Consider the following 254,757-nt stretch of genomic DNA (forward strand, 5'->3'; position numbering starts at 1 on the left):
GGGACTCAGCCATACATGTACATCAGAAGAACACTTATGATTTGGGTGAATTTTTTCCCACCAGTGCCACAGTTAGAATAGTAATACTATCATTAAGAGCTCATATTTATTAATGCTTGTTGCACGCCAAGAACAGTGTTTGCAACCCCATGGACTGTAGCCCACCAGGCTCCTCTGTCCATGAAATTCTCCAGGCAAGAATACTGGAGTGGGTAGCTGTTCTTTTCTCCAGTAGATCTTCCTGACTCAGAGATTGAACCCAGGCCTCCTACATTAAAGGCAGATTCTTCACTGTCTGAGTCAGCATGGAAGCCCCATTTTTTGATGTTTTACTACGTGCCAAGAACAGAGCTAAGTGCTCTACACACAATATTTTCATTCAGTTCTTTTTTTCATTCAACAACATTATTCTGAGAGCTTACCATATGCTGGGCCCTATGCTAAGTTCTGGGGATAAAGGAGGTGACATGAATGGGGCACTAACCTCATGAAACTTACAGTCAGGGATGCAGACAGACAATAGTCAAGTAGTTACACTTATCAAGTAAAATGACAGGAGTCAATACCAAGAAGGAGAGATTTACAAAGTTATAAAAGCACTTAACTGGGGATGTGGCCTAGCCTGAGAATGCAAAGGAAGTTACTGAGATTTGAAAGCTAAGGAGGAATTAACCAGATGAAAAGAAATGAATGCATCCCAGACCCAGAGAACAGTACGTGCAAAGGGACAGTGGTCCTACAGTCCGTTAGGCCAGAAAACAGAAGAGGCTTTCAAGGTTCAGAAAACACCCTGATTAAAGACTGGATTTTTTGTTGTTGTTGTCATTACAAACAGGGAGTCTGCTTTAATTTCATCAACAAGTGCTCTGAATGTGGTGTGAATAGGCAGAAGAGCTGATGCGATCATCTGTGTGAGATAACAAGGAAGGTTGCTGGCCATCAAGGAGGAAACAGAAGTAAATTGAGTGGACAGATTGCAAAGACAAGCTCCTAGTATCATTCACTTTGCAAGTGGAGAAACTGAGGCTGCTTATCACCAAGCTGGGAGGTGGTGGGATGATTCAAGCCCAGCTGCGGCTGATTTTCAAACCTCTCCAGCATAGCCAGGTGGCGTGTCATCCTGAGCCTTCAAGGTTTCTGAACCACCACTGCCTTCCAGTCCTCTAGCCTGATCAGGGGTGGCTTCCCCAGGTGGAAGGAGACGGGGAGAGAGGCCAAGCTAGAGAGGCCATGGTGTATCAGATCCCATGACCCTCTTATCAGCAGAGCAAGCTGTGATGAGTGAATCAAACAGGAGAACAAAAATACACCGGAGAATTTCCTTCTCAGAAGCACGTGTAGGGGCTTCCCTGGTGGTCCAGTAGCTAAGACTCTGCACTTCCAATGCAGGGGGGCTAGTTTCAATTCCTGGTCAGGGAACTAGACCCCACATGCCGTGACCCAGGGTCCACATGCCGCAAATGAGATCCAGCGCAGTCAAATAATATGCATATTTTAAAAATACCTTTAAAAAAGAAGCACATGTAAAGCTGTCTTTCCCCATTTTCTTTCAGAAGAACAGGAAGCAGGACACGGGTCCTCCCGTGTGCTTTGGTCCAGCTGCCTTGTTTAATCTGACTGGTGTCAGGACCCCTTGGATCTGCGCCCACAGAACAGCCTCCAGCTGGTCATAAAGCCAGGCTGAATCCCAGCCACACGGGAGCTAACTGCTGTGTCCTGTCTCCCCAGGGAAGATGCAGCCAGTGGGGCCACCAAGACAGAGGGGATCTCAGGCAACAAGGGGGTGGGAGCTCACCCAACCTCACCAGCCTCATGGGGGGTTGGGGGAGGGGAGCAGGCAGACCAGAAAGGGTGGGCTCACAGCGCAGCACACAGGCAGTCACATGTCACCAGAGTTTCCCTTGAACGCGAAACTCCCCTCTTCTATGCCAGCCATCTTTGAATTGTCCATAAGTGCTCTGTTACACCCAGGCCAGCTGAGCCCCTCACAACATGCACACTCATAATACAGGAGAAGGAGATGGTCTTGGGTTAAACAAACAAACAAACAAAAAAACTTCTTTCCCTGGAGCCAGCCCTAGAATGACCAGCATGAAATGTTTCACCTCTTCCAAAAGTATGGATTGGCCATACTTTTTCCATAACATCTCATGGAAAAGCCTGAACGAACTTTTTCGCCAACTCAATATTTGCACAATGAAAGACAATTCCAGAAAGGCCTTTCAGAGGACAAGATTGTACAGTCCAAAGTCAGCTTGATGGGAACGAATCCTAACTTGACCACTCATGAAACACAGGGCTTGGGAAGGTTTGTTTATGTGGTTTAGTCACTAAGCCGTGTCTAACTCTTTGCAACCCCTTGGATGATAGTCTACCAGGCTTCTCGGTCCATGGGATTTCCCAGGCAAGAATACTAGAGAGGGTAGCCATTGCCTTCTCCAGGGGATCGTCTCGACCCAGGGATGGAACCCATGTCTCCTGCATTGCAGGCAGATTCTTTATTGCTACATGCCAAGAACAGTGTTTTGTGCTCTACACATGATATTTTCATTCAATCCTAATTCTTTTTCATTCAACATCATAGCCACCAGGAAAGCCCTTTGGGAAGTTACATGTATTAATTGGGGTAAATAGTATTAGCTTCTTTAAGGGATAAACCTGGGAACTTCCCGGTGTCCAGTGGCTAAGGCTCCGTGCTCCAAATGCAGGGGGCTCGGGTTCAATCCCTGGTCAGGGAACTAGATCCCACATGCCACAACTAAGAGCCCACATGCCACCACTAAAACTTCCTCATGCCACAACTAAAAGATCTTGTGTGCCGCAACTAAAAGATCTTGCATGCCGCAACTAAGACCTGACAGCCAAATAACTTAAAAAAAAAAAAAGAGAGAGCGAGAGAGAGATACTCAATATAAGCTAACACAGAAAATGTTGAATCCTTACTTGTGTGGTTGCCCTCTGTGCACCAGCAGTAGAAATGGCTCTGCTCCAATGAGTGCCCCAGGCTCCTTCCATCTTGTGGCTTCACCTTCTTCTAGGTCCCCAGAATCTTTGAAATAACACCAAGAGCACATGTGTAACTACTTTATTTTTAATGGGCCACACCTGGACGTACACTCATCCCCTCCACTCACATTCCATGAGGGGTTCCATGGCCCTTTCTACTGCAAAGGACACTTAGACAATGTAGTCTGACTAGGAATTCAGGAAGAGACTGGATGTTCATGAGTCTAAGCAGCCATTGCCACCTAAGGCAGCATCTATGAGCCTCTGTTTCCTGACCCGTAAAGCTGGGCTGATAAACACCGGGCTGCTCGGATGATTAAATGAGATTGCATATATCACCAACACATGGTAAGTCCCCAGTAAATGCTGCTGCTGCTAAGTCGCTTCAGTCGTGTCCAACTCTGTGCGACCCCATAGACGGCAGCCCTCCAGGCTCCCCCATCCCTGGGATTCTCCAGGCAAGAACACTGGAGTGGGTTGCCACTTCCTTCTCCAATGCATGAAAGTGAAAGCAAGGACGCTCAGTCGTGTCCGACTCTTAGCGACCCCATGGACTGCAGCCCACCAGGCTCCTCCGTCCATGGGATTTTCCAGCCAAGAGTACCGGAGTGGGTTGCCATTGCCTTCTCCAGTAAATGCTAGCTTTTATTATTTCTAAATCTTTGCTCCAAGCACAGAGTTTCTAAAAGTAGAACTTGAGGCATGACCTATTCATCCTAGGGGAGAGAGATTTTTATGCAGCTGTGAAGGAAGGTGGAGAAAACTGGCCCTCTAATCCTGCTCCGGGGTGCCCCGTCTCCCTCCCAGGCCCAGGACACAGGAACACGTACCTCAGGACGCAAGCGCTGTTCACGGCTTTTCAGAAAGGCTCGGAGATCTCAGCAACATGGAGTCTGGCTGTCCATTCAGTCATTCGTCGACATTCCCAGTCACCGTCAGAAGCTCGAACTACAAAGAGAAATAAAATACGGTCCAAAATCTCACTGTCTAAAGCGTGAAGACTAACTCACAAGCCAATCTGTGGGACAGAGCAGGCTGGACGCTGGCACAGAAGTGATGCCCCAAACTGTGAAGGCGGAGGAGAGGACCACAAGTTCTGTCCACGAGCTTAGAGCTGGGTACTCACGGGGACGAGAACGTAGGGAAAGGAGGTGAGAGGGCTGCCCGGACTAAGAAACAGCTTGCAGGAGTGAGAAGACAGTCGTAAGCTGACCTCAGAGAACTTGCCAAAGGCTAGAGCGATTGCTACACACGTGGACCCTCCCCACCACGTGGAGCTCTCTGAATACGCCCACAACCTCCAGGGCCCGGACCAATCAGAGCAGGATCTCGAGGGGGCGTGGCTGCCAGGGGCAGATTCTGCAGCTCCCCAGGTGATGCGAACCTGCAGCCAGGGGAGAAGTACTGATTGGAGTCTTAACAGGAGGTACGTGGCCTCAGACATGGATGTCGGAGTGAGGCAGGAAGGAAGACCAGGCTAAGAAGTCGGACGTCCTCTTCCATACCACGAGGAGTGTGCAGTGAGGCTCTTATTGTCTAGTCGTTAAGTCGTGTCTGACTCTTTGCGACCCCATGGACTGTAGCCCGCCAGGTTCCTCTGTCCATAGAATTCCTTCCCCAGGCAAGAATACTGGAGTGGGTTGCTATTCCCTTCTCCAGGGGATCTTCCGGACTCCGGGATTGAACCCGCGTCTCCTGCTTGGCAGGCGGATTCTTTACTGTCTCAGCCACCAGGGAAGCGCAGGGCTCTTGCACCTGGGGAGAAATATGACTAGGAAATCCTTTGACTAGCAAAGTGGAGAGAGGAGAGGGGCAGAAAGAACAGAGCCTGGGAAGCTGTATCAGCCCCTGTGTAACAGCCCAGATGACAAGGAGACACAGGACTAGGTTCTGGAAGGAGGACGGGGCTCTGTAACTCCCTCCGAGCTGGGGGCAGTGTCTCTACAGGGTCGAGCTCAGGCAGGACTCAGTTCAGAAGCTCCGAGGGTGTCCCGCAGGGGAAGTGTCACAGACACCAACATTGCCTCTCCCCACCTCCACACAGGTAAAAGGACCAGGGCCTCAGGAGAAGGGCTTAAGGAGAAGTCTAACCTAGGCTTACTTACCTTCAGGAATCCTCTGATGGGCTCACGTCAGGACTTTGCAGGAAAATTCTGATCCAGTGTGCCCACAGCCAAGCCCCACCATCCGTCCTGACGCTGCTGAGAAGCCTGAACCCTCCCTCTGACGCCCAAGCCGGCCCTCCGACTGCGGGGCAGCCCTCCAAAACCAAGTCTGCACCAGCTGGAGTCTTTCCAGAGACTGACCTCACCTGTTGCCCAAGCCCCACCCTCTTAAGCCCGTGCTTCCTCCTGGTACATGCTTGCTGTTTGGCCACAAGGTGGCAGCCTTCCCCCACGAAATCTTCCTTGATCTGGGCCTGGGCACCCGGGGCTGGTTTGAGCGAAAACGTTAGGCAGCTCCACTCTTGAGAATCAAGAGACCGCCAGGAAAGCCCTGGGCCCAGAGAAGAGTCCTGCGCCCTCAAAGAGGCCCCTGGAATCGGTTAAAGGAAGCAAGATTCCGAAGAATATTCGCCCTGGGAACAGCCAGACTGGATTCAGAGCCTAGCTCCACCACATACTCCCTGAGTAGATTTTCACACAAACCTTCCCCTTCCTGAGCAACCCGTTTTCTCAGGTGCAAAATGGGGGGAAATTACTTTATAGGATTATTTGAAAAGAGTAACAAAAATAATAAATACGAAGTGCTTGGCAAGTGCAAAATTGGGATTTAAGAGTTTCTTTTTTCTTAAAATAATTTAATGTATTTATTTATTTGGCTCTGCTGGGTCTTTGTTGCTGCACGGGCTTTTCTCTAGGGGCGGTGAGTGGGGGCTACTCTCTAGTGATATGTGGACTTCTCATTGCAATAGTTTCTTGTGTTGAGGAGCACAGGCTCTAGGCACACGGGCTTCAGTCATTGCAGCTCTGAGGCTCTAGAGCACAAGCTCAGTAGTTGTGGCACATGGACTTAGATGCTCCGTGGCATGTGGGATCTTCCCAGATCAGGGATGGAACCCATGTCTCCTGCATCAGCAGACAGATTCTTTACCACTGAGCTACCAGGGAAGCTCTAAAGTATTATTTTCTATTCCAAAGACCGTAACCCCAAAATGATGCACTGCTTTCCTTTCACAGCATTTTACCATTTAAATTCCACTGCCCCCCTTTCTAGCTAAGCCTGGGCTCTTTACCTAACCTCTGAAGCCTCACTTTCCTCCCCTCTGAAGTGGGTACAATGATCCCATCTCATAGGGAGATGCTGTAGCTAACACCCAGCTTAGTGCCTGGCAAACAGAGATGACTATCCATCCAACACGAAACATGATTACTCTTAGCCTGTAAGGACTGAAGGTACAGCCCCTGTCCCGAGATTAGCTAGACACGGTCCCAGTCCTAAAGCTTGACCTGTCAAAGAGCAAAGGTCACCACTCCCTCTCCATCCTCCCCGCACATAAACTACAGAAAGCAATAAGCATGCGCTCAGCTAGCAGACCCTGGGGCAGGAGGAAAAGAAGCTATGCCTGCAACCCCCATAGGAACATTCTACCCAGTGGTCACCTTCCCAGAGAATGAAATAGAAGGATCTTGATGGGGTCTGTTACCAGGGTTCTCAGTTAGGAAGGTAGTGAAGGTAGGGGGTGATCACCTGGCACCTGGCCAGCTACACAGTCCTCATCAGGGCTCCAGCCTGAGCAGGACAAACCACCTCTCTTTTTGCCCCACCCACCTTTATTTTGGGGGGCTCCAAAATCACTGCAGATGGTGACTGCAGTCATGAAATTAAAAGATGCTTGCTCCTTGGAAGAAAAGCTATGACCAACCTAGACAGCATATTAAAAAGCAGAGATATTACTTTGCCAACAAAGGTCTGTCTAGTCAAGGCTGTGGTTTTTCCAGTGGTCATGTATGGATGTGAGAGTTGGACTATAAAGAAAGCTGAGCGCAGAAGAATTGATGCTTTTGAACTGTGGTGTTGGAGAAGACTTGAGAGTCCCTTGGACTGCAAGGAGATCCAACCAGTCCATCCTAAAGGAGATCAGTCCTGGGTGTTCATTGGAAGGACTGATGCTGAAGCTGAAACTCCAATATTTTGGCAACCTGATGTGAAGAAATGACTCATTGGAATAGATTCTGATGCTGGGAAAGATTGAAGGCAGGAGGAGAAGGGGATGACAGAGGATGAGATGGTTGGATGGCATCACCAACTCGATGGACATGAATTTGAGCAAGCTCCGGGAGTTAGTGATGGACAGGGAAGCCTGACATGCTGCAGTCCATGGGGTCACAAAGAGTCAGACACAACTGAGCGACTGAACTGAACTGACCCACCTTTAGTCCTCCTTGGGGGTGGCCACTCCCATGAAGCATTCTCTTCCTACCTTTCCCCTTACTGGTTGCTCTTCTGTCCTTCCTGGTCAATCTCCTCCCTGTGCCCCTTCACTCTCTAAACCCAATAAAATTATCAAATGCTTTCACCTGGTACTTCCCTGGCTGTCCAGTGCTTGAGAATTTGCCTTCCAATGCAGGGGGTGTGGATTTGATGGCTGGTCAGGGAGGACAGAGGACGAGATGGTTGGATGGCATCACTGACTCAATGGACATGAGTTTGAGCAAACTCTGGGAGATAGTGAAGGACAGGAAAGACTGACTTGCTGCAGGCCATGGGGTTGCAAAGAGTCAGACACAACTTAGCAACTGAACAAGGGAACTAGGATCCCACATGCCTCTTGGCCAAAAAACCAAAACACTAAACAGGAGCAATACTGTAACAAATTCAATAAAGACTTTAAAAATGGTCCACCTCAAAAAAAGAAAAAAAAAAACCCTTTCACCTGAATTAATTGATCTTATTTGAATTTTACATTCACCCAGTGAGACAGTCAGGAGCAGCTGAGAAACTGAGGCTTGAAGGGAGGAAGTGACTAGATGAAGTCACACAACACAACAGACCCTTCCTAGTGTCTGGAAATCCTCCTCCTCTTCCCAGTCTACTGTCTCATTATATCATAGTTCATTATTTTCATTGCCAGGCCCCTCCCGCAACAACCCCTCACCTTCATGTGATCTCGGTCAAACACAGGTTTATTCTAAGTCAGGAGCCATCGGCCAGAAGGTTTCTGCCCCATTGGTTGAAGTCAGCCAGGTGCACTTCTATCCTGTAGGAGGCTGGAGTGGGGGGCGAGATAGGAGGAAGATCCCAGACTGGCTCCGCCCCGAGGCAGCATCACTGCGTTAATCAGAGCACTTGTGATGCTAAGTGACAGAACCCTGACGCGAAGCTAAAACTGGCAAGTCCAAAGGCATGACTGACTTCAGACACGGTCGGATCCAGGGGCTCAAAGGATGTTGTTGCCCCGCCTCCACCTCTGCTTCCCATGGGAAGTGGCCTTATTCCCCAGTAGGCTTTCTCCACGTGTGGGAACAATGACTGCTAACAGCCCCAAACCTATAGGCTTGCAGCACCCGTGGAAACAGCAGAGAGCCCTCCCTCTACCCACAGAAGACCTTGAATTGACCCAAATCCCACCAGAACTTGGGGGCCATAGATTTGCAGCAACGTGGATGAAACTAGAGATTATCACATTAAGTGGAGTAAGTCAGAGAGAGAAAGACAAGTATCATGATATCACTTATATGTGGAATCTAATATATGACACAAATGAACAGAAATATGACACACTACGAAACAGAAAAAGAATCAGGGACATCGAGAATAGATGGGTGGTTGCCAAGGAGAAGGGGGAGTGAGAGAGGAATGGATTGAGAGTTTGGGCTTAGCAGAGGCAAACTAGTATATATTAATAGGATGGACAAACAACAGTTCCTACTGTATAGCACAGGAAACTGTATTCCATACTCTGTGATAAACCATAATGGAAAGGAATATGAAAAGGCACGTATGCATATATCAGTATATAACTAAGTCACTTTGCTATACAGCAGTAATTAACACAACGTTGTAAATCAGCTATATTTCAACAGGAAAAAATTAGAACTCTGGGGCCATAAAGAGTGGGGAAAGGTGGTTCCCCCAGGAAAGATAAGTGCTTAAACAAAAGCATGTTAGCAGCTGATGTATCCGCCGAAACCACACATTTGTCTTTTCTGTCAACAAAGCGTCCCCACACATTTTAGGTGCTCGGTTGACAAGGTCAGGGGCTGGGGACCCAAGGATGAACAAACTCAGCCATCTGGGAGCAGTCTGGTGGGGAACGTCAACCAACAAAACAATAATCACAATGCAACACAGAGTGCTGGGGAGAGAACCGTGGAGGGCATGATGGGAACAGTTAACTGAGGGGAGCAGTTAATGCAGCGCTGATGGGGATTTGGAAGAAAGGACATAGGAGCTTCCTGGTGGTCCAGCAGCTGAGACTCTGTGCTCCCAGTACAGGGGGCTCAAGTTCAATCCCTGGTCAGGGAACTAGATACCACATGCCGCAGCTAAGACCCAGCACAGCCAAATAAGTAAATATTAAAAAGAAAGAAACAGATGCACAGGTACCACGTTCGGAAGATCTAGGTTGAAACTTAATGGGCAAAAAGGCACCAAGCCCATCAAGTCTTCCCGCTAAGGTTCTTATCCACCTCCCTCACCTACCATGGGCTTTTCCAGTCCTCTGTGAAGGCAGGGAACCTCCTCCCAACACCAGCCTAGAGAACCTGTCACTGGGCAGAACTGGGGGTGGGGAAGGGCTGGACATCCCTCCTGCTCCTTCATTTCCTCTCTCCCTCCCCCCAACACGTGGGGAGCTGGACCTCCCCTTCGTGTCAACTGTGTTGTCAGCAGAGGTGGTTCTGCCCATGAGACCAGCCTCTGCTACACTGCAGGGGTCTCCTGCCGGGTACCATGAACACTTAGGGTTGGGCGGTCTGTCATGCGGCTGCCCTGTGCATGTAGGAGGCTGAGCAACATCCCTGGTCTCTATGCACTGGATGGCATGGGACCCCATGCCTAGTTGGCGTGCGTGCTTAGCCGCTTCAGTCGTATCTGACTCTTTGCAACCCCATGGGCTGTAGCCCATCTCTGTCCATGGGATTTCCCAGGCAAGAATACTGGAGTAGGTTGCCATTTTCTTTTCCAGAGGCTCTTCCTGACCCAGGGATCGAACCTACATCTCTTATGTCTGCTGCATTAGCAGGTGGGTTCTATACCATTAGAGCCACGTGGGAAGCCCTGCCTAGTTGTGACAACCCCAAAACAACACCTCCAGACATGGCCTGCTGTCCTCTGGAGGCGGGGAGAACTGCTGCTCTAGGGCCTCCCCCCACGCCCTCCCTCATCTCTCCTCCACCCCAGACTCGAGTCCCCTGGACAGGCAGGCTAACTCCCCCCAAGCAGATGTGTGTCAGTACTCGCCCAAGTTCGTCCAGGGTGTACTGCTTCTCCTGCTCACACCGCTTTGCTCTGCATGTTCCGTTGTTCCCACGTTCTCACAAGTTACATGCGCTCCCCACGCAGTGCGGGTCATGGCTCCACGTGCTCTGTGCGACGCCGTCGCTCACACCCAGTGTCTTGGTGCCCGTGTCGTCCTCCCCAGCTCCTTGCAGTGTGTCACACACCCGTTCTTCCTCCACGTGGCCCACACTGCAAATCAGGCCTGAGTGCACAGGCCCGTGCTCCCCCGAGCATACACCACGTGCCCCCCTGCACACAGGCAAACACACAATGTGTATTGTAATTCAACAGACACACACATGCAGGTCATAGCACCTGATGCAGGCCCTGGGCCTTCCACCCCATCGCTCAAAACATGGTCTGCTGTACACTTCTGGGCAGACTGAGTAAGACATGCCTCTCCCTAACCCGTCTTCTCGCTCTTCACACCAATGTCACTGGCATCGGGATGTCCGGTATACCCCCAGAGCTGAAAGAGTCAAGACACACCTGGCCAGTGGAGGTTCCCACAATAATAGGAAGGACAACAGCTTGGCAGACTCATACTCCTGAGGAAAACACCACCTCCTGCAAGCCGCCCTGGAAGCCTTACAGGTTGGTGCAGATGGACACTGACTCACATTCTCTCTAGAAATGCCATGGATGCCACGGCACTATGCCCAGCCCCGTCCAGAGCACACTGGAAATCATTAATCACCATCAGATGCCCCTTTTCAAGGGACTCCTGAAACAGGACAGGGGAGGAAGGAGGAAATACAACGTTACCCAGTCATCTCAAGCCCCAGCATCCCACCTAGGTCCCAAAGGAAGGCCCTTGAGAGGTCCCTTGCCCATCTCCACTTGTCACTTTCTCGTTGGGATGGCTCTGATGTTCATCACTGGAATGGACCCTGGGAGCTGCACCCAAACAGACCTGCAGCCACTCCGTCTGCAGTGTTCAGGTCGCTGCCTCCCTTTTAGCAGGGGGAGCTAGCAGGGCAGGGGAGGACCTGGGAGGTGGGGCAGCAATCCATTCTCCCCTCCACACTTGGCTCATGAACTTAGCTACTGAGTAGTATCTCCCTGGTGGTGAATCCCAGAAGGGGAGACTCAGGGCAGAGACCAGTCCTTAGTCCCAGAACTCCTGGCATAGAAAGACAGGAAGTTCGTGTGGCATCACTCAGCACAGATGTAGACTATGTACACAGAAGTACAGTGGGATGGCCACTTTATGCTCCTCTTCTGACCTTGTAGGACGAGACATCTGACAGTCTCTACACTCGAGAGGGTGTACGGTGAAACGGTTTCTGGCACAAGCTTTGGAGTCAGTGGTTTGAGGTTGAACCCTGTTCTACTATGTACTTGCTCCAAGCCTCAGACAAGCTCCCCAAGACCCAGCTTCCTCCTCTGTGGGGAAAATGATGCTCCATGTCTCCTGCAGGGGTTATGAGACTCCACCGACACCCACTCTGTGTAAAGCACTTACACAGAGATGCCACAGTCTCACGTGATGGCTCCTGTTAAGCGCAGGATACAGAAAACAGTGCTTAGCACCAGCTCAACAATGCCCGCAGGACAGAGAACCTGGGCTCTGCCAAGGGCTCAGCTGTCGTACCCAAAGGCAGAAGCATCACCCTGGAGGCCCTTTTCCCCCTCTTTGCAACCCCCACTCCTAATGGAAACCCCTGTGTCGTCCTGCAGGAGATCTGACAGAGGGGAGACGGAGGACCAGCAGAGAAGAGAGAGTCCCATTCAGAAGCACAGTCCGTGGATGGGAAAGCACCAGGGGAAACAGGGTGGAGACCAAGTCTAAGACATTGCACACCCAGGCAGGCTTAGGCCCTCAGAGCAGAGGGAAACAGGCCAGCTCTTCCAGGTCTCCGCTTGTGGCCTCAGGGACCCCACCCCCCGCCCCTTCCCTCTGCTCCTGCACTCAGGGAGGTGCTGGAACCCACTCCCGAGACGACATGTCCTTCCCAAGCCCGTGTTCAGTGACATCACACTGAGAGTTTGGCAGGGGTCATAGAGGGGATAGCTACACCATGCACCTGAGCAAATTTCCACGAGACAGGGGTGGGGCTGGGGTAGTGGAATACAAGAAAGAATAAAGACGTCAAAGAGCCATTAAGCGGGGCTCCTCTGGTGGCCAAGTGGTTGGGATTCTGGGCTTTCACTGCCATGGCCCAGATTCAATCCCTGGTTGGGCAACTGAGATCCCACAAGCCACAGGCCAAAAATAAAAGAGAGAGAGAGATTAAGAGAACAAACATATGGATACCAAGGAGGACGTGAGAGTGGGAGTAACTGAAAGATTAGGACTGACACAAATACACTAATGATACGGCTTCCCAGGTGGCACTAGTGGTAAAGAACCCACCTGCTAATGCACGAGACATAAGAGACGTGGGTTTGATCCCTGAGTCAGGAAGATCTCCTGGAGGAGGGCATGGTAACCCACTCCAGGGTTCTTGCCTGGAGAATCTCATGGTCAGAGGAACCTGGTGGGCTACATACAGTCCATAGGGTCACAAAGAGTCAGACACGACTGAGCATGCCATGACCACATCATTATCAAACTGTTTTCAAGAAAATTAACAATAATTCCATTTAATCATTTACTGTCCAGCACAGGGAACTCTACTCAGTGCTCTGTAGTGACCTCAATGGGAAGGAAATCCAAAAACGAGGGGATATATGTATACACATAGCTGATTCACTTTGCTGTACAGTAGAAACCCACTGTTAATAACACGACTTTGTAAAGCAACTGTACACCAATAAAAATTATTTTTCAAAACAGAAAAAAGGAAGGCCCTACCATTTACAACATGACAAAAAAAGAGAGAGAGAGAGAAAGAAGTGGGGAGAGAGCATACCTAAAAGTGAAAGCTTTCTCTTTTGACTTCAAGGATACAGCACTTGGACACCCAAGGCGAAGAACTCAGGCCTGGCAGCACTCTAAAACAAATCAACAATTAACTACTGACAACAATTGGGGTAGAAGCGGCACAAGGACATTTTCTGCATTCTTCCACATTTTCAGGATGTGTGCAACCAGTTGACAATGATCTAGTCTGGACCGTGGTACAGGCCACCTGCTCGTGCAGGTGAAGATCCCTGCCTTCAGCTTCCTGGCACTGGTTCTTCCGAGGCCGGAAACCTTGCCTGCAGAAGGTTCATGAACCGCCTCTCGGAAGGGAGCTGCAGGGCACGAGGTCACACCATCCCCTACCCCTGGGGGGAGCTCACATCCAGGGACTAGTCCACACCAAGCTTCAAAGGCCTGCTCACCTGGGTGAGCATCTCTGAAGAGTTATCCCTGCTACAGAGCTCCAGTGGGATTTGCCCAGGCCATTACTCCTATGGCACTGCAGCCCAACTTCCCCCTCCACCCAACCCTGCATCCCTCCCTCCCTCCCTCCCTCCCTCCCTCCCAGGTATTGTTCCTGGCATGCTAAGAAGCTTCCTGCACTCAAATCTTCAGCCCAGAATCTTTTTCCAGGGAACTCATCCTAAAATATGCCCTACCCATCCCCCTGTAAAGAGACCACTTCCCAGGAGAGCTAATGCCCGACCGCAGGTGGTTCTTTGCAGTGAGGGCTTGTGCATGGCTGCATGGCTGTCCCATGCACAAGTGCAGGGGCTTCCCAGGTGGCGCTAGTGGTAAAGAACCCACCCGCCAATGCAGGAGACATAAGAGATAAGGGTTCGATCCCTGGGTTGGGAAGATTCCCTGGAGGAGGACGTGGCAACCCACTTGAGTATAATCCCATGGACAGAAGACCCTGGCGGGCTCCAGTCCATGGGGCTGCAAAGGGTCGGACACAATTGAAGCGACTTAGTGGGCATGAACATGGAGATGCCAGGGACCTGTAGAGCCAATGTAGGGGCTTCCCTGGAAGAGGTGCCTCACAGTGTGTTTTGCTGGGGGGTAGAGTGGGAGAAGTAGGGGGAGGAGCATGATGGAGTGTGTGTGTGTGTGTGTGTGTGTGTGTGTGTGTGTGTGTATGCTGCTGATGTTTGTTTTCCACCCCTGTTGAAGGGCATGGCAAGGGGCGGGGAGGCAAAAGAATGCCACCTGCTTGCTGAGTTTAGCAACACCGAGGACCTCTGTGACAACAGCCATCTGCTCTGCTAACTACACAACAGATCTGAGTGTGCAGAAACACACGCCGTCTCTACCTGCAGGCACAAAACGCACGCAGCCCAGATGCACAGCCCACCTTCCCAGTCCTGGTTCTTCAGTGGTAATGGCAAGAACTCAGCCCACCTCACCTTGAGTGCCAGAGGTGAAGTTGAAGACCCAGGCCCTGAGCTCAGCTCCTGGTCACAGTTCAATCCCAGCCTCTAGCACATGTCACTCGCTCCCGCATGAGTCCATTCATTCATTTCCCCCAAAGACTCGCTGCACTTACTTCTTTGCCATCTTTGCAGGCTCGGAAGCTCCCTGTGTGAGGCAAGCCCCAGCTCACTCTCCACGAGAGGATGCTGCACAGGTGGGGAGCCTCCTCACCACCCGGGACAAGGGAGATCTTGGCCCCCCTGCCAACGAGAGGGCTCTGCTGATCAAACTCCAGGCAGTGGACCATGTCCACGCTGGTGGCCCCACGCAGAGGCAGGATTCACCTCCCACCTCCCCCCACAATCCTCCTGCCCAATCCAGCGTTCAGTGAGAGCACATGCATGAACCTTGCCCCTGGTGGGGGCAACTGTGTTACTCGTTAACTCGGTGATTGGAAATTGGTTTCTTCTCTGAGGTGCTGAAGATGAGATGAGGAGGAAAACCTGTGGAGGGCAGGGCTTCTGGGTCCTTGTGTCCTTACGGTAACAGTCACGCCACTCACCGTTTAGAAGAATCTAGAACTTCACCAAGCACTCAGATGCCAGATCTCATGTGCTGGGAGAATCTTCTGTGTTCCCAAGGGTGGGACGTCTTACATTACACTAGCTACTCTGCTGCCTGGAATGTAATGTCAGGCAGGCTTGGGTCTGATTCCTCCCCCTAACTTCTCCCACCACCCCCCAGCAGAACACACTGTGAGGCACCTCTTCCAAGGAAGCCCCTACATTGGCTCTACAGGTCCCTAGCATCTCCACGTGCAGGCCTGCTAAGTCACTTCAATTGTGTCTGACCCCTTGTGACCCCCAGCCCCAGCTGCATGTGGGAAGTGCCAGCTCAGTGCCTGGTTCAGGATGCCCACTCAATCCACGGCCACTGTCGGTACTATTGTTGCCGACCCCAGGGAAGCTCCTGTCTATGAGATGAGCCCCCTTGGAGGCTATGTGTAGGGCAAACCCATCATCCACCTGCTGTTGGGCCATCCTCTGGCCCCTGACCCTCTGCCTTCAGAGCTGCCATATGTGAGGGCTTTCCTCTTCTGGGCTGGACCTTATGTTTGATCGCCATGAAATGAAAACATGAGATACCAAGAGACTGGGGCGGGGAAAAGCCCATGAATCCCTGTTAATTTCATGCAGGTGTGAATCTTCAGCCTTTCAGGCAATTTCAGTCATTGAACTGGATCATTTGGACATCAGAGGGGCTGCAGTGCACCAGCAGCCAAGCTCTTAAAGGGGCATTCAGGGCGCTGTCCTGGAAGATGAGCCAGAGAGCGTGTCCGATCTCCATAATCTACACATTAATTTTGTATCCTGTGTGCATATGTACATGCTAAGTCGCTTCAGTGTGTTGGACACTTTGCAACCCTATGGACTGTAGACTGCCAGGCTCCTCTGTCCATGGGATTCTCCAGGCAAGGATATTGGAGTGGGTTGCTGTGCCCTCCTCCAGGGAATTATCCTGATACAGCCATCAAACTTGAGTCTATGTCTCCTCCGTTGGCAGACAGGTTGTTTACCCCTGCAGATTCTTTACCCCCTAGCATCACCTGGGAAGCCCCATCCTCCATATTCTGAATCAGGTGAGACATGGTGACCCACGGTCACATCCAAACCCAGGTTTCTTTTTCCTTATTTGGAATATGGTAAGCAAGTTTCTCCCCTAACTTTGTTTTTTTCCTTTATAAAGACTTTACAATAAAAATGATAAGCTATGTGAAACCTATTTGGAGTTCAAGCCATTCGGCTCACCAGGGAAGAGATGGCTATTTGCCGAGCTTTTTTGATTATAAAGTTGTCAAAGCCCAATATCAGAAGTTCAAAGGGAGGACGTGAACAGATCACCTTCGGCAACTCAATGCACATCAGACAACCTAGTAGTGGTGGCTACTGCACTTCAGCCAACACTCACAGAGATGTCCTCCATGGCAGGGGCTTCCCGGGTGGCTCAGTGGTCACGAATCTGACTGGCAAGAGGAGGTTTGGGTTCAGTCCCTGGGTCAGGAAGATCCCCTGGAGGAGGGCATGGCAACCCATTCCAGTATTCTGGCCTGGAAAATCCCATGGACAGAGGAGCCTGGCCAACTACAAGCCATGGAATTGCAGAGTCAAACATGACTTAGCGGCTAAACAACAACAACATTCCATGGCAGACACTGTACTGAGATGAGTTGAATAAAACATAAAATATAGTACCTTTTTTTCCATTATTTACTGATTTTAACAATATTGCCACATTTGCATTCTCTTTATCACTCTTTCCCTCCAAAATCCTCAGTTACTGAACCATTTGAAGTAAGCTTTAGACATCATGACACTTAACCCCTAAATGTTTCAGCTTCTGTCTCCTAAGAACAAGGATTATTCTTTTGCAATAACTTCAATATCACCATCATCCTGAGACTGTTAACACCAACACGATAATACTGTCTAAAATTGTCTAAATTGTCTGCTCTGTATTTCCATTTCCCCAAGGGTCCCAAGAATGTTCTTTGTAGCTTTTTTTTTTTTTTAAAGCAATCCAGGATACACTCATGCATCATGCACTACATTTGGCTTCTTCCTAATGTTTTGATAGATGTAAAGAAAGAGTTAGAGGTGTCCAATAAAGACTTTTGAGAAGGAAACTTTAGACTCCAACCAAAAAGACAAATTTGTCCATAAGGACCCTTGGATGCTGCATAATTCTCATTCTTCACCACAGATGGGCAGATTATTTCTTAGAGGGGCATATGGACTCCTAATTATTCCAACAGTTTAATGCCATCTGCTCCCTACGAGGAGGAAAAACTGTTCAAATGTGGTGTCGGGGAGTCTTAGGTCTTGATCAGGGTTTAGCCTGTGTTCTGTAACACGAGCCCGTGTCAGTGTGGGCCTGTAGCAGGCACTGGAGAGGTGGGAAAGATGAAAAACAAGCCTGCCCTCACGGGGTTTCAGGTCTAGTTGAAAGTGAAAGTGTTAGTTGCTCAGTTGTGTCTGACAATTCTTTGCGATCCCATGGACTGTAGCCCACCAGGCTCCTCTGTCCATGGAATTCTTCAGGCAAGAATACTGGAGTGGGTTGCCATTCCCTTCTCCAGGGGATCTTCTCAACCCAGGGATCCAACCTGGGTCTCCTGCATTGCAGGCAGATTCTTTACCATCTGAGCCACCAGGGAAGCCTCCCAGGTCTAGTTGGGGAAGGGAAAAACAACAAGGAGAGAGAGAAAAATGATGAGGCTGGATTTCTGGGGAAAGTAGATGAAGGAACATGTAACTCAAGCCTGGACAGTGGGGAAGAGGTCTCATTTAAGCCACAAGCTGAAGCAGGGGTGTTGGGTGACGAGGGCCCACCTAAACTGGTCCTTACAAGACATAGTAAGGTGCTTGGACTCTATCCTAAGACCAGTGAAGTGCCGTTGAGGGGTGGAACACGACCAGATGTCCTGGTGCACTGTCCAGGATGATGAGCAAGTGGGCAGAGGAACCACAGCTGGGAAACTGTACCAGGAACAGGCAATGAGCAGCTGCAGTTAAGACAGTGGAAGTGGAGAGGGACAGAGAAAAACAGACAGATTTTGTATTTTTTAAATTTTTTTTAAATTGAAGTATAATTTATGAAGCTATGCTAGTTTCAAATGTAGAGCAAAGTGATTCAGTTATACATATATATAGTCTTCTTCATATTCCTTTCCACTACAGGGTATTACAAAATATTGTATACCATTCCCTCTGTATTCAGTAGGTCCTTGTTGATTATCTATTTTTTTTTAATTTTACCGGAGTATAGTTGATTTACAGTGTTGTGTTAGTTTCAGGCATGCAACAAAGTGATTCAGTTACACATATACATATATTCATTCTTTTTTAGATTCTTTTCTCATATCACATGCATGCATGCATGCATGTTCGGTTGTGTCTGACTCTTTGTGACCCGTGTGAACTGTAGCCCGCCAGGCTCCTCTGTCCATGGGATTATCCAGGCAGGCATACTGAAATGGGTTGCCGTTTCCTCCTCCAGGGGATCTTCCCCACCCAGGGATCAAACCCGCATTTCTTGTGTCTTCGTTACCACTAGAGCTATCTGGGAGACATTATCTATTTAATATGTTGCTGTTGTTGTTCAGTTGCTAAGTCATCTAACTCTTTGTAACCCCATGGACTGCGGTATGCCAGGCTCCTCTGTCCTCCACTATCTTCTGGCAGTTGCTCAAATTCATGTCCATTGAGTCAGTGATACTATCTAACCATCTCATCCTCTGCTGCCCACTTCTCATTTTGCCTTTAATCTTTCCCAGCATCAGGGTCTTTTCCAGTGAGTCAGCTCTTGGCATCATGTGGCCAAAGTACTGGAGCTTCAGTTTCAGCAACAGTCCTTCCTATGAATATTCAGAGTTGATTTCCTTTAGGATTGACTGGTTTGATCTCCTTGCTGTCCAAGGGACTCTCAAGAGTCTTTTCTAGCATCATAATTCGAAAGCATCAATTCTTCAACACTCAGCCTTCTTTATGGTCCCACTCTCACATTTGTACCTGACTACTGGAAAAACCATAGCTTTGACTATACGGACCTTTGTCAGCAAAGTGATGCCTCTGCTTTTTATTATGCTGCCTGCTGCTGCTGCTGCTGCTAAGTTGCTTCAGTCGTGTCCGACTCTGTGCGACCCCATAGATGGCAGCCCACCAGGCTCCCCTCTCCCTGGGATTCTCCAGGCAAGAATACTGGAGTGGGTTGCCATTTCCTTCTCCAATGCATGAAAGTGAAAAGTGAAAGTGAGGTTGCTCAGTAGTGTCCGACTCTTAGAGACCCCATGGACTGCAGCCTACCAGGCTCCTCCATCCATGGGATTTTCCAGGCAAGAGTGCTGGAGTGGGGTGCCATTGCCTTCTCCATTATGCTACCTAGGTTTGTCACAGCTTTCCTTCCAAGGAGCAAGAGTCCTTTCGTTTCATGTCTGTGGTCACCCTCTGCAGTGATTTTGGAGCCCAAGAATATAAAATCTATCACTTCTTCCACTTTCTCCCCTTCTGTTTGCCATGAAGTGACTGGACCTGATGCCTTGATCTTAGTTTTTTGAATGCTGAGTTTTAAGCCAGCTTTTTCACTCTCCTCTTTCACCTTCATCAAGAGGCTCTTTAGATCCTCTTCACTTTCCGCCATTAGAGTGGTATCATCTGCATACCTAAAGTTGTTTATATTTCTCCCCAGCAATCTTGATTTCAGCATGTGATTCATCCAGTCTGGCATTTCACATGATGTACTCTGCATATAAGTTAAATAAGCAGGGTGACAATATACAGCCTTGACGTACTCCTTTCCCAGTTTTGTGCTAGCCAGTTATTCCATGTTCAGTTCTAACTGTTGCTTGTTGTCCCGCATACAGGTTGCTCAGGGGGCAGGTAAGGTGGTCTGATATTCTCATCTCTATAGGAATTTTCCACAGTTTGTTGTGATCCACACAGTCAAAGGCTTTAGCATAGTCAATGTAGCAGAATTCAATGCTTTTCAGGAGCTCCCTTGCTTTCTCCATGATCCAATGAATGTTGGTAATTTGATCTCTGACTCTTGAGCCTCTTCAAAACCCAGCTTGTACACCTGGAAGTTCTCGGTTTATGTACTGCTGAAGCCTAGCTTGAAGGATTTTGAGCATAACCTTGCTAGCATGTGAAATGACTGCAGTTGTATGGTGGTTTGAATATTCTTTTTCATTGCCCTTCTTTGAGACTGAAATGAAAACAAGCCTTTTCCAGTCCTGTGGCCAGTGTTGAGTTTTCCGAATCTGCTGACATAATGAGTGCAGCACTTTAAGAGCATCATCTTTTAGGATTTGAAATAGCTCAACTAGAATTTCATCACCTCCACTAGCTTTGTTCCTAATTTTATAAATAGTAATGTGTATAGGTTAATCCCATACTCCAAATTTATCCCTCCCCACTCACCCCTGCTATCCCCTCTGGTAACCATAAGTTCATTTTCTATGTTTATGAGTCTATTTCTGTTCTGTAAAAAAGTTCATCTGTATCATTTTTTTTTAATTCCACATATAAGTGACGTGACAGTTGTCTTTCTCTGTTTGACTTACTTCACTTGATATGATCATCTCTAGGTCTAGCCACATTGCTGTGAATGGCAGTATTTCATTCTTCTTATGGCTGAGTAACCTTCTATTGTGTGTGTACAGCACTATACCACATCTTCTTTATCCATTCCTCTGTCAGTGGGCACAGGTTGCTTCCATGACTCGGCTATAGCAAATAGTGCTGCTATGAACACTGGGGTGTATGTGTCTTTTCGAATTAGATTTTTCTCCAGATACATACCCGGGAAAGGGATTGCAGAATCATATGGTAACTTATTTTTAGTTTTTTAAGGAACCTCCATACTATTCTCTATAGTGGCTACACCAACTACATTCCCACCAAGAGTATAGGAGGGTTCCCTTTTCTCCACACACTCTCCAGCATTTGTTATTTGTAGACTTTTTGATGTTGGCCACTCTGATTGATGTGAGGTGATAACAGATGAATTTTTTGCAGCTAGGATCCAAATAGAATAGATAGAATGCATGCAGGGAGTAAAGAAAAGTAAGAAATCTAGGATAAGGCCTACTCTGTAATTCAAATGATGTTTTGAAACAGGGGTGGGCAAATTGAAACCTGAGGGCCAGTGGCCTGTTTGGAAATAAAGTTTTATTGGCCACAGGCCCACCATTGGTTTACATATTGTCTAAGGCTGCTTGCAGCTACAACGGAGGAAGTGAGTCCTTTTGACAGAGATTGACCATATGGCTTGCAAAGTCAAAATATGTATTGTCTGGTTCTTTGCAGAAAAAGTTTGCATTCCCCTGCTTTATAAATATTGTGTTCCAGAGATGCCTCAGGAAGCAAAAAAGATGTTTTAGTCAAATAAGTTTAGGCCATTTGTATTCTGTCGTTTTCTTGACTATTTACCACCAAGGTAGGTACACTGAGAGCTCTGAGAAGTCTCAGAGTAAAGAAATCTCTTTATTAAAGTCAGCATTTCCCAAATTCATTTGCTCCCAGACTGTTTTTTAGTTTGACTCTGAAGAATGCATCTATGGACACTTGCTTTAATACTTTACTTATTTTATTTTTGGCTGTGCTGGGTCTTTGTTGCTATGTGGCTGTTCTCTAGTTGCGGTGAGCAGGGCCTACTCTCTAGTTGAGATGTGTGGGCTTCTCATTGCAGTAGCTTCTCTTGGGAAGCACGGACTTTAGGTGCACACACTTCAGCAGTTGTGGCACACAAGCTGAGTTGTTCCTCAGCCTGTGGATCTTCCCAGGCCAGGGATTAAACCTGTGTCTCCTGCATTGGCAGGTGGATTCTTTACCACTGAGTCACCAGGGAAGCCCCTGTGGACAGTTGCTTTAGAAAGATGAGGAGAGAGACTTCCCTGGTGGTCCAGTGCTGAGACTCCAAGCTTCCAACACAGGGGGCCCAGGTTTGATCCCATCCTGAGTCAAGGAAATAGATCCCCCTTGTCACAACGAAAAGATCCTGCATGTTGCAACTAAGATCTGGTACAGCCAAATAAATAAAATTTTTTTTAATTAAAATAAATTTTTAAAAAGTAAGATGAGCAGCTCTATTGAAATGGTAAAGACGGATGACAGTACCAGTCATGAGATCAGTTAAGAGACCATTAAAATGACAAGAATCAGATAAAAGGATCTGGACCAGGGCTCACATCAATAAGGAAGGAAGAGACATAAGGGGGGCCATGAAGGCAGGATCCTCGGTTTAATATTAGATAGCTGTGAGGAACGTGAATGGAGATAAGGAGACAGAGAGTGGAGGAGGAACAGGAGGAAGAGATGCTGGCTTGAGAAAAAGTGAATTCCAGCTTAGATACACTGGGTTTTGTTGGCTCAGAGTAAACAATGAACTTCTGCTTCCAGGATGATGGAGTAGGCATACTTCTTCCTATTCCTCCCAAGTAAAACCAAGAACTTTGGACATTAAACACAAAACGTAAGAAGACTCTGAAAGTGCAGAAAGGAAGGCAGATGGCTAGGGACCTCAGGATCTGATGAATGGTATGGTGGGGAGTTCTCTGGGCTTTCTTTTTGCCACGTATCCCAGACTGAGTGCTGGAGAAATGGAAACCCACAAACACCAACGGTCCCAACAAAACAAAGTTCAACAAAAGCCAGCTCTCTCTAGCCAAGACCTAGCAAAGAGGTAGACTAGCAGACAAAAAACTTTTAGACAATAGCCACCCTACTCTAGCTAAATACCATGGGGGGAAAAATGTGGGCACACTTTCACCCACATAGGCAAAGGCTGAGGAGGGACCCTAAACTTTCACCCTCAAGAGGCTGTGATGAGGTCCCCAACATTCCCCTGGATGACGTTAGAGAAGGCCCGTGAGCAGTGTGGACCCCCCCAACCTCCAGGTGTCAACAAGGCCCAAGTGGGTACCATGACTTCCACATCTACCTGGCAGGAATGAGGTACCCCTCCCCCCACCCTTCATTCCCCTGCTGGAATGGTATCAGAGCAAACCAGCTAAAACTGGTTTGCATAAGATTCACAGTCTCAGAACATGTAAAAATATCCTGGTTTCAGTAAAAAAAATCATTCATCATACCAAGAACCAGGAAGACCTCAAATTCAGTGAAAAAAAAAGGTGGTCAATAGATCAACCCCCACCCCCACACCTAACAACAAAAAAGAGATTTAGAATTATCCGACAAAGAGTTTAGAGCAGCCATGATAAAAATGGTTCAATGAGTTATTTATCAACACACTTGACAAAAATGGAGAAACACCCTCAGCATGGAAACAGAAAATCGCAGCAAAGAAATAAATGACATAAAGGAGAACCAAATGGAAACATCTGAACTAAAAAATTTATTACAACTGAAATGAAAAGCTCAGTGGCTGGGCTCAAGAGCAGAGTGGAGGGACCTCCCTGGTGGCCCAGTGGTTAAGAATCCACCTTGCAATGCAGGGAACAAGGGTTCGATCCCTGGTCGGAGAGCAGAGCTAAGATCCCACATACTGCAGAGCAACTAAACCCTTACATTGTAACTACTGAGTCCGTGCACCACGACGAAAAGATCTCGAATGATGCAACAAAAATCCTGTGTGCTACAATTAAGACTTGGTGCAGCCAAATACATATTTTTTAAAAGGGGGGTGTGCAGAGTGGAGGGGACAGAGGAAAGAATCAGTGAGTTAGAGGGTAGAATGATAGAAATGACCTAATCTGAACAGCAGAGACAAAATAGACTAAATAAAAAAAAATTGACAGAGACCCAGGGATCTGAGGGACTATTATAAAAGACGAAAGTCCCAGAAGGAGAGGAGAAAAAAGGTGAACTGTAAAAGGACTCAGGAATAACGGCTGAAGACTTCTCAACTTTGATGTGAATCATCAAACTACAGATTCAAAAAACTGATTTGTAAATGCCAAAGAAGATAACTGTCCCTCCTCCCCAACCCTACTCCAATTCACATCATGATATATGCTGCTGCTGCTGCTAAGTCGCTTCAGTCGTGTCCGACTCTGTGCGACCCTATAGACGGCAGCCCACCAGGCTCCGCCGTCCCTAGGATTCTCCAGGCAAAAATACTGGAGTGGGTTGCCATTTCCTTCTCCAGTGCATGAAAGGGAAAAGTTAAAGTGAAGTCGCTCAGTCGTGTCTGACTCTTAGCGACCCCATGGACTATAGCATGCCAGGCTCCTCCGTCCATGGGATTTTCCAGGCAAGAGTACTGGAGTGGGGTGCCATTGCCTTCTCCGATCATGATATATAACAATGTCTAAAACTAAAGACAGAGAAAGCAAAGTAGCCAACCTTTACTAGGCTGTCTTCGACTTTAAGAGCCTTCTGCAGCTGAAGAACATGGACCAGGGAGCAGGGACTCTGTTTAGCCTGAATCAGGATGTCAATGACAGTGCAGGAAGCCATGCGATTGGGGTCAGAGAACCTTGCAAGATTTTAGGGCAACCACCCACTAGCTCGAATCCCTCCAGAAAAACAACTTCCTGTGGTTTACAGCAGAATAGAAACAGGATTCTTTTGATGTGTTGAACACACCAAATCTTTGCATGCTTTCTATCTGCTGCTCCCTTAGCCAGGAATACATGTTTTTTTGCCTGATTACACTTCCCGCTACTTCAGTGTGAGTGTGTGCTAAGTGACTTCAGTTGTGTCTGACTCTGTGCAATCCCATGGACTATTGCCACCAGGCTCCTCCGTCCATGAGCTTCTCCAGACAAGAATACTGGAGTGGGTTGCCATGCTTTCCTCCAGGGGATCTTCCCAACCCAGGGATCAAACCCGAGTCTCTTATGTCTCCTGCATTGGCAGGTGGGTTCTTTACTGCTAGCACCACCTGGGAAGCCTGTTTATATATCACTTCCTCAGAAAGGCCTTCTCTTCTGGGCATATTTAAAGTAGGTTTTCCACTAACACCCACCTGAAAGAAAGAAAATGAAAGTTGCCCAGCTCTTTGCGACCCCATGGACTATACAGTCCATGCAATTCTCCAGGCCAGAATACTGGAGTGGGTAGCCTTTCTCTTCTCCAGGGGATCTTTCCAACACAGGGATCGAACCCAGGTCTTCTGCATTGTGGTCAGATTCTTTACCAGCTGAGCCACAAAGGAAGCCCAAGAATACTGGAGTGGGTAGCCTATCCCTTCTCCAGAGGATCTTCCCGACCCAGGAACTGAACCCAGAGAAGGCAATGGCACCCCACTCCAGTACTCTTGCCTGGAAAATCCCATGGACGGAGGAGCCTGGTAGGCTGCAGTCTATGGGGTTGCTAAGAGTCGGACACAACTGAGCGACTTCACTTTTACTTTTCACTTTCATGCATTGGAGAAGGAAATGGCAACCCACTCCAGTGTTCTTGCCTGGAGAATCCCAGGGACGGGGGGAGCCTGGAGGGCTGCCGTCTATGGGGTCGCACAGAGTCGGACATGACTGAAGCGACTTAGCAGCAGCAGCTACTACATTGCAAGCAGATTCTTTACCAACTGAACTATGAGGGAAGCCCAACGCCCACCCGACCATGCTATATTTTTTCATAGCATGCTGTCTTCTTATCAGTCTTAATAGGCAAATATTTGTTTGTTGATTTGTTTATCTCCAATACTAAACTGTACTCTCTCTGAAACCAAAAACCACCCTCTGTCCTGAGGGCTTGACCCATTGTCTGTTACAGTTGACAGACAAGAGTCTTGTTGAATGAATGAATAAATAGCTGAGGAGGGAAGGGACCTACCTTTAAATGAACTATGTTTCGGGGCTGAGCTAACACTTTATTTGCATCACCTCATTTAGTTGATGGGGAGGTAGGTACAGTGGCTCTCATTTCACAGATGAGAAAACTGAGGCCCAAAAAGGTCTGTCTCATACCCAGAGTCACACATCCATCACGATGCAGAGCCACATTTCACAAACAAATATTTCTTTTCTACCCATGTATTTTCCACCACTCCACCCAGCCACCCTGTTCAGGCTGGTTATCTGGGCTTAGGTCCCAACCCTATACCCTTCTTGATAGTATCTTAGAAAATTCACTCAATTGGCTCATCTAGAATTCTGAGAATGAGGTATCGAACCATAAGCAGTGGACAGGTACAGAGTACTTCATTCCACTAGTCTCTTAGCAGTGGTGCTGCGGGCTAAGTTGCTTCGGTTGTGTCCAACTCTGTGCGAGCCCGTGGACCGTAACATGCCCTGCTCCTCTGTCCATGGGGATTCTCCAGGCAAGAATACTGGAGTGGGTTGCCAGGTCCTCCTCCGAGGGATCTACCCAAACCAGGACTGAACCCATGTCTCTTGCGTTTCCTGCATTGCCAGGCAGGTTCTTTACCACTAGCAGTTGGGGTGGACTAGAAGTGCCCGGGTACCATGGCGATGCAAGTTCTATAAATACCCAGGAGAGGCTTCTTTCAGCCAGCCTGTTGGTTACTGTGCTTGCACCCCCTCCCCTGTTTCCCACCAGGGCTCCTCTTCAGAGGTTGGGGTGGGGGTGGAGGAAAGCACTGCCTTGCAGGAACTCCATCCCTCTGTTCACACTCTTTCTTTCTCCTCTCCACACCCCCGCCCTTGAAACTGAGATTTCATCTCCACCTCCTCCTATGGTGCATAATTCATTTTCTGGTTGGTGAAAGACACAACAGCTCCCAGCCCCCAGGACGCAGAGGCCTCTGGAATGGGAGAGTGGAAACCTCTCCTGGCGGCCCCAGGATAACCTCCCATCCGGACGAAATCCAGTTCAGCTAATGAATGAAGCAGCAAGAAAAAGGCAGGGAGGTAGGGAGGCAGGCTGCATAGGGAGAAAAGTGCCCCTCCTTCCATGGAGACAGCTCCTCTGTTAAAACCCCAGCTATCTAAACCCCAGGTGGGTCTTGTTGACACATTGCTGGAGGCTGAGAACCAGGTTGGTCTGTCTGCAGCCTGGAATTCAGAGCCCCCACCTCAACTCTGCCCTTTCATTGTAAACTCAGCTATGACCTCAGGGTGCCCTCTCCCACCTCCAACCACTCCAACAGATATGCAATCTAAGTAAAAGCAGAGACTAGTAGTCTCCTGGCTGCTCTCTGCCCCCTTCCAACTAGACTGTTTACAACCTGAAGTCCCTTCTTCGTTGGCATTCTGGAGCACACACCGCCCTGAGTTCAGAAGTAAAAACTCAACTGGGAGGAACTGAGTTGGGCTCTTGGCTCTATTATTTGCCATGTCACTAGAGCAAAGTCACTTCGCCTCTCAAGTCTCAGTTTACACATCTGTAAAATGGGACTAATAAGAAACCAGGGCAATGAGTCAGTATTCATAGACACTCCATCGATTTGTAAAATGGATCAACTGTGCTAGACTTATTTTGATGTATTTTCAAGCTATTAAACACTGAGGTATGTGCTCAGTCACTTCAGTTGTGTCTGATTCTACACTTGATCTTAGCCAAAAGGCCGAGAAGCGATCAGTTGTGTCTGATTCTTTGTGACCCCATGGACTGTAGCTCGCCAGGCTCCTTTGTCCATGAGATAGAATACTGGAGTGGATTGTCATTTCCTTCTCCAGGGGATCTTCCCAATCCAGGGATCGAACCCACATCTCTTGCGTCTCCTACATTGGCAAGCAGGTTCTTAACCGACTGAGCCAACTGGGAAACCTTAAACACTGAAGACCTAGAGATAAGTAGGTTTCTATTTATCTCCACTTCTGTCTCAGCTCTCATATTGCCAAGGTTTCCTGCACCCTAATTTTCCCTGGCTTACGACATGTTTTCCCATTATTGAAAGAAAATAGTTCATGGGCCCAATTATGAATTGTACATAATGCACGACTAAAGAAAGGGCACATTATCGGCTCCATCACAGAAATGCAACTGTGCATCCCGCAGGGTGCGTAGGAGGGAGAGCATGATGTAGGGAGAACAGTCATGGAGTCAGAAAAAAAAATCTTCGTAGAGGTTTCTTCCATTTCCTTGAAGAATGTCGATGCTAACAGGAAAGTACTGCTGGCATTTCTGCTCCTTTTTTTTTTTCTAAGCTAATTTCTTCTCCTTACTGTCTTCATAAAATATGTTATCCTGCCGCTCTGAAATTCTCTGAAATGCATGTGTGTTCTCCTTTGCTGCTGCAGTGGGGGAAAGGATTTTAGTGGGTGTCTTTAAAAACAAAAACAAAAACAAAAACAAGACCATCTGTTTCAGGCTCAGGTGTGTCCAATGGGCAACCTGGCTGTGAAAGCAAACCAAGAGAGGCTTATCCTGTGGTCACTTCTGCTTGGCTCCAACAACTGACTGTGCCTCCAACTTCCTGGGCAGGCTCACGCAGCCCCAGGAGGAAGACTGGGCTTCTCGTCTTCGCTTCAGATTCCTGCAGTTCATTCACCTATAGAATAATGTCCAATTTGCCCTATCATGTGGCTGAGCTGGTTTTTACCTTTAATCCCTTTCACGTTTGTCCTCAGCCTCAAAGAATGCCTGGGGATGATTCACCCACCATCACATGGGGCAGACAGTCATCTGTTTTATTACCTCACCCTGATTGCAGCTTCTGAGAGATAACTCAGGATTCTTCTGTTCTGGGCTGGGGGGCGGGGGAGGGTAGATGGAGGTAAGACAAACAGAGGAAGGCTTTCAGGAGTCCATTCCTGCTCTGTTCTCGATTTCCTACTTTCTAGCTCAGGTCAAAAGATCTGCAGGAACAAGTCATGTGGAAACTCCAGGGCTTGGGCACCTGGGTTAAAAAGAAAGTTGGATTTGGAGGTCTAAAAGGGGTTTTCCCTTCACCATCAACATCAGCCAGTGGGAAGTCTTGGTTGCAAAACAAGACAGAAAATGAAAGCAGCAATTAGGAAGATTGTCACACACACACACACACACAAAGCCACACACAGTTTTCAGGAGGGGAAAGGACATGGGCTTGTGTTTGGCACAGAAAATACTTCAGTTTCACATGAGTGCATGGTGTTCTGTATGTACCACAAGGAGAACCCTGAGATGATGGCGTACTGTGAAGTGTCAAGCTACAAGTCTCATCTGTAGCCCTTAAAACAAGCCCTACAGCTCCTATATGATTATGGTGTCTTTCAGACCTAAGACTGAAAATTTGATCAAGTTACTCAAGGTCACACAGTTAGAAAAGTGGGAGGGTTTAAGACCCAAACAGACTAATTCCAGAGCTTTAGCTTCTCAGTCAAATAATGACGAAGCAAGCATCCAAAGAGACAAGCAGTCATCAGCATCCATAATATTCCAGATCCAGACCCTAGGGAGGTTCAGGAGTTTCAGAGTAATTAAACAGAAAGAAAGAATGGGTTAATGGTGGAGAGCACAAGTACTGAAGTCAGACCTAGGTCACTTATTAGCTTTGTATCCCTGGTCAACAATATAGCATCTTGGAGCCTCGGTTTTCTCATCAGTGAAATGGGTATAATAAGTATTATTCCTTATTCCAGAGTGGTGGTGTGAGCTTATATAAGATCAGGCTTGTGAAGCAGCTAGCACCACATTGGCTTTCATTCTGAGCTATTGCCCTCATCGGGGCTTCCCTGGTGGCTCAGATGGTAAAGCATCTGCCTGCAATGTGGGAGACCTGAGTTTGATCTCTGGGTCGAGAAAATCTCCTGGAGAAGGAAATGGCAACCCATTCCAGTTCTCTTGCCTGGAAAATTCCATGGACAGAGGAGCCTGGTAGGCTACAGTCCATGGGGTTGCAAAGAGTCAGACACGACTGAGCAACCTCATGCATGCACGCACACATTGCCCTCATCATTAATGGGAGTATTTTACACCCAGTGAAGTTGAGAAGTGAGTTGTAGAGGGCTGTGGGAATCTCCCCACAAGAAGTAGGAGAGTGAACTCCTACTTCTAGGTATTCTGAGGCCAGCCTGAGGTCTGTGTTTCTGGTCTTTTGTGCATGGCATCTATGGAATGAGGGAGGGAGGGAAAGGTCAAATACTGAGCCCATGGGCCTGGCCTTAGTGAAGTAACTGGCTTAGCAGAAGGCATCTGGAGGTGAGGAGCTGCTACCGCAGGTCGTCTGTACCAAGAGCAGAGGAGACCAGAAACACGGGTTTCTCCTCCATGCTCAGCACACCCTGGCCCATACAGCACAGGACACTGGCTCCTCTGGGAGACTGTGGGACCCAGACAAAGGATACAGCAGACTGGGCTTCATCCCTCCAGTCCAGCTCCCTGATATACATCCAGGGCAAAAAAAAAAAAAAAAAGTTAAAGACATTCAGGAGACACAGACAGCTGATTCTTAACTGTAATTAAATAATTACAAATTTTTGATTTCTCAAGAAATATGGATTTTTAAAATTTCTCATTTTTTCAACATGGAATTTTGCTTTGTTTGCTTCCTTCTTTTTCATAACCCCTATCCCCCGAAAGCCATGACAGATCAACTAATATCTCGAAGAGAGCAGGTGAAACTGGGACAGGTTACGTATTCAATTTAATGAACAACAACATCATTACTATTACTAAGTGCCTCCCCGACACCCACTGGAGGTCCTTGGGGATTGGGGAGAAGGAGATGCCTAGCACTCTTCATTTTAGGGACCCGGGGAAGAGCCAGCTACACTTGCAAGTACGAGGGGTGGGGGGATGGGTGAAACAACGCGCGGAAAGAATAGAGTAAGAGGGAGACAGATGGTGTGTGTGTTGGGGGAAGGGATCAGAGATCCTGGAAAACTTATGTTCCCCGATTTGCAAGAATGTTTCCGTTTAACCACTTCTTGCCTGACTCCTGATTCTACAAGAGAGAAGCCGGGAGTTATAAGATTGGGGACACCTGTGCCAAGAGCCCGGCCACTCGGGGTGGAGACAGCCCGGAGCGCCGGGAAGCCGAGGCAGAGCGGGGCTGGCTCGCACCTCCCGGGGCTCCAGCCTGGGTCCGGGACCCAGGTAAAGTGCGGGCTCCCATTCCTCCCGGCAGGAGCCGCGAAGGGGCGGCCGGCGGTTGGGACTGTCCCACGAGGGGGCGCGTCTCGAGCCCTAGGACCCGCCCTCGCGGCGCTGGGCGCGGGGAGGGGACGCGGGAACCCTGGCGCCCGGCGCTCCGCCTCCAGTTTCCGGGGCAGCGCGGTTACCTGCACGGCCCGAGCCGCACCTGGCGCAGGCAGGAATCGCAAACCGAGCGAGCGCTGAACGGCGGAGGGAGAGCGGGGACAGCGCCCGGCTCGGGGGAGCGAGAGGCGGCGGCGGCGGCGTGGAGGCTGCAGGGCGCCGCGCGCCGCGGAGGAGGACAGGCGGCAGCTGCGCTCGGCTCGCTCTGCCCCGCCGGCCGGGCGCGCACCCGGGCCCGCACCGCGCCGCTGCGGGCGCACATGGCAGCGTGAGAGGCCGGAGGCGGGAGGAGCGGGAGGCGCCGGGCCGGAGCCGCAGGGCCGCATGGACAGCGCCGCCACCCCGGCCGGCCCTCACTAGGGGCCCCCAGTCCGCGGGCGCCACCTTTCCCCCCCACCACCCCGATCATGGTGCCTCGGCGGCCGCCCGAGCCGAGAGGAGCCGGCCAGAGCCGCTGAGCCGGGGGGCCCCCGTGGCGGCCGGGAGCTGCATGGGGGAGCGCGGGCCGCGCTCGAGAAGATGCCCCGGCCGGAGCTGCCCCTGCCGGAGGGCTGGGAGGAGGCGCGCGACTTCGACGGCAAGGTCTACTACATAGACCACACGAGCCGCACCACCAGCTGGATCGACCCGCGGGACAGGTAGGATCCGTGTGGCCCCCCCACCCCTCTCCTGCCCCAAGGGCCACCAGCCGGGACGGGGCGGGGGACGCCGGGGAGCTCTGCCAGCCTCTTGCGCTGTCTTCAGTGTGCCCCCCCCCCACCTCCCGTGCCCTTCCGCACCGCCGGCTCCTGCCGGGTGGGCAGCTGGGAGGAGGGGTCGGCCGGTGATTTGGCCCAGGCTACCCGCTCACCCGGCGCCATCCTCTGAGGGAGGACTCAGCCCCCCGCCGGCACCTGCCGAGAGTTTTGACCTTAAGCTCTAGCCCCGCCTCCCGCCCCCCCCCCTTAGTTAGGTCGGGCGGGGGCTGGGGGAGCGATCTAGCCGAGTGATGCTGGGGCTTCCCGGGGAGGCTTTCCCCGGCACGGAGTTGGGGGGGGAGCAGGGGGGATGGGAAAGCATCTGGTTTGGAGGGGGGTTGTAGGCACCCACGACTCAGCGGGAGGCTGCTGGAGGAAGGACACTGCGTGCCGGGGAAGGCAGCCCGGAGTGTGATTTTTGACAGGTGCCTCCCAGGCTCGGAGAGACGGGCGCAGCGGCATTCTCGGGGCCGGGAGGCCGACAGTGGGAAGGGGAGGAAGGAGCGGGGGAGGGCTGATCGGGGAGACTGGTTCTCCAGGAATCTCACGGCAACTTGGAAGCTGTTAGGATGTAGATGGAGGTGAGAGGCCGCCGTAAAGCGCTGCCCATCGTCTCTCCTCTGGGGACCGGGGTTCCTCAATCCTGCACCAGCGCGTCCTGACCTTGGTGGGCACCACGCCGGTTGGAGCACTGGATTTTTTTTTTTTTTTTGCTGAGGCAGGTGGAGTGTGAGATGGCCGGTGTGGCTCTTAGCATCCAGACTTTCTCTCGGTTTTGACTGCTTGGCGTTTTTTTTTTGCAAGCATGAATATCCGGGGGGCGGGGGGGGGCGGGGAGGAGGAAGGACCACCCTCTGGGACCGCTGGTTGTCCTTTGCTGTCATCTCTGTGCTCAGTGTCCCAGGAATGTGGAATTTTCACCTGGTAATTGTGACCTTGGGTGTCAAGTGCTGGTAAAGCAATGAAGCTGAATTGCTTGGCTGCTTCATCTTGTGGGATGGGAATGGAGGCTCCAGAAGTCTAGGATGGGGTGTGTAATCAAGATGAGAGTTGAGAAAAAGAAAAACCAAGAAAGAAAATGTGAGCTGAGATTGCTCATAGTTTCTGTGAGCACTTTGGTTCATTCATTCAACATGGACTGGGTGTCGCCTCTGAGTTCAGTACTGTGCTGAATGTCTCATCAATTTAATCCGAAAGAGACATTTTTTAATGCTGAAGAGCTCAGTGTCCCACGGGCAAGCTGCTTTAACCTCTGAGCCTGTTTGCCTGTTGGTCAGACAAATGATTTCCTTGGAAGGGAAAGGGTAATAGTGGAACTCTTGAAAGTGGAAGGGATATGGAAGATCAGGGCCCAGCTCCCATTTTCAAACATGAGACAAATTTTGAGATCCGGAGGTGGGATGGCTTGGGGGTTTTGATCTTCTCACCACTCTGCCTTTTGCCTAATTCTTTACCAGCTCTGAAATTCTTGCCTCCACAGTCCCTTGTCCTCACCTAAAACAGACACAAGTTCAAGTTTGTGTGTCCTCCCCCATTTTAGGTCCCCGCAGCCGCGGAGTTCAGTGTGCTGTCAGCAGTTGAATGTCGAGGGCATTCCTAACTCACCCCAGGTCCTGTATCTGGGAACTTCTCTGAGGCATGGAGAGGATAACACAGCTGCAGAAAGCTGCTTAAGCAGCAGTCATTCTTTACCCTTGGAAGAGGGCACGCTGTATAGCTTCCATGGAAAACTGACTTGGCTAGAGCATAGTTTCCCAAATTTCAGTATTATGTAAACCACCTTTTTTGCTATATCACCTGTGTTATTGCTGACTTAATACTTGACATTAAATCAACCCAAGCTGAATTCTTTTTAGCCACTTTTGCAAATGGGAAACTAGCGATGTCTACTGCTCCAAAGAGAAAGGAACCTTTAAAAAGTACAGTGGAGGGAGTGGAGGGGAGAAGTGCCTTTCTATTTGAATTCACTCCTGTGGCCAGTCCATGGCCCCAGCAACAGGCCTCTGCAGCCTGTGTTTTTAGGCAAGAAATGGAGAGGAATTAAAAACATAATTGGCGCTTAAGGAACTGCTCACTTTCTCTGCCTTGCTGTTCACTGGTTTTACACTGTGCCTTGGTATCTCCGGTCATCCCACATGCACCAGCCTGGGGTGGGGCCCTTGATATTGGGGTGCTGAGGATTTCTGAGCTCACTCTTGCAGTGAGCCAACTTTGAATATTTGGGGAAACAGCTGAACAGAGGGCGTCCACCTCTGCCTCCCTGGAATTCCCTCCCGCACACCCCAGAAGGGAGTTCAACCTTCTCACCCTATCTGTGTGGCCTCAGGCAAATGGCCTGACCTCTCTGAGGTGCAAGCGTGCCTTTGGTGAGAGATGAAAGTTGATGAGATGGTCTCTGAGGTCCCCTGCCAGTTCTCAAATATGTACTCCTTATCCCCCCTGATTCCATGGCAGAATTGGGAAGGAGGCAGTAGGCAGGAAGGTGAGGGAGCTGTAAGTAGGACGAAAAAATTGAACAAAGCTAAACAAGAGCCAGACTTCTTTGGGGTGGTGGGGTTGGGGGGGGGATAAATTCTGCCAGGGTGATTACATCTCTGCAGCTGGTTAATGCTATGAAACTAAATATCACATAAAAGAAAAAAGATTCTGCTGGGTGTGTGTTTGTCTGTATATCTGTGTGTGGATGCATTTGTCTTTTTTTTTTTTTCCTTATCTGAATCCAGGAGATATGCCTGGGTGTGTGTTTGTCTGTATATCTGTGTGTGGATGCATTTGTCTTTTTTTTTTTCCTTATCTGAATCAAGGAGATATGCCTGCCCATTCCCCTGAATTTAAAAGAAGTAAGTCAAATGGTCCTTCAGTTAGAAAAGTGATTTCTTAGCCACCGAGAGAACAAAATAGCGTCTCGGGTTACCAACCCTGAAGAATGTCTTGGCACATTCCTCCCTCCGGGCCTGAGCTGTTTTGTGTGCTGTCCGCCGCCGTGGAGGCTGCTGGGGGTAGGGAATCCAGTTTTCAGCTTCCCCTTTCACCAGGGGGTTGGCAGAGCAGCCAGGCAGCCAGCCTTGCCAACTCTCTCCCCTTCTTACCCAGGGGAAGACTGGGAGGCCGAAATTCCTGAGGATGGTTGTCCCAACAACCAGAGAGGGGCCAGTGGGCAGCTCGGGGCCCTGCCGACTGGGCCAAAGGCTCCGCCAAGCTCTGCGGGCTCCTCCTGAGGTAGGGCTGGTCTTAGAAGGTGCCAGGTCCGTGGGGAATCAGGTGCTGCTGACCTGGCCATGGAGCAGTACCCCTTCAGCAGAATAACCCCGGATGCTTCTGGAAGCTTCCAGCCAAGGGCCAGCACTCCAGGTGTATTTAACTTAGTGGTATGCAACAACAAACGCACTGATTGTTCTCTGAGGAAGAATGGATTGTTGGAACTGGCCCCGCCAGAGAAGGTTCCTGAAGCCTAATTCCTGCTCTTCGGTGTGTGTGTCGGGGGGTGGGGGGGACGCCGTGTTCAGACTTTCTTCCAAGAATCACCTGGGAGCTCTGTGGGAACAGTTTCTGTGTCTGTGTGATCAGTGCTGGAGGCCCACGTGGCTGGCAGGCCTTGTGGAGAGAACCCAGCAACTTCTCTCATGATATGCAGAGGAATTTTTGCCAACCCTGTTATTACAGGAACAATTCACAGTGTAAAATGTTGGGCTTTACAGCAGGCAAAAGATCTTAATCTCCTTCTGGTCACAGACCCTTAGAAGCTTCCAACAGAGGTTAAGGACATTTCTCGAAGAAAAGCATGAACAGGGCTTTTGGCACATCTTTTCAGGGGGTTCGCCAACCCCAGATTCATAACCCCTGCCATGGATTATCACTCACCCCTACCTGTATGCCCTCCTGTTTAGCTGAGACATAATGATTGAGCACTGACTGTATTCAAGCAGTCTGCTGAGCACTTTACATGGAGGATTTCTTTTAATCCCTCTAACAACCCTGGGAGTAGATTATCTACCTGAGAAACCTCGAGGCTTAGGGGGCCTAAGTTTGGAGAAAACCACTCAGCTTCTGAGGAGCTGAGATGCGAATGCCAGGCGTGTCAACTCAGAACCCACATTTCTGACCACTCAGCTGCCTGGAATCCCTTGCAGAATCAAAAACCTCTGCTCTACTGCCTAAGGAATTCAGCCTTGGGGAATGGAGCCCGGACAGGCATGATTTCACTTACCTGCTGCCATTGTGGTGTGGCCAGGTCACAATTATTCAGAGAGCAGTATAGAAAATGGAAAGAGGGGGCTTCCCTGGTGGTCCAGTGGTTAAGATTCTGCACGTCCACAGGGGTTGTGGATTCAATCCCTGGTTGGGGAACTAAGGTCTCACAGGCCACATGGCGGGACCATAAATAAACAAATAGATAAAATTAAAAACAAAAGAAAATGGAAAGAGTCTTTGAAACTGGCATCTTTGATCTGTTGCTTATTATCTGAGTGACCTTGGCAAGTTATGTATTCTCTGAGCCTCAGTTTTGTCTTTAGGATGGGATGATATACATCAGCTGTCAGGAGCATGAGCATGAGTGTTATGAGCATGAAATAAGTTAAATTGGGCAGGGAAACTACCATAGAGCCTCACATAACAGTAGACACTTGGGAATGTCAAATCTTTTAGCTCTTACTAGAAGGTCAGTAAAGAATCTGCCTGCAATGCAGGGTCTTTCTGGGTCAGGAAGATCCCCTGAAGAAGGGAATGGCAACCCACTCCAGTATTCTTGCCTGGGAAATCCCATGGACAGAGGAGCGCAGTCCACGGGGTCACAAAGAGTCGGACCGACTAGCGACTAACACTTTCACCTAGAAAATACTTAAGTTAAAAGGAGACCAAGTCTCCATCCAGTTCTGTTCAGTTCAGTTCAGTCACTCAGTCGTGTCTGACTCTTTGCCACCCCATGGACTGCAGCACGCCAGGCTTCCCTGTCCATTACCAACACCTGAAGCTTACTCAGACTCATGTCCATCGAGTCGGTGATGCCACCCAACCATCTCATCCTCTGTTGTCCCCTTCTCCTCCCACCTTCAATCTTTCCGAGCATCAGGGTCTCTTCCAATGAGTCAGTTCTTTGCATCAGGTGGCCAAAGTTTTGGAGTTTCAGCTTCAACATCAGTCCTTCCAATGAAAACCCAGGACTGATCTCCTTTAGGATGGACTGTTTGATCTCCTTGCAGTCCAAAGGACTCTCAAGAGTCTTCTCCAACAGCACAGTTCAAAAGCATTAATTCTTTAGCGCTCAGCTTTCTTTATAGTCCAACTCTCACATCCATACATGACTACTGGAAAAACCATAGCTTTAACTAAATGGACCTTTGTTGGTATAGTAATGTCTCTACTTTTTAAAATGCTGTCTAGGTTGGTCATAGCTTTTCTTCCAAGGAGCAAGCGTCTTTTAATTTCATGGCTGCAATCACCATCTGCAGTGATTTTGGAGCCCCCCAAAATAAACTCTCTCACTGTTTTCATTGTTTCCCCATCTATTTGACATGAAGTGATGGGACCGGGTGCCATGATCTTAGTTTTCTGAATGTTGAGCTTTAAGCCAACTTTTTCACTCTCCTTTCACTTTCATCAAGAGACTCTTTAGTTCCTTTTCGCTTTCTGCCATAAGGGTAGTGTCATCTGCATATCTGAGGTTCCAAATCGGGAAAGGAGTACATCAAGGCTGTATATTGTTACCCTGCTTATTTAACTTATATGCAGAATACATCATGCGAAATGCCGGGCTGGATGAAGCACAACCTGGAATCAAGATTGCTAGGAGAAATATCAATAGCCTCTAGCAGTTCTGTAGCAGTTTGCAACTGGTATGGACCTTTCTGGTCATGTCTAGCCCTCTCATTTCACTTGATGAAACTGAAACCAATGTCTTGCCCCAGATCACACAGCAAATGTCAACCCTGAGTCTCTGGTGAAAAGTGAAAGTCGCTAAGTTGTGTCCGACTCTTTGTGACCCCATGGACTATACAGCCCATGGGATTCTCCAAGCCGGAATACTGGAGTGGGTAGCCTTTCCTTTCTCCAGGAGATCTTCCCAACCCAGAGATCAAACCCAGGTCTCCTGCATTGTGGGTGGATTCTTTACCAGCTGAGCCACAAGGGAAGGCCCAAGAATACTGGAGTGGGTAGCCTACCCCTTTACCAGCCGATCTTCGCAACCTAGGAATTGAACCACAGTCTCCTGCATTGCAGGTGGATTCTTTACCAACTGAGCTACCAGGGAAAGGCCTCCGTTCTTCATTCTCTTACGTAAACTTTTCCTTGAAAATCAGACCCAGTTTCTTCTCATTCACTGTAATAATTTGAGGGTATTTTATGCTTGTGGTTTATTTTCTGTAATCCTTTTTGGCTATGCTGACGACCAGCAAGTTTCTTTCATAGCATCACAATCATGTGTGAGTCGTGTCATAGGAATGTGTTATGTGTCGAGCAAAGTACAGCAATTGCAAGTGCACTACTATTTTTGTAATCAATTTAAATAGATTTAAGATTATTGTCAGACTAATGTCACTTTCCACCAATTTACATTCTGACATGCTTTCTTAAGCGGGAATTATAACCAGCCTGCCAGGGAATTTACCCAAAGCCTCTATTCTCCATGCTTCTGCTCTTAATGATCCACTAATACCTTTAGTTTGGGCCTTTACAATTATGAGAGAGCTTTTCGTCTTCTTCCAAGGCCTGAATTTATGATCTACATGTCTCATGGGCATCTGCAGTGCCTGGGAGTATCTTATGTCATTTATTAAGAAAGAAATAAGGTAAAAAGCACGAATCTAGCTAACAGGAAGAAGTAAGAGGCTTTGGAACCCACAAATGAATAATATTAAATGTTAATATGTACTCTGGGCTGCATGTGAAGTGTTTTAAATTATGATCTCATTTAATCCTTTTGCCAACCATATAAGGTAAATAGTGTTACTCTCTCCATCTTCAGATAAGGAAACAGAGATTTAGAAAGGTTATGAATTTATATTTGCTCAAGGTAACCACCACTAGGTGATGCATCCAGGATTGGAGCCCAGGTGGTTGAACTCCTGAATCCACACGCAGATTGTGCTGTACTTAGTTGCTCCGTTGTGTCCGACTCTTTGCCACCCCATGGGCTGTATAGCCTGCCAGGCTCCTCTGTCCATGGGGCTTTTTCCAGGCAGGAATACTGGAGCGGTTGCCATGCCCTCCTCATTGTAGCCATTTTAGGACTCCAGATGCCTTGTCGACAAACTGGGCTGGAAGGTTACCATTCACTCCTAAAATGAGGCCAGCCTGCTATGGCTCTCAGGGAAAGATGCTGGCAAGGAGGCTTGATCAGAAAAGCCAGTGAAATCCACATGGTGGCTTGGGAGACCAGCGGGCACAAAAGGCTACCCTCTGGGAGCAGCCAGCCAACCAGAGCTCTGGGAGGGAGGCCGAGAACAGAGATGGAGGCAGGGAAACTCTGAAGGATGCAGTGTGTGGAAGTTCAAAGCCATTCCCAAATTGCTTGGGTAAATGCTCCCAACAGCCAGGGACTTAGTAACCACTAAGGCAGCTCCTCCATGTTACCGCCCCTCCTGCTTTTGGCCTCGCCAAACTGACCTGATTCCCCACTCCCCTGGGAGCCTGGGGAGCCGTGCTACACGGCCCTTTTGAAGAGAAGAGAGTCAGGTTGCCTTAGTTACTGGGAAGGTTGGAACGCCAAGCTCAGGTGCACAGAAGGAGAGACGAGGCTAGAATAAGTGGGAGTTGGAAGGTGGCTGGCCTGCTGCTGCAGAAGCCTCGGTCAGGTTTTGGCAGCATCTGCGGGGGTGCCAACTTCACGGCACTTGCTTGTCCATGCTGAGTGCGCCTGGAGCTCTCTCTCCAGCCATATCTGCCTTTAGGAGATGAGGATCTGCCCCCAGCTCAGTGAGGGGCCCAGGATAAGAGAAGCCCCCTTCCCCTGGAGAAATGGCCTGGGTAGCATCTCCTTGTGCTTCTGCTTAGACAGGGTGGAGGGCTGGATAGGGGCTGAGTTCGGGTGAAAAATACATGCCCTGCCTCTCCCAACACGGAGGATCCAGCCGGCCAGCCTCACACCCTTAGGTGGAACAGCTAGAGTCTGGTTGCTGACAAGCTTCTCAGCTGCCCTGGATCCCTGTTTCAGACTGAGATAAAAGAAGAGAAAACTCAGAAACTGGATACAGTGGCGTTTTGTTATTTAACCTTCACCAGCGGGCCATTAAGCCTCTGGCTCCTGAGCAGCAAAGCTCCTGCCAAAATAACGGGGCCGGGGCGGGGGGTGGGGGGGTGGAGGGGGTGTTCACTGTTGTTGTGTGGGAAGAACATAGAACATTCTATAAAGATGCTGGACCAGGGAGAGGGGGTGGAGAAGAGAGCGGGGGGGGGAAGGACTAGTGCAGTGGGTTATGTCCCTGCACAACACCCCCCCACGCCCATCACTTCTTCAGTGCTTCTACCCATGACATCTCACCACTGCAAAGAAACGGGATCTTTCAGTTTCAAATGTCTGCCAAAGAAAAAGGACCGAAGCTTAAGTTCTCCTTCAATGGTCGGCCAGGAAAAAAAAAAAATGAAGCTGCATCAAGATTAGGGACACCTTTGTTGGCTTTTTTTCTTTCCCTGCTCCATTCATCACTCTCTGGCAGCCAAGACACCAGGCCAACGGCAGCTGCTGACTTTCCCCAGCCGGCTGCCTGCTGTTGCCGGGCCCGGTTTGGTGGCAGCCCGGCTGGCCCCAGGCTGGCTTCCTCCTCGCCCAGTGGCAGTTACTTGTTGGGTTTGTCTCTGGGCTGCCCTTAGGATCCACTGACTGGTACCTGTCTAGGAAGGATAAAATATAAAGATCTGGGCATCAGGTGGCTGTTAGGATGAGATGACCCTGGGACAGCCTTCTGATCCTGCATCTGTCATGGGTTTTCTTGGGTAGGTAGGGCTCAGTGAGCGTGGCACTGTGTAGTCCAGGAATTTCTTCCACGTGCATTTGTATCACAGTGAGAACCATAACTGGCCCCTGGCAATCACGATGATAATGGTTATATTTAGTCATCTTTATCTAGTACCTGGCGTGTGACAAGCACAATCTTTTGCTCATGGTATTTTTCCTACTTTCGCAAATGGGGAAACTGAGGTTAAGAATGGCCAAGGGACCAATTCAAGGTTGCACAGGTAGAAAGGGGCAGAGTAGGAATCTGAATCTAGGTCTGTCTGATTACAGAGCCGGACTCCTGGCACCACTGCAATCCTTTCAGTGCATTTGGAGAGAGGAAAGGAAGAGGGGAGGAGAGCCAAGAAAAAGGGACCTTTTTAACTACAGAGACGTAAACAACACACCTATTAGCATATATACCTCGTTCACTATGGAGGAAAATGTTTGTGTTGCTCCAGCCCAATGCTGGTTTGACATATCACACAGTTCCCTGCAGTGGATAAGGTCTCCATAAAGATTTCCAGAGGCTACCAAGTCAAGTCCTGCCTCTGTCATTTCCAGGCAGTAGGTCACCTTGAACAAATCCCTTCTCAATTGTGTAAAGCACAGGTAAGAGGAGGGCTTAGCTACCCCTGAGGGTTGTGGGGAGAGGAAAGGCGGATCTTACTCAGTGCCTGCTACACACCAGGCTTTCACACGGGAGCTGGGACTAGTTAGGCGAGTTTACCCTTCTTTGCCTTGGTAGAGGAACAAGAACCATTGTTGCCTCCTTTCCAATTCAACTTTCTTCCTGCTGCCAGGGTTCACTTGAGCCACGTTGACATCAGAGTTTGCAAACTACCTTGGGGCACTCACTGTATAAATAAACCAATAAATTCTTTTCCCCCTGGTCTTATCAGAGGCAAGCCCTTCTTTGGAATTTCTGGAGTGAGGTGACTCTTGCCAGGGAGCTGGCACCAGGGCGGTGTGTGAGGCAGGGGTAATGAATCGCAGTGGTCATGGCTGAGCGAAAACGGCTGTTGTGGGACCTGGGGGGTGGGGGGGTGTCTCTGGAATTCGTTGATAACTGCTTTGATATCCTAGTCCTTCATTGGGGCTTCCCTGTGCCCTGCTGAAGAGCCGTTTGAGAACCTGCTGATTTTAGCGTGGAGGTGGTACAGAAGGGCATTGGTATTTATCGCGTCCCACCCAGCCTGAGTTGGCCATTCATTCAGCAGGTATTTATTGAGTGCCTACTGGGCTTCTGGCTCCGTTGCCCTAGCCGAGGATCAGAGCAAAGTCCCTGCTACAATGGGTTGTACCCTCGGGTGAGGGAGATGGGCAAACAGTTAAACAGGTAAATTACATTATGACCAGGGGCTTGGTATTTGCTAGAATTTGACCCATCTCGGGAAGATGGATGGATGACCCTGTCTTAGACACCAGTTGGTAGTTGTGGTGTGAGCTTAGATTTGGATCTGAGAGACCTTTGTGCCTTCCAAAGATAGGAATGTAAGGGTAACACAAGACTGTCTCCAACTCATGACATTTACTACAAATTAGTGAGAAACAGTCATCAAGCTATGAAAATAGAAATCCCAGGCTCTCTGAACCTTGGTTTCTTTCCTCTCCTGTTTCATCTGGACTCAGTTTAAAAATATTTATGGAGTGCCTGTAAATGGATAGAGTATCTGAAATATGCTGGGCATTATTCCAGCACTGGGGATTCAGCAGTGATTAAGCCAACAAAAATCCTGTCCTCATGGAGTTTACATTCTAGAGCAGTGATCGTCACACTTGGGGAAGCATCAGAATCACCTCGAGGACTTGTTAACCCCAATTCCACCCTTCCACTCCCACCACTACCCCTAGTTTGAGTCAGTTGTTTAGTCACTAGGTCGTGTTCGACTCTTTTGTGACCCCACGGACTATATCCCGCCAGGCTCCTCTGTCCATGGGACTTCTCAGACAAGAATACTGGAGTGGGTTGCCATTTCCTTCTCCAGGGGTCTTCCTGACTCAGGGATTGAACCTGCGTCTTCTGCATTGCAGGCGGATTCTTTACTGCTGCTAAGGGGCCCGGAAATTTGAGTTTCCAATAGGTGGTGCTGCTGGTTTGTGCCCTGTGCTTTGCACACCACAAACAGTTGATTTATTGACTCCTCAACAGTAACCTGGAAGTGGGAAGAGTAGGGGAGCACCATCTCAATCTCTGATTCACAAACAGGGAACCGAAGAAGGCAGATGAGGTAGCTTGGCCCTCCTTTTTATGCTAAGTGGGCTAAAGGAAGTGACTTCAGGAGCAAGCCCTGTTTACCTGCATCCCTATGATGCTACGAGCAGTTTTTTCTGGTTCTTTTGCTGACCCGAAGCCTCAGTGGTGGCACAGTCCAGTAGGGTTTTCTCCCACATTGTGAAATACAGCACAGGGAAGCAAGAGGGCTGAGCAGATCCAGGGAGGACGTTCTCTTGACCCGAGAGTGTGTGGAGTCGCGTATCCGTGGTCACAGAGAGGAGCAGAGAGGACAGTCTTCCCTGTTCCTCCCGGGGCTGAGCCGGGGAACCTGTGCCAAGCAGCTCTCCTATCCCAAGTCTAGGAAGTGCAGGGGGGGAAGAGGCAAGATTCCCCCTGCCCCAACAGAATCCTCTAGGGAGGCCTTGTCCATGGCTCTTCCCCTTGACCATGACTTGGACTGTCCATCTCAGCCTTGTCACTGGCTAGTTCGCCAATCTTGGCTAAGCCCCTTAAAGCCTCCTGAGCCTCAGTTTCTTCACTGACAAGATGGGAATACATTAGAACCTACCTCGCAGGCTTGGTCAGAATCAAATTCAAGGTCACCATCCGTATAGTTCTAAGTGCGGTGATTAAGGTCTCCTTGCTAGCTTTATCTATACTTTAGTAGTTTCTGCTCAGTTCACATATTTTGAGCACCAGAATTTTTTTGGACATAAGCCATTTCTCATTTGTCTGGAAAAAAACGGATCATACTTAAACATATACACATCTTCCTGGTCAACAGACTGGGAGGGGTATCTTAATAGCTCAAAACATTTCAAACCAGCCTGAGTGGTTTATTCCCACTACTGATATGAGACAGATATTTGCCAGCTGCTAGTGGAGGACCCTGGGTGTTTCTTCAGCCTCCTTACTGGTCACCAGGCCTGAGTGGTTCTCAAAATGTGGTCCCCTACCAGGATATCAGCTTCACCTGGGAACTTGTTAGATCTGCAGACTCTCCTGTCACATTTTGGACCTACTAATCAGACACTCTGATTGGGGGGTGGTGGTTGGGAGCCCTGAGAGCTGTCTTTCAAGGAGCATCCCAGGGGACTCTGCTGCCCCCTGAAGTCTGGAAATTACTGGCCAGAATTTGTAGCCAGAATGCCATAAGATATTTTGTGGGTGGTCGCCAGCAAAATCTGGCCAGGTTTGAAGAGCCTTCCGGGTACAGGTAGATGCAGCCTGTTGAAATGGTCATCAGCCTGAGAACATTTTTATATCAACCCCTAAACTCTTATTTCTTTTTTAAAATATTTATTTATATATTTGGCTACGCCACGTCTTAGTTGTGGCATGTGGGATCTAGTTCCCCAACTAGGGATTGAACTTGGGCCCCCTGAATTGGAGCGTGGAGTCTTAGCCACTGGACCATCAGGGAAGTCCCCCCAAATGCTTGTCGTCCAAGCGGGACCTCTGCACTTCTTGCGCCAGATGTCACCGTTACTTGACATCTTTGCATCAAGATTCAGCTCACATTCCCTGTCCCCTGTGGTGATCAGCATCTTTGCTTCACCTTCTTCACAGACCGTTGTGCTCAAGGGAGCCCCTTCTCTTGTTACTTCAGGGTGAAAGACTTATCAGGAATCAAACTCCCCTCGGACACTTTTGGTGTCTGAAGGGCCTATGGGCTTGGACTGCAGCATTCTTGCTTGCCCAGTGGCACATCCATCAGGATGTTTGTTTGGGGTTCCCTAGAAGTCAGTTGGGTCATCTCAGGTCTGAAGTGGCTCCAGCCATGCACGAATTACCTTCCACTTTTGTTGCATGTTGGCTAGAATTGAGAGCAAAGAATGCCATTACCTTGGTGTGTTTCATTCCTGGTGAGAATGGTGCTAAGAAGCAGGTACAGCAGTGACCAAAGACAGACATCATTCCTCATGAAGCTTACAGACCCATAATGAGAACATGAACCAAATCCTTACAGATCGGGAAAATAAAGAGGATGTTCAAAAATAATAGGCCTTGTAAATGACACCACACGTCAAGTTATAGAATTTAAAAGTTCTGCAGTCAGAAAAACTGTTTGCTTTTAGCTTTAAGTAAAAAAAAAGAAAGATGGATTGCTATTCATCTATAGTGATGACCATGTGACCTCTTCAACTGAGTTTTCTTAATTCTATTTGGAAGATCATGGCACTCACTGTAGTGGCAACAAGAGGTGTTTTTCTTTCTTTCTTTCTTTTGTTTTTGAATGAAAGATTCTTTCAATTCTATACTGCTTTACAATTTTCAAAAGTTTCACACATATGATTTCATATGGTCCCCTAATAACCCTCGCCTCCTACATTGCCCCTCTCCTCTTCCTTCTCCCCACTGGTAACTATTAGTTTATTCTCTATATCTGTGAGTCTGCTTCTTTTTGGTTTTATTCACTAGTTTGTTGTATTTTTTTAGATTTCACATGTGAGTGATATCATCATTCTTTCTTGGTCTGACTTATTTTACTTAGCATAATGCCCTCAAAGTCCATCCATGTTGCTGCATGTAGCAAAATTTCATTCTTTTTTATGGCTGAGTGGTAATCCATTGTACATGTATATCACATTTTCTTTATTCCTCTGTTGATGGACCTTTGATACCATCCTAAGTTTAAGAAGTGATGATCAGTAGACTTGTCCCAAATCATTCTAGAGACCCAACTGGGACTAGAATCGCTTCAGCCTCTCCCCATAACCTGGCCTACTTCTCGGTCCTCACATCCAAAACATCTCTTCCTTTCTTCAGGCATCTATGGACGTTTCTAGCGCTCAGGTGTTCTCTTTCCAAGAGTAAGTCTTCAGTCTGACCAAAGTTCCAGAAGTGTCATCAGGCGACATGCATGGCATCTTCCTTGACCTCCCTGTAGCATCTAACGGTGTTGTCAATTTCTGCCTTTACCGGTGGTCTTTCTCATCCCTTAGCTTCTCCCTAGTGGTGGCCTGTGTCCCCAAGCCTTCAACCACCTCCTCTGCAGTGAAACCTCAGGTGTCCATTTCCAGTTTCCTGCTGGATATTACTTCTCTGCCCAGACAAGCACTTCAAACTACCATGGATCTAAAGTTGAATCCAGTCTCCAACTCAGCCAATGGCTTTGCCCACTGGGGTCCATCAAAGCCACCCCCACCTGTGTCTATTGAAACCCCACCTCCCCACAGGCCACACCCACTGGTGGCCATTGAAACCATGCCCACCTTGTCTTTTGAAGGGCCACCTCCCTCACTGGCCCCTTGCTTCATGAAGATTCCATCATCTGCCATCTCCCCCCACTGCTCTGCTGGAGGGGATCTACTTTAAGTCACGCCTGTTCTAGTCAAAAGCAGTGAGGCCCACATGACATGGCTCTAGGAAAGAGGCTACTGTGAGATTAGAGGTTTCACTGGAATTTAAGGAAGGTCATAGCAACCCCCGCCACCGGAGTGATAGGAGCTACAACTGGATTCCGTGAAAAGCAGTGTCTCCATACGTGCCCCTCTATTCCCTCCTCAACCCCCCCACCCACCCCTGGAGTCATGGTTTCTGCTACCTCCTGAAACCTTTATACAGACTATACAAACCTAAAGTTCGTTCATACATTCGTAAACCGCGTTATGAATTAGTTGTGCTTTGAACTTGCTGTGTGGCCCCCAGGCAAACTACTTAGTCTCTGTGAGCCTCAGTTTCCTCTACACAAATAAGGCTGAGAGTAATAAAGTAATAGCCCAGATTTTACTGATTGCCAAGCCCCGCTCTAAGTGCTTTACAGTTATTAGCTCAATTAACTGTCACACTAACTTTCTGAGGGAGGTACTGTCTTCATTATAGATGAGGATGTGGAGGCGCAGAGAGGATAAGTAATTTGCCCAAGTTCACACAGCTAGAAAGTCGCAAAGCTAAGGTTCAAACTCAGGCTCTCTGGCCCCAGAGCTCATGCTATTAGATTGCCATTCATTGTGAGGGTTATTGTGAGAATTACAGCATGGATTCTCTTATTTAGGACACACAGCCCAGAGCAAGGCCCGGAATAATTACTTAAGAATGCTAACAGTCATGACATCATCACAGCATTAGCTTGCAGGTGACCCATATGACCTTCGCAGCGCCAGCCAGTCTCGTAATTCTTCACCTCAGCAACCACAGCTAACTCCATGTCCCCAGTTCAGATTCTTGCGAGACACTCATTTGGAAAGATGACAGAGCCGGCCTTGACCTGGGCTCATCTGGTTACAGGAAACCACATCAGGGCTCAGGGGTCATGCACCCCCATGGGAGCTGTCCACTCAGGTGAGGCTGTGGGCAGCTGGCACCCCGAGGCTGTTCTTTCTCAGAACCCCCAGAGTCCATTTTTTGGAATGCTGTGGCAGTTCAGGGACCCAGTGGTTATTCTCTGAGCACATGCTCCATTCTGAGCCCCACTTTTGGCCTCATCCCCCTTGTGACAAGTTCCCACTCATTTGTGTGACCCTGACTCCTGCTCCTGGAAGTGGGGACTGTGGACCAGCACGCCAGCATCTCCTGGGAGCTGGTTAGAAATGCAGACTCTCAGGCTCCACCTCAGACTGCATTTTGACAAGATCCGCAGTGGTCCTTCCACAGGTTAATGTTTGAGTAGCACTGGCCAGTCAACACGACTGATGTTTGCATGGCCCTGTTTTATTCTTTTGTTCTGTAGCTGACTCTGCCTCTAGACACAGATAGCAGGTAGTATCAGTAAGCAGTGGGTTCTCACATCCAGGTATAAACACTACCGAGGACCAGAAGCTTCTCAGCCTGTTCCTGAAACTCGACTTGGGATAAAGGATTGAAGCTGGATCTGGAAATGGGGGTAGGGGAAGGCTCAGTGGAAAGAGGATCGCACCTGCTGAGAAAAGGCCTTGAGAAAAGGTCAATCTGAAGTCCTCGGTTAAGTTTTGGAGCCAGAGAACAAGTATGGGACCTAAGGAGAGTCCAGGGTTCTGACTGGTCTGCAGCATGCCCACCAGCAAGGTCAGAGGTCAGAGCCGATGCAGGCTACAGGGCGGTCCACCACTGTTGCCCCCAGGGGGCAAGGGACAGTCAGAAGATGGGATCTTTGGTGGCAGGGGCAGTGTCCCTTGGCTGTAACATGGAATGAGGAGGTGGCCCGGCAGGCACCAGGCAGAAACTACAGAGGCAGGATTCCAGCCCTTAGACAACAGTGGCAAGAGCAAGGCAAGGAGGTCTGGGTCCCAGATAAGCTTCCCAGGCAGGGGTGTGAGCCAGGGAAATAAACAGCAGGTTCCGTGCAACTCTGTCCCTGAAACTATCTTTGAACAGAGCAGAGATACTGCCATGTGGGGACTAGCAGAAACAGTGCTGATGGCCAAAACTGGGGGCCAGCTGAGCCAGGGCCCACCAGCCCCTCCACACACATTCCCTCCCACCCCCTGCCCCGCCCCGCCTAGTGCAGCCTGAGTGGGGTGGCTGAGCCAGGGCTAGAGAAGGCAGTCTCCATGAGGGGCCCCCGGGGGTGGGAGGGGCAGGGAGTCAGCCTCAGGCTGCAGAGAAGTCTGTACAAAGCCACTGAGGACCGCCTCACCTTCCTGGCAGGAGGGTGGTGGGGAGGTGTGGCAGAATCCCAGAGGACTTTCCCATCACTGCTCCCTGACCGCCTTCACCTGTGAACAGCCTTCCTGCCTAAGCCTGGACCTTGCCCGGACACATTCCTGAGATAACCGCCCACCAGCATCCTGGGAGTGCAGAGCCGGTGCCCTCGGGTGAGCGAGGGCCCTGACTCCCTCCCTGCATTCATTTCCAGTTTGTTGGATGTTGTCTGTGTGTCTGTGTAAGATGACTGAAGAACGAGTCAGTGAGCTGTCCGATGTGTCACTTTGGGGACATTCCAGAAAAATGAACCAATATCCCGTCAAAGCCATGGATGGCCATTTTGCCGCATTTCTTCAAAGCAGAGTTTCTCAGAGTGTGGTCCACAGATCTCCCTGCCTCATTCCCCTGTGAAGCTTATAAAACCCAGATTCCTTGGCCCCCACCTGAAAACAACTGAATTTGAATCTCAGTGAGATTTCCCAGAATTTGCATTCTTATTAGGCTCCCCAGCCCATTCTAATCCACCTTAAACTTGAAAACCTCTCCTCCCACTGCCCGTGAGGCACTTTCTTTCCTTTGCATAAACCAGGTCCTCTCTCTGCCTGCTGGTGGTACTCCCTTTCTGTGCTGCTACACCCGGATGTAGGATCACCTCTTCCTGGGAGCCCACCTTGCTATCTTTGTCCCAGATCATGTAGGGGGCCATTGTGCCCTCCTTCTAACACGGCTCTTGCCACATCGGTGTCATTTTTTTCATATCTGTGTTCTCTACTGAATGATAAAGCATCCTGTCAAATCTTCCCAGGCTCAACACAAAGTTGTGTACATAATTAGAACTAATAAATCCCTGAATATACGTGAAGGCAGCTGAGAGGGATTGATGAAGCCACAGAGCAGAGGGTGAAAAGTCAACGCTTCCCAATAGGAAGCTGCCGTATTCCGATTCTCCTCTCAGTCAACCTGAAGTCCTCGGTTAAGTTTTGGAGCCAGAGAACAAGTATTGGACCCAAGGAGAGTCCAGGGTTCTGGCTGTCCTGGGGCACAGCCCACCCATGTGGGCCTGAGGTGTCCGGAGTGGAAGCCTAGCTCCCTATCTACATTTTAGAAAAACTCCAGCAGGAAAAAAAAAAATGGGGGTGGGGGTGGTGATGCAGAAGAAAAATGACTCAAGGGTGATTTGCCAGCCCCAAGCCTGACCCCAAACCCCAGGCCTCTAGAATGTTCAACACCCCCTCGCCTTGTCAGGCAGGACGGGTCAAAGAATAGAGCTATCAGACCATGAAACGCCCAAGAGTCAGTCCTTTTCCCCAGCCTTTCTCAGAGATCACTACCACCGTTTTCAGTGTGAGGTTCCAAATTACCATTTGCCAAACTGAGAAATGTCGACTCAGCAGAAATTGCACAAAGATAGGAGAAGCCCCGAACCGGCTGCCTTCATGGAGTCGGTAAAGGGAGAGCCAGGTGCCTGTGAGCTGAAGAATGTGGCCCATCTCCTCGCTCTGAAAAACAAAATGCATTTCCTTATTCTTAATAACTTGAGCACCACGAAAACCTGCTTTACCAGTCCAGGGCAACTCCTCTGATCTCGGCCTCTCTGTGTATATGTGGGGTAGGGAGGGGAACAGGGTGGCTTTGGAAAAAGACCTGGCCTGGTGAGACTCGAGGGTCAGCCCAGACAGCTGTGACCACATAGGACCGCAGCCCCGGAGGTAGATTGACTTGTTAACGTGTCACCGTGGTCCACTCGGAACTTTCCTTGTTTCTTTGAAGAGAAAGGATTGGCTGAATTGTAGGTGACTGGGCAGAGCCGCTGAGGGGAACACCCAATGTTAAGTGTGGGCTCTAGGAATCCTTCAGACAGTTGCTGATGAGACACGGAGTATTTCCTGCCATGTCAGTCAACAAGGATGTCCAGTCGTCAGCGATTGCATCCCTCCAGTGTGAGCTTTTGAGCCCTAAGGGAACACAGAAAGGAAAAGAATACCTGCCATCTGGCCGCAGTCAGACTACAGCCATTCCCTTCGGTGAGCCCCAAGGAAGTTCAGGATGTGAAAAATACAAGATACAGGCCCGAGATAGCTGAGATGCACATCAAAGGAATGGCTTCATGTGTACCTCAGCCCAGATTCTTGCATCTTCCCTTGTATAGAAAAGCACTAAATTCCTTAATTTGGGTTTTCTGGTTTTCTTGTTAATAATCTTTCAGCGTTCAGACTACTTGTTCTTTGTTGTAGAATTTCTATATAACCTGGCTTCTCTCCTCACCTCATGCAGCAGTTCTCTCAGGGTTACTTGAGATGTTGTCCTCTGGGCTTGAAGTTCTAAAAATTCCCACAAAATAAAACACAACTCTCAACTTTTAGGTGGTAAATATTTTTTAGGTTGACACTGAAATTCCATGAGGGTATCAGTTTGATAGGATTTTTAGGTCATTACTGAATTTCTTTCATACTTTAAAAAAGATGTTATTTATTTGGCTGCGCTGGGTCTTAGTTGCAGCACACAGGATCTTCTGTCTTCCCTGCAGCATGCAAAATCTTTAGTCAAGGCATGCGAACTCAGTTGCAGTATATGGGATCTAGTTCCCTGAGCATGGATTGAACCCAGCCCCCCTGCATTGGGAGCACAGAGTCTTAGCCACTGGACCACCAAGGAAGTCCCAGAAGGATATTATTTCTGAATCCTCTCTCTATCTCTTTTCATCTCCTCAAATTACACTTGGATAGCTTCCAGGAAGAAGACAGGATGATGTTACCACTTGTTCATATTCAAAAAATGATACAAGTTCAAAAATCTTGTTTGATGCTGCAGCAATCGCTCCACCTGCCACCCCAGCTGGAGGTTGTGACGGCTGCCATTTACTAAGGAATTTCACTGATTGACTTGTGCCTTCCTTCCAGAGGAGGCAGCTAAGGCCCAGAGAGGCTAGGGAACTTATCAAGGTCACACAGCAAGTTGGCAAGAGGGTTGGATTTTAATGCAGGCATTGTGACTCCACAGCCCTGGGTGCTTTTCAGTGCTGCGTGTCTCATAGAGATCATTGGTGCTTGGGGATGTAACATCGCTAACCATTTCTCAGAGCATTTTGTATACATGTCCTGGTTAGAGGATTAGTTAAGCTCTCACACTCTCCAGGGAGCAGTGGCTAGAATCCTTGCCTCCTTCTTAGAGTCCACAGTCAGCCAGATCCCATAGACCCTAACTGGTAGGGTGGTGAGGACCTGTGCCCGTGGCTGGGGGAGCCTGCAGCCAGGTCGTGATGACCCACAGGCCACGTGCTGCCTGTCACTTCCCAGGTACCCTCCGCCTCCCGGCACCTTCTCTCCTATCTCCCTCTTTGCCACTTGCCCTCCTGGGTTCGACAGCTGTTTGGAAAGGTGAGCACAGAGACCTTTTCAGAAAGAATCCTGTTCTTCCAGCATCCTGGTAGCCTCGCTCACTCAAGAGAGAGAGAGAGAGAAAGAAAAGCAGGATTGTGTGGGAGCGAAACGCAAGTGTATGGGAACAACTTAGACGCGATTGTTCATCGTCCTAGAAGAAGGTCTGTCTCCCGAACGTCCCCGTTTGCAGTCAGGGGTGCCACCCGCCTTTGTGAGGGGCTGCGCCACGCTGAGTGATGTGTTTGTTATCAGTGCAATGCAATAGCCTGATGATGTCACGAAAATCCAGGCTTTGGATGAGAATGTGTTCACAGGCAAGAATACAGCGATGAGGAAGATGGAAGGGCCTGGTCACCTGGCATAATCCAGCTTTTATTGTGTGACCCCTGAGTTTATTGGCCCCTTGTTCCTGTTCTCTTTGACATAGAATGATTTTTTTTTTAGACTTTCTGATTAACAATCAGTAGTTTAAGCCTGCTAATCACCTCTTTAGCTTGGCATGTGGACCAAGGAAATATGATCAGTTCTCTTAGGTCCAGAAATTCAAAAGTGTCGTCAGCCCGTTTTTAAAAAACTAGATTATTATTCAGGATAATTCTTATCATAATTATAATAAACATTCTGAGGTTTATTATGTAGAGATCTGTTTTAGTTCACTTTAAAAATTTGTCCTTATTCTTTTTTTCCAAAAATTTTCTTTTTCAACAGGGTAAAGCATACATATCCAAATGTCTCATTTTCAGTTCAGTTCAGTTGCTCAGTTGTGTCCGACTCTTTGCGACCCCATGAATTGCAGCACGCCGGGCCTCCCGGTCCATCACCAACACCCGGAGTCCACCCAAACCCATGTCCATCGAGTCGGTGATGCCATCCAACCATCTCATCCTCTGTCATCCGCTTCTCCTCCTGCCCCCAATCCTTCCCAGCATTAGGGTCTTTTCCAGTGAGTCAACTCTTCGCATAAGGTGGCCAAAGTATTGGAGTTTCAGCTTCAACATCAGTCCTTCCAATGAATACCCAGGACTGATCTCCTTTAGGATGGACTGGTTGGATTTCCTTGCAGTCCAAGGGACTCTCAAGAGTCTTCTCCAACACCACAGTTCAAAAGCATCAATTCTGCGGCGCTCAGCTTTCTTCACCGTCCAACTCTCACATCCATACATGACCACTGGAAAAACCATAGCCTTGACTAGACGGATCTTTGTTGGCAAAGTAATGTCTCTACTTTTAAATATGCTATCTAGGTTGGTCATAACCTTCCTTCCAAGGAGTAAGCGTCTTTTAATTTAATGGCTACAATCACCATCAGCAGTGATTTTGGAGCCCAAAAAAATAAAGTCTAACACTGTTTCCACTGTTTCCCCATCTATTTCCCATAAAGTGATGGGACCAGATGCCATGATCTTAGTTTTCTGAACCTTGAGCTTTAAGCCAACTTTTTCACTCTCCTCTTTCACCTTCATCAAGAGGCTCTTTAGTTCTTCTTCACTTTCTGCCATAAGGGTGGTGTCATCCGCATATCTGAGGTTATTGATAGATCTCCCGGCAATCTTGATTCCAGCTTGTGTTTCTTCCAGCCCAGCGTTTCTCATGATGTACTCTGCATATAAGTTAAATAAGCAGGGTGGCAATATACAGCCTTGACGTGCTCCTTTTCCTATTTGGAACCAGTCTGTTGTTCCATGTCCAGTTCTAACTGTTGCTTCCTGACCTGCATACAGGTTTCTCAAGAGACAGGTTAGATGGTCTGGTATTCCCATCTCTTTCAGAATTTTCCACAGTTTATTGTGATCCACATAGTCAAAGCCTTTGGCATAGTCAATAAAGCAGAAATAGATGTTTTTCTGGAACTCTCTTGCTTTTTTGATGATCCAGCAGATATTGGTAATTTGATCTCTGGTTCCTCTGCCTTTTCTAAAACCAGCTTGAACATCTGGAAGTTCACGGTTCACGTATCGCTGAAGACTGGCTTGGAGAATTTTGAGCATTACTTTACTAGCGTGTGAGATGAGTGCAATTGTGCGGTAGTTTGAGCATTCTTTGGCATTGCCTTTCTTTTGGATTGGAATGAAAACTGACCTTTTCCAGTCCTGTGGCCACTGCTGAGTTTTCCAGATTTGCTGGCATGTTGAGTGCAGCACTTTCACAGCATCATCTTTCAGGATTTGAAATAGCTCAACTGGAATTCCATCACCTCTACTAGCTTTGTTCGTAGTGATGCTTTCTAAGGCCCACTTGACTTCACATTCCAGGATGTCTGGCTCTAGGTGAGTGATCACACCATCATGATTATCTGGGTCTTGAAGATCTTTTTTGTACAATTCTTGTGTGTATTCTTGCCACCTCTTCTTAATATCTTCTGCTTCTGTTAGGTCCATACCATTTCTGTCCTTTATTGAGCCCATCTTTGCATGAAATGTTCCCTTGGTATCTCTAATTTTCTTGAAGATATCTCTAGTCTTTCCCATTTTGTTGTTTTCCTCTATTTCTTTGCATTGATCGCTGAGGAAGGCTTTCTTATCTCTCCTTGCTATTCTTTGGAACTCTGCATTCAGATGGGAATATCTTTCCTTTTCTCCTTTGCTTTTTGCTTCTCTTTTCCCAGCTATTTGTCAGGCCTCCTCAGACAGTCATTTTGCTTTTTTGCATTTCTTTTCATTTTAGCTATTTTTAAGTGTACGAGTTCAGGGGCCATAAGTACATTCCATTGCTGTGTAGCCATCACTACCATCGGTCTCCAGAACTCTTTTCCTTCTTGTAAAACTGAAACTCTATCCGCATTAAACACTAACTCCCCCCTCCTCTCTCCCCCAGTCCCTGGCAACCATCATTCTACTTTCTGCCTCTGCGAATTTCACTGCTCTAGGTACCTCATATGAATGAACTCATACAGGATTTGTCCTTTTGTGACCAGCTTATTTCATTTACCATAATGTCCTCCAGGTCCATCCATCCTGTGTGTGTGTGTACGCACTTGAGTTGTGCTCAGTCGTGTCTGACTCTTAGCGACCCCATGGACTGTAGCCCACCAGGCTCCTCTGTCCATGGAATTTTCCAGGCAAGAATACTGGAGTGGGTTGCCATTTCCTTCTCCAGAGGATCTTCTCGAACCAGGGATCAAACCTGAGTCTCTTGCATTTCCTGCCTTTGAAGGCAGATTCTTTACCACTGCATGCTGTAGCATGTGTCAGAATGTCCTTCCTTTTGAAGGCTGAATGGTATTCTATTGTATGTTTACACCATGTTTTGTTATCCATTCATTTATTTGTGGACACACTTTCACCTTTTGATTAGCATGAATAATGCCGCTATAAATATGGGTGTACAAATACCTGCTTTACATACTTACCTTCACATCCTGTGTGTACATACCCAGAAGTGGAATTGTTGGATCATATAGTAGTTCTGGTTTTCATTTTTTGAGGGACTGCCACACTGTTTTCCACAGTGGCTGCACCATTTTCCATTCCTGCCAGCAGTGTACAGGGTTCCAGCATCTCCACACCCTCACCAACACACTTGCTAGTGTCCGTTTTTGTTTTGTTTTTGGTAGTAGCTGACCTAATGGGTGTGACATGGTATCTGGTGGTTGTGATTTGCATTTCCCTGATGATTAGTGATGCTGAGCATCTACACAGATATTTCTTAAAATAACTAACTTCTGTCATTTCAAGGCTGTGCCTGCTTAGTCACTCAGGCAGATTCTTTACCTGTAGCCCACCAGGCTCCTCTGTCTATGGGATTCTCCAGGCAAGAATACTGGAGTGGGTTGCCATTCCCCTCTCCAGGGGATCTTCCCAACCTAGGAATTGAACTGGGGTCTCCCACATTGCAGGCAGGTTCTTTACCATCTGAGCCACCAGGAAAGCCCAGTATTTCAAGGCTAAAGGCAGTAAAATGTACGGTTCAAGCGCTGAATCTGAGAAGCCCGCTGCCTGCTTTAATGCTGGCTCCGCTTCTTTCTGATTGTAACTGCAGGTCACTTGCAGTATCTCTCTCTGCTTCAGTTTCTCATCTGTAAAATGGGGTGATCAGCAAGCTGTCTCACAGGGCTGCTGGGAGGATTCCGTGATCTAATACAGATCAGACTCATGAAAAGTGGGAGACTGGCTGAAGGTGTCTGCTGAGTGCTGGGCTTCATTGCTCTGAGTGTACAGAGTGGCATCTGTCGCTCGTCCCTCCTCCAGGGCTGGTTTTCCTCTCTGCCTAGTCTTTTCCTAGTGGGAGCCTTGCGAATCTGAGGTGAGATGGCAGCTGGAATTTGAGGTTGGGCGTGTCAGGGGGAAATCCATCCTGGAACTCGGCAGCATCTGGTTTTGAGAGTGAGTGTTTGCAGAGCTGGAGGCCAGGAAATGGGACTGTTCCTGGGAATCCAGTGCAAAGGTAGCTGCTCTGGTTCCTTAGGCCAAGAGCTATTAGAGCCGATAACCGTGTGGACGAGGAACGGCTTCTCACTGCCTTGAAGTAAGGCGGCTGGCTAAGGGTTTGTGTTGCTGCATGTGTCCTCGTGGGACGCTGCACCCAGGCCACCTGGAGAACTGTCCGCAGGCATAGACTTAGTCCTCCCTGGGTTTTGGGCCTCCTGCGGTGCCCCACCCATAGGATGCCAGCCTCCTCCCTGTCCCTGGGGTAAATTCCAGGGGTGTCAGAAGACCCCTGGGTTCCGCTTCCCAGGCCAGATCTCTGCTTCAGTCACTCAGCCCAAGGGAAGGAGTCATGGGAAAGTAATCCTCATCTCTGAGCCTTCTCTGAAGCCTAACCTGGTTTCCTTAGGAAACACACCGAAGGTAGGGGGGCTTCCGCCTCTCCTGCCAGTTTACCTGGTTAACTCCTTCTCAGGGCCCAGCTTTTTTAACATCAGTTCCTCAAGGGATCATCCTCTTACTCCCCGAATGGGGCCAGTGTTCACATTTCCTCACAGAGCAGTATTCTTTCCCTTGAAATCAAAGGTTCAGTTATGATTGGTTAAGATCGCACCTTTTTTTTTTTTTCTGTGTAGTGTTGGTCTTGGACTTTTCTAGACCAGCCATTCCCAAAGTCTATTCCCTGAAGGTCCCCAAGATTCTCTCAGAAGGTCTGCAAAGTCAAAACTTCATAATAATCCAAAGAAGTCATCTGCCTTTTTAACTTTCTACCCGTCATGAGAGGACTGTGACATTTCCTGGAGGCTACATGACATGCAGTTTTGCAACAGACTGATGCAAAAGCAGCTTTTAGGACCAAACTGTCTTCTGTTATTATTTGTTCAGTTGCTCAATTGTGTCCAACTCTTTGCGACCCCACAGAATGGAGCCCGCCAGACTCCTCTGTCCGTAGGATTCTCCAGGCAAGAATACTGGAGTGGGTTGCCATGCCCTCCTCCAGGGATCTTCCCAATCCAGGGATCAAAGTCAAGTCTTCCACATTGCAGGCCGATTCTTTACCGTCTGAGCCACCAGGGAAGCCCTTGTCTTCTGTTAAATCATACATTAAATACATTAAAAAGATTTGCAAAAATGTGAAATAATGACTCTCTTCTCACAGTGTGGGGGAGGGGAGCTTGGAGAATATAATTAAGAATCTTATTTGTGTTAACATGCGATAGATTTATTATTTTTATTTTCAAAGGAATTAATAAATATTTTCAAGTTTTCTCTGTTTTCAATTCTAGTATAATACATACTGATCAATAAAACCCATATAGGGACTTCCCTGGTGGTCTCAGTGGCAAAGACTCTGTGCTCTCAAGCAAGGGGCCTGGGTTCAGTCTCTGGTCAGGGAGCTAGATCCCACATGCCACAACTAAGAGTTTGCAATGTGCAACTAAAGAAGATTGAAGATGAAGATTGAAGACCCTGCTTGCCGCAGCTAAAATCCAGCACAGCCAAATCAATAAACACATAAATAAATAAATATTTTTTAAAAACCCATATAAACAACAACTCTTTGGGGTCCTGAAGTTTTAAGAGTGTGAAGAGATCCTGAGACCTAAAGGTTTGAGTGAGAATCGCTGCCCTAAACAGGGATCAGGAACTTTTTTCCATAAAGGACTAGAGGACCATACCCTCTCTGTCTTAACTGTTCAATTCTGTAGCATGAAAGTGGCCATAGATAATGTGTATACAAATAGGCATGGCTATGCCCCAATGGAAACTCTCTTCACAGAAACAAGCATGAGTGAGTCTGGCCCATGGGCCATATTTTGCCCTCTTCTGCTGGAGACCATAAGCTCCAAAATGCCAAGAACCACATCTAACCAGTGAATTGCTTGATCCACAACACCTAGTACAGGGCCTACTACTTAGTAGATACTTAGGGATTGTAACAGAAATAGTGTTTAGTGGCTGGTCATCCAAGTAAAAAAATAACAGTGACTTACTGAATTTAATAACGTCAAGGTAGATCTTGACTTCTTTAGCACATTATTAAAAAAAAAAAAATCAAGAGGCAGGCCAGTTAGGGTCAGGGTGATGGCTCCAGGGACCCAGGTTCCTCGTACCTTTCTGGTACCCCATTCTTAGCATGTGACTTCTTCATTAAACTCACCTCATGGCCCAACCAGACTTAAAGACCCTCAAGAGATTAAGCTGATCTACCAATAAATGAACTGCCCATCAGAACAAAACTTAACATTCTTTAAAGAAGGAACATAAAATCCAAATATTTGTTAACTTAGTGTTCAGAGGGTCTAACATCTAATAGAAAAGATAGAGACAGACCCAGGAATGGCAGAGTTGTTGACATTAGTGGAAAATGAATTTAAAATACTTATTATAGATATGTTTCAGGATTTTTAAGGAAAATAAGTCAGTAGGGAAATGGAATCAAATAAAGATTTTAGATGAAAATGCCAATATCTGAAATGAAAACTTCACTAGATGGGTTTATCAGTTGATCAGATACTACAGGAAGAAACATCATTGAATGTGAACTCAGGGCCGTAGAAGCTATACAAAGTAATCACAGAAAGAAAAAAAAAAATGTTGAAAAAAAATGGTCAGAACCTTAGTGATCTGTGAGATGTTATTAATCAGTCTAGCAAATGTATATTTAGATTCCCAAAAGGAAAGGAGAGAGAGAGAATGAAAAAGAAAATATGCTTGAAGACATAATGGCTGAAAAGTTTCAAATCTGGTAAAAAATATTGACCCATGGATCCAAGAAGCTCAGTGAACCCTAAAGCACAATAATCATGTGGAAAATTAAATGTAGATACATTGTAATCACCTTGCTGAAAACTCAAGAGAAAGAGGAAAATCTTAAAATCTCCCAGAGGATAAAAAATACTGCATGTAGGAGAACAATAAGAACTATTGTTATCTTATCAGAAACAATGCATGCCAAGAATTAATTGAATAATATCTCTAAGGTGCTGAGATATGGAAAAACAGCTGGTCTGCAATCCTATATCAACAAAAGTATCCTTTAAAAATGAGGGTAAAGTCAAAACCTTTATTTTCAGATAAAGGCTGAGAGAATTTCTCACCAGCAGACTTACACAATAAAAAATGTCAAAAGAAATTCTTCAGGCTGAAAGAAAATGCTATCAGATGGAAACTTGGATCTACGTGAGAAATTAAGAGCACCAGAAATATAAAAGACTTAAATTTTTTTCCTTGATTTCTTTAAAAGATAATTGTCTGTTTAAAGCAAACATGATAGTATTATTTTTATTGAAAATTGTTAAAAGCAGGAAAAGAGAATCAAGAAACGGATGAGACAAATAGAAAATAACTGGTTAACTAGTAGACTTCAGTCTAGCTATATTAATTATTCATTAAAGGTAAACAGACTAAACATGCCAGTTAAAAGATATTGTCAGGTGGTGGGAAAAATACAAGACTGCAGTTTACAGGCCGCCTACAATAGATGCACTTTGATATGAATACACAGGTAGATTAGAAGTAAAAGGACGGGGACTTCGCTGGTGCTCCAGTGGTTAAGAATCCACCTGCAACGCAGGAGACGCAGGTTCAATCCCTGGTTGGGGAACTAAGATCCCGCACACCATGGGGCAACTAAGCCTGCGTACTGCACCTAGAGAGCCTGTGTGCCTCAACGAACGATCCTTCCTGCCTCAACTAAGACCCTACACAGCCAAATAAATAAATATCTTTTAAAAAAAAGAAAAAAACTTTTCAAGGGAAGCCAGTTTGCCAACCACTGGGGCTTTATTCCTCTTGTGATTTCCCTGGGATTTAAGAGGTGTGCAGATACTGGAATGCCTGAACCAACTGTTTTGAGCTTTTGTTGTTGTTGTTTATTGCTGAGTCATGTCCAACTCTTTTGTAGCCCCCCAGGCTCCTCTGTCCATGGGATTCTCCAGGCAAGAATGCTGGAGTGGGTTGCCATGCCCTCCTCCAGGGGATCTTCCTGACCTAGGGATTGAATCCACATCTCCTGCATTGGTAGGCAGATTCTTTACCACTGAGCCACCTGGGAAGCTCTGTTTTGAGCTTACTTTGAGGATAAAGGACTATTTGGTCATCTGGTTTTGGCAGCAGTCACTGTAGAGGAACAAGGTGGAGGGGGTGCACGCTGGCTGCGTTGAGAGGTGGGACATGGTTCAGACGTTCACCAGCTAGATGGTATCAGGCTCTCACTTCTCAGATGCATCTGTGGCAGAGTGGAACCTCGACTCACTTGTATATGATGTGTGTGTTAGTCTCTTAGTTGTGTCCGACTCTCTGCCACCCCACGGATTGTAGCCTATCAGGCTCCTCTGTCCATGGGATTCTCCAGGCAAGACTACTGGAGTGGGGTGCCATTCCTTTCTCCAGAGAATCTTTGTGACCCAGGGATCGAACCCAGGTCTTCTGTGTGGCAGGCAGATTCTTTACCATCTGAGATGATAGACAGTACTAAAAAAAATATTTTTTTTAACAATGTTTATAAAAAAGGTAAAAAGATGGAAAAGGTAATATACAGATACTAATCAGAAGAAAACTGGAATGGCTATAATGGTGGGACACAGAGTATACCCAAAACAGAATTAGCAGAAAGAGAGAGCTTTTATCATAACAAGCCCATTCATCAGAAAGACATAATAATCCTAGATGTGTACACATGTAATAGTTGAGTTCAAAATACATGCATAAGTAAGTGACTGGATCCAGGAGAGCAAGATTGCTGGCTCTTCGCAAGGGGAAGGGCTGATGAAGACACTTCCTCATTCCTGGCCTGTCTCCTCTGAGTCAGTGACAGGACAGAAGTGGGCAGGAGCCCGCCGACTCCGCAGCGGGTTCTGTGCTCAGCCTGGTGCACAGGAGTGCCTCTGAGAAGGCAGGCCCTGGGGCTCTCCCCTGGGAGCCCCTGCGGAGAGTTCCCACAGGCTGTTTCACCTCTTCTTGCCATAAAGAGTTTTCTGGAAACTGCCGACCTCACAGGGGATGCCAGCCAGGCCTAGAGGCCGTGCACCTGAGGTGGGAGAGGACTGGGGTCCTGGGGTGATGGATGGGGTCAGGGTTGGTCACGGGGAGCACCAGGAGTCCCAGGACACAGGCGAAGGTGGCAGTGTCTCCTACTCTCAGGCTGGCTCCCAGCGTTCAGATTCTGAAAAGGGGTTGAGTCAGCACCAGGTGGGGCAGGGGACAGGATTAGGGAAATTCTTCAGCTATAACGAAATGTTGCCTGGAAGGGGAGGAGGAAGAGGTTTCCAGATAGGGTGTGCCTGGCTGGCAAAGGAATCGAATCTTTTCAGTCCCATTTGCTGATAGTCCAGGGATAATTTTTCTCCTATCCTTTCTTTCCCTTTCTTCTCCTTCTCTTTCTTCCCTCCTTTCAAACTTAAAAAAAAATTGTGGCAAAGTACACATAATATAAAATTTACCATCTTAAACATTTTCAGGGTACAGTTCAGAGGCATTAAATATACATTCACGTCGTTATGCAACCACCACCACCATCCATCTCCAGAATTCTCTCCATCTTGCAAAGCTGACTCTCTGTACCCATGGAAACATTAGCTTCTCATTCTAGCCCCTGGCTTCCACCATTCGACTTTCTGTCTGTATGAATTTGACTACACTAGGTATTCTTATAAGTGGAATCATGCAGTATTTATGTTTTGACGACTGGTTATTTCACCCAACATAATGCCCTCTAGGTCCATCCATGCTGTAACCTGCATCAGAATTACCTTTTTGAAGGCTGAGTAATATTCCATTGTATGCACATACCACATGTTTCTTATCCATTTATCTGTCAGTGGACGCTGGACTTGGCTTCTGCCTTTGAGCTCTTGTGAATATTGCTGCTTTGAACATGAGTAGACGGCAATGATTTCTGTTTGTGTAATTTTGCTTTGTGTTAAGGTAATGGGGTGAAGGCAGGGATAGAGGTTAGTGGTTCAGGGACTTCCCTGGCAGTCCAGTGGCTGGGATGCTTCCACTGGAGAGGGCTGCAGTTTCAATCCCTGGTTAGGGAACTAAGATCCCAAGTGCAGTGTGGCGTGACCAAAAAATAGAAAAAAAATTAAAAATAAAATTCAACACCGTTTCCCCCTCCTTCCCCTACCTTCTTTAAAAAGAAAAATAAGAAATTAGTGGCTCAGAACACTTGACAGCCTTATTTCACATGAGGAACTTAGAACAAAAACGAGTGCCTGAGAGAGTCTAGCCCTGCGAATCTGTGTATTTGATGGTACAGAGCTGCTGACACCTTTTGCAAGTTGAAGGCTTTAAAGTCCATCCCCAGTCTTCCAGCAGTCCTTTGCACTTTGTGGTCCTTGTGGTCACAGTTAAGGTGTCATGTCTTGCTTTGGCTATTGTAACAGGATGGCCAGGTTCCAAGATCATTTTCCCGCAACTCATGTTGCAACTACTTCTGGAATTTTGTTCTGCAGGGTTTTCCAGAGCAAATTGCTCCCCTTCTCAGAAACTTCTCATGGTTCTCCAGTGCCCATAGAAAACCCCAAAACTTCTTAGCATGACTCAGGGCCTCACTGCCCTTCCAAGGCCCCCCCCTTCTATTTCCCTCATTTATTGATTGGTCTGTTTGTTCATCCTGTGACCTGTATTTTTGAACGTTTCCAACGTGCATGTCTTATATTGACGCATTGAAATGGTGTGTTAAAGGGCCCAGTACACAGGAAGTGCTGGAATGTTTCTGATGAATGAGTTTTACCTGGCGTCTCATTAGCTCTTCAGGGATAACCTTGTGCGGTAAATTGTCTCATTCCCCAATCGACCAACCAGGAAACTGAGCTTTAGAACTGTTGAGAAATGGATTGTAATGTTGGTCCTTGAATTGAATTCAGAATCAGAACCATGCCATTCCCCTGAGCAAGACTGTGGCTTTGTGAGATCCTGGAAAGGCCAAGGCACCAAGAGTAAGGGGGCTCGGGGGCTCTGGGTGCATTCTTTCACCAAGTAAGGATGAATTTTTCCTGGGGTTGAGTTTACCTGAAGAACCACGAGAGGTCAGTGCTTGTAGATGTCTGCTTAGTGAAAGCCTGAGTGTAAAATCGCCTAGTGGAGCATTAAGTTGGCTGCTTTTCCAACTTTGGAAGGGTATATATAGAGAGAATATAAGCTCATGTTGGAAGGAATATGCTTCTCCCTTTATAGGGAACCCGGGAGTAAGGAAAAGTCTTACCAAAATAGGTTGCATTCATGCTGGTAAAATTCTGAACGCTCAGCTGGATGGGTGAGGAAGTTGGAGCAAGTGGGTGGATGCTGACTCCTTCCTCCAATGGGGCTGCCCGCGGAAATGCTGCAGCTGAGGACAGAAGAGAAATCAGAAACACCCACCGTGAGTGGGGGGGTGGTGGTTGAGGGACTTGCTCAAGGTCACTCAGCTAAAAAATGCTGAACTGGGCCAACCACAATTTAGGAGTCTAGGTCCAGTGGTTCTGGCGTTTCATGCAGGCTGCTTTTAATCCACGTCTTCCAGTTGGAGGTCTATAGCACAGTGCAAAGAACATGGGCTTTTGAGCATCAGTTGCAGTCTTGGCTAGGTGAGCCAGCCTCAATGCCCTCACCTGCAGGGTGTGTATAAGAACCCTTATACACTGAGTGGTGTTGAGAACTAGAGAGCAGTCAGGTTAGGCAGCTGGCAGGTGCCTAGGACAGAGTTAATGCTGCTGTTTCCTGGTGAGTTCATGCTTCATCAGCCCTTCCTTTGCTTGGTGTTTATGACCATCACCTGGGTCTGCCCCACGTGGTCAAGATTCTTGGTTGATTACACCTTCGGTGTGTGCTCGCTAAAGGAATAGAAGGTTCTGATTGGATACAAAGGCCAAACAAGTGCAGCCTCCTTGCTTTTCTTCTTAGCGCTTTTCCAGTGACCACACCAGGCAATCGTGGGGTGGGGTAGGTATGGGGAATTTTCTCAGTACCTTTCCCCCCAAAGTATCTGCATGACCTCATGTTTGCAGTGGCATTTGGTGCTTACTCGGTCAGCTCAGCCAGCGTCCACCCTGGGCTGGCTGTGCTGCAACCCCTCGACAACCTGCAGTAAACCAGACATGCCTCATTGAGAGCATCAGGCTTGTCTGGAGTGAGCAGGTGTACCTCAGGCCCCTTCCTGCCTAGAAAATTGCCTCTCCTTTGGCTCCCCCTTCCTAGGGTACCCTTTTCTTCTTCCCTCCTTGGTGATATCTCAGGAAGAAAGTTCTACCTTAGAGTTTCCAGGAAGCCACTTGATTGATAACTCCATTTACCCTGGAGCAGAGGGACCCATATTTTGAGGTATGCTCAGAATTTACCACGTGCTGACGTCAAGGCCCAAGTGAAAAATTGAGAGGGTCTGGTTATGCGGAGTGCCTGTCAGACACCCCCGAGAAGGCTTTGAGGTCTTTTATTTTATATATTTTTAAAAAGGGCTCCTTCTTCTTTTGAGACAGAACTTCAAAGGAAACATTCCAGGCCACACTTCCTTTTGGTAAATCTTAACCAGTGTAAATGTTTGCTTTTGTGTTGTAAATCCTAGGAGGTGGGGTGGAGGTGGGGAGGAATTTCAGAAGCAGGTGTCCTGCCAGCCAAAGTTAAAACTTAATCTGCTCTTTAGGGTATTTGGGGAGACGGGTGGCTGAGGAGCAGAGCGTTTATAATTTAACAAGCCATGCTAATGAACAAGAATTTGGAGACAGAACCTTTTTGCCAAGTTGTGCAAATTCCTGGACTTTGTGCCTGTGGTCCCCTGGAAAGGGAGAGAGTTTAGGAAAGCAGGACTCACAGGTGGAAACATCTGCTGGGGAGGTCAGTGAATGAATATGGAAGGAACAGGGCAAAACAGTAGTTAAAAGGGTAGAAAGATAAAGGGGAAGGTGAAATGATATAGAGCAGTAATCGTTAATAACTAGCATAGTAGCTCAGTTGGTAAAGAATCTGCCTGCAATGCAGGAGACCCGGGTTTGATCCCTGGGTCCGGAAGTACCCTGGAGAAGGAAATGGCAGCCCACTCCAGTACTCTTGCCTGGAGAATTCCATGGACAGAGAAGCCTGGAGGGCTACAGTCCATGGAATCGCAAAGAGCTGGACACAACTGTGCAACTAACTTTCTTTCTTTCTTCTTTGGTTGAAATGTCAATTCTTCAAACAGTTGTTAAAAGAAGTATCCACTTTCCTGCCACCCTGGCCGAGTCCCCCTCACCACACACAGGAACATAATACATTGAACAGAAAGGTCAGGGGAATTGGCCTGGGACCCACACAAGAGCTTCCCTTGTGGCTCAGCTGGTAAAGAATCTGTCTGCAATGCGGGAGACCTCCCTCAGGGGAGTTGGGAAGATCCCCTGGAGAAGGGAAAGGCTACCCACTCCAGTATTCTGGCCTGGAGAATTGCATGGACTGTATAGTCCATGGGGTCGCAAAGAGTCGGACACAACTGAGTGACTTGCACTTTCTTTCCACACTCTCCAGGAAAAAGACTTCAATTTGCTGCTTTAGATCTGGGATGGGAGGGAGTTTGGGGGAGAATGGATACATGTATATGTATGACTGAGTCCCTTTGCTGTCCATCTGAAACTGTCACAACACTGTTAATCGGTTATACTCCAATACAAAATAAAAAGTTAAAAAACAAACAAAAGCCAATTTGCTGCCTAAGATATACCCCCTTGGAAGAAGCCCTTGAAAACCTGGGCCATGTGTGGAGGGAGGCCATGTGTACCTTGTACAACTTGGGCAAAGGCATTCACCTTCTCCTGGACTTCATCTTCCTGTCAGTGAAATGGAGAGCAGCTGACATGTGCAGAGCCGTGAGGATTCATTATGATTGTGGGTGTTCACCCCAGCGTTCAGTGATCGTGATTGCTACCCTCACCACTGCAGAGCCCATCCTGCGGGTGTGGGATGTGCTGGAGGGGGTGGCTTAGCAGGAGGGACTTCTGGGGACCTCCCTCCACCTCCCCAAGCACACACTCCCTGAGACCCCTTTTGCCTTTCTCTTTCCTGTGTTCCTCTAGAAGGAGTTGGGGCTGGTAGGGAGGCAGAGGGACAGAGCACAGGGAGAAGGATGCCGTGAGGTCATTGGCAGGCAGCGACTGGGTTTGGGGACTGCAGGGCTCTGCATTTCCGTAAGAGGAAGATGGGGAAAGAATAGGGTTCCATCCTGGCCTTCTCCCCTAAAGCTGCTGAGTCCTCACTAACTCTAGGAAGCAGTTGGTGCCTCCAGAATCCTGTACCTCCAATCCCTCCCCGCCTCCCCCAGAGCCTACAGTTGACCTCAAGGCAGAGCTGCCAGGAAGAAAGCTGGGTGACTCACTGACTTCCCTAGTTTGGGGCCATCAGAACCCTCTCTCCCACACTGGGGGGGGTCATGCTTCAAACCACAGCTTTGCCCCTTCCTCATTTAGCCTTGAGCCTGAGAGCAACCAGGAAGTAGACTAAACATCTCACGCTCGGAGCTGCCAGGTAAGCTGGGGAGCATCCACACAGTGGGGCACCATACAGTTAACAGTGAAACAGAGCTTTGTGTGCTGTTATGGAAAGAATTCCAGAATGTATGGTTCAGCAGACTGCAAGATTCAGAAAAGTATGTTTTGTGTTTAAAAATGGGGTTAAAAATACATACCCATATGTAGAAGAGTCTTACAGAGGGGCTCCAAAGCATCATGTATTCCGCAGAAACATTGGGCCCACACAGAGTGAAAACACACCACTGTATGTAAAATAGGTAACTGATAAGGACCTATTGTAGAACACAGGGAACTCTACTCAATACTCTGTAATGGTCTCTATGGGAAAAGAATGTAGAAAAGAGTGGGTGTATATATACAGATAACTGATTCACTTTGCCATACGCCTGAAACTTAACACAGTATTGTAAATCAATTACACTCCAATGCAAATTTTAAAAATAAAATGATTGAGAACCCCATACCCTGCCCCCCAAAATAGCCGCTGGTCCAGCCTCACCCTTTGAGCATCACTGCCTTGGAACTACTTTCTATTCCTGCAGCCTCACCTTTCCCACTTCACTCAGTTACCTGCCTGACTCATGTTGCAATCTGAGTTTGCAGCTCCCAGTCAACGGAGAAGAAGTGGAGGGAGCTTGTGTATGCACCTGCGCCACAGTATGATCCATCAGTTTGAAGAACGACTAACTTTTGTTTACTTGTTTTACAAAAACAAAATGTTAACATCTTCAAATGTTAACATGTTGCCGCCTTCAAATTGGGGATGAATCTTAGAAATGTTGGCGTGGTCATTGCCGACACATGCACAAACTCTACTTTTCCTACAAATGTAGCTGGTACCATGACTCCTCTGTTTCAGCCCCAAACCATTTAAGACCCCTTGTGGATGGACCTTTGTTCTTATCAAAAAATCTGTCTTTGACATCTTCTGGTAAAATCACAAACGCATCAGAACCCAAACTCAAAGTAATTTTCAGTAGCTTGGAAGAAAAGCAGAGGCATTATCGGAGAGTGCCCAGCACAAAGAAAGGCACTGTGAGGGAGCCGCAGGTGCAGGAGACTCAGAGCTCGGGAGGGCTCAGTCTTATCAATCCCTGAGCTAGCGTCATTCGCTTGTGGTTTTCTTTTCATGTGTGGAAAAGAGAGCCATATAATTAAGTCCATATCTGAAGAAGCGTAAATTAGCGTTTTTAATACATGTAAAGTAAATATTCTGAGATAAAGAAAGCGTTGGTACCATAGTTGATTGGCGGTGCTGTTCCTTCTTTTGTACATAATAAAACTTTTGTTAGTGAGGCTTGCTCTCTTAGGTATGATGCAGTCAAGTGGACGTGTGTTGTGCGTATGCTGGGTACATACACATGCTGGTATGTCCATGAAAATATTTCTGGAAGGACATACAGGAAATCTTTCTTTGAATTGAGGGTAATTGACATAACATATGTTTTAGGTGTACAACATAGTGATTTGATATTTGCATGTATTGCAGAATGATCACCACAGTAAATCTAGTTAGCATCTATCTCCTTACATAATTTTTTTTCACTTGTGGTGAGGACTTTTAAGTTCTACTATCACAACTACTATATATAAAATAGATAAACAGCAAGTACTTACCATATAGCACAGGGAGCTATATTTAATGTCTTGTAATAACCTATAGTGGAAAAGAATATGTATTTCTATATGTATAGCTGAATCACTTTGCTGTACACCCAAAGCTAACACATTGTAAATCAACTATGTCAATAAAAAAATGAAGATCTAGTCTTAGCAACTTTCAAATATACAATATGGTATTGTTACCTATAGTCACCATGCTGTACGTTATTTCCTATGACTGTTTCGCTTTATAACTGGAAGCTTGTACCTTTTGACTCCCTTTACCCAATTGATCCCCCCGCCCCCACTGCAGGCAACTACCGACCTGTTGTCTACATGTGTATAACTGGGAAGGAAATCTTAACTTTGCTGTTATTTGGGGGGCTTGCATCCATGGGTGAGGAGGGGAAAGATTTTTGTTGCCTGAGTTTGCAGGTTGTTTTGTTGTTTTGTTTAAATACTTTCACTATATTTTCTCTGGCTTTTTTAGTTTTGTCAATTTTTATTTATTTATTTTTTTTACTAGCAGTACCTCTGAAGTCTCAAGCCCCATCTCAGACCTCCTGACCTCCTGATCTCTGGGGATGGGACCCCAGGGGCGGGGGAGACAGCCAGGTTCAGTTATCCGTCTAACCAGGCTGAAAGCCAGTATCTCCCCCACACCCCCCAGTCAGGAGATCAAGCATCCCCTGAGGCTCATCAGGGTTTCAGAGAAATCACTAATTAACTATCTTGTTGCCTTTCCCCTCCCTCTCCCCCTTGCTTCCTCAGATGTTTTTTGAGCACCTCTCCTGTGTATAGCATCAAACAGGATTCTACAGACTCTCTCCTTCCAGACTTCCTTGTAGAGCTGGAGGGGGATGTCCATTTTGCACTAGAGGTACTTGCGAAACATGTTTGTCATTACGATCCTTGCCATCTCTCTAGAGCCTTTAAGTCTGATGATGTGCCCTCAATGCTGTGACCACCACCCCCTGGTCCCTGCCCCCAGTGTGGAGGCTTCTCCTCTCTGGAGTGATCCTGATGCATGGATGGCCAGGTGCAGGTTTATCAGTTATCAGATTCCAAATGCCTGGCAGTGCCTCTGTGATCTTTGCAACCCAGAGAGGCTGCTCTGACGTGATGTCAGACTAGAAGGACTAGAAGGAGATCAGTGATGGTGTGGCTGCCAGGGCTTTCCAGAAGGAGAAGGACATGGAGGAAGAGGACCGCCCCTCCCCCACCTACACAGCCCCTGGCTCCCCTTCCCTCCCGCCCCCGCCCCCAACCATTAGCCTAGGTCCATCATTTTGCAGACTTGGACACTGCTACTAAAAGTCCCTAACTGAGAAATCTGCTTCTTCTCTCCCCTCCTCACTCCACTGTCCAAGGTAGTCTTAATATATAATAATATATGTATATAATGTAATCTGTAATTTTTTATAGAAATTCAGTCTGATCATGCCATCCCTGCATTAAAAGCATTTTGGTGTGGACTTCCTTGGTGATCCAGTGCTTAGGGCTCTGAGCTCCAAATGCAGAGGATCCCTAGTCAGGGAAGATCTAGCATGCTGCATGACACAGCTCCCCCCCCCCCCCAGAAAAAAAAATGGAATGAAACAAGACACGCTGATGCTTTACCACGGCACATGGAACAGAAGTCTGACCCCGATTTTGCCTCTCCTGCCCCCTCCTGCCCCCCTCCACCCCGCGTTGTACTCTGACCACAGATTTGCTAAGGCCTGGCAACTCTGCATTACTTGCAAAGTCTAGTCTCTCTACCTGGACTCTTCTCTCCTCACTTCACCTTTTAATGCCTACTTACCCTTCAGCCCTATACTTAATCAAAACTTACTCAAAGGAGCTTCCTCTAACATTGCTGAGTAGTTCAGACCTCCATAGACGGTCACCATCTCATGCCACTGTGTGCTACCGCTTCATAGACCCGCTCACAGTATTTGTGACTGACTGTCTTCTCTGAAGCGCTTGCAAGCTCCCCGAGAGCAGGGGGTCAGGCTGTTTTTCCATAAAACTCCATCCTCAGTGCCTGACCCTGATAAGCTCTGAACACATGTGTTGAACAAATGAATGGCTGACCCTCCTGCTAAGCAGTGATTCTTCTCCCAAGAGCCAGTGGCTGGCCCCGCCCCCAGCAGGATGTGACCGAGGAGGCTGATTGGTGGGATGGAATGCGACAGGTCCCTCTGGTATCCTGGATACACGAGAGGGTGGGAATGTAAACTGGGCCCAGAGGCTGCATTCTTGAAATTTCACTTCAGCCCAGGAGGAGCCTGCAGGGAAGTGAACCTGACCTTGAAGTTCTTGCTTGTATTTTTTTTTTTTTTTTGCCCCCCCCTCTCTTAAAAGAGGCAATCATGCAACACATTCTTTCTAAGGGAGCTAAGAGGTGGGAGCTTCTAAGTCACGCTCCATTCATCACCCAGAACAACTACTTTCTGGTACAGGTGTGCCTTCCAAGACTTATTGGCCTCTCACAGCCTGGAGGAGGTGAGGTTGCAGGAGCATACTCCCTGGACACTTGCAGAACATCTCAGCTGCAGTTTCCAAACGAGGTAAAGCAGGCTGATAATAATGGCAGGTGTTTACTGAGCCTCTATTATGCCCCCAGGAAATGTGCTAAGCACTTCGCCTGCTTCATTTCATCTGGTCCTCCCAGCACATCTGTAAGGGAGAGATTATTATGCCAGTTAAACAGATAAGGAATTAGGACTCAAAGGATTGAAAGACCTGCCTTCGTCCACACAGCTGGGTATGGAAGTGCCCGTATGTGAACACAGCTCTGTCTAGGAGCTTCCGCACCTCTGTTCTAACCCCTGTGCTGTCTCCAAGTTGCAGCTAGCACCTGACCAGGTATAGTCATCTTAGTACTTCACATCCATTCACCTAACTATTCACAAAACTTGACTTGCACTTCTCCAATTACTTAACTGAGGCTTAGAGAACTTTAACAGGCAACAGAACCAGGATTCGAACCCAGTTCCATCCACCTGCAAAGTCCTTGATTTCCTGACCCTAGGGGACCTGGGAAGTCTGTCTGTCTTAGATCGGATCACTTTGCCTCTCTCTGCTCTTCAGTTTCCTCATCTATAAACAAGGACTTTGGACTCTCGTCGGGGGTTTTCAAACACTTTTTAGCCATGGAGCCCTATCTTCAGATGGAATCTTGCATTAATCCTGGTGTGTAAACTCTTAGTTGTGGCACGTGGGATCTACTTTCCTAATCAGGGATCAAACCAGGGCCCCTTGCATTGGGAACATGGAGTCTTAGCCACTGGACCACCCAGGAAGTCCTACCCCGTATACTCATGTGTGGTGGTAAACAGCCCTGCTAAGTGTCCGAACACCCCACTGTCAAACCATATGGTGCTTGAGATGAATGGTTTTTATCTTTACTTTTGACTTCCATCTTTCAACAGCTACATCAGTGATTCGTAACTGGAGAAGCTTTTGACAGCGTTCCCCACCTGTCCCAGGGAACATTTGGCAATGTCTGGGACATTTTTGGTTGTCACAGTTGGGAGGGTGCATCTAATGGCTAGAAACCAGGGATGCTTCCAAACACCCTATAATGCACAAAACAATTCTTCCCATACCATGAAGAATTATCTGGGCTCAGATGTCAGCAGAGACTCATGGTGAAGGCCAAAGTCAAGAAACCCTGTTTAGAAAGATGGTAACAGTGACCCAATATGCGAGACAGCAAAAGAGATACAGATATAAAGAACAGACTTAGACTCTGTGGGAGAAGGTGAGGGTGGGATGATTTGAGAGAATAGCATTGAAACATGTATATTACCATATGTGAAATAGATCACCAGTCCAAGTTCCATGCATGAAACAGGGCACTCAAAGCCGGTGCGCTGGGACGACCCTGAGGGATGGGATGGGGAGGGAGGTGGGAGGGGGGTTCAGGATGGGGGCCACATGTACTCCCATGGCTGATTCATGTCAGTGTATGGCAAAAACCACTACAATATCGTAAAGTAATTAGCCTCCAATTAAAATAAATAAATTAAAAAAAAAAGAAAGAAAGCCTGAGATCTATGTTAAGCACCCATGATGCAGGCCTGGTCCCTACCCACATGGATCATGTAGTCTAGTGTGCATCATGGGGAATTTGGGAGTGGAGGACAGAGATTAAATGACCAAATAAAGAAATAGGCATATAACTGCCCACTGTTGTAAGTTCTGGGAAGAAAATAAAATGGTGCCCTGGTGGAGAATACTTAGGGGGACCTAATTAAGATGGCTTTGGTCAGATAAGCCCTCTCTGGGAAGGTGACGGTTAAACTGGGGTCTAGAGACCCAGGAGCTAGCCAAGCAGAGAGAGGAGGAGTGATTCCTGAAGTGATCTGAAATATGCAGGGTGGCAGAGTAGAGGGAGCCTTGGACAAAGTGGTAGGAGCTGGAGGAGGCTGGGGAGCCAGCCAGGAAGGGTCTTCACAGCTGGGCAAGAGAGTGGTGGATTTCGTTCTAAACACAGTGAGAAGCTATGGAAAGCCTGTAACAGGGACACGGCATGCTCTTGTTTATTTTTTTAAGATTTATAAAGTGTGAACTGGAAGGGATTTTTCCAGCTTTAAAAATGCTGAGGGACTCCCCTGGTCCAGTGGTTAAGACTTTGCCTTTTAGTGCAGGGGGTAAGAGTTCAATCCCTGGTTGGGGAGCTGAAATCCCACCTGCTCTGTGGCTAAAAAACCAAAACATAAAACAGGAACGATATTGTAGAAAAATTCAATAAAGACTTTAAAAAAATGTTAAGAGGTGCTAAGAAACCAATCCTGGCCATCGGAAGGTCCAAGGGCTCCCGGGAAGCCTTGACCAGAGAGGCTCGGCAGGTGTGAGGACTCCTGGAGTTACATGAACAAAGATGCTTTGAGAGCGGGGGAAGCAGAGCGTGTCCGCGGGGCTCCTGGTAAAAACCAGACTCCCCCAGAACAGAGGGCCGGGGCTGGGGTGGAGGGCCCTGCCCCACAGCTAGCTGCCTGCAGGGGAGACGATGCAACCAAATAGCTCTTAGGGCCTGTAGGGCTCTCATTTGATGTCACTGCTGTTAGTTTTTGCCAAGTGGTTTCCCACTTCAAGTTCAGGGAGCGCCAGGGTTTGGGGATCGTTGCTGTGTCTGGATGTGATGGTTCAGCACATGGGTTTCTCCTGTTTCTGGTACTTACCAGCCATGTAAGGTGAATTACTTAATCTCTGCGAGCCTCAGTTTCCTCATCTGTAGAGTGTGTGAGCATTTTCCTGAACAAGCTGTGAAGTTGAAACAATGTACTCTTTGTAAAGCGCTAGCTTATAATCAAGGTTTAATGAATATTAGTTTCTAGGCAGTTAGTTTAGATAACACTTTCACAAGTAATACATTTAATCACCTAAACAATACTATGAGATAGTATCTATGATTTTTTTAAACAGCTTTACCGAGATATAATTCAAATGCCATACAGTTTAGCCATTTAAAGTGTACAATTAAATGATTTTTAAAGTATGCATAGAGTTCTGCAACCATCTCCACAGTCGCTTTAGAACATTTTTTATCACCCCCAAAAGAAACCCAGCTTCCCTTAGCCATCACCCCATCAATTCCTTCCCACCCTTTCTCCCAGCCTAAGCAGCCACTAATTTACTTTCTGTCTCTATAGATTTAATCTATTTTGGACATTCCATATAAATAGAACCATATGTGGATTTTTGTGTCTTCTTTCACTTAAAAGTTTTCAAGGTTCATTCAAATTGTTAAGTCCTGTGTCAATGCTTAATTCTTTTTATTGCCAAATGATATTCCCCTGTATGGATTTACATTTATCCATTCATCAATTGATAGCTAGTTGGTTATTTCAACATTTTGTCTATTATGAATAATGCTGCCATGAATGTTCATTTACAAGCTTTGAGGTGTATATAAGTTTGAATTTCTTTTGGATATGCAGTAGGTACTACCCCTTCTCTTTGGCTTTCCTGGGTCTCTGTTGCAGCACGCAGGCTTTCTCTAGTTGCGAGGTGTGGGCTCTCTGGTTGTTGCACGTGGGCTTACTTGCTTTGCAGTATGTGGGATCTTAGTTCCCAGACCAGGAATAGAACCTGCGTTCCTTGCATTGGAAAGTGGATTGTTAACCACTGGACCACCAGGGAAGTCCCTGGTAGGTACTACTCTTACCTCATTTTACAAGTAAGGAAACTGAGGCATGGAAAGGTTAAGTTACTTGCCTAGGCCCCACAGCTAGGGTATAACAGAGCTGCAACCAGAATTCAGGCAGCCTAGCCCCAGAGGACGGAGAAGGCAATGGCCCCCCACCTCCAGTACTCTTGCCTGGAGAATCCCATGGATAGAGGAGCCTGGTGGGCTGCCATCTATGGGGTCGCACAGAGTCGGACACGACTGAAGTGACTTAGCAGCAGCAGCAGTAGCCCCAGAGGAAGCTCCATGGAGAGCTTCCTATGTAGCAACTACTATGAAAGGAGCCAGAGAAACCAGACACATCTCTGCCCTTATGAAGCTTACTGGGAGACCACAGTGTAATAACCAAAGATGCACAGAACAAGTAGTGTGACAGCTGTGACAGTAGAGTTACAGGTTCTGGTGGGTAGGCTGCTGGGCCCTGGGATGTGTCCTTGCCAGGGGTTAGGGCTAAGGCATAGGCTTATGAGCTGCAGGAGGCAGAGGTGCTAACCAGGCAGAGATGGAGGGAAGGGAAGGGCAGCCTTGAATGGGTGCGAGCCCTCCAGGGTAGGGCCAGTAGAGCATATATCCTTTGAAGGCCAGGCCTTTACTTAGCTTTTATTTATCCCTCTTAGTAGGCTCAGGGCTCCATGGACATCAGGTCCCAGGGATAGTGCTGACTGAGAAAACTCCCTCCAGCTCAAGCCCAGGTGTGAACACGTCCCGCTGTCGGATATTTCTGATGTCTCAGTCGAGGAGACCCAGGTTTCGGTCCCCACCTCTCATCTGAAACATCAAACAGCTGAGATGCTTCAGATCTAAACCTAGGGTGGTGGTTTTCATCTCCTCCCCTCCCAATAACTGGCCTTTCACATGGGGGAGAAGAGCCATTCCTCTTCAAAGGGGTCCAGGGGTCGTGTGCTGATGAAAACTGGGTTGGGGAAAAAAGAAGTTGTCAGTCACCAGATATATACGCCTGCTGGGGGTTTGGCCTGCCAGGTCCCCCCCAGCCCCTTCTTAAGTGAGCCAAGAAGAGGACTGGGTGACTCACCCACAGGCGGCAGAAGAAGGCCCTTGTCTTCTCTTGCTGGCAGTGTTTGAGCCCACTCCTTTTTTCCAGGTGGGCTGGGAGTAGGTGTTGTTAGTTAATTATGACCACCAGGCTCATTCACAGCCCTGCTGCTCCCTGCCAGGGTCAGACTTCAACCTGTGTAATGGAAGGAAGCCCTGGAGGAGGGCATGGCAACCCACTCCAGTATTCTTGCCCGGATAATCCCATGGACAAAGGAGCCTGGTGGGCTACGGTCCATGGGGTCACACAGAGTCGGACACGACTGAGCCACTAAGATTAACTAATGGGAGGAAGCAGCTCCCTGTCCCCAGGGCGCTGGATCCAAGTGCTTCATCAGACCATGGAATGGGCCCCCTCTGCGTGAGGGCGTGTCAGTGGAGGCATGTGGGGAACTGTGGGGGTCTGCTGTGAGCAACTTTCAGACATGGGGAAGATCAGACACATCTCCAGTCCAGCTGGCCTGGTTTTCCTCTGAATTGTGTGGAGCAGAGGGAGGGAGAGGGGAAACAGATCATGGTAATAGTTTCTGGGGCTGATGAAGCTCAACCAGGGCACGGATCTTGGAGGGGAGAATCACTGAGCCAGATTCAGGGCATCAACAGCTGAGCAGGCACTCGGTGGGGTCTGAGTCACAGTGTTAGGGACTGAGGGTGAATCCCAGAGGCAGGTGGTACAGGCCCTGCCTCAGAGGTTCTTGCAGTTCAGCCAGTGATGCACAAAGTAAAATTAGGCAGGGGCTTCAATTTGTGCTGACAGGTTCAAGCAGAAGGAGATTCCCAGAGACTTAGTGGAGGCACTGAAAGTTGCACAGCTTCTAAAAAGGCCAACCCTGATGTGGTCGCCGGCAGGCCGAGGGTTTGGGGAAGACTTTCAGAGGTCAAGACACTGAGGCAGAAAAGGGACACAGTGACCAAATTCTGCTGCATGGAGGAGGGGGCTTCTGGAAGAACTGAAAAGGGTAGATGAGGAAAAGCCCAGGAAACTCAGCTAAGGAAACCAGTGAGGGATGGGAAGCCAAGAACAAGTGGATGCAGGCGTGACCAAGAGCTGACCATGCTGTGCATGGATCGAGGGCACTGTGTTGTGCCCTCTGGGCAGTCAGACTTATTCAGGTGCCCACTGCCAAGAACCTGTACCCGGGCCCAGGCAAGAAGCAAAGGGCGTTTCAGTTCCAATGCTGAGTAGTTTCTCCCTGTTGTACCCTCCAAGGAATGACTGGCTCCCTTGTCCTGTAAACGGGGGCCCTGCATGTACCTCCCACTGCAGGGATGAGACTCCTGTCCCCGACTTGCCCAACCTTAATCCCCTCTTCTGTTTGCACAAACCTGTAGTCATGGTTTTGAAGGTCATGGAGCCCCCTTGATAGGGGACACAGAAATACCTACTTGATGGAGAGGTCTAACATTTATTGAGTGCTATCATCTGCCCAGCACTTGGCTATGGTCATGACAGCCTCTGTGCTTTGAACGTTTACTACAAAGCAAGCACTGGGCTCACTGTATGTCTCACGTTATCTCATATGCTTTTCAAACGGGTGTGAGTGTTGATCCCCATTTTATAGATGAGAAAAACTGAGCCTCACAGGGGGAAGTAACTTACCCAAGGTCACGGAACCGAAGGTGCTTGTTCGCAGCAGCACACAACTGGTTGCAAAGATGTTGGTGACCAGGTGTGTTTCTTCCTTGTCCTCAGAGGTTCAGACCTCAGAGGTTTTGCCAACACCCAAATAGAAGACTTAGTCTTCCACTGGTGGGCATTTCTTAATAATTCATGTGCTTCTCCTTGGCACAGCTAGGAATCTGAGAACATTCTACCTTTGCCTGTAAGTGGCTTGCAAGGCCCCTGTATCCTAAGCATTTCCTTTCTTAACGTATATATTTTATTGAAGTGTGGTTGACTTACAACATTTCAGGTGTACCGCAAGGTGATTCAGTTATACATATACACATATATTATTTTTCAGATTATTTTCCACTCTAGGTTATTACAAGATATTGATTATAGGTCCCTGTGCTATATAGTAAACCTTTGTTGTTTGTGACATATCAATTTTTTTAAATTAGAAATCTAGCATTGTATTCACACTAAGTCAAACAAGTGGAATCAAAATGTCATAAATTTCTTAGGCAAAAATTCATAAGTTTTCTAAAATATATATATTATACATACTGTTTTTATATATGTATACAAAAGTTTTTCTGCTATGCTTGTTAAAGGCTTGAGAAAGAACATCAAAAAAAAAAAAAGAGATGGAGAAATTGGAGAACAGGAACTAAATGGAATGGGAGCACTGAATATGAAATAGAAAAAGTGAAACAACCTAGAGAAAAGTAAAAGGTCATCATAGAGTCCAGTTGTTTTTATTTTTTTTTAATTTTCTTATTTTTTTTAATTTATTTTTTTTATTTTTTATTTTAGTTGTTTTTAAACATGGCTGCTCATTAGAAACACAGCTGGAGCTTTGGAGAAAAAAAAGCAATACCTGGGCATTTGTATTTTTCAAAAAATTCCAAGGTAATTCTGATAAGTGTTTGAATTAGAGCTCCTCTGGTTCTTTTTTTTTTCCACCTAGAACAGTCCTGATGAAGCAGTGGCAATGTGTTCATTGTCACTGTTCTGCTTTAAGACTTTGGGCTTTTTCTGTGAAAGGAAAGGAGATACGTCTGAGTGTTTTAAAGCAGATAGTTTCTCAAAAGACTTCACTGGCCTGAAACACTGTTCACTAGCCAGCAGAATTTTCACTTGTCCTTCTAAGTTTGTAAGAACCAGGTGTCGTGTGGGAAAGAATAAGAGATTTAAAGCTGGATTTTAGTCCTGAAGCTGCCACCAGTGAGTTGGGGGACCTCAAGCATGTTCTTTTGATCTAAACCTCCATTTCTGATGTGTAATGTGTGAGTGTTATTTTTGCCTGGCACAGTTTTCCTGTTGGTCAAGGTGAGATGGTAGAAGTGATCCGTTTTGTGAACTACAAAGTGGATATATGCGTGCGGAGTAACAGTGCACAGTTTACTTTGTTTCTGGGGTTCCTGAAGGCATTCGATGAAACAGTTGATGGGAAAGTTCTCTGAAGAGTGAGAAGCTCTCTGCATCTCTGAGGCTATGAGATTATTGCTCAGCTCTTGGCAATGGGTCTCCCACGGCAGGAGGTCAGCACGGCTTGACATAGGAGCACAGGGATTCCTAGTTCAAGGAGAGATTTCACTTAGAAGAGAAACTACTTAAAACAGAGATCAAATTTATAGTGGATATTGAGGGGAAAGGATTTTATTAGGTCTTTATTTGGACAAAAAACAAACAGTTTGGACGATAAGTGGATTTTATGTTGTGGTTAACAAAAGCTGAGCGTGGAATTGATGCTTTTGAACTGTGGTGTTGGAGAAGACTCTTGAGAGTCCCTTGGACTGCAAGGAAGTCAAACCAGTCCATCCTAAAGGAAATCAGTCCTGGGTGTTCATTGGAAGGACTGATGTTGAAGCTGAAACTCTAATACTTTGGCCACCTGATGCGAAGAGCTTCCTCTTTTGAAAAGACCCTGATGCTGGGAAAGATTGAGGGCAGGAGGAGAAGGGGACGACAGAGGATGAGATGGTTGGACTCAATGGACATGAGCTTGGGTAAACTCCGGAAGTTGGTGATGGACAGGAAAGCCTGGCGTGCTGCAGTTCATGGGGTCGCAAAGAGTCGGACACGACTGAGCGACTGAACTGAACTGAACAAACAAAATTTAAGTTGCAGCTGCAACCATGCCCCAGTTCTTAGTACAAATAAAGTGTTGATTTATTTTTTGTGTAATTGTTTTGACATGATTAACAATAGCTATAAGGGACAGCTTTCTCCTTCTATTTAACTTTCCCAGCAGATGCATAAGGAAGGTCATTTTTGCAAAATATTGTCGAGAGCTCCAGCAATTTCCCAAGAGTCTCATCTGATCCCTATTGTCATCAAAGTTCTCCTGTTCTGAAGGTCCTGTTGTCTCTTCTTCATCATGCTGGATCTTCCCCTCACTTGTTAACCCAGGGACTTCGCCGCTCCTTGGGTGTGACTCTAGTACTTCTGCATCACTTTCACTGACTTCATGAAATACTGCATCATTTAGAATATTAGTTATTTCCCCTTTAGATGCTGCACACTATAGTTGGATCGCTTTGTCAACATCCAACTAACCCAGTAGGTTGCTCACTTGAAATGTTAAGGTCTGTGCTGGACATGGATGTTAAATGGGGAGTGATATTTGAGTAGGCACTGATTTTATAAATGCTCAGTTCATGGGTTAAATGTTCAGATCATGATGACTCGTGCTTCCCAAACTGGTCTTCTACGTACCCTGCCCTGTACTGTGCTCCATCATGTCCGACTCTTTGCAACCCCATGGACTGTAGCATTCCAGGCTCTTCTGCCCATGGAATTTCCCAGGTGAGAATACTGGAGTGGGTTGCCATTTCCTCCTCCAGGGGATCTTCCCGACCCAGGAATTGAACCCACATCTCTTGTGTCACCTGCATTGGCAGGCTGATTCTTTACCACTGAGCCACCTGAGAAGACCTCTGTGTACAGATATTGAGATGATATCCAGTTTCTCATGATTAAGAGTGTGGGCTGTGGAGTCAGAGCACTTGTGTTTGGGACGGGGGGTGCTGTGCCGTGTGGCATGTGGGATCTTAGTTCCCCAACCAGGGATTGAACGCGTGCTCTCTGCAGTGGAGCACAGAGGCTTAACCATTGGACTGCCAGGGACGTGCCCAGCATTTGTGTTAAAATCTCAGTGTTTACTGGTACAATTTGTGTGACCCTTGATAAGATCATCATCAGAGTCTCAGTTTTTCCCACCTATGTAAAAGGGACACTGTTATAACCCCTAACTCATAGGGTTTTTAATGAAGATGAAATGAGATAGTTAAGGCAAGGAGCTTGGTTTAGTGCCTGGAATTTACTGTAGGTGTTGCTATTATTACCAAGTACTGTTGTTCATGATTTTCACCAGAATTTTTTTGCTCATCTGTGGCTGAGTTTTCCCATGGAGCTGCATGCAGTTCACAATGTTAGTGACACTCCACATCCAAGTCCAGGGTCTAATGTAAACAAGGTTACAGCAGGAAGGTGAACCACCTCAAGGTTGGGAACAAGAGTGCTGCCAGCATTCAGGACTCTGTGGTGTGAGAGACTACCCCAACAGCACCTTGGCAGGGAGAAATGACTGACCCGTCTCTTAATAGAACCCCATGGCCAAGGGAGGCACACACCTTCAGGAGCCTTGGAGCCAGATGCCACCACCCTGGCTCTCCAGTTCCCTGGAACTCGCTGCTTCCTGAAATTAATCAGGTGCCTTGTGTCCGATGTAAGCAGCAGAAAGGAAAAGGGTATGGGAAGGACAAGTTCTTGCAGACTGATACCAGCAAGGCTCCAGGTAGGCTAGGCATTTGTATTTAGGAGGTGCAGAAACCCTGCAAAGAGGCAGCACACACCTTGCATGCCATAGGCATGCCCGGAATCCTTATTGTGAGAATCAGTATACCCAGAGTGCACCGAATCCCTCCTGTTTTGCTCTGAGCAAAGGAATTCAGCTGGCTTCAAAGGGCTTCATTTTCCCATTGTTGAGAAACCTGTGTGGCAAGTGAGAATTAGTTAAAAAGCTGGGGACCTCCCAGGGCCTGTTTGCTATGCTTTTTGAGTGACTGTTCCGTAAATTGGTGATGGTTTAGAAGTGATTGCCAAACGCGCCTTATTTTTTTAATGTGACAATGGATGGTGAGTCCCTTTAAAAGGATTTTAGAGGAGCCATGTGGTTAAGTCAGGCACTGTGTCTCTCCTGGCCCCAGATGCTTTCCTTTGATTAGGGGGCACAGGCCTCACATTCTAGGTGTTCATAGGAGTCCCAGGGCAGTGGCGATAGGGAGTGGAGATGTAGGGTAAGAGGTGCTGTGCAGAGTGCTTGGATCTGTGACACTGGGCTTATATTCAGAGTGCTCCTTCCTTTCCTGTTGGGGTCCTCTGAAATCACCCCCAGGCATTGGTCATTACCCTCAATCCCCTGGACCAGCCCCTGAGTGACAAGGGTCCTCCCCAAGGGCCAAGGCCAGGTTCTTCCCAGGTCAGATGGCAGCTTTGGAGCCCTGGGCTGAGCACTGTTTCCTGGGACCTGGGATGTGGGGAGTTCTTGATTTAACAGGTTTGAGCCACACTCCCTCTGGGGCAGACCCCAGGAGAGAAGCGATTCCACGGGGACTGCTTATTCAGCCCACCATGTTGGGGTCCCCTCCCAACTTCCCATTTGCCTCCCTCAGTGCCCACCCTTGTCTTGCCTGGAGAGGGAGCCTAGACTTGAGTGCCCCAGATTCCAGGGTCTCCGCACATCTTTTGTTGAGATGCTGCTGCTGAGATAAAGGTCCTGTGAAGTCCTTGCTCACTCTGTTGGGACCTGTTTGTGGATCCCCTGCTAAAGTGGACCTAAAACCCCCCTTTTTGCCATTCTGTCATTTTGTGGCCTGATTCAAACGTAGGCTTTATTTTCCCGAGTACACCTTCCACTCAGGCATCAAGGCAGGGCAGAGAAATCAACGTGGGGCTCCATTTCATTTATTAGCCTGGGTGAAATCTGATGGCGATTTTTCAGTAAAGTCATTGCCAAGCAAAATCAGTCCCCCAAATCAAAACCCTATATATGCATAGTCATCATACACGCCAGCCTCACTCTCTGTGCTCTCCTCTGGGATATTGCAGCAGTCTGAACTGTCCTGGTGCCTGCCCTTGGGGAGGTCACCCTCCCCAGGGGAACACTGTGAGTCATTGGAAGTCAGGCTGGGATCTAACCTTGTCTGGAGGGTCAGAGGAGTGATGTTCAGGCAATGGTGACTTAAGCATTCAACATACCTCTCACCAGAGAGTCTTGAGCGCCTGCTGTATCCAGACATGGTGCAGACACACGGCAAGCCTGAGCTCCTTTATCCTCATGAGCGAGGTCCTCCTGTCGCCACATGGGACAGGCGGGCGGTGCTGTGATGAAAGAATAGGTGCAGGGCACACTCAGGACCGCAGGGCTGGTCCTGAGCAGAAGGGATGTGACTGCGCTGTTGGGGTGGGGTGGAGGGGGAGGGTGCCGCTCAGGGAGACCCGAGCCGTCACCCTCACCCACTCTCCTGTCTTCCTGCCAAGGAGGGGCTCGTCCCCAGGATGTTTGCAGGCTTTATTCCGCCTGGGCACTTACCCAGGTTCCTTTAATCCACGGCCGGATGGGAAGAGCTGCTGGCACTGCTGGCAGAGGGAAGGGCCTTGCAGCTTTGTCCCTCTCATGGAGCATACCTCTCAGCAAGTTCCGGGGTGGGGTGGGAGCTTGGCTGGGAGCACAGGCCAGCCTTTATCCCATCTCGACATCAGATGGCCAGAGGAGAGCGTCGCCGACTTGCCAGCCGGGGGTGACGGCCATCACAAATAAGGGCTTCTCCAAGGAGGAAACAGCAGAGGCTCTCCCCGGAGAGCTGGGCAGCGGGAGGATGGAGGAGGAGTTGTCTGGTTGGGGTCCACTTGGGAAACACAAAGCAAGACAGAAATGACCCACTCGGGAAAGGGCCTTTCCTGAAGGTGGCCTGGAAGGAGTCTGGTTGAGAGAGGGGTTGGGGGTGACTAGTCCCCAAACTTCAGTTTGGATTCTTTGCTTGGGGATGTGGAAAGGAATTTCTTTCCTGGTGGAAGGTTCCTGAGTAGTCTGAAAATTCTGATAGCTAATGTGCCTCAACTGCTTTCCATATGCCAGACCTAATGACCATTATGACAAACCCAGACAACGTATTGAAAAGCAGAAACATCACTTTGCCAACAAAGTTCTGTATAGTCAAAGCTATGGTTTTTCCAGTAGTCGTGTACGAATGTGAGAGTTGGACCATAAAGAAGGCTGAGCTCTGAAGAATTGATGTTTTCAAACTGTGGTGCTGGAGAAAACTCTTGAGAGTCCCTTGGACAGCAAAGAGATCAAACCAATCAATCCTAAAGGAAATCAACTCTGAATATTTATTGGAAGGACTAATGCTGAAGCTAAGGCTTCAATACTTTGGCCACCTGATGCAAACAGCTGACTCATTGGAAAAGACCCTGATGCTGGGAAAGATTGAAGGCAGGAAGAGAAGGGGGCAACAGAGGATGAGATTGTTGGATGGCATTGTCGACTCAATGGACATGAATTTGAGCAAACTCCGGGAGATGGTGATGGACAGGGAGGCTTGGCATTCTGCAGTCCATGGGGTTGCAAACAGTCGGATACGACTGGGCGACTGCCCAGTATTGTACACATGTGTCCTGTGAACCTCCCAGTACCCCTGAGGGGGACTACAGTTACCCCCATTTTACAGAGAAAACTGAGGTATGGATAGGCTAACAGACATGCCCTCAGTTCTAGGACTGGTAACTGGAGGAATGAGCTGGCTCCTCTCAGCTCTACCATCGAGTGACCATAGCCAAGTCACTTTCACTCCACCTGAGTCATTTTCCCCTTCTCCACAGTGAGAGGCCTGCACATGATGCTTTCTAAAAGTCCTTTTGCTCCTGAGGCCCTATGACTGTGTCACAGAGACCTTCAAAGTCATTCATTCACTCACAGAGGGCAGGTACTCTTAGGCACCTAGGTTTCTGACACCCCTGCCCAGGTCTTCCCATGCACACCTATTTCTGAGCCAGCTTCCTGAATGCTCCTTCTGTATACAGCATCTCCTACCTTACAAACCTAGGGAGATGTTTTGCTTTTTTTTTTTTTTAATATGTATTTGGCTGCACCAGGTCTTAGTTTAGCTGTGGCATGTGGCATCCAGTTCCCTGACCAGAGATCTAACCGGGGCCCCCTACGTTGGGAGAGCAGAGTCTTAGCCACTGGACCACCAGGGAAGTCCCTAGGGAGGATATTATTTTTGTTTTGTTTGCTTTGGTTTTAAATGTTTTCCAACATGAAGCTCAAAGACCCCCTTTTCCTCTTCTCTGTAAAAGCTTTCTGCCTCCCATCCCACTCTGCCAAGGAGCCTTGCCTCCAGCACAGGCCCATAGGTGGGCATTACCAGCCCTCTAAGAGTTATTGAGCACCTGGCACAGGACGTGCCCAAGGTCACACAGCCTGTGGATGGTGGCTCCAAGCTGGGACTTACCTCCTGGTCTGCTGTTACAAACGTGACAGGTGCTCAAGGAGTGTGCCTTTCTCCTCCCCAACCCCGACCCCCCAAATTTAATGGGCTCTTCTTTCCTTTGCTTCTGTTTGCAGACAAAAGGCAGAGCAGGGAGTGGGGTTGACAACCTCTGACCCCCTGGGCCAGGCTCTCCCAAACCCTCGTGCTTTTGAAAGAGTTGGTCAGGACCAGCAGCTCCACCAGCCCCAACTCAGTGACCGGAAACATGCTCCCTAGTGCCTTTGCTTCCCCAAAGCAGTCCTCAACATTTTACCTGCAGAAAGGACACGGGCCCCATCTTGCAAGGCCCTCCAAATGTCAGCTCTCCACCTGTGCTGCTTAATACCTGCTCCTCCAGGTCGACGTTCCAGGAGGTGGTGGCCCTCGGCCATGCTGGACATTAAATACTGTAGGGGTAGATTGGGGATGTACTGGGAAGATCCAGGAGACGTGGCTGTCAGCTCCAGGGCTCCGATACTGCCCTCAGGACTTGGTTTCTCTGTCTCCTGACTGCACCTGCTACCCTCTTGACTTCACTGTCAGTTTCCACATGACGGGCTTCTAGGGTTCAAGACAAGTATGAAAAGAATCTTTTTCCTTCATGGCTCAGACAGAAGTCCTGGGATCTAATCATACTGGCTCATACAGGAGGGTCACTTGCCTGCCTCTGAACCAAGAGTCAACATTCAGGGGCATAGAATGGGGTTCAGTCAGGCCCACATCAAATGCCTATCTGTAGAGCTTGGCTGAAATCAACTCCCCAACAAAGCACACGGACTAAGAATCCTAGAGAAGTGCTTTCCCCAGGAAATTTGCAATACACCCACTAAAAAGGCAGAAATGGGTGCCTGGTGGTAAAGCTGCAGTTGTCCTCCACGCCTTCCCGTGGGGGTCCCCAGGGCCTGGTCCACGAGGAGGCTGCCTACATGGGCCAGATGGGCACCTGGACAGAAGTTGAGAGTTCCCTTCTGGACTGACTTTCCCACGTCCCCTGATCCCTCCTTTCCAGCAAATGCTCTCCTCTCGTCCACTCAAAGCTGAATCGTCTCTGGCCAAGGACAGGACAGGAGGTAGGGAAGTGGAGGAGAGCCTGTCGTTATGATCATTCACTCATCCATTCACTCATTCTTCAGCCCGTCGGATTTCTCAACTATTTGCTCAACACGTGTTTATTAACATCTAAGACATCTCAGGCACCAAGTTAAATCGGGGTTTCTCAAGCTTCAGTCATTAGCCTACCGTCTTTCCAGTTTGTCGTTCAGACATAGGTGTGCTCTCTTTGCAGTTTCCCACTTCTCAATTGTTGGCAAAAGCCAACAGAAGCAAAATTACGTTATCAGTCCCTAGCTGATAGGTTTGAACCTGTATTTGATCTCTTTTTCTTAAAAGGGAAGCTTGCCAGGTATTGGAGTTGTTAAAGACACTGTATCACCAGACTGAGACTCTTTTAAAAATTTTTATTGGAGTATAGTTGCTTTATAATGTTGTGTTAGTTTCTACTGTACAGCAAAATGAATCAACTATACATATACGTATATCCCCTCTTTTTTAGATTTCCTTCCTATTTAGGTCACCACCAAGCACTGAGTAGAGTTCCCTGTGCTATACAGTAGGTTCCCATTAGTTCTCTACTTTATACATAGTGGTGTATATATGTCAATCCCAAACTCCCAATTCATCCCATAACCCCTTCCCGCCTTGGTATTTGTAAGTTTGTTCTCTGCAAATTAGTTCATCTGTACCATTTTTCTAGATTGCACATGTAAGTGATACTATACAATACTTGTTTTTCTCTTTCTGACTTACTTGACTCTGTATGACAGTCTCTAGGTCCATCGATGTCTCTGCAAATGACCCTATTTTGTTCTTTTTTATGGCTGAGTAATATTCCATTGTCTTCTTTATCCATTCCTCTGTCGACAGACATTTAGGTCATTTCCATGTCCCGGTTATTGTCAATAGTGCTGCAGGGAACATTGGGATGCATGTATCTTTTTGAATTGTGGTTTTCTCAGAGTATATGCCCTGAAAGGGGATTGTTGAGTCATATGGTAGCTCTTTGAGACTCTATTCTAGATCAATTCTGGAAAACTGAAAGGGAATTGAGAAGGGGTTCACCTTCTCACTGAAAGAGCCATTGCCTAGTCCTGCCTTTTATGTGTGCCACATAACACTGTCCTGTGTGCCACCGAAAAGCATCGTATACACATGGGAAAAGTGAAATACTGGTGGAATTCAGAAAGGAATCCAATGCAAACTTTGCCTTGAAGCAAACTCCAATCTAGTGGGAGAGAGAGCAGGCGCAAATCAAAGTGCTCCAAGGCAGGACGTGACAGAAGGAAGGGTTCAGATGAAGTGCTGTGGGAGCTGAGAAGCGGGTGGGCCCCTGGGGGCCTGGGGAGGATTCTGACCCCCAGAGAAGGGGCAGGACATCGCAGGCAGAGGAGAGGCAGGGGGTTGGAGAGCAGCACGGAGGCCACCCACAGGCATGCTATGTCTGTGCCCAGTGCCACCTGCCCAGTCGTGTGTCCTGTTTACGTTTGTCCTGATCCTAACGGTGGTGTTTATCAGCTCTCCCCTCGCAGCTGAGACCAGGGTGTCTGCCCAGTGACTTACTCCTTCCCTGCACGCTCGCTCCAAGTTCTCTGCCCAGTCGTCCTGAAGGGGCCGCTGGTGTAGCTGAAGGAGCCCCTGAGGATTCAGAACCTGCAGCTGCGCCTTCCCAGGGCCCCTCTCTCCTGTGCATTGGCGGTCATCCGAGGACCTACCTCGGAGGCTAGCTGGGAGTGTAAAATGAGACAGTGCACACAAAGCGCTGAGCACACGGCCTGGCACAGGCAAGCACTCAATAAACATTAACCAACATGGTTTGAAAAATATCATTCCGGATGCACTTCCAGTGGAGACACAGTTGGCCTCCCATTCCTATTGCTTCCCGACTCTGGGACCCTGAGCGACTTAACCTCCCTGAGCCTCAGTTTCATCATCTGAAAAAAGGGATATTCTCCCAGGCATTGAAATAACATTTATTTCAGAGAACCACACAGTATACCTTGACAGATATTTTCTTTGCCCAGGCCTTACCTGGGTTTTGAGTTTATCTGGTGATTGCTCAAGTATCACTCATTGAGCTCCAACTTGAGTCCTGAGTCTTCCAGACATTTTTTTTTTTTTTTTTTCTGATTGTCAAAATAGCTTCGCAAGGTGTTCATATTTTTACTCCCTGATTTACTCATTGGTGTTATGAGCATAGAACCTGCTGGCCTGTGTTCAGCTCTGCTGCTTTCCAGCTGTAGAACCTCAAGTAACTGGCTCTAGGTCTTCATGCCTCAGCTTCCATCTAAAATACAAACAATAATCCTTAATGACACCGAATAGTATCTTCTCACTGGATTGCTGGGAGAATTAAACTGAGTTCGCACTTGGAGCTCATGGGTCAACGCCTGCCAAACAATTATGCTCTATAAATGAGAACTGTTGTTGTTATTATTAAGGAGGTAACGTTACTTACCGGCGGATCAATGAGTGAACTTATACTTGAATCCAGGCCTGTGGGTTCTGACACCCACACCCCATCCATCCCATCAGCAGCCTCGCTCCCGTGTGGAAACCCTTCTGTGTATTTTGGGCCCTTCTAGAGGGCTCAGGACAGCCCTCTCTGAGCAGCCTCTCATCCCTGGAGCACCCCAGGCTCACCTCTGCAGGAATGCCCACCTCCCTCTCCTGCCTTTCCTCCTCCTCCCTGGCCTTCCCTAGAGCAGCCCCATGACCAGCCTGGCTCTTCCTTCCAGAATTTCCTTCCAGACCCTAAGGTAGGTCTTGCCCTTTGCAGGTGAACTCCTTAAGTAAAGAGACAAGATGCTATTGATGTGCAAACACGGGACAGCCTTGTTCTTGGCGTCACCCTGCTCTGCCCTTGCTCCATCTTCCCACCCCAGAGAATTTGGGCTGCTGCACCTCCCCTACGGAAGCCTCCTGGCCTGAGGGCTGTTCCTGCTTAGCTGTGTGCCCTCGGGCCAACCACAGCCCCTCTGGAGGCCTTTGCTTCCTCTGTCTGATTGTGAAGGCTGAAGATCTACTTTGTTATTTACTTGTGCCTACTCCAAGTGCTGCCCTTCAGGGCCCAGGCTACTTCCTGCTTCCTTTTGGGAACCTCCTTGGAGCTGCCAGCCCGCGGGGCTCCTCTTTCTTTGAATCCTGTGGCCCCTATTCATGAAGGTTTCGTTTTAAACAATGTCTTCGTTGTTTTCATGCCTTTATATATATTATTGTGCGTGAATGAACGTTTGTGTTTATTTCCAGCTGGTTGTAAGTTCATATCCCTGAAGGAGGGCATGGCAACCCACTCCAGTATTCTAGCCTGGAGAATCCCATGGACAGAGGAGCCTGGGGGGCTACAACCCATGGGGTCGCAAAGTGTCGGACACGACTGAAGCGACTTAGCACAACACACACGTAAGGTCATAGACAGTATTCAGTGCTGGGCACATAATAACTGTATAAAAGATACTTGCTCATTAGTTCAGGCTCCTCCAAAAACTAATGTGTTTTCTTCTGTTTTTCAATATCAATACCATCGAGGAGACATAAATCAGGGTTCGTAGTTGAATCCTTTTACACTGGTTTGCTTGTTCTCTAGGGAAAAGTGACATTTTGACAATTTCGATAAATTTCTGAAATATATTTTAGCTTGTGTACTCAGTTACTCAGTCGTGTCAGACTCTTTGCAACCCCATCGACTATAGCCCCAGGTGGCAACAGTGGTAAAGAACCTGCGTGCCAATGCAGGAGACATAAGAGATATGGGTTCGATCCTTGGGTCAGAAAGATCCCTTGGAGAAGGAAATGGCAACCTGCTCCAGTATTCTTGCCTGGAGAATCCCATGCACAGAAGAGCCTGGTGAGCTACAGTCCATGGGGTTGCAAAGAGTTGGGCAGGACTGAAGCAAATTAGCACGCACACATGCACATGGCCTATGGCCCGCCAAGCTCCTCTGTCCATGGAATTTTCTAGGCAAGAAGACTAGAGTTGGAGCCAGTGGTGAGCACAGACTGGCTCCGTGTGAGTGGGACAGACAGACAGTCAACAAGGCTGCCTGGGAAGGCATCTTAGAGATGGCGTTGTGGCTGAGAGCTGATGGACAGAAGGCAACAGCCATGCAAACGGTGGACGGACATGTGGACAGGGACAGGCGGTGGCCTCCTGGGCAGAGGGCGCTGTGTGAGCCGAGGCTGAGAGGCGGGAATCAGGTTGTTGAGTTCTGGGACGTGAATAAGGCTGGAGAGGTAGGCAGGGGGCTGGGCCACAGCCAAAGTTAGGGTTTCTTTCTAGTTTGGGTGGCCAGACTTTCAAGGGATTGAAGCAGTAGACGGACAAGGTTGGACTTACTTGGAGTTTTTTATGGAGTGAGGGGTGAGCAGGAAGGAGGCAGTAGAAGAACTGAGGAAGCCAACAGCTGGGGGAGTGAGGAAAGGGGACTGCAGTGTGGGAGGGGGCGAGGCAGCAGGTGAGGGGGGAGCTAAGGGCCAGAGAAAAGAGGGACAGCAAGAAGGCAATGGTTTCCTTGGAGACCCCGATGAGAACAAATGGGCGTGATCTGGGGGTATTCGGAAATCCAGCTGCTGAAGGTCTAGGTCATGGACTGTGAAAGCTCGAAACTCAAGAATGAGTTTCCCCATCCGTGTAAGACATGGAGAGTGAGCCAGAAGCGAAGGAGCCTGGATCTTCCACTGGTGCGTGTGTGCGTGTGTGCTAAGACATTTCAGTTGTACCCAACTCTTTGAGACCCTGCCAGGCTCCTCTGTCCATGGGATTCTCCAGGCAAGAATACTGGAGTGGGTTGCCATGCCTTCCTCCAGGGGATCTTCCCAACCCAGGGATTGAACCCAGGCCTCCCACACTGCAGGCAGATTGTTTCTCATCTGAGCCACCAGAGAAGCCCTCTTCCACTGATACTAGATCCAAATATGTTCTTTTTCCACCATGAAATCTTGCCACATGAATTCTACTGATCAGACTTGTTGAATAGCTAAAAAGCATGTTTCTTAGATGGCTTCACTCAGGAGAAAAAGTAGAAGTGACGGGGTGCACACTTCATGAGCCCTGTTCTGTGCAGAATGGTGGGGAGCCAGCTGTGTGCGGCCCACAGAGGTGAAGAGTCTGGTACGAGATCTCACAACTGGGGACCCAAGTCTTTGTGTTCCCCAAACTCTTGCCCACTCCCTTGACCTAATTAAGGCTCTGGGCCACTCTGTGTTGATGTCTGTGGAAAAGTAGCTGAAGTACTTGAGTATCAGGCAAGGGTCTTCTAAGTCAGCTGATGTGAACATTCCCAGGCCACTGCTCGGCTCTGACCTGGGGAACGTGTGTAGTGATGGAGTCAGCAGAAGCTCCTGAATAACCAACCCTCTGAGACAATCCACAAGGGTTGTTTCCACCCTCGAGGGTCACCTCCTTCTTCCAGGACTTCTGAGCAGAGCCCTCCAAGGCCTGCATGCTCCAGGGGCAATTCCGCTTCTGCATGGTGATGATTACGCTAATGAGAGTGACACAGGAGGCCCAGAGGGTAGTCCACTACGTGGGAGAAGGAGAATTGGCCGTTGCCACACGTCTCCAGTTACCAGCTGGGAATGAGCGGAGGGAGCCATTGAGACAGTTCAGGGTGGCGGGGACTGAGCAGTGGGCCAGGGCTCTCGCAGTCCAGGTCCAATCCTGGCACAAACCAGGGTCTTGGGAGCCCTGTCGGTTGAGGAGAGTCTCTGAGTATTGGTTTCCTCCTTTGTAAAATGGGGGAATAGTCAAGATAGTAACGATGCTGCTTTTGTGATGGTTATTTGAGAATCAAATAGGGTCAAGAATGCAAAGGCACTCTGAGGACTTGCTCACAAATTCCTTTGTTGAGTCAAGCCTGACTTGGAACCTGGCGAACCTCACTCTGAACCCTGCGGGGAATTCCCATGAACCATTTCTCTCTTCGTTTGCTCTTTTGTAAGTACGTTTATTCATTCAGTGAACATTCACTCAGTGTCTACTCATGTAAGATGCTGAGGTTACAGTGATGAATAAGACACCGCTCAGGTCCTCCTGAAACTTTTGGAAGTGGCGGACATATAAACAAATAATAGAAGTACATATATTGTTTAAAAAGGAGGGGGGAATGGGGAAGGGAGGGGGAGAAGGAGGAAGGAAGGAAGGAGTGTTCTGGGCAGAAGGAACAGCGATGACAAAGGCACGGAACACGTGAAATAGCATGCAGTTTGCACTGAGTGATCTTGGAGCTGTGTCCTTACCAACAGCAGCAGGAAGCTGCTACCATTTTTCGCTCGGCCAGAACATTCTCAGGGCAGAGAGACTGGAGTGAGGGTTATTTTAACAGCCCCTGCTGCTGAGTGTTCTACCCATGGTCTTATCACAGGTTGTGGTCTGATCTCTGTCAACTTTCTATTCGACACACAAAATATTCCAAGCTGCCCCCTGTTTATTATCCTCTACTAGCCTTCCTCCAGCAAAACTTCATTTGGGGTGATTGTTAATGGTTCGGTTTTTTTCCAATGTTCTTCATACCCAGGTGTTGGTAGGAAGAGTATCTAGTAATGATTTTCCCATATCCTCAGGGCCTTTCACATCAGTCTCTAGATAAGCTCCCAGACTGGTCCCTTCTGGGGTCTCCGGCCTTAGAGAGGCGACCCAGGAGGCTGCCTCTGTTTCTCTTCTGGCAGATGGACCAGGGCTGTCCTGGGGTGTCTCATTGGCCTCCATGCTGCTTCATGGCCCCACTTCTTCTTTTTTAAAAATAATTATTTGGCTGTGCTGGGTCTTAGTTATGGCATGTGGGATCTAGTTCCCTGACCAGGGGTCGAACCTGGGCCCCTAGCATTGAGAGTGCAGAGAAGTGGCCCTGCTTTTACACAGGAAACACAAAACTACTGTTTATGCTTGTCTTCATTCACTATTTTAGTGCTTTCCTATACTCTGAACTTGCCTGTAAGAGGAAAGTTAGGATTCATTTTCAAATGCCTTTTTTATGAAGAGGGAGTAAGATGTTCTGGATAGCAGGTCTGAAAAATATACTTGATGTTTTAGGGATTTTTGCCTTATTACTGGTTATCAAAGCAGCAAAAACAAATGAACAAACCAACCAACCCAAACCCCATCCCCACCAGTGAAAGGCAAACACTGTCAACATTTTGGCATTTTCCCTTATAGTCATTTTCCTTTTTAGTTGCAGGCAGGTAAGATTATGCTGCATGCACAGTTTTGTATCCTGCTTTTTAAATTTCTTTTCAATTCTGTACTATAAGCCTTCTCCCTTTTATCATTCAAAATGCTTCCTGAGCATATATTGCAAACAGTTACTTGAATGATTATAACCAAAATTTTCCGCCTGTTCATTCCCTACAGATATTGAAGCTGTGCACATTTTTTTTTCTCCTATGATAACTAATGTTGCCTTGAACATCTTTGAGTGTAAATCTTCCCGCCTGGGTCGGGTCAGAACAGCAGCTGATCACTGGGGCATTTGTGCATTTGTCTTTAAGACAATGGGTTAAGTTTGTAAGTTTTTAAGAGGCCCCTTATCTTTTAGGAACTGGGTGCTTATGACTGCTCCTGTCCTTTGTCAGCCGTGACTTCTGCTCCTGGGTTGTCTAAACTTTTAGAAGTTTCTCTAAAACTTTGTCTGAAAACTTGTTCTCCTTATCTTCCCCAGACAACCACTCCCTCTCTCTTAGCCTCACCCACAGCATTCCTAATATCCATTCCTAATATTTGTAGCCAGGGCAAAAATAGCCCCCTAATTTTCCCTTCTTACCAGACTTTATAGTTTAAAGCTATAGGGGGTAGTTTTCAATTCCATGGTATTTAAAAAACTCCTCCTTCTGTCCTGCCAATTATGTACAGTCACTATCTCCACTGACTTTCTGAATCCTAGTTAAGACCTTAATCCAGATTCTCAGTTGGTCTCTTAACATCTCTCTCTAAGGCTCCATGTACTCATGTGTACCCTGGGAGATCATCATGGGAACCACTTAACTGGATTGCTTTCAGAACTGAATGACAAGTAGCACATGTAAAGTACTGTGTGTTAGTGTTCTTATTCTTTAAAAGCTTTGACTAAAGGGTCAAAACAGGAGCATGCAAATCATCTCTGAGATGCTAGATTTTTGTGACAAAATGGTACCATGAAATGTCAAACCTGGAAGGATCAGTTAAGGTGGAGCTCATATCCCTGGTCTCATTGACGGGGAAGCTGAGGCTCACAGAGGGGAGGGGACTTGTCCAAGGTCTCTTGCATGGGTATAAGGTATGAGATCACAGTACTACTTCTATGGTCAGGCAGCAGGAGGGGGCTGATGGCTTCAGAGCCCAGATAGAGCCCTTCCACCAAGCCTGGGGGACTTCTCCTTTACGTCCAGACCTTGGATGGGCTCAGTGTGATGCGTAACTAATTGTCCAGATCCCACCCATTGCCTCCTGAGCCCCCACATCAACCCCAGAGCAGCTGGGAAGCTTGTGGAGTATTAGAAACACTGTGTGCATTCTCTCTTGCACTGCACAGGTGATCGCCTATGACTCACGCCCCATGCCATATGTGCTTGTGTGACCACACACACACACACACACACACCCCTCTTGGGCCAATTGGAAATTCATATATTCTCCCCTGGCACGGGAGCTGAAGGTGTCTGCCAACCTGTGGGTTTCTTTTCCATGTGGTTCACCATCTGGAGTAGCCACCTGGCCTCCTTGTGGAGGACACATGCATGTGTGTATACATGTGTGTGTGTGTGCGCACACACACTCGCTCGGTGCCCATGTCCCAGGGCCAGGGTATTGTGTCCCCTCTCTGTGCTTGAACGGCTGAATGAACAAGAGCAAGAAAACAGTAGCACAGAGGACAGTGCCCCGAAGTCATCCTGGCAGCATGAATGAATAATTCATATTGTATCTGCTGCTTTCCAAGGCTTCCCAAAATAGCAATTTTAATTGCTTATTTGTTTCGCTGCTGACTTTAATTCAGCCGCCTTCAGCTCTGAAGGCTCCTTCCTCCTCTGGTGTTTAATGCTGACTCGCAGGTAGGGCTTCCTTTCAGGGAACAACGGTTTATTTTCTTCTTTAGAAAGAAATGGGAGGAAAACATAAACCCTTCAAGTTGTACTTTTCAGAGGTGAAAACCATTTTCTTTTCAATTCCCGTGCAGAGCTCCTTTGTAATCAGTCACCGTAGGCCTCTGCGGTCTCGGTGAATAAAGAAATAGTAGTCAGGTGGACAGGCAAGGCGAGCTTCTGGGCTAGGTCCGCTGGCCACTGTGATGCAGTCAGCAAACACTTGGGCATCTGCAGGTTCTAAGATCCTTAGACATGGCCAGGCTATGCCATCTTGTGCTTCCCCAGCTGCAGCATCTAGGGAAGGTATTAGGAAGGCCCTACCTGCTTGCAGGAATAACCAGGGGCCTGCCCTGCTTCTACAGTCCATAGAATAGTAGGGGGTCCAATGCTGTGTCCTGTGCAGGGCTCTGGCACGATTCCTTCAGTGTGAAATGCATGGCTCAGCTTTGAAAGAGCTTCTGCTGGTGGTCCTGGTTGAATGCGAAGGGGGATTGGGAGATTGGGATTGACGTGTGTACACGACTATGTATAAAATACATAACTAGGGAGAACCTACTGTGCAACACAGAGAACTCCAGCTAGTGCTCTGTGGTGACCTCAAAGGGAAGGAAATAAAACAAAAAAGAGGGGATATATGTATACATATGACTGATTCACTTTGCTATCTAACTAACACAACATTGTAAAGCAACAATGTGCTTTTACTCAGCCAGTCATGTCTGACTTTGTGACCCCACGGACTGTAGCCCACCAGGCTCCTCTGCCCATGGGATTCTTCAGGCAAGAATACTGGAGTGGGTTGCCATTTCCTCCTCTAGGAGATCTTCCCAATCCAGGGATCAAACCCATGTCTCCTGTGGCTCCTGCATTGGCAGGCAGCTTCATTACCACTGAGCCATTATACACCAATAAAAATTCACTAAAAAAGGGAAGAATAAAGTTTCTGAAATTATGAGACAGGGGATGTTGTTCACTAGTGGGTCCTAAGTAGGGTGCTGGGACCAGAAACATTGTTATCCTCTGGGAGCTAGTTGGAAATGAAGATTCTCAGTGCATCCCAGATTCAGAAACTCTGGATCACAGCTCTCTAGGAAGCTCTGTGTGAGTTAACAACCCCTCACTCTCCAGGGAACTGTGTTGCATCTCAAGGCTGAGGATCACTGCTGTATACAACAAGGGGGTGTCAGAAAGAGTGTTCAGAGAATAAGTGCATATGAACCAGGGGATTGAGGAGAGTCAGAAAACCTGGGTGCCAGGAGGAACCATTCCTCTGTGGCTGTGTGACTTTGGACAAGTGCTCAGGTCACAGTGTTAGAAACCCAGTACTGAAAGGTCCCTTAGTGATCAATCAACTGTGTCACCTCCTTATGATTGGAATGGAGTGAGGAAGGAACTGGGCCACAGTTATTCAGTGGCAGAGCTGAAACTTGAAGCCAGTTAGGTTTGCCCCTTGACAAACTGAGTGTCCCAGGATGTACCAGCTTGCCTCCCTATGCCTCAGTTTCCACATCTGTAAGATGGAACTAATAATAGTACTTAGATTGTTTTTAACAAGATAATATGTAGCATCAAAACATCAAATATGGGATTTTCTTGTATTTTTTTTTCCTTACAACAGTATTGAGGAATTGTTGAAGCACATTAACTTGTATGTATTTAAAGAGTGCAATTTGATGACTTTTGACAGGCACACGTACAGCCATGAGCCTGTTTTCACAATCAGTATAACAACTATTCCCATCACCCCCAAAACTTTCTTTGTGCCCTTAACCCCTCTGTCCCTCTATCCATCCCCAGGCAACTACTGATCTGCTTTCTGTCCTTATAAGTTGGTTTGTATTTTCCAGAATTTTACATACATGGAATTGTACAGAATAGTCTCTTTCCCCCGCTGGTTTCTTTTGCCCAGTATGTTTCTGAGATTCATCTGTGTTATTGTTTGTGCTAATAGTTTGTTCCTTCCGTCCATGGGATCGCACAGAGTCGGACACGACTGAAGCGACTTAGCAGCAGCAGTAGCAGCAGCAGCAGTAGCAGCAGCATTCCAGTGTACACATGTACTGATCTATGTATCCATCCCCCTCTTGATGGACATTTGGACTATTTCCAGCTTGGGGTTATTAACACTAATCAATTTAGCACTGATTTTAAGATGTACCATTATTTTATCTTAGTGAAGAAGGGAAAAATGCTGCCATTTAAATTATGACCCAATGTTTTAAAATTAACTAGAATGCCCACTCCAGTACTCTTGCCTGGAGAATCCCAGGGACAGGGGAGCCTGGTGGGCGGCCGTCTCTGGGGTTGCACAGAGTCGGACACGACTGAAGTGACTTAGCAGTAGCAGCAGCAGCAGAATGTTTATTTCATACTTCTCAAATCTTTCAGACTTTTTTTTAACTCACATACTACTTTTTTCATACAAAAATAAAAAGGAATACCTAAAGAAAGGTAAAACTCGAGTGTTCCTACTACATTTTCTCACTTTGAATCAAATTCTTTGGAGTCATTTTTTAACTCAGAATTATTGATGTCTGTGCTTCTAATATCCTCGTCCTTGATGCCTTTGAGTGTTGATGATGCAGCCTTGTTACAGGACCCACAGAGCTGCTCAAAGGCTCTGGTGCTGGGCTCTGTGGCCAGCATGGCAATTACGCAGAGGGAGCCTCCCTTGCACGCCTGCTTTGGGAATGTTGCTAAACATGTCTGCTCACTGCCTCCTCCACCCTTCCCCACAACCATGTGGTTCCTAGGGGTTAAAAGTGCTCCACTATTGTCTCTGGGATTTCATCCCAAGCCCGTGACATCTTTGATGTCTCTGCACACATGGACAGTGACAGCTCCATCAGGACCGCAGCCTGGTTGACACTGTTGAAAGATGTCAGCAGTGCTCACACACATCCCAGTCTCAGAGATGCTAAAATGTATTTTAAAATGTGCAGCTTAGAATCGAGACAGAGTCTGTGTGTGGGATTCTGAACTGTGCCTTTACTTTGTAAGCACTCAGGGAGATTTAGCTTGTATTATCATTATTACATGACTCTGAAACATCAGTTTCCTGATGATCAAATAAGGGTGACTCTATCTGCCTCACAAAAATGTTGTGAAGATAAAGGGCTTGATTTATTTCACTTAGAACACATGGTCCAGGAAGATGTTTTGTTTCATTGCAACCTCACAATGCCCTTGACTTTGGGGACTGGCAAGATAGCAGACTTATGAATGCTGAAGCTGCAAAGGGGGCCTTAGAAACATGACATTTCAACTCCTTTGTTTTGCAGATGGAAAGCCCAGAGAGGGTCGTTGCCTTGCCTAAGGGCCTGGTTCATCTAGTGACCATGTCAGGATTGAAACCCAGATCCCCTTCTAATGCTCTGCCTAAACCGTGTAGTCATGGAAGGAGCCACAGATCAGGATCCCAGAGAAACCTTCACAGTCATTTCCATTTCTGGAAGGACCAGCTCCTCAGGCTGCATGACTGGGGTGAGGGTCAGAACTCAAGGAACAGGAATGGCCAGATTCCAGGGAAGGGTGGCGGTGGCCTCTGTCCTTCTAGCTGGAAGGTCCTGGATAGACCAGCACCTGGAAGGACCCCTTGGACACCCAGTTCTTGAGACTGGAAAGGGACAAAGCTGGGGGTTGAGTGCCCTCAGGGCCCTACATTCATATAGGAGGAGCTCTTGTGGCTTCCCTGGCAAGGGTGAACAAGGTTCGATCTCTAGTCAGGGAACTAAGATCTTGCAAAAAATTTAAAAACAGATCAGAAAGGAAGAGCTCTGCATGCCTGCCCAGTATCACATGCTAAGGGCTCTGCTGACTTGTTCCCAGGTACTAATTCATTCAACAGTACTAGAGCCCTGCGAGGCAGGTTCTCTTGACTGCTTTATTTTAGACCTACGGGGAAACAGGCTTAGAGCTGGGGAAGGAATGCCTAAGATTACATGGCTAAGGAAGATGGAACTGGGAATTCCATTTGGTTCTCTTGGCCCTTTCTATAGGGCCAGAACCTCTTTAGCCTAATTCCCAATTCAGAAATGAGAAGGGAGTTGGACGAAGCTGGATAAGGGGGAAGCATGTATACCCAGTGCTTTGTTCAAGAGAATTGCCCTTCAGTGAGGAAACAAACAAAGTGAAAGGCCCATGTCCCAACCTTATCTATCCATGAATGGGAACTCCATAGTTTAATATGGGCTCTGGCCCAGCGATCATTCTCCTTTCAGTATAACAGGGAAAGACTACCAATAGTTGTTTCTTGAGGGCTGTTCAGGTGATCGCTGCATCTCAAATGGAGCTAAACTCAGCACCAGGCTGACTTGATCTCTTGGTGTCATGAGTGATGCAGGCCTGAGGTTGTCCCCAGGTCTTAGTCTCAGTCTTGCCACTGGGTCCTTGGGTGGCTCTGGCCAAGTCTTTCTCTCCGCACTTCAGTTTTCTCACCAAGAAACAAGGATTTGATGTGTCAGATCCCAGATATCACATTCAGTTTTAGCATTCTTTAATACTTCTGCATCAGGCGCCTCATTTGAACAGCAGTGAAAATAATAATGTGTTGCTGACATTTATTGAGCACATACTGTGTACCAAAGCGCTGTTCCATCCATTAGCTCATCTAATCCTCAGAGAACACTGTAAGGTGGGTCTGAATGGTACTTACTTGAAGGCGTTGGTATGAGGTCCAAGTGAGTTACTATATGTACAGGGCTTAGAACAGTTCCTGGCACAGAATGCATGCTCCATCAGTATGTTATTATTTCTCCTGTTCTGCAAGTGTGAAAACTGAGCCTAAGAGAGTTTAAGTATCTTGCCCAAAGTCACAGAGCTAGAAATTGGCAGAGTCAAAGCCCAGAGAGTCTGGCTCCAGAGTGCTCCTAATGACTTCTCTGTGCTGTTTCTTGTTGGGCTTGCTGGGCGGAACAGTGGTAAAGAATCCGCCTGCAGTGCAGGAGACACTGGAGGTTCAAGTTTGATTCCTGGGTTGGAAAGATCCCCAGGAGAAGGAAATGACAACCCACTCCAGTATTCTTGCCTGGAAAATCCCATAGACAGGGGAGCCTCCCGGGCTACAGTCCATGGGGTTGCAAAGAGTCAGACATAACTTAGCAACTGAGCACGCACACAGGCTGCCTCTTGATAAGACAAGATGCAGGAGAAACACAGAGAGCAGAGGGGACTGTGTGCAACTAGTGAGGGCCTGACTTCAAAAGGCATGCTAAGTCCATTCTTAAAGTACAGCATTATAGCAGACAAGCAAACATATCTATAGGCCAAACTTGGCCCTGCTAATCCGTAATTTGCTTCTCAGAATCTTAATCTTAAATTCCAGCAAGTGAGATGTGGAGGAATAGCACAGTCACCACCGTGTCAGTGAGCTGGAGGGTATCTGGGCATGAGTAGGCATAGAGACATGCGGAGGGAGGCGAAGGAAGGCAACAGACCCAAGCCTGGGGCGTGTGATCCCAAGAACTCAGTGAGGGTAGGGCAGAGTGAAGGCTAGATTTATCAGGGGGAGGTGAGCCACTGGTTTGTTGAAGCCTGGGTTGAAGACTAGAGCAGGTAGGGGGAACAGTCTGGAACCTCCCCTCCGCATAGAATTCCAGGAGTGGGAGGGAGTGTCCAGACCAAGAAAGCGTCTGGATAAACCAGCCCAACCAAAGTGGGGAAGGAAGGAAGTCTGGGGGTCGGATAACCAGAATGTCAAGACAGGTGTCTGGGGAGTAGAGGGAGGGAGGGGTTTAAGAGGAAGAGAACTTGGAAATTGCTGGTGTAAATGCTTTCTTCAGAGTACACAGTTTGAGAGCCAAAGCCAATCCAGCTGTCATCTCTTAACTTTCTCTGGTTTAATTTCCAAAAAACCAGGGAGCTTAATCAACCTCAGCTCTTCTAGGGAGGGAGGTGGTGAAATACAGTTCAGGATTTAATGGCTATTAGCATAGACAGGTGTTTTGTCTCATCATGGAAAGGAATATAAAACCTCTCAGGGAATTCTACTCAGTGCTCTGTGGTGACCTAAATGGGAAGGAAAACCAAAGATGAGGGGATATGTGTACACATATAGCTGATTCACTTTGCTGCACAGTAGAAATGAACACAGCATTATAAAGCAAATACACTCCCCAAAAATTAATTTTAGAAAAGGATGTAAAACCTAACTGGTAAGAAAGTGAATGTGGGTGGAGCCCTGTGTGCCGTGCGCTCAGCCTAGCTCATTTTAACCAGGTAGTCACTCTGAGTATCCCCACTCTACAGATGAAGAAGCAGGTTCAGGCAAGTTAGGGGTTCATGCCCAACGGGATAGAGTGAGTAAGTGATGCCGCCTGCCTTGCAACCCAGGTAGCTGACTCTACAGCCTGTGAGTTTTAACCACCACTCATATCTCTAGAGATGAAAAATGGGGACAGTGATGATGAGAACGATGATAGCTAACATATCCAACAAACTTAAGATGAAAGATAGCACAGTTCTCACAGCAGAGAGCACGGAATTCTCTCCACTGTTCACGTTAACAGCCCACATTTACTGAGGGCTTATTACATGCCAGGCCCTGTACGAAGCACTTTGCATGGGTCATCTCATTTAATTCCCACAACACCCTTACAAGATTGGACCTTCTACGTTTCACAGAGAAGGAAACTCCTAACAAGGTTAGATGACACGCCTGTGGCTGTGGAAGAGGCAGGGTGTGGGTTTCACCCAGCGTCAGTTCCTCAGCTTATGTGGGTAGCAACTACCCTGCCTCCTTATTAGCCCCGGAGCTGACCACCATCCTCCATGGACTGCTTCCTTCTCCAGCCTCCCCTGACTACGCCCAGTCCTCTCAGTCTCTCGCTTCTCCCACCTCTTTGCTCTTTCACATCTGTACAGCGGACCTGGAATCTTTTTGTTTTTAAATTAATTCATTTTTATTTTTGGCTGAGCAGGGTCTTGGTTACTGCCAGGGCCTTTCTCTGGTTGTGGCGAGTGGGGGCTACTCTTCCATCGCTTCTCATTGCAGTGGCTTCTTCCGTTGTGGACCAGGATGTAGGGCACGCAGGCTTCAATAGTTGCGGCACGTGGGTTCAGTAGTTGCAGCTCCCTGGTTCTAGAGCACAGGCTCAGCAGTTGTGGCCCATGAGCTTAGCTGCTCCATGGCAGGTGGGACCTTCCCAGATCAGAGACTGAACCCTTGTTTCCTGCCTTGGCAGGCAGACTCTTTACCACTGAGCCGCCAGGGAAGCCTGTGACCGAGCATCTTATTAACTATCTCTGCATCCTCTCATTGCTCACGGTTTGCAGCCTAAGGTAGCATAACTGCCATACATACTGTCACAGAGATGAGCTACTCCCTGCTTTAAGTGTAAACCTCAGCTGCTTGGCCAGGCCCTCTGTTCTTGAAGGCAGAAACAAGGCTTATTCAAATGTCTGAGCTCTGATCGTGCCTAGCATGGGACCAGGTTATTGTGTCCATGCAATAAATTCTTGTTGCTTGGAGGATTGATGGAAAGCGGGGAGAAAGGAGGTGAGGAAAGGGTGAATCAGAGAGCCTCTCTGGGTCACCCTCTGCAGCTCGACACTAGGATGGCTCTCAAAGTCTTAACAGGGACCCCAGAGCCCTAAAAGCGCAACGTCTGCTGCTGTCTATCTCCATTCCATCATTCAAGACGTATGTGGCTCACACATGGCTTTCTTTTCTATTCCTCACACCAACATCATCCCACCCCAAAGCCTTTGTACTGGCTATTCCTGATGTTTCCCACCATCTGGTCTCCCCGCCAAGATCACCTCCTCTGAGAAGCCTCCGACCTACTGCCCCGACCTACTCCGCCCTTACACATAATCCCACTACCCTGTTATATTTTTCTGAACAGCCTGAATCTCTGAAATGATCCTGTGGATTCATTTTCTGGTTGGGATATCTCCCCACTGGAAGTGTAAGGGCAGGGTCCTCTCGTCCACTTCTGTAGCTGGGTGTTTGTTCAGATTCCACTGCAGTTCATGTGCTCAGCCCTCCTACTATGAGATGGTGATTATTTTCATCCCCGGATTTGTTTAAGGAATGAATGAAGGTGTTTGAACCGAATGGAATTCAAGGAAGGAAGGAGAGCTTCAAAGATTGCACTTTCTTCCAGCCACTCCAGCCTTGCAGGTGTGGAAGTTGAGGGTCTGCGTGGCAGAGCCGTGGCCTGGGGCTCTGCCGCAGTCCGGAGATGGCTGTATGTCCTCAGGAGTTGTGCAATCCTGAGCTATGGGAACTATGCGTGTGAAACACCCCAGGGCGGGAAGAACCGGCCTGGCCATTGTGCCCGGGGTTGAGAGGAGAGGTTCAGCTGAAAGTTTGGACAGTTCTTGGCATGTAGTCCTCAGGGCCCTTTCGAAAGCAATCCCGCCCAGCTGGCCCTGGCGAGAGCCCGGTCGGGGGCCAGCATCATGCTGGCTGGCCATAAAGAGGTTACTGTGGGAAGCATTCAGATTGCTCGGGAAGCACTAGGAACATGAAAGATATGCTACGCGTTCTTCAGTCCCAAGAGAATCACCACCCAGTGTTAGACTTGGCAGAAGGCTTTCCGCTCCTCTGAGCTGCCTCCTTAGAAAAGACGCACTGTCTGAATACCGAATGCCAGCCAGTCGTGGGGACATGGAGCTGGATAGAGGACAGGGGCCCGCATTCCCGGACAGGTTATCCCACACAGCCCTACCTGTCTCCAAGGCAACGTATCCGGGCCCCTTCTTCCAGGAGAGCCTGTTGTGAAACATTCAGGAATGTTTGTGTTCCTCCAGAGATTGGTAATTAAGAAGAGGCAGAACTGGTTCTCTCTTGGCGCCCTCCCTGACTCCCCTTCACCCCTCCAGCATTTGGGTCATTTGATTTCATGATCTGGGTTTTCAGCAGCCCAGGACTTGGAGCTTGGAGGCAGGGACTGCACCGGACAGGATTGGGGTGAATCACATCATCAGAGGATGGGGGCTGTGAGTTGCAGGCAGGCCCCCAAGTCCTGGCCGCATCTGAAAGCAGACATCTCTTCCCAGCTCACATTCTTGGCACTTGCCCAAGGGGAAACACTGCAGGCCAGAGAAGCACCCACAGTTTCCCAGAGGGGATTGGTTTAAATGGACAGTTCCTCTCTCTGGGATGAGGAGTGGGTGCGCGTGTATATATACGTGTGTGTGTGTGTGTATTTAAATCCTTGTACAGCTAAAAATGCTTCTCTTCATCCTGATTCTCTGAATGACACGTCTCTGCACACTGAATAATTCATCCCCCTCTTGGCATTTGTTCCAGAGAATCTCGCTGTCCAGATTTCTTGTAAGTTGTGTAGTCTTCCAGTAGAAGCTTTTCTCTTTCTCATGGAAGAGCTGTAGGAGTCAGGATGTCGGTCCTCTGGTTTTTTCTCCATGATCACTTTGAAGGGAAGCCTGAATATCAAACCCAAAGTCTTCCTGTCTCCCCTTGCCCTCTCTGGCTAACATTGGGTCCTCTTGATTCCTCTTCTTTACACCTGTTGAGCACAATGTCTATGTTCACCACAGACGGGAATCAGCATTTCAGCTTTGGTAGGAAATCCAGTGTCAGGTACATGACTGATGCTTGTAGCTAACATTTATTTCAGGTCTGACTTCTTGATGTCCAAGGCTGGAACAAGCAGTAAAGTTCACGGTTTTCTGGAGAAGTGATACATTTTTGGTGTTTTAGACCTGCCTCTCCTCCACCAGTCTCCAGCCTCACACAGAGAGCTCAGTGAATCACTTGTCATGATGACTTTAAAACAATTAATTGTCTTTTCATGAAGCAATTGTGCATTATCCAAATGTATTGAGTAGCTTTGCACTGAGACATAGAAAACTGAAGGTTTAAATAGGATGCAGCTCAGGTGCCTTCTGCCTGCTTCTGATTTCCCCCCAGCCCAGCTTTGACATCTGTATCTCAGGCATAGCTTCCAGATTATTCTGAGACTCCCTTGGTCTTGTCAGTTTTTATTAGCAAAGCTCAGGTTCTGGAGTGAGGCAGTAGGGCTTCAGGTTATACCTCTGGTGTTTGCCAGCTGCAAGATGTTGGGTATGTTTTCTCACTGGTCAAATAGAGGAAAAGCACCTGCTTCCTAGAGAGGGAATAAACTTGTTTTCTAGGCTTCGATTTAGCCATCATTAACTATTTTGATTACAATTGAGATAGGAATATTACAGAGAAACTAATTTTAAAAAGATTAAAAATAAAAAAATTAAATTATGTTAAAATCCCTCTACCAAGATAGCATTTTAATGCATATCTTTCCAGCTTCTCTTCTACAAACGCACACACATTTCAGGCAAAATACTGTATTAAAACAATATCCTATAGTGTTTCTTGTTCAACAATGTCATTTTTCTCGTAGTATGTTAAGAACATTCTTCCATGTTAGCAAAATATAAAACACACCATTATTTTTTGTTCTTAGATATTTATTGTTGTATTCACCCATTCCACAAATATTTATTGATCACTGATCACAGGGGTCATAAGATTCTATTGCTTATATGGACCATTGATGAAATCATTTAATTCATCCCCACAGAAGATTTTTGTTTATTTTTTTTGCCTGCCCTAGGTCTTCACTGTGGCACATGGGCTTAATTGCCCCATGGCATGTGGGATCTTAGTTCCCCAACCAGGGATCAAACCCATGTCCCCTGCATTGGACGGTGGACTTTTATCCACTGGACCACCAGGAAAGTTCTCCTTCCTCTCCTCCCCACCTCACCTCCCCCACCCTGGGAGGGCGGAAAGAATTTTGATCCACACATGGATTCAGGGAGCTGCAGAGAGGGAATATATCTTTGTCTTCTTGGTTTTCTGGGTTGCAAAGTGTAAATAAAAAGATTCCTATCTTCATAGCCAGGCTGGTAGGTGAGGCTCCTCAGGGCTGCACCCAGGGAAAGGAATTAAGCAGAAGAATCTGACTGTGGTTGGCCCAGGCACTCCTGTCCCCTCCGCAGATGTATCTGTCCTCAGTAACAGAGTCACCTGCTGTGGAGGGGTAGGCCTGCGTGCGGTTTTCCTTCAGAGACCCTTCCAGTGTTGTGTTAGATGAAATGATGTTGGATGAGATTTCACTGTTGGTCACTGGTCTTCCTTCTCCATAAGGGAGTGGGAACAAACCATTTACAGGAGTTTGAGGAGAAGGAGGAGGAGGCACTGAGGGTCATGGTCTCTTGCTTCTGAAGTCTTGGGGTGGGCAGGGCTTGGGGTGTTGTGGCGGGTTGGGCTGAAGACAACTTTTTAGAAACTTTATCCAGGTTGGCATAGGTACTCCCAAATGAAGAGCCTTCTGGCCTAAATAAATCACCTGTGTCTTCCCCATCTCTTCATTTTTTACTTGTAAGACAGTGGCTTGTAATTTTGCATGGGTCTCAGCAGAAGATGTCAACTTTCAAGAGAACCTTTTGGTTCACAGCAGGGGCTCTGAAGGCAGAGTGCCTTGCTTGAATGTCATTGGTATAGACATTGAGAATGTTATTTCATCTTTCCCTTAGTCTCTGTTTCCCCTTCTGGGAAGTGGAGAAGAATGTTCTTTAGCATTCATTTGCACCAGGATCTAAATGTTTTTACAATCATGACTTTATTTAACCTGACAACTTGGAGAGTTGTTATCCCCACATTTTAGATGAAAATACTGAGGCTCCAAGAGGGACACTTAAGTTGCCATACTTACACAGCTAATAAGTGATGCCTACTGAATCCTTATTGGATAGGGCTTAGTCTATTGTGTATCATATAGACCTCTGCCTCATCCTTGTTGTCTCCCATAAAACAGCAGTATGATTAACAGAGCTTCGGGGCTGTCCATTCCTTCAGTTGGTAGATATTGTTCTCAGTCTACCAGACCCTGAATATATAGTGGTACAGAAACACACTAGGTCTGTCCACCAGGGGCTCTTTCACTGTTTCTTTTTTTCCCACACATTTTGCTTTTCTTTCTTTTTTTTTAATTTATCTGGCTGTGCTGGATCTTAGTTGCAGCAGACAGGATCTACTTCCCTGACCAGGAATTGGACCTGGGTCCCTGGCTTTGAGAGCACAGAGTCTTAGCCACTGGACCACCAGGGAAGTCTCAGCACGTATTTTGCTTTCAGCTTGATTTTGGGTGGATTTAAGAGGGAAAGAGATTGCATAGGCTAGGAGAGTCATCTCCTATGTCTTGGAGGGAAGTTCTTGACCAGGAATCCTAGACCTCATCCCGCTCATCTTTCTTCTTGTTGCATTGTACCTCAGTTTGCCAGTCTGTCGAAAGAGTGTTGAAGCAGAACCTTTCAGTCTTCCAGAATTGGGAGGGGATAGGAGCAGACAGAGAGGGAGAAGATTGTTGTTGTTCAGTTGCTAAGTTGTGTCCGACTCTTTGCAACCCCGTGGACTGCAGCACGCCAGGGAGAATATTATGTGTGTGTATTTTAGGCAGATGCAGTGATGGGGAGAAACTAACCAGGCCATCCAAAGGGACCACTCAGGCTGACTTCAATGTATCCAGATTCCCTGCTCCCTGCATGCTGGCTAAAGTGCTGGACCAAGGACTTGTGATGTTTTTGAGCCTTGACAAACCTTCGTCCATTTAGTTAGGTGGTTTGTCTATCTGACGTAGTCTTTGAGACTGAGCGGTTACCACCATCTCACTCCCCATATGGGAAGTCCCAATGTGGGGACTTCGAGGGTGGTTATGGCTAAAAGATCAGTTTGGCCTGGATTGTACAGAGAAAGACAGCAGTGGGTACAGGCATTTGGGAACCGGCCCAGGAAGCAAAAAAAAAAAAAAAAAAAATGCTGTGTTTGGCCAAACTCACAGGGAGGGAACATCTGTTCTTCTAGATGCTGCTAGAAGTGAGCTAGCTTTTCAGAGGGGAAATAGGTAAGATAAACATGGACAGAGCCTGCAGGACGGCTGGGGCCGGAGTGGGCCAAGTGCCCTGCGGGTGGAGAAGCCAGAGAGAGATTCGAGTCTGAGTCCAGAAGCCAGGCTCGACCTTCGAGCCCTACCCTGTGACCCCTCACTTAGAGACGTAGCAGTGAGGTCCTGAGAAGGCAGGCTACTCGCTTGAATCCCTTCCAAGTTGGTGGCAAAGTTGGGACCAGAGCAGATTCCCCGCCTCCCTCCCAGGTGACATTATCCTGCTGCTCCGGTTATGTGTTCATGTTCCCGGGGATGACGGGGCCGTGGCGCAGAGCTTCTGCATCTGGTGGGCCAGCCCAGAGGGGCAGGGAGGCTGTAGGCAGCCACGAATGCAGCTCCCTGGGGACCGTAGGCTGACGGAGTCTCTTTCTCCTCTCCTCGCCAGGTACACCAAACCGCTCACCTTTGCTGACTGCATTAGTGACGAGCTGCCGCTGGGATGGGAAGAGGCGTACGACCCACAGGTCGGAGATTACTTCATAGACCACAACACCAGTAAGTCCCCTCCACCCATCCCTGCACCTCCTGCACCCCCACGTTTGGAAGAGCTACCAGCAGGGGCTTGTGAAGCCAGATTGTGTTTCGTTTCACATAGAGTTGGATAGAGATGTCAGTGTAGATATAGATAGATAATGTATGCTCATATATAAATAACAGTTTAGAAGAGTTTTAAATAGAATCTAGAACTCTGTGTCTCACAACCCATCTCCCCAATTTTACAGAAGTAACCGCTGCTAGCCATTTCTTGTGTATCACTCCAGAAACTTCCCAGTCGTGTGTTCATGTACATAAATTCTTTTTTTTTTTTTTTTAACGTATATTGATTTCCACAGGCTTCCCTGGTGGCTTAGATGGTAAATAATCTGCCTGTAATGCAGGAGACCTGGGTTTGATCTCTGGGTTGGGAAGATCCCTTGGAGAAAGGAATGACTACCCACTCTAGTATTCTTGCCTGGAGAATTCCATGGACAGAGGAGCCTGGCAGGCTATAGTCCATGGGGTCACAAAGAGTTGGACATGACTGAGCAACTGACACTTTCACTTTCATTGATTTCCATGCACCATATGTAAAATAGATAGCCAGTGGGAATTTGCCATATGACTCAGGAAGCTCAAAATGGTGCTCTGTGACAACCTAGAGGGCAGTGCTGGTGGGAGGGAGGTTCATGCATACAGATTTTTTTCACAGAAGGTTGATGTGTCCGTGTCATCCCCAGATTATTTTTTAGCAGCCACTGTCCCAAAAGCAAGTCCCCAGCAGCATACAGCATGTGTCTGTAATGGATGGTCTGAGTGATGTATGTATGCATCTCCAGCCCATCACACCAGTCAGCCCACCCTCACTTTGGATCTGTGGTCCAGGTATCCTGATCCAGAACGAAGATTCCTAGTGTCTTTGTCTCTGAGACTTTGATGGAGGTGTAGGTTAAGAAGGGGAGAAGCATATTGTCTGACAGGTGGAAGAACCCAGATCGAGGTCTTCCAGGTGGGGAGAGTTGATGTGTACTTGGGCTTCAATCATTGTGCACCTTGTTGGCCAAGACTATTCCTGTCCTTGGGAATTCGCTGCCCTATTTGTTCATGTGTAATAGGGGAAAGAGGATTTTTCTGTCTCGATCTCAGCCTTCTGAACTGTGGGATTCCTCTTGTCCTTTTAGGCAAGAGGAGAATAGAATGCGGTGGCACGTGTCGGAAGGTTGAGATTAGGGCACTGAATCCTAGTAGCCCTTGTTTCCTGAGCATGCACTCTGTGCCATGTGCTGGACAAGGCACTTGATTAGGCATCATCTCATGCAATCCTCCCAACTCCCCTGTGAGATGCTAGGATGATTGTGCGTGTGTGCTCAGTCATATCCGACTCTTTGCAACCCCATGGACTATAGCCTGCCAGGCTCCTCTGTCCATGGGATTTTCCAGGCAAGAATACTGGAGTAGGGTGCCATTTCCTCCTCCATGGCATCTTCCTTACCCAGGAATTGAACCTGAGTCTCCTGCACTGGCAGGCAGATTCTTTACCATTGGTGCCACCTGGGAAGCACTAGGATGAGTAACTCTGTCTTATGAATGGAACTTAGAGATAGGAATTGACTGCCCAACTCTCAGAGCCAAAGCATGGCAGGGCTGGGATTTGAACTCATCCTAGGAGTGGAGTTGGGCTTCTCCATCTACTTCCTCTTCTGGGTTTCTGTAGCACCTGGTCAAATCTCTGCTGTGCCCCTCACCATTCTGTAGTATAACCATTTACCAGTCAGGGCAGGTTCCCCAGACCTTTGCCTGGCAAGGCACATAGTAGGTGTGTGCTTGACCTTTGCTACCTAGAAAAGGGTATACGTGCATGAATGCATGACTAAATAAATGAGTGAGTGAGCAGACTTGTTGGCACCAAAGCATAGGAGAGTTTCTGAGAGACAGCTAATGGCACTAATTGCATTGTTGGGGGTAGCAAAGGTTTTTATTAGCACTCATGATTGCATATTGAATAACGAGAAGTAAATATGCCTAATTGAGTGTGTATGGGGAAGGAGGTTAATGCTTGGAGGGCTGCATGGTATATTGGGTTAAACACTCATGTACAGAAACCCTCACTAGTCCTTTCCTGTCTCTAATTGCGGAGTGAATCCCCCTCATTGAAATCTGACGGCAGGAGTGGGATTTTCAGGTGCTTCTGGGAGTCATTGGAGAGATGGAAGGTGTATCATGCAATGGTAGAGTGTATTCTTGAGGGGATGGTGGCAGAAATGGGGGCGTGTATAGGAAGGTGAGTAAATGAAAACCACCATAGGAAGAATTCTCTCTGGTAGTTTTGCCAGCAGTCAGGCTGCAGGGTTTCTTTTGGCTGGAAGGTGCTCTCATTGGTTAGGGTACCACTTCTACCACTTCTAGAGGACGGAGCCAGTGGTACAAATGGTGGTATGCATGTGACCATCAAGGACCAATCCTCTGTGAGTGACTGAAATTACTGTTTTGTTTTGTTTAATAATTTTATTTATTTATTTTTGGCTGTGCTGGATCTTCATTGCTGCATGGGCTTTTCTCTAGTTGTGGTGAGCAGGGGCTACTCTCTAGTTGTGGTACACGGGCTTCTCATTGAGATGGCTTCTCTCATTGCGGAGCACAGGCTCTAGGTTTACAGGCTTCAGTAGTTGCAGCTCCTGGGCTCTAGAGCACAACCTCAATAGTTATCGCACATGGGCTTCGTTGCTCTGTGGCATGTGGGATCTTCCTGGACCAGGGATCAAGCCTGTGTCCCCTGCACTGGCAGGCAGATTCTTTACCACTGAACCACCAGGGAAAGCCCCTGAAATTACTGTAACATGATAGAAGTGAACAACAAATTAAATCCACCATCAAGCATTCACTCATTCAGCAAATATTTATCGACCTCCTACAATGTTCCAGGCACTGTACTGGGAGCATGGGGTACATAAGAGTGCAAGATGGCAATGATCCTTGCCTTTATAGAGCTTTCACTTTGGCAGAAAAAGCAGAAGATAAAAAGAATAAATAAGCCAATTATGTAGTTTACTTTTAAATTATCAGGGTTATGAGAAAAGGGGGAAGCAGAGCCTGGGGCTGAGAGGTGTGCTGTGTGCATTTGTGGGTGGCAGGGGAGGGACAGTGTTGAGAAAATGCTCTCTGAGCTAAGACTTGAAGGAGGTGGGGAGAGTGTTTCAAGTAGAGAGGGTTGATCGAGCAAAAACTCCAATGTGTGATCATGTTTTGCTCTCTCAAACGGTGACAAGGAGGCAGATGTGCATATAGCAGAAGTTGTGAGGAAGTGGGGAGGAGGGCATCAGGCCAGGTGGTAGCAGGGCCTGGATGGGGCAGCGATCCACCTGAAGGGCTCAGGCTTTTATCCACGTGATGGGAGCCACTGAAGATCCCCTAGAGGAGGAAATGGCACCCTACTCCAGTATCTTTGCCTGTAGAATCCCATGGACAGAGGAGCCTAGTGGGCTACAGCCCATAGGGTCGCCAAGAGTCGGACATGACTGAAGCGACTTAGCATGGAGAATTTTAAGCAGATGAGTGGTGTGACCTTAAAAGGGTCATTCTGGCTGCTTTGCTGAGAATAAACAATGGAACAAGGACAGACATAGGGAAACTCGTGAAAGAATATTGCCGTAGTCCAGGTGACAAAGGACTGTGCCCCAGACCAAGGCTATAGTGGTGGAGGTGGTAAAAAGTGGCCTGAGGCTGGAGATGTTTTCAAGATAGAGCCAACAAGGCTTCCTGATAGATTACATGTGGGGTGTGGAAGAAAAAGGAATGAATGAGCCTCTCTGAGCAGGTGACAGGATGGAGTTGCCATCCATTGGATAGAGAAAACTGCAAGAGGAGCGATGTGTTTAGGAAGGAAGAACAAGGGTTTGCTGGGATGGGTCACATCTTTCATGCCTGTTATCCATCTGAGAGAAGATGTTGGTCAGTTTAATGTAGGAATCTGGTGTTTGGAAAAGAGATCTGGGCTAAAGGTAGGTATTTGGGAGCTGTTGGCATATAGAGAGTATTCATTTATTTATTAAATATTTATTTGTTAATGTGTGGGCATTTATTTCTCAAATTTACAATGATTGTACCTTCATGTTCTTGCATTGATTTTATCATGATTAGATGGTTTTAATCAGTGATCAAATTGTGTTTTCTGTTTTCTCTTCACACTATGTCATGAATATTTGAGAGATGCTACATAGTCTTCATATTTGCCATTTTTAATGTATCAAACAGATGCATCAATACATTATGACACATAAAATGAGTGTAGCATAATATTCCTTACAACTGACCTTTTGGGTTCTTTCCATTTGTTTGTTATAAAAAATAACACTTGAGGGAGAGTCTTTAAGAATATTGCTTTATTCTTCTATGATACTTTCCTGGAGTTACATTTCCAAATGTAGGATTGCCAAGTGAAAGGTTATGGACACTTGTGAGACTTCTGGTAACTCTTCCTAGTTTGATAATATTTCTGAAAGATCAAGTCAATCTGTATTACTACAAGCAATGAGGGTACTGTTTTCCTCATACCTTGATCAGTATATGACTAATTTCACTTCTTTACTTTTGATACATTCATCACAGGTTTAAACTGTTCCTTCATTGTGTTTCATTTGCATTCCTTTGCATGGCAACAAGGTTGGACTTTCTCCAGATATTCAGCTATTTTTAAGACAATTGTAATTCAAGCCCTTGGAGAATTTAGTAGTGTTAGTCACATGGGTGCTTGTGTGGTGCATGTAGAAAGCAGGCGTGTGGTGGGGTGAGGAGTATGTGAAGCCCATGAACTGTGAGCTGTATGGAGAAGGTGTGGTGTATTTGTAGGTAGAGGTTTGGGGCCTGGGGGGGGGGGCGGAGGAGAACTGGGTCTCAATGATGGTTGTATTCAATCAATTAAACGTTTGTTGTAAGTAGCTACCTTTTAGGGAGAGAGTGAATGAAGGGGAAGGGGATGAAGGGATGATTTTGTATGGAGCTGATTTTGTGACATGCTGAATGATTAAACTATGTCCATGTTTAACTTTTGGAGAAGGCAATGGCACCCCACTCCAGTACTCTTGCCTGGAAAATCCCATGGACGGAGGAGCCTGGTAGGCTGCAGTCCATTGGGTCGCTAGGAGTCGGACATGACTGAGCGACTTCACTTTCACTTTTCACTTTCATGCCTTGGAGAAGGAAATGGGAACCCACTCCAGTACTCTTGCCTGGAGAATCCCAGGGACCGGGTAGCCTAGTGGGCGGCCGTCTCTGGGGTCGCACAGAGTCGGACGCGACTGAAGCGACTTAGCAGCAGCAGCAGCATGTTTAACTTTAATAAAAATAAGAACTGAAAAATAGTTGATCAAGGACTTCCCTGGTGGTCCAGTGGTTGGGAATCTGCCCTGCAAAGCAGGGGACACAAGTTCGATCTCTGGTGGGGAAACTAGGATCCCACATGCCACGGAGCAGCTAAGCCCACGTGCGGCGCTGACCCCTCAAGCCACAGTTAGAGAGTTTGTGCCCACAACGGAAGATCCCACATGATGTAGCTAAGACCTGACACAGCCAGGTAAATAAATAAACAAGGAAATAAATAGTCGACCAAGGGGGTCTCTAAGAACCTGCCCTGGTGCAAAGTTGTCTATTTTGGTGAGATGGAAGTTAAGGAAGGGAGGGCCTCCCCAGAGTGTGATTAGCTCAGGACAAACAGGCCATCTTCACACCTTGTTTTCTTTCCCAGAAAGAGGGAGGAGGAGAGCTTGAAGAACAGCTATTCGCAGATAATTCAAACACTGGTCTCAGTGAATAGTTTTGGCTGTACTCTCGCCATCGCCATCATCTGTTTACTTTACCGGGGTGTAAGTGAGTGCTCTACAGCTTCCAGGGAAGCAGTGAGGCGGCGCCTCTTATTCTCTGTAACGATCAGAAGAGTAGATTCAGAGAGGTTAAGCAACCTGCCCATTGTAACACAGCGATCACTGGCAGGCATGAGAACGTGGCCCTGCTCCCTCTGTGATCATTCTCCCTGTCTCTTCTTTCTTTCATTGGAAATGCTCACTGGGGCCTATTCAGGAGGACTGAGAGAGAAAGGACCTGTGAGAGGAGGCTCTAACTCAATTCCCCAGGAGCCAGACACATGACATAAATGAATGCAGCAGATAGACTGTGGACCCGTGGTGGCCAAATCTTCTGAATGATCAAAAAAAAAAAAAAAACAACCAGAGATCAGGATTTTCATGTATAAATCTCCTTGTTAATCTAGAAAAATGATATGATAAACCTATTTGCAGGACAGAAAGAGGCAAAGACGTAGAGAACAGATTTGTGGACCCAGTAGGGGAAGGAGAGGTTGGGATGAATTGAGAGAGTACCGTTGACATATGTATACTACCATGTGTAAAATAGATAGCTAGTGTGAAGCTGCTGAATAGCATAGGGAGCTCAGCTCAGTGCTCTGTGATGACCTGGAGAGGTGGGGGTGGGGGTTGAAAGGAGGCTCAAGAAGGAGGGGTTATATGTGGACATATACCTGATGCAAAAAGAGCAACTAACACTGAAAACCTGATTTACTTCGTTGTACAGCAGAAACTAACACAATATTATAAAACAATTATGTTCCAATTTTAAAAAATAAAAAATGAATTTAAAAAAAATCTCCTTGTTTTTAAATGCCAGTAATCAATTCAAAATTACTGAAGTTCTTTGGGCTAAGCAAAACTTACCTGCAAGCTGAATTTACCATATGGCTGTGATTATATAATTTCTGGTGTGTCAGTCGTCCCATACCCCACCTTCCAGCTGGGAAATGACTGAGGAGTTGGCAGTCAGTGGGCATTGATTCTTTGACATTAACATTGCTTTGACCTCTTCCATATCTGCTCAGCTGCCAGCTACCCTTTTAAAAACATTTTTTTGTCCTATTATTTTTTTCTAAATTATCACTGTATATTTTTATTGGATACATAATTTTAAAAATAAAAAAGAATGAAGAAAAAGCATTCTACCAACAAGACATATCTACTGTCGATAATTTGCTATTTCCTCCTAATCTGTTTGAGAATATACATATATATTTTGATAAATACAAAATTATCTATGCAGTTTTGTACCCATTTGTTGTTTAGTTGCTAAATTGTCTCCAACTCTGTTGAGACCTCAGTACTTATACCCATTTTTTTATTGTAAGCATCTTTCTGGGTTTTTTTTCCAAAATTTTTTTCAAAGACATTATTTTTAATGTCTATTTTAGTGTATTGTGTAAATATAGCATACATATTTGAGCAGTAATTTCTTGTGTGACCTTGAGCAAGTGACCTAGCCTGTTTATGTCTCAGTGTTCTCTTTTGTTTAACCAGGGTAATAAAAAAATTTTCTCTATAGAGTTGATCTAAGGATTAGAATAGGTACTAAGTAAATGAAATAGTGCTCGGCATAGAGTAAACATTAAATAAGTGCTTGTTTATGATGAAGATGATTTTATACAAATGCATCTTTGCCTGAATTTATTACTTTTTATAATAAATTTCTATGGGAGGAATTATTGGATGAAGGGTATTAACATTTTAAGGCTCTTGATTTTCATTGTCAGGTAGCCCTTTAGGAAGGCTGTTCTAATTTACAAACTATGTGGACACAGTATATCTACACATCTTTTGAAATATCAGTTATTTTACTTGCCTTTGCTAGTTACCAAAATGGATGACTTTAAGCATCTATAATATTGTTGAGCCTCTCTGTCTTACATTAGAGTTCACATCTGGTCATTCTGGCTATTCTTCGATTAACTGCAGGTTTGGAAATTGACCCTGGCTTTTTGTGAATGTTTGTTTGCTTAATCCAAATGAAGAGTCTCTGCTATTCAATAGGCAAGCTTAACCCATTTACATTTATTGTGATTTTATGTTTATTACACTTTTTGTTCTCTGGTAGATTCTACAGGCCACCAACTCAACAGACATTTTTGAGGTGCTAATCTAGGATCTTTGGGGTCTGTTTCAGAAACCACTCAGATCGAGGATCCCCGGGTACAATGGCGGCGGGAGCAGGAGCACATGCTGAAGGATTACCTGGTGGTGGCCCAGGAGGCCCTGAGTGCACAAAAGGAAATCTACCAGGTGAAGCAGCAGCGGTTGGAGCTTGCACAGCAGGAGTATCAGCAGCTGCACGCCGTCTGGGAGCACAAGCTTGGCTCCCAGGTCAGCTGTGAGTACCTCCCACCACCAGTACCCCCACCAACATGACCTCAAGGAGGAGGAAATGGCCACACTGAGTCCTGCATGTATTGCTTCTTGATGCTTCTCAGATCTGCCTGTGTTCTTTCCTCTCCACTCCTTGTACAAACCACCACCCTTTTCCTGCTCCTGCTTGTGCTTTGCTACGATTCATCTGCCATTTTCATTCCATTTCCTTTCATTCATTTTACATCTCAAAATGCTAGTTGAGTTACCTATCTCCTTATCTGAAGCCCTTTAGTGGCTGGGGGAAGCGGGGGTAGTTTTTGGTTAATGTATAGAGTTTCAGTTTGGAAAGATAAAGACGTTTTGGAGGTGGATGGTGTTGATGGCTGCACACCAGTATAAATGTATATAAGGCCTCTGAAATGTATATTTTGAAATGATTAAAGTGGTAAATTTTATGTTATATGTATTTTTTTTGCATCACTCTTTCCATGGCTTACACAGCCCCATGTGATCAGACTCCTGCCAGCCACTCCCACCTCCACTCATGCTCCCGGTCACTAAGATCTAGATGTGCTAAGCACACCCATTCTGCTCCCCTAGCCTGCCCTGCACCTTTTTACCTCGGAGCTTCTGTCCTTGCTGCTCCCCTGCCTAGAAAGATTTTCTATTGATCCATTTGGGCAGCTGGCTCCTTCTCACCCTTTCAGTCATCTCCTCTGAGAGGCTTGGTTCTGACAACTCCATCCTCAGATGCCCTTCCCCAGCATTAGCCTCTGTAATGGCTGTTTATTTTGTTCATAGCAGTATCACAGTACATCTGCTTATACATCTGTTGGTATTTCCTAGTGGAGGAAATTTCCTGTCTCCCTTTTTCACCCTCATATCTGCAGGAGGAGAACAGGCACCCCAGTCGTTCATTCTCAGTGTAGGGAAATGCCAGATCCATAGCTCTCAAAGAGCCCATTGACCTTTTCTGATGTTTTGAGGGTTTTTTTTTTTTTTTTTTTTTTTTGGTCTTCTGCCACTATTTTTAATAACTAATCCTTTTCTATGTGTACTGAGTGCTTACTAAATGCTCACCTACAGTCTGAATATGTTATTTCGGTTAAGCCTCATAACAGTTCTGTGGGGAAGCACAATTAATATCTTCCTGTAACAGATGAAAAATCTGCAGCTTAGAGAAGATTAATAGCATACCCAGGGTCTTACAGCTGGTGAGAGGTGATACATTGCAAACACAATCCTCTCCCCCAACATCTGCAGTTTGGGCCAAGGGGCCAGCTTTAAGTCCATGCCTTTGCTGGGTCATCAAACACTCCCCTTGTGTGAAGCCCCTACTTTGAGAAATTTGGTCTAGGAGGAAGACAGTGAGTAGGTTACTCATTGTCCCAGCCCTGCCCTTTTCCTTGGCAACTCAGGGAAAACCCAGAAACTCAGGTCATAGAAAAGAACTGCATTACACTCGTTAGCTGTTTCTAGGTCAAATAATGTCCTAAAGACCATCATGAGGGTTTTAGCACTTAATCTGTCTTAATCAGCTGGGACTGCCACAACAAAATACCACAGACCAGGTGGCTTAAACAACAGACACTTATTTTCCCACAGTTCTGGAGGCTGTAATCCTGAGATCAAGGTGTCAGTATGGTTGAGTTCTGGTGGGAGCCTCTTCCTGTCTTCTCACTGTGTCTTCACATGGCAGAGAGAGAAGAGAAAACAGCAAGCTCTCTGGTATCTCTTTTAAGGTCACTAATCCCATTATGAGGGCCCCATCCTTATAACCTCATCTAACCCTAATTACCTCCCAAAGGCCCTCTTCTCCAAATACTGTTACAATATGGGTTAGGACTTCAATATATGAATTTCCAGGGAACACAATTCATTCCATAGCATTATTCTTACCAGAGCCCTGGAAGGAGATATTAATGTCCCTAGTGAAATTCAGATTCAAAGAGAGAATTTTTTTTTCTTTCTGTAGTCTGAAATAGTGACAAGTGTATAGAAAAACAAACCTTCCTATTTTGGAGGTTAGGATGTATACAGGGACCCCAAGTATCACCCCCTGAATAACTTACTAACTTTGGGGGGTAAAATGCATTTTTTATATTGAAGAGCTGCAGCCACCATCACCTTACACAGGGGTTAAATTAGCATCACTAATAATGAGACAAACTGACATTGTATACTTTCTGATGTGATGCAATAAAAAAACATCACCGAGGATTCTTGACAAAAAATGTTAACTCTCAATCGAACCATGAAGAAACAACCAGACAAATCCATACTCTGCAGTATCCTACAAGATAATTACCCTACACACTTTCAAAATATAGTGCTGTGTAAAAAACAGAAAGAGGGGCAATGTTCTAGATTACAAAATAAAAAATGTCTAAGGAGGCATAAACCCAATGAAATGTTTGCACCTTGACTAGACCATGGATGGAGGAGAAAGCAGCCATAAAGATATTCTCAGGCAATTGGAGGATTTTCTTAGGTATAATAATGACTTTGTAGCTGTGTAGGAGAATGTCCTGTTCCTAAGACATTTGTGTGACATCAGGTCTGCAACTTAATTCCAAAAAAATCTGGGGTTGGGGGGCGGGGACAGTAAATGAAAAAACTATGATGTCAGTCTAAGTGAAATCAATGACTCATTGATGGTTTTGGATATGGGATGGGTTTTTCCCAATAATTATTTATTGAGGGCTTTTATGATCCAGGCAGGGATCCTACTGAGAGAATAAGAGTGGAGGGTGGGATAGACAGAACAGATGTGGGGAAATGCTAAAAGTTGTTAGATCTAGATGAAGGATCTATCAATGTTCATCACATTATGCTTTCAAATTTCCAGTAGATACAAAGTTTTCAAAATAAAAATCTAGGGCGGGGAAAAGAGCCAAGTGGCAGCAATGACACATTCTTAGTGGGAGCTGTCCTGTGTGTTGTGGATATTTAACAGCATTCCTGGTCTCTGCCTGTAGCATCTCCCACCCAGAGTTGTGATAACCAAAAATGAGTGCAGACACTGCCCCAGGGTGGGCAAAGTTACCCCCAGCCAAAAACCACTGGTCTAGGTAAACCACTTAGCACAATTCCCTTAGAACATATTAATGGCTCGATAAATATTCTACTGACAAGAAATATATTACATAATCTTTTGAGAATGTGGACTCTGTAGCTGGACTGCTGGGGTCCAATCCAGGATATGCAACTTCCTAGCTGTTCAACTTTGTACAAGTGATGCTGCTTCTCTCTGCATGAAGTGTTTCATCTGTAAAATTGACAGGGACTTCCCTGTGGTTAAGACTCTGTGCTTCCAATGCAGAGGGCAGGGGTTTGATCCCTGGTTGGGGAACTAAGATCCCACATGCTGTGTGGTGTGGCCAAAAATAAGTATAAAACTGACATAATAATAGTGTCACCTTCCACCGGTGTGTTATGGGGCTCATACTTGCAGTAGCAGTTATCACATTCTTAAGTTCACAATAAATAATATCAATATTTATTTGATATTATTAATTCATTGACATCGAAATGACCAAGATTTTTAACCAATCCCTGGAACCAGTAAGAATGAATAGACAACTCCTGGTAGAAAGTAACTGAGGCAGTCCTGTCATATGACTTCCAGTGCTACTACTGAGTGCTCCATCAGATTCAAAGACACCATCATTTTGAATGTTAAAGAAGGAATCAATAGATAGCTAGTGGGAAGCTGCTGTATAGCATGGGGAGCTCAGCTCCGTGACCTGTGATGACCTAGAGGGGTGGGATATGGGGTGGGAGGGAGGTTCAAGAGGGAGGAGATATACGTATGTTATAGCTGATTCACTTTGTTGTGTAGCAAAACTAACACAACATTGTAAAGCAATTATCCTCCAATTAAAAGTTTTTTTTAAAAAAAGAGAGAGAATCCTCTCAGATCACTAGTTCTATGATACAAATCAGCAAGGGATGGGGGCGTCCATAAGCCCAAGCATCCTAGTGAAACAGGCATGACCCAAGCCTCCTGATGACTTTCTTAGGGTTTGACAAGCCAGGTTTGCCTTCCAACTCAAGCTCTCTGGCATGTTGATAGACCGGTGAGGTCACATACCTCCCTGTAACTCAGATGGCCTGTCAGGGCTTGTGAGAGTTTTGCCACCTGGCCTTGACTATAAGGCTTGGCTACAGGTGGGGTTCTGCCTTGGGGATGGAGGCTTTGTTGTCATCACTGGTACAGTCTCTCACCCCATGGGGAATGAGAAGAGAACTCTCATTTAACATGCATCTATCGAATTTCTGCAGGGCGATATGCTGGCCAATCTACATATGTTGTATCAAATAATCTTGCTACACACACACACACACACACACACACACACACACACACACAATCCTACAAGATACTGTTGTTCCCATTTTACAGATAAGAAAACTGAGGCCCAGAGAGAGAAAGTAGCTTCCCCAAAGTCACACTGTTAAAAAGTGGCAGAACTAGTTTTTATACACATAAGTATCTGACCTCAAAACCAATTCTCTTAATTTAACCCAAGTCAGCCAGTCAAATTCTAAGGTTTGGGAGCTGCACTGGGTTCTTCCATCCTCTGAAAGATGAGAGCTCAGGAGAGCTGGGTTCTTTAGGACCTCACCATGCTCCTTCCTCCTCCAGGCCTTGGTTTCCCATTTGGAAAATCAGTCATTGGATGCCTTGTTGCTAAAAATGCCAGTTGAACCACCTACATGCTTTCACTCATTCCTGAAACCAAGAAAATATCAGATAAGAGATTTTTAAGGCATACGTGCACAAGGACAGGGAGACTTGGAGGAAAAGGCATCAATAAAATGTGGAGACTTAAAGGCGGAAGGACAGATAGCAACCTATCTGATAGACCAGAGAAAAGAGGAATTGGGCTGACAGTGAGGAAAAACAGGCCTCTGGTCTACCTGGAGCACATGCAAAAGCCTCAGGAATTGGAGGCAGTGGCTGTCTCTGTGGAATGGGAGTGAAGTTAGGAGGCCCTCAAAGAAGACTGGAGGAAAGTTGTTTCTGAGACACAGACCACCAGATCTCTTCCCCAAATCAGTGAGACCCAGGCCACTGCCCATCTCCAACCTGATGAAAAACTGGAGGTTTATTTTTAGGAGAGAGTAAAACAGAGTCTCTGGACCACAGGATACCAGGCAAGTTCAAAACGGAGGTATACCATACTGAAAACATGGTATTCAAGGGAACATGAACTTGAGGAATGAGACCCCAACCGGCATGTGCCGCTTGACTCCCAGAAGAGTACTAGGCTATTGCCTGCCAGGCTGGACAGTAGAAGAATCTGGGGAATCTGAGTCTCTTCTTTTCAGAGAAAAGAGATATAAAGAGAAAAGATGAGATTTCCCAAGTGGCCCAGTGGCTAAGAATCTACCTGGCAATGCAGAGGACATGGGTTCAATCCCTGGTCCAGGAAGATCCCACATGGCGGGGAGCAACTAAACCCATGTGCCACAACTAGAGAAGCCTGTGAGCCCTAGAGTCTGTGTTCTGCAGCAAGAGAAGCCACTGCAGTGAAAAGCCCGAGCACCACAACTAGAGAGTAGTCCCCTGCTCGCCGCAACCAGAGAAAAGCCCGCACAGCAACAAAGGCCCAGCACAGCCAAAAATAAGTAAATCAATAACATTAAAAATAAAGAGAAAAGATGTAAAAACACTGACAGCGAGGATTCTTGGATGAAACAGTCCAGCTAAATCACGTATACCACATAACCCACAGTGAATCATGTAACCCATCTCCAACAAACTCTGCTCCAGCCAGCTTTTTGGGTCCCCAGTTTGTGAGCAGACGGCTGAGTTTCTGGACATCTATGGAAAGCCTCTTACATGAACAGTAGAGATGAAACAAACACCTGGCCGTGGTGAGGCCTTGTAGGAAATGGAGAGTGTGCATGGAGAAGAAAACATGGAGAAAAGCTCACAACCGTGAAAGTAAAACAGGATGCTACATTTTATAAATAGGAGCGTTCAGAGAGCACAAAAGAGCCTTTGGAAATTGAACTATGAGAGTAGAAATGAAAAATCCACAGGAAGCCTGGAAGGTAAAGCTGAGGAAGTTTTCTAAAAAGCAGAACAAAAATACAATGAGATGGGAAAAGAGCATCAGGCCAAGAACTCTATCCGAGTAATGAAAGCTCCAGATAGAGCAGAAGAAACAGAGGGAGAGAAGCATCAGTGACATAATTTAGAAAAATTTCTCAGAACTGATAGAGGAGATTGAAAGCGCTCAGTGAGCACCCAACACTGTGGATAAAAGTTAACTCACACCAAAGACATATCATTGTGCAACTTCAAACACTGGGAACGATTCGAGATTCTAAAAGCTTTCAGAGAGGAAAAACTAGGTCACACAAAAACGGCCAGGACTCAGAATAGCTCCTGGCTTCTCAGTAGTAATACTGGAAATCTAGAAGACAATGGAACAATGCCTTCAAACATTTAAGGAAAATAATTTCCGCCCCAGAATTCTATATCCAGCAAAACTACCTTTAATCATGGATGTTGTTGTTGTTGTTCAGTTGCTAAGTCATGTCTGACTCGACACACAAGTTTTTCCAAAAGTGTTATTTCCTTCATGCTTCCTTTCTCAGAAAGCTCCTGGAAGTGATATTCTAGCAAAATGAGGAGGTAGTCACAGAGGGGAAGACATGGTATTTAGGAAGGAGGCGAGAGGGAGGCAGTGGGGGTCCAGCCATGGGATGCCAGCCATGCAGGGAGAATACAGACACACACCCAGCGAGACAGAGCCCAAGAGAGGAACTCAGTCAGAGGAGACTTAGATAACTGCCCAAGTGTGAGGTTGATCAGTGATAAATTTGTAGAAAGTAAGCACACATAAAAATGATAATTATTAACTTTAAGAAAAACAACCCCAAAAATGTGCTGGAAAGAAAAAGTAAGCAAAGTTGGCTACATGCCTTGGCCCTGAATAGTGTTTACAGAGTAAAAGTAATACAAACACTGAAGGTTGCTCTGGCCAGACTTATCTGTAAGGAAGAAGAGGAGCTGAGAGGGGGTGCCCTGTGTGGGGTAGGGGTTGGGAAAGGGAGTGAGGCGAACACTCCATCCTCCAGAGAGAAATGAATAAATGATGCCTAAAACAGAAAAAAAAATTAAGAAACAGCAATGCATGCATATTATCAGACACATAAGGTTGGACGCTCAAGAAACTGGCTGAACCCGTTGAAATGGTTCCTTTTTTGCTAGTGAGATAAGTGGATTGGGGAATGCTCTTTTTTTATAGCAAATCTGGGATATATAAAATGGGTAGCATTTTATATAGACTGTTAAAGTGTTCATGCATAACTTGAATAAAGACTAGAAATTAAAAACTGGAAAAAGATGTGATCTTAAAGGCAATCTCTACTACGGTCCTGTTTGAATGAGATTATTTTGTTGTGGGTAACTGAGGGGACACGGACACAGAAAGGAAGCTGATGACCTGTTTCTTGATTGGAGTGCTGGTCACTTGAGTGTTTCTTTTGTGAAAGTCCACCAAGCTGCACACATATGATTTGTGTGCTTTTCCATTCCTATATGTACTTTTTTACTTCAACAAAAAGATTGCTTAAAAAATAACAAGCCACATCCTATTTCTGCAGCTTTGGACGGAAACAGTACATGTCACAGTGATTCTCCAGAGGGTGATAATTCCAGCCCCTGGTGGCCCCGTTGGCAGAGTCTCATCCTTCTCGGGTTCTCCCTTGAGGGTTTCTGAGTGTTCCCATGGAAGAACTCCCGCCTTCCACGATCTGCCCTGGCAGCGCTGGTCCCCACGGCCACCCTCTCCTTGTTAGGGTCAGGACTTGCTGTGTTTCATGGGCTCTCCCAGGCTGCTACCACGCTCCGCTTAACACTTCCCCTAGTGAAGGCCAAGCCCAGCAGCACGGGTGAACAGGGTGGTTGCAGGATTGGGTGCTCACAGAACAGGCATACTCCTTTTTCAGTGTATCTTGTTTCCTCACTGATGACTCTCCTTGTCTTTTCACCATGTTTTTACTAACCATCGGTGGGTAACAAAGATTGTCAATGACCTTAAAATTTTGTCCGGAAGTGCCTATCTGGGCAATTTGCCTAAGTCAGTGCTTCCAGCTTTGTATCCAACCAAGTCTCTCCCCTGAAACTCCCAATTCCAGCGGAGTTAGAGGAGTTAGAGCACAGGAAGTGAAAGCTTCAAACTGGAAATGAAACACGTATCTGGAGTCCCTGTTGCATGCTCGCAATAAGGGCTGTGAGGTCCTTCCTATCCAGGTGTTCCTGCCACTCATCTCTTCTGAGAAAGTCCAGCCTCAGTCACCATCATCCTCCTCATCACCATCATTCCAAACTCAGCAGAGGCGAAATGCTGCCCATGGTGCAAGACATCTTGTCAGTTTCTACACAGAGCAATTTTATTTCCCAGACTTTCCAGTGTTTCATTTTAACTTTCCTAAAGCATAATCAGGGGCTTCCCGGGTGGTGGAGTGGTAAAGAATCCACCTGCCAATGCAGGAGATGCAAGAGATGTGGTTTTGTTCCCTGGAAGATCCCCTGGAGAATGAAATGGCAACCCACTCCAGTGTTCTTGCCTGGGAAATCCCACGGACAGAGGCACCTGGTGGGCGTCAGTCCATGCGGTCACGAAGAGTTGGAGGCAACTGAGCACACACACTACACAAGCATAACCAAAAGGTCCCCCTGGTGGCTCAGATAGTAAAGAATCTGCCACAGGTTCAATTCCTGGGTCCGGGAAGATCCCTGGAGAAGGCAATGGCAACCCACTCCAATATTCTTGCCTAGGAAATCCCATAGACAGAGGACCCTGGCGGGCTACAGTCAATGGAGTCACAAAAGATTAGGACACGATTTAGCAACTAAACAACAACAGCAGCAAATCAAAAGGTCCACTCCAGTATTTAAACCAGGTCCAAAGAGCAGAGCGGCAGCCCCTTCATGATTGTTCCTAATATCTCCATACACTGAAAATTGCCCGCAATCTCCAAATAAACCTCTTTAGCCTCAGAAAAATCCAGGTCCCAGCAAGCGATGTTAAACAGAAAGGGGAGGTGATGAAATTGCTCAGACTATTAGATTAAGGACTCAGGAGAAATACTTCTCTGGCCTCTCTGGCCTTTTCCTGAACAGTGCCTCTCCCTTTCCTGAACAGTGGGGTTGTGTTTAAAGACACCATGAGTCGTACACAGAGCCCATTTCCCTCTTCAGATCAGCAGGTAGGAAGCTCAGAGCCAGGTCTGTGGCAGCGGCAGGTCAGAAATGGGACCTCATGGCATGCGGTGAGCCCAGCTTCACACCACTGGCTTCCTCAATCTCGCTGTACGTTTATTTCATTTTCCTTCCTTTTAGATGGATCACTCTGTGTCCATTTTTGTAAGCCTTAAAATCCTTTATCAAGACACAAAGAAATTCTATTTTTAAAATGCACTAAGATTATAGCTGCAGGCCTACCTCGTTTTATTGCACTTCACAGAGATTGTGGATTTTACAAATTGAAGGTTTGCGGCAACCTGACATTGTCAGATGATGGTTAGCTTTCTTTAGCAATAAAGTATTTTTTTTATTAAAGTATGTACATTTTTTAAGGCATAATGCTATTGCACATTTAATAGATTGCAATAGTGTAAACATAGCTTTTATAGGCACTGGGAAACAAATTCTTGTGACTCACTTTATTGTGATAATCACTTTGTTTTGATAATCCCTTTATTATGGGAGTCTGGAACCAAACCCACAATATCTCTGAGGTATACCTGTGCATGCTAGAACTGTAGGTAAACATTGAAAGGTAACTTGAAGAGAAGATAATTGTATTAGGATGATAGGGTTATAGGTAATTTATTTTCCTCTTTAAATGTATAGCATATTTAAAAGCAGAGACATTACTTTGCCAACAAAGGTCCGTCTAGTCAAGGCTATGGTTTTTCCAGTGGTCATATATGGATGTGAGAGTTGGACAGTGAAGAAGGCTGAGCGCCGAAGAATTAATGCTTTTGAACTGTGATGTTGGAGAAGACTCTTGAAGAGTCCCTTGGACTGCAAGGAGATCCAACCAGTCCATCCTAAAGGAGATCAGTCCTGGGTGTTCATTGGAAGGACTGATGTTGAAGCTGAAACTCCAATACTTTGGCCACCTCATGCGAAGAGTTGACTCATTGGAAAAGACCCTAATGCTGGGAAGGACTGGGGGCAGGAGGAGAAGGGGACGACAGAGGATGAGATGGTTGGATGGCATCACCAACTCGATGGACATGGGTTTGGGTAAACTCTGGGAGTTGGTGATAGACAGGGAGGCCTGGCGTGCTGCGATTCATGGGGTCGCAAAGAGTCGGACACGACTGAGCAACTGAACTGAACTGAACTGATATTGTAAAGTACATTAAATGGTATTTTTAGTAATTTCTTCTGATTAGAAAATTATGTTTGTGCTAGAAATTGTAGAAAAGATAGAAAAATACAAAGATGAAAATTAATTTTATTCATCATCCAAATCTCTAAATATAAATATTATCTTTTTAGTCCATTTCTTTCTTGTCTTCTTCCACATATGTGTGTGTGTGTGTTACCTCTGTATATTTTCAAATTTATTTTTTCTTTGTAGTTTTTCATAAATTACTATTTTTTATTTAACAGTAAGTTTTGGGCATCTCCTAAATATTTAGTATCCTTCTGCACCATCCTTTATTTGTTTGCTTATTTTTTGCCATGCACATAGCGTGCAGAAACTTCGTTCCCCCATCAGAGATCAAACCTGCACCCCCTGCAATGGAAGTGCAGAGTCTTCACCAAGTGAACCACCAAGGAAGTCCCTACACCATCGTTGTAAATCACTTGTGTTGTACAGTCCTCATTTTATGTATATACCCTAAATTTCCCTTTGTTGGACATTTAGGTTGTTCACTAATAGTCATTCCTTTCTGGGTTTATCTAGATGGCCAAATAAGCCAACTTGACCAAAATATGTTTCATCTACAGAATTCCTTTTTCTCTTTTTGCAGTGGTCTCTGGTTCGTCATCCAGCTCTAAGTATGACCCTGAGATTCTGAAAGCTGAAATTGCCACAGCAAAATCCCGGGTAGGTCCTCTCTGCTTATGCTATTGATGGGGGGCCCTGGGGCAGCTTTTGGCTGCTAGCCTACCCACAGGACCAGAGTAGATGCTTCGACCAGGCAGTGCCAGCTGATGCTGACTAACAAGACCCTACATAACAGCAGCAGTAGCTGTAGTAGCCCTCGTTTTACTAATAGCAGTGCTGATAGCAGCTACCCTTTCACAGGCAATCACTGTAACCAGGCGTAGCGCTAAATGGTTCATGAGTAACACCTCATGCCCTCATGACAACCCTGTGACGTAGCCACTGTCACCATCTGCATTTTAAAGTTGAGCCAACAGAGGCTTGGCGGGATTAAGTAACTCGCTCAGGGTCACAGTGGACTCAGGCTTACCCCAGTTTCTTCGTGGAAGGTGCACTCTTCCTAACCACTGCTTGTTCTGCATTATCGTCTTACTTCCCGATTACCTTAGGGGACAGGTAGTTTTATTCCCCCTTTACTGATGTGGAGCCTGACTGAAGACCAGCACGTAAATGACTGTCTCAGGGTGAAGTCAGTGCTGTGAACATGAGTTTACTACAGATTCAGACGCCTGTGAGAAAACGTGAAGAGGGAGACGGGGCTGGAGATGAGGCAGTAGGGGCCTGTGTCGCCTAGAAGGGTATGTCTTGTCCAAAGGAGTCGTGGGATTTTAGCCCTGTGCTCTTGCGCCCATGCTGGCATGTGGGCTCCGCATCGGCACATCTTCAAGTATGTTCATAAAAGAACTGTGTATCTAGGCCTCGTATATGAAATAGCTCAATGTTTAATTATTAGCAACTAATTTTTTAAATTTTTATTTATTTATTTTTGGCTCTGCTGGTCTGCGCGGGCTTTCCTGTAGTCGCAGTGAATGGGGCTACACTTTAGTTGTGGTGCACAGGCTTCTCAATTGTGGGGGCTTCTCTTGTTGCAGATCACGGGCTCTAGGGCGAATGGGCTTCAGGTACTGCGGTCCGTGGGCTCAGTAGTTGGACTTCCCGGGCTCTAGAGCACAGGCTCAATAGTTGTGGTCTACAGGCTTAGTTGCTCCCTGTGTCTCTTGGCTTTGGCAGGTGGATACGTTACCACTGAGCCAACCAGGGACGCCCATCAGCAACTAATTTTTAAAAATTTAGTAAGACTGCAAGCTGAAGCATTTCTGCAGGCTGCAGCTGGCTCCCTGGCCAGGTCATGCCTATAAAGAGACTACGTTGCCTCTCACCTCCCTGCACTACACTAGCGAAACCAATACCTGCTTTAAGTAATGCCCAGCCCAGGAAATTGCCATTATCTTCATCTGTCAGAAACAGGAAGGAGAGGCTCATAGAGGCAACGACATGGCTTGAGAGAAGCCAGCCAGGCTTGAGAGATGCCCGCCAACTAGTCAGGGGGAAGGCCAGACTCTAGCCCAGGTCAGCCAGGTCCTGTCAATTTCCTGTTTCCGTGGAGCAAGGGCTGGCTAGGAATGACCTACAGGACCACCGGACTGGGAGGCCAACCGAGTGGGCAGCTGCTGGGACCCCAGCAACATCAGTAAGGGGTGCCCAGGGGATGTTGACCTGAGTCATTATACAGGGGCAGCTGGGGGCTCTGGGTTAATATCAACCTCTGACCCTCGCTGTGGTCTTCTGCCATCCAGGTTAACAAGCTGAAGAGAGAGATGGTTCACCTCCAACAGGAGCTACAGTTCAAAGAGCGTGGCTTTCAGACGCTGAAGAAGTAAGTCCACCTTGTGGTGCAGGGTACGGGGATTACCCTCATCTGCCCCCCTCTCCTTCATTCTCTTTCTACCTTCCTTGAAACGAGCCTTTCTAATCATTCAGTTCCAGTTCTACTCTACTGAAGACTGTTCCCCAAGGTTGAGGTTTAGAAAGAGAAAAAGGGACTCATTTCCGATTCAGGTTCTCATGGTCCTCTGAATTCCAGAAGTCATTAAAGTCTCTTCCATTCAGTTGAGTTTTGCCAGCCACAGAAATGAGTATCGCCGGGCATGTCTGTGCATCTGACTCCTCCCCTCCTGTAGATGGGGGAGAATCGGATACGCACAGGGACAAAACCAGCTCTTTCCATGGCCCCTCAAAGTGAGCAATGACCCTGGTTTGTACTCTTCCAGAAGAAACAAGGATCCCTTCCACAACAAACAGATTTCTAGAAGAGTGGGCTCCATGCCATGCACACTGTGCTTTACAGGTGACTGAAGAGATTTCCAGAACTTTGACCAAATGTAGTTTTCACTTTTAGAAGCTTACTTGCAGCCACGAATGTGCAGTTCTCGTTTCCTTAAAGAAGATGAGCTCCTTGTCACTTTTATGATTATACTAGCAGAGATTTATTGAGCAGGTAGTCCATGCCAAGGAGCACTTCCAGTGTTTCTATCTGGGTGACCCCTCATGACAACTCTGTAAGGAATGTGCTTTTAGCTGACTCCATTGTATAGTTGGGGAAACTGAAGCACCTAGTCCATGTTCCTGAGTGTTAGCTTATTGTCGTTATTAACCACTCATATCACTGAGACTTGTGCTTTGAGTCAAGTTCAGTACATGTGATGGGCTCATGGGACGGTCATTACAGAGGTGCCTCGTAGCCCTCCTGGAAGCTCCAAAGAGAACGGTCAGTAGATGTCTCTGTTCTAAGGGCCATCCGCTTAGATTCCCAGAGAGGTCACCTGTACACAGACAGCATCTTCTCTAAACACTGCCGTCTCACTCTCCCTAACGGTACCTTCTCCTCATTCTCCAGACCTCAAACCACACTCGCTACTCTTTGGCCACAGCCCCAAGCCTTTGGGTGTTTATCTCCAAGCCCTATGAATCGAGGGGAGTTGTTCAGTTCAGTTCAGTCCAGTCACTCAGTCGTGTCCAACTCTACGACCCCATGGACTGCAGCACACCAGGCCTCCCTGTCCATCACCAACTCCCAGAGTTTACTCAAACTCGTGTCCATTGAGTCAGTGATGCCATCCAACCATCTCATCCTCTGTTGTCCCCTTCTCTTCTCACCTTCAATCTTTCCCAGCATCAGGGTCTTTTCAAATGAGTCAGCTCTTCACATCAGGTGGCCAAAGTATTGGAGTTTCAGCTTCAACATCAGTCCTTCCAGTGAACACCCAGGACTGATCTCCTTTAGGATGGACTGGTTGGATCTCCTTGCAGTCCAAGGGACTCTCAAGAGTCTTCTCCAACACCACAGTTCAAAAGCATCAATTCTTTGGTGCTCAGCTTTCTTTATAGTCCAAGTCTCGAGGGGAGTTGACCAAAGGGGCCGGTGGGTTCCTATTCACATACCCCAACTCCCCAGACCCCTATTGTTCAAGTGAGCCACCAAGATATAAGGAAATATGACTCTTTGTTATAGATTGCATAGAGTACATTTTAGTGTTATGTGTTATGACTTTATGTTTATATAGATATATATTGTTTAGGTGTGTATATATACATATGCCAGTCCTGTCTCTCAAGCCAGTTTCTAGTCTCATTAGGACAAGGGGCCGCACTTTATGCTTCTTGGTAACCTCCAGTGGTGCCAAGGGCAGCCGGGGGCAGTAATGTGAGTTCAGAAAATTCCTGTAAAGCAAATAGCCTCATGAATCTTCCAAGGTAGTGGAGTGGTTCTGAGCACATAATTTAAGGGCTACTCACTCTCAGAGCAGGGGTCCTCCCCCTTCCTCTTCCTTCCTCCCCTCCCCTCTTCCTCCAATGCCTGCCCCGCCGCCTCCCTCCCCCAATTCCTAGGTGCTCTGGAGCTTCTGGTTAAAACACTTCCCATTATTCTCTGAGCCACCACAAACCTGTTTTACCACTTTGTCACCCTGTAGCAGCATTGATCATTCTTGTTGCTTGGTAAGCTGACGCTGAAACCCCAAAGACAAGACTCCTTTTCTCCCCCTCCCTCAGCCTGCCCACCCTCACCGCTTTGATATCAGGCCCAGATAAGACCGCCTTTCTGGGCTCCTGGGCCGGAAGCCGCCCCCATGTTCCCTGTGGAGGAAAGTTTCTGCTCTAATGCGCACCTTGGCAGAGAGGGTTAGGAATGTCGCTTCCAGGGGCGGATGGCCTAGGTTCAAATCTTAGTTCCCAGGGAACATGAAAAAGTGGTTTGCTTCATCCCCTTGAGCTTCTGTTTCTTTATCTGAAAAATAAGACATTGTAAATATTGAATTGGAAAATCCGTGTCAAGCGCATGACCGTACCTGGCACATAGGGAAAACCCAGTGAGCTGAAGGGGGTGGTGACCTCTAGCTAGTTGGCTGTTTGGACTTGGGAAGGAATTCACATGAGCTGTGCCTTCGCCCTGGGCATCGGTCACCTCCTTCCATTGTCTCTACTCGAGCAGCTTTTATTCTGCTTCCCTTTATAGGCCAGGGCACTTGACGGGGCTGCAAATAGACCCAAGCTCGAGACTGTCAGAGCTAGACCTGGGACTCTTGGGTTTTGAAACTCATGTCCTTATACCTGCCTTCCTGGCATCATCCCAGATAAACCCCCCAGACCCGGAAAACATCAGGCCCCTTTCCCTCTCCCAGGGGACTGTGTTCAGTGTCCCATTGGAGAACTGTCCAGTCACTTCTTAGCATCCTCTCTTTGTGGAACATGGAGGAAGCTGAAGCTCATTTGGTTCATGGTCAGCAAGGGGCTTCCCAGGTGGCACTAGTGGTAAAGAACCCGCCTGCCAAGGCAGGAGACACAAGGGACATGGATTCAGTCCCTGGGTCAGGAAGATCCTCTGGAGAGCATGGCAACCCACTCCAAGATTCTCACCTGGAGAATCCCATGGACAAAGGAACCTGGCGGGCTACAATTCATGGTGTCACACAGTCAGACACGACTGAAGCGACTTGGCACACACACATGATCAGCAAATCCAATTTTAAAAAGAAAAAAAGGTTGCTGAGGATGGAAGCAGACCTCTCAGAAAAGACTGAAAAGAAAAATCAGGACCAGAGCCAGGGATTTGGCCCCATCAGCTGCCTTGAGCCCTCGTAAAGAAGGAAGACTAGGCATACCATCCCCGGGGGTGGTAGGCAGGACAGCATCTCTCTGCGGGTCCCCAGAACCACCCTGCCCAGTGAGAGTTGTCTGGACAAGACCCAGAGGAGCCAGCTACCATCACAGCCTTTGCCCTGCTTCTCTGTGGCTGCCGGGTGTGACTGTCTCAAGTGCTTAGAGAAAGGACAGCCGTGTAATTTGGAAATCCTAAAACACACGCGTCCCGCTCCCCACCCCTCCCAGCACATACACACCCTCTCCTTCCCACCAACCACGCAACTTTTCTTTCCCTTTAAAAAAAAAAAAGGATTCATTCACTGAGTGCATAATGGTAACCCTTTGTTCCGCTCCCCCTACTCCCCAGGCCCAAGAGTTGGAGCTCCTCTCTGGAGCCAAATTCCAGAGCCTGGGTTGCTAAGGCCCCTGAGACCAGTCAGGTAGAAGCCATGTGAGGCACCCGAGGCCCTGAAGACAGACCACGTCTGCTGAGGATTCAAAGCCACCCTCACCCAGTTGGCAGGGGACAGCTGGGCACAGCCTCCTGCCCAGAGCCCCCAGCCCCCGGCCAGGTTCAGACAATACAGCATCTCCCCTGCACCCCCTTTCCATTTGGGACAGGGCCACCTCCAGCCCCGGGACATTCAGCTCTAGGGGGAGCCTCGTCTCCACCAAGCATGTTGGTCGGGCCTCTGTGGGGAAAGCTCCCTGTAGACGAAGTTTTCAAACACGATCTGAGACCAGTCTTAGCTGATCTGGTAGGCTCACCCAGGCCCAAGTCCTCGAAAGGCATAGACAGGCCATTTTTAGCGGGGAGATGTAACTGGGGCTTTATCTTCCTCCGAGGAGGAGGCTGAAGGGATGGGGCCATGAGACAAGTCTCCTTACCCCTCCCCGCTTGCAGACAAGGAGGCCAGGATGACAACCTGTGATTCCCTACTCAGGTTATTTTCAGCCCAGGACACTTCGGCCTCTAGAAGGCCAGAAAAGCATACCTCGGAGTGGTTTCTCATCCTGAAATAATGGGTTTGTGGTGTTCCTTCAGACTACAAAACTTCCTTTTCTTCACTGGGAACTGAAACCTCCGCCCTGGCTTTTGATGAAAGTGTGAAGCAGTTAAAATTTCTCTCTGCACTCAGAGCCTTGTCCACAGCACAGCTCTCCTTCTCCAAGAGGGCTGGGCCCCCCACCAATAGGATTCATTTGACCTTCAGAAAATGGCCTCGTCCCCCTTCACCCCCATCTTCCTCCATCAAAATGAACGGTGTATTGGGCCTGGATGAGCCAGCAGACTCCCCAGTCTGAAAGTATTATCACCCCTCACATTTGTCTCATACTTCCTAGCTCCCCACCTCATGTTCCAACCTTATCCCACTTACCATGGCTCACAGCTCCGTGAACATGGGCGAGGCATATGGCATCATCCAGGTTTTCTTCAGAGGAGGAAGCTGAGGCTCTGCGTGCAAGAGGGCCATGCCCAACATCATGCTACTAAGTGGTAGCAAGGGATTTCTTCATCCTTCTAACCTTTCCTTCGTGAGGCCATTAACTTCAACAAATGCTTTATTATTATTATTATACTTTTTAAAACAGTTTTACTTATTTATTTACTCTTGGCTATGTTGGGTCTTCGTTGCTTCACTGGCTTTTCCCTTTTTGTGGCAAGCAGAGGCTACTTTCTAGTTACAGGGCACAGGCTTCTCACTGCAGTGGCTTTTCTTGAGGCAGAGCACAGGCCCTAGGGCACACGGGCTTCAGTAGTTGCAGCTCCTGGACTCTAGAACACAGGCTCAGTAGTTGTGGCACATGGGCTTAGTGGCTCCACGGCATGTGGGATCTTCCCAGACCAGAGATCGAACCCATGTCTCCTGCACTGGCAGATGGATTCTTTACCACTGAGCCACCAGGCAAGCCCAACAAATGCTTGTTAAAGGCCGTGGTTCTCACCAGGGGTGATTTTACTCCTCCTATCCAAGGGACATTAGGTAAAGTATGGAGACATTTTTTGGTTGTCACAACTCAAGGTCCGGATGCTGCTAGCATCTAGTGGACAGACACCAGGGGTGCTACTGAACATCCTACGATGCACAGGACAACCCTGACAACAAAGAATGATCCTGCCCCAGGAATCCTGAGGTTGAGAGACCTGAGTTAACACAAAAAGATGCTCAACATCGCTAATCTTCAGGGAAATGGAAAAGTATCACCTCACACCAGTCAGAGTGGTCATCGTCAGAACACAAATGTTTGTGAGGATGTGGAGAAAAGGGAATCCTCGTACACTGTTGGTAGGAATGTAAACTGGTGCAGCCATGATGGAGAACAGTATGGAGATTTCTCAGAAAACTAAAAATAGAGCTACCATATGACCTAGCAGTTCCACTCCTGGGTATATATCCAAAAATCACTAATTCAAAAAGATACACACGCACCAGTGTTCATAGCAACAGTGTTTACCATTACTAAGATACGGAAGCAATCTAAGGATCCATCAACAGATAAATGATGAAGAAGATGTGGTACATATATACAGTGGAACATTAGTCATAGAAAAGAATAAAATTCTGCCATTTGCAACGACACAGATGGACTTGGCATTATGCTAAGTGAAATAAGTCTGACAGAGAAAGACAAATCCTATGTGATATCACTTATATGTGAAATCTAAAACATACAACAAACCTTGAACATAACAAGAAGGAAGCAGACCCACCGATATACAGAACAAACTGCAGTTACCAGTGGGGAAAAGGTAGGGACAGTATAGGGATAGAGGGCAAAAAGGCATTATTATGGGATTATATGAAATCACGTGTGTGAGTGAACCCTTTTGAAAATTGTAAAGCACTATAGAATTGAAGACTTGCATTCAGTAAAATAAAATAATGTTAAAAGGGAAAAAAAGGGACCTCCCTGGTGGTCCAATGGCTAAGACTCCACACTCCCAGTGCAGGGACCTTGATTCTATCTCTGGTTGGGGAACTGGATCCCACACGCCTCTACTAAGACCCAGTTCAGCCAAATAAATAAATATTTGGAAAAGAAGATCACATTGAAAAAAAAAAAAAGCATGGCTCTGTGCTATATAATAAAACTACTCAAACATATTCAAGCTTATCAGATGACACTACCACATAAATTATTAATTATAACACAACATACCGAGTGCAGTATCACAGCTCTGCAAGATATGTTATGAAAACATCTAGCCCAGCCTGGAGACTCAGGTGGATGCTCAGGGAAGGCCTCCGCTAAGAGTTGACTTCAAGAATGGTGTTGCTTCTGCAGCCTAACACTGACATTTGCAATTTGAGAGGAACCTTCTGTGCTTTATCCAATAGGCAGGACCTGAGGAAGAAGGAACAGAGAAGAGGCTTCTTTCAGGACTAAAGCACTGTGGTCTGTGTTTTTTCCCTGGGGGAATCCCATCCATCACCCTATTTTTGTCTGACCTTTCCCCTTGACTGTCTCCTAGAATCGATAAGAAGATGTCAGATGCTCAGGGCAGCTACAAACTGGATGAAGCTCAAGCTGTTCTGAGAGAAACAAAAGCCATCAAAAAGGCCATCACCTGTGGAGAAAAGGAAAAGCAAGATCTCATTAAGGTACAAGACCTCCCATTGACGGGGGCCCCATCCCAGGTTCTCCCGAGCACCTTTCCTGTGCCAGGCAGGACTCGGGTGGGCTATTTCCATGTGCTGCCAGATCCCTGAGTTCTCTTTTCTAGTTCTCTTGGGCTTTTAGTCTCATTTTATAGAGAAGAGAATGGAGGTTCAGAAGCATGAAGTGACTTGCCTAAGGTCACACAGCCAGTGTCAGTGGCAGAGCCAGAACAGAAGCCCTCCGGTCTAGATTAAAGGTCACATCCTGGCCACCAGCTCTAGCCGTCTGGCTTACAGAACCAGATAGCAGAAGCTGGCTTCAGCATCACTAACCTTGGCATCAAAATGTAGCATCCTTGTAAGCCTTTCATTGCGTGTTCCAACTCTGCTGGGAGCTGACAAATGGCGATAGCTGTGATGTACTGCGCCAGGCAGTTGTGCCAAGCACTTGGCCCACACCGTGCCTCGCTTTCCCCTTATATCAGTGCTAGATTATCCCCAGCATACAGCAAAAGACTGCACAGATCAAGAGAGTAGGCACCAAGAGCCAAGATTCAACCCCGTCAACACCTAACTCAGAAGCCGACACTCTTAACCGCTGTACATCCCACCCACCCTCAGTGGAATTGCCTGGATCTCTGAGATATTCTATTTTCGGTCCCATGGGAAGATGAGCAACTAAGCTCAGGGTGTTGTAAACGACTTGATGAAGGAAGCTTTACACTCTGTGACAAACAATAATTTCAAAGCTCCTACCAGGACCTCAGCCCAGCGAAAACACTGAAACCAGGCATTAGTGGACAGTGAGGCATGTTCCACTCATGCTTAGCAGTTAAGCATGCCAAGCCTTAAGTCAGATAGATCAGAACCAAATCCTGGCTCTGTCGGTTGCCAGCTTCTCCACGTAACAGCTCCCTCATGGATAAAATGGGGGTGCACACGTGCCTGCTCAGTCACTTCAGTCGTATCCAACTCTTTGCAACCCTATGAACTGTAGCCAGGCTCCTCTGTCCATGGGATTCTCTAAAGCAAGAATACTCAAGTGGGTTGCCATGCCCTTCTCCAGGGATTCTTCCTGATCCAGGGAGCAAACCCAGGTTTCCTGCAGGTCCTGCTCTACAGGTAAATTCTTTACCACTGAGCCACCGGGGAAGCCCCAAGTGGGGATAATCACAGGTTATTCCTTGCAAGATTGTGGTCAGGATTAAAAAAGATCATGGTAAAATGGACAGTTATTAAGTATTGACTAAACCAGCGCTTTACACTGGTCATCTTGTCTAAACAATATGATAGTCAATATGATAGCTCTGTGAGATAGGACCCATGTTATTCTCATTTTGCAGGAAAAGAAACTGAGGCACAGAGAGGTTAATCAACAAGGTCAGAGCAGACAGCTAGGAGGTGGCAGAGCAGGGGATCCTGACTCGGGCCGTGCAACTCCGAAGCCAGTCCGTACTGGTTTCTCCCCTGTAAAGGGCCCAGCTCAGTGCCTGCCACCTAGTTGATACCCACCCACTGGTAGCTCTTTACAGGAGAAGAGGGGTGTCAGGGCCCCTAGTAGATTCCTAGAGGGTGACAGACCCAGAGCACCCTCCATGGAGGGGGTGTTGCTAAGCCTGCCCTCCCCACTCCAGAGCCTCGCCATGCTGAAGGATGGCTTCCGAACTGACAGAGGCTCCCACTCCGACCTGTGGTCCAGCAGCAGCTCTCTGGAGAGTTCGAGTTTCCCACTGCCGAAACAGTACCTGGACGTGAGCTCTCAGACGGACATCTCAGGAAGTGTGAGTACACAGCTCGTGCCACCAGGGACCCTGAGAATCAGAGTACCCTTCTTGTTACTCGCCCGAGGACCTGACTGGGGCTCTCTCTGAGCCTGGGTGCTGCCTCAGCCTTCCAGAGCGCGTTCTTTTGCAGACATTTTGGCCTCCGGATGACATGAGATGACTACGTGGAGGGGTAGCCAGCCCTGACTCGCTGGTCACGGGAATGCATCTCTAGATGCTGCATAGAAAGCATGTTTGAAGGACCAGGGGTCTTTTTTCTCAGGTTTTCCTTGTGCTGATTAGCAGCACCATTCTGTTTTCTTCTCACCAACTGAGAGGCAGAAGATAGTTCCCTCCTGTTCACCCCAGAGCAATGCATGTGGCTTTCAGACAGCCACTTGCCTCCCAGTTCAAAAGCTCAGCCCTGGTTAGAGTAATGAATAGCGCAAGTGCTGTCCAGACTTCGCTCCTGAAAGCCTCAGGGAAGGACTGACCCACAGCAATCCGCAACTTTGAAGGGCTTTTGTTTTCTTGGAGCAGGTGACACTGAGTGAAGGAGCCTCCATGGCTAAATGCTCTTCTGTGTGGTTTCTACAGTTGTATTCTCACTTGTGAGGAGAAGCTCCATTCACGTCTGATGGGGTGAGCCTCGTAGTTTTTGACAAACTGGCATGGCCCACGGGGCTGCCCCCTCCATCCTCACATCGCCCATTGTCAGCTACAAGCTGCCTGTGGTGAAGGAACCGCGTGCCTTCTTCCAAGTTCTAGGGCCTTCTTGTCACTCGGTGTCACACTCCTGACTGCAGGCTCCCTGAGTGTGGTGGAGCCCTCCCCAGCGGGCCCAGAGTGGCTTTCTGGAGTGTTGGCGGTGCCTGTTTCCTCCTGGCCAGCCGTCCTCCACGCTCCTACGACCTGAATGAGCTCCACGCCTTTGGGGGCTGCAAGATGATATTCCGAGCCCTCGGCTTCTCTTCTCGAAGTAATAAATGTGTGCTTTGGGGGCTCTTCCCATGCCTGAAGGAAAGAAAATATTTTTCTCCTAACTAGCTTCCCTGTGCTTCAGGCAGCCAGCTCAATAATTGGGTACTATTTTTAGCTCCTTCCCACACAAGCTGTCAAGTCTCTCAGGAGCCCCCGAAACCCAGCTCAGCCCTGGCCACCATAACCATGTAATTCCTGACCTGTTCTTTCCTCCAGTTCAGTACCAGCAGCAACAATCAGTTGGCGGAGAAGGTCAGATTGCGCCTTCGATATGAAGAGGCCAAGAGGAGGTAATAAGAGGCTGGGGCCTGAGGGCAGGATGGTCCCTACAATAATAACTGGTTGGCCAAAACATTTGTTCAGGTTTTTCTGTAAGCGCTTAAAATCCGAACACACTTTCTGGCCAGCGCAGTACTATTGTAGCGTGTCTGCTCTGTGCCTGCTTTTTACACATTTCATGATGTTTAATCCTCACAAAGATTGTGAAGGTGAGTGTTATCATCTTCATACTTGAGTCTTCTCTGAAATTCTGGAAATGACTGAACCAGGGACGCTTAGATAAAGAGTGCAACTATGCTTTGAACCATACTTTAAACCTCAAACCTAGTAATCTTTCCACTTGCCTACCTAAAAATCAACCTCTAAAATCAAGGCTTACCAACAATCATGTAAATAGTTGTATGCGAAAGAGCACACCTGGGCTTTTAGCAACAGGCTAAAAACACTACTTTTACTATCCACTCCAGTGTCTCCTGCCCAACTGGGAACGGGCTATGTTTTTAAACCATGTAGACACTGGGGACTTTAGATATTCTGTGACTTCACAGAATCCTAGGCAGTTGGGTTCCACTACCGCAAATAAAATAGTAATCAAAGCTGACATTCTTAGAGAATCTGAAACGGTCCAGACAGTGTACTAAAACATCTGTATATTCATCATCTCACTTAATTTTAAAAGCAACCTTATAGCATAGCTTATCTCATATTCTCTCCATGTTAGGAGAAAAGTAAGATCTAAGACGTTTCATGACTTTTCAAGGTAGATTCAGAATTTGAACTGGACGGTCCATGGTCTTCCTATACACTGCGCCTGTATTTCTAAGAAAGAACTCACAAGGTCTGATGGCAAATGAAACCAAGCACGTTGCATCCATTCCTCCTTAGGCCACATTGCCCAGCCCATGGACAGTCTAAGCCAGGCCAGGGAGAGTGTGGCGGTACCCAGCCCTGCCCCTCTGCCAACAATGAGTGAGCAGCAGAAACCCTTGGCAGCAATGACAGGAATCGTATAGAAACTGGAAGCAAAAAAGGGAATTCCAAAGTGCAGGGGTAATCTAGCTCCAGGCACAACTGGATCCACAGTTTCAAATGGTGTTACAAAGACTCAATCTCCTTTTCTCCTCCCTGCTTGCCTTTGTGTTGACAGGTTTTTCTGTCAAAGCAAAAAATGACCCCTGCTCTTCTAGACTTACATACTGCCAGGCTAGCAACCCCAGCAGAAATAGGACCTACCTTCCCCTTACAGTTTTACTAAGCTTTGGGCTTGAGACTCATTGGCTTTTCTGGGAGAGCCAGTCATTGTCACAGGGTGGGAGGAATTGGAATTCTCTGAAGGTCCAGACGTGAGTCATGTGCCCAACTATAGGAAGGGGACTGAGGTCAGCTCCGTGGGACCTGAAAGTATGGGAGGACTGATTTCCCAAAGAAAACTTGGAATATTGTTAACAAAAGAAGGAGAAAGTAGATACTGTTCAGGTGGGGAAAAACACACACTGTGCACTATTTCAGCTCCCCCTAGAGATCCAGCAGAACAGCACGACTTCTACTTTGGACAACCATTTCTTGGCCCCTCTGAACTCTGTATATATTCCAGTTTGCAGTGGTGGCTATCTTAGATGATCAGTTGCAGAGAAATGAAAGGGCTGGAATCTTTCCTTTGGGGTTGCACCACTAAACTTCTTATTACAGAGCTTTCTGACTCATCTACCTTTATCTAACTTTGTGCCTCCTCTTTCACCTAAAAGTAGTTTAAGGACCAAGAATAAAGTAGCCTGCTGAATGGGGAAGCAAAGGCTGTGGGACTTGAGGCAGGGAGGGTAGGTGGCTGTAATGCAAGGTCTGATTGTTGCCAAGTTTTGTCACGTGTGCCTTTCTTGGGAGTGAGCCTAGTAGATTTCTTCAGATTCTCCTAAGGATGTATGGCTCAAAGTTAAGGAGCACTGACATAGGGAAAGCACCATGACAAAGTACATTCAAGAAAGCGTCGATTAGTGACCAAAAAGGGAAGAAAAATCCAAAAAACAGGGGGTGTGTGTATATGTATAGTTGATTCATTTTTCTGTACAACAGAAACTAATGTCACATTGTAAAGCAACTATACTGAAATTAAAAAAAATTTTTTTAAAGGACTTTTCTGGTTGTCCAGTGGTTAGGACTTTGTCTTTCCAATGCATTGGGTGCTGGTTTGATCCCTGGCTGGGGTGCTAAGACCCCACATGCCTCTTGGCCAAAAGATAACACATAAAACAGAAGCAATATTGTAAAAAAAAAGATTCAATAAAGACTTTTAAAATATGTTTTAAAAAAATACAGAGATTGACTCTGCTGGATCTAGGACAAAAGAAAAAAGCATCAGTCACCCCTTCAGTGTCCCATATGTAGTAGAGCACCCCCACCCCCTGACTTGGCCATATCACCCTATTCTCAAGCAGTTGGCTGGATAACAGCTACAGTTATCCCAAAGCTGGTTTTGGTGGACTGCTGTATATGTGAGTATGGGATTAAGATTAATTCTCTCTAAGAATCCCTGCTGAGACACTTGGCTGGGAAGGAGCAAATGTAGATGTGGTTCTCCATGTGAACTTCTCACTACACAGCCTGGAGGTCTCGTCTCCAGCAGTGTTTTTGGTAAATAAGAATTTGGCCACGTTGTTTGCAGGTAAGATTGAACTGAGGGTCTGGAGGCCTGGGATCCCAACAAATACTGGTCGTGTGTATGACCTGTAGTCTGAGGGGAACTGTATCCTCTCTGGCTACGTGTCCCACAGGATTACCATTAGGTCCTGTCCACCCCAGGGTAGGACAGTGAAGGGGCTTCCCTGGTGGCTCAGATGGTAAAGAATCCACCTGCAATGCAGGAGACCTGGGTTCGATCCCTGGGTGGGGAAGACCCCCCTGGAGAAGGGACTGGCAACCCACTCTTGTATTCTTGCCTGGAGAATCTCATGGACAGAGGAGCCTGGTAGTGATAGCTGTTAATAAAAACGCTTTGCAAAGACTAAATCCTGAAGAATCACATGATTGTTTTTAAGTATTTGTAGCAATACTCTTAGCAATACTGTGGATTTTAATTTGATCCAATGATAATCATACCAAATATCTATGTAGCACTTGGCCTTGTATAAAGAGCTCTTTTTTTCTTTTTCAAGTCCTCTTTAATGGAATGGATTGTTCCAATTTTTTGAAAAATATAATAATTTTAAAAGGGTTCATGTACATCTGTGTAAAGAGCTCTTAATGATAACGTTTTCATTTGGTCCTCACAACTCACCTCGCAGGTACCAGTATCACCCCCACCTTACAGATGAGTACGCGTGTGTGTGTGTGCTAAGTCGTTTTGGTCGTGTCCAATTCTATGTGACCCCATGGACTGTAGCCCATCAGCCTCCTCTGTCCCTGGGATTCTCCGGGCAAGAATACTGGAGTGGTTGCCATGCCCTCCTCCAGGGGATATTCCCCACCCAGGGACTGAACCTGCGTCTCTCTGGTCTCTTGCATTGGTAGGCAGGTTCTTTACCACTCGTGCCACTTGGGAAGCCCACAGATGAGGATACTGAGTCTCAAAGCAGTAAAGGGCTCCCAGCTCCTTCCCATAACACTTTTTAATGGCCTGCAGTGTACCGAGCACTGTGCTAGCAGCTTGTGTTACCTAAATGATAGCTTAAGAAAATCAGAGCCAAGACTCCAACAGGCAGCTTCTGACTTCAAGTCTGCTGTTGTTCACGGGTGCTGCCACTACCCTCTGGACTGAGAACACCAGGGTAGCAACAGCAGTATTTCCTGTCATCATAGCGGGCCCGTGACTGCCATTGGTTCAGCACTTACATGCCAGACACACAGAACACATAATTGCTCATTTTCACACCAATTCTGATGCAGAAGTAACTGTTTTCTTCTAGGAAAGGCTCAGGGAATGTGCCCCACATTACACACGTGAGAAGTGGTTAAACCAGGGAACGATCACAGTAGCAGCAGAAACATTCATTGAGTGCTGGTTTAGTATGTGCCAAATATTGTGCTTGGACATTTTATGAATTATGTCCTAAAACCTGCAACTGTTACCCCACAAGGAAGGAGGTTTTGTTATTCCCTGCAGAATGTCGAAGCAACTTGCCCAAGGTCACATAGCTAGCGGTAGGAGGCTACTGCCTGGTGACGGATCCACTTCTGTTCTATCAGGCTTCATGTCCCTCAGGGCAAGCACACTGCCTCTACCCCCCCCCCCCTGCTGAGCCAGGATTGGCATGTGGTAGGCACCGCGTGTGTTCGTTAGATAAAAATCTGTTCCTTGAGACCACATGCTGATCGAAAGGAGGCCAGTGAGGGTCAAAGAGGATGCTCTGAGAACAGCAGTACTCCTCGGACCGTGTAACCTTGGCAACACAGTCTGTCCCGCTGCTCCTGGGTTGCCACTGAGCACACCGGTCAATGCTCACCCTCTCGGCCCGCAGTATCGCCAACCTGAAGATCCAGCTCGCCAAGCTTGACAGCGAGGCCTGGCCCGGAGTGCTCGACTCGGAGAGGGACCGGCTGATCCTCATCAATGAGAAGGAGGAGCTGCTGAAGGAAATGCGCTTCATCAGCCCCCGGAAGTGGACCCAAGGGGAGGTGGAGCAGCTGGAGATGGCGCGCAAGCAGCTCGAGAAGGACCTGCAGGCGGCCCGGGACACGCAGAGCAAGGCGCTGACTGAGAGGTGGGGCTGGGCTGGGGCCTGGGGCCCGGGGCCCTTCCCTGCTGCCGGTCATCCTTCAGCCTCCCAGCGAGGGGGACAACCCGGGACGCCTGGGCTCCGCTATGAGCGCACAGTTTAGAGAGCTCATCACTTTCCAGAATAGCAAAACTAGGGAAGTGACTCACCAGCCAACCATCCCAAAATTTTACCAGAGGGAATCACATTACCAAAACGTCTACTCACATGCAGATTTTCAGAAATTCTCTTCTGAGATAAGCGCTATGTAATGTAGAGCAGTTGTTCTCCAGCTTTGTGACAGTAACTCACATATTATTACCGAATAGACAAAAGTTTCACCAAACAGTGCGTAGTCTTTCTGTGCGACAGCCCTGATACTTTCTTTTATATTGCGTCTCTCTTCACACTGGTCGTGGCCCACTAAATGGGTTTTGCCACGTGCTAAGGAATTGCAATTTGCAGTTTGAAAAACACTGGTTTAGATGGGGCTTGCAAACTGAGATGCTTATAGGGGTCAAGCAGGTGATATAAATGCCAGAGGCCACTTGGCCATGGGCCATGGTAGACTGCAGTGCACAGACCCCAGGTGTTGTCTGCAGCCTCCAGGAAGTGAATACAGGCCCCAGGCTGCTAGAGGCCCCATTTTTCAAGAAAAGAGTTGTTTTGATTTTTTTTTTTTAACATTGGCAACTAATCCAAAGAATATTTTTAATACCCTAGAGGCTAAATTAGCTTCATCTGTGGGCTTGATTTAACATGAAAGCCACTGGTTTACATTTTCCGGTTTAGACTGTATAGTGAAAGTCGCTCAGTCGTGTCTGACTCTTTTCGACCCCATAGACAATCCATGGAATTCTCCAGGCCAGAATACTGGAGTGAGTAGCCTTTCCTTTTTCCAGGGGATCTTCCCAATCCAGGGATCAAACCCAGGCCTCCTGCATTGCAGGCAGATTCTTTACCATCTGAGCCACAACAGACTTTTATCCTTTAGTGTCTCACCAGCCTCCACACCCACACTACACGGAGCACATCTCTGTGTTCACAGAGTCCTACAGTTGGTCCTTCAATCCCCAGCTTCTCCATTCATGCAAGAGACATTTTGTGGCACATATTTTGCATGTAAGGCAATTTGGAGGATTCAGAAGTGAATAGGTCATGCTCTCTGCTCCGATACTCTTAAAGTATGTTCAGTTCTTTTCACTATTTTTTTGGCAGCAGACTTTATTGGACAAAGTCCCTGCCCTTAATCTCATGGACAGAGGAGCCTGTTGTGTAGTCGCTCAGTTGTGTCCAATGTTTTGCCACCCCACGGAATGGTCTGTAGCACACCAGGCTTCCCTGTCCTTTATCATCTCCCGGAGCTTGCTAAAACTCATGTCCATTGAGTTGGTGACGTCATCCAACCGTCTTGTCCTCTGTAGTCCCCTTCTCCTCCTGCCCTCAATCTTTCTCAGCATCAGGGTCTTTTCTAATGAGTCAGCTCTTTGCATCAGATGGCCAAAGTATTGGAGGTTCAGCTTGAGCATCAGTCCTTCCAGTGAATATTCAGGAAAGAATAGTCCTTCTAATGAATATTCAGGAATATGCAGCATCAGTCCGTCCAATGAATATTCAGAGGAGCCTGACAAGCTACAGTTTGCAAGAGTCAGACATGTCTTAGTGACTAAACCACCACCACCACCTGCCCTTAAGGAGCTACAACTGAAAATGTGCTGTGCTTAGTCACTCAGTCATGTCCGACTCTTTGTGACCCCATGGATTGTAGCCCACCAGGCTCCTCTATCCATAGGATTCTCCAGGCAAGAATACTAGAGTGGGTTGCCATGCCCTCCTCCAGGGGATCTTCCCAACCAGGGATCCAACCCAAGTCTCCCACATTGCAGGCAGATTCTTTACTGTCTGAGCCACCAGGGAAGCCCAGAATTGAAGACAGTGATTTTCAAACTTGTTGTGGGGTGGACATGGGCAAGAGGGGAAAGATGAACAGGGGCATTCCTCTTTCCAGTGTAATCAGAGGCAGAAGCCAAGTTTATAAAGCAGATGAAGCTGTCTGGGCCAGTGGCAGCAGGCCAGCTCTCTGCGTCACCCCATGATGGGGGCTGGGATGCTTTCAGGGAGCCTTCTCTGTGCTAAGGCACCCTGCTTGCAGCCCCACCCTGGTAACTGAGTGAGCTCTATCTGCATGGCAGGGTGCCAGATGGGTCAAGTTGACCCACCTCTGCCTGGCCTCCTGTTGGCACATCAAAGAGTCCATTGACTGTCAGTGGTGGGAAATCTTTCCCCACCAAGCCCCTTGTCAGAAGTATTTGCAGGGATGTGTCACTTTTCTCGCCTTTTCCTTCTCCTGGGAAGAGTGGCTGATTGCTGACACACCACCAGGCAGGTGGGAGGAGGAGGAAACGGCTTCAGTAACTGGTCATTTATAGCCCTAGGAAGTGCCTTCTAGAAATCTCCTTTAGTGCCAGGACCCTGTCCTATTTTCCCCATGGCTGTGCAGCTTTGGGGACAAGGCCTATGACAAGACACCTTTTTGCCTTTAGTGTCATTTGAAAGAATAAATGGTTAGCCAACCTGAGCAGACCCTTACAGGCCTCTGCGTGTATCTCCTAATGTGTCTGCCAGTCCTCTGGGTTCCTGACTTGCTCCCAGGCCCTACAGCTATCACTGGGAAGCCCTCAGCTATTTATCATGCTCACAGCCGGCAGCTGAAAAGAACAGATCTATGACAGCCTTATTCCTTGGTGGGTCAGTAGAAATACCCTTCCTACCACTGACCTTGAGCTAGTCATTGACCATATGGACTTCAACTGTCTAATAGGGGGGAAAAACAAGATAATTACATTATATACAAATATTCATATATTCTGAAGGCCGGTGGTCAGACCAGATTGTGAACTGAGGCTCTTCTCTAATAATTTCAGTTTCTTGAAACTAGGATTGGGTATGCTCTTGGAACTCCCTAAAGTGAAAGTGTTAGTCGCTCAGTCATGTCTAACTCTTTGTGATCCTATAGCCTGTTGCCTGCCAGGCTCCTCTGTCCATGGGATTCTCCAGGCAAGAATACTGGAGTAGGTTGCCATGCCCTCCTTCAGGGGATCTTCCCAACCCAGAGATCGAACCTGCGTCTTAAGAGTCTCCTGTGTTGACAGGTGGGTTCTTGACCACTAGTGCCACCTGGGAAGCCTATACTACATGCAAAAGGTACCATTATGTACCAGATTCTGTAACCTACATCATCTCATCTAAACCTCCCAGCAACCCTGAGACTAATCTTCATTTCATAGATAAGGAAACTGAGGCTCACCCGATATCACCGAGTGACAGAGCCGGGATTACTACCCAGGCTGCTGCCCACTTAGAAGACCTTTAATTGTTGCCTTCAGCGTCATCCTTCAAAGGTCTGACTGCTCTCCTGGAACAGTGAGTTCACACAGCCCGTCCAGGGAAGCCAGAACCTCCAGTCCATGGCAGCTGCTGAGCAGGCGACTCAAGGTCCCAGAGAGCAGGGTCCCCTGGGTCATGCAGAGAGAAGCCAGGGGAAAGCCTTGGGAAGGACAGGACTGATGGTTTGAGCCCTGCAGGAGAGAGAGGAGAAAGCCCACCCATAAGTCTTCATCCGTGTTCTTTGCCTCCAGCCCCCTGACTGTCTGTGTTCATCTTCTGACTCTCTTGTTCTCTCTCCAGGCTTCTTTCTCTTTTTGTTTCTCAAATGTGCATGCTCAGTTGCTAAAGTCGAGTCCGACTCTTTGAGACCCTGTGGACTGTAATCCACCAGTCTCCTCTGTCCATAGAATTTTCTAGGCAAGAATACTGGAGTGGGTTGCCGTTTCCTTCTCTAGGGGATCTTCTCGACCTAGGTATTGAACCCATGTCTCTTGTGTTTCCTGCACTGGATTCTTTACCACTGAGCCTCCAGGGAAGCCATGCTCCACTCTTTCTTCTCTCTTTAAGTGGAACAGAGGGGACTTCCCAGTGGCTAAGACTCTGGGCTCCCAGTGCAGGGACCCTGGTTCGATCCGTGGTCAGGGAACTAGATCCCACATGCCACAACTAAGACTCGGCACAGCCAAATAAATTAAATAAATAAATATTTAAGAAAAAAAAAGTGGGACAGAGGATGAGATGGTTGGATGGCATCACCGACTCAATGATATGAGTTTGAGCGAACTCTGGGAGATAAGGAAGGATGGGGAGGCCTGATGTGCTGCAGTCCATGGGATCACAAAGAGTCGTATACGACTTAGCGACTGAACAACAACGATTGTACTCCTTATCTGCACACAACAGCCTCTCTGTTCAAGGTGGCTTTGATTAGGCCAGACAGAGACACATCCAGGGACATCACACCACAGAGCCTGCCAACCCCTAATCAGGAATCGGTGAGAAGCACAGACCTCCCCCCAACACGCCCTGTCCTACCCCCCACTCCTGCCTCCCTGCCTGTGGACCCTCCCCACCAGTCCAGAGAGCTGCAGTGCCTGTTAGAGTGAGGCCTCTGCCCCCACCCCAAGGACAAACTCCTCAGACCTGAGACGCAGCCCAGGCTCTTGCATTTTTAACCAGCACCCCAGGTGCTGAGCTACAGCTTGTGGGGATTCCAGCCCCACCCACTGGGTCCTCTGCACGCTTCCACGCTTGATGTGTCCTTGGCCTCCCAGCATACGCCAGGCATCACACGCAAACGCCATATGGCCACCGAAGCCCATTGCCTCTGGGAGGCAGCCTCAGCACCTGCATGCTGTTAATGGTGGCGACACCCTTGTGCTTAAGAAGTCAAGGCCACCTGGCTCCCAGTCCCCTGAGCCTCCGGTTGGGCCTCCGGGGGGGGGGGGGGGGGCGGGACCTGCGTTTACTCCTACTGCATGTGTTGTGGTCTCCTCCCAGAGGAGAGGAAAAGGAAGGTAGAAATGGTGACCCCCCCCAGCTGTGCCTTGACCCCAAACCTCACACCCTTTCAAGGTCTTGTTCTTACAGAGGGTCACATTCCACAGTTCTGTCCATTCCATTGAAAACTGGGCTTTTGTTCATTACTGGCTCCATCTGCCGGCCTGCGGTCTGCCCCCACCCCCAGCCCCAGGCAGGACTCTGGAATAACAGCGCCAGGGGCTGAACTGGCCAAGAACCATGCTGAGGCCACTATGCCCGCTGTTCCCATGGTCTTTTCTGTAATTGCACAAGACCAGCTCCCCAGTGACAGATCCTGCCTGTCTCTCATCACTCTCCAGTTGTGTCTCTGGTCTTCATGCAGGGCCTGTGTTGGGGGCCTGGGGCGTGTGGGTGGAGAGATGGCATGGTTAGCTTTTCCATGGGAATGAACTCTTTCTCTCAGGCCCCAGGCTGGGTTGGCTGTGCTTTGGGAGCAATGAGTCAGTCATTCCTTGTCCAGTAGGATGGCATAAGGGGATATGAAGATCTGTCCATGGGAGATTAATTTTTTATTATTTACTTCTTGGCTGTGCTGGGTCTTTGCTGCTGCACCCGGGCTTTCTTTAGTTGCAGTGAGCAGGGGCTACTCTTCGTTGTGGCTTCTCATGTGGTGGCTTCTCTTTGCTCTTGTTGCGGAGCACAAGCTCTATCTAGAGCATGGGCTCAGTAGTTGTAGCACACGGACAGTTGCTCTGCAGCATGTGGTATCTTCACAGACCTGTGTCCCCTACAATGGCGGGTGGCTTCTTAACCTCTGGGCCACCAGAGGAGTCCCAAGGGAGCTTGAATGTCTGGGTCTTTTCAGGAGAGCAAAGGAGCTTTCCCTGTGTCAACTGGGACACAGTGATGCCTTTTCAAACTAGTCCATGTGGTACTCGGGGCTGGGAGAGCGAGGCACAGCTCCTGCCTTACAATACCAAGCCAGTGAAGCAACTTGGAAACCGCAGTGTGCCAAAAAGTCACCTGGGATAGGTAATAACGATGCAGATTCCAGGGAATTCCCTGGTGGGCCAGTGGTTAGGACTTGGCACTTTCCCTGCTGAGGCCTGGGTTCAATCCCTGGTCAGGGAACTAAGATCCCACATGCTGAGTAGCATGGCCAAAAAAAAAAAAAAGAGAGATGCATATTCCTGAGCCCAGGAGTTCCCTGACTGTTCAGTGGTTAGGTCTCCACGCTTTCACTGCTAAAAGGGTCTGAGTTTGATCCCTGATCGGGGAACTAAAATCCCGCAAGCTGCACTGTACCAGCCAAAAAAATAAAAAATAAATAAATAAAAGCCCAAGGATTTTGCCCTTAGGAAGGGAGTTGCAGGAATGAGCATTGTTGTCAGCATGCCTGGGTGCAGGCGTTTGTTCCTGGGCTCTGTGACACTCCATCACACTCACCAGGATCTTTCCCAGGCGCTCTGGAACCATTCTCTCAAGCTCCTTTGCTGACTGCTTCTTGCCTGTTCAGCCTTGAGATGCTGTTTAGACCCAGAGCTTGGTCGTGGACCCTACCTTTTTTTGTTCCTTCTATATTTTGCCCTAAGATGGTACATTTGTTAGTTAGGACTGCCAAACCAGCATACCACACACAGGGTGACTTCAACAACGAAAATGTAGTAAATATTTCCTCGAAGTCCTGGAAGCCAGAAGTCCAAGGTCACGGTGTTGGCAGGGTTGTTTCTTCTGAGGCCTCTCTCCTTGGCTTCTGGGTCTGCGCATGGTCATCTACACATCTTCATGTGGTCTTCTCTCTCTGCACACCTGTGCACTGCATAGGAAAGGATGGTTGGTTAGTGGTAACTCTACCACTAACTCGCTAGCTTTAAGTAAACTATTTAGCTCTAAGAGCCTCAGCTTTCTCATGTATAAAGTGAGATGATAAAATTCTTACCAAGAAGGGTTACTGCACAAACCATTTAAGGCAGTATCAGGGCTTCCCTGGTGGCTCCTCAGTGAAGAACCCTCGTGCAGGTGCAGGAGACGCAGGTTCAATTCCTGAGTCAGAAAGATCCCTTGGAGGAGGAAATGGCAACCCACTCCAGTATTCTTGCCTGGGAAATCCCATGGGCAGAGACACCTGGTAGGCTACAGTCCATGGGGTCGCAAAGAGTCAGACACGACTTGGCGACTAAACAACAACATAAGTTTCCTAGTCAGCCCCTGGTATAGAGCAGGCAACGCATATAGCAGTTACTATAAGATTGTACATAAAGACCATATCGCTCCAAACATCACAGTATAATGCTCCCAGGATGTTCCTGTGTGTGTGTGTGGACCTCTTCATGAGTACATGCCTGCGATTCCTCTCTCGGGGAGATGGAGGCTGGATCCCCCAGGGCTTCCCCCTCACGCCTTCTCTCGCTCCCCTCAGGTTGAAGTTAAACAGTAAGAGAAACCAGCTGGTGAGAGAGCTGGAGGAAGCCACCCGGCAGGTCGCGGCCCTGCACTCCCAGCTGAAGAGGTGAGCTGTGGGCAGTGGGGTAAGTGTTCCCCAGGGAGCGGCCAGATGCACTTGAGTGCACAGCAGGTCCGTGGATGGTCCAGGGGGCTTGTGCTGGGCCAGGTGTGGCCCAGGGCAGGGCCCTTCACCTCCCTGCACCGCAGCCTCCCTGGTCCTTCTGACAGCGCACAGAAGGCCCCAGTCGGGTGCTAGTGAGTCTCATTCGCATCCCTCACCCCTACCAGCCAACTTGCACGACCCAGAGGGGGTCGGCTTCAGGCCGGGGGCCTCGCTGGGCAGTGTGGCTGGCATTTTATCACAACATTTTGTTTTCATCAGGTATTTTTATCAGTTGATGGGGCTTTTCAAATTACGCTTAGGATATAAAGGTTCCTTTTGAAGATAACTGTTAATGTTTAAAAAGTGAGTTGATTTGGAGAAAAATATTAAGCCGCATTATTTGGCGTTGGATTCAAACATGGGAAAATGGAGTGCAGCTGGTGGAGGTTTGAGAAACAGAGATACAGAGGAGGAAGTGGACTCGGAAGGCAGCTGGCTTGGGTTAGAAACCCAACTCTGCCGGTCCCTGATTACGTGGCCTTCTCTGGATAGCCCCTTCAGTGAAGCGGGGAAGTGTGGTCTGCCCTGGACACTGTCAGAGGGATCCAGTGAAATAATGTGTCCTGAGTGCTTTCTGGGGGAGCTTCTGGGCCGCCCACTCACTCAGTGACCTCCGCTCCCCCCCTGCCCCAGCCTCTCCGGCAGCATGCAGAGCCTGTCCTCCGGCAGCAGTCCGGGGTCTCTCACGTCCAGCCGGGGCTCCCTGGCGGCCTCCAGCCTGGACTCCTCCGCCTCAGCCAGCTTCACTGACCTCTACTATGACCCCTTCGAGCAGCTGGACTCGGAGCTGCAGAACAAGGTGGAATTCCTGCTCCTGGAGGGGGCCACGGGCTTCCGGCCCTCCGGCTGCATCACCACCATCCATGAGGATGAAGTGGCCAAGACCCAGAGGGCGGAGGGTGGCGGCCGCCTGCAGGCCCTGCGCTCCCTGTCGGGCACTCCCAAGTCCATGACCTCCCTGTCCCCCCGCTCCTCGCTCTCCTCCCCGTCCCCGCCCTGCTCGCCTCTCATCGCGGACCCCCTCCTGGCTGGGGACACCTTCCTGAGCAACCTGGAGTTTGAAGACCCCGAGCTGAGCGCTGCTCTCTGCGAGCTGAGCCTCGGCAGCAGCACGCAGGAGAGGTACCGGCTGGAGGAACCCAGCCCGGAGGGCAAGACGCTGAGCCAAGGTAGACAGCTCTGCATCCCAGGAGGGAGGGAGGTGGGAACTGTGCTCAGGCCTGAGTTCCGACCCCAGTGATAATTGTGACAGTTATGGGCAACAGTTACTGCTTTCTACGTGCCTGATCTGTACACAGTGTATCGATTTATTCATTCATGTTGTAGGTATTTATTACGTGTTTACTGTCGTCTAGATCCTGGGCAAAGGATTTTTCCATGGTGGGTTCATTCATGCAACAGATATTAAGTACCTATCAAAACTATGTCTTAATGGGTGGACATGGATTCATTCATTCTTTCATTGGACAGATAGGCCATGTGGGTTAGTCAAGAGGATACAGTGTGGAGGACAGACAAGGTCCTGGTTCCCATGAAGCCTGCATGCAAATGAAGGCACAAATAATAGCTGTACAAGCAGATCGGGGGAAAGCACTTAGGAGGAGAATAAACCAGGGTGTGATGGAGCCTTTCAGGTTGGGGTGGGACTGCCATTTCAGACTGGGTGGTGAAGGAAGGCGACATTTGAACTGCGACTTGAACAGTGAGAAAGAGCCAGCCTTGAGAGAAGCAAGAGCAAAGTGTCTGAGGCTGAAACAGGGGCTGCAAGAGAGACCAGAGGGAGGGGGTCACCAACAAGGCAGAGAATCAGGCAGAAAACGAATTGTATAAGGTAAGGAGTCTATATTTTATGCTAATTGCAGCAAAGATCCATGCAATTGAAGCCAGGGAATGACCAAAGATCACTCCTGTTATGAGGTCAAAAGGGGCATTGTAGTCAAGACTGAGATTCAGGTTAGAAGCTTCAAAGTAAAAGATGATGCCGATAATGACAGCTACGGTTTATTAGAAAAAATTGCATCTGTAACAGCAACCACATAATAAATTATAATGGTGAATATTTATTGGGGTGCATTGATGTGGTGGGCAATGCACTTGATATGGTGAAATAGGCTCCTTCTATTACACCCATTTCACAGATGGGGAGACACAGGCTCAGAGAGGTGCTATCACTTGCCAATAGGTGGGGAAGAGGGGATTGGAATGTGGGTTTTTCTGACCCCAGTGCCCAACTCTTTATCACCATGGTCCCCTTAGGACATGAGGCAACTCTATGTATTTATTCCTAAGATACCCTGACACTCGCTGACCCTATCTCGCATATGGTATGAAAGTCAGGACTGAATAGGATGATTTATTGAGTTCAGGTGTACAAGACACAGGCACTGTTGTACATTCTGATTCATGTAAACCTCAAAACAACACTATGAGGTGGCTGTTGATTTTATCCTCATCTTACAGACTGAAAGGCGTGAGACTCAGTGAGGTTAAGTGACTTGTCTGAGGTCAGTGTCACTGCGGTAAGGCAGGAGAGTCAGGACTGGCCCCAGGACCACCTACCCAGAGCCCACACTGAGCCAGGTGCCAGCAGTATTGGCAAAGGTCTCCAGCTTCTGACTCCCATGAAGCCAGCTAGAAGCTCAACCCATCTCAGCTTCAGGAATGGGGGGAGCTGCAGCCCCCAGAAATATCAGTTCCTTTGTATACAAGGGCCACTGGGAGCAAGGGAGAAGCAACACGACTTCCTGGTTAATTAAAGGCTCTGCTGGGTGCATGCCAGCCCCTTCCTTAGAAGAAGAGCCGGGAGATCCCTGGGGCTCCCTCATCAGGAAGGCAGTCTTGCCGAGTCCTCTCAAACAAAAATAAAAACAGGCTTCCTACTGCAGCAGGTGGAAAGCTTCAGAAAATTATTCCCTGGAGAGGAGAGGGTGCAGGCGGAACCTCTAATGAGGCTCAAGAAGGGTTCCTGGTGCTCCCTGTCTAAGGGCTGCAATCAGCTGGATCAGGGATGCTGGGACCCCAGTGGGGTGTGGGGAGCGACACTGACCCCACTCCCACCCCACCCCCTCCCCACAGCATCGGTGCAGCTTGGGAGCCAGGGACCACTCACGTCTCAGGCTGGCATTTCTTCATGCCATCTCCAGAAGCCTTGCCAGGCTGAGCTCAGGCGCTAAGCAGGTTATGCGATTAGTGCCACTGTTCAGTCAGCAGACAAATTAATCTCCTTAAGTGGTTTCGTGGAGGGTGGAGCAGGGTGGTTCTGAAGGCAGGAGGGCTCTAAGGCTGCAGATGTGGGATGCAAGCTGGGAAAGCCACACCCAGATGGCTTCTTGGCCTCTAACAGGCTCATGGTCACCATCCCCTAGCCCAGCCAGTGCACACCCCACCCACCACCCGTGTGCCTGGCACACAGCAGGTGCTCAGAAGTGCTGGCTCTGAGGTTGGAACATCTGAATCTGTCCGTCTTGTACTGCGTGGAGGTCAGGAGCTGTCCTATTCATCTTGGCAGCTCTGAACTTGGCAGTGGCCCTGGCACACTGTCAGTGCCCATTACTTGGGGAAGGAAGGAATGTGCAGTGTGTGCTGAGTCTGAGTCCCGGGTCAGAGACTTCAGCGGGCTTCTGTCAAGGGCAGGGGAGATGAGCTGACTTAGGAGTGCAACGGGATAGGCAAGTAGGAGAGCCAGTGCGTAAATCCTTCTTCCCCTTTTTGTCCTCCTGCAAGGGCCCAGGGTCTGTGTTATTGTCCCAAGTGTACAGGAATTGATCTGGAAGGCATCACTATAGTGATGGGAATGGTAGTCATAATAACCAGGATAGCGGTACGGGTTTCTAGAGCACTTCCCCTGCCCCAGTCTCTATACTAAGGACTTCCCTGTATCATCTCATTGTGTCCTCCCAACAAAGTAGGTGTTATTACCCCCATTTTACAGATAGGGAATGCAAGGCCTAGAGGGAATAAATCAGCATCCCAGTGTCATAAAGCAGTGTATGATTTGAACCCAGGTAGTTTGCCTGTGGAGTCTTGAGATGTTAGACACAGACTCCTCTGCCACCCTTTCCTTCACCCCAAAACACGCAGGACCTTGCTGTAAAGGTCAGAGGTGGTAGGATTTTGGTGGGACCATCTTAAAATGACAGGGGATCCACAGTACATGTTGGGATGACAGTATCTTGACTTCTGAAACCCACCTTTTCCCCCCTCTCTTCCACTAGCTGTGAATATGGCTCAGGGGTGCGGCCTGAAAGTGGCCTGTGTCTCTGCTGCCGTGTCAGATGAATCCGTGGCCGGGGACAGTGGTGTGTATGAGGCTTCTGTGCAGAGGTGGGTCCCTGAGTCCCAGGCCCCCTCCGGCGTGTGGGAGGGACCCACAGGAGGGTGGGGGGCTGGAGATGCTTCACGTTTGGGAAACTGCTGGTTTTCCCAAGTGCCATCAAGGGGCTTGTGGCCAGGGGAGCAAGTATTGGGGAAAGAGCAGCCCCCCTTGAGAGAGAGATCTAGAGTCGCTGTGGGGAGGCAGGGTCCACAGGGAGGCTCAACAGACCCAAACCTTCCTCCTCGAGAATCTGCTGCTCCCTCCCAGAGAGAACGCTGTCTCTGGAAAATGACTTTGGCCCCAGGTCACTGCAGACCCGCCTGACCCTCTCTCTCTGTCTTCCCCGTGTTGCCTTCCAGACTAGGTGTCTCGGAAGCTGCTGTTTTCGACAGTGATGAATCAGAAGCAGTGGGTGCCACCCGGGTTCAGGTTGCCCTGAAGTAAGTGGCAGGGAGGGCGGGGCAGAGGGGCATGGTCTGCACAGGGTCCCCTCCTCCCCTTTCTGCAGCATGTCCAGCATTTACCCTCCTCCAGAACCAGCAGGCCCCGCTGACAGCTGTGGGCTCCTAACTAAAGGTGGGGGTCTCTTTCTATGCCTCCCAGCTCCCCATTCTGCAAAAGAGAAAAAAAAACATGGTTTGAAGATCTTGTAACTTGCCCGGAGTCACTGAGCTGGGCAGTGGCCAAGCCAGGCAGGGACCGAGACCGCCTGCCTCTTGGTGTGTTTGGTCATCATCGTTACTACAGCTTTGGTCTTATCATCTCATCTGGACTGAAGTCAACCCCTAGGGGGCTACAGCCTAGATTTCCTGTTGTTGCTCATCTCTTAATGGGGAATGGTCTTGATTATTTTTAAATAGGAATTCATTGCCTACATTTAGCTCTCAGGAAATTTTACACAACCTCTGGCTTCCCTTTAAAAAATCAGACTGATAGCTCTGGACCTGTGTCCCTGCATGGCCACAAACACTGGGTCTGTGATCTCTAGCTCACCACGGTCTCAGAGCAGTCAGCAGCTCCGTCCGTGATGATTAAGGGAGAGAGAGATAAATGTGTTACCAACAGGTACTCTGTATGCCCCCTTTTCATTTTAGGTATGATGAGAAGAATAAGCAGTTTGCAATATTCATCATCCAGCTGAGCAACCTTTCTGCTTTGTTGCTGCAGCAAGACCAAAAAGTGTGAGTGTGTAGCTGATGGACTGTGTATCATCCTCTCGCCTTCTACGCCCATCCCAGGGGACACTCTCCTTTCTGCCCTGCTCCAACCACGGGCCCCCATGCACATGACCATGATGCGCAGTGTCAGGGCCATGAGCGTGAATGTAGGCGGGGTGGCAGACCCGCTCAGTATAAAGAGGAGCGCCCCAGACAGCTTCCCATATGCATCCTGAGCCCCGACCAGGTGCCAGCACTAAGAAGGGGGTGGTGAGCAAACCCCTGTCCTTGTGAACTTGAAGCCTGGTGAAGGAGGAGGTCACGGCCCCTTTTGTCTGCTCTAAGCGCTAGTGTTCCAAGCAGAAAGAGCCAGACCTGCCTTTCTCAAGAGCCAGTTCCCATCAGCATGATTCTGTGGGCAGGTTGTGATGGGTGTTAACCTACGGCTGATAATACAGCAGAGACCTGCACAGTCTGCCTCTCTGCCCAGTGTAGACGGTTTATGTTTCATTGAGCTCATCTGCCTCCGTACCCCTCCTTTGCTAGAATGTAGGCCTTGAGGGCAACAGTAGGAGCTTCTGTCTCTGTGGTCTGCACCCAGCCAGGGCCTGGGGCATGACATGTGAGGAGGAAGGCAGGCCTGAAACCCGGCAAAACAGAAGGCAGATGAGATTGGATACACAGCGACTGAGGAAATGACAAACTCTTGTCCTCTGTGGTTTCCTGGGAGATTTGCAGCAGCTGTGTAGCCTAAGGCCTGAGCCCCCGACCTGTGCCGACCTGACCCTGGCTGTCATGCGTGCCTGCCCCTGTAGGAACATCCGAGCGGCTATCCTTCCGTGCTCCGAGAGCACCACCTGCCTGTTCCGGACCCGGCCCCTGGATGCCGCGGACACCCTGGTGTTCAACGAGGTGTTCTGGGTGTCCATGTCCTACCCAGCCCTTCACCAAAAGACCTTAAGAGTCGACGTCTGTACCACCGACAGGTGCCATCTGGAGGAGTGCCTGGTGAGAGCTCTGTCTGTCTGTCCAGCCTTCTGTCCTTCTTGATCCACCTTTGCACTTCAGGGAGAAGGCTTGGAGCAAACACAGCTTGTGGTATCAGCCCAGCTCTTCATGGGTTCTAGGCAGACTTATCGGGAGCAGGGGAGAGAGAGCAGGGAGCTCCTTTATCTGCCGTGGAGTTGCAGGGCCTCATCCCTTCCTTGTGCCTGAAGCTGAGTCACCAGCCTTCCCCACCATGTGGCCTAAGACACTTTGTCTCAGTTTCCTTATCTGTAAAACCAGCTAACCCTGGCTACTTCACAGGTGGCTCTCTGAAGACTGAATGAAGTGCTAAACCAGTGCCCGTCAAACTTTCACGTGCACACAAGTTACCTGGGGCTCTGGTTAAAATGCAGATTCGGATGCATCCAGTCTGGGCAGCAAGATTCTGTATTTCTATCAAGCTCTCAGGCAATGCCAGTGCTGCTGGTCCCTTTGGCAAGGATGTAAAGAAATGAAGCGTCTGCACACACTGGTTCTCACTGGAAATCAGTTCCCATCCCTTCCTGCTCAGCTGGGGTTCATAAAAGCTTCATTGCCATTTATATTGTTATTACTACTGGCAGTAATGCAACAGCTTATATTAATTGGATGCAGTTTATATGGTGGGCTCTGAACTCCATACTTGTATTATTTCTGTTGATTTTCCCCACAGCCTTATAAACTAGGTACCATACTATTATACCAGTGGGGAAACTGAGACACAAAGAACTTTCTCAAGGTCAGAACAGAGTTAGAATCCAGGCAATTCCACCCATGTCAGACCCTGGAGTTTTCTCTGGGCCAGCACGGTGCTCCCTGCAGGAACCCAATACATGAGATGGTGACTCAAGGGTTTGGCAAGCAAGGTGGGTACTGCTAAAGGATGGAGCGGAAAGCTTTTCCAAATCCAGCCTCCAAGAAATTCCCCAGTAGCCTAGTGGTTAGGATTCTTGGCTTTCACTGCCATAACCCGAGTTCAATCCCTGATTGGGGAACTGAGATCCTGCAAGATGCACGACACCCCCAAAAATATACGTCTATATTTATTTCTATAATATTAGTTTCTATTCTATCCTTTAGGGTAGAAGAGGAATTAAATACGAAATAAAAAAACAAATCCAGGCTCCTCCAGTGAAGCGTTTCCTCAGCCCTGAGCATTCCTAAATGAGAAGAGACTCAACCCTGTTTTATCCTCCTAATTGGATGCCTTTTATTCCTCCTTCCTAATTGAAGTCTGGACATTGCTGGTTGCCATGGCAGCAGCCAAAGTGCTCATCCCACCGCGGCTTGTCTCCGTCCATGGCCAACCGGAAGCCTCCGTCTCCCATGTCCCGTGGGGACGTGGAGTGTCAGGCTGTCATATTTTGGTGGCTGCAGGAGGCATGGAATTGAGACACGTGGAGGAAGGGCTGTCGGCTCCCACACACAGTCTCCCCGCACTGCTGGGTTGGTGGCATCCCTGGTCTGTTTTGAGCCACGTAACCAGCCGGGCAAGGCCAGTAGTACTCATCCTGAGCAGCGTCTGTGTGTCTAGTTCTGGGCTAAGAACTTTGAGTGCAGTATCTCATTTAATCCTCACAACAGGGAAGCAATATTAGCATTAGGTACATTTGGCAGGTAAGGGATCAAGGCCCAAAAAGGCTAATTAACCAGCTCAGGTCATCCAGTAAGTAGGTAGAGAAGTCTGGATTTGAACACAGATTCCAACTTCCTTATGTCACCATCACACATCACACTGTGTGTGATCAGTTGTTCAATCATGTCCAACTCTTCGACCCCATGGACTGTAACCCACAAGGCTCCTCTGTTCATGGAATTTCCCAGGCAAGAATACTGGAGAGAGTGGCTATTTCCTTCTCTAGGGGATCTTCCCAACCCAAGTATTGAACTGGTGTCTCCTGCATTGGCAGATGGATTCTTTACCACTGTGCCACCTGGGAGCCATCACACTACCCTACTGGATTATGGGTTTGGATGGAATACGTGTCTTGCCCTCCCCGATATCATGGGCAGCAGTTCCACAGTCACTCAATGGTGGTATCACAGGGTCACAGACTTTCCAGCCAGGTCCTGGTTGCTCACCCTTCAACTGTGCAGCTTCTGTAAAGGCAGCCCACTGCCCAGGCCCACTCCCCAGAGATAACCATTATAACCCTCCCTTGCTCCTTTTTCACTTTTCCATCCACACTTGGCAAAACCCCAACCCTGTCAAAGTGAACTCTCCCCTCCTGTCTGCCCATGCAATTGGAGAAAAACATACACAGCACCAAATTTTTATCCTCTCCTTCCTCCTCACCCTTACTCTCCCTCTGCTGAGGCCCTCACTTTACACCCAATCCTGGAACAGTAGAAGGAACCAGAAGAGAGCCCCCACAGCTGCCCCGCCACAGTTAGCTATTCCTCCCGGAGCTCAGGGTGGGCCCTCCACACTCCATCCATGGCCATCCTTGCTCAAGGTCATCATTTTCCAACCCTCACCCTTCTGCTCTGTCCTCTGTCTCCAATTTTCCCTCTTCCACTAGATCGAATCTCTCAGTATACTTCTCCATATATATGCTGTTATTAATCCCATGCTGTAAAAAAAAAAAAATTTTTTTTTTACCCCATTTCTTCCTCCAGCTACTACATTACTTCATCTTCTCTGTAGCAACACGTGAACGAGGTGTGTGTGTTCTCTCTGTATCTCAGACGACGTGGGCTCTGCCCCTAATCGTTGCACCAAAACTGTGCTCATCCAGGTCATCGGGGCCTCCTCGCTGCTAAATCCACTGGCCAGCTCTCTCCATCCTCGAGTCTCTCGGCCTGTCTGCAGCGTTTGGCTCAGTTGCTCACTCCACCTTCTTCGACATCCTTTGCCCTGACTTGGCTTCCTGGACCTCTCGCTCTCTTGGCCGCCTTCTCCCATCACTGGCTTCTCTGTCTGTCCGCTCTGTGGATTCTTGCTCATTTCCCTGACCTCTCCCCATCCGAGGGCCCCAGGGGTCAGGCCTTGCTCTCCTCCCCTTTTCTACTTGCATGCACTGCTTCACTGATCTTGTCCTATCCCCTGGCTTCAAACGCCATTCCGTGTAATAGTGCCATCCTGGGCCTCCCCACTCGGCTCAGTGCTGTATGTCCGCTGTCTCTTCCACATCTTTTCTTGCATGTCCAGTCGGCATCAGCAATCATGTGTCCACAGCACACCCCTGAGCTTTCCTTCTGGGTTTTCACTCTCTGAGCTGAAAGCAACCCCATTCATTCATCCATTGCTCAAGCCAGAGACCACAAGGTTGTCTTGGACCCCTTTCTTCCTCTCGTACCCCACGTTCAGTCCTTCAGGAACTCCTAGCTCTGCCTTCAGAAGATCTCCAGATTCCAGCCACTTCTCCCCATGCTCCTGACCACCACCATCTCTCACCTGATAGTTGCAGAATCCCCTACCGGGTCTCCCTGCTTCTGTTCTTGCCGCCCTTCATCTCTTTCCAACACAGTAGCCAGGGTGACCCTATTAAATCGCAGATGAGTCCATTCAGTCCTCTCTTTAAATCCTTAGGAAGACTTCTGTCTCCACCCAGAGTCAACACCTGGGTCTTTGCCTGCTCTCCCCAGGTCCTCTGAGCTCTGCTCCTTGTCATCTCTCGGATTTGATCCCCGAGACTCTTCCTCCAGCCCCCTGGTACCCCTTGAATACACCAGCACACCCCCTTCTCCAACCTTTCTCACTGCTATCCTTTTCGAATGTAATTCTTTTCTCCTGGATATTGATGGGCAAAAGTCACTCTCTCGCCTCATTCTGTTCTTGACCCAGATGTCACCTTCTCCGTGAGGACTTCCTTCCACCCTACGTAAAGTCACATTGCCTCCTCCACCCTCTTATCCCCACCTCTCCACTTTGCCTGTGTCATTTTCTCTGCAGCACTTTATATCACCTAATATTTGTCTGTATCATAGGTATTAGGGCGCATGTTATTTTCACATTTTTATCATCTCTGAACTCAAGATGCAGTGTGTACTAGCTGGCAGGTCATAGTCTAATTGGTAACTACTTTTCTTTCTTAGTGATACATGAAATAATAGTACACTCTATAACTGATGGCATCTTAGACTCTATGAGACACAATATAGAAGTTACTTACTGATTATCTGATTCCCCCAGACTGGAATATAAACTCAGGCAGGGATTTTTTTCTGCCTTAAATCCTGCTGTGTTCCCAACATCCAGAACAGTGTCTGACACATAGAGGCAACTGGGCAAATGTGTGTGTGTCAAATACATGGTTGAATGAATGTGTAGATGCTGCCAAAGTGCATCCAGTTTACTGAGGCAGACCATTCACACCTATGAGGCAGGCCCAAATTGTTATTGTTCAGTCACTCAGTCGTGTCCGACTCTTTGTGACCCCATGGACTGCAGCATGCCAGGCCTCTCTGTCCCTCACCATCTCCTGCAGCTTGCTCAAACCCATATCCATTGAGTCGGTGATGCCATCCAACCATCTTGTCCTCTTTCATCCCCTTCTCTTGCCTTCAATCTTTCCCAGCTTCAGGGTCTTTTGTGATGAGTCAGCTCTTTGCATTAGGTGGCCAAAGTATTAGAGCTTCAGCATCAGTCCTTCCAATGAATATTCAGGATTGATTTCCTTTACGATTGACTGGTTTGATCTCCTTGCAGTCCAAGGAATTCTCAAGAGTCTTCTCCAACACCACAGTTCAAAAGCATCAGTTCTTCAGCACTCAGCCTTCTTTATGGTCCAAATCTCACATCCATACATGACTACTAGAAAAACCATAGCTTTGACCATACGGACCTTTGTCAGCAAAGTAATATCTCTGCTTTTTAATATACTATCTAGGTTTGTCAATAGCTTTTATTCCAAGGAGCAAGTCTTGTAATTTCGTGGCTGCAGTAGACTGTATCTTGTTGGAAAACTCTCTACATCAGTACCTAGAAATCTTCCTTATTTTTTGTACATAGCTATGTAATAACTGTATAGATATAGGTTACAGTTTATTCCCCTAATCTCCTGTTGCTAGAGCTTTGAGTTGTTTTCCTTGGCATCAGTCTTGGCAATTATCTTTCTTAACTCTAACACCAAAAGCAAAAATCAACATGTGCAACTACCTCAAACTAAAAAGCTTCTGCACAACAGAACTTTCATTTTTCATCAATAAAATGAAAAGGCAACCTATTGATTGAAAGAAAATATTTGCAAATTGTATATCTGATAAAGAGTTAATATCTGAACAACCCATGAAAGTAAAGTGTTAGTCACTCAGTCATGTCTGACTCTTTTGTGACCCCATGGACTGTGTAGCCCACCAGGCTCCTCTGTCCATGGGGATTCTCCAGGCAGAATACTGGAGTAGGTGCTCATTCCCTTCTCCAGGGGATCTTCCTAACCCAGAGTTCAAGCCTGGGTCTCCCCCCATTGCAGGCAGATTTTTTACCATCTGAGCCATCAGAGAACCCATTCTTAAAATTAATATCTAAATAGATCTTAACCTGAACAAAAAAGTCAATGAATGAGTGAGTTATTAGAAAACAATACCCAGCCATTTCTTCCTCCCAGGAAGCTTCTATCTCACCTGGAGTGGTGTTTTACCTACTTTCCCCAGAATACCTTGTCACTCCCTGCTTATGCTTTTTTCCCATCCTCTACAGGGAGGTGCTCAGATCAGCCTGGCTGAGGTCTGCCGGTCAGGCGAGAGGTCGACTCGCTGGTACAACCTCCTGAGCTACAAATACTTGAAGAAACAGAGCCGGGAGCCCAAACCAGCAGGAGCCATGGCCCCCATCCCAGGGCCTGAAAGCACGGTGAGCTAGACCACAGCTTTGCACCCTTCTCCTATAAAAGGCAGCACCTGGTTGGCTGGAAGGAAAAGCCTCTTCCAGAGTTGGAGATGACTGGACATCAGAGGGGTGTGTGTGTGTGTGTGATTCAGTCACTCAGTGTCCGACTCTGTGCGACCCCATGGACTGTAGCCCGCCAGGCTCCTCTGTCCATGGGATTCTCCAGGCAGAATACTGAAGTGGGTTGCCATTCCCTTCTTCATGGGATCTTCCCAACCCAGTGACTGAATCAGGGTCTCCTGCATTGCAGGCAGATTTTTGTACCCTCTGAGCCAGCAGGGAAGCCTGGACATCAGAGGTGGACTAATTATTAGAAGAAACTGAGTCTCAGAGAAGTTAAATAATTTCCTCAAGTCACACAGGCTTCCTCAGCATGGACACCACTCAGTGGCACTCAAGTCTCCCTGACTACTTGATGATCTTCTTGTAGCTGTAGACCTGTAATTCTGTCTCATGCAAACATTAAACTCATCTTCCAAATTTTGTCCATGTATACAGAGGTTATTTTCAGTAGAACTGCCAGTTAGAAGAACTAGGGACCATATTTCCAGTTGATGTAACCTTATGGCAAGATGCTTGCCCACTCTGGCCTTCAGTTTTACTCTCATTCACTGGGAGGCTGATAGGGTCTGATTCCTGCCCGGTGAAGCTCTGCCTACCACGCACAGAGGACTCATCGGCCTTTGTCTCTGCAGGATGCTGTGTCTGCTCTGTTGGAACAGACAGCCGTGGAGCTGGAGAAGAGGCAGGAGGAAAGGAGCAGCACGCAGACCCTGGAAGACAGCTGGTAAGTGAGGGTGCCCCTGGGAACTGAACTGACTTGGATCTGAGCCCAGGGATGAGATCCCCAGACAACCAGGGCAACCAAGAGAAGTGTTCCCCTGTGAAAACAGAACTCCTCTCTCATAGGTTCTCTATAGGCAACAAGGCAGTATATAATCTGGTACAGTGTTTCCCAAGCCCCTTCCCAGTTTGTGGTTTTGTGTTCTAGCAGTTATTCATACTGGTTCACATGTTAGTGTTTATTGTGATGCACTTACATTTATTTTGGTTCAAAAAAATTCCTAAGAAGCTTTATATTACTAGAAGTGGAAACAAGCATGAAAGTGAAAGTCGTTCAGTCATGTCCAACACTTTGCAACCCCATGGATTATACAGTCTATGGAATTCTCCAGGCAAGAATACTGGAGTAGATAGCCCGTTCCCTTCTCCAAGGGATCTTCCCAAACCAGTGATTGAACCTTGGTCTCCCACATTGCACGCGGATTCTTTACAAGCTGAGCCACAAGGAAGCCCAAGAATACTGGAGTGGGTAGCCTATCCCTTCTCCAGCGGATCTTCCCAACCCAGGAATCGAACTGGGGTCTCTTGCATTGCAAGCAGATCCCTTACCAGCTGAGCCAGAAGGGAAGCAGAAATAAGTATAATTTGCCATAAATTGAAAATTCCTCAGTAAGGAATTGCAGTTGACTGCTAGAATAGGGAGCAGAAATAACAGGCTTAAACAAGATACTTCTTTGTTACTTAAAAAAGAAGACTTGGAAAAAGGCAATCCAAGCCTCATCTGTCAGCCCCATGATGTTACCGGGAACCCAGGCTCTTTTTCTTATTCTGCTTTGCTGTCCTTACTGTGTAGCCTCCATCATCAAGGCTGGTAAGCACAGAATGGCTGCAGAGTCACCAACCATCAGGCAGGTATCAGGAAAGAGGAAAGACAACAGAGTCTACCTGAGTGCCTTTTAACCAACGAGCATTCCTGAAAGCCCCACCCAGCAATTTCCACTTGTTTTTCATGGGCTGAGCTTAGCTACTTGGCCTACCCAGTAGCTAAAGGAAGCTGGGAAATGAGGTCTCTTAGTTGGTATAAAAGTCAGGATTCTGTTACTAAGGAAGAATGTAGAAGTGGATATTGAGTAGGTCATGAACCAAGTCTGCCTTAGAAGATAACTGTGGAAGATTAAATGTAATAAAAATACAACAAGAATATTAAAATCTAGCTGGATACATCGCTTGCCAAGGTTCTAAGGCTAAGACCTCTCCTACTGTTAAAAAGGAAGGTCATACATTCTCTACTTCTGTGTCTCTATTTCCGCTTTGCAAGTAAGTTCATCTGTATAGACACAGACGTAGAGAACAAACTCAAGGATACCAAGGAGGGAAGGAGTGGGGGGATGAACTGAGAGATTGGGACTGACATATACACACTGCTGTGTATAAAGTGGGTGACTAATGGGAGCCTCCTGTATAGCACAGGAAACTCTACCCAGTGCTCCCTGTGACCTCAGTGGGAAGGAGACCTGGTGTGCCGCCGTCTATGGGGTGGCAAAGAGTCGGACCCGACAGGGTGACTGATCAACAAGAGCTGATTCACTTTGCTGTACAGTGGAAACCAACACAATATTGTAAAGCAACTATACTCCAGTAAAAATTAAAAAAAAAAAAAGGTCCATGTGTCAGCAATGTTAAAGACATGCTACTGCCCAAGAGAGATTTCCTTCTTGATATAACCAAGTCTGGAGGAGAAGTGGACAGGACACAGCTTTTCCACTGTGTGATCAGTGCCCTTTAGTCCCTCGTCTACCCACAGAAGGTCTCATCACACACTTTAGGAAACAGTGATGTAGACTAGGGTTCAAATCCTAGCTTTATCCTTTTTGGTATAACCTTAGGCAACACGTTTTTTAACTTTTTATTGCAACATCATGCACATTCAGAAAAGCTGATGTGTGTGTACAGCGCGCAGTGAATTTTCAGAAGCCATACTACCCATGGGTCCCAATTGAGGAGCATCACCAGCTCTCTGGAAGCCCACACCACATTTCCTCCGGTCACTGCCCGCCCCCTCAAGAGCTGCCACTGTTAAGCAAGTCATTCTGACCCTGTCTGATCCTTGGCTGAAACGTGGGGACCTCACAGTAACTGTGAAGAATCATCAGAAGAGACTGAAGGACCAGCCACTGATGAAGAAAAAGTGCAAAGCTTGTAGTAGACACGCAAGAGACAATAGAGATTCTTATCAGGAAATGGAGGAGGAACGGGGCTTAAGTACCAGCTGGAGAGGGAGACAGCAAATCCCATCTTGGAAATGAGCACAGCCTCGGAACCTTGCCATTTGCAGTAAGTGTGTGTCGTTGTGCTTAAGTGCATGTGCTCTGAATCCAGACAGATGTGAATGCACAAAATCTCGCTCAGCCAGCTCCTTGTGGGATCCTAGGTCTAGGGGAGGCCTAAGCATCAGTATATTTAAAAGCATCCTGGGAGGACTTCCCTGGAGGTCCCAGTGGTTAAGATTTCACCTGCCGATGCAGGGACCTGGGTTCGATCCCTAGTCTGGGAAGATTCCACATGCCCCAGAGCAACTGGGCCTGGGCGCCGCAACTACTGAGCCTGGTCTCTGAGCCCACAGATTGCAACTACTGAAACTGGCATGCCTAGAACCTGTGCTCCTTAACAAGAGAAGCCACCACACTGCGAAGCCCAGGCACCGAAACGAAGAGTAGCCCTTGCTTGCCACAACTAGAGCGAGCCCATGCACAGCCACAAAGACCCAGGGCAGTCAAAAATAAATTAATTTGGAGGAGAAAAAAGCATCCTAGGTAATTCTAAGGTGAAGCCTGGGCTGAGAACCAGGCTCCAAACCTGGTTTCTCCATCTGTGAAATGGAGATTTAAGAAATAGCCATTACACATGGGGTATTTTGTGGACTCTGAAAATTATGCATGGGAAGCCCTTAAAACAGACCCTGACCCACAGACAGCACAAAGTGACTCTTCTGTTACAGCCCTAAATTCTACGTTTGGTCTGACAAGAAGTCTTTCCTTAATACCTTTTACTCCAGGGGTCAGCAGGTGTTTCCTGGAAAGGGCCAGACAGTAAATGACTGCTACGTGCGCCAGGCAGGTTCTGTTGCATCCACTCAACTCTGCCATCGCGGTGTGACAGCAATCACAGATGGTACACACACCAGCCAACCGTGCCTCTGTCCTTGTACCTTCATTTACGGACACGGAAACTGGAATTTCACATCATTTGCACATGTCATGAAATAGCACCCTCTTTTAAATTTTTTTTTCCCCAGCCATTTAAAAATTTAAAAACCATTCACAGCCTGGACCTTGGACTGTCCGGAAACAGGCAGTGGGCTGGATTTGGCCCCTAGGCTGACTCCTCTCTTCCTGTTCCCCTTGACTCGTCCTCCTTGTGATGAAGAATAGGGCAAGGTTCCTGAATTCTTGTGTGTTCGTTTGCTTTAGGGTTCTCGCTCAACTGTCTCAATTTTTCTCTTTTCTTCTCTGTCCCACCCGCTCTGTCTCTCCTCACTCTCCTTCCCTTCCCTCCCTCCCTGCTTCCTCCTGTCTCCCCACTGCCCCTCTCCTTCCTCCCCTTCCTCTTCCTCCCTCTTCCTTCCTCCTCCCTCCCCACTTCCCTCCCTCTCCTTCTTTTCTCTTCTCCCTTCTCTTTCCCTCCCCCCTTCTCTCTCCCTCTCTTCCCCTCCCTCTAACACTCTGCAAAGGTCCCAGTGCCGGAAATCAGGCCCAGGACCTGTCTTCCAAAACCCTGGCACAAGATCAGTGGTTTTTCCACCAAATTCCAAGCTTGTGTTGAGGCTTTTCACACTGTCTCCTAGCAACCACCTTCTGTTCTCACCCTTTGTGGCCCCCTCTCTCCCCACCCTTGGCCATTCAAACTGACTGGCCCAGACACTGACTTACAAAGAGGGCTGGGAATCCCCCGGAGCTGCTGCGGTTGTGGGGTGGCTCTATCTGCAGGCCCCTCCCCCCACACTGGAGGATTCTTTTGGTCCTGGAATGTTAACTAGCTCTGCTTTGCCTGCTCAGCTCTGGAGTGGAGGGCTCCGCAGACTAGTCCTGGGTTCTCATCTCCTCTCCTCCCTCTGCACCCAAGGCCCAGTGGAGGATGCCACTGTTGTTCCCTCCTTTCATTTGTTCAGGTTTCTTTAATGTGTGTAGTCAGAAGACTTGATATTTTTTAAGATCCACAAACAAAACAAAACTCTCAGAGGATTAGAAAATGCAGGAGAATATAGGGGCTGCCCCTGTGGCTGGCGGGCTATAGTTCATGGGGTCGCAAAGAGTCAGATACAACTGAAGCCACAACACAGCACAGCCGGTGGCTCAGCGGTAAAGAATCCTCCTGCAATCCAGGAGCTGCAGGAGATGAGGGTTCGATCCCTGGGTCCAGAAGATCCCCTGGAGGAGGAGGAAATGGCAACGCACTCCACTGAGTGGCAACCCACTCAGTATTCTTGCCTGGGAAATCCCATGGACAGAGGAGCTGGCATGCTACAGTCCATAAGTTTGCACAGAGTCAGATACTCATGCACGCAGGAGAATATAATCACAAACAATGCTAGGGTGGCAACCCTTGTATTTACCCCCTTGGGAGCTTACGTGTATTTGTCTAGGACAAAGGTTGAGAATTGGCCTTGCTGGGTCCCAGGGCATGTGTGGTTTATATTTTACCGGGTCCTGCAGCATCATTCTCAAACAAGATTGTAAATGCTCCCACCAGCAGTGACTGAGAGTGCCCCTAAAGCTACCTCCTCTCTGATACAATATAATCTGCTGCTGCTGCTGCTAAGTCGCTTCAGTCGTGTCCGACTCTATGTGACCCCATAGACAGCAGCCCACCAGGCTCCCCCGTCCCTGGGATTCTCCAGGCAAGAATACCGGAGTGGGAATCAAAAGGTATTTAATCGAGAACATGTACATGTTTTTTTCTAGCAGGTACTGATAAATTGACTTCACAATATTCGTTGGCTGCTCTAATTAACACTCCTCGCAGGGATACGCCTTTTTCCCAAACCCTCACTTGATAGCAAATACATATTACAAATATCAAATACATATTTTTAAATTTTTATTTGTTTTTGGCCACTTTCCAAAGGGTGAAAAGATATGTCTAATTATTTTTCTCTTTACAATTGAGGGTTTCCCCCCCTCCTTTCCCAGAAAATATGTCGATCAGCTTCTTAGTCACAAAGAAGAGACTTCCTAGCGGTTGAGCGCTTCATGGAATGGAAACGTGGCCGCACCACTGAGTGGCCTGTGACACTGAGCAAGGCCTGCTCACTCTCTGAGACAAGAGTGGCTTTCAGTGTTGTTGAAGGGCCTCAGTGTGGCACCTCGAGGTCATCGAGTCCATGTCTGAAAAATGAAAGTGTTAGCTGCTCAGTGGTGTCTGACTCTCTGAGACCCTATGGACTGTAGCCTGCTCTTCTGTCCATGGAATTCTCCAGGCAAGAATACGGAAGTGTGTTGCCATCCCCTTCTCCAGGGAATCTTCCCGACCCAGGGATGGAACCCACGTCTTCTGAATTACCCTCTGAGCCACCAGGGAAGCCTCTGGTATCTACGTTTAGTGGCTCTTTCATGAGTGGATCAAGAGGCAGAGGAGGGAAAGAAGAGGCCCTTCCATAGCGAGAGTCCCCGTCTAAGTGCCAGGGAGGTTTTCAGCACCTCCCTGAGGTGCTGAGGATGGAGAGCCAAGATCTGTTTTCCCTGTTGGGAAAATCCTAAGGGAGATTTTGTGTTTATCCACAGTCTCACTGCGCCAGCTAACGAGATGTAAAACTCTCTGCTTTTGGCTGAAATTCCTTCAGCTCAGTATGGTAATACTGCCTCATGCTGATCGGAAGCCTGGCGGTTATGTATGTCTTTGAAAAGTAAAGATGGGAATGGAGATAAATTACTAATTAACAAATGTCGTCCATTTGTCACACCAGCTCTTTCGAGGCTCAGAGTCCAAGGGGAAAGGATAATTATGAAGAGTATCACCAAAAATAAAGTCTCTTCAACAAATGGTGCTGCAACCCCATTGGATATCCACACAGAAAAAAAATAAATGTTGGGTGCCATGGACAAAAATTAATCTGAAATGGATCATAGTATTAAACTTAAAAGCTGAAATGAAAAAAACCTCTAAAAGAAAGTACAAGAGAAATTCTTTGCAAAGACTTCTTAGGTACAACATAAAAAGCACAAAGCATTAAAGAGAAAAAGGGATAAATTGGACTTTGTCACAATCAAAAGCTTCTGTCCTTTGAAAGACACCATTTAAAAGAGGAAAGGCAAGCCACAGACTTGGAGAAAATATTTGCAAAGGATTCCTATCTAGAATATATAATGAACTCTTGCAACTCAGTAATAAAAAGACAACCCATTTTTTAAACGGGCTAAAAATTCTAATGGAAACCTTGCAAAAGAAATTCTGAATGGTCAATGAAATTTTCAACAGGAAAGTACACATTATAACCACAATAGATATGAGTACTCATCAGCTGAATGACTAAATTTAAACATGGATATTACCAAGTATAGGTGAGGAACCAGAATTCCCATAACATTATTGTGGAAACATAAAATGATATAACCATGTGGGTAAACCAGTTCACCACTTACACTTATTGTCTGACCCAGCAGTTCTACTCCTGAGTGTGTATACATATCTTACGGTCTGAATTATGTCTCCCCCAAAATGACAGATATTGAAGCTCTGACCATGCTTGAGAATGTGACTGTTTTTGAGGACAGGGTCTTCAAAGCTGGTTAAGTTAACATGAGGCTGTTAAAGTTAGGGTGGGCCTTAATCCAGTATGACTGGTGTCCTTATAAGAAGGGGACATTTGGACACACAGAGGAACACCAGGGACGCACATGCAGAGGGAAGACCACATGGGGACACAGCGTGAAGCTGGCCGTCTGCAACTCATCAGACCTGCTGCACCATGATCTTGACTTTTGCTAGCCTCCAGGATCATGGGAAATACATTTCTGTTGTTAAAACCACCCAGTCTATGATATTGTGTTATGGCAGCCCTAGCAAACTAATCCAGTGTCTTAAGACAAATGAAGTCCTAGCTCTACACAGAGTTGCAGGTGAATGTCTACAGAAGCTTTATTTATAATTTCTAAGAAATGGAAGCAATCCATATGTTTATCAGTTCAGTTCAGTTCAGTTCAGTCGCTCAGTCCGACTCTTTGCGACCCCATGAATTCCAGCACGCCAGGCCTCTCTGTCCATCACCAATGCCCGGAGTCTACCCAAACCCATGTCCATCGAGTTGGTGATGCCATCCAACCATCTCATCCTCTGTCGTCCCCTTCTCCTCCTGCCCCCAATCCTACCCAGCATTAGGGTCTTTTCCAATGAGTCAACTCTTCGCATGAGGTGGCCAAAGTATTGGAGTTTCAGCTTCAACATCAGTCCTTCCAATGAACACCCAAGATTGATCTCCTTTAGGATGGATTGATTGGATCTCCTTGCAGTCCAAGGGACTCTCAAGAGTCTTCTCCAACACCACAGTTCAAAAGCATCAATTCTGTGGCGCTCAGCTTTCTTCACCATCCAACTCTCACATCCATACATGACCACTGGAAAAACCGTAGCCTCGACTAGATGGACTTTTGTTGGCAAAGTAATGTCTCTGCTTTTAAATATGCTATCTAGGTTGGCCATAACCTTCCTTCCAAGGAGTAAGCGTCTTTTAATTTCATGGCTGCAATCACCATCAGCAGTGATTTTGGAGCCCCAAAAAATCAAGTCTGACACTGTTTCCACTGTTTCCCCATCTATTTGCCATGAAGTGATGGGACCAGATGCCATGATCTTAGTTTTCTGAACGTTGAGCTTTAAGCCAACTTTTTCACTCTCCTCTTTCACTTTCATCAAGAGGCTCTTTAGTTCTTCTTCACTTTCTGCCATAAGGGTGGTGTCATCCGCATATCTGAGGTTATTGATATTTCTCCCAGCAATCTTGATTCCAGCTTGTGTTTCTTCCAGCCCAGCATTTCTCATGATGTACTCTGCATATGAGTTAAATAAGCAGGGTGACAATATACAGCCTTGACGTACTCCTTTTCCTATCTGGAACCAGTCTGTTGTTCCATGTCCAGTTCTAACTGTTGCTTCCTGACCTGCATACAGGTTTCTCAAGAGACAGGTCAGATGGTCTGGTATTCCCATCTCTTTCAGAATTTTCCACAGTTTATTGTGATCCACACAGTCAAAGGCTTTGGCATAGTCAATAAAGCAGAAATAGATGTTTTTCTGGAACTCTCTTGCTTTTTCAATGATCCAGCGGATGTTGGCAATTTGATCTCTGGTTCCTCTGCCTTTTCTAAAACCAGCTTGAACATCTGGAAGTTCACGGTTCACGTATTGCTGAAGCCTGGCTTGAAGAATTTTGAGTATTACTTTACTAGCATGTGAGATGAGTGCAATTGTGCGGTAGTTTGAGCATTCTTTGGCATTGCCTTTCTTTGGGATTGGAAAGAAAACTGACCTTTTCCAGTCCTGTGGCCACTGCTGAGTTTTCCAGATTTGCTGGCATATTGAGTGCAACAGTTTCACAGCGTCATCTTTCATGATTTGAAATAGCTCAATTGGCATTCCATCACCTCCACTAGCTTTGTTCGTAGTGATGCTTCCTAAGGCCCACTTGACTTCATATCCAGGATGTCTGGCTCTAGGTGAGTGATCACACCATCGTGATTATCTGGGTCATGATATGTTTATCACCTGATGAGCACACTGTGGTCCATCCATCCAATGGAAGATGACTCAACAATAAGAAGTTAACTATTGATACTATGCGCCAAATGCGATGCTGAGAGAATGAAGCCAGAGACAAAAGAGCATATATCGTCTGATTCCATTTCTGTGAAATACAAGAAAAATCAGATTTAATCTTTAGTCATGAAAAGCTGATCAATGATGGGCTGAGGGTGGGGGGAGATTAACTAGGAAAGCATATAAGGGAAACTTTCAAGGTAACGGAACATTCTTTTTCTTGAGTGTGGTAGTGGTTACACAGGGGAATGCAGTGGTCAAAACTCATCAAACATTACAGGAAATGCATTTTGTTATATGTAAATATACCTCGTTAAAATTGATTTTTTTTTTTTAAAATGTCCTCAACCCAGAAAATGCTTGGAAGCCCTGCCCTGGATGCACTTCAGGCAGGTGAGCAGATGAGAGTGGGTGCTGTGGGTAATCAAAGTGTCTTGTCATCACAGGAGGTACGAAGAGGGGACCAGCGAGAATGAGGCCGCAGCCGAGGAGGAAGAAGAGGAAGAAGAGGAGGAGGAAGGGGAAGAGGAAGCCTCCCCTGACATGGACGGGTGCCCAGCGTTCAAGGTAGGGAGGGCCGGGACATGGAAAGGGCTGTCTTGGGGGAAATAATCCTCAATTCTTGAACCCAGGCAGTCAGAAAAGTCTCGGGGCTGTCTCATGCCCCAGCATCATGGGGCAGGCTTTCAGAGTGAGGTGACGTGCAGAAGGTTGTATAGGGATGTCCCTGCCTGGAATTGGAGTCATTTCAGTGACAGAAAATCAGGAGGAGTTGATTGACCCTCTTATCTCTCCCACCCTCTGTGGTTCCCAGTTCTCTGGGCAGACCCCAGGCTGTGCAGTCAGCTGGCCTGGATTCAAATACTGGCTGTGCTCCTACCTAGCTGTGTGGCCTTAGACCGATGACTTCATCCCTCTCCAGCCTTGGCTTTCTCATCTCTAAAATGGGTGCAATAATGCCAACCTTGCAGATGGATTCTAAGATTTCAAAGCAGTGGATTTCTCCATTTGGGTCTACCTGAAGGACAGTAGGAAAGGGGGTCTAGTCGAGTCACTGTCACCTTCTGCTCCCCTGCTGCACTAGGGTGCCATGTTATAAGAGGCTTCATGCTCCATAGAGAGAGATCTCCATATTCTTTCACCTGCAGGACTTCTGGGAGTGTAGTACATGGGGGTGGAGGTACAGGGTATGCACTGAGCAAAGGTGCCTGGCCCCTGGGCCAGAGTCGGGGGAGGTAGGGGTGTTGGAGAAGAATCTGGGCCTGCCTTCTAACTACTCCACACCAAGAAGAAATCTTGCTGCAGTTTCTCCAGCCAAAGGGGGTGCCTTTTTCAAAAGCACACAAAGGCACTATTTAGGCTAACCAAGGCTTTTCATTTGGGTATTTTTATTTCTTGATCTCTACTGGTAATTACTGTGAAAGGACAAGAGAAAACCTGATCACCTAGTTTTTAAAACACGAGGTTTGCTAGTTGCTTCCATAACTCCAAGAAAACATCTGCAGTTCTTGGCTAGGGCGATGGAAGCCTTGGCTGTGGCTTTGTCAAAATATGGTTGGCACATTATTCTTGAGGGTGTGAGGCACAGGACATCCGTGCCTGAGGTACCTCTACTGCTTATGTGAGCTTGTTAGGGGACTGAATATCTCCCACTGGCCCCAAGCACAGGTGTCAGGGAGGACCGGGGGCCAGCACGCGGGGCCTCGGGTGCCATGCTGGCCGGGCTGGGTCTGAGGGCCAGGAGTGAGGTGACCGGAGCAGGAAGCAGCTTCGGTGTCTGCTCCGTGAGTCTCAGGGTGGGTGGCTGAGACTCTGGATCCTCCCAGCCTCACAGCTGTGACTTCTTCCTCAGGTGGACAAGGAGACCAACACAGAGACCCCGGCCCCATCGCCCACGGTGGTGCGGCCCAAGGACCGGCGGGTGGGCACGCCCTCCCCGGGGCCGTTTCTCCGAGGGAACACCATCATCCGCTCCAAGACCTTCTCCCCAGGCCCCCAGAGCCAGTACGTGTGCCGGGTAAGCCGCCGCCCGGCCGTCCTCCCGAGCACCTGCTTCTCGCCCTGCAGCTGAGAGCCCTGGGCCTCTCACGGTTCTGGGCCCAAGTCCTGGTCCCGCCCCTGCTGTCAGTCATTCTTGGCATGTTAACACCTGTTTCCTTATGGAGTTAATAGACCAATTCTATGGGGTTTCTCTAAGGACTGAACTGGCTAAAGTGTGGGAAAGGCTCAGTAACCAGTACATGGCCAATGCATTTATATATGTGTGTCTCTCTTTACTTACTTATAATACATATATTTATTTACTCACTTATTATATAAATATCATATGTATATTTATTTACTTAACTTACCCAACCACATGGCATGTGGGATCTCAGTTCCCCAACCAGGGACTGAACCCGTGCCCCCTGCTGTGAAAGCAAGGAGTCCTAACCACTGAGGCACCAGGAAATTCACAGCCAAGTCTGTTTATCACTTCAGTTCAGTTCAGTCACTCAGTCGTGTCCAACTCTTTGTGACCCCATGAACCGCAGCACTCCAGACCTCCCTGTCCATCACCATCTCCTGGAGTTCAAACTCATGTCCATTGAGTCAGTGATGCCATCCAACCATCTCATCCTCTGTCATTCCCTTCTCCTCCTGCCTTCAATCTTTCCCAGCATCAGGGTCTTTTCAAATGAGTCAGCTCTTCACATCAGGTAGCCAAAGTATTGGAGTTTCAGCTTCAACATCAGTCCTTCCAATGAATATTCAGTACTGATTTCCTTTAGGATGGACTGGTTGGATCTCCTTGCAGTCTAGGGGACTCTAAAGAGTTTTCTCCAACACCACAGTTCAAAAGCATCAATTCTTCGGCGCTCAGCTTTCTTTATATTCCAGCTCTCACATCCATACATGACTACTGGAAAAACCATAGCCTTGACTAGACAGACCTTTGTTGGCAAAGTAATGTCTCTGCTTTTTAATATGCTGTCTAGGTTGGTCATAACTTTTCTCCCAAGGAGTAAGCGTCTTTTAATTTCATGGCTGCAACCACCATCTGCAGTGATTTTGGAGTCCCCAAAAATAAAGTCAGCCACTATTTCCACTGTTTCTCCATCTATTTGCCATGAAGTGATGGGACTAGATGCCATGATCTTAGTTTTCTGAACGTTGAGCTTTAAGCCAACTTTTTCACTCTCCTCTTTCACTTTCATCAAGAGGCTCTTTAGTTCTTCTTCACTTTCTGCCATAAGGGTGGTGTCATCTGCATATCTGAGGTTATTGCTATTTCTCCTGGCAATCTTGATTCCAGCATGTGCTTCATCCAGCCCAGCGTTTCTCATGATGTACTCTGCATATAAGTTAAATAAGCAGGGTGACAATATACAGCCTTGACGGACTCCTTTTCCTGTTTGGAATTGTTTATAATTCCAACCAACTCTGCACTCTGTTTATGCCCGGCCCTGTCTTCCACACCCCTTGCTGAGATCAGACTGACCTTCACTGTCCCTGACGGACGGTTCCTTCCTCTCCAGGGCAATGGCAGCATGCAGCCTGAGGTTGCAAAATAGCAACAGCCCTGGATTACTTAGCCATGGGTTTAGGAGCTTTTTTAATCAAACTTTTTGGCTACCATTGAAAACTTAAGAAATCCAATTAAAAAATAAAATTTTAAATGCAGCCATTTCACATAAAACTCCAATTTCTCGGGAGGGGGAAAGGGAGACTGTCTGGCCCCAAGGGCTACACGTTCTGTCACAGTGATGAGTGGCTGGAGCTCAGCAGTGGGGGCCGCTGCCCTTGGAGGAGGGACTGGCGGGCCTTTTCAAGTTCACTGTGGCCTCCACCTGGCCCTCTTTAAACTATTTAACTTGCTGACCTGCTCTTGCAGGCCATGGAAGATTTAGAAGCCGTGCGGTAGTCTTGGCTTCTGGATCCCCTTACCTTCTATCCATGACCCCCATCTGAGGGGTCACACCAGTTGCTGGGGTTACAGAACCGAGACCTTGTTTCTGAGGTTCAGATGTCGTGTTGACATCCTTTCTTCTTATCTCCTACCATACAAAATGAGCAAGCAATAACTAGAATAATAAACAGAACCTTCCTGTCTTGTGTTCCAGTAAGTTGTGCAGGAGAGGCCCCTGGAACCTGCCCCACCTCATCAACCTGGCATCCACTTGTCTATTGTTATAGAGGGAGGGGCTATGGGGGGATTCAGCATCTAATATCTGGTATCCAAGACCTCCAGTTATAAGCTTGAGTGTGTGTGTGTGTGCTCAGTTACCTGGTTGTGTCCAATTCTTTGCGTGCTCCTCTATCCATGGGATTCTCCAGGCAAGAATACTAGAGTGGGTTGCCATTTCCTTCTCCAGGGGATCTTCCCGACCCAGGGATTGAACCTGCATCTCCTGCGTCTCCTGCATTGCAGGTGGATTCTTTACTGCTAAGCCACTAGTAGTGAAGTTAATTTTTTCATAACGTGACAATTTTACAAATGCACCAGCTACTTTTCAAATTAGTGCCCACCTCAAAACATCCCCTGCAGTACCTCCCAGAAATAACGTAAACCTCTCCTCTCTGTGTCAAGTCTCTACTTAATGTTTGAGCTTGTAAATGTCTGAAAAGACAGTGTGAGTACATGTAATGTAGTTGTGTATCTTGCAAAAAGTACAGGGTTTCCTGCAGTCACTGAGTGTGATTTTAATACAAGGGACTTCCTGAATCACAAGTGAAGAATCCTGCTTAATCCCAGCTCACAGCTGAAGAAGAGAAAAACCCAATCCATGTTTCAAATGTGAATAACTTGAAGGATTTAGAAAAGCCCTCAGGATAATGAATAATCTGTTTTTGGCAAAATTACTGCCTTTATGAACGTGCAGTGGAAATCAAACACAAAATGAAGGATGTTACTTGTTGGAAAAATCACAGCAAAAGAAATGAATGTTTGATTTATCCTTTGTCATCAAGATTTAGGATGCAGTTGTAATTTTGTCAAATGGAAAATATGAAATATAAAACTTTTGAAAAGTGTTACTCTTTTCCAACTAAAAACTCAAACTTTTCCCCCCAATGTTTATTTTAAAATTCTGATCTCCTATGTGAATGGATTCACTTTAAATTGGCCTTTTCCAGAATTGGCATTCCTGATAACAGAGAGGTCCAGTCCCATGTCTCAAGCATTTTTAACACAACTAGCACCATGCTGAGCCCATCCCATATTTTATTACCTGGACCAGCCTCCAACCTCAGGACTGAGGGTAAAGAAATTCCCAGTCTGCATGGATCACCTGCCACGGGCAAAAAGGGCCTTTATTAGCAAAGATGTGTATTTTTTCTTCTTTGGCTTTCTGACTACACTTCAGCCCAAGCTTATCTGTTTCTGGTAGATTCTCACTTAAGGCTACAGGAAGTAGCCAATGGTACAACATCCTGAATTTTTTTCCCTGTCATTTCCCTTAAAACTCTATAGGGGTGTGTGGTCTGTCTCTCAAGATTCAGCAGGTAACAATAATGTATCCCTCTCTTTCTCCCCCACAAAATGAGCATTCTCAAATTCCCAGAAGGAAATACGCGTCTGTGCTGTGCCCCCTCCTACCTCCAGTACACAGCCAGCTCCCTGTTTTCCAGCCTGTGGTTTATAGCACTCCACTCCCCTAGTACCAAGTCCTGTACTGGTCAGGGTTCTTAACAGCAAGCAACAGAAACAGACTGGGAGCAGTATATGTGGGGAAGAAATGTTTGAACAGGAAAGTGAGTAGTTCACAGCTTCATTAGAAAGCTGTAGAAGCAACCTCAGAAATCAGGCAGGAACAAGGCGGGCCAGACCACAGCCAAAATCACACCATAAAGACAGGTAAGGACCTGAGCGCTGCTGTAGACCATGGCCCCAGCTGGCCCCACAGCTGCCTTTGGGGTTCAGCACTGATGCCCCCACCAGACTCCTGACACTGCAGGAAGCCAGGAAAGTTCTAGCCGCTGCCGCTGCCACTATTCACCACTAATGGCTTCTTCTCCCTGAGAAACCAACAGACATGGAGGCAACAAACAAACCAACAGACATGGAACAGAAGAGAATGGACTGGCTGAGTCCAAGAGGCATGGTGACAGAGATTTGGTCCAGCTGACCAGGTTGTGATTCAAAGACCAGGGAGGTTGCATTTAAGTGTCATAGTTGAGTCCTGTGCCAGCTTCTAGCTGCAAAGGAGGCCATGAAAGCAAGACTCTAATACTTTTGCCTCATTAGTGGAAGGTGGGCTTTGTCTCCCACTGAGAGTCATAAGAGGATGAAGTTTCATGTGCTAATTAGGTTAGCACCACACACCTCCCCCCACCCCCCAAAAAATCCCTATTTTTCCTGTGTCATCTAATCTCACAAACAGCCCTGCAAGGCAAGTGGTATTAATCCCATTTCATAGATGCCGCAAGTCAGGGCACTTTGTTGCGAACACAAGCAATCCCTTCTGGCCTGATGCCACATCAAGAGCCCTCTGCCGGGTGTCCCCTTCTTTGGTCCTCAGCACGGCCTGTGTCACCTGGTGAGTTTCCTGGGCTTGAGCTCCCCCTGGACTTTAATAAGTCATGAGGGGTGGGGACATTGTGCTATACTCTCCACAGCTTCCCACAAGCCCTGTGTCTCTGACACCTACATACTTATCAGCAGCGCTGTCACATGTGTTGGTTGGCTCACTTTGACCTGAAGGATACAGTCCTTCCAAAATTCTCATTTCCAAGTAGATCCCTCTTCCAGTTATTTCGCCTCTCTGCTCCTCATTTTCCCTCTAATGGAGATAACAAAAAGGCAACAATATTCTCTACCATGTCTGAGATCAAATGCACTAAAACATCTTTAAGAAAAAGTTAAATTCAAGGACTTAATGTAACTTTCATCACTCTTTTATAACATGGTCTTTAACACATAAACAACCATAACTTAAGTATCAATCGTCCTGACACGTATTTCTAGTTGGTACAATATATATTCTGTGAGTGCCACTTTTGGATTGAAGTGGTGCAGAATAAAGCCCCCTTCTGATATGACATACAGCCAGTCCATTTGTAAGAATCCACCCCAGTCAAGAGGTCCACCCCTCTGTCTGTATATTTCATCTCCGAGCACTATGTGCATCCTGAAGAGGTTGTGGCCTTGGATGGGACTTTGAACTCTTGTTCTGATGCTTACCAGCTGTATGGTTTATAAAAGTGTGGTAATCTCTCCCAGCCTCAGTCCCCTCAGTTAAGATAGTCTGAGGATTAAATGAAAGTGTCAGTAAAGCCCGTGGCACACAGTAAAGGCTCCATCCATATGGCTGTTGTTTTGTTTGTTTGTTTTTATTTGGGCACACCAGATTGTAGTTGTGGCATGCGGGATCTTTACTTGTGGCATGTGTGAACTCTCAATTTCAGCATGTGGGATCTAGTTCCCTGACCCGGGATTGAACGCTGGCCCTCTATGTCTGTAGTGCAGAGTCTTAGCCACTGGACCGCCAGGGAAGTCCCAGTGTGGCTTTTGTTGTTCCTTTCGTCTATTTCTCATTCTGGTTGACACTCTGCCTAGTGCAGTAGCTATTTCATCCATGTAGCAGGACTATTAATATCATTATTACTAATAATTATTAATAACCACAAACATGACAGTGTGGACAGCTTCTCAGAGGAGACCCACCGCAGTGAGCTGACAGCTGCCAGAATAAATAGACTCTGGAGCATCAGCCTGTGACGATCCCACTGACCTGGAAATATGACTCCAGAGAGAGACCCCCGTCTCCCCTCCCTCTCCCGTCCTCCCGCTGGGGACACAAGCTGTCAGTAGAAAAGCATCCGCTTGACCGTAGCCCTGATCTCTGGCCACAGATGAGGAGCGTTAGCCCTCCAGGGAGAGTCTAGATAACTGCAGGATTGAACGGGTTCTGACGAGGAGAGAGCTGTGACCAGCACAGTCCTCACAGAACCTGTCTGCCCCGTCTTGTCCAAGGACACAGTCCTGAGGCCTGGCCTGTGGGCTGCCTTCTCACGTATGTATCAGTCTCGACACAGGCTCCATTCGAGCCCTGAAGGTACACTCTGTGGGTGACAGGAAAGAGTTGACGCAAACAGGCCTTAGCATAGGAGGTCAGGGGGCAGTGTATCCTGGAGTCATCCATGTCTGGTGTCCACCCCGCCAGGCTGCTACCAGCTCCAACCTTGAGGAAGTTGGGTAGCCCCTCACCTGCCATCTTCTCATTAGTAAAGTGGCGATGTCCTCCCCCATGGGGCTGTTGAAAGCATGAATGAGGTCTTGTGGTTAGCACACAGGGGCGTGCATTGTTGAGTACACACTCAGTGAATGCTCACCCAGAGAGAAAAGGAAGGTCGAATGAAACCTGCCTCCTGCATGCAGTCCCCCCGGGAACACGGAGAGGAAGGACTGGGCTGGGGACCCCACCACCCTCCCAGCCCCAGGGTGCCTTTCGAATGCACTCGGACCTTCATGAGCATCCCATACCTCTTCTCTTGCAGCTGAACCGAAGTGACAGTGACAGCTCCACCCTGTCCAAGAAGCCACCTTTTGTTCGAAATTCCTTGGAGCGGCGCAGCGTCCGGATGAAGAGGGTAAGACAGTCCCTTTGTTTCCCCAAGCCTGGTGTCCTTCACACACACTCTCTGACACCTGACTGTTTCTCCTCAGACACTGGTTACAAAAAAGCACTTGAAAGCATGGTGGTATTTGCAAATGGAAGTTGGTGAACTGTAAGGCCTGGGTAGGCACTGGGGAAAGTGCCAAGGGGTAAATGTAACATAGTTTATCAACCCAAGATGTCCCGGCTACCGATGGGAGCCTGCCTCGTGCAGGTCTCTGCTCCATGTGTCATCCAACTGACTGAGCAGTTGAAGGTCCCTTGCAACAGCCTCTTTGCAGGAAGAGAAGCCAGGTGACCCCACCTCCCATGCCTCCCCACCGAGAGCTGACCTGGAAGCAAGGAGGTGTGAATGGGACTCAGTCCAGCTGGAAACTCCCAGGGAAGAGGCCCCAGGCTGTCCCCGTGGAGCAACCTGGCCTTTCCTTAGGGAGAACATGGCTGCAGGATGGGGGTTGGGAGGCCTTAGGCCAAAGCCCGACTCCTGCTAGGGACTTTCACTAGTCAGGGCTACAGGAAGGGCAGGGGGCCCTCCCCACTTTGGGCTTTCAGCGCAGACTTGACAGTGGTTCTGGTGAGCTTGTGGAACTGGAAAAAACCCAGGAGCCAGAAGGTCAGAAAGAGAAGCAGAGAGAGAGCAAAGCAAAAATGCAGAGAAAGGAGAGCGTGCTGATAGTCCCATGTAGGGGCAGCCCCTTAGCATCTCCGGCAGGCCTGCTCCTGACCGCCGGCCTTGGGAGTGGTCCTGTGCCTGGCCATACCCTGCCCCCACAAGTCTCCAGAAAGAACCAGAAACAGAAGGAGAAAGAAGGCAGTGCAGAAGAGGCTCTCCCCAGAAAGGAGAGAGTGCTGGCTGCAGGAGAATGTGGGCATGGCCGCAAGTGACAGGGGCATCCCCTGCCCCACCCCGTCTGCTGTGGCTGGCTGGCACTCCAGTCCCTGGAGCACTGAGTCACCTTGGGAGCTTGTTGATGATGCAGATTCCGAGGCCACACTCCCAGACTGCTTCATCCAGGCAGCTGGGGTGGGGCCCTGGAAGCAGCGTTTTCATAGGCTCCTCAGAGAATTCTGGAGCAGGTGTTCCGTGATCCACTCCTAGGGAAATGACGCTGAGGAGCTCCTACCTGGTCCCCCTTGCATGTCTTACAACTCCCTCCCTGCAAGGCAAGCCCCACAGAAGTTCCTGCTTCTTCACCTCCTCTTCCCCTCAGCCAAGGGGATGCTTTGCAAAGGGGAACCTGGAGAGCTGGTCTGAGGCCATGTTCCCTTCAGGTCCTTTCTATGTCCTGAGGAACAGGGGTGTCCAGAGGCTGGGCCAGGGCCCATGCACACTGCAGACCTTCCTCCACTAGCTGCCCGAGCAATGCATGTTGTGGAGAGGGCCACCTGGCAAGGGCCTGAGAGGACCTCTAGTAGCTGTGAGCAGTCCCTGATCAGCAGCTGAGTAAGAAAATGCAAGGAAATGAACCCTACCCAGGGCCTGAGGGAGCCTGGCTGCAAATCATCCCCTCGTCAAACCCCCGAATAGGGATGCAGTCAGTCAAAACCTAGATTTCAGCCTCATGAGACCCTGAGCAGAGGATTCAGCCAACCTGTGTCTAAACTCCTACGCACTGAAAGTGTGAGATAATGAGTTTGCATGTTCAGCTGCTAGTTTGTGTAATTTGTTATGCAATAACAGAAAACCAACACAACGCCCAATAAAGTGATTTGTAAAATGGTATTAATACATATGACATTAACTGTGAGACCTGTCCTCACTTCAAGCTGGCCAGCATGCTTTTAGGAATAGGAAACCATTCAACGGAGTGGTTCTGTGCTTTTCTAGGGTGACCATTGTCTAGTCTCTGCTTATAAATGAGCAAGGCCAGGAGATCCAGCTGAGTGATCTCGGTGACTCCAGGTCTCAGGTGAAGATGCTTTTGCTTAGCTCTGCTGCCCTTGTACTATCCTCAGTCGTGTCCCACTCTTAGTGACCCCATGGACTGTAGCCCACCACGCTCCTCTGTCCATGGGATTCTCCAGGCAAGAATACTGGAATGGGTTGCCATTTCCGCTGCTCTGGCCGATGTCCAGTCTCAGAAACTTGTCTGAACATATGGACGCAGAGAGAGCCAGAGCTCAGGCAGTAGACGGGGGACAGTCAGAGTAAGGGAAGCAACTGCCGTGTAGGGAGTGAGTGGGTGGGATCTGGAGCCAGCTGCCTGGGGTGGAATCTCGGCTTCACTGCTTATGACCTGTGTGATTTAACCTCTGGGAGCCTCATCTGTGCACGTGATAACAGTCAGGACCTCACAGGGTCGTGAAAATGAACTCAGGTAACGGAAGTAAAGTGCCCAGCACCGTGCCTGGACATAAAAATGCTCACTAATATGAGGGGTAGGCATGGAAAAAATCAAGACAGGTTCCCAGGGGTTGGGCGAGCCCCACTTTTGGAGTGCAAGCCCACGGATGAACGAAGGAGGGTAGCTGAGCTCCAGAGCAGGGGAGAGCGCAGGCTCACTGGACCCGGCCCGGTACTAACTGGTCCAAACCATCCCCACCCCCGCAGCCTTCGTCTGTCAAATCCCTGCGCGCTGAGCGCCTGCCGCGCACCTCGCTGGACCTCGAGTTGGACCTGCAGGCCACCAGGACCTGGCACAGCCAGCTGACTCAGGAGATCTCGGTGCTGAAGGAGCTCAAGGAGCAGCTGGAACAAGCCAAGAGCCACGGGGAGAAGGAGCTGCCGCAGTGGGTGCGGGAGGACGAGCGCTTCCGCCTGCTGCTGAGGATGCTGGAAAAGCGGGTGGGTGGCAAACCGCGGGCGCACAGGGCGCGCCGCTGCAAGGGAGGGTGGCGAGGGCTCCAAATGGGTCCTGCAGTCCTGTGACTCACTGAGAGTGCTCCCAGAGCCCCTCAAGCTCGTCAGCAAAGGAAGCCAGCAATCCCTCCCCCCGGAAACTTGATTCACTGTTTACTGGCTGCCAGGTCCTTTTGCTGCATTCTCGTGTTTGTGTGCAAGCCCTGATTACTCACACGTTTATTCCAGCAGCTGGTCCTTCGTCAGGCATATTGGGGGGCACTTTATCTACGCTGGGGCACGCACTTGCACGGAGTAAATAAAAACGCCGACCTGCCCTCGTGCCTGCCTACCCAGTCCCACAGACCACTTTTCTCCAAATTGGAGAGGAGTGGGTCCTGGCCGAGTTCTATCCTGATGAAATGCTTAAGAATATAAGCCTGCTGGCGTCTCTTCCCTAGCGTAGTGAGTTGGAGAGATCTCAGCGTTGCTCAGGGAAAAAGATACAACCACAAACGGGCCAGAGCACACGATGAGTTGAATTTGAGTGGCTGCTGCTTTCTCAAGTTTGTATTTGGGAAGGTGTCGCACTCATGAGACACTCCCCCCGCTCCAAACCTCCAAAGGCAGCTGTTTTGGCTGCCACTACCTAGAGGGGAGGAGGGCAGGCAAACTCCCAGGGAAAAAGGGGCTGGAGAGGGGACCTAGACATGGAGATGATGTCACTTGGAGCACCATGAGGAGTCTTGGGTTGGAGAACTCCAAAGCAGCAGGAGTTTGGGGTCTTTTATAGCCCTGGGGTTTAACACATCTATGACTAGCAGATGTTGGGTGCAGTTTTAGGGGGTATATGTAACAGGCAGGCTCTAAAAGCCTAAAAAAAAGACCAAACTGCTATTTGAGCTTCATTTAAAACAATTGTATGGGTAAAAATTTGTCTTTGACACCAGTGGGCTCTTGAGCTAACAGATCCCAGACTGTGGTGAAGAAATAAACCATAGGGCTAACACACAGAGACCATCTTTGACTCATTCTTTTCATACCTGCCAGGATGGCTGTCCATGGCAGAAATGACAAGCTTTTGCTAGTTTTCTCCGCACACAGCCAAGCAATGCAAGAGCACCTTCCAGAGGGTGCCTCACTGTATTGTTGGGAGGGCCATTTGCTAAAATTCCAGCTCTCAATTCAGGTGATGAGAACATAAAGCAGGAAGGTGGTGCTGGGCTTCTTCAGTCTGGACTTATGGGAGCCTCAAATTGACTCTGGTAAATCAGAAGTTCCCCAAACATTTCTTTCTTTCTTGTTTATTACTTATATCAGAGTTATAATAACAGCATTAAGAGAAAATAGAAAATTAGAGAAAGTTTTAAGGAAGAGAAGGAACTAAATATGTCTCTAATGGTAGCTGTCTGTTACATTTATCTTGGAGCTTCCTAGTAGCCAAGGCAAAAAGAGGTAAGCAAACAAGTATATATGTGTCCTGCCTTAAGAAAGCACTTACCAAGAAAACCTGACCTTTCAAATAGTTTTTTTTTTAATAGTAAATCTATGACTATTGGATGATGATTCTGTTAAAGAGTCATTTAAATGGTATAGCTTCATTAGCCAAAATTCTGTCTTCGTGCTATATTTTCAAGTATGTAGAACGTAGATATTTGGGGGCTCTCTGGTTTGTTCTCTGAAGTTCTTCCTTAGGTTTGTATCAGGAGGGAAGGATGTATTGTTCCTCAAACCCTTGACCATAACTGCATGATTCGAAATTGGGTTTCTACAATTTCTTAGTTGTATGCCGTTAAAGCAGTTTCTTAACATGCCTGAGGCTTAGTTTCCGCATCTGTAATATAGAAGTTATTATAAAGCCTAACTTCCGAAGTGGCCCCGAGGAGCAGTGAGGTGACACGCATTTTACCAGGTAGCCCTTGCCGCCTTATTTCTGAAGGGTGCACATAGGTATTCGGTTCCCTGGCCCCGAAAACCTATCCTGTCTGACACATGTTGGGATCACTTCCCCTCATCATCTTTCGGAATAAAGAGGAACAGGAAACATGATGCCTGTCCTGTGACCCTCAGACCTTTTAACCACAGCAGACTCCTCATTTGTACTAGAAGGGTCTCCGTAGCTGACCCATTTCTAGAGACCCTGCTGCTGCTTCTGCTGCTAAGTTGCTTCAGTCGTGTCCAGCTTTGTGCGACCCCATAGTAGGTAGCCCACTAGGCTCCCCCGTCCCTGGGATTCTCCAGGCAAGAACACTGGAGTGGGTTGCCATTTCCTTCTCCAGTGCATGAAAATGAAAAGTGAAAGTGAACTCACTCAGTCGTGTCCAACTCTTAGCGACCCCATGGACTGCAGCCTACCAGGCTCCTCCATCCATGGCATTTTCCAGGCAAGAGTACTGGAGTGGGGTGCCATTGCCTTCTCCATCTAGAGACCCTAAGGACTCTCTACTCCCTCATTCTGCCCTCCAGATGGACCGAGCAGAGCACAAGGGAGAGCTTCAGACAGACAAGATGATGAGGTCGGCCGCCAAGGATGTGCACAGGCTTCGAGGCCAGAGCTGTAAGGAGCCCCCAGAGGTGCAATCCTTCAGGTCAGCAAGTGGGCGCCTGGCCAGACGGCCTTTCCCTTCGCACCCTGCCCTCCCAAACTCGGTCTCCTCTTCTCCATCTTGCTGCTCCCTGTCCCTACTCCCTGCTGTAGCGGAGCCCCAGCTCTCTGTAGCAGATACCTGTCCTCTGCCGAGTCTTCCCCTGTGATCTGTGAGCCCCGCGGTGCTTCCCCTCAGCTGTCTTTATCGGTCCCCACACAACTCAACCTAATTTGTTAGATCCTTTTGTTTAATGGATGAGCCACCTGCTCTGGCCTTTCCCCTTAGAGTTCCCATCACCGGTAACTCCGGAGGATTGGCCGAGGGATAAATCAGCCTGGGAGTGGCAGATGCTTGCCGGGCCTCCCTAGCACTGCCTGCCACCTGCCAGGATCTCGGGGAGAGGCCTTCTTGCCACCCCGGACCCAGGCATGTCCTGGGTCTCCCCATTCACAGAGGGTTTTGCATTTAGGCTTGTGTTATCCTCTCAGAAAAGGTATTCATGTTTGTGTATGTGCTAAAACGCATCCCTGTGTGGAATATAAAGATATAAAATATACTGTCATTTGTCTAACCACACTTGGACATCTTTTCATTCTTAACCAACTGGGAACCTAAAACAGACCACCAGTGGAAATGGCCAAGGGCTCTTTGAGACTTCAGAGGCCCCTGATTGGAACTGGAGGTGGCTGTTCCTGCTGATGTTCCCCCAAGGCAGAGATTCTCAGCCAGGGGTGACTTGAGTCTCCAGGGAAGGCATTTGGCAATGTCTAGGGACATTTTTGATTGTCAGAACCAAAGGAGGGCTGGCAGAGATGCTTCTGATGTTTTGTGAATAAAGGCCAGGGATGCTACTATACACCCTACCTGTACAGGATTAGCCCCACAATGAAGAAATTATCCTGCCCATAATATCTATAAAGTGAGGTTGAAAAGCCCTGCTCTAAAGGGATGGCCTGGGACTTCCCTGGTGGTCCAGTGATTAAGAGTCCACACTCCCACTACAGGGGTCACGGGTTCAATACCTGGTCAGGGAACTAAGATTCCACATGCCTTACAGCGTGGATGGGGAAAAAAAAGAAATACATAAAGGAATGGCCTTTTTTACAGGGAGAAGATGGCATTTTTCACGCGGCCTCGGATGAATATCCCGACCCTCTCTGCAGATGACGTCTAATCGCCAGAAAAGTATTTCTTTTGTCCCACTGATCACGCTGTGAACCTAGACTGTGGCTAAAGTTATTTATGTGGTGTTATATGAAGGTACCAAGTCATGAGTCCTCTAGCACTCTTGTCCGTTTGAAGATAAACAGAATTTTTTAGTTTGGGTTCTATTATTATTAAAAAAAAAACAAAACAAAAAACAGACAAAAAAAAACCCAAAAAATTAAAAAAAAACAAACCAGCATTACAATGACAAGATTGTATAGTTTGTATATTTAGGAATGTATTTTTGAGAAAGAAAATTTAAATGAACTAAAGCAGTATTAAGTTGCTGCTCTTCTTAAAATAAAGTTGTTTAGATTTTTTTTTTTTGTACAGATCTACCTACTAGAGGTTTCACTGCAATAAGAAGTAATGTTTGGGGGACGGTAATCCTCAAAGGATGTCCTGAAGGTGTCACAGCACAGCTGACCTTTCCTACTTAACGTATTTTGTACAATGTTTTTAAAAAGATGCACAGGAACTGTGCAGGGATTCTGAGGTGCGTCCGTGAATCTTCACGAGCTGTGATGTGTTTTTATGTGTGGAGATACTGACGTGGAGCGGGCCGCGTGGGGCTGGCTGGTGACAGGCCTGCCCACGCTGGTCTCATGCCCAGTGAAGCCACTGACACGAGTGAGGGAGGGCTGTGAAGAACACCTTTCAGTTTTATCTCCATCAATAAAGTGGCCTTTCTGAACAAACGCCCTCGCGCGCTTTTTCTCCCTACCCCTCCCTTCATCAGTGTTCCCCTGGTTTTTGAATCTCCGCTTTGCACTCATTCCCTCCCAACCCATCCCAGTCCAGGAGAGTTTTTTGTTTTTTTTTTTTCTTTTTGTTCGCTCATGTGCTCATTAAAGGACCAAATGTCTGCTGAGCAGGGACTGTTACAGACATCCAAGGTCGGCTTTCAACACCCAAGTCACAAAATCTCTTCCTCCTTCCTTCCTCTGAAGTGAGCGGTGCAGCTGTCTTCAGAGCAGGTCGCATTACCAGCCACACCAGAATCTTGGGCCAGCAGACTTCCCTGGGGGTCCAGTGCTCATGATCCACCTTCCAATGCAGGGGACACTGGTTCCATCCCTGTTTGGGGAACTATGATCCCACATGCCTCAAAGCAACTAAACCTGCGCACCGTAACTACTGAACCCACGTGCTGCAACTGGAGAATCCATGCACCTCAAACAAAAGATCTCTCACGAGACAATGAAGATCCCTCATGCTGCACCTAAGACCTGACATAGCCAAATAAGTAAATAAAGATCTTTTAAAAATACAGGGTTCTTCCGTGGTGGTCCAGTGGTTAAGAATCCATCTGCCAAGGCAGGGGCCACAGGTTCAATCCCTGGTCCAGGAAGATCCCACATTCCTTGAGGCGACTAAGCCAGAGCCCCACAACTACTGAAGCCCTATTTGCCTGGAGCCTGTGCTCCACAACAAGAGAAACCACCGCTGCTAGAGGGGCGATAGAACAGACCACGCCCCCTCCCCTTCTTGGCTGCAGAGCTCTCGCCCACCTTCTCACTACATTCCTTACCTGGCTGTTCCTTGTGTATTATCCCTTATGTAGAAGGAACCTTTCTGATGGCTCAGATGGTTGAAAATCTGCCTGCAATGCAGGAGACCCAGGTTCAACCCCTGGATTGGGAAGATCCCACAGAGGAGAGCATGGCAACCTACTCCAGTATTCTTGCCCCGAGAGTCCCATGGAAAGAGGAACCTGGTGGGCTACAGTCCATGGGGTCGCAAAGAGTTGGACAGGACTGAGTCCGACAAAGCCCAAAGGGCACTCAAGTACTATGGTAGCAAACCCTTCCACTTCTATAGGTGTTGGCATGGTCCTGAAGCTTTACTTATTTGTAACTCATTTATCTTTACAATAGCCCTATCAGGTAGAGAGTATCACGATCATTACTATTTTAGATCATTCCAACTTAAGTTACTTGCCCAACATCACACAGCTGGTAAGTGGTATAGCTGGGATTAAACCTAGAGTGTACTCTTAAGTCTCCTCACTTCAGTGACAAGTCTTCTTCACATTTCTGTCCCCACCAGCTAGTTCCCTCCCTGAAGGCATCCTGTATTGCTAGTTTTTCCTGTCTTTCCAGAGATAGGCAATGCATATACAATCTTACATATGTATTTTTTTTCCACCTGAAAGTGCATACTAACTAGACTATTTTAAACCTTGCCTTTTCTCACTTAGTAAGATATCTGTAAGAAATTTCATTATTTTTAACAACCGCAAAGTATTCCACTGCATGTCCAAATGAAGCGAGGGACATTTATGTTGTTGCCAATTCCTTGATTTTACAGCGTCTAATTACTCTCTTTTCCATTCAGCCTTTCACAAGTTTATGAGAGTATCTGTAGATAAATTACCGCCTATATTTTTATCTTTTTAACTTTTTAGTTTATATTGGAGTACAGTTGATCAGCAATGTTTTGATAGTTCCAGGTGGTCAGCAAAGGGGCTCTGCCATACATATACATGTATCCACTCTCCCCCAAACTCCCCTCCCATACAGGCTGTCACCTGACATTGAGCAGAGTTCCCTGTGCTATACAGTAGGACCTTGTTGGTTATCCATTTTAAATATAGCAGTGTGTACATGTCAATCCCAAACTCCTTAACTATCCCTTCCCCCCATCCTTCCCCACCTGGAAACCATAAGTTCATTCTCTACATCTGTGAGTCTGTTTCTGTTTTGTAAATAAGTTTATTTGTATCATTTGTTAGATTCTACATATAAGTGATAACATATTTGTGTTTCTCGGTCTGACTTCACTTAGTATGATAATCTCCAAGTCCACCCATGTTGCTGCAAATGGTATTACTTCATTCTTTTTATGGCTAAATAGTGTTTCATTGTATGTATGTACCACATTTTCTTTTTATCCATTCCTGTGTCGATGGACACTGAGGCTCCATGTCTTATTGCCTGCATTTTTCAAATGCTCCACGTAAAACTGTAAAAGTGCCTCTCAGTCATTTCTTCTCAGTATGTTTGCTGGCTTTATTAGGTGGCGTGAAGATCAAGGATGTAATACATTATAGGCACTGAACAGAATTTGGTCATTAATGAATGGTGGGGAACTTGTTATATTCTAGTAGAAATTATATTCTTACTATAGTCTAGATGCTTCTGGGAATACCTAAAGGTAGAAGTTTGTCCTACACCACCAGTAAGGCTTCTCCCAGGGCACTTGGGACTGGCTTTACATTTATCTAGGAGAACATGGTGAGTCATATAATATAAGACTGCCTAATCATAAATATACAGGAAGCAAATCAGAAGTAACAAGATGACCTCAGCTTAACATTATAATAGTTTTTACCACTTGCATTTACATAGTTCATACTTTGGTTCTGAATCTGTAATCATGAAGATATTGGACACCTAGGAGCAAGCATCATGCCTGTCTTGTGCACCATTTTAGCCCCAGGGCCAGAGCAGTCCTGACAGATGGCAGAGCCTCAAACAATTGTTCTGTGAATGAATTAGTCTAAGACCAAAGTTCTGATTGCAGTCCTGCTAAGTAATAACATGAACCTGGGAAATTTCCAGCGGTTTTATTTTTTGTTTGTTTGTGGGGATTTTTTGTTTGGTTTGGTTTTTCAGGGGTTTTTGACCCTTTGACAGGCTGTCTTGATAACCAATGATTTCATGCAGAGTTTTCCAAAGCAAAGTGCAGGAGGCACTGTTAGAGGTACCTAGGTGGATTTTGTATAATTATAATCATATGTTTATTTTAACTTGGCCATCAAACTCATGAATTCACAGCTACTACTCCTGAGGATGAGGATAAGCAAACATTTAAGTTCAGAAAGGAATCGCTTTAAAGATTGATTTAATTTAATTTCTTATCTTAGGAAATTCCGTGGCAGTCCAGTGGTTAGGATTCTGTGTTTTCACTGCAGAGGGGAGTGGTCGAACCCTGGACAGGGAACTAAATTCCTGCAAGCCTTGTGGCATTGCCAAAAAAAAATAAATTTTAAAAATCACATAATCAACAAACTTATTTGACAATGATTGAGTCAATATGTCTAGAATGGTGCTACGTATCTGTAAGCTACTTTTCAACAACCATATAGTATTCCACTAAATGAAATGAATTAAATAACTTGAACTAATTGATGGATATTTATGTAATTGTCAACCCCTTGCTTTTACACACAGTAAAATGCCTTCGTATTGGCTTAAGGCTGGTGTGACACTGGACCCAGGTGCTGTACAAGTGGGAATGATGAGGGCCAGGGACCCTGGGACCCTCGATGACTTCCCCACCATCTCTCTGACAGCAGGGAGAAGACACGGAGAGGCTTTCACCTCCTGTTGGGTCAGAACTTTGTCTTGGTCCCCTCCTCTCCTTTTCAGAAGTCACTCCCTGTGCTTGGGGCAGTCCTCATTGGGAGCTGGAGGCTAAGAAAGGGGGCCTGCCCTCCCCTAGAGTTTCAGCGTGCTTGGTGCCTGATTTTTTTTTCATTTTAGAATTTGTTTTCAGTTACTATGTAATTATAGGTTTAAAAAAAACCCTCAAATGCTACAGAAAGATATAAGACACCGTACCCTCTGGAATCTACAATTAATAATTGTTAATCAGGTGGTTTCCACTTAAATAATTGACCTTTATTCCCTGTTCATCATCTGCAGGCAAGAGCTGTCCCCTCCCTGCCATAAAGATGAGGAGATTCTGCCACATATTTCCCTTTCTCCTTAGCAACACCAAATTTTTGTTAGTTACATGGTTATTTTTTATGTAGTTTAAAACAGACAGTCACATTTACATGCTCCTCTGCAATGATCATCTGGCTTCCTATTATGAGTTGATTTGAAAATTAAGAACTGTTAACAGCATTTACAGTGCAATGGTTGAAGTAAATATTATTTGCTATGGAAACAAAGCATGTTGGGTCATTAAACTTTTGTTCCAGGAAGGAAAATTCAAAGATCCAATCATCTTTTCCTTCCCTATATAACCTTCTTCATTTCTTTCTGCTCATACTTAGTTCATAATTTCTCATTCCCCGTGTCTTTATTTTTGGATTCCTAGTCCAAGAGCAAGTTCCATCAGTTGTACCTCCAAAATATATCATGAATCTATCCATTTTATTTTTCCCTGTTACCACTTTGGTTCATTATCCCTCACCTGGATCACTTGCAAACCTTCTGTATTAGTTTGCTAGTGATGCCATAATGGTCTGTCAAAGACTGAGGGAGGCGGGCAGTGAGGGAGGCTTCACCAACAGTTTATTTTTCTCACAGTCCTGAAAGCTAGACATCTGAAACCAAAGGGTCTGCAGGCAAGAGTGGTTATTTCTGAGGCCCTTCCCCTTGGCTTGTAGATGGCAGTCTTCTCACTGTGTCTATACTCAGTCTTCCTTCTGTGTGTGTGTGTCCTGTCTTATAAGGACACCGAACATATTGGATTAAGCCCCACTCTCATGACCTCATTAAAATTATTTCCCTCTGTAAAGGCCCCGGTGGTGGTTTAGCCACTAAGCCATGTCTGACTCTTGCAACCCCATGGACTGTAGCCTGCCAGGCTCCTCTGTCCCTGGGATTTTCCAGGCAAGAATACTGGAGTGGGTTGCCATTTCCTTCTCCAGGGGATCTTCCCGACCCAGGGATGGAACCCGGGTCTCCTGCATTGCAGGCAGACTCTTTACCGACTGAGCTACAAGGGATGTAAAGGTCCTACCTCCAAATATAGCCACATTCTGAGGTACTAGGGGTCAGGCCTTTGACATATGGATCGGGGAGAGAATAAAATTCACCCTGTAACAACTCAACTTCCTTTTGAAAGGCAGAAATCTGATTTTTCTGCTACCCCATCCAGTGGTTCACACTCTGCTTAGAACAAAATGAAACCGGCCCCCACCCCCATCACCTTCACTTACAAATCCCTATATGCTTTGGTTTTGCCAATCTTTCCATATCTGCTCACACCCAGTCCCTCTTTCTGCTTTCCAGTAAACCTAGTTCCTGTCCGAGACCACTTGCATTTGCTATCTGCTCTACCTAGAATCCTGTTGACTGAAGAAAAAAAAAAGCACAACCCAAACAGGGGCTTTCTCTAGTTGTGGAGAGCGAGGGCTACTGTTTGTTGTGGTGGGCGGGCTTCTCCCTGTGGTGGCTTCTTTTGTTTCAGAGCACAGGCTCTAGGTGCACAAGCTCCAGTAGTTGCAGCACCAGGGCCCGGTAGTTGTGGCCCTCCGGCTTAGTTCCTCTGCGGAATGTGAAATCTTCTTGGACCAGGGATTGAACCCATGCCCCCTGAATTGGCAGGCAGATTCTTATCCAATTATACCACCAGGGAAGTCCAGTTTTTAGTTTTTACTTAAACTTTTTTTTTCCCTGACCAGGAATAGAACCTGTGTCCCCTGCATCCTGAGTTCCCTCGGAGTTCATCGTCCAGGGTGGCTGTCCTGTGATGGCCTGATGGCTGCAACATCCTTTGTTTACTGATATGGCAGGAGACATTTTTCACTCGCAACCCTCCAATTCATTACATTAAGATATGGTTTTTTAGCAATGTCCTGTGACAAACTGGGTCATATGCAATTCAGGGTGTAGGAAGACATTCCAAGAGGGCTTAGGGCTTGGACACATGCTGCTGCTGCTAAGTCGCTTCAGTCGTGTCCGACTCTGTGCGACCCCATAGATGGCAGCCCACCAGGCTCCGCCGTCCATAGGATTTTCCAGGCAAGAACACTGGAGTGGGGTGCCATTGCCTTCTCCGCCTGGACACATGAGAAGAATCTATTTACAGATTGTGAATTTTTGTACACTCTTTCCTAAAAAATTTTGCTTGCAAACTCAGTTTTCCAATTCTCTTTTAATAGCTCTCTTTCCACAGGGAAAGGCATAACACTCCTCCTACTGCCCTGGGTGTCAACTAACAGGAACTGAACAAGGTATATTTTGTCAGGAGGAAATTTTCCTCTACCCTCTAGGTTCTTTGGGCTTCCCTGGTAGCTCAGCTGGTAAAGAATCCACCTGCAATGTGGGAGACCTGGGTTTGATCCCTAGGTTGGGAAGATCCCCTGGAGAAGGGAACGGCTCCCCACTCCAGTATTCTTGCCTGGAGAATTCCACGGATTGTATAGTCCATGGGGGTCACAAAGAGTCGGACACAACTGAGCGACTTTCACTTCACTTCACTTCTAGGTTCCTTGAGCTGGTTGGTCTAAGAATTAAACGGACATGAGATAGTTTAGCAGGAGAAATCACAGAAACATTTAATAATATGTATACATGGGAAAGACTCAGGGGAAATGAGGAACTCCCCAAATGGCCCAAACCCTCGTCTTAAATAGCATCTTCAGCTAAAGACAAAAGAGGCTGTTTGGAGTAATGGTTTGGGAGTTGAGAGAAAAGCAATTCATATGGAAACGGAAAAGCAAGTGTTGGGTAAGTGAACATTTGAGATAAGTGTGGACTGTGATCTCTAGGCCCTGCCAAGTTTCCCCCAGCACACCTGGCGCATATGCTTTGCAGAGTTCGCTGGAGGTAGCTCTATGCCAGGAACAGGCCCTTTATCTAAATTCTTTAGGGAGCTGGGGCTTCTCTGGTGGCCCAGTGGCCAAGACTCCACACTCTCAATGCAGAGGGCCCAGGTTCAATCCCTGGTCAGAGAACTAGATCCCACAGGCCACATCTAATGGTCCCACATCCTGCAACCAAGACCTGGCACAGCCAAATAAGTAAATATTTTTTAAAAAATAAAATTCTAGGGCTTCCCTGGTGGCTCAACTGGTAAAAAATAAAATTCTTTAGGCAGCTAGTTCAGTTCAGTTGCTCAGTCGTGTCTGACTCATTGCCACCCCATGGACTGCAGTACACCAGGCTTCCCTCTCCATCACCAACTCCCAGAGCTTGCTTAAACTCATGTCCATTGAGTCGGTGATGCCATCCAACCATCTCATCTTCTGTCAGCCCATTCTTCTCCTGCCTTCAGTCTTTCCCATATCAGGGTCTTTTCCAATGAGTCAGTTCTTTGCATCAGGTGGCCAGAGTATTGGAGTTTCAGCTTCAGCATCAGTCCTTCCAGTGAACATTCAGGACTGGTTTCCCTTAGGATGGACTGGTTGGATCTCCTTATAGTCCATGGGACTCTCAAGAGTCTTCTCCTACACCACAGTTCAAAAGCATCAATTCTTCAGCGCTCAGCTTCTTAGGCAGCTAATGGGGAGGTAAAAAGAAAAACTTCCTGAGTCTTCTGTTTCATAAAAAATAATCAGCCTAAAATAATCCTCACACCAAAAGATACATTTTGAGGTGGCAAATTTTGCTTCTCTACAACTTCAAGAGTTTCTCCTGAGGGTAACCCCTTTAGCACCAAACAAAGGAAATTTACTTGGAAGATGGCCCTTTTTCCTGCTTTATTTCGAAGGTGGACATCTATCTGTCCATCAATTTGACCATTCACCAACTCATCCATCCTTCCCTCCATCTATTTTTCTCTCTTAGAGAACTAAAAAGGCATCACAGGGACATATATTAACATTTGTGTTTGGCTTAAAAATAAAAATAAAAGCAAACTTTAAAAATAAAATTAAGTAAAAATGATATGAATTATTTGACTTGACAAAGAGAACTAGCTTTGCCAATTAATTAATATAGTAGAAATTTTTCATAAATTGGATGAACTAAATTCACAGCTCCATAGTTTTGATGAAAATACATTAAGAGCACTTATAAAAGAACATGCCAGAAAATAGTTCATCACTATTCAAATTTGTGGAAAGAGCTTTCAGATTTCAACTTCAAAAAGTCTGTAGAGTATGAATTTTAAAAATTCTTTTATGGGCCACAGAGGCAAAAAAGTTTGGAGACCACTGTTTGCAGCACTGGAGCTCCTGGGAAAAGTGAACAAGACAGTTAAGGCCTCTGTCTTCTCAGAACTTAATGCCAGATTAGCTGTTTAAAATTTTAATTCAAATATTACTGCTTAGAGAGAACTTCCCTGACCTAAGTCACTCTATCACATTATCTTTGTGGCAATTAAAACTGAGATTGTTATTTACTTTTTGTCTGGTGTATCTATTTACTCTAAAATGTAACCTCCATGAAAGTGGGAACCTTGTCGGACTTATCCAGCTCGTGTTCCAGCGTCTGGAATAGTTCAGTTCAGTTTAGTTCAGTTCAGCCACTCAGTCGTGTCCGACTCTTTGCGACCCCATGGACTGCAGCATGCCAGGTCTCCCTGTCCATCACCAACTCCCGGAGTTTACTCAGACTCATATCCGGGCTGCCGTTTATGGGGTCGCACAGAGTCGGACACGACTGAAGCGACTTAGCAGCAGTAGCAGCAGCATGTCCATTGAGCTGCTGATACCATCCAGCAATCTCATCCTCTGTCGTCCCCTTCTCCTCTCGCCTTCAATCTTTCCCAGCATCAGGGTCTTTTCAAATGAGTCAGCTCTTCGCATCAGGTGGCCAAAGTATTGGAGTTCCAGCTTCAACATCAGTCCTTCCAATGAACATTCAGGACTGATTTCCTTTAGGATGGACTGGTTGAATCTCCTTGCTGTCCATGGGACTTTCAAGAGTCTTCTCCAACAGCACAGTTCAAAAGCATCAATTCTTCAGCACACAGCTTTCTTTATAGTCCAGCTCTGACATCCATACATGACCACTGGAAAAACCATAGCCTTGACTAGACAGACCTTTGTTGGCAAAGTAATGTCTCTGCTTTTTTAATATGCTGTCTAGGTTGGTCATAACCTAACCATAACCTAACATAACCATAACAAGGAGTAAGGGTCTTTTAATTTCATGGCTGCAGTCACCATCTGCAGTGATCTTGGAGCCCCCCAAAATAAAGTCTGCCACTGTTTCCACTGTTTCTCCATCGTGATGGCAGATTAATGTGCATAATAAATGCTATTGGGTAAATGTGTTAACTTTGTTGGTTCTGTACCCGTTTCACGGAGAGTTAAATGAAGCCCTTAAGAGACACAGGCTTCCCTAAGTCCCTCTGTCTAAATCCGCTGAGCGCAGAGCAGCTCTGGTCCGATTCCCCTCAAATTCTTTGCTCTCCTCTGAACATGAGACTCTGTAGGCTGTAGCCCTCAACCAGGCAGAAAATTCCCCGTGAGTTTTCCCTGCAGTTTCTCCCGAATTCCACCAGGGGGCAACAGGAGGAGGCAAGGACATCCAGCCAGCCAAACGTGGCTGGGCGGGGCCGGGGAGGGCAGAAGGGGCGGGGTTCCGCTTCCGAGGGGGCTTGTCGCTTCCGCTTCCGGCGACTTGGAGGTTAGGGTGCTGACGCGAGGATGGACGCCTTAGTTGCTCATTGCTCCGCGCGGCTGCTGCAGCAGGTAGTACCGCATGGGGCCAGTGGGAACGTTTGAAAGGGAGGCCCCAGAGCCCGGCTCCCGCCCGGGCAGCACTAGGACAGCGGCAGCGAGGCGGCGACCGGCCTGCGCCCCTCCGACAGGGCAGCGGAGTCCCGATACTCGGGCCTGCGCTGCCTCGGAGGTTAATGATCTCCCAGGAACGCTTTCCAAGAGACGGGAGAGGAAGAGCCTTGGGTTCCCAGGCCCGGGTGACAGTGACGTCCAGCGAGGCGGAGGGTCCCCCTTTCTTGGACTTTCCGCAAGCCAGCATCTACAGGGCGGCTGGAGCCTGGCGTGTCGAGTCCCGCCTCGACCAGGGCTCGTCCTTCCCCGAACCCGCGCGCTCTGTCGGGGGAAGCGCGGGCGCACACGGAGAGGAAGGTGGGGTGAGAGCGGGAGCCCTGGGCCCTGTTTGCAGCTCAGCACCCCGTGCTGTCCGTGATACTGTGCAAGAGGAATCCTGAGATCCTGTCTTCTCAGCCCGGGCAGAGGCTGATGATCAAGCAGGGGTTTGCTTCTTGCCTTCAGTAGTCCTGGGGAAAGCTTGTCAAGAAATGACAGTTTCCTTATATTCTAGGTGCAGGTGGGGAGGGGTAGGAGGATGGGGACCGCTTCGTTGCTAAATCCGTCACAAGTTGGTCAAGTAAATTGTCACGTTCTCTGTTGTTTCGAGTCATATGGTCTTTTTCAGTGTGGGGACATAGATACACTCTCAGTGGGTTGTGATAAGAGTAATAGAGATGATTTCTGAAAAGTGTTTAGCTCTGTGCCTGGAACACAGTATGCTCATTTATGGCATACTATGTTTTTGGTCTTTGCTGTAATTATGCCCAGATAAATAATCTGAAATTAAAGTGAGGGATCTGTCCTTGAGTAATGCAGTTAGTTTGGTAGCTTTATTTCTCTTGAATTGACGTGTCTTTGGTTTTGGGTATTAGAGTAAAACATCTGATCTAGGACTTAAGACACTGGAAACAAAGGAGAAAAGGGTAAAGTCCTTTTGTTTCAGAAAAGGCAAAAGCGGAGGGACTTGAACCAAAGAAACAGTCAATCTGAAGGTGATCCCATTGCAGGCTTACACTCCTGTTCCTCCTCCCCAACACACACAAATACTTTTTTCTTACCAAGGATAGTATCGTAATGTCATCAAAAAACTCAAAGAAAAACCACAGCTTATCAAAGGGAAAGTCCTTAATTGCTATCACCTTTACCATGCTCAGGTGGAGAAGCGGGGAGATGAGGAAGTAAGTTTATGGTTCAATTTATCACATCTGGGAGTCATCAGTCATGATGGACCAAGGTGGCTGTTCTTTCCTAGGAAAAAGAGATTAAGTTTCTGACTGCTGAAGTTGATCAGTTGAAAAACTACAGCTGTTCAGAAGCTTCTTCAGATTTGGAGAAGTTGCGGGAAGAAAATTTAAAATTAAAGTATCGACTGAATATCCTTCGAACAGTGAGTACTCTAGGCTTTGGTTTCATTCTACAATTTAAATTATTGTGTCTTTTTAAAACTCCTTGTTAGCGAGGATACTGAAAGGAATTTGGCAAAAGGACTTAAACCCTGTCCTTTCCCCCTGCATTAGACAAGTTAGGAGTAACTTGCTGGTGCAGATGATGGAGAAATTGCTCGTTTCCTTCTGAGGCCCTTTGAAATGTTGCATCATGCTTAGTGTTTAGCCAGCTTAATTTTCAGTAATTGCTTATATCAAATCAGAATATTTTTAACTACACCCACAGTCCTTCTCTGCTGTAAGTTGGTTATTGCACAGTTTTATTTTTGTATTTTAGGGTGTCATATTTGTGGGAAGGTTCTTTTCCACTTAGTATTTTGGAACATTTTTTCCCATGAAGCTTGTGTTGTGTTGGTTATTTCATAACTTCGTAATCTTAACAGTGTTAATCCATTTTGTCAAAAAATTGAGCTTGCTTCCATTGGGGCTTTAATTTCTTGGCTTGTCCTTCAGGTCTACTGATGACACATCCTGGGCGATGACCTCACTCCCAAGATTGTTCTCCTCTGTATGTTCTCTACTACTTGCAGCCAGGCTGCCCTGGCATTATACCTTTTTTCCAAAGCTTACTCTATTTATTCGTCTTGGACTCTGCCTGCCCCATTGCCATGAAGTCTTTTTTTATTACCTACTGTGATCTCTTATGCTTGAAATAGCTTTGAGTCTTCTAAAATAAAAAAATTCCTTTTCCAGGGAATTGTCCCCAAAATACTTCACCTTTCTGATTATCTCATTCATTCTGCACTTATTTATATTCATTTCTCTATTTATTTCAATCAGAACTATTGTAAAATACCTGATATGTGCTGGAAACTAGGAGGGAAAAGATGTATTCCTTTTTTTTTCTATTGAAGTATAATTGCTTTACAATGTTGTGTTAGTTTCTCCTGTGCAACAGCTATGGATCAGCTGTATGTGTACGTATACACCCTCTCTCGGACCTCCTTCCCACCCCTCCATTCCTCTGCTATACAACACATGTGTTATATCCTTCAAAAAGTGAGTACTCTGGGCTTTGGTTTCATCCTACAATTTAAATTATGGTGTCTTTTAAAAAAAATCCCTGTTAGCAAAAATTCTGCCATTTGGTAAAAGGATTCAAGCCCTGTCCTTTCCCCCGCTGCATTAGACAAGTTAGGAGCAAGTTGTTGGTGCACATAATGGAGAAATTGCACTCCCTGTGCTATATAACAGGTTCTCGCTAGCTGTCTGTTTTACCCATGGAAATGTATTGAGGTTGAACCTAATCTCCCAATTCATCCCACCCTCCTTCTTCCACGTTTGCACATCCGTTCTCTACCTCTATTCCTGCCCTGGAACTAGGTTCATTTTTCTAGATTTCATATATATGCATTATATACAATATTTGTTTTTGTGTCTCTGACTTACTACACTGTTTTACAGACTTAGGTCCATCCACATCTCTACAAATCACCCAATTTCATTCCTTTTTATGACCAAGTAATATTCCATTGTATTTATGGAATACAGTATTCTTCTTTATCCATTCCTCTGTTGACGGACATTCAGGTTGTTCCCACGTCTTGGCTGTTGTAAACAGTGCTGCAGGGAACATCCAGGTGCACATGTCTTTTCAGTTTTGGCTTCCTCCAGGTATGTGGGCTCCCCTGGTGGCTCAGGCAGTAAAGAATCTGCCTGCAATTCAGGAGACCCGGGTTTAATCCCTGGGTCGGGAAGCTCCCGGAGAAAGAAATGGCAACCCACTCCAGTATTCCTGCCTCGAGAATTCCATGGACAGAGGAGCCTGGCAGGCTAGAGTCTGTGGGGTCACAAAGAGTTGGACACGACTAAGCGACTAACACTTCACTTTTCACACTGGGTATATACCCAGTAGTTGGGGTTGCTGGGTCATGTTGCTGGTAGTTCTGTTATGTTTTTTTAAGGACCCTCCATACTGTTCTGCACAGTGGCTGTATCAATTTACATTCTTACCAACAGTGAAAGAGGGTTCCCTTTTCTCCACACCCTCTCCAGCATTTATCATTTGTAGATTTTTTTTTTTAATAGATGTTTTGATGGTGACCATTTTGACCTGTGTGGGGTGGTTCCTCATTATAGTTTTGATTTGCATTTCTCTAAGAATTAGTTATGTTGAGCATCTTTTCATGTGCCTCTTGGCCATCTGAATGTCTTCTTTGGAGAAATATCTGTTAGGTCTTCTGTCCATTTTTTGATTGGGGTGTTTTTTTTTTCTTTTTTTTTGATACTTAGCTGCATGAGCTGTTTGTATATTTTGGATTAATCCTTTGTCCATGGCTTTGTTTGCAAATATTTTCTCCCTTTCTGAGAGTTGTCTTTTCCTCTTGTTAATGGTTTCCTTTGCCGTGCAAAAGCTTTTAAGTTTAATTAGTTTCCATTTATTTTTGTTTTTATTTTAGTACACATTTTCATAATGGACACTAGCTCTAGTGTGTAAATAGGAGAATTCTGTCAGCGTAATGTGGAAGGCATATTGTTTCTTTCACAGATATTTTGCCCTACTGAGTAACAGCACTGAACACAAGGTACGTCAGCAGCTGGAAAGAGCAAGCCACGGAAGAATAAGGAGTGCAGGGTGCCCGTTCTCCCCCTACCCTCTTCCTCTGGCTCACTTTGGCCACGTGCTCTGACTTAAAAACACGTTTTGGATGGTTGTCTGAGATGCATTTTGCCCTTGTTTTCAGTAGCTCGGCAGCCTCAACTGTTCTTTATACCCCCTCCCATTGAGCTCTTTTTTTTTTTCAAGATTGTCTTAATATTTATTAGAATGACAGGTATATTTTTTTCATCAATGACAGTATTAAGGTTGCTTTGTGGTGGTGCTTTTGTTACAAAATCTCAGATTTTGAGTCATCTCCTTCTGATGCTAATTTAATCATAAGTTCTGTTGTTTTAGGGTTTTTTTAGTTTGTTTTTTTGCATAATGTGAAGTTTCAGAATGTTTATATTGAATTGTAGCAAAGATGCTTGTACCATATGTAATATTTCTTCACCTCATGGAAGTTAACATTTTATGGGAGAAAAGAGTATTCACCTTGAATCCTGGCGTTGCCTCTTGCCTTTATCATTTTTAGCAAGTTACTTAATCTATAACCCACAAGGAAATGGTGATAGTAGTCACAAATTCCATTTTTGTTATGTAGGTGACGAAAGGTAATGCACATAAATAAAGCACTTGACTCCGTTCTTGACGCTCAAATTCGGGAGTACTCAGTTCAGTACTGCTCAAATAATAGTTTTCATTATTGCTGCCATTCATATTACATATCATTGACGTTTTGACTAATGTAAACTCATGATTAGTGTGTAGACAGCATTTTCATTTGTGTTTCTTTAAGAGCATATCTCTTCAGTCACCAGTCATCTTGACCTGCTGCATGGCAGGTACAGTGCTAGGTGCCAGGATTTTGTTTTGTTGTTTAGTCACTAAGTTGTGTCCAACACTTCTGCAACCACATGGACTATTGCCTATCAGGAATAGAACCGTAAATAAGACACTTTCTTTGCAATCAGAATATTTGGAAAAATTTCAAATCTGTCCAAAGACAGATAATTTGGAGAAAGTATGAAAAGTGCAATAATGGAGGTAATTAATTAATTATATACCATCTTAAATGAGTAGATTCCACTTCTGAGAAGGTGAGAAATAGGAAGTACCACAGGGTTATTTAGCAGTGAGACAAAACAATCTGTTACTCTGATACATTAATACTACCCATCAGTATTTTTGACCTGTTTCATTTCATACTCGAAAGGGTCAGCTTTAATGGAGAAATTAAATGTTTTTATTGTTTTTGTCCATAGAGCTTTCAGTTCCAGCATTTGATAGGAAGTTATTTAGGATTGGTTTTATATTATTTTCTCGGTGCTTTAGGAAGCTGAGAAAATCGTCAGCCCCTTACTCCCTATTGCTGGCTTCTGTTCTATTAAATAATTGTAGCAAGAAAGTACATGGGATATTTTTACATGTATGTCTTAGATGCTGTGGGATAGACTAGTCCTATTAATGCTTCTCAGCACATCCTAAATATGAGAGTGTTACACTATGAGTGTGTGTTACCTTTCAGTTTAAAGATACTTGAAGGCTTCTCAAAATATTTGGGAAATTTTTGTATAATTTAAAGTTTATTAACACTTAACATTCTTTTCTTACAGAGTCTTCAAGCAGAAAGGAACAAACCAACCAAGAATATGATTAACATCAATAGCTGCCTAGAAGAGGTCTTTGGTTGTGCCATTAAGGCTGCCTATCCAGTTTTGGAAAATCCTCCACTGATAGTGACACCAAGTCAGCAGCCCAAGTTTGGGGACTATCAGTGTAATAGTGCTATGGGCATCTGTCAGGTGATTGTTATTATAAAGCATTCTTGTGGTTTGATTTTCTTAAGCATTACAGTTATCATTGCGTGCATTCTCAGTCATATCTGTGTCTTTTGCAACCCCATGGACTGGAACCCGCCAGGCTCCTCTGCCCGTGGGATTTCTCAGGCAAGAATATTGGAGTGCATTACCATTTCCTTCTCCAGGGAGCTTCCTGACTCAGGGATCAAACCCACATCTCCTGCATCAGCAGGCAGATGCTTTACCACTGAGCCACCTGGGAAACCCATAATTACCATTTTCATTTACATAAATAATAGAGCCTTGTATCCTCAGTGAAAACATTTTCCACAGTTCTGAAAAACTTGAGGAAAGGGTATATGTGTTTTTAATTTTTAAAAAGCACAAATTTTAATATATAAATCATATATACTCAGTATTTAAGGAAATAGTTGATACTGTTTTGTTTTGGCACATTCCTCCTTTTGTGTCCAGGATAACTGAGTTATTGTTGATGGATTAGAAGTTAGCTAATTAGCACCAGCATTCCCATCAAATATTTGATGGAGATGTGTCTTTGAGATAGGCTTGTGTATTTCATATTCAGTCAGAGGAGTTCCTTGTTTTTAATAGCTAACGTGTTAATAGTTTATTGCCCTTGGTTTGGGACTTTCTGATTTCATTGCTGAATAGAAAGGCTTCATCTAAAGAGATCAGATTTTTTTCTAGATAATTTTTGTGTGTCTGTGCTGGAGTTAAGTTTATAAGGGTGCTATTTACTACTGAAATCTGAATATTGCACGCTTTCATGATTTGAAAATTAGAAATGTAAATATCCTGGAAACAGGCATTATAACTAAAGACTTTAAAAGTCTTCATTAAGAAGTTCTAGATAGTTGTGGCAGCTCATTCTGAAAAGAGCTCCTGTGGTCTTGGCACTTTTCCATTCCTCCTGGCACTGTTGCTATTTGATGCTTTAATCTCTCTCTTTACAAGGTCATTGGTCTCTGCTTCTGCCTTTTGATGAGTCTTATGTCAGGTGAATCTGATGCTTTGTCAGCTGTGCATTTCCTAGTAATTTGCTGAGACCTGTTGTGTAATTAATCATTTATGTTTTATAGATGCTTAAAACCAAGGAACAGAAAGCTAATCCAAGAGAAATTGCTGAAAACATTGTCAAACACCTCCCAGACAACGAATATATTGAGAAAGTTGAAATTGCTGGTCCCGGTATGTCATAATGTACTCTTTCTTAAGTAGTTCTATTGATTGCTGAGTCCTTTTGAAATAAGAAAAGAAAACCATTTTAAATATAAACATAAGGTTAAAACCCATGTACTGAACAAGATGATGAAAGCACCTTGGATTGGGAGTTAGGAAACTGAGGTTTTAAACTAGACTTACTCACCTGGTTGTGCCACACTAGGGTTCTGGAGCCAGCATCAGTGAAAGTGAGAAGTGCTTTGGGAGTGAGCAGTCTTCAAGTTTGGAGGCTGTCTGATTTTTTCTCTTCTCTGTTTTTCTTTAGGTTTTATTAATATCCACTTAAGAAAGGGCTTTGTATCACAACAGTTGACCAGTCTCTTGGTGAATGGTGTTAAAATACCTGCCATTGGAGAGAACAAAAAGGTATATGTATATTTTTTGATTGATAGCATAATAGATTAGAATTTTATTAGCTGTAGCTAAGAATGGCTTTCACTTTTTATATTGAGATTTAATCATTCATATTTTGGGATTATGAACATAGCTGTAAAGTAACCTTTCCACTGGGTCTTTTTTTTGTTGTTGAAGTTTGGGGTCTTCCTGCCAGCGTTCAGTAGGTGATCTGTAGGAGTTGCTCCGCATGCAGATGTATTTTTGACATATTTGTGGGGAGGAAGATGATCTCCATATCTTAGTCCACCACTATGTTGAAAGTCCCCCTTCCCCTGGGTCTTTTTTTTTTTTTTTCAGTTTTCCCACTTGAGTTTTATTTGGGCAGACCTGGGGACAGAGAGGGCCTGCACCTAGAAGAAGGTGTTGGGCCTGTTGGTGGTGAAGCGTGGCTTGTGCTGGCGACAGAGGGCCCAGTGTGGCAGTGGGAAGTTGATCTTGGAGTCTTGGAACTGCTTGACCGCTGGTTGGCAGCACTTGCTGGCTGAGATCTCCTCCACCTTCACGATCTGGATTGAGTGGGCCCGGGCTCGGTGCCAGCGCCCATGTCTCGGTAGCACTGGCTGACGGCGCCAGCTGTGGTCAGGTCCCGGTACTCCTGGTACATGTTGTGGGTGCTGCTGTGGGAGTCACAGCGCAGCCAGATGCCGAAGTTGTTCACCCGCAGGGGACATTTTTCGAACACCTGTCCACAGTAGACAATTTCCCCCGAGGATTTCTTCATCTTCAACTGAGACACAAAGTACCAGAAGCAGGTCTTGGCAACAACACGATTAGGCGCAAAAATTCTCATGCGATAGAGGGGTGGCATGTGGCATTTGGGGGTCGGCAGGCAGCGCCCCACCACCTTATACAAAGTGTCCCTGAGACCTTCATGGCCCTCTGCCCACCAGCGCCACCACCCTCGAAAAAGCTCCCCTTGGTCTTGATTGCTATGTGATTTGTGTTTTCATTCCACAAGGCATTTGAGGTAGCCAACTGATATTCATGAGTTGTCTCTGAAATAAAGAATAGATAACTTATTTAAATAGATTTGATTATTTTTCAGTTAATGATGGGCAAGTTCCATCAGAAATCCTAACAGTTGAATTACAGTCCAAGCAAATGTTTAAGCCTTGTTTATTATTAAATGTTATTAATGAATGTGTTAGCAAAAGAAAATGTTTCTGCCCCCCCTCTAAAAAAAATCTTTATTATTTTTCCCAGGTTATAGTTGACTTTTCCTCTCCCAACATAGCTAAAGAGATGCACGTAGGCCACCTCAGGTCAACAATCATAGGCGAGAGTGTGTGCCGGCTCTTTGAGTTCGCAGGATATAACGTGCTGAGGTACGTACTCTTGCCTTTCTTTGGAGATTTCTGTAGAAGAGAAAATGTCACTAGAGAAAGAATCTTTGACTAAATCAGTTGATTCTTAAGTGTCTGCTTCATAATCACCCATTAGGCTTTTAAATTATGTTCTTGGGCCCTCCTTTGAACTAATAGCTGTTTAGACTTGGGGTTGGTGTAGAACCAAGGAAAAAGCTCCCTCACTATTGCACAAGTATATTCGAAGTATATATTTTAGTGGGAGAGGTAAGCAAAAAGCAGATTGTACTGGACTTTGTAGGCCATGGTAGGAAATTGGGGTTTTATTAAATGCAGTGGGAAGCTTTTGGAGAGTCTTAGTAGGGCATATAATCTGATTAGAGATTACTCTGGTTTCTTTGAAGAAACTAGGCAAAGAAGGGAGAAAGAACTATAGTAATTAATTAGAAGTCTGTTTGAATAATCCAGGTAAGAGATGATCTGATGGTTTGAGGTTAGATGAAAGCAATGAGGAATAAGAAGTGATTGGATTGATATATTTTAAAGAATTTTGTCTGTTGACATTTGGGAACTACTAAATTATCCTGAGATAATTGGTTGAAAAGTTATGTTTTCATAAAATTATGGTAATGACCAACATTGACCTGACTGCCACTGTCCCAGTTAACTACGCAATAAACAGATCACAGTCCATTCATAGGAACTTCGTGCAGCAAATCCTGGAGGCCAGCTGTTTGCAGCCTCCATTACTGGGTATCTAATATTAGACAAACATAACAGACCTTGTCTTTGCTCTCAGACCAGATGAGGAAACACCTCCACAAAAAGAACACTACTAAACATGATGTACTGGCACTTAAATGCTTGTGGTTCCTAATGGAATATCAGTTCAGTTCAGTCACTCAGTCGTGTCCGACTCTTTGCGACCCCATGGACTGTAACGTGACAGGCTTCCCTGTCCATCACCAACTCCCAGAGCTTGCTCAAACTCATGTCCATTGAGTCAGTGATGCCATCCAGCCATCTCATCCTCTGTTGTCCCCTTCTCCTCCTGCCCCCAATCCTTCCCAGCTTTAGGGTCTTTTGCAATGAGTCAACATTTCGCATGAGGTGGCCAAAGTATTGGAGTTTCAGCTTCAATATCAGTCCTTCCAATGAACACCCAGGGCTGATTTCCTCTAGGATGGATTGATTGGATCTCCTTGCAGTCCAAGGGACTCTCAAGAGTCTTCTCCAACACCACAGTTCAAAAGCATCAATTCTTCGGCGCTCAGTCTTCTTTATAGTCCAATTGATGTTTATCATTTTTAAGTGGTTTTATGTTCTGTGTTTGATATTAGATTAAACCATGTAGGAGATTGGGGAACCCAGTTTGGCATGCTCATTGCTCATCTACAAGATAAATTTCCAGATTACCTAACAGTTTCACCTCCCATTGGGGATCTTCAGGCTTTTTATAAGGTTTGGTGCCTTTTATTATTGTATTATTTGTGTATCTATCAGTTATCATAATTGTCTTCCTTAGGGGGTTTTAAATGGTATTTGAAGCTATTAATGGGGTTAAATAAAAGTTGCTCAATCCTCTATTGCTCATTATAGCATGTTTGCTTTTATTGGTGTATGTTAAAAATTTAATTCTACAGCATTACCCATTCTTATGTGAACTTAGGAGTTTGTTAGTCAAAATATATTTTAGTATTTAAAAATTTTGATGCTGCTGTTATCTTCCTGATTCTATATATTTTGAAAGCAGTTAAGTATAAACAGTTTTTTAAAGACAAATTTACCATAAACCATAATTTTAAATAAATCACTGTAGTAAACAGTCTTTGACTCTTTCACTTATCCATATACAAACATTTATTATATCAGTTGTGGTTATAATATCATTTTTGTATTGTACCTATTTAAAGTTTTATCATACTCTTTCGTGTTACTTTGTGACCACATCTTATTTTGGATTTGTAGACCAAAGTTTATACTCCTTATTATTGGATTTTTTCCCCCCATTTTGGGGATGCTCAGTAAGTAACTTCATGTTTTTACTTGTAGGTTTACATGTAGGTTTTCTCATTTTTAAAATTGTTTTATGATAGAGTCCCAAGAATAGGATTATTGTATTAAGAAGTAATATAATACTTAAAACTTTTTTTGGTTGGTTGTTAATTGGCTTTTATAGAGTTTGTTTTATCTTTTGGTATAAATTTTCTAATGAAAAAATTGAGAATTGTTTATTGCTATCAGTTAGGTGAAGTAGCTGTTATAATCTGCTGGGATTCTGCACTGAATACAATAGGCAAATCTATTAATACAATAAAATATTAAAATATATTGCTGAATTTTAATACCAAGGGTAAAAGAAAAACCATATATTTATAGTTTTTAAAACATACAGATCTGTGATTGCAAAGAAATATCTAGAATTTTCATCAAAATGTTATTGCTGGTTAGTTTGGGATAGGGTTAACAATTTTTTTATTTTAATAAGCACATATTGCTTTCAAAATAGATACGAACCAGTGAAAGCAATTTTTTTTTGGTTGCACAGTCTTTGTTGCTGCACACAAGCTTTCTCTGGTTGCAACCAACGGGGTCTACTCTCTAGTTGTGCGCTGGCTTCTCTTGTAGCAGAGCCCAGACTCGAGGCTCTTGGGCTTCAGTAGTTGTGGCACAACAGGCTTAGTTGTCCCACAGCTTGTGGTGTCTTCCCAGACCAGGGATTGAACCTGTGTACCCGGCACTGGCAGGCAGATTCTCGTCTACTGGGCCACCAGGGAAGTCCATGATTTTACTGTTAATTACAAGAAAAAAAAAAAATTCAGAATGGAAAACAGAGCCAAGAAAATTCAGCCTCATCTGTTAGCTGTACATTGTACTTCTCCTGGAACACAAGCACTGGTGTGAACTGGAAAGGTAGAGGTAGCATCGTAATGCAAATTTTGCATTTTTAAGGAAAATTATTTCAGAAGAAATAATTGGGCTTTATTGGCATGTTCATTTGTAACAACATTCTTTGACTGTTGAGATAGAACTCTTGTTCTGTTGTTCAACAGTCATTTTTACTTCCTCTGGTTTTTTTGTGGGGCTTGTCTAGGTCTTTTTTTCCTTGAGAAACGTGTTTTATCTAGAACTATGGGGCTGATTGTTTACCAACCTTACCTTTTTTAATATAGGAATCCAAGAAGAGATTTGATACTGAGGAGGAATTTAAGAAGCGAGCATATCAGTGTGTTGTTTTGCTCCAGAGTAAAAATCCAGACATCATGAAAGCTTGGAAACTTATCTGTGATGTCTCCCGCCAAGGTAAGCTTCTGGGCTTTGTTTGTTTATCCAGCAAATACTATTGCATGTAGTTTCTTGAGTATTCAGAATTGACTTCAAATGATGTATTAAATTTTCAAGGGCTAGCAAATAGATTTTTTTTCTTACATATTTTCTGAAATGGAAACTACAAAGAAAGTTTATAGAGACAGGCAGATGCAAAATTTAATGTCTTTAGAAGTCAGGAAAAATTAGTTAGGGAAAAAGGTAGAAAGGAAAAAGATGCTATTCCCATTAAGCATCCAAAGCTATAAAATCCTTAGGAATAAATCTATCCAGAAATGTGTGGGGCTGAAATGAAGGGAAATACACCAGGGTGGGACAGAATGTTTGGGTAGAGTGCCCTGCCAAGTCCCCTGCTTCTCCATATTCATTTGTGATTTCAAGACAGTTCTGAGTGTTCAGACTTGACAGTGTTATTTGAAAGGTCACTTTGAAGAATAGACGAACAAGAATAGCCAATAGGTTTTTGGAAAGGCTGATGGCTGTTTGCCACACTAGGCAGTAAATGTGTTGTGTTACTGTAGGTTATCGTGTGTCACTAATGTGCAACTAGCCAAAAAGGTAAATGGTACCAATTAGGAAAAACTATTAAGAAAATTCAGTGAACAGTTGATCTCCAAATAGGAAAGGTTTTTCTTTTTTCTTTATCATTTACATTTTCTAAGTAAATTTTTTAAAAATTGCATAAGGTATTTCTTTGGAGGAAAAAAAAATGTAGACAAGAAAAAAGAAAATAAGCTGTATTCCTACCCACTGTTAATAATTTTGACATGTATCTTGCAATATTCTCTTCATATTTTGACAATAGCAATATGTATATAATCTGTATCATACATTTTAATGTAATTAATATTCTTCCAAATGTTTCAATTAAGTAATCTCTTTGAAGGTAAGAGGCATGTTTTCTCTTTGTTTAAATTATACATTCTCTTTATTTTGTGACTTTTTCCCTAGAGTTTAATAAAATCTATGAGGCATTGGACATCTCTTTAATAGAGAGGGGCGAATCCTTCTATCAAGATAGGATGCATGATATTGTAAAGGAATTTGAAGATAGAGGTAAGCACTCTACTTTTTTTAAACTTTATTATACAAATTTTCAAACATAGGCAAAAGCAAAAAAGCTTCATGCACTTGTCACCGAACTTAATTATGAACACAAGCAGACCTTATTGTGTCTGTTACCTTCCTACGTACACTGCTTATATTATATGATTTCGTCTATAACTGCTTTGGTTCGTCTCTGAAACAACAGACCCTTCATCCCACCCCAAAATCGTGATACCATTATCACTCCATGACAATTAATTCTTTCTTTTTTTTTTTAATTTGTTATTTGGCTCATCCCACCCCAAAGCCATGATAGCATTATCACTCCATGACAACTAATCCTTCCTTCCTTTCTTTTTATTCATGTGTTATTTGGCTGCATCAGGCCTTAGTCACATCATGTGGAACCTTTTGCTGCAGTGCACGGACTCTCTCTTGTGCCATGTGGGTTTCAGTAGTTGTGGCCGCTGGCTTAGTTGCTCTGTGGCATGTGGGATCTTAATTCCCTGACCAGGGATTGGATCCTAGTTCCCTGACCAGGGATTGAACCCACGTCCCCTGCATTGCAAGGCAGATTCTTAACCACTGGACCACCAGGGAAGTCCCAGTGATTTCTTAATAACAAGTCACAAGTTCAAATTCCCCAAGCTGATTCACATTTTTTAATCAGAAGTATTTTTTTCAGAGTCTGCACATTACATTTGTTTAATATAAAATTTGTTAAGTCTTGGATTTCTCTCCATATCCTCACACTTGTCTCTCATCGGTTGTTGAAGAAACTAGGCCATTTGTCTTAGAGAGATTCCCATGTGGTGCTGTGTAGCATAATTCCTCTATCTGTATTTTCTAAAGAGGCTAGATTAAACTCTGATTTGTGTTTTCTTCTCTTCACTTGTTTTGTTTATTTCTGAGAATGCCAATTTTTATGTTGGTTCTCTTGTTATGATGTTAAGATGAATTAGTGGGTTCAGGTATTGTCAGCCTGATCTATCCTTTAATTTCTCCCTTAGACTTGCCTCTAGTGTTTTAGCAGCTATTGATGGTCATGACTTGATTCCATTATTTTATTAGAGGTTGGGCAGTGTAGCATTCTGTCATTCCTTTGTTTGCTACCAGGAATTCTCCTGTGCAGAACTTTGTCACATAATCATTTTGGTTATCCTGAGGTACGGTTCATAGAAGGCAAACAGTATAAATGCTTGGTTCTTTCTTTATTTTTCTTTACCAATTTTCAGAATAGTAAACTAGTTTCTTACTATCTTCCAGATGTAACAGTTGGGCTATTTTTAGCATTATTGTAAATTAGGTTTAGTATATTTTATGTTTTCCAGCTATTTGCCTTTATTTTTTTAATACCCAAAATCGTCTTGTATTTGGCTAATGGTAGTCTCCTCAAATGGCTTTCCTTTTTTTCCCCCTTGACTCTTACAGTTTTTGATAGTTTGTTTTCTGGACAGAATATTTCAGGATAAGTTTATACATTTCCTGCCATAAATGTGGATTCAGCCAGTCTATTATCTCCAAGGAAACTTAGTTCCTTGCATGAGAAATGATACTTACTAATCACATTCTGGAAACTGGGGACCATACTTTTAAGATAAGGAATTTTAAAAATTGTTTAAATTGAGATATAGTTGATTTACAATTAACTTCTGTTTTACAGCAAAATGACTCAGTTATATATATAAACACTCTTTTTCATATTTTCCATTATGGTTTATCACAGGACGTTGAGTATAGTTACCTCTGCTATATGATAGAACCTTGTTTACCCATTTTATGTATAATTGTTTGCATCTACTAACTCCAGACTGTGGATCCATCCTTCCCGCCCTCGGCAACTATAAGTCTGTTCTCTTTGAGTCTGTTTCTGTTTCGTAGATAGGTTCACTTGTGTCCTATTTTAGAGTCCACATAGAAATTATATGTTATTTGTCTCTCTCTGTCCGACTTCACTCAGTATGGCAATCTTTAGATCTACCGATATTACTGCTAATGGGACTTCATTCTTTTTTATAGCTGAGTAGTGTTCCATTGTATGTGTATGCCAGGTCTTCTTTATCCATTCATCTGTTGATGGATATTTAGGTTGTTTCCATGTCTTGGCTAGTATGAATAGTGCTGCTGTGAAGACAAGGGTGCATGCATCTTTTTGAATTATAGTTTTATCCAGATAATATGCCCAGAAATGAGATTGCTGGATCTTACAGCAACTCTAGTTTTTTATTATTGGGGAACCTCCATACTGTTTTCCATAATGGCTGCACCAATTTATATTCCTACCAATAGTGTAAGAAGGTTCCCTTTTCCCTACACCTTCTGCAGCATTTATTATTTGTAGACTTGGGTAGAAAACTTTTAATAATGAGAAAAGAAGCTGGCCATGTTAGCCATGCTAACAAAAAGGAAGAAATCAACAAAACAAGGCAAAGCAAGTGTGGGGTCCTTAGAAATAGTTTAGGATATTGGAGGGAAATTCTATTCCTTGCTGTGAGGGAAATACGAGAATCCAGATTGTCATAATGTGAAAAACACTTTGTGACATTATTTTGTAGTCATAACAAGATAAGTAACATCCATTAAAAAAAGAAAAGAAGCACAAAGAAGTTAGTAACTTCTTAAGGTTACATAGCTAATAACTGCTAAGTCAAGATTCAAACCTGGGCAGTCTGGCTTCAGAGTTTGTTTTTAACCAGGATTTTATCCTGCCTTCACCCTACCAAGCATCAGTTTTCTAAAATGTTAAAAAAAAAAAAAGGAAAAAGGCAGTAGTAATAGTATTTACTGCACAGAGTTATTGTGAAGGTTGAATTTAAGACTCAGTATAGTATTTAGCACATAGTAGCACACATTGAAATACGGCTGTTTTTACTATCATGTTCTTTAGTGTCCCTTCTTGCATCCAAGAATTTTGCCTTTTTCATCATGAGTGTATGAACATGATTTTATTTTTCCTTTTTACTAGTCATTCCAAATGCTAAATCCTGCCATGTTTGTGCCCTGAACTCTGTTGTAGTTGTAACTCGAAAACTGTAAATGAATGAATACATTTTAAGAGGTAGTGATGGGGGAAAAAAAAAAAAAAGAGGTAGTGATAGAAATTGCATCTTTGTCCCAAAGGAATGTTATGGCTCCTGCTTGAAAACAAAGCACAGATATCCATGTTTAGTGTCTGCTGAGCAGGTGGACTCCTCATAGAGTGAAATGCTCTATGAAGAGTTTGGGAGCCAGGTGTCGTGTTAGTTTGGGAAGCTACCAGGAACACACTGTGGGCGCCCAGACAGTTTTCTCTTTTTCTTTTTTCTTCTAGGATTTGTGCAAGTGGATGATGGCAGAAAGATTGTGTTTGTTCCCGGATGTTCTGTACCATTAACCATAGTAAAATCAGATGGAGGTTATACCTATGATACATCTGACCTGGCTGCCATTAAACAAAGACTGTTTGAGGAAAAAGCAGATATGATCATCTATGTGGTGGACAATGGACAAGTGAGTTTGTACATTTATATCCATTTGCATTGTCTGATTGGAGGTAAGGCAGTATGGTGAAGCATTTGGCACTCAAAAACCCTGTAAATTTTCTTCAAAGATAGAAATTCAGAAAAGTGATAGAACAGGGCTTGGATTTGGCCAAACTTGTTCACTTCTCAGTTTTCCCACTTGTCTCTGTAAACTAGGAAGGATGTTCCCTTATTCTCATATATAAGGAATAAAGAAGAGCTTCTAAAACTTTACTTGCCTTGAAAGGTTAGTGAGTGATTTGAATTTTACAAATCTTTATGCCTAAGTAGAAGAGCTTTAAGTCATTTTTTAAATTAGAAAGTTTAGCAAGTACCTTTCTCTTTCTATTTCTTTATAGTCCTTACACTTCCAGACAATATTTGGTGCTGCTCAAATGATTGGTTGGTATGACCCTGAAGTAACTCGAGTGTCTCATGCTGGATTTGGTGTGGTGCTGGGGGAAGACAAGTAAGTCTGGAAAATGTGAAGGTGGTAACAGCATCCCTGACTCCCAGAATTCTTTAATAGAGACTGTTTCATTTGATACCATAGTCTGTATATGCTATAGTATGTACACAGCCAAGATGTTCTGTACCTGTGTCTTATCACTGCCAAAGAGTGTAGGCTTTTAGGAAGAATTGAAATTTTTACATCTTCCATTTAATACTGTCTTAGGATCACTTAGTTATTTAATTACCACATCATTTTTGATTTGGTGCTGCTACTGCTAAGGTGCTTCAGTCGTGTCCGACTCTGTGTGACCCCATAGACGACAGCCCACCAGGCTCCCCCGTCCCGGGGATTCTCCAGGCAAGAACACTGGAGTGGGTTGCCATCTCCTTCTCCAGTGCATGAAAGTGAAAAGTGAAAGGGAAGTCACTCAGTCATGTCTGACTCCTAGCAACCCCATGGACTGCAGCCTACCAGGCTCCTCCGTCCATGGGATTTTCCAGGCAAGAGTGACATGGCCTAAATTCTACCATCACATAAAAGTGAGTGGTGTTTCTAAAAGCTTCATGAAGTAGCTTAAGATGCTTAACACGCCAATGTGCAAAAGTCCTAACTAAGCATATAAAAGACAGGCTAAGCATAAAAGACCTAGCCCCTACCCAAATAAATGTCAGGGTATTTATTTTAGATGTAAGGTTATGTGCAGACAAAATACCTTACTTAGATCAAACATTTAATTGTAATATGACTCTTCAGTATAGCTGCACTTTGTAATTGGAAGACACCTGGTCCTTAAGGTAGTCATGGTCCTAAGAAAGTGCTAAAAAACAAAACGCATGAGTTGAGTAGTGCTTTATAGTATCTTATTTTCCTGTTTTTTTTTTTTTTTGACTAACATTTAGATGATTATTCCTACAATTGGAGGAAAATTAGCACATTTACTTTTTATGTCTGGTATTTATCACCAATAGTTATATGTCAGCACTTGTTTATCATATGATGGCTAAAGGATTTTTTTTTTGGTTGTTTGTTTTTTTATATATAATTTATTTATTTTTTTATTGAAGGATAATTGCTTTACAGAATTTTGTTTTCTGTCAAACCTCAACGTGAACCCGTCATAGGTATACATATATCCCCTTCCTTTTGAACTTCCTTCCATCTCCCTCCCCATCCCACCCCTCTAGGTTGATACAGAGCCCCCATTTGAGTTGCCTTAGCCATACAGCAAACGCCCGTTGGCTATATTACTCTTTCCATACATCTCACCCTCGCCTCCCTTCTCCCCATGTCCACAAGTCTATTCTCTATGTTTGTTTCTCCATTGCTGCCCTGTGAGTAAATTCTTCAGTACCATTTTTCTAGATTCCATAAATATGTGTTAGAATATGATATTTATCTTTCTGACTTACTTCACTCTGTATAGTAGGTTCTAGCTTCATCTACCTCATTAGAACTGACTCAAAGGCGTTCCTTTTTATGGCTGAGTAATATTCCATTGTGTGTATGTTCCACAACTTCTTTACCCATTCATCTGTCAAGGGACATCGAGGTTGCTTCCATGTTCTAGCTATTGTAAGTAGTGCTGCAGTGAACAGTGGGATACATGTGTCTTTTTCAGTTTTGGTTTCCTCAGGGTATATGCCTGGGAGTGGGATTGCTGGGTCATATGGTGGTTTTATTCCTTGTTTTTAAAGGAATCTCCATACCATCTTCCATAGTGTCTGTATCAGTTTACATTCCCACCAACAGTGCAAGAGCATTCCCTTTTCTCCACTCTCTCTCCAGCATTTATTGTTTGTAGACTTTTGGGTGATGGCCATTCTGACTGGTGTGAGGTGATATCTCATTGTAGTTTTGATTTTGCATTTCTCTGATAATGAGCGATGTTGAGCATCTTTTCATGTGTTTGTTAGCCAGTTGTATGTCTTTGGAGAAATGTCTGTTAGGTCATTTTCCCACTTTTTGATTGGGTTGTTTGTTTTTCTGTTATTGAGTTGTATGAGCTGCTTGTATATTTTGGAAATTAATCCTATGTCAGTTGTTTCATTTGCTATTATTTTCTCCCATCCTGAGGGTTGTCTTTTCATGTTATAGTTTGCTGTGCAAAAGCTTTTAAGTTTAATCAGGTCCCACTTACTTACTTTTTATTTCCATTACTCTAGGAGGTGGGTCATAGAGGATCTTGCTTTGATTTATGTCATCCAGTGTTCTGCCTATATTTTCCTCTAAGAGTTTTATAGTTTCTGGTCTTACATTTAGGTCTTTAATCAATTTTGAATTTATCTTTGTGTATGGTCTTAGGAAGTGTTCTAGTTTCATTGTTTCACATGCAGCTGTCCATTTTTCCCAGCACCAGTTATTGAAGAGGCTGTCTTTGTCCCTTTGTATATTCTTGCCTCCTTTGTCAAAAATAAGGTACCCATAGGTGCATGGGTTTATTTCTGGGCTTTCTGTCTTGTTCCATTGGTCTTTATTTCTGTTTGGGGGCCAGTACCATACTGTCTTGATGACTGGAGCTTTATAGTATAATCTGAAGTCAGGAAGGTTGATTGCTGCAGCTCCATTTTTCCTTCTCAAGACTGCTTTGGCTATTCGGTCTTTTGTTTCCATATGAATTGTGAAATTTTTTGTTCCAGTTCTGTGAAAAATGTCATTGGTAATTTGATAGGGATTGCATTGAATCTGTAGATTGCGTTTGGTATTATACTCATTTTCACAATATTGATTCTTCCTACCCTGGTTGTATTGTTTTAGATATCTGCATTCATGTAATTATGATGTCCTACACCATAAAAAAAGGATAATTATCAGTGATAGCTAGCCAGCAGCATCCTACCATATTTTAAACATTGACATTAAAATGCTCAAATTCAGACCTCCCCTTGGTCCAGTGGTTAAGACTCCAAGCTTCCACCATAGGGGCGTGGGTTCAGTCCCTGATCAGGGAAGTTTCGCATGCCATGCGGCGCGGCCAAAAAAAAATAAAATGCTCAGATTCTGCCATCTATTTTTTTAGTGAATTTTTCTTTTTTAAGGCTTTTTACAATTATAAATAATTTATCATTTTTTTTTATCATCTTCCTGTTTATTGAGCACCCACTGTGCATGGCATTGGCTGGGTGCTCTATAGCGTGTACATGAAGGTAACATAAAACATGTCCTCCTTCCTGAAGACTGTCCTCTAAAGCAGAGCAGTTCCCTTTGGAGCCTGTTAAAATACACATGCCGGGCCCTTTCAGAAGAGTTACTGACTTACTAGGAATGGAGTGGGTATTAGGCATCTGTTTTTGAAAGCTTTTTTTGATACTCAGCTCTGTGTCCCTCTCATTAGAACCACTGGTGAGAGGAGAGGACCCACACACATGAAAAAGAAAGATTCAAGGCAGGCACAGGTAGGGAGTAATGGAGAAGACCAGATTTTGCCAAGTGGAGACATTAAGGAAGGCTTTCTTAGCATTTTGTATAGGCTTTATGATGGGTATCATTTTATCACACAGAAGGTGTAGAAGTTGTTGGACTCTCAGGGAAGGGAGAGGATGACATAAGGAAAGCCTGGGAAACCATGTGGTTTTGGAATAATAAAGGAGTTTTAATTCCATAATAAAGGGCAAGATGATCTGTTTTAAAGGCAACTCTGAACATACTACCAGAAGTATCACAGTCACTTTGGCAGACTTTGTGTTAGATAGAAAAGCATGCTTCCTTTGTATCATTGTTGGGATTGAACAATGTTTTTAATTTAAAAGAAAGAAAGGGACTTCCCTGGCGGTCCAGTGGTTAAGACTTCGCCTTCCAATGCAGGGGGTGAGGGTTCGATCCCTGGCAGGGAGTTAAACCCCACATGCCTCCGGGCCAAAAAAAAAAAAAAGAAAGAAAGAAAAAGACATTAAGCATCATGCAAACTTATTTAATAGGTAAAATCCAATTTTCATGAGATGCTTTTTTAATAGTGCAGTTGCCCAGGGCAGTGCTTATCAGTACTTTTGCCCCACCCACAAAGATTTTGATTTCAGTGGGTATGAGTGGGGCCCTGACATCCAGTTTTAAAGTTCTGAGGCTGATTTTGATATGTTCTTAGGGTTGGTTACCACTAAAAAGGTGGAAGTACTAGTTGGGAAAATGCAAGTGAGATTCCAGTTAAGAATTTCCTCCCAAGCAATTCTAGAAACACAAGTATTGTTAATTAATAATTCTCTCTAAGAAAGCAAAACAACTAAGCCAAACTTTGTATTCAGGAAAATGAACAAATAAACAAATATCTTCTTTCTTTCCCTTTTAGGGACTGTATTAAAGATGGATATGTACAGAATGCTATTAGGAGCCTAAAGCATAGAACGCTTGGAGTTGAGGGTTATAGATGAGAGACACTTGGAAGTGTCTACTTGCTTTTGTCATGCTCCCTGGTTATCAGTTGAATAAGATGGTGTCAAACCTTAACTTTCAAGAATTTCTAAGTTGGAAGGTGTGCTTCAAAATCTGTTTAATTGGGACATTTAAATTTTATCAGGAAGAAGTTTAAAACACGATCAGGTGAGACAGTGCGCCTCATTGACCTCCTGGAAGAAGGACTAAAACGCTCCATGGACAAATTGAAGGAAAAAGAAAGAGACAAGGTAATTCAAAGACTTCCTCATATATTGTGTTGTGGTTTTTCATTTTTGTTTTTATTGAGAGAACTAGGAAGGTTTATAAGCAGTCAGTCACTTCTGACAGGCTTATATTACTAGGTTTATCGCAGTTTGTTTCGTGAATAGCTGAGTGTTTATTGTGAAAATACAGTTCTTGGCTATTACAAAAGGCCATGGCCTTTTCTTCTTTGTTAATGTGGCATAGAATCTCTGCTGCTTCTTGGCAGTTCACTTGTCACTGCTTTGAACCAATGATAGGAGAATACTGAAGACTGAGGCGGTGTGAGTGAATAGCCTATATTAGAGTGTACATCTGCTGAGCTCCTTTCTCTGGGAGCATTTGAAGAGTCATCATTAGCAGTAGCGGAAAAGGCAGTAGCACCCCACTCCAGTACTCTTGCCTGGAAAATCCCATGGACGGAGGAGCCTCATAGGCTGCAGTCCATGGGGTCGCTGAGCGTCGGACACAACTGAGCGACTTCACTTTCACTTTTCCCTTTCATGCATTGGAGAAGGCAATGGCAACCCACTCCAGTGTTCTTGCCTGGAGAATCCCAGGGACGGCGGAGCCTGGTGGGCTGCCGTCTGTGGGGTCGCACAGAGTCAGACACGACTGAAGCGACTTAGCAGCAGCAGCAGCATTAGCAGTAGATACCCACCACGTGAGGCTTCCCATGAGCCCACAGAGAAGCAACATGATGGTCTTTCATAGCACCCTTAGAAAGGACTGTGGTTGGATTTGTGTGAAATTTGGAGGAACTGCATCAAAGTGGGAAAAAAAAATTTTTTTAATATAGAAATAAACAGAGGTCAGAGATTGAGTCAAAGGATCTTATGTCTTTTACATTCCAGCAGTCAGATGGAATGAACATAACTACTATGAAGAAAACAGGGTACAGATTTGGTGAACCTTGAAATACAGTTGATACACACTGGCTTATTTAGGTTAACTTCCTAGGCTAAGCCACCTGTGTGAGGGTTACCATGTGAACAGAAGCAGCGCTACTGTTCTCATTTCTTTGGACACATCGCGAGGTAGGCAGCTCATTTGAGCTCCGCACACCTGCAGCAGGCGTCTTGTCAGCTGACATCAGTGCCGTTGGCCCTCCCCTGTTGTGGACTGTACCCTTTGTTGGCTGCTGCTGTGACAGTGGCACTTGCTCCAATTCAGAGAAAGGGTCTAAAGGAAGTTTTTGTGCAGTTTGATCACATTGATACTGGGTCAATAGTATCGCAGGTTCAGGGATGTTTGTATGTGGAACATGGTGCATCTGAGAACTGAACAATCACAGGACTTTAGGCTGCACAGCTGGGAAGATGAAAGCTGTAAATAAATATTGTAACTAAGGTAAAAAAAAAAGTAAAATTCTAGAAAGAGATATATAATAGGATTAAATGTAGGCATGAATGAGCCAAATGAAAAAAATTCTTCGAAGACATACTCTGGTTTGGTTTGGGTAGATCACTGATAATCCAGAGAGCATGAAGGCAGGCTCTAAGGGAACATTCTCCTGACCTGCTCCATTTCCATTGTTCGCAAAGTGAAACAAAATTGTTTTTTATTCTATTTCCATTTGGTGGTTGTCAAGTATACCCAGTTGGTATCTCCAGAATGATTTTGCCTTTTAGTCTTGGCCTAGATATAAGGGGCACAATCAGATGAAAAGTGGAAAATTTAGTCACTAATCAGTTTGTTTAGTCTGCATAGTAACAAAAACTGCTGTAACTCTTTATTTGGCTGTTTCAGCTACTATTTTTAAATCTACATAGAGTAAAATGTAAAGCTTGATGAATTTTTACACACACATATATACATGCTAACATCAACCAATCAAGTTATATCACTATCACCCCAGAAAGTTTCCTATCACCATAGATCATTTTTGACAATTTGAGGACTTCATATAAATGAAATCATAAAGTATGTGCTGTTTTCCAGGTATATCAGTAGTTTTACTGCTAGATAATAGTATTATTAATGTGTTTCTTCTGTTGAAGGACATTAGGGTTGTTTCTGTTTGTTGACTGTTATCAAAAAGAAGCTATTAATAATTTAAGCATTACCGTTCAAGCCTCTTTTTGGGTACGTGCACTTTTCTCTTGGATATATATCTAGGAATGGCATTTCTGGGTTGTAGGGTGGGCTTACATTTAGCTGTATTAAAAATTGCCAAGGAGAGAGTTACAAGTGTTATATCCTCCCATCACTAATACGATTGTTCCAGTTGCTCTGTATCTTTCCCTATAACTGATTTTGTGAGTCTTATTTTAGTAGCTTTTCTGGTGAATATGTATAAGCATCTCTCGGGTTAAAATTTTCATTTCTCTAATGAATAATTATGTTAACTGTTGCTTATTGATCATCTGGGTATCTTTTGTGAAGGGTATGTTCAAGTCTTTTGTGTAGTGTTTGTTTTAGACCATCCATTTATATTTATCGACATATATACACTTTCCTGTGAACTTTATTCCTCCTTGCAGTTTTTTAATTGCCTAGGTGTGGTTTGGAGAGGGAGGTAGAGTGTTTCCTTCTTTCCTTTGTATTTATCTTGATTGGAGTTGCTGAGTTTCCTGAGGGTTGGGTTCCTCATCAGTTTAGGAAAATTCTCAGCCATATCTCTTCAAACATTGCATCTTTGCCCCATTCTGTTGTGGAATTCTAAGTACATATATTATGTTAGAACTTTTGACTGTGTCCTAGAGTGTTTTTCACTTTTTTTTTTTTTTCACTTTTCTCCTTTATATGCTTTATTTTGAATATTCTAAATACCTTAATCATAGTTTTCCATTTTGAAATAATTTCAGATGTAAAAAATTATAAAATAGTACAAAGTATTCCCATATCAGCCTTCCCAAATATTAACATCCTATAGATGTAGTATGATTTCAAAACCAGGAAATTAACATTGCTACAGTACAGTTCACTAATCTGTTTTCCTTAGTCAGTTTTTGCCATTTGTCTCCTTTTTATAGTCCAGGATCACATGTTGCATTTAGTCTTTGTGTCTCCTTAATCTTTTTTTAATCTGGGCAGTTCCTTGCTCTTTCTTTCTCTTTCATCATCTTGACACTTTTGGTTAGGTTTTCTGTGGAATGTCCTGCAGCTGGGTTCATCTGGTATTTCTTCGTGATTAAATTAAAGTTATATAGTCTTAGGAAGATAAGTTTCCTTCTCACTTCATTATTTCAGGAGGCACACGATGTTGATATGTCTGATGATTATTAACATTAATTTTGATCACTTTTGTTGCGGTGATACTATCAGTTTTCTCCATTGTGAAGTTACTGTTTTTCCTCTTTGTAATTAATAAGTATTCTTTAAATGATTCCAGACTTTTAAAAGATTTATTGTTTTATTTTTGGCTGTGCTGGTTCGTTGTGGTGCGCGGGCTTCTCATTGCTGCAGCTTCTCTTGTTGTGGAGCATAGGCTTTAGGGAGTGTGGGCTTCAGTAGTTGCTGCGCAGCATGTGGGATCTTCCCGGACCAGGGATCGAACCCATGTCCCCTGCATTGGCAGACAGATTCTTAGTCACTGAACCACCAGGGAAGCTCCAGTTGCAGTCTTTAAAGTTGCTGTTGCTGTGTTTCTGTTGTTCGTATTATCTTATTCCCCCTCCCCCTACCTCACCTCCTTGTTTTTAGTCGTTTCATCTGACATGGTGGGTGAAAAGTTGTAATAGTTCTAGATAATGTTATCTTCCTAGTTAAGTTTTCTGGCTGACAGCACACCAGCTAGTTGTCTTAATGATGTCCTTGTGTTGATGCTCTCTGGAGACTTCAAACAGTTGTTTCATATAATTTATTCAGCTTTTAAGTAGTTGATTCTGGTGGAAGGGGTTAGTCTGCTTCAAGTTACTGCATCATGTCCAGACCAGAAATCCTTACTTACTTCAGTTCAGTTCACTCAGTCGTGTCCAACTCTTTGCAACCCCATGGACTGCAGCACAACAGGCCTCCCTGTCCATCACCAACTCCCAGAGTCCACTCAAACCCATGTCCATTGAGTTGGTGATGCCATCCAACCATCTCATCCTCTGTCGTCCCCTTCTCCTCCCCCCATCAATCTTTCCCAGCATCAGGGTCTTTTCATATGAGTCAGCTCTTCACATCAGGTGGCCAAAGTATTGGAGTTTCAGCTTCAGCATCAGTCCTTCCAATGAATATTCAGTACTGATTTCCTTTAGGGTGGACTGGTTGGATCTCCTTGCAGTCCAAGGGACTCTCAAGAGTCTTCTCCAACTTACTTACTTGACCTAATAATGCTTCAGAATATGTGACCAAATTTACCAAGACTGTGTTAGTTCTTTTCCAGTTCTTGACACCCTGTTTTGATTCCAGTTAATTACCTGACCCTAATTTTGTTTCCTGTAACTGACATCAGAATATTCGATGGAATGAAGCAGATAAAAACTAATAATTGGTGCTTTCATTTTATATCTACTGAATAAACTGGGTAAAAAGGATTCAAGCTGACACTTCATAATTTATAAATCAGGTTTCTCATGGAAGCATTCTTTGTTATACAGAGCTGATGAGTTTTATTTTCATTATTCCCTTCTTTGTAGATTGGTCTATGTTTTCCTACCTCAGTGTTGATATTTATTTATTTATCAGTTTACTGATCAAAGAGCACCATTCGACGCTCCTTGTGCTGTTATGTGCTGTGTTCAGTCGCTTCAGTCATGTCCAACTCTGTGCAACCCCATGGACTGTAGCCCACCAGGCTCCTCTGTCCATGGGATTCTCCAGGCAGGAATACTGGAGTGGGTAGTCAGTCCCTTCTCCAGGGGATCTTCCTGACCCAGGGATCGAACCTGCGTCTCTTACATCTCCTGTGTTAGTAGGCGGGTTCTTTACTACTAGCGCCACCTGGGAAGCCCTAGATGCTCCTTACCACCATCTTTTGTCTTTGAGATGACAGAACAAAACAAGGATTGGTAACTTTTGAAGTATTTTTTGTTTTTCCAAAAGGTCTTAACCACAGAGGAATTGAAGGCTGCCCAGACATCTGTTGCTTATGGCTGTATCAAATATGCTGATCTTTCCCATAACCGGCTGAATGACTATATCTTCTCCTTTGACAAAATGCTGGATGACAGAGGAAACACAGCGGCTTACTTGTTGTATGCCTTCACTAGAATCAGGTAATTGAGGTGCAGCATTTTTTGAGTCAAATGATCATTTCTAGTTTGGATCCATCATTCCTTATTACATGTTTTCAACAGAGAAGAATATACTTAACAAAGGGGAATGATGGCTGTTACCTGATTTCAGGTCGATTGCACGTCTGGCCAATATTGATGAAGAGATGCTCCGGAAAGCCGCTCAAGAGACCAAAATCATTTTGGACCATGAGAAGGAATGGAAACTAGGCCGGTGCATTTTGCGGTTCCCTGAGGTTCTGCAGAAGATTCTAGATGACTTACTTCTCCACACTCTGTGTGATTATATCTATGAGCTGGCAACTACTTTCACAGAATTCTATGATAGCTGCTATTGTGTGGAGAAAGATCGGCAGAGTGGTAAGTGGCTCATCCAGTAGTCATATTGGGCATTGGGCACCAACAGAGGTATTCATTTGAGTTGGATGTGGGTAATAAAAAGAAAAAAATTACAGTCTAATATTGCAGGCTCTGTATCTCTTATCAGTTAAAAACAGATTTCTTGAACAGAACTCCTTTATTTCTTAGATTCTCTCTCCTTACAGTTTAAGTAAAGATGATTCCAGTTAAAGCCCCCAAAACTTCTGAGTTAGGCTATTTACTTCTCAATAAAAAGTCCAGAAATAGCATAGATTCTTTAACAGTGATTTGTAGAAAAAGAAAAAGTAATTACTGTCTTTCTCTGTATTCTCAGGAGAAGTACTGAAGGTGAACATGTGGCGTATGCTGCTGTGTGAAGCAGTGGCTGCTGTCATGGCTAAGGGGTTTGATATTCTGGGAATAAAACCTGTCCAAAGAATGTAATCCTCCTAAGGTTTGAACACTGTGTTTTCACCAAAGTGGCCATTAGCATTGTTTGCTTTTTTACAATCATGTGGATACAAAACAAGTAAAAGGAATTTATCAACTATCTATAGAACTTGTGGTTCTTTGTCTCTCACAACTAAACTTCTGAAAAGTACTTTCACTAACTTTAATTAGATAAGGAATCCCATTTATTGAGCCCTAATGTAGTCCCCAAGAACACAACCTTCACTGCCATTTATTCTGGAGAAACAAATGCTTAATATACATGAATGTTACTGCACCGTGCTGCTTCCAAGGGTCTCCACGCTCAGAGGAGCCTTAGATATGATCTTAATGAGTTATGACCATGGCTGCCATTTACAAACTGGTCTGTACAGAGCCCGTATCCACAGCATAAAGGATACCTTGAGAACAAATATCTAACCAAACAGAGAATAGCAATAAGAAGACAAATTACGAAGAAGCCAAGTAGAAGTTCTAGAGGTGAAATTAAAGATTTGCTAGAGGGGTCCAACAGCAGATTTGAGCAGCTGGAAAAAGGAACTTGAAGAGAGGCCAAATTATACAGTCTGAGAAAGAATTACATCAGTGCTTAGAACGAAATTTAAAAAAAATGAAGAGACTAAGATGACCTTTAGGACACCATCAGCAGTACCAACGTTATGTATAACAGGAGTCCCAGGTGAGAGGAGAGAAAGAAGCATAAAATATTTGAAGAAATAATGGCTAAAAATTTCTCAAATTTGATGAAAAATTTTAATGTACATATAGAAGAAGTGTAGTAAACTCCAAGTAGGATAAAAACAAAGCCTTTTAAAAACACAATCTGTGAAGAGACAAATTGAAAACTTTGAAAGCAACAAGAAAGAAACAAATCCCAGTAATTATTTTTCTAGGAACTGCCACATTTCCCACAGAAGCTCTTCCCACCGTTTCACATTCCCACCAACAATGCACAACGTACGCAGGCTACACAGGGATGTTCCCACATAAGCATAGACCTCCAAGACCACAGTAGATACTGTTTTTCATCAACTCATAGAGCAAGAGAAATACAAGTAAAATGAAAAAGCAGAGGAACCTTTCCCAAATATAAAAGATCAGGAGAATTTCTCTGAAAGAACACATAATGAAACAGACCTCTTAAGCTTAATAGACACTGAGTTCAAAAAGGGGATAATGAAAATACTGAAGGAATTAAGAAAGGCTATTGGGAGAAATTTGTGTGAAATGCTCCCTTGGTATCTCCAATTTTCTTGAAGCAATCTCTAGTCTTTCCCAGTCTATTATTTCCCTGTATTTCTTTGCATTGTTCACTTAAGAAGGCTTTCTGATCTCTCCTTGCTATTCTCTGGAAGATTACTGTAAAAAGGAACTAGAAACTATAAGGAGGAACTAGGAAAAATCAGAAAATTTATCAGGAGCAAATGAGACTATCCAGGAATGTAAGGATGGTTCAACATTTGAAAATAAAGTATACATCATAGTGATCAATTGAGAGTGTGGGGAAACCCCACGTGAGTGTATCAATAGACGGGGAACAAGACAGGGAAAATTGCTTTGGTCTGAAGCTCTAGCCAGGGCAGTTAGGCAAGAAAAAGAACTAAAGGACATTCAGATTAGAAAGGAAGAGGTAAAATTCTCTTTTCACAGATTACATAATTTTATATATTTAAAAAATCCCTAAAGAATACATACACATATGTACAAAGACAACCAATAGAGCTAGTAAAAGCAACAAGGTTGCAGGACACGAAGTCAAAGTACAAAAATTAGTTGTATTCCTATTTTGTTTGTTGCATTGCTTACAACAACCAATACAAAATTAAGACACCCATTTACAATAGCATCAAAAAGAATAAAATAATTAGGAATACATTTAGCCAAGGGAGTGTAAGACCTGTACGCTGAATTAAACTACAAAACATGGAAAGAAATTTTTAAAACGTCTAAATAAATGGAACGACATTTCATATTCATGGTTTGGAAGACTTATTGTTAAAATGGCATTACTCCCCCAATTAATCTACAGATTTAGCCTATCCATGATCAGTAGAATCCTAGCTAACTCCTTGGAGAATCTGACAAGCTGATCCTAAAGTTCATATGGAATTGAAAGAGATCCTGATTAAACAAAAGCTTGAAAAACAACAGTTGGAGAACTCACAGTTCCCAATTTCAAAACTTACTACAAATTAACAGTAAACAAAACAACATGGGACTGGCATTAAGGACAGACACAGAGCAACGGAATCGAACTGAGTCCAGAAATAAACCCATATTCTATGGTTAACTGATTTTTCAACAAGTGACTAAGACCATACAATGGAGAAGAGACATCTTTTCAATAAATGGTGCTGGAATAACTAGATTGTTCTTGTTGTTCAATCACTAAGTCATGTCCAACTCTTTGTGACCTCATGGACCGCAGCATGCCAGGCTCCTCCATCCTCCACTGTCTCGCAGAGTTTGCTCAGATTCATGTCCATTGAGTCAATGATGCTACCTAACCATCTTATCCTCAAACAGTTATATGCAGAAATACCATATAATAATGCTCCTAGGTATATATTCAAGAGACCTGAAAACATGCTCACTCAAGAACTTGTATGCATGTTCATAGCACTGTAGCACTATTCAATATTCATAATAGATAAAAGTAGAAACACTCACGTGTCTATCAACTGATGAATACATAAATAAAGTGTGGTAATCTATACAATGAAATATTATTTAACCATAAAAGGGAATGAAATACTGATACATGCCACAAGATGCAGAAACCATTATTTAAATGAAAGAAGCCAGACACAAACTGTATGATTACATTTATATTACATGTCCAGAATAGGCAAATTCAGAGACAGAAAGGAGATCAGTGGTTGCCAGGGTCTAAAAACAGGGAAAATGGGAAGTGGCTGTTTAGTGGATATATACTTTCTTTATAGGGTGATAAAAATGTATTGAATTTAGGTGGTGGCAACGGTCACTTTAAGAGCTCTCTAGTCTTTCCCTTTCTAAGAGCTCTCTAGTCTTTCCCTTTCTGTAGTTTTCCTCTATTGCATTGCATTGTTCATTGAAGAAGGCCTTCTTGTCTCTCCTTGCTATTCTCTGGAACCCTGCATTTAGTTGGGTGTACCTTTCTCTTCAAGAAAATTGGAAATATCAGAGGAAAATTTCATCCAAAGATGGGCATAATAAAGGACAGAAACAGTAAAGACCTATTAGAAGCAGAAGAGATCAAGAAGAGATGGAAAGAATACACAGAAGAACTGTACAAAAAAGATCTCAGTGACCCGGATAACCATGATGGTGTGGCCACTCACCTAGAGCCAGACATTCTGGAGTGTGAAGTCAAATGAACCTTAGGAAGCACTGCTGTCAATAAAGCTAGTAGAGGTGATGGAATTCCAGCAGAGCTATTTAAAATCCTAAAAGATGACTATCAAGGTGCTGTACTCGATACGTCAGCAAATATGGAAAACCAAGCAGTAGCCACAGGACTGGAAAAGGTCAGTCCTCATCCCAATTCCAAAGAAGGATAGTACTAAAGAATGTTCAAACCACCATACAACTGCACTCATCTCCCAAGCTAACTAGGTAATGTTCAAAATCCTTCAAGCTAGGCTTCAGCATTATGTGAACTGAGAGCTTCCAGATGTCCAAGCTGGGTTTAGAAAAGGCAAAGGCACCAGAGATCAAATTGCCAACATTCACTGGATAACAGAGAAAGCAAGGGAATTCCAGAAAAACATCTATCTCTGTTTCATTAACTATGCTAAAGCCTTTGACTGTGTGGATCATAACAACCCGTGGAAAAACCTTAAAGAGACGGGAATACCAGACCATCTTACTGTCTCCTGAGAAACCTATATGTGGGTCAAAAAGCAACAGTTAGAACCCTGTATGGAACAACTGACTGGTTCAGGACTGAGACAGGAGTATTACAAGGCTCTTTATAGTCAGCCTGTTTATTTAACTTATACACACAGCACATCACATGAAATGCCAGGCTGGATGAGTTACAAGCTGGAATCAAGATTGCTGGGAGAAACATCGACAACCTCAGACATGTGGATGATACTACTCTAATGGCAGAAAGTGAAAAGGAACTAAAGAACCTCCTGATGAGGGTGAAGGAGGAGGGTGAAAAATCCAGCTTAAAGCTAAATATTAAAAAAACTAACATCATGGCATCCAGCCCCATTACTTCATGGCAAATAGAAGGGGAAAAGGTAGAAGCAGTGACAGATTTCCTCTTTGTGGGCTCTAAAATCACTGCAGATGGTGACTGCAGCCTTGAAATTAGAAGACCATTACTTCTTGGCAGGAAAACTATGACAAACTCAGGCAGTGTGTTAAAAAGCCACTTTGCCAACAAAGGTCTGTATAGTCAAGGCTACAGTCTCTCCAGAAGTCACACACGGTTGTGAGAGCTGGATCACAAAGAAGGCAGAGCGCTGAAGAATTGAGGCTTACAAACTGTGGTGCTGGAGAAGACTCCTTAGAGTTGCTTGAACAGCAAGGAGATCAAACCAGTCAATCTTAAAGGAAATCAATCCTGAATACTCACTGGAAGGGCTGATGCTGAGGCTAAAGGTCCAATACTTTGGTCACCTGACGCAAACAGCTGACTCATTGAAAAAGACCCTGATGCTGGGAAAGATTGAAGGCAGAAGGAGAAGAGGGCGACAGAGGATAAGATGATTGGATGGCATAAATGATGCAATGGACATGAACTTGGCAAATTCTGGGAGATGCTGAGGGACAGGGAGGCCTGGAGTGCTGCAGTCTATGGGGTTGCAAAGAGTCAGACACTTTTCTCTAGAGAAAAGTCCATGCAGCAACAAAGACCCAGCACAGCCAAAAATGAATAGATAAAATTATATATTAAAAAAAGAAGCTATTACACAGAAGAATATTATTCAGCCATTAAAAAGGAACTCTCTGGGGGGACTTCCCTGGTAGCCCAGTGGTTGAGAGTCCACCTTTCAATGCAAGGGACATGGATGTGATCCCTGGGCTTCCCTGGTAGCTCAGCTGGTAAAGAATCTGCCTGCAATGTGGGAGACCTGGGTTCGATCCCTGGGTTGGGCAAATGCCCTGAAGAAGGGAACGGCTACCCACTCCAATATTCTGGCCTAGAGAATTCCATGGGCTGTACACAGGGGGTCACAAAGAGTTGGACATGACTGAGCGACTTTCACTTTTCACTTTCAGGGAATTAAGATCCCACATGCAGCAGAGCAACTAAGCTTCTGAGCCATAGCTAGAGGGTCCATGTGCTGCAATGATCCCCTGTGCTGCAACTAAAACCTGATTCAGTCAAATAAATTAATTTTTTAAAAAAACAAAGGAACCCTTGGTTGACATATAATCCAGCAGTCTCACTCCTGGGCCTATATCTAGACACTATAATTGGAAAAGATACGTGCATCCCTATGTTCACAGCAGCGCTGTTCATAATAGCCAAGACACGGAAGCAAACTAAATGTCCACTGATGGAGGAGTGGATAAAGATGTGCAATGGAATACCACTCAGGCATAAAAAGAATGAAATAATGCCACAGCAACACGGATGGACTTAGACATTATCATACTAAGTGAAATAAGTCAGAAAGAGAAAGACAAATACCATATGATATCACTTATCTGTGGAATCTAATGTATGACACAAACAAGCCTGTCTACAAACAGAAACACTCACACAGACATAGCGAACAGGCTTGTAGTTGCCAAGGTGGGTGGGGGTGGGGTAGGGAAGGATTGGAGTTTGGGATTAGAAGGTGCAAACTATTATATATAGGATGGATAAATAACAAGCTCCTACTGTATGGCACAGGGAACTACATTTAATATCCTATGATAGAGCATAATAGGGAAGAATATGAAAAAGAATGTATATATGTATAACTGAATTACTTTGCTATATAGCAGAAATCAACACAACATTGTAAATCAACTACACTTCAATAAAATAAACTGAAAGAAAAAAAAGAGGTGCCAGAGAGCTTATTTTCCCTCACTACCAGCTAAGGACACAGTGAGAAGGTGGTCATTTACAAGCCAGAAACAGACAGCTCTCTTTCTGGTGGTCGACGAGAAACCTACCATCAAACACACTGGCACCCTCATCTTGAACTTCCAGACTCCAGAACTGTGAGAAAACTTGCTTCTCTCAAATAACACTGAACAAGCTTTTTGAGAATTTCTCGAGTGTCAGTCACTAATTCTATAGGGGGAACGGAGTGAGAGATGAAGCACTTCACCCAGTGAGGTAGTGAGCAAACATCAATGGAATCCCAACTAAGGGAACTGAACCATTCTCCAAGGCCCAGAGACTAAAAAAAGAGACAGTTCTCTTTTTTACTTAACATGCTATATTAGATATGTGGTTGGGAATTGAGTACTACTTTGGATTTTAGTCATATGCTAGTAAAAAGGTATTACGTTTTACCTTGAAGAATACATTTATATATATGTACACTGAACAGTAAATTTCGTCTGTGATGTTTTGTAGGTACACTGATCCAGGTGTGCCAGACTGACATTCTGCAGTAGATACCTGTGGCCAAAAGGTTTCCTGTTCAACCAGTTAGACAGGGCATGTCCTGGCCGATGGGCTGTGAGAAGAAGTGATTGTGTGGAGCCCTGGGACACAACACAGAAAAAGGGAAGTGAGTTCTCCATGTCATTTCTTCCCTTGTGGTAATGTGGTAACAATGGGAACCCTCTTGTTTCTCATGTTACAGCCACGAGATGTTGGTGCTGAGCCTCTCAAGTGACTTTGTAGAACAAACCTTCCATGGATCTTCAATGGACATGAAGTGCAGGCAAGTAGGAAATGTTATTGTATTAATCCACTGATATTTGGGGGTTGTAATATGTTATTGCATCATAGCCCAGTCCATGGCCACCACACACAGCTGCAGCTGTCTCTGGGGGGTAGAGATGGAAATCCCTGGAGTCGCTCTTGGAAGTCAACCATGGCTTCTAGAAGCCTCTTCAGGTGTGAACACTTAAGTACCAATGAGACTGGGGATGGGGCTGCACAACCTCCCAGCTGGTTTTACCTCAGTCATGACTAGTCATCCTTAGGTAATTCTTTGGAATGTTGTGTGACAGAAGTAGAGCCAAGTTCCTCATATATCTTGCTAAGGCTATGGGTAGGACTGATGTACTCCATGTTACCACTGAAGATATAATTATGAACATCATTAGAGGGCACACATGATGGAATAATATGTCAATGGTAAGCAAAAGGTGAAGCGACTATAGTTGTTCTTCTTGGCCACCAGAGAGAAGTGTCTGGATCACAATGCCGACTTATCCCTTTAAGAAACTTCTGGGACTTCCCTGGTGATCCAGTGGTTAGAAACCTGCCTGCCAGTGCAGGGGACATGGGTTCAATCCCTGGTTAGGGAAGATCCCACATGCCTCAGAACAACTAACCCCATGGACCACAACTACTGAAACCATGCGCTGTGGAGCCCATGCGCCACAAGGGAGACCACTGTGAGAGAAAGCCTGGACACAGCAATGAAGACCCAGCGCAGCCAGAGATAAAACTACATAATAAAAAGAAAGAAATTTCTGGAGCAGATAAGACCCACTACTAAAGAACCTTTGGAAGTGAGACAGAGTTTAATATTATCAGTGGCCCCAGATGAAATTTGAGTGGCAGAGCTCTTTTTTGTTTTTTTTGACCCCTCAATCTCTTATGATGCCAGTGCTTGTCAGGAGTCCCTGCCTTGGTTGCATTCTGGGGTCATGCCCAGGAGAAGTGGAACATGTCCCACTGGGCTGGAAGTCTTGCTGGTGATGGGTGCTCTTAGGCTAGAGCATCCCAACAGAGAGCCTGTAACAACAGAGGGAATCAAAGCCAGGAGGCAGAAAAGATCTCTGTGGGAGTCATCAAATATCACGTTGGGGAAGGCTGACTCTGACCAGAAGCAAGATGTGAAAACTTGGTTTGTAACATCTGCGAAGCTGTCAACAGCAATGAGGCAGTGGGGAAAAGCCTGAAAAAGCCACCTTAGGCTTGCATACCTTAAGGGAGAGTAGTGCTAGAACCAGCAGCTGATTATTAAACATGTTATCAGTAATGTAAAGAAACTGGTGGGCAACTAAGGGAAGGGGTAGGAAGATAGCTGGAGAAACTATCACTGCTTCAACTCCTGGTATGAATCTAGGGGGAATGGTGGGCCACCAAAACCTGGGGAAATAGGCACCCCGGCAAGATGGCACACTCCTATGGCTAGCTTAGAGTAATTTCTCCCCAAGAACAACTCTAAAGGCATGAAGATGTTGCTCATTAGATTTATTTTGGCTGTGCTGACTCTTTGTTGCTATGAGGGTTTTTCTCCAGTTGTGGGGAGAGGGGCTACTCTCTAGTTGCTGTGCACGGGCTTCTCACTGTGGTGGCTTCTCTTGTTGTGGAGCATGGGCTCTGGGGCTTGCAGGCTTCAGCAGTTGTGACAGGCAGGTTCAGTAGCTGTGTTTCCTGGGCTCTAGTGGCTCACAGGCTTAGCTGCTCTGGGGTGTCTGGGATCTTCCCAAACCAGGGATCGAACCCATGTCTCCTGCATTGCCAAGCAGATTCTTTACCACTGAGCCACCAGGGAAGCCCAAATCATTAGATTTAGAATTTACTGTAATCACAAGCCCACTCCTCCCAGTTGATTCCATTTAATGGACTCACGTGGGAATGCATGAATTGCTTGCGAGTATCAATTCTGACACCTTCATGGATCACAGCCTTATCGTGGCAAAGGGGCTTGCATAACTCAGTGAAGCTATGAACCACGCCATGAAGGACCACCCAAGATGGATGGCTCACAGCGGAGAGTTCTAACAAAATGTCATCCACTGGAGGAGGGAATAGCAAACCAGCCCAGGATGGAGTGGAACAACTGACTTGCTCAAACTTGGGAAAGGAGTACAACAAGGCTGAATATTGTCACCCTGCTTATCTAACTTATATGCAGAGTACATCATGCAAAATGCTGAACTGGATGAATCACAAGCTGGAATCAAGAATTCCAGGACAAATATAAACCTCAGCTATGCAGATGATACCACTCTAACTTCAAGGAGATCCAACCAGTCCATCCTAAAGGAGATCAGTCCTGGTTGTTTATTGGAATGACTGATGTTGAAGCTGAAACTCAAATACTTTGGCCACCTCATGCGAAGAGTTGACTCATTAGAAAAGACCCTGATGCTGGGAAGTACTGGGGGCAGGAGGAGAAGGAGACGACAGAGGATGAGATGGCTGGATGGCATCACTGACTCGATGGACATGAGTTTGGGTAGACTCCGGGAGTTGGTGACGGACAGGGAGGCCTGGCGTGCTGTGATTCATGGGGTTGCAAAGAGTCGGACACGACTGAGCAACTGAACTGACTGAACTGACCACTCTAATGGAAAAAAGTGAAGAGGAATTAAAGAGCCTCTTGAAGAGACTGAAAGAGGAGAGTGAAAAAGCTGGCTTAAAATTCAACATTCAAAAAACTATAAGATCATGGCATCTGGTCCCATCACTTCATGGCAAATAGAAGGGGAAAAGTAAAATCAGTGGCAGATTTTATTTTCCTGGGCTCCAAAATCACTGCTGATGGTAACTGCAGCCATGAAATTAAAAGACGCTTGCTCCTTGGAAGGAAAGCTATGATAAACCTAGACAGTGTATTAAAAAGCAAAGACATCACTTTGCCAACAAATGTCCATATAGTCAAAGCTATGGTTTTTCCAGTAGTCATGTATGGATGTGAGAGCTGGACCATAGAGAAGGCTGAGCACTGAAGAATTGATGCTTTCAAACTGTGGTGCTGAAGAAGCCTCTTGAGAGTTCCTTGGACTGCAAGGAGATCAAATCAGTCAATACAAAAGAAAATCAACCTTGAATATTCACTGGAAGGACTGATACTGAAGCTGAAGCGCCAATACTTTGGCCACGTGATGTGAAGAGCTGACTTATTGGAAAAGGCTCTGATGCTGGGAAAGATTGAAGGCAAAATGTGAAGGGGTTGGCAGAGGATGAGATGGTTAGATAGAATCACCGAATCAATGGACATGAGTTTGAGCAAACCTGGCATGCTATAGTCCATGGGATTGCAAAGAGTCAGAGATGACTTATGGACTGAACAACAACAAAATCAGTTCTGAAATGAACAGCAGGTGCCCTGTTCATTTAAAACAGAGGGTGTGAACCAGCGTCTAGGAGATGCTGGTATTGTGGTAAAGGAGAATTAATGACAACATAACAGAAAGTGATATGACAAAGTCAGAATGTGTCAGCAGGTGCGCCCTCAAAGGCTTATACCTGGAGTGGCAAACAGAATTATCTAAACTATTTACAAGTTTGGCAGATATCTTCGTGTTGGATTCTGACCTCCTTCAGTAGCCTGGCAGCATAGTGGAGAGGGTTCATTGTGGAAGACTGGGCTTTAGCACCCCCAAATATTAATAAAAGAGAATAAAAGGAACAAGCCATTCAGAGGTAACTGCAGACCTTCATCATATTGTGCGCCAGAGGGGAGCAATATTAATGCTTATTGATGAGAGCTTCGTGTTGCTAACTTGAATGCCTATTTTACAGATAGTACACTTATAGTGTGACATTTACAGTATCTCCTGATGTAATAAGCTTTATGAGTCATGTATTTCTTCCAAGTTCTGTTGGCACAACAAACTTCTGGCTGTATTTGAGAGCAGTGGCCAACTGAAGCAGGCACTGTTGATGCCTAGTATCGCCTAGACTCACCCTGGAGTTCACCTGCAGCTGTGGGTGGTAAGCAGCTTTCGGCATGGTTGCAGCTCCCCACTCTGAATGCTGGCTTCCTCACCTGAGCGCTGTTTGTGAAGCATCAGGGGAATCTGTTGAGGCACGCACAGGAGCAACTCAAAGGATAAGACAGTTAATGCCTCAGAAACAACTCCTGACAATGGCAGAAGGAAGAATGGTGGATGACTGCCCCAGCCTCCCAGCCTGTGCGGGAACAATTCTGAGATGACCTGTACAGTTTTTCAGAGGATAATCAGAACAATTGAGCTCTAATCATGCACTGTGCTAATCTGCTCAATAATGACTCCTTTCTGGACTTCCCATGGTGGCCCAATGGTTGAGACTCTACCAGCCCAGGTAGGGGACATGGGTTTGAACTCTGATGCAGGAAGATTCAATTTGGACAAACACTCCTTGTGAGAAGAGTAGGATCCTCTAAGGAGAGTGTTTTATGTTAACCATTCACCTCAGGAACCATACATTGCACTCTCTGATTCCTTGTCCACATTTCAACACACAGACTTCTAGCTCACATTCAGGAGGCATTTTGACCAGAAGAGAAGACCAGACCTGGTGTTGCTATCCATGAATCTGAATTATGAAGACTCCTGGCCCAAGATGAAATGAAAGCTTTGCTGTGTGCACCCTGCCTGACATTTGCCTTAATTTTCAGGTACGTTTTGTCTCTAGCTGGACCAAGCATTTAGTCCCACTCATAGAGAGGTCCACTGATTGCTTACACCACCTACCTATACCATCTCCCATGGCTCCTAGTTGAGCCTGAAGCAAGCTCCAGTAGCTTAACTGGCCCCATTGGTGTTGCTGTCCATGGTTCTGATAGAACGAATATGCCTCTGCATTGACACCTGTTTTGCTGTCTGTGGTGCTGCCTAATGGTTCTTTTTTATTGCTCAGGAAGATGCTGCACATTTATAGAGCAGATTTTTGAGACACAGACTAAAATTCAACTATAAACATGAGATTTTGGCTCTCATTGATGTGTTATAGGGGCTTCCCAGGTGGTGCTGTCAAATGAAGGAGGCATTAAAAATGCAGGTTCAATCCCTGGGTCAGGAAGATCCCCTGGAGGAGGGCATGGCAACCCACTCCAGCACTGTTGCCTTGGGAACCCCATGGGCAGAGGAGCCTGGAGGGCTACAGTCCATAGGGTTGCAAAGAGGCGGACACAACTGAAGTGATTTTGCACAATGTGTTATAGGATTTAGGACTCTGGCCTCTGTGTCCCTATTCATGCTGAAGAGTCAATATATTCTTGTTGTCCCATATTCTCAGATCAGGTTTTAGGATTTAGCACAGCTGATGGAAAAGAGCAGAGCTAAATAGAGAGAAACGGGGCTGTAGCTTGCAGGCTATTAATCACACCAGGAGAGCCACTATTCCTTTGGTAATCCCTGGCTTGGAATTATACTCTTTTTGACTTCCTATGTCCTTTCTGGCAGAAAGTCCTGTGGATTCTCTCCTCTAAACAGCTCTTAGATTAGGCTGCTTCATCACCTCCACCAACACTTCCATGACAATGATAATCGTCATACTACCATCACCTCCTTCACTCCTCTGCTTCTACTTACCATCACTTCTTGTTAGAATCTTCCCTCTAGGATAAAAATTTCCAAGTGGAGTAACTAAGTGGAAGTATAGGTATATTGTTTAAGGATTTGATAGCTGTACCAAGGAGCATTTCCACCAGCCTCGTAAAAGAGGGCCAGAGCCACTTCCAGGTGGCAAAAGCACTACCAGCAATACAGTTCAATTAAAAATCAACCAAAAGAAATACTGAGTTGGCCACAAAGTTGATTAGGATTTTCCATGTTACTGAAAAACCCAAATGAACTTTTTGGCCAACCCAGTACACTGAGAAACTAAACAGGGAGTTCTCCGGTGATCTAGTGGTTAGGATTCCACACTTTCATTGCAGTGGACTGGATGCAATCCCTGATCAGGAAACTGAGATCCTGCAAGCTGCGTGGTGCAGCCAAAAGATTTTTAAAAATCTTTTTTAAAAAAATGCTAATGCTGGACTTCCCTGGTGACACAGTGGATGGGAATCCGCCTGCCAGTGCAGGGGATTCAGGTTCAATCCCTGATCGGGGAAGGTTCCACATACTTGGGAGCAGCTATCTCATGCGCCACAACTACTGAGGCCGCACTCTTAGAGCAGATCTGCGGTACCTACTGATGCCCCCATATAGAGCTAGTGCTCAGCAACAAGAGAAGCCACTGCTCACCGCAACTAGAGAAAGCCCTCGCAAAGCAGCAAACCAACGAAGACCCAGCACGGCCAAAAATAAAATAAATAATAATTTTAAAAAAGATTTTAAGAAAACTCTAATGCTTATACAGAGCACTTAACATATATCATAGCTGAGGCAAGGGTTTGCGGTGCTTCAAAACAAACCTTTGAGGTAAGTTCTGCTTTACAGATGGAATAATGAGACCCAGGTATGTCAAGACACTAGCTCAAGTTCGGATAAGACGCTCAGAGAAGGTCAGATAAGCTTTCTGAGACTACACAGCAAGCTAGTGGCAGAGCAAGGACCGAAACTGATGTTTGTCTCCCCCTCTCCTGCCAAGGAGATTCTCCCCTTTTCTGCACCCCTGGAGAACTGCCAGGGGTCCCTGAGAAAGTAGAGATGGGGAAGAGCGAAAGGGACGCCTACAAGGGAGCAGGCAGCAGGAGAGGGCTGGGAAGAGGGGCTTCCGGGGCTACTAGGTCGCCATAGCGAATGTGATGCAATGACGCCCATCGCTGCGTCAAAGGGCGGCTCCAGGGATGCAGGCACTGCGGCAGAGCTGGTCCCCACCGCCCGCGCCCACCTAGCCCCTGCAGCCTGCCGCGGCTAAGCCAGCAGGCAATCGCTGCTGCTAACCTTCCTCCGGCATCAGGACCACCACCTGGAACCTCTAGCGACTCCTGAAAACCTCTCTCTGCCACAGGTGACCCCTGACAACCACGCCCAGGTACCGGCAGCCCCTGACGCCCACTGCCAGGTACCAGCCGTCCCTGACAACCGCCGCCAGCCCACCCCCACCGCCACCCGTGTCCCCGTGCGCCCAGGGCGCACCATGAAGTCGGCGGTGGGCTTGCGTCGTGGTGGGTCTGGCGGCCCTGGCGGCCGTGGGGCTGGCGGCTGGGGCGGAGGGCGCGGGGGCGGAGGCGGAGCGGGCAAGGGAGCAGGAGGCGACGGCGGCGGCCCGGGAGGCAAGGGCGGCTTCGGGGCGCGGACGCGCGGCTTCGGTGGCGGCCGCGGCCGGGGACGCGGTGGCGGCGGAGGAGATGGCCGGGGGGATCGCGGAGGCGGAGGGCAGCTGCGCGGTGTGGCCAAGAGCAAGAACCGCCGCAGGAAGAGCGTCTTGACGGTGTCGGTGGAGCCGCACCGGCACGAGGGCGTCTTCATCTACCGCGGGGCGGAAGACGCGCTGGTCACGCTGAATATGGTGCCAGGCCAGTCGGTGTACGGCGAGCGGCGGGTCACGGTGACCGAGGGCGGCGAGAAGCTGGAATACCGCACGTGGAACCCCTTCCGCTCCAAGCTGGCCGCGGCCATCCTGGGCGGGGTCGACCAGATTCACATCAAGCCCAAGTCCAAAGTGCTGTACCTGGGTGCCGCCTCGGGGACCACCGTGTCCCACGTCTCCGACATCATCGGCCCGGACGGCCTGGTCTACGCGGTCGAGTTTTCCCACCGCGCCGGCCGCGATCTGGTCAACGTGGCCAAGAAGCGAACCAACATTATCCCGGTCCTCGAAGATGCGCGGCACCCGCTCAAGTACCGCATGCTCATCGGCATGGTGGACGTGATCTTCGCCGACGTGGCGCAGCCGGACCAGTCCCGCATTGTGGCTCTGAACGCCCACACCTTCCTGCGCAACGGGGGCCACTTCCTCATCTCCATCAAGGCCAATTGCATCGACTCCACCGCGTCTGCCGAGGCGGTGTTTGCCTCTGAGGTGAGGAAGTTACAGCAGGAGAACTTGAAGCCTCAAGAGCAGCTGACCCTGGAGCCCTACGAGAGGGACCACGCTGTGGTGGTCGGGGTCTATCGGCCCCTTCCTAAGAGCGGCAGCAAGTAGCCACCCAGCTCGGGCTGTCCCTGAGATGTGCCCAAGACTGTACTGTGCCTCGTGTTACTGTATGTTTTCTTCGTGCACTGTTTTTCCATTAAATGACATAAAGAAACAGTACCCAGGTGTATCAGTGAGGCCACACTGAGTTATCCCCACATCTCCAAATCCCCCAAACCCCAAAATAGCTAAGACTCCTGGTGAAAGGGGTCCATCAAGGAACAACAGCTTGGCGACTGTACTTACTCCAGCCACTCAAAATCCTGACTGTTCAGGGCCCCTCTTCACATGTACTTCCTCATCACAGGGGCTGGGGAAATGAGCTTATAAAATCCTCTTTGGAAGGTGGGGGCGGGGGAGTTGGTGGGAGCACTTCCTACACATTGACCACATCATGTGACCAAGCCTGACTCCAGGGAGTGGCCCTGGGTATTGGCACTGGGACTAACACACCCCATCTGTCTGACTCCAGAGTTCTAATCATAATAAATAGTCAATACTTCTCTCTTCAGGCTTCCCTGGTGCTCACTGTTAAAGAATCCACCTGCCAATGCAGGAGATGTGAGTTCAATCCCTGAGTCTGGAATATCCCCTGGAGAAGAAAATGGCAGTCCAGTTCAGTATTCTTGCTTGGGAAGTCTCATGGACAGAGGAGCTTGGTAGGCTACAGTCCATGGGGTTACAAAAGAGTCGGATATGACTAAGCAACTAAACAACAACAACTTTCCTCTTCAAATAAGACCTTTTGCATTTGCTGGTATGTGTAATGGGGCTTCTTAGGTGGCTCAGTGGTAAGGAATCTGCCTGCCAATGCAGGAGACCTGGGTTCAATCCCTGGGTTGGGAAGATCCCCTGGAGAATGGAATGGCAACTCACATCAGTATTCTTGCCTGGAAAATTCCATGGACAGAGGAGCCTAGCAGACTACAGTCCATGGGGTGGGAAGGAGTTGGACACAACTGAGTGACTGAGCACACAGTATGTATAGTGAGAACACCAGCCCCAAGATGGCTTTGTTACCATTACCCTTTTACACAAGAGGCAACAGAGCTTCTGAAGGTAAACTGGTTGCTCAAGTTTGCACAGCCAGATGGAACTCAGTTGCTGGTCTTTGGAGCTCTTAATCCATTGTTATTTCTTGTACACCAGTAGGATCTTACCTCTCCCCCACAGGGCCCATGCTAAAGAGACCCCACAAGTCCTAACACAAAGACATGGGTCAGGACTCTCTTGACTTTGTGTTTTTTCTCTCCCTCCTGATGCTACCCTTTACTTTTTTTTGGCCATGCCACGTGGCTTGTGGGAATCTTAGTTCCATGGCTAGGATTGAACCTGGGCCCTCGGCAGTTAGAGTGTGGAGTCCTAACCACTGAACCACCAGGGAATTCCCCCTTTTATCAGATTTCAAAATAGTAATACAGGGTATGGAGGTAGGCTGTGAGTCCACCTAACAAAGTATTCCCAATGCAAGGCATAACACATTCAAAGTGACATCACCAAGGGTCTGAGAAATAACCAGGAAAATGACTCTCAGAAAGTTCCTGTCTCTGAGAGGCATTTCCTGTGGACCCTGAAGTCCAGTACATCAATTCTGGCTCTCCACACCAGCCCAAAGGGAGCAGGAGAGTGAACAATCCCAGGAGAGCTTTGAGTGTTCCAAATCATGCTTTTTAAAGGCCTTTTATTATTTATTCATTCACTCATCCATTCAAGAACTCCCCACTGCCAATTGCCAAGGTCCTGGACATTTCATCCAGGAATGACTGGTCCCTAACACATCATTTGGAAAGTGGATCCACCTTCCTAAAGGTGAGCTCACACAGAGACTATGGGTAGTCTGCGTTTTCTGAGGACATACCTCCTTCACACAGGAAGAAGATAAATCAGATTTTTAAACGGCAGCCACCCCTTCTGCTCCTCCCCTCCACTTCCCTATCTCTCTCTCTCTCTCTCTCTCTCACACACACACACACACACACTACAATGCAGGGGGAAAGCTACTGTTCAGATTTGTTGGCCAGACTGACTCAGGAAGAAGAGGGTGACTAGAGTAAATGTCTGCAGAACCCCAAACCAGGCATTTCCATAAACAATGTGAACTCTTCATTAAAACCTTACAAAGCCAGGATCATTTCTATTTAACAGATGAGGAAACTGCAGTTCAGAGAGATGACATGACTTGCTTAAGATCCTCCAGTAAGACTCATAGCCAGAAACCCAACCCACAGGAGTCTGACTCCAAAATCACTGGTCTTTCCACTGAGGTCTGTGCTGCTTCCTCTACTTTGAAAAGCCCTTTCTGCAATCCTAAGCTAACGGATTCATGGCTGAGATGAAACCTGGAGGCTGAAAAAAACAGAGGGAAAAAAAATAGAGGACTTCCTTGCTGGTCCAGTGGGTTAAGACTCTATGCTTTTGCTACAGGGGGCACAAATTTGATCCTTAGTCAGGGAACCCCACGTGCTGGGTAGAGTGGCCAAAAAAAAGAGAGAGAGAGAGAAAAAACCCTGAGGCTGAGAATGGACTCCCAGGAAACAGGATGATTACTTCCAGAATCTTAAGGGGTCCAGTCCTTCCTCAGAGTCAGCTCAGCCTCAATAAGGAGCTTTTGGAGCCTCTGTACAGGGTGTCTGTCCTTCCAGATTGAGGACAGGGCAGGGAAACCTTGGCCTCTTTCCTTGGTGTGAGCATTTCCACATATACACAGATCATTTATAGTTCATGTGTGAAACTGCTTGATGTGGGACCATCAGTGGAGAAATGGCATTAAAAAAAAAAAAAAACACCTCATAAAGAATGTCCCTGAGTTGCAGATGTGCCTCTGGGGCAATGGGATGAGATGGTAAATCCCAGGAGAAATATGGCAACAAGGACTAAGGGAATGTAAGGAGGGAAGCTGAAACCTGGTTTTGGAGGATAATGGCAGGAAGGAAGTATGGGACTGTAACTCCCATGGGTGGCAAGGTTCAGGGCACAGGTCGCACCTGACCTGCTTGGGTCCCCAGAAGGCATTAAATTTGGGGTGCCTAGGTGTCTTAGACTGTTGAGGCTGTATAACAAAATACCACAGTCTGTGTGGCTTCGATAGACATGTACCTTCTCCCAGTTTCGGAGGCTGGGAAGTCCAGGGTCAAGGTGCCAGCAGGGTTGGTTTCTGGTGAAGCATCTCTCCTTGGCTTGTCAAGGGCTGCTTTCTCCCTGGGTCCCCACATGGTCTTTTCTGTGTGTGCACAAGGGAGATGAGAGAGATAGGGGAGAAGGGAGGGATCTTTGTTCTCTTCCTCTTTGTAGAAGCACTCCAGCCCTGGAAAATTACAGCCCCACTTTTATGACCTCCTGGAACCCTAATTACCTCCATAAAGTCCCCATCTCCAAATACAGTCACATTTGAGGGTTAGGGCTTCACCGTTTTAATTTGGGGAAACACAATTCAGCCCATAACACTAGGGACTGGATGGGAACTTTCTGCTAAAATGCCCATCTTATTGGCTTCTGGGAAATGACTGTGAAAAGCAATGTACAAATGAAGTACCTGCACAGAACGCTGCGCATTATCCCTTCCTCCCATCTTTCCTCCTGTTGTGAGTGTAAGATAACCAAGTTATCATAAACCAGTTAACATAAAGGCTATGGGTTGGAACAGTGCTGGTGGGTGGGTGGGGTGGGAGTGGTGGGGAGGGAAATTAGTTGAGCTTCTAAGAGGGACTGCTTCAAGCTGGAAGCTGGGTAGAATCTGCTGCTGAGTTTCAGAGAATCAGGAGTGACAAGACCCATGGTTGAGCCCAGCCCAGCAGATGCAGTGAGGCTGGAGGCTGATGCTCAAAGACCAGGTGAGATGGACCCTGACTCAATCAGTGTCAGCAGGAACCAGTGGGAAGAACCCACAGACCTCAGCCTTCCACACACCCTCACTATGATGTCCGTCAGCTTCCTCCACCCTGATGCCTCCGGGGATGAGGGGAGGAAGAATGGGGAGGGAGAAGAAAACCTTTGTCCAAAAGGGACTGTTTTAAGCCAGAAGAAACCAGTTTCTTTTCAAGCGGCAGTTTCCCTCCCAGCTGCAAATCCTCCACCAAGCAAGATGCTTTAACCCCATGTGTTCTACTACATTCGTATTTATCAACCACTTACGATGTCTCAGGCATAGAGATAAAGCACTTATTTGATTGCAAAGTGTTGTTTTTAAATTAATCATGAGAACAAACATACCAGAAAATACTGAAATGGAAATGTTCAGATTAATGTTGGCTGTAAAATGAATACTGGTGTCAGAACCACTCGAAACATCTGTGTTGCTGGAGTGAGAGAGCATGTAAGAGCCCCTGACCAGTGACCTGCCCCTTTTTCTTCCCACCTCTGGTTCTGCCCCCACACCCGGAAGGAAGACACATATATACCTGTAAATAGACTCCCAAACCTCAAATCCAAGATTTGATCCTGCCCCTCAAAGAGCCTCCTTTAAGCTCCTTGGGACTGGAGTTGCAAACTGGGAGGATGGTCCCCTCAGGAGGACTGGCCTGGGGAAGATGATAGAAGCAGACTTACCCCTGATGCGTGATCTAGAAGGTGGGGGCGTGGGCTCCTGGGGGCACAGCACTCGGCCACTATGGACTCCTTGCCCTGTGGGCCAAGGTGCAAACAGAGGAAGGCCAGAGTGCAGCCCTCAATATGTGGGGCCCTGGGTTGGGGCCCTGATTGCTCAGATCTGAGAGTGGCCCCTCCACCCGTCTGAATCTGTATTCCTCCTTCAGGAGGCAAGTCTAACTCTTTCTTCCTAGTAGTCTTTCCTGGCTCTTGGGCTCACAGGAAATTCCTCTTGATTCATGTTCTGATGGAGACAACATTTACTGTGCACATGGTATGTTACAGGTACCTCTAGACACCTTGTTTCACTTAATCCTCATAGCACCCCCTGGGAGGCAAGTGTTATCATTCCCACATCACAGATGAGGAAGCTGAGGGTCAGGAAAGTGACAGGAATCACCCAAGGTGCAACAGAGCTGGAGAATATGAGATCTGGGTTGTTGTGAAGAACTGTATTCTTTCTCTAAGTCAGTGAAATTAAAACCAGGCGCTCTAGAGGAAAGAAGGCCTGGCATCTGTTTTCAATTAAGTCCCCCAGCTGATTCTAATGTGCGTCCAGGGCTGACACGACTATTTTATCCCATACCGTTCTTGCTGTCTGTTGGGAAAGATAGAATTAGGACAGCACTTTGAAGCACTGGAAGATGACAGCTGAGCTTTTCTGAGGGGTCCCTATGACAGCCCAGGATACTCCTTGAGATTCCCAGGAGGAGGAGGGTTGAAGTCTGTGGTGAAGCTACTGGTGTTCCTGTAGTCCTTGATTGAGAACTGCCTGCTCATCTTGTTTGTAAGGAGCTCAGCTGAGCTGGGGGAGAAAGCCGAGCTGCCAGGTGTGGGAGAAGCTCAAAAGGCAAGGAGTCAAAAATGAGACTTTCGTCTTTAATCACTTACTGTGATGGAATGGGCACTCGTGGTAAAGAACCTGCCTGCCAATGCTGGAGATGTAAGAGACATGGGTTCGATCCCTGGGTCAATAAGATCCCCTGGAGGAGGACATGGCAACCCATTCCAGTATTCTTGCCTAGAGGGCCATGGTCCAGAGGGTCGCAAAGTGTCAGACACGACTGAAGTGACTTCGCATGCAGTGTGATGGAATAAGCAAGCAGATAAAATGGGAGAAAGCGCCAACTCCCCTGTTCCACATTCCCCCATGGAAAGGCACCCCAGCTGAGAGTCAGTGGTGTCAGAGCTACGTGGGGATGTCTTACTGCTGAAGGCACCCTGGAATCAAATGCTCCAGCATTTTATGGATCCTGACGCCGCTGGTGAGAGGACGAGGGGGAAAGGCTGGGAGTGGAAAAGTTTTCAAGATTCTCCCCTTCACTCATAAGGAAGCAGAAGTCCTCAGATAGAAACCTATAAGGGACTTACCTGGTGGTCCAGTGGTTAAGACTGGCACTTCCCCTGCAGGGGGCAAGGATTCAACTCCTGGTCGGGGAACTATAAGATCCCACATGCCATTCACATTTAAAAAAAACAAAACAAAAAACCATTTTGGAATGAAGGTGACAGATAGGAATGGCCCTGAGTCCTTGACAGCAACCCCCTTCAGAAACAGAAGTTCCCAGGCTGTGCTCCAGGTCTGGCGCGGGAAGGGCAGCTTCCCCCTAGTCCCACCAGGTATTCTGGGTAAAGCCTTAATTGCCTGTAGTCAGGCCTGAAAAATCAATCACACATCGATCCTTAACCAGAAGCTGATTCTGCAATGCCTATATCCTCATCCAAACTCTGAATAGTGTTCCCAATCTTTCCTGTCTCTTGAGCAAAAAATGTTTTGGTTTTTTTTAACCTTTCATTTTTCTTTTATTTCTCATGTGTTCCATTTCCACTCCCTGGGGGCCAGCAAGCCCCACATCATCAGCTATGGCTCCAGGCCCACTGCCTCCAGCCGAGCCTCTGCCTGGAGAACTTGGGTGCCTAAGAACATTACACAGGAATTCTTGCTATGCGCAGTAGCTGTTGAGCATGGCAGAACATGAGAAGAAGAGCTGAGATTGTTTTTATGGAGCACATTTGTCTTTCTCACTTTTCATGTGATTTTAATCTTCCCCCACTTTTCCTCCCCACTTGTTTGTCCACCTCACTGCCTTTAGAACCCCAAGTCCAATAATCATTCAACCCCTTGAGGACTTCCAACTCTCTGACCCACCATCTTTTCACCATCCTTTCAACTCCCTTGCTCAAGTTTTCCCTTCCCTCTTTACTGATTTCATGGTCTGTAGGCACTTCCTTGCTTAATGTTCTGTCCCTGTCTGTCTGCATTTCTGTTGGCAAACTGGCCAGTTGTTTTCTGAAACTATCTGTTTCTTGTAGTAAATTATCAAATGAAAACAGCTGCCAGTATATGCTACTAACACTCTTTTCAAACTTCTCCTAAGGTCACACAGTCAATGGTACGTTACCTACCTTCCAAGTTGTCAGGTGACCAAGGTTTCACTTCTTCACAAGATGAATCACCATCCTTCCATCCTCTGATAGCAGTTTCTTTGCCACCTGCTGTCAGTCCCTAACCCAGGGCCTCGAGTTTTATTTAGGTTTCTGTTCAATAGCATTTACTGCTGGTACCAACATTTATATCAGTTGGGATGGGTATATCAGATGGCTTATGTCATGGTAACAAATGCCCAAAGTCTGTGCCTAAACGACCAGTTTGTTTTCTTCCTCATACTACACTACCTTCATTACTTTGGGGGGGTGGGGTGAGGGAGAGGTTTAGAGGGGTGACTAAGCTAATTTTAGTCACTTAGGGATCTAGGCTAAGAGACCAGCCACTATCTTGAATACTGCTGGCTGTCAAGAGAGAAAAGATGGCTCCAGAAGGTCTCAGACCGGTGATTATGTGTTCTAGCCATGACGTGGTAGTTCTAATCACAACTCATTCACTAGTGGGCTAGAACCAGTCATATGAACCTTCTCAACCACAAGGCAGCCATACTGGTTGACAGTTTAAGAAATGAATGCCTCAATACTATGATTATAAGCTATAATAATATTTTTTTTTGTCTTAATATGGCATACAGTCTATGGTTTGCTGACAAGCAAACACACACAAGAGTGTGTTTTAAAATTTCTGTGCATTCAGATGGATAATAACCAGCTTTGGCTAGTCAAATACAAGTTACTTGTTTGCTCTGACACTGAAAGAAAAGGAAGATACTGCAAAATAGAATCAAGATCAAATTACAGATAGAGTTTTGGGGATCTTCAGCACATGTGATAATTAAAGCCTGCAATAGATGAGTTTATCTATGCATAGTTGTGGAGGAGAGGACTTAGAACTGAGCTCTTAGGAGATCCACTCTTGTGTTCTGATAGAGGAGAGTACCAAAAGGAAATTTACACAGCTTCTGGAACAATGTTGTGTCATGGAATCCAAAGGAAGACAGCATTTCAAGAAAGAGGAAGTGTTAGCTTTGCCAAATGCTGAGAAACCAAGGAAGATGACAGAAAGCACCTGATTAATTTGGCTTCATGGGTCACTGTTAGTGTTTGCAAGAACAGTGAAGTAGTCAGGGAGAATCCATTTCAGAGAAGGTTGAAGATAAAAACAGGAGGCGAGGAAGTGAGTCAGTGAGAGCAAACACTCATAAAAATGTGATGAGGGGAAGAAATACAGTGAGGGGTGGAGGGACAGTTTTTGTTTTTTGACTTTGCATTGACAATGTAATCATTAATAGTGTGTCCCAGTGTGGTTGAGAAGTCAGCCTTTATTCTGGAGTTGCAGTTGTCATGCAGAGACTGTTCAGATCAATATTATTTGATGAATCTGTGTTCCTGCAAAGGAGCTCCCAATGGCACCATGGTTCAATTAGAATGTGGCAGAAGTTGCTATTTCCTCCAAATATCCATTTTCCCAGGCAGGTTAGAATTTTCAGCCAGGCACAGGGCCTCCCAAACTAAAGACAATTCCTCAGTCTCCCTTGTAATTATATATGACCAGGGGAATAAGCCCTAAACAATGCAAATAAGCAAGAATATCCTATAGCAGGGCTTCCCAGGTGGCTCAGTGGTAAAGAATCCTCCTGCTAACCAGGAGACATGAGTTCGATCCCTGAGTTGAGAAGATCCCCTGGAGAAGGAAATGGCAACCCACTCCAGTATTCTTGCCTGGAAAATCCCGTGGACAGAGGAGGCTGGCAGGCTACAGTCCATGGGGCTGCAAAAGAGTAGGACATGACTTAGTGACTAAACAACAACAACAACATCCTGTAGCAACTTCAGAGAACCTTCCTTAAGGAACAGCTTACATGGATCATTTGATCCACTATGTCACTTTCTTCTTCCCTGCTGGTTGAAATATGGACACGAGAGTTGGAGCTGAAGAGCCATCTTGGACCATGAGGTGACCTTGGGAATAGAGGCTACAGTTGACAGAGTAAAAAGCTAGAAGAATCCAAAGTCTGTTTTGACTTCATAAAATAGAGTTCTATGGCAGCCCTAGACATCTGTATCTGTTAATGTCACAAAATGTAAAATTAATGCAAATTTTGTTAATGCAAAAGGAAAATAAGCATCTAGTTTAAGCCTTATATTTTGCAGGTTACTAATATCCTTGCTGTGTGCTGTGCTTAGCTGCTCAGCTGTGTCCAACTCTTTGCAACCACCTGGACTATAGCCCGCCAGGCTCCTCTGTCCATGGAATTCTCCAGGCGAGAATACTGGAGTGGGTTGCCATGCCCTCCTCCAGGGGATCTTTCCACCCCAGGGATCAAATCCAGGTCTGCTCCAGGCAGATTCTTTACCATCTGAGCCACCAGGGAAGACCAAGAATACTGGAGTGGGTAGCCTATCCCTTCTCCAGGGGGTCTTCCCCACCCAGGAATCATCTCCTGTATTGCAAGTGGATTCTTTACCAGCTGAGCTACCAGGGAAGCCCACTTAGTCAAATCTAAATCTAATGAATATATACAAGGTCAGCAGGAAAAGTGCAGACTGTAATAAAATTGACAATCCATCACTGAAATGAAAACAGATTAAAAGTCACTGAAGAAAATTCTATTTAGGAAAAATAATAGTGTTAATTTAAGACCAAGGATACTGGTCAGGAGTCCTTGATGTTAAGAAGGAAATGAAGAATAGAAGTTTCCCATTTGCAGCAACATAGATGGACTTGGAGAGCATTATGCTAAAGTGAAATAAGTCAGATAGAGAAAGACAAATACTGTATGATATCATCTATATGTGGAACTTAAAATATACAGGAACTATTGAATACTACAAAAAAAGAAGCAGACTCATATATAGAGAGAACAAACTAGTAGTTACCAGTAGGGGGGAACTTAGGTATGGGAGAGTAAAAGGCACCAACTATTAGCTGTAAGATGGGCTACAGGATGTATTGAATAACACAAGGAATCAAGCCAGTGTTTTCAAATAACTATAAATGGAGTGTAACATTTTTTTCTAAGAAAGAAAAAAATTTACAATTTTTAAATAAATAAATTTAAAAAATTAAAAACAATATATAAAAATAAACTTAAAGTAGATTAAAGATCTAAATGTAATGCAGATACTATAAAACTCCTAGAGGAAAACATAGGCAGAACAATCTTTGACACAAATTGCAGCAATTTTTTTGCATCCATTTCTTAAAGTAATGGAAATAAAAACAAAGATAAACAAATGGGACCTAATTAAACTTCAAAGTTTTGTACCAAAAAGGAAACCATAAAAAACAAAAAGACAACCTGGGAAATGAGAGAAAATATTTGAAATCAATGTGACTGACAAGGGATTAATTTCTCAAATATACAAACAGTCCGTACATCTCAATATCCAATAAACAAACAATCCAATCAAAACATAGGCAGAAGACCTAAATAGACATTTCTCCAAAGAAGTCATACAGATGACCAACAGGCACATGAAAAGGTGCTCAACATCACTATCAGAGAAATGCAAATCAAAACTACAATGAGGTACTCCTTCACATCAGTCAGAATGACCATCATTAAAAAGTCTACAAATAACAAATGCTGGAGAGGATGTGGAGAAAACAGAACCCTCCTACCCTGTTGACTGGAATGTAAATTGGTGAAGCCACTATGGAGAACAGTATGGAGCTTCCTTAAGACTCTAAAAATAGAGTTACTATATGAAGCAGCAATCCCATTCCTGGGCATACATCTGGAAAACATGAAAACACTAATTCAAAGATATACATACATCCTGATGTTTATACCAGTACCATTTACAATAGTCAAGATATGGAAGCAACCTAAATGACTGTAAACAGATGAATGGATAAAGAAGATGTAGTATACATATACAATGGGATATTGCTCAGCCTTTAAAAAGAATGAAATACTGCCATTTGCAGCAACATGGATGGACCCAGAGATTTTCATACTAAGTCAGCCGAACTCAAATATCATATGGTATCATTTATATGTGGACTCTAAAAAAATGATACAAATGAACTTATTTACAAAACAGAAATTGACTCACAGACCTGGAAAACAAACTTATGGTTACCAACGGGGAAAGGAGAGAGCATAAATAAAAAAGAAAATGAGAAGGAAATGGGAAATGACCATAATAGGAAGAAAATGTCGCATGAGGAAGTGTAGTCCCATATTATCCAGTTTTCCAAATTTGCTGGCATATTGAGTGCAGCACTTTCACAGCATCATCTTTTAGGATTTGAAATAGCTCAACTGGAATTCCATCACCTCCACTAGCTTTGTTCGTAGTGATGCTTCCTAAGGCCTGCTTGACTTCGAATTCCAGGATGTCTGGCTCTAGGTGAGTGATCACACCATCGTGATTATCTGGGTCATGAAAATCTTTTTTGTATAGTTCTTCTGTGTATTCTTGCCACCTCTTCTTAATATCTTCTGCTTCTGTTAGGTCCATGCCATTTCTATCCTTTATTGTGCCCATCTTTGCATGAAATGTTCCTTTGGTATCTCTAATTTTCTTGAAGACCTCTCTAGTCTTTCCCATTCTATTGTTTTCCTGTATTTCTTTGCACTGATCACTGAGGAAGGCTTTCTTATCTCTCCTTGCCATTCTTTGGAACTCTGCATTCAGATGGGTATATCTTTCCTTTTCTCCTTTGCCCTTCGCTGCTCTTCTTTTCACAGCTATTTGTAAGGCCTCCTCAGACAACCATTTTTCCTTTTTGCATTTCTTTTTCTTGGGAATGGTCTTGATCCCTGCCTCCTGTACGATGTCACGAATCTCCGTCCATAGTTCTACAGGCTCTCTATCAGATCTAATCCCTTGAATCTATTTGTCACTTCCACTGTATAGTCGTAAGGGATTTGATTTAGGTCATACCTGAATGGTCTAGTGGTTTTCCCTACTTTCTTCAATTTAAGTCTGAATTTGGCAATAAGGAGTTCATGCTCTTATGCTTGAACCACAGATTGTGCTCTTATGATTGAGCCACAATCAGCTTCCAGTCTTATTTTTGCTGACTGTATAGAGCTTCTCCATCTTTGGCTGCAAAGAATATAATTAATCTGATTTTGGTATTGACCGTCTGGTGATGTCCATGTGCAGAGTCTTCTCTTGTGTTGTCGGAAGAGGGTGTTTGCTATGACCAGTGTGTTCTCTTGGCAAAACTCTATTAGCCTTTGCTCTGCTTGTACTCCAAGGCCAAATTTGCCTGTTACTCTAGGTATTTCTTGACTTCCTACGTTTGCATTCCAGTCCCCTATAATGAAAAGGACATCTTTTTTGGGTGTTAATTCTAGAAGGTCTTGTAGGTCTTCATAGAACCATTTAACTTTAGTTTCTTCAGCATTACTGGTCGGCACATAAGACTTGGATTACTGTGATATTGAATGGTTTGGCTTGGAAACGAACAGAGATCATTGTGTTGTTTCTGAGATTGCATCTAAGTACTGCATTTTGGACTCTTTTGTTGACTATGATGGCTACTCCATTTCTTCTAAGTGATTTTTGCCCACTGCTGCTGCTGCTATGTCACTTCAGTCATGTCCAACTCTGTGCAACCCCACAGATGACAGCCCACCAGGCTCCTCTGTCCCTGGGATTCTCCAGTGGGTTGCCATTTCCTTCTCCAGTGCATTCATGCATGCTAAGTTGCTTCAGTCATGTCCGACTCTGTGCGACCCTATGGACAGCAGCCCACTAGGCTCCTCTGTCCACAGGATTCTCTAGGCAAGAATACTGGAGTGGGTTGCTATTTCCTTCTCCATTACCTTGCCCACAGTAGTAGATATAATAGTCATCTGAGTTAAATTCACCCATTCCAGTCCATTTCAGTTCACTGATTCCTAAAATGTCAATATTCAGTCTTGCCATCTGCTGTTTGACCACACATTGGTGAGTAAAATATCCAGTCTAGGAAGACACATGTCACTTCACACAGTTCATCAGCCTGAATCAGTCACTGGCCCTATTCAACCACAAGGGAACCAGAAGGTACTCTGCCATCACATGTCCAGAAGAGATAAGAACTAGAAATATTTGGCAAAGAATTATGACCCCCTCAACAAGAGATCCTGTGTCATGATGTTGAAGCTGTATCAGACTTGAGCTCTGGGCATGACTGTACCATGTATCACCTCTAAGACAGTATCCAGACACAAGTGCTCATCAATCATTTTGGGTGTATTTCTCTCTGATGATTCATAGTCATGCAATATATTGTATGCAGAGATTGCATAATGAATATAAAGTAATTGGTTGGCTCAGTTATGAATTCAGCAAT

General features: G+C 46.2%; 3 protein-coding genes and 1 pseudogene across 9 annotated transcripts; 3 read left to right on the forward strand and 1 right to left on the reverse strand.

The window, feature by feature from the left end:
• Positions 1 to 30,975: 30,975 nt before the first annotated feature.
• Positions 30,976 to 189,260, forward strand: WWC1 (WW and C2 domain containing 1). Of its 4 annotated transcripts, none has more exons than XM_081503780.1 (23): positions 30,976 to 31,949; positions 108,342 to 108,451; positions 116,432 to 116,635; positions 127,627 to 127,703; positions 129,341 to 129,420; positions 136,159 to 136,288; positions 137,920 to 138,066; positions 139,246 to 139,319; positions 143,760 to 144,002; positions 151,285 to 151,374; positions 152,107 to 152,642; positions 155,688 to 155,796; positions 156,148 to 156,228; positions 156,883 to 156,969; positions 157,761 to 157,953; positions 163,613 to 163,765; positions 164,497 to 164,588; positions 173,839 to 173,959; positions 175,245 to 175,409; positions 181,871 to 181,963; positions 184,541 to 184,774; positions 187,235 to 187,356; positions 188,464 to 189,260. In XM_081503780.1, exons 1-23 carry the CDS (start codon positions 31,831 to 31,833, stop codon positions 188,528 to 188,530), a joined length of 3,327 nt encoding a protein of 1,108 aa, XP_081359906.1. In that variant the 5' UTR covers positions 30,976 to 31,830; the 3' UTR covers positions 188,531 to 189,260. The 4 variants fall into 4 exon arrangements, with proteins under 4 accessions (XP_081359906.1, XP_081359907.1, XP_081359909.1 ...); XM_081503781.1 differs by having other exon boundaries at positions 181,871 to 181,962; positions 184,522 to 184,774; XM_081503783.1 differs by having other exon boundaries at positions 152,572 to 152,642.
• A 9,549-nt stretch (positions 189,261 to 198,809) lies between these two features.
• Positions 198,810 to 226,726, forward strand: RARS1 (arginyl-tRNA synthetase 1). Of its 4 annotated transcripts, none has more exons than XM_081503787.1 (15): positions 198,810 to 199,282; positions 200,220 to 200,354; positions 204,568 to 204,756; positions 205,854 to 205,962; positions 206,261 to 206,361; positions 207,595 to 207,716; positions 209,036 to 209,156; positions 210,869 to 210,998; positions 211,974 to 212,078; positions 215,380 to 215,558; positions 215,929 to 216,038; positions 220,531 to 220,636; positions 225,624 to 225,796; positions 225,927 to 226,174; positions 226,509 to 226,726. In XM_081503787.1, the coding sequence occupies exons 3-15, from the start codon at positions 204,604 to 204,606 to the stop codon at positions 226,616 to 226,618; spliced, it is 1,767 nt and encodes a 588-aa protein (XP_081359913.1). In that variant the 5' UTR covers positions 198,810 to 199,282; positions 200,220 to 200,354; positions 204,568 to 204,603; the 3' UTR covers positions 226,619 to 226,726. The 4 variants fall into 4 exon arrangements, with proteins under 4 accessions (XP_081359913.1, XP_081359910.1, XP_081359911.1 ...); XM_081503784.1 differs by having other exon boundaries at positions 198,810 to 198,886; XM_081503785.1 differs by having other exon boundaries at positions 198,810 to 198,883.
• Positions 206,742 to 207,264, reverse strand: LOC145511126 (large ribosomal subunit protein eL20 pseudogene; annotated as a pseudogene).
• A 13,765-nt stretch (positions 226,727 to 240,491) lies between the features above and the next one.
• On the forward strand, positions 240,492 to 241,610 carry FBLL1 (fibrillarin like rRNA 2'-O-methyltransferase 1). Its single transcript, XM_081503789.1, has one exon. It carries the CDS (start codon positions 240,492 to 240,494, stop codon positions 241,497 to 241,499), a length of 1,008 nt encoding a protein of 335 aa, XP_081359915.1. The 3' UTR covers positions 241,500 to 241,610.
• Positions 241,611 to 254,757: the final 13,147 nt, after the last annotated feature.

Source organism: Giraffa tippelskirchi, chromosome 6 (assembly GCF_054371585.1).
Source record: "Giraffa tippelskirchi isolate mGirTip1 chromosome 6, T2T-mGirTip1v1.2.pri, whole genome shotgun sequence".
Classification (NCBI taxonomy): Eukaryota; Metazoa; Chordata; class Mammalia; order Artiodactyla; family Giraffidae; genus Giraffa; species Giraffa tippelskirchi.

What these genes read in the sequence shown, in the direction of transcription:
- WWC1 (XM_081503781.1), top strand. Translation starts at nt 31,831, where the DNA reads ATGCCCCGGCCGGAGCTGCCCCTGCCGGAGGGCTGGGAGGAGGCGCGC. An exon ending in CTGCACTCCCAGCTGAAGAG is followed by an intron (nt 151,375 to 152,106) that starts GTGAGCTGTGGG and finishes CCCCTGCCCCAG; the next exon opens with CCTCTCCGGCAGCATGCAGA. An exon ending in CGGGTTCAGGTTGCCCTGAA is followed by an intron (nt 156,229 to 156,882) that starts GTAAGTGGCAGG and finishes TTTTCATTTTAG; the next exon opens with GTATGATGAGAAGAATAAGC.
- RARS1 (XM_081503784.1), top strand. Translation starts at nt 198,839, where the DNA reads ATGGACGCCTTAGTTGCTCATTGCTCCGCGCGGCTGCTGCAGCAGGTA. An exon ending in CCATTGGAGAGAACAAAAAG is followed by an intron (nt 206,362 to 207,594) that starts GTATATGTATAT and finishes TATTTTTCCCAG; the next exon opens with GTTATAGTTGACTTTTCCTC. An exon ending in ATCTTCAGGCTTTTTATAAG is followed by an intron (nt 209,157 to 210,868) that starts GTTTGGTGCCTT and finishes TTTTTAATATAG; the next exon opens with GAATCCAAGAAGAGATTTGA.
- FBLL1 (XM_081503789.1), top strand. Translation starts at nt 240,492, where the DNA reads ATGAAGTCGGCGGTGGGCTTGCGTCGTGGTGGGTCTGGCGGCCCTGGC.